The sequence below is a fragment of the Callospermophilus lateralis genome, chromosome 1 (genome assembly GCF_048772815.1).
Source record: "Callospermophilus lateralis isolate mCalLat2 chromosome 1, mCalLat2.hap1, whole genome shotgun sequence".
NCBI lineage: Eukaryota > Metazoa > Chordata > Mammalia > Rodentia > Sciuridae > Callospermophilus > Callospermophilus lateralis.
In genome coordinates, this window is record NC_135305.1 from 219928443 (window position 1) to 220156424 (window position 227982).

General features: G+C 52.8%; 15 protein-coding genes across 38 annotated transcripts; 8 read left to right on the forward strand and 7 right to left on the reverse strand.

Annotated features, from left to right (window-relative positions):
• Positions 1 to 1136: 1136 nt before the first annotated feature.
• On the reverse strand, positions 1137 to 28416 carry Evi5l (ecotropic viral integration site 5 like). Of its 5 annotated transcripts, none has more exons than XM_076850029.2 (20): positions 28267 to 28416; positions 16687 to 16866; positions 15286 to 15475; positions 14729 to 14953; positions 14551 to 14625; positions 13741 to 13866; positions 12234 to 12377; positions 11964 to 12053; positions 11038 to 11135; positions 10880 to 10940; positions 7872 to 7925; positions 6859 to 6891; positions 5675 to 5815; positions 4909 to 5037; positions 3674 to 3814; positions 3394 to 3549; positions 3140 to 3286; positions 2964 to 3059; positions 2777 to 2872; positions 1137 to 2628 (listed from the first exon to the last, which is right to left on the reverse strand). In XM_076850029.2, exons 2-20 carry the CDS (start codon positions 16821 to 16823, stop codon positions 2350 to 2352), a joined length of 2418 nt encoding a protein of 805 aa, XP_076706144.1. In that variant the 5' UTR covers positions 16824 to 16866; positions 28267 to 28416; the 3' UTR covers positions 1137 to 2349. The 5 variants fall into 5 exon arrangements, with proteins under 5 accessions (XP_076706144.1, XP_076706126.1, XP_076706152.1 ...); XM_076850011.2 differs by having other exon boundaries at positions 16687 to 16870; positions 28267 to 28346; XM_076850037.2 differs by lacking the exon at positions 6859 to 6891.
• Positions 28417 to 35710: 7294 nt separating this feature from the next.
• LOC143395251 (CD209 antigen-like protein A) lies at positions 35711 to 97238 on the reverse strand. 4 transcript variants are annotated; one of them, XM_077109566.1, is made up of 9 exons: positions 97153 to 97238; positions 96974 to 97057; positions 96626 to 96713; positions 96226 to 96317; positions 95677 to 95828; positions 81799 to 81810; positions 42643 to 42653; positions 36508 to 36594; positions 35916 to 36155 (listed from the first exon to the last, which is right to left on the reverse strand). In XM_077109566.1, exons 1-9 carry the CDS (start codon positions 97196 to 97198, stop codon positions 36014 to 36016), a joined length of 714 nt encoding a protein of 237 aa, XP_076965681.1. In that variant the 5' UTR covers positions 97199 to 97238; the 3' UTR covers positions 35916 to 36013. The 4 variants fall into 4 exon arrangements, with proteins under 4 accessions (XP_076706452.2, XP_076706444.2, XP_076965681.1 ...); XM_076850337.2 differs by lacking the exons at positions 42643 to 42653; positions 81799 to 81810; positions 95677 to 95828; ... (2 more) ...; positions 96974 to 97057; positions 97153 to 97238 and adding exons at positions 37083 to 37234; positions 37453 to 37530; positions 37780 to 37842; ... (1 more) ...; positions 38418 to 38498; positions 38647 to 38721 and having other exon boundaries at positions 35711 to 36155; positions 36548 to 36620; XM_076850329.2 differs by lacking the exons at positions 42643 to 42653; positions 81799 to 81810; positions 95677 to 95828; ... (2 more) ...; positions 96974 to 97057; positions 97153 to 97238 and adding exons at positions 37083 to 37234; positions 37453 to 37530; positions 37780 to 37842; ... (1 more) ...; positions 38418 to 38522; positions 38647 to 38698 and having other exon boundaries at positions 35711 to 36155; positions 36548 to 36620.
• LOC143395277 (CD209 antigen-like protein C) lies at positions 75949 to 81385 on the forward strand. Of its 2 annotated transcripts, XM_077109578.1 has the most exons (8): positions 75949 to 76103; positions 76200 to 76286; positions 77214 to 77303; positions 77590 to 77676; positions 78077 to 78228; positions 78902 to 79011; positions 79777 to 79976; positions 81333 to 81385. In XM_077109578.1, exons 1-7 carry the CDS (start codon positions 76058 to 76060, stop codon positions 79925 to 79927), a joined length of 723 nt encoding a protein of 240 aa, XP_076965693.1. In that variant the 5' UTR covers positions 75949 to 76057; the 3' UTR covers positions 79928 to 79976; positions 81333 to 81385. The 2 variants fall into 2 exon arrangements, with proteins under 2 accessions (XP_076965693.1, XP_076706512.2); XM_076850397.2 differs by lacking the exon at positions 81333 to 81385 and having other exon boundaries at positions 79777 to 80537.
• LOC143401479 (CD209 antigen-like protein A) lies at positions 88273 to 92734 on the forward strand. Of its 2 annotated transcripts, XM_077109591.1 has the most exons (7): positions 88273 to 88358; positions 88454 to 88537; positions 88798 to 88887; positions 89196 to 89285; positions 89682 to 89833; positions 90542 to 90651; positions 91432 to 92734. In XM_077109591.1, the coding sequence occupies exons 1-7, from the start codon at positions 88313 to 88315 to the stop codon at positions 91577 to 91579; spliced, it is 720 nt and encodes a 239-aa protein (XP_076965706.1). In that variant the 5' UTR covers positions 88273 to 88312; the 3' UTR covers positions 91580 to 92734. The 2 variants fall into 2 exon arrangements, with proteins under 2 accessions (XP_076965706.1, XP_076965715.1); XM_077109600.1 differs by lacking the exon at positions 88798 to 88887.
• A 1913-nt stretch (positions 97239 to 99151) lies between the features above and the next one.
• Positions 99152 to 103077, forward strand: LOC143395302 (CD209 antigen-like protein C). The gene is made up of 7 exons (XM_076850455.2): positions 99152 to 99231; positions 99650 to 99736; positions 100025 to 100117; positions 100515 to 100666; positions 101392 to 101501; positions 102273 to 102470; positions 102679 to 103077. Exons 1-6 carry the CDS (start codon positions 99186 to 99188, stop codon positions 102421 to 102423), a joined length of 639 nt encoding a protein of 212 aa, XP_076706570.2. The 5' UTR covers positions 99152 to 99185; the 3' UTR covers positions 102424 to 102470; positions 102679 to 103077.
• A 3943-nt stretch (positions 103078 to 107020) lies between these two features.
• LOC143395290 (CD209 antigen-like protein E) lies at positions 107021 to 111260 on the forward strand. Of its 3 annotated transcripts, XM_076850434.2 has the most exons (7): positions 107051 to 107099; positions 107525 to 107614; positions 107937 to 108029; positions 108423 to 108574; positions 109282 to 109391; positions 110208 to 110404; positions 110818 to 111260. In XM_076850434.2, the coding sequence occupies exons 1-6, from the start codon at positions 107054 to 107056 to the stop codon at positions 110356 to 110358; spliced, it is 642 nt and encodes a 213-aa protein (XP_076706549.1). In that variant the 5' UTR covers positions 107051 to 107053; the 3' UTR covers positions 110359 to 110404; positions 110818 to 111260. The 3 variants fall into 3 exon arrangements, with proteins under 3 accessions (XP_076706557.1, XP_076706549.1, XP_076706539.1); XM_076850424.2 differs by having other exon boundaries at positions 110208 to 111260; XM_076850442.2 differs by lacking the exon at positions 107525 to 107614 and having other exon boundaries at positions 107021 to 107099; positions 110208 to 111260.
• A 10471-nt stretch (positions 111261 to 121731) lies between these two features.
• Positions 121732 to 125516, forward strand: Clec4g (C-type lectin domain family 4 member G). The gene is made up of 9 exons (XM_076850258.2): positions 121732 to 121803; positions 122071 to 122181; positions 122508 to 122561; positions 122740 to 122802; positions 122920 to 123024; positions 123281 to 123370; positions 123548 to 123696; positions 123802 to 123917; positions 124233 to 125516. Exons 1-9 carry the CDS (start codon positions 121749 to 121751, stop codon positions 124369 to 124371), a joined length of 882 nt encoding a protein of 293 aa, XP_076706373.2. The 5' UTR covers positions 121732 to 121748; the 3' UTR covers positions 124372 to 125516.
• A 12938-nt stretch (positions 125517 to 138454) lies between these two features.
• Fcer2 (Fc epsilon receptor II) lies at positions 138455 to 145465 on the forward strand. Its single transcript, XM_076850244.2, has 10 exons — positions 138455 to 138503; positions 139308 to 139421; positions 139685 to 139738; positions 140157 to 140219; positions 140418 to 140480; positions 140608 to 140670; positions 140753 to 140842; positions 142962 to 143113; positions 143231 to 143337; positions 143599 to 145465. The coding sequence occupies exons 1-10, from the start codon at positions 138482 to 138484 to the stop codon at positions 143795 to 143797; spliced, it is 927 nt and encodes a 308-aa protein (XP_076706359.2). The 5' UTR covers positions 138455 to 138481; the 3' UTR covers positions 143798 to 145465.
• Positions 145466 to 147592: 2127 nt separating this feature from the next.
• Positions 147593 to 149152, reverse strand: Trappc5 (trafficking protein particle complex subunit 5). Of its 3 annotated transcripts, none has more exons than XM_076850469.1 (2): positions 149114 to 149152; positions 147593 to 148204 (listed from the first exon to the last, which is right to left on the reverse strand). In XM_076850469.1, exon 2 carries the CDS (start codon positions 148190 to 148192, stop codon positions 147626 to 147628), a length of 567 nt encoding a protein of 188 aa, XP_076706584.1. In that variant the 5' UTR covers positions 148193 to 148204; positions 149114 to 149152; the 3' UTR covers positions 147593 to 147625. The 3 variants fall into 3 exon arrangements, with proteins under 3 accessions (XP_076706584.1, XP_076706592.1, XP_076706603.1); XM_076850477.1 differs by having other exon boundaries at positions 149028 to 149144; XM_076850488.1 differs by having other exon boundaries at positions 149007 to 149144.
• Positions 149153 to 156608: 7456 nt separating this feature from the next.
• Retn (resistin) lies at positions 156609 to 158013 on the reverse strand. Its single transcript, XM_076850537.2, has 4 exons — positions 157872 to 158013; positions 157604 to 157731; positions 157080 to 157157; positions 156609 to 156804 (listed from the first exon to the last, which is right to left on the reverse strand). The coding sequence occupies exons 2-4, from the start codon at positions 157719 to 157721 to the stop codon at positions 156671 to 156673; spliced, it is 330 nt and encodes a 109-aa protein (XP_076706652.1). The 5' UTR covers positions 157722 to 157731; positions 157872 to 158013; the 3' UTR covers positions 156609 to 156670.
• Positions 158014 to 167283: 9270 nt separating this feature from the next.
• Stxbp2 (syntaxin binding protein 2) lies at positions 167284 to 175140 on the reverse strand. 3 transcript variants are annotated; one of them, XM_076850098.2, is made up of 19 exons: positions 175074 to 175140; positions 173884 to 173933; positions 173551 to 173632; positions 172966 to 173042; positions 172731 to 172809; positions 172541 to 172644; positions 172036 to 172184; positions 171740 to 171824; positions 171502 to 171632; positions 171292 to 171399; positions 170930 to 170987; positions 170709 to 170774; positions 170507 to 170587; positions 170103 to 170241; positions 169559 to 169668; positions 168759 to 168854; positions 168085 to 168170; positions 167836 to 167993; positions 167284 to 167422 (listed from the first exon to the last, which is right to left on the reverse strand). In XM_076850098.2, the coding sequence occupies exons 1-19, from the start codon at positions 175108 to 175110 to the stop codon at positions 167337 to 167339; spliced, it is 1782 nt and encodes a 593-aa protein (XP_076706213.1). In that variant the 5' UTR covers positions 175111 to 175140; the 3' UTR covers positions 167284 to 167336. The 3 variants fall into 3 exon arrangements, with proteins under 3 accessions (XP_076706213.1, XP_076706233.1, XP_076706223.1); XM_076850118.2 differs by lacking the exon at positions 175074 to 175140 and adding an exon at positions 174702 to 174765; XM_076850108.2 differs by lacking the exon at positions 175074 to 175140 and adding an exon at positions 174688 to 174759.
• Positions 175141 to 179722: 4582 nt separating this feature from the next.
• On the forward strand, positions 179723 to 181475 carry Pcp2 (Purkinje cell protein 2). Of its 2 annotated transcripts, XM_076850501.1 has the most exons (4): positions 179723 to 179773; positions 180350 to 180464; positions 180628 to 180752; positions 181356 to 181475. In XM_076850501.1, the coding sequence occupies exons 1-4, from the start codon at positions 179723 to 179725 to the stop codon at positions 181473 to 181475; spliced, it is 411 nt and encodes a 136-aa protein (XP_076706616.1). The 2 variants fall into 2 exon arrangements, with proteins under 2 accessions (XP_076706616.1, XP_076706626.1); XM_076850511.1 differs by lacking the exon at positions 179723 to 179773 and having other exon boundaries at positions 180356 to 180464; positions 180625 to 180752.
• Positions 181476 to 181539: 64 nt separating this feature from the next.
• Positions 181540 to 183044, reverse strand: Pet100 (PET100 cytochrome c oxidase chaperone). Its single transcript, XM_076850564.2, has 4 exons — positions 182914 to 183044; positions 182169 to 182255; positions 181993 to 182025; positions 181540 to 181687 (listed from the first exon to the last, which is right to left on the reverse strand). The coding sequence occupies exons 1-4, from the start codon at positions 182938 to 182940 to the stop codon at positions 181604 to 181606; spliced, it is 231 nt and encodes a 76-aa protein (XP_076706679.1). The 5' UTR covers positions 182941 to 183044; the 3' UTR covers positions 181540 to 181603.
• A 186-nt stretch (positions 183045 to 183230) lies between these two features.
• Positions 183231 to 192268, forward strand: Xab2 (XPA binding protein 2). The gene is made up of 19 exons (XM_076849965.2): positions 183231 to 183302; positions 184488 to 184636; positions 184918 to 185041; positions 185303 to 185500; positions 186276 to 186410; positions 186497 to 186661; positions 187709 to 187853; positions 188258 to 188409; positions 188495 to 188614; positions 188748 to 188879; positions 188965 to 189096; positions 189170 to 189283; positions 190517 to 190679; positions 190758 to 190948; positions 191124 to 191246; positions 191361 to 191532; positions 191737 to 191866; positions 191970 to 192079; positions 192164 to 192268. The coding sequence occupies exons 1-19, from the start codon at positions 183252 to 183254 to the stop codon at positions 192223 to 192225; spliced, it is 2568 nt and encodes an 855-aa protein (XP_076706080.1). The 5' UTR covers positions 183231 to 183251; the 3' UTR covers positions 192226 to 192268.
• Positions 192269 to 193604: 1336 nt separating this feature from the next.
• Camsap3 (calmodulin regulated spectrin associated protein family member 3) lies at positions 193605 to 207943 on the reverse strand. Of its 8 annotated transcripts, none has more exons than XM_076849888.2 (19): positions 207796 to 207943; positions 202400 to 202653; positions 201739 to 201861; positions 201564 to 201659; positions 201357 to 201389; positions 200391 to 200438; positions 199995 to 200133; positions 199281 to 199420; positions 199113 to 199206; positions 198988 to 199042; positions 198716 to 198789; positions 198326 to 198395; positions 196727 to 196949; positions 195461 to 195600; positions 195058 to 195365; positions 194583 to 194682; positions 194193 to 194305; positions 193995 to 194113; positions 193605 to 193910 (listed from the first exon to the last, which is right to left on the reverse strand). In XM_076849888.2, exons 1-19 carry the CDS (start codon positions 207941 to 207943, stop codon positions 193605 to 193607), a joined length of 2583 nt encoding a protein of 860 aa, XP_076706003.1. The 8 variants fall into 8 exon arrangements, with proteins under 8 accessions (XP_076706003.1, XP_076705966.1, XP_076706013.1 ...); XM_076849851.2 differs by having other exon boundaries at positions 196727 to 198230; XM_076849898.2 differs by lacking the exon at positions 201357 to 201389.
• Between the last annotated feature and the right edge of the window lie 20039 nt (positions 207944 to 227982).

The following is a 227982-nucleotide window of genomic DNA, read 5'->3' on the forward strand; positions in this document are numbered from 1 at the left end:
CTCAGGAGCCCTGCTGTAGCCTGGGGAAATGACTGCGGTGGAGCCAGTTGCCCTGTGGAAGCAGAAGGCACAGGGACTGTGGGTAAATCTGGTAATGATGGGTGTTGCCCCAGAGGCATCCCGCGTGATGGGACAATATGTGAACTTGGTTATCCTGGCATGCAAAGATTGTCATGTCTGGCTGCCCAGCAGTCATCAGGTAGCAGAGGGGGCCATTTTTGGGGTCCACACTGGTACAGAGGGCAGGGCCTGGTTGTCATCTGCCCAGACCAAATAAGATTCTGCCCCTCCACAGCCTTCCTTTGTGATCCCCGCTTCGTCCCTCCACACACCAGCTGGGACTCCAGCTCAGCTTCATAGGAAGCCCCACAAAAGACTCTTGCCTCCTTGGGTCTTCTTCTCCCAGGGTGCTTCCACCCACTCTCCCTACTGCCTGGCTTGGCATGGTCTCTGCACCAGCTTCTTCACTGACCTTCAAACACGCCGTCATCTATCTGATGGTGTCCTTCTCCCCTATGCCCTCAATTGGCTCCCACTGCCTTCAGTTTAAAGCCCAAATTCTCCATCCTAACCCAAGTAACTCCTTCCTTTTCTGGCCACACCCAAGTTTTCCTCTTCTTCCTGGGTATCCTGTCCCTTCCTTGCTGGTCCCAGTGACATCTAGCCTTCATGCTTTTGCCCTTGAAGAAAGCTCTGACATTGTTTCCTCCAGGAAGCCTTCCTTGATTTCCTCAAACTGGTGTCTATTTGGCACTTACCACATTAGTGGCAGTTCAATCTTCACCATACTTGAATAAGGCACAGGACAGAGCACCCTAGAAAGCTTCTTGAAGTGTGTGCTGAATGAAGGCAACCAGATCCTGCTCTTCTGGAAACTGGGCTTTCTGCTTGTGTCCCAGGGAAGGTCTCAGTGGGGGTCATATCCTGTCCTCCACCTCTCCCACAGCCTTGCTCACACCAACCAGCGGCCACAGATGATGCCCTTTCCTCTCCTGGCAACTGTGTTAGACTGCAGGAAGCTCTGGAGGGCAAGGACAGCACTGCCTCTCAGCTCTGTTGCTGGCCAGGGACAGGGCACCTGTTGCTGCTGTAATCCTCTCCACCTCAGGCCTGCCCCACTCAGAGCCCCTTGTCCATGACTGTGTAAATACACTTTATTTTCCATCTTTCTCGCCTGGGCGACATGTGGAGTGTGAACAGGCAGTGTGCAAAATGGTGGTGGGCAGTGTGGGTGGCATGTGGGACAGCCCTGCAGGTGCCTGCCCTGGTCCCCAGGCTTGGTAACACTGAAGAGTGAGTGACCAGGAAGGGGGTACTGAGCAGGGGTCCCCACCCCAGGATGTGCCAGGGAGATTGCTTGTGATGGTACTCTACTCGAGGCTCCAGGAGCACCGAGGGGGTCAGCCCTGACAGTCAGGAGGCCCCGGGTGGGACTTGGAAAGGGTCTTGGGGGGCATCATTGGACTTTGGCACCGTTCTCAACTTGGGTTCAGCAGAGACCGGAGGAGGCAACTCTGCTGGGAAACTCCACCCATGGGCCTGACCCTAGCCTGAGGGTGGGGCTAGGGCCACAGGAAGGAAGGAAGAAAAGTGGATGAGGCTGAGGAATCTCAAGGAAAGAGTCCCCTTCCATCACTGGCCAAGATAGGTGATGCCAGTAATTCCCAGAAGATGATGGGGGGCTGGGGAGAGGGATCTCTTTGCTTCCTTATAGCTTCTCTGGCCCCAGAGAAGCAGGGAGATACTGCCCAGGCTTGAGCTGGCCCCTGCTGGCCACTCACACCCCAGGTGGTCCTTTACATAAGGGGGGACTTTGGTTTCTGCTACAGGGGCCACAATGCCTGCACCAGGCAGGAAAGCCTAGCCTGGTCATCTGTCCCTGGCAGCCAGGAGCTGGCTGATCAAGGGTCACTGTGTCCTGAGGGCATCCTTGTGGGGTGCTAATGTCCAGCCCAGAGCTGCCCCTCTTCCTCAGGCCTCTTCTAGCTCCTGGGCCCTTCCCAGCAGGGCAGCCCTTGTTTCTGAAGGAAGCCCACTCATCCAGTCCTGCCATCTCTTCATCGCCGCCCCTGCCCTCAGTGTGGAGGGCAGACCTTCCAGGTAACTGCTCAGGCACCACCCGTGGTACACGGGAGGGCCGGAGGGGTACCACCAAGAAGGGTAAACACTGCTGGGTAGGGAGGGCCTGCCGGGGCCCTGCCCTCTACGTGCTGCCTCGCTGACTCGGCCCTGGGGTAGGCGGAGCCGCCGAGGGGTGGAGTTCTTAAGTGCGTGTGCGGAGCAGCAGGCGGTTGAGTGCCCCGCGTACCGAGGCTGTGGCTTCCCGGCTCCGCGGCGGGGAACCGGGTCTTAGTTGTCCAGGCCCTGGCTATAGGGCGCGGCCAGCTCATCTGCGTCACTGTCTGAGCTGCCCTCGCTGTCCTTGGCGGGTCGCTCCAGACGTCGGAAGAAGCGCGCATCGCGCGGGGACAGAGGGTAGAGCGCGTCCTGTAGAGCAGCGCCCACGCCCACGCCGAGCAGCTCCTCGTCTGACGACGGCAGCGAGTCCTCATCCAGGTGCCGGGCCAGGTTCAGTCCATCGAAAGCCAGTGGATCCTCGAAGGGTGGCGGGCCCTTCAGCAGCCGCACCTGGGGCGGGGACCGGCGCGCTGGAGGCATGGGCCGATGTACCCACACCGGAGTCCAGCTGCCAGGCACCCTCCTCCCCCGCCCTCCTAGAAGCATCCTTCTTACTGCACCGACGTCTGGCCTGTCACCGGTATTCCCGAACGCTCACCTCCGCCTTCAGCTCCTCAATCTGGTCCTTGAGCTCACGGATGTACTGCGACGAGTCTGAGTGGTTCAGCTGGCCCTGAATGCGGCCCTCCTCCCTCTGCGGGGAGGGCCAGGGCACCTGCGGTTAGAGCAGGCAGGGCCCGGCCCCCAAATCTGACCTCCATATCCCGGCCCGGAACCCCGCTCACCTGGATCTCCAGCTCCGCGATGCGCTGCCTCATCTCAGCCACTGCAGCCATGCTGTCCGCTTCCCGCAGACGCACGGCCATCACCTCTTCCTTACTCTGGGGATGGGAGAGAAAGGGCGGTCAGGGGGGCGGCGAGGGCTGGGGCAGGGCCGGGAGGGCTGGGCAAGGGACCGCACCTTGCACTCCGCCTCGGCCTGCTTGCGGCGGCTCTCGCTGAGCTGCGTCTGCAGCCCCTTGTTCTGCGCGGCCAGGTACTGCAGCTTCTCCTGCAGCGCGGCGCGCTCGGCCTCCACGCGGTTCAGCAGGTTGCGGTGGATGTGGTCCTAAGGGTGGGAAAGAAGGCGGGCCAGCGGGGATCACTGCCTGGCCAATGGGCACCAACACCAAGCACCCTCCCCCACGTAGGCGGGCTTTGGGGCCTAGCGCCCACCTGGGTTTCAAGTTCCACCACACGCTGCCGTAGCTCGCGACCCTCGGCCAGGGCCTGGGCCTCACGCAGACGCACGCTCATCAGCTCGTCCTGGAGTTCGCCCAAGACCAGCTTCCGCGGGGACTCCTTCCAGCGGCCGCCTCGGGACAGATGCGCCTGGAACGGGGTGGAGGGAGGGGTGTCCGTGTTCAGTAAGGAGACCACAGTCCTGGGTCGCTGGCCTTCCTCCAAGGGCTGCCAGAGGGGGCGCCTGGGCCGTTCCCGCTCACTGGACTCTCACCTGCCAGGTGTCGGAGAGCTCCTGCAGCTGCAGTTTCAGCTCTCTCGCAGAGGCCACAGCCTCGCCCTCCCGCACTTTGAGCGCCTTCAACTCCTCCTGCAGCCGTGCCACGTTGTTCTCGTCAGGCAGGGAGCTGTTCCTCTGTGGGGAGAGAGGCCATCAGAGCCTCAGGCAGCTGAGCCCAGAGGACTGTCGGCCTCTGGACTCAGCTGGGGGAAGGGTGGCACCCTGGACCATAGGATACTCCGGGAGTAGAAATCAGGTGGATGGGAACAGACCTATCTAACCCGAGTCAGGTATCTTCATCTCTAAAATGGCTGCCATAAGAGTACCTGCTCTCTCGTGGGGCTGTCCTCTGCCCCCATAAATTATGGAGTCTCCTTAATGTTATTACTGAACACAGTGGGTAGACTCAGGGAGCACACCTCAGGGCCTATAACCAGACCTGGAATCTGCCCCAGCAGGGGCTGAGAAGATTGGGTGGGCAGTACCCTGTGCTCCCCAGGCCAGGCCAGGGGGAATAAACAGACCCTCTACTTGGGAATAAATGGGCTGAGGGCCAGCCTACATCCTGTCCCAGCATCCCCAGGGCTCAGTGATGGGGATTTGTGTCCCAGCATCTTGGGCCAAAATCCTGGACCAGGTCCTCTCTGGTCCTTGTTTGTGTATGGGTGGGAGGCAGGGCAGCAGGATCTATGGGATGCAGGTTTCCCTCCCATGTGGAGTGAGATAGGAGGGGAAGCCCCGCTCTGGGCTGGAGATGGGGGCTGAGAGGCTGATGGCTCCTCATACAGCAGTGGCAGAGACATGTGGGGGGGGGGGGCTCAACAGTGCAGGCTGCAGGGGGCGGGCATAGTTCCTGCACCATGTGAGTGGGTCCTGGGCCTCTTCCCTTCCTCTGGCAGCTTGTGGGAGAGTTGAGTCAATTCAGAAAGCAGTTGAAGAGGAGGAGGAGGCCTGATGCCCCCATCAGATAGGGCTGCAGATAGGAGAACGAGGGCCCCAGTGTGCCTCCAGGATAGTGTCTCCAGGCCCTCATGTGGAGACCATGGTGAAGGGGCAGGTGTCCATGGGCCCAGAGGACCCTGGGTTCAAAAGAGGCAGAAGCTGCCTCCTCCTAGGGTCTGATGGTTGGTGTGGGGGAGCACCCAGGCTGCCCCTTTCCTTGGATAAGGTCTTTTGTGTGTCCCCCAAAGCTTACTCAGGACCTTCAGTCCCTTCCCACCCAGTCGTACCTTCTCCATGTCCAGAACCTTGTCCTGCATCTCCCGCAGGGCCCCCAGTGTCTCTGTCTCCCGCAGCCGTGACTGCTCCAGCTCTGTCTCCAGGTGGGCCACAAAGTCCTCAGTGAGGCGTGGGTTCTCCTGAGGGAGGCAGAGGGCTGTGTTGGTCCCCAGCTGCAACTGGGGGGTGGGGCATCCTGGCCGGAACTCTAATGCCCTATGACTAGGAATCCTGTCCCTGGGGTAGCAAACTGGCCCATCACATTCCCAGGAAAGCTACACAGGGGGTGCTCTGAAGGGGCTTTACATTGCTTCAGAATCCCTTGACACTATGGGGCTCTGATATCCTTAAGTACCAGTGGCCCTTCCTTGGCCTGATGGACTCCAAGCCCCAAGTGGTGCCCCTGCCAGGCTGTGAAGTGCCTCATCTGGGCCACTTCCTCTTGCTTCTCTTTGGGCCTGGAGACATGGCCCTGGGCCTCATTCATCTCTTCATCCCCGACAAAGTGGGAGCTTAGAGAGTCTGGTTGGGGCAGTCTGGTTCTCAGAAGCCTTGGTGCTGGGGTCCCTAGAAAATCTCAGGATGCCCCCAAGTCTGGGCAGCTCCTATAAGAGGGGGACTGGGGAGGAATCAGTACTGGCCTCTGGGTACCCCCACTCTTTATACAGGAAGGCCAGGGGCTGAGGCAGGGCTGATTTGAGTCCTGAAAGCCCTGTAGAGTGGCAGGTGAGGGCGTGGTCTGGACAGGCACCACCCACCCTTGGCTCCTGCAGCTACCTGCTGCTCCTGAAGCTGCCTGATAGTGCTCTGTGCCTTCTGCAGGTCCTCCGCTGCTGAGCTGCACTGCTGCCGCACCACTGCCAGCTCCCGCTTGATGACATAGTTCTCCTCAGCCTCCTGCGCCCGTGTCACCTGCCCCTGAGCACAGTGAGGATGGAGGACGGTGATCTTCTGTTTCCATCCCAGACCCTGCCTCGGGCCACAGAGAGAGGCCCAGAGAGGGTGAAGGATGGGGGAAGTGAGAGGGGCAACGCTTCCCACACTTGGAGCCTGGGATGGGGTGCCCACTGTGGCCTAGGGATAGGCAGAGGCCCAGATAGGATACCAGGAGAAACCTGGGAGGAACAGATTCACCCTCTACTTGTCAGGATCTGCCAGCTGAAAGTGCCAACATTCTCTTCTCCTTCCCAATTCTGACTCTTGGCCTCTGTTCCAGGTGAGGAGAAAGTAGCCCTTATCCAGGGTCAAGGGCACAGCAGGAGCTCTACCAGTTCATGCTGAGCCCTGATGGTGAGGGTGGTATTCTGGGGACAGTCAAAGCCCCAGTGGCTCAGAATTCAGCTCTCCAGAGCCTTCATTGGGCTGGGATGTGGGATAGGCCAGGATCAAGGCCTGGGGGCCTCTGCTTGCCTGGGGCAAAGACCCCCACTTTATACTTTCCCCCAACCAATTTGGGCCCCCCCATTCCAGGCTGTGCGGAAGTTTCCAGATAAAGCCATTCGAGATGAAGTGGCAACAAAAGCAGGCAAATGAGAGAAGGTAGTAGGCTTGGCAGGTAGGAGGAGAGAGGAGCAGCGTGAGAGTACAGAGGGTGTATGGTAAGCTCAGCGCAGTGACGCACCAGGGCCTGAAGCTGATACGCTCTTAAAGTCCAGAGCCCTCCTGGGCCCCTATTGTGTCCCTCCAGGAGGGAACTTTCTATCCCTGTGTGTGTAAGTTCATGCCAAACATACTCAGATTCTCCCCCACACCCGTGTTTCTCTCACTTTACAAGCCCCCATCCAGGAAAGCCTGTCTTCCTAGAAGTGAGCCCCAGCTGCCCCCATGCACTGTGCCACGCCTGCCCCCTTGCCCCCAGAAATGGCAGCAGCCAGGGAAAAAGTGGTTACTGGCTGTCATGTGCAAGGACCAGGGAAGGGACCAGGAAGGAAACTGGAGAGGGAGACAAAAAGCTACAGTACCTGGATTAACCTATCAGCCAGAGCAGCGCTCTCCTACCCGGCGGGCGGGCGAAGGGGGTTCCGAGCGACAGGGGGAGGAGGCAGAGCAGAAGGCACAGGGACAGGAGAGGGGAGAGACACACAAGAACCACTTGTCACTAATGCCATGGACTATCTCTAGAAGCAGGGGAGAGAGGAGTGAAGACCAGAGAACCAGCAGGAGAGGACCAGAGGAAGACCAAAGCCAGAGCCAGCTCCATCCTGGAGAGGGTTTGTATGAACAGGAAGGCCGGGGCTAGTCATGCTGTGGGGGCTACAGGGCTGAGGCCGACAGGAACCTCAGTGCTGGCGATGTTGGCCTCACTGTGAGTGAGGTGTCCTCCAGAGAGGTCTGGGACGGGAAATGTATTTTCATTTTGAGGGAAAGCAAGAACGGAGGCTGTGGGGCAAGAGCAATACAGTCCTGTCTGCCACCAACTCACTCCCTGTGGTCAGTGGAGGGTCAAGTGAGGACAAGGGAGGAGCAGGAAGTGGGGGCCCTGGTGCTGGGGCTCAGATAAGCTGCCCATTCCACCCGCATCTTTAATGTGTCAGGGGCCAGGGTCAAGGCCAAGGCTCTCCATCACAAGTGGCAAGACTGCCCCCTCCTCCGTTCCATCTCTTTTCCTTCCTTTCTTTCAAGGGCGAGACTTCCAAATTACAGGGTGGGGTATCTTGTGGCCCAGGGATGGGGCTCCTTCCTCAGCCCCACAGTTCTGCCTCCTCTCCCCCACCCAAGCTGCCCAGGATTGCTGTGTTTATAGTCCACCAAGTCGTGACTCAGCCCCAACCCCAGGGTTAATCATGAATCAGGATCCAAGGTGAGGTTTCCCCAGAGATCCCAGTGTTAGGGCAGCTCAAGGTTAGGGAGTTTTAACACTAAAAGAGGCTTAACACTCTTACTGGAGCAGAACCTGGGCTTGGGCCTAAAGTCTGCTGTGCCCTGTAAAAGTCCTGGAGGGTTTGGAGTCCCAGCTGGAGTCTACGCCTCTCACCTTCTCCAGGGTCTCAATCCGCTGTTTCAGGAGCCGGTTCTCTGTCCGAAGTCTCTGTGGAAGGGGAGGGAAAGCACATCAGAACCTGCCTCCCATTCCTACACACACCCCCATTCAACTATGGAGGAGGTTGAGGTCAGGCCCGTTGGGGGCCAAGCCACCTCCAGGCAGGACAGAGCCAGCATCTTATGTTCTGGGTCAGCAATTTCAGAAAACAGGGTCCATTCTTATTCAGAATGGTCCATTTAAAAAACATTTTAGGGGCTGGGGATGTAACCAGCACTGGGGGATTTTTTTTTTTTTAAGCAACTCTTCAGTAAAAACAACCTGAGCACTTTAGTAACTGTGTTTGTGGGGTAGTCAGCACCCACATCCTCTTCAGAAGCCTGTTCCCAGCCCATGCTTGGATCTGTCAAGGACAGAGCCTTGAAGCTGTTGGGTGAAGCTGTTGAGACAGCACCATCCTCCCTGCTTTACCCCTGAGCTAAGTTCTCTGGGACAAGGTCCTCTCACAATTTGGATCCTGTGTGCTGAACACGCAGGCTTCCTTCAGCTCCATGGCTATATTTCCAAGATCTTTTTGGAGACCTGCCCTTGCTTTTGCTTTCCATTCTATGCTGAAGGATCCTGAGTAGATATTTGTAGTTTTAGGTTCCCCCATGACCCGCTGGGAAGTAGGTGACATTGACATACATGTTGTATCCAATCTCCCCTGCAACGTGGTGAAGAAATAATTTGGATCTGTAGATGAAGGAGGGTCCTGCCTTATTGTGGGTCACATAGAACATTTTTCTGGGTTGCTTTTGGGGAGAAATGGTAATGGAAATACCTAGAACATTTCCAGGAAGCAACTGCAATCAATAATTCATGGACTTGATGTTCCTGACTTATGTCATGGTAGGGAAACTGAGTCAGAGAGGGCAGGGTCTTGCTCATGCCTACCAGCATGGCCAGGCCAGAGATGTTTCAGGTATAGGGTCAGGACCTCTGGGCCCTGGCTTGCTCTGCTTTCTCTGGCCTCAGCCTGGCACTGCACCAAGCAGAGTCATCCCTGGGGTGGGGGTGGGGGTGGGGGTGGGCAGGCTTATCTATAACTCCTCTTTTCTGCTTCCTCCAAGGGAAAAATGAACAGAAGAATGAGTGAGCAGTATGTGAAGCTATCTCCTAATCATGGGTTTACGTTTTTTTCTTTTCTGAACTTCATGATGCTTTGACATCTGAAACCTTGCTAATTCCAGAGACTGTCCCCTCCAGGACTAGTTAAGTCCTAAACAGATTGCATCTTCCACATAAAACCACCCAATCCAGAGCCCAAACCAGAAGTCACCTCCTTTATACATACTCGTGCACACACACACACACCAAGCTAGTATTTCCCCATCCTAAATTACCCCAGGGCAAGAATGGGAACAAGAGGGATCACACCTGCAGGATAGAGCTGCAGAGATGATTCAAACTGCCTAATGCTGAGGCTGCTCACACTGGCCTGTCCTACCCTGCGGTCCTCCTGCAGAAACCACATCAAACACTCTAAGTCATGCTGTCCCCCTCACTCTCTGTGCTTCCTGACAGACCCTGGTTCTTGCCCTTATGTGCCCAATCTGGCATGGCCTGCCCCCTCCTCTTTTGGAGCTTCTTCTAAAAGCACTTGTCTCTGTCTGCTGTCCTGCCTTATCTGGCTCAAACAAATCCCTGAGACATTTCAAAACAGCTAAGGTGAAAGAATGGAGGGCAGGGCCCCATGAGAAGGCCTCTCAGGAGATTTTTCCAGCCTGGCAAATGGATCAAGGGTCTGTTGTGTCCTTGTTCACTGCTGGGCTCTCAGTCACCTGATGGGAGTAGGCTCTTTTCTGTACATGACCAAGACCAAAACACGTTTGAACTGGTGCATCAGTCAAGCTGCCATAACCAAGAAAGGGGGATGCTCAAAACCCCAAATACTGAAATATTTCTGAAAACCATAGGAACAGGCTGGGACAAAGATGCCTTCACTGCTTCTCAGGGATGGGTGGCAGGTGACCTGGAGTCTATCTAGGTCTGCCCCTGCCCTATCTTGCAGATAGGGCCACAGAGACTCAGAGAGATGAATTCACCTGCTGGGGTCACACAGCTGGTCCCTGGTGAGCAGGGATTTGAACTTGGTTCTGCAGGACTCCAGTCTCAATCACTGCATAGTTCTGCCCCTGAAGAGGGCAGAGCCAGTCTGTGTGGGAATTTGTATCCCTGTCTGTCCCTAGCATTGGGCCAGGGGGCTCTCACTCTTTGTTGTGACTCTGGTATACAGCAGATACTCAATAAATGCTTGTTGAGTGAATAACTAAAATCATGGGTGTGAGGATGAAGCAGAAAAAGGCAAGAGGGGGCAGCCTGGGCTCAGAGGTTTTGCATGCTCAGGGAACTCACTGACCTTGAAGGGGCTGGTGGGCTGGACACCAGGGTACCAGTTCCCTGTGTGGGCACCCACACACACCCTGGCCTACACACCCTAGCATCTGGTCCCTGCCTTCCTTGGCTCTTTACACTGTCCCCAGCCCTCAGAGGATCCCTCACTGCTCCCTCAGGATGATCCCCCTGCCCACCAGGTGAGATTCTGCCTCAGGCCTTCTGCACTGGACTCCCTGGATGGCTCCCCGGACCCCTTGCCCCTCCTCCCCTGCACATTTGCACCCGGAGCACTTTGTAGAGTTCACACTATTTTAGTGATTTATTGACGGTCTCCCCACGACACAGGGGCCCCACGATGGCACGGACCTTGACTGTCTTGTTTACTCTTGTGTCACCAGTGATGAGAACGTGCCGGCTGGGGCAGGCGCTCCCACGCCGGCCTGGCAGGTGAAGGAAGGGGCAGGTGGGCAGAGGAAGGATCATCAGAGCCTGCGGCCGTCTGCCAAGGACGGCCTGATCCTCCAGTGCACTGGGCAGGGCCGCCCTCTAGCGGCCAGCTCTGGAGGTAGGAGGGGAGCCCCCTAGGACGCGGCCCTGCCCCTCCCCCGGGGCCCGGGCCTCACTTTGATCTCGATCTGCTCCTCCATCTCTTTGCTCTTCATGGCTGCATACTCCTTCTCCAGCCTGCAGAGGGCGAGGCCAGTGTGATCACTGCTCCACCCCCCCCTCCCCCCCGGGGGATTTTCCCTTCCCCTCCAGCACCCCAAAGTCTTGCACCGACCTCTTCATCTTCTTGGGGTTGTACTTGACCTGGTAGGCCTTGAGGACCAGCTTGTCTGGGCAGCTGTCAAACTGGTGGGGGATCACCCTCTGGAAGTACTGTGGGGACACAGGCGGTCACCGCCACACAGGCCCTGCCTCTGAGCCCTTGTTGCGTCCTGCTGCGTGAGGCATCACCGTGTCCTCAGCACAGGCCTGTCCTGTTGTAGCCGCTCAATCAGTGTTTGTGGAGCAAAACAGAGGCTAAGAAGGGAGGGCTGGCCTTCCCCCACTGCCTGCAGCCAGGGCTTCAGTTTCCAGAGAAAATCAGACTTGGGAAGTGCCTAAGGGTGAAGGCTGGGGGGCGGGGGCAGTCTAAGCACAGGGACATTAATGGAGGAAGCGGGTAGGCATGCTGGGGCCCCTGGAGCCTCTGCAAAGGGTTAAGGTAAGCCTCAGTGGACACAGCTCCTGCTCCCCAGCCCAGCTGGCCCCCTCTGGCAGTTGCGGACAATGGACGCTCGTGTTCCTGGACACAACCGTGGCCTTTGTGCATTCTTCCCTGAAGCACCAGCTGGAGGATGCTGGGAGGGGGCAGGGGCCTGCATGATGGGGAAATGGCCATGAGAGGCAGGTCAGCCATTCTCTAGCAGGCAGGGCCACCAGGGCAGGCTAGGGCAGGGCAGAAGGCTGCTCCAGGTGCCTTGCCTCTTCCTGTGCCCTTGGCTGGCCAAGGGGCTGGGGACCAAAGCCTTTGTGGTTTGGCCAGAGTTACTTTGCCAGCAAGCTTTGGGGACCTGGAGTAGCAGGAGGGAGAGGGAGGGACCTCCCAGGGCTCAGCCTGGGCCAGTACCTTCCTCTCTCCCTGCTGCCAGGCTACTGGTGCTAGAAGGTGTCTGACCCTCCCATGTGTCTGACCCCTCCTACCCACCTGCCCTCCTGGCCTACCTGGGACATGCCCTCCATGTCCAGCTGCATCAGCTCCGTCTGGTTCACCTGCAGCAGGGCAAGGCCCACCCGGAACACGATCTCCAGGCCCTGCAATGTGGCCGCTGTGGCTGTGAGCCTTCTGTCCTGGCTTACAGGAAGCTCAGTCCCCTCCCAGGCTGTGGCCCTTCCTCTGCCCGGTCTGTGGGCTGCTTGGGGTTTGTTTCCAGGGTGGGGTGTGACTTGCTGCATCCTGAGTGGCCTGGGTGGAGTAACCTGCAGGGCCCTCACCTCGTACATGAAGATGTCGAAGACACGAGTGGCAACGGGCAGGGGGAAGGTGGTGAGGAAGAGTGTGAGGAACCAGGACGAGGCGTACATGGACGTGTGGAAACTCTGTGAGCGGAAGTGGGTGTTCAGGTCCGGGAGCTGCTCCTACACGGTGGGGAGGCCCAGAGGGCATGGTGAATGGGTGCTGTCCACACCCACCTGGCTCCCTCCCACTCAGGGCTGCTGGGCTTCTGTTCCCTGGCTTCTAGGAAACTTCCATGACCAGCCTAGGCAGCCTGTGGCTACCCTCTTCAGTACTCCCTGGCCACTGTGTTTGGGGGTGGCCAAACCCACCCAGAGTTTGAATACTATGAGGTAGGGTCAAAGGCAGGGGTGGCCAAAGCGGCAAAAGCTACAACACGTGGGACCTGACTGCTCAACAGCAGCTCATGGGGTCTCTTGACCACCACACAGGGAGCTTCTGGGACTCAGGAGGTTAGGTTAGGTCATTTCCTAAGGTCATCCAGACGTGGAGGGGCTGTGGTTCTAGCTCAGTGGTGGAGTGCTTGTCTAGCACATATGAGCCACTGGGTTCGATCCTCAGAACCACATGAAAATAAATAAAATAAATGAATAAAAAATACATTAAAAAAAAAGGTGAAGCCCATGGCCCCTGGTCAGAGCTGTCATAGCTCACATTGTGGAAGGTGACTTGCTGGTTGCTGTGTCCACCCATGGCCCCCAGCATGCAGCTCTTGTGCAGAATGCTCAGGGAATGCCTGTTGGATTGGCCCAGTTTCAGACTGTGGACAATGGCAGACCCTGAGGAAACTGAGGCCGGAGGAGGACCCTGGGCTTCCTCCTAGAGCAGGGGGTCTCTGAGCCCAGGATTTAGACTTCTGCTTGGCTGTGGGAAGGCTCAGTTACTCATTCTAGGGTGGGGGCTGCTTCTCAGTGAGCCTGGGCCCCCTACCTGGATACCACCAGGCTCCCTGGTCCTCCAGGCCCCAGAAATGGGGTGCTCAGCTCACCTATTGCACAGCCCCCCTGCCATGGGCTTCCAGAGCAGGTGTGTATGTGTGTGTGTGTGTGTGTGAGAGAGAGAGAGAGAGACAGGGAGGGAGGGAGAGAGCGCACTTCCATGCGTGAACACGGCAGCCCTGTCTGCCGACCAGGAGTGGGCTCTTCGGGGACTGCTATTTATAAACAGAGTTGTCTGCAGCTCCTGGTAATCAGCAGCGGCAGGCAGACAACACTTTCCCTCCCTCTACCACTCCCAGAGTACACAGGCATGGGCCCACGGGCCCCGTGTGTCTGTTGAACCTAGTGCCTCCTTGGGCCTCGGCACCTCTGGGAGTCCTGGTGTGAGTGGAAGGTCCCTTCTTTGTCCCTCCAAGCAGCTTTCAGGGCAGTGCCTTTGGAGCCCATGGTCCTCATTCTACGACTTCTGGGCATGATTTCTCAGGCTTAGAAATTCCCTGGGACAGCCTAGGATGGCCACCTGGCTGGGGCTCCCCATCCTCCTCACCTGCAGCATGTATTCAAACTGGTAGATGCACAGCCCCAGCTCGGCCATGCTGGGCTTGAAGAGCTCCCGCAGCCGGTATTCCTGCATCAGCCGCACAAACACGCAGAAGGCCTCCTCCTCAGGCATCTGGGGGTTTGGGTGGGAGGCTCTGAAGGTGGGCAGGGTAGCAGCAGGGGCATGCTTGTGGCTCTTGGCAGAGCCCTGGTGTACCTGGGGCCTGTTTCTGTTCCACTTACATTTAGTGGACACTGATACCCAGCTATCTGGACCTGCCACACAAGCCACTGGTAAACAGGGTCACTGTTGTTTTATGGAGGGGAAACTCGAGGCTGCAGTCTTGAGCCTCAGCAGAGTGGCCCTGCTAGAAACAGTGGAGCTGACCCAGATTGGGCAGCTGCCAGAGCCCATGTCTCACCCACTGGGTGGAGACACCCTCCTGTCTACTCCCAGCTGTCTCCCCTTCCCCCCGTCCTAGGTCTCTGGTTTCTCTGGAGGAAATCCCCAGGCCCCATAAACACCACAATGGCTGATCTAAGTCCCTGGTCTGAGGTCTCTCCCGGTCCAAACCTGTAGGCTGCTTCTCAGGCCCCTTTCTCTATCCTGGACTGTATAGTGTCAGGACATAGCCAGGACAAGTGCCCGGAAGCTCTGTGTCCACCCACAGGAGTTTTGGCTTGGGAACTGTCAGAGTTCTTGGGTGGCTGGAAAGGAAGGCTCTGACCTAGGAGGTCGGTAGATAGAGAGAAAAGCCTGCATGTTTCCACCTCCTGGAAGTGCAGCCCAGGGAGGGCCTGGTTCCAGGCTACCTACCTGCATGAGGAGCAGGCCTACAATAAAGGCGCTGCCCTGGCAGTAGCCCACCTCTCGGTCCACCAGGGAGTATGCCTGGAAGGGAACAATGTGGGGTGAGTGCAGAGTACCTCTGGTCTGGCAAAATGGGTCCATGTGGGGACTGCCCCTCAGGTGGCTGCGGGCTGCTGGGCCTCACCTTCATGACGTTAAAGAGGACCTCCTGGCCGAGGCTGTCTTGGCCCTTGAAGAACTCATGCTCTGGGTAAGTACGTGCAATGTCTCTGCGGATCAGCTTCTCGCACGGTGAGGACATCTTGAGCAGCTCTGAGTATTGGTTCTTGACTGGCATGTCTGTGGCACTGCATAGGAGCTGCCACACAATGGCCCGGAAGTGGTGCGGGATGCCCTTGCGGATCAGCTCCTGCCACAGAGAATGGTCGGGAAGGGGAGGCTGGGCTAGACTCAATCCCAGTCCAGCTCCTCAGCTGTTGGCTTGCCCACACCTCCTCCCATGGCACAGAGGTTGCTGGGCACTGTGCACAGTCTGCCCTCGTCTAGTCGTGGATACTAAGAACAGCAAGCAAACAGCCTCCTGAAGCACTGAGGCCTCCCTGTCCTCACGCCCAGTCTATACATCTCTATTTCTGCCCCTTTGCCAGGATTTGGCCACCTGGTACTACCTCATAGCTGAATGACCCCACTGCCCCAGCTGCCTGTCTGCCCAGGAGCCCAGCCACCCCCCGCCCCCGCCACCTTGAGCAGCTTCTCTTTCCGGCGCCGCCACTCTTCCCACTCGTTGGCAATACGGCCCCACAGGATCCATGTGTCCTCCTCTAGGTGGCTCAGGTTGGAGGAGGCTGAGGAGCTGGACACCAGTGAGGAGCCACTGTTCCGCCGCGAGCCATTCATGGAGCGCATGGACTTGGAGTCGGCTTCCAGGAGCCTGAGTAGGAAGGGCCAGTGGTAAGGTGACTCCCTGGAGACAGGGGTCCTCTGGGGAACTCACACCCTCCCCTGGGGGCAGGTGTCAGAGGACACCAGGGACTCAGTCCATGTCATTCTTGCTGAGCAACCTTGGCCAGTGACCCAGCCTATCTGAGCCATGGTCCTCAAGCACTAGCCCCAGAGAGACTTCCATTTGCGTGTTCCTATTCGATGACAGGCACTGGCTGAGCATCATGTGAGTGTGTATCATCAACTCTCAGACCAACCCTGTGGAGCAGACTTAGGGATGACCTCCACTTTAGAGTGGGGTGTAGACAGCAAGCCCTGGCTGAGGGCACCCAGCCATTGAGGAGCTATATTAACTCTGCGTTTCTGGTGCTTTGACAGCTGGGCCTTGTGTACCCTGAAGGGAGAGAGGGATGGTCCCTCCCAGGGATAGCAGTTCCTAGAGACAGAAAATGACCTGACAGCTGGCAAACCAAGCATGTGGTTTTCCTATGCAAACCAACCAACCCAGAGCCCACACCCCAACCACTTCCTCCACCAGGCTCTCACTCTGTTCACTATTCACCTGCCAGGTTCTAGACAACTAGGGACAGCCTCGCCTGTCCTTCCCATTGAGACCACTGTAGAGGCCCATGGCCCACATTCTCTGCCACCCCAGCTCTCTCTGCCTCCTGATGGGCCCTAGTACTTTCCCTGAATGGTTCGGTGTGCCCCCCTCCTCTTGGGAACTGTGAGTTCCAAAGTACCCTTTCAGTGGCCACGAGGTCCTAATGACTATACCTGAACAATGACAAAGTGGGCATTCTGGGCAGAAACTGTAGCTCAGTGACAGAGTACATTCCCAGCATGTGTGAAGCCCTGGGTTCCATTCCCAGCATCACACACACACAAACCCCACCCCCAAAAGTCCCCACATTCTAAGACAGGGGAAGGATGGGGGAGAAGAGTACAGCTTTAATCCCTTCTAAAAATGGCTCGGTTAATGAGCCAAACTCATTTGATCTCTTGAAACCTTGGTCTCCTCATCTGAACAGGGGGACATTGGGGTTGGGAGGATGAAAGGAGACACATATTGTGTCTGGTTGTAGCGGTTACCTTGCACAGAATGGACCTGGCTCCGAATGTGAGGGGTCCTGAGAACTTCTGCAAGGTGCCCAAGCTGTACCCTGAGGCCCCACCTTTGACCCATAGGCCCCTACTCACCGGTTTTGTTCTTCAAGCTTGGCCAGCAGCTCCAGCTCATCAGGGCTGAGGTTCTCGGAGTCAGAGGTGGGAGAGCAAGTGGGGGCTGACAGGGCCTCCTGGGATGAGGAGTCGGGGCTCAGAGTGGGGCTCGCCATGGTGGGCAGGCTCAGCAGTTGAGAGTGGTGCCACGTCACAGCTCTGTCTGGGAGCCGAAGATGCATATAGTCGGCATTGGAGGGGGGGTGTCCACACTGCATGCTGGCTCTGGGCCAGGTGAGCCTGTGCTCCCCTTCAGAACACTTCCTCATCTCTGCCTTCCTACTCTGGCCTGCCACTTGGTGCATCCCTGGCCCCTAGATGCCCCAGCCCAGCTGATGGCCAGGTTGGTTCCTTCTATTTCGGACCTTGGCTACAGGGATCCCTGCCAGACCAGAACTGTCCTGCTGATCCTACACATGAAGTCCGAGGCTCAACTTAGTACCCTGAGTCTGTGGCAGGGCCTGGGGCAGGTTTCATATTTGAGGTCCCAAGGACCCTGCAGGAAGCTTGGGGAACAGAAGACATTGCTTTGGCAGCCCTTCTTAACAGTGGTCTCTGTCCCCTGCTGTGCCTGCACTGGGAGCCCTGCATCAGCATCTGACCTTCCCCATCTCATCAACCAAAGTGGGCTGCTGGCACAGCCACAACATTTATTCTCCACTGTTAATTGTCTGGCGCTGCTGATGGCCGGAAGAGTTGACTCCCTCAGGGCTAGGAAGCCAGTGACGTGTCAAAGTGCTGGGAAACTGTGTCCTGGCAGCCACACAGCAGCACACACAAGCTCTGATGGGGATCCTGATCTTGGCCTGCCATCTTCCTGGGGTGGTCTGCTTGGCCCTTCTGGGGACTTCAAAGACACTGGCCTTTTACCTTCTGTCAACCTGGTGGGAGGCAAATTAGCACTGTGCTGAAAACCAAGGCTCTGGGTTCAAATGGACCTGTGTCTGAAGCCTGGGTCCCCCTTTACCAGCGGTGTGACCTTTGGCCAGCCATTCCTCTTCTCTGGTCTGCAAAGCCCAAGATCCTACAAGACCTCCCTCAGAGGGTGTCTGTGAAAACCAAGTGTGCTATGGCACATGAAGTGTTAGAACAGTGCCCAACACTCAGTGTTCACCCCATAAATATCAGTCAGTACCATCCATCCTGGGGCCAGGGCCAGGTTTCACTGGGAGCCAGGCTCCTGGGTTTAGCCATGGACTGTGTGGGGGATGCTGGGAAAGTTGGTATCTCCCAATAGGAAGTTCCCAGGGTCAGAAATGGCCCTGGTATGGAAGGCAGAGGCTGGGAATGGTGTTCCTTCTGTCCAGCCATGTTTCTTTCTGTTGAGCCAGTCCAGTACCCAGGGTCTGAGAAGATAAGGGTGCCAGGGTGGTGGAGGCAAGACAAAATCTCTGCTCCTGCCTCACTCTTTGCATGGCAGCTTCATGCCCACACACCTTCCTGTGTGCTTTGTCCTGAGTCTGCTGCCTAGGGATGTCACCTGACCAGGCTCTGACAGCTAGGCCACCGAAGGGGCCCCATGGGATCCCTGGGGAGCAGTGGGGTACTCAGAGGATTAGAGAAGACCACTTTACACCTGCTGGCCATCCTCAGGTCACTGGGCACCTTCCCATAGCCCAGATTCAGCCCCGGACCAATGTTTTAGGACCGTGTTGGGCTGGACTTCACCCTGGCCATGTACTTGTTTCCGTCCTCCTGCCATGTTGCCCTGTCACGGGGGTGGGGTGCACCATTCTTTTTTTCAGCTTGTAGGAAGCCCAGAATCCTCCTTCCTCAGGACTGTGGCTTCCCAGGGCTATTTGTTCTAAGCCCTGTCCCTGACAGCCCCCTAGTCTGTTGGGTGCTAACTCTGGATTTTGATAAGTGGTAGGAACCCTTCCATCTCCTGGCTGGCCAGGGTTCACTTGCCCCAAAGACCAAGCCACGGTGTACCGCCTAACCAAGAGTTAATCATTCCTCAGAGGGGGCAGTGCGTGCTGTCCTGGGGCCTCCTGCAGAGTCAAAGTCTGTGGCAAGTGGGGCCTTAGACAGACAGGGCTGTGGACAAGAAGTGCTGAACAGAAGGATCTTTCCAGGCAGGAAGAGACTGGGAAGGCAGCATCAGAGCTGGAGGAATGGGGACGAGGTGGTAGAGGTGAGGATCAGGGCTGGACTTAGGAAGCAGTGAGAGCTCAGGGAAAGAGCAGATGTGGCTGGGGTGGTGGTGTCAGAGTGGTGGTCTGGGCCCACCTTCTCCCTGCTGAGCAGAAGGGATCCAGACTCAGAGCAGGTTGGTCCTACCTTCCTTCCCACAAGGAGACAGAGAAAATGGTTTAGCTCTGTGTTTCTGATAAAAAAAACCCCAAAGCCCAGGGACCACCCACTGGCAGAATTTGTTCAGCAGTTTATCACATATTAATGTATTTCATACAGGAAATAAAATGTATTAAATACACAGGGATGAAATTTACAGTCTGAGAGGCAGGAACCTTCTGATCTCTCCGGAACTTTTTCTTGACTCATCTTCAGACTCTTTAAAACCACCCAACCCCGGAAACCATCCTCCTGAATCCTGAGTGTGCACACAGATACACACATGCTGACACACGCACGTACTCTCTCTCACACCATCCACACCCACTCACATCCATATTCATTCACACCCACAAACTCTCTTTCTCACACACACATAGACACTGGGAGACACATCTACTCACACACACACACAATAGATACATACACTTAGGCATACACAAGTACTCATTTGCACACAGAGCTGAGAGTGGTGCAATGTCACAGCTCTGTCTGGGGACCGAATGCATATATTTGGCATTGGAGGGGGGTGGTGTCCCTCCAAGTGGGGCCTTAGACAGACAGCTGTGGACAAGAAGTGCTGAGCACACATGCACACACACACACACACACACACACGCACGCACATTCACATTCACACTCTCACATCTGTCCATATATGCCATTCACCTCCCCCCACATGCACATGCACACATACTCTCAGGTATACATGTACTCATTCACATTCACACTTATACACACTCCTACACATTTTCACACTCACACTCTTACACGTGCACACACAGCACTCTCACAGCCACCCACACTCACACACACATGAACACACTTCCTGCATCATCCAGACTTTGCCACCCTGGGAGCTGAGTAGGTTTGGCTTGGGGGATGGCTTCTGTTGTCCCAGTCATGTGGCGCAAGCCCTTGTTTCTGGCACTAACTGGGGCTATCTGAGGGCCTGGCACTGTTGTAGGCAGGGGACATGGAGTGGAGCAAGGTGCATGAGGCCCATCTCCACAGGACCTGAAGCCATTCCCTCTTCCCTGCCTGCCCGCCTCTGAGTCTGGAGTCCCAGCGTCTGCGTGCCCTTAACCCCAGTGCTTCACCTGTGCCACTTCAGTTGCCTGAAAGGTGGATCTTGGTTGCAGAGTGGCAGTGGGCCTCCAGACCCTGTCCCTGGCAGCACTACCACCTGCCACACCTTCAGAGGGCAGTCCGCGGCTTCTGAAGCTGAACCAGGACAGAGGGCAGGAGGAGATGGTGCTGGGAAGTCCAGATGGGAGGGACCTTCAACTTCCCTTTCCCTTTTCCAGGGCATTTGGATGCTGCCATTCCCACTTCCTCCTTCCTGAAGTTGCTCTCCCACCTGGTTAAAGAGACAGTGCTCCTGCTTTTCCTCCCACCTCTCTGGCCAGGGTTTCTTAGGCTCCCGTGTGGCATCTCTTCTTCCACAGTTCCTGCGTGGGCCCTGTCCCTTCACATCCTTAGGGATCTCACTCTTGGAGCTTAAATGATTAAATACATATCCACAATTATGAACCCCTCATTTCCGGTTTTTCCTTTCCACTAAGCATCGGCAAAGATTGCCAGCCCACCTCCTAAAAGCTCCATCACACCTCTCCTTCATATGTTTCTGTTTTCCCCACCAGAGCAAGAATCACCCCTGCCCTTCCAGAGTGACAGAGGGAAGAGATCAAGAGATAATCACCCAAACTTTCTATCACAGGTTGAGATAAACGCTAGAAGTATGGAAGGATGGAAAAATAGCAAGCAGTTCCTCAAATACTTAAACACAGAGTTCATGATCCAGCAGTTCCCTGCTAGAGGCCTACCCAAGACAATGGAAAAACCTGTTACTATACAGAAGCCTGTACATGAATGTTCACAGCAATACATTCACAACAGCCAAAAAGAGTACACACCCCAAATGTCCATCAATGGATGAACGCGTCAACAAAATGTGATCCTTCGCACAACAAAATCTTAGTCAGCCACAAAAAAGAATGGAGCACTGACACCAGCTACAACATGGGTGGACCTTCAAGACATTACACTTAGTGAAAGAAAGCCAGGCACAAACGGTCACAAATTGTATGTTTCCACTTAAATGAAATATCCAGAATAGGCAAATCCATAGAGACAGAAAGTCGATTGGTGCTTGCCAGGGGCTGGGAGAAGGGAAAGGGAAATGACTACTTAATGGGTTTGAGGCTTCCCTTTGGGATGATGGAAATGTTCTAGAATTAGATAACGATGATAGTTGTACAACACTGTGCATGTGCTGAAGTCATATAAGTTACATGCTTTGAGGATTTTGGTTTTATGTTATGTGAATTATATCTCAATTAAAAAGATTAAGGATGAGGTGGGCTGGCAGAGGGCCCATTGGGTAAAAGCAAAGTGGAGTGACTCCAGAAGAGGCTGGAAAATCCTGCAGGGACCAGAGCCTTCCCCTGACTGGCCTGTGGGCTGGGGCAGGAACCTGCTGGGTTTGCATTTTAGGAAGACTCTCTGGACCCCCACATGGACATGCTCTTTGAACCCAACATTCCTGAGGGAAGGAAAGCGGGCTCCTCCTTTCACCTGGGCAGCAGGGCCACATCTGTCTACCCACCCACCAGGCCAGGCTGGGCCTGGGTATTCCTCTCCTTCCCTGTCAGGTTGCAGAGTAGTCAAAGGCCACCGTGGATCTCATTGGCTCACTCTCTCTAGCCCTGCCACCTCCTGCCTGGGCCCGGGAAACACCCTCCTCGTTGGGGCTCTGTCCTATCTGTTGCATCCAGATGGGCCACTAGGGCAATGTGGAAAAACACTACTAGCTGTGTCACTCACTTGACCCAAACCTTTAGTGGCTCCCTGATGGCAAGGTGGAACCTGGACCTTTTTATACAGGCCGGTGACCTTCCCAGCCACAGCCTCCTGCAGCCCTGCCCATCCTCCAGCTCCACCCCCTGGGCACTCTGGTTTGCTCCTGCCTGTTCTTGCACACTGCTCCCTCGGACTGGAAAGGCATTCCCAAGACCTGGTTCAAGCATGCTTACCTGTCAACCCTGTTCCTCCAGGGTCCTGGATCACTTCGCTCTCTCCCTGTAGACATCCACCCAACCTCCACCCAGCCTGACTCGTGTTTGGTGGCAATGACTTCTATACCTGCCTTCCCGCCCTATGGGGTCATAAACGTTTTGAGGACAAAGAGCTATCTTAATTTTCTACTTCAAGCCCCTAATACACTATTTGGCATTCACTAGGTATTCAGTAAACATCTGTTGAATAAATGAAGACAAAAATTTCTGTGCTGTTCAGATAGGTGATCAAGGTCAACGTCAACAGTGACCAGTCATGAGAATATCTTGTGCCCTTGATAGGATGCATGGGAAGGACATTCACCTTAGTGCTCTTCCTCCCCCAAACCTATCACCCGACTCTGGCCATGAGAAAATCAGTGGGCAGATCCAGATTAGGGGACGCTCTACAAAACACCAACCAGCCCTCTTCCAAACTGTCAAGGTCATCAAAAACAAAGAAAGCCTGAGAAACTGTCTCAGCCCAGAGACGTGTAAGGAGACGTGATTACTCAATATTATCTGGGATCCTGGAGGACTCTTAGGATAGAAAAAGATATTAGGGAAATTGAGGAAATCTATAAAATATGGACTTTGATGAATAATTATATATCAACACTAGTCCATTAATTATAATAAATGTACGATATTAATATACAATATCAATAATGGGAAACTGGTTATGGGACATATGGGTACTCTACGATCATTTCAGTTTTTCTATAAATATAAAACTATTCAAATAAACTCCATTTTAAACTATATATATATATATATATATATACATATACATACATACATACACACACACGTATGTGTGTGTGTGTGTGTGTGTATGTATATGTATATTTTTTTGCGGTTCTGGGGATCAGACCTAAGACACCTTATACATGCTATATCTAGAATTAGATAACGATGATGATTGTACAACACTGTGCATGTGCTGAAGTCACATTGAGCCACATCCCATTCTAAAAATAATAATAAAAAAGGTTTTGTACCAGTGTGGCTAGTAAACAAGGGCTATGATGCATGATAAGTGCCATACTGAACAGGGGCCACTTGCTGGTGCCTTGACTAGGCCGCAGGGGAAGGAGGATTTGAAATTGGATTTTTCACTCCAGAGCCTTTGTCCTAAACCCACCCACCATGTTGCCGCTCTCTCCACATTTTTATTTTAGAAATTATATACGTAAAAGAAAGTGCAGTGGGCACTTAGTAAATCAGTCATTATTTTTCAACGGGGAGAGTGAGTGAGTGTGCATGAACCATCTTTCACAAAGCATTTGGCATTTTCAGAGGCAGGAATAAAGACCTCAAATTCCCTTTCAGTTTTGGCTCCCTTCCTTCCCTCCCTCTCATTTCTGATCCTTCTTCTCCAATGACTACTGGGCGCACAGACTCAATTCTGGATCTGAAGCTCTGAAAGATGCCACGTGTGCCCAGCCTGCCCAGCAAGCCGACCACCATGTCCTGGCTGGCTCCAATCCCTGGGGAAATGGCCTGCTCTAGTGTTCTGGGTCCTCTTCCTTGGCCAGGGGTGAACTGCCAAAGGCTGAGTGACCCCGGGAATAATAAGGATGGCAGCTGGAATTCGGAGGTCACTGTCTGTCCACCTCTCATCCCAGTTCTGCAGCTGCTCCATGCTGCTCTGAGAATTTATACATCCTTGCCCTTGGAGTGTGGCTCTCTTGGCTTCACATGAGGCCCCCAGAGCCAGCAGCTAACCCTTCCTTCCCCCACCCCTCTGTGATCTTGGGTACCATGTGGTTGGCCTCAGTTTTTAAAATCTTAAAATAGAGCTAATGCTGGTAGCTGCCTCACAAGTTTTGCTGATAGAATAAATGGGTTTTAACTTGTCTTGTGTTTAGGACAGGGCGGGGCCCACGATTTTTGTTCCCTCTAGATGGAAAGTTCCGTGAGGGCAGGGACTGGAGCTATTTGCACGATGAATAAATAACCTTCTCCTGCTTAGCAGGCCTGTCCCTCACGTGGTGATCCTGTTAAGGATTAAATACAGCAAAACTGCAATCATTTATTATTTGTAATAACAACAGCAGTAGTAGCACAAACCTTCAGGCTAAAACCTGAGGGGTGAACCATTATGACCTGTGGAATCCTTTTAGACCTAAAATAATAATAATAGTAATAATAATAAGCTGACTATCCCGTATCCTCACCAGTTTATTTTCTGCTACCATAACAGGTTTATTTCAGGCAAATTTCTCATTTCTCTATATCTTAGTGTCCCTAAGAATGACAAAGGAAGAAAATTAAGGCTCTCATCAGGTCTTCCAGGGGCAGGTAAATAAGAGAAGTGGCATCTTATAAAGGTTCTTGGCTCTTTGAGGCCAAGATGGTGTTTTGGTTGTTGTTTCCAGTACCACCTATGGATGCTCACTGGGCAGACCGGAGGGAAGGAGTGAGGTGGGCTGCCCTGCTTTTAGGAGCCCTCAGAGGCAGACAGATACCACCTCTCTTCTCTTTCAGAAACAGTTGAGTAGGGAAGCCCATTAATTCCTAAAACCGAACAAGTCTCTGCTGAGCACCCTCTACATGCCTTGTACTCGCTTGGGACTCAACTGCGAAAAAGCAGACAAGCACCGTGCCCTCCTGGGAGTTGTGTGGAGACAGATCTCAGTGAAGTGGTTTCACAAGCACACTATGGTATGCTTAGAAATGGAGCTAAGAGCAAGTGAATTGTGCCAAACGTGACTTTCAAATCCCCTTTGAAGGGTTGGATGCCTTCCCTAACCTGGGGGGCTTGTTAGTTCTGACCTCCCTCCCTCCTGCAGCCTGTGTTTGGCTTCCAGAGATGCATGCTAGAAACTTTCCTCAAGGGAGTGAGGTTTGCCGCCTTCTCTAAGTTCTTCCAACCTCGGGTCCCTTTTGCCAGGGAGTGCCCCACAGTGTGCGCCCATTGTGTGGATGGCATTGGTGACACCAAGGCCCATTTGATAAAGCCCATTCAACATGGCATGCAGGAAGTCACACATCTCTGAATGAACCACGCTAGCTCCTGCCTCCTGGGCCTCTGTCCAAGCACTTCCGTTGCTTGGAACACCCTTCTCTGCCACGCCTGCCTGGTGACTGCATCCACACGTCACCCCTGCCGCGCCTTGCTGTGCTCCAGGGATGTGCCAGGCCCTTTTTCTGGGCTCTTGCAGCAGCACTCTGCACATAATTCTATCTCATGCCTTTCTACCACAGCAGTTGGACGTGATGGCAAGGGCACCCGCTGGAATCCTGGCTCCTCCAGGTTGTTCGGAGGATTAAATGAGATAATATGCAAATGATGCTTGGCACAGGGCCAAGCACATGGCACAGGCTTGATCAATGTGTGTTTCTGGTTTCAGCTCTCATGCTGGCTAGCACCGCTTCAGATATAGGCCAAGGGCCACATTTACATTCCTTTGTACCCCAGCACCTGATTCAATTCTCTGAAGGGGGTGGGGCTTCACCCATAACGACTGGCATCTACATTCTACAAGAGGAAACTGAAACATATGTTCCTCCTCGTCTTCCTCGTCCTTCCTTGTCCAATCTAAGCACAGACAAAGACATAGATCCATACCCTCAGGAGAGGGTAAAGCTGATTTTGCACAACTCACAGGCTCTCTTTGGGAGCCTTCTTATGTTTTCCTACAGAGTTCACGGTCCAAGGTGGGAAGCCTTCCTTCCCTACTGCATTTGTACAAAGTCTCACCCTCGGGAGGCTCTGGAGTTTGTTTCCCAGGTGCCATGTGACCTTCAAGAGTCTTTTCATCCACTCCTGCCTTCAGCAAGTGGAGAGGACAAACCTCTTCCAACCCAAGGTCAAGGGTCTATGTGGAACATTAGGATGACCTGTCAGCAGCCCCCATCTCTACTCTACTCCCCTCAGTCCTCCCTGAGGGTCTCTGCATGGTCACAAATCCCATGGTCACAAATCCCATTCTTATTCTTTCAGCTCTTATTCAAGAGACTCCCCAAAATATAGCTTAGCCCTAGAGAGAGAGCCATTATCCAGTGAGGCCAGGGACCAGGGAGGCCTGCGCTAACACCCACAGGTGGGTGACTATCTTCAAAGACCCTACTGTCTCCTTCCACAAAACACCACAAAACACCGCACCTTAACCTCCCTGGCTCCCCTGAAGTACAAAATACTGTTCTAAGCACTTAACTACCCATTTTTCAGATGGGGAAGTTGAGTCTCTGAGCCAAGATTAGCTTTTTCCTAGGCTGTCCAGAATCTGCTTGTGAATATCCACAAGGAGGCTGGTGGAGAGGGAACTTCTGGGCATATTTATGTTGTTAGAAGGATCCTAAACACTTGGTGACCAGGCTGTGCTGGGGCTGGATTGATCTGGATTCCTCCTAATTCCCTGCAGTCCTAAACCACAGCCTCTTGCCAGTTCTGTGATCTCCTCTTCTCTTTGTCTTGCCTCATCCCTTGTGCCAGGGCCAAGCCACCTGTGATTCCTTCCAAACCACCCACAGTCAACCGCAGAAGCCCAGGGGAACCCACAGGTGGGACCCCAGGACAAGAGCTGTGAGGCAGCAGGCTGGGCAGGAAGAGCCAATACAACCTAGAAAGAGGCAGGAACATGGGGAGATCTCAATTGCAGCAGAGAAGACCGCGTAGAGCTCTCCCTCATGCTCCACCCCAGTCTCTTCAGCACATTTTTCCCTTCTGGAAATATTCCTTCACAAAGAGCTTTCTGCTTCTGGCAGGTCCCAACCCAGCCCCGGCAGATCCCAAATGTCAGGATAGCAGGAAGATGTTCTGTTTTGGTCAAACACACTGGTGGTGGGTGAAAGAACTCATGAGGGTTGTCAGGCTAGCCCTGATGAACGGCCTGGATGGCTGTGCTGGCTCTTCCATATGAGGTCAGCAGGCCCAATGGGGTCAGGATGCTGGTCTTACCAGTCTGGTAGGACCTTCAGGATCAGGGTCAGAAGCAGTTGGAACCCCTTCCCTCCCCACTGGGGGTGGGCAGTGGTTCCTTTTGGGGCACTCTGTTGTAAGAGACAGTGAACCTCCTTCTCTTTGTAAAGGGAAAATATGAGAGAGATGGATAGGAGGAAAAGGACTGGGGTAGGTGCTCTCAAGGGTCCCAGAAGACTCTGGGGTCCTGATACCCTTGAGGCCCCAGGGTGGGTACTCGTTCAGGGAAGCTGATGTGGAGGGGCAGGACATCACTTCACAGTCTCCCAAGTCTGTCTGAGCTGGAGGAGCTTTTGGGGGTTCTGGGCTGGGGGGATACAAAAGGTGTGTAAAAGCACTGAGCAGTCTCATGTGTGTGTGACCCCAAATGCCTGGGTCTGTGTTGGAGCTCCTAAGTTTCTCTGTGTGTGAATCTGTGACCCTCCTATGTTTGGGGCTCCCAGAAAGATGGGTGGAGAGGGTGTGTCTATGGGTGGGGAGGGGGGCTGGTTAGGATATCTATTGGGAGGTTCTGAGCATGAGGGGAGGGTGGATTTCTCAGGAAGCTGGGATATAGATGGGTCAAGATCAGTGGCACTGTGTGGAGCTATCAGAGTGTGCTGGGAGGACCTTAAGGAGTGATTTTTAGGGGTGCCCTTGGGCATAGGGGACTTTAGGGAGAGCTGGACCAGCAAGTTAACCTGAGGCCTATGAGTAGGGGTAGAAATCTCAATTCAGTAGAAGCAAGGATTCTGTAGGGTCAAAAGGGAGGGATAGGGCCCTGAGGCTGGTCTCCTTGGGGAGAAGAGGGGGACAGGCCAGGGGCAGAAGATAGGATGTCAAGTGGAGGGGCTGGGGGACACTGAGGCAAGATTTGAGCAGATAGGAGGGGTCCTGAGGGATGGGGAGAGGGTGGGCAGGGGTCCTGGGCTTGTGGGGGCGGTGGTGGGGGGCGGGTCTGCGGAGTGGGGGATGGGGATACCCTGAAGGGGCTCCTGGGAGGGGTACTGAGGGCCTGTGGAAAGAGTGGGTGGGGGTCCTCGGTCTGCGGGGACCCCACGAGGGGGGAACAGGGTGGGGGAGGGGGAGTCCTGCAGGGGCTCCCGGGGAGGGATCCGGAGGGATCGGAAACGAGGGTGGGCGGGGGCTGGGCCCCAAGGGGCTGGGGCTGGGGGTCCCGAGGTTCCCAGCGCGGGTTCCCGGGCAAGATGGTCGGAATCGTGGTTCGGCCCGGCCCCCGCGGGCCGCAGCTCAGAGCCGCCGGCCTGAGCAGGCGCCCGGGAGGCCCGGCCCGCGCCGCCCTACCTGCGCTGAGCGCGCCGCCATCGCCTTGCCGAGCCTCGCCGTCCCGGGCCGCGCTGCCAGATCCCTGCCGCGCCGCTCGCCCTGCAGCCCCGGCCCGGCCCCCTCAGCCGCCCCCCGGGACCGCGGCCGCCGCCGGCTCCGGCGCTGCCATTTCACCCGCTGACAGGAGCCGCTGCCCCGCCCCTGAAAGCCGAGTCAACCAATTCGCCGCCCCCAGATATTCTGGCTCCGCCCACCGTCCAGGAGTGACGGGGTATCTGACCAATCCGTGGCCATTCCGTGAGGAGGGCCCTGGCTACGGTCAGAAGGTTGCCGCCTCTGAGGAGAGAAGCGAATTGAAATAAGGGGAGCGGTGAAGGACGAGTGTTTTTGCCTATTGAAATGAGAAATCCAGTTGATCAACACGTGAAGGGGCCAATAGCGAGTACAAGGGGGTGTGTCCCTTAGGGAAGGCTGCGGCCCCGAGGAGCTCTAGGCAGAGGCCGCCAAGCGTTAGGCACTAAGCCCCGCCCAGAGCCGAGTTTTCTGCCCAATAACGAGACGTCCTGCGATGTCCATTATTATCTACCCCTCAAATCTCGGCCCTGGCAACTGTTTGGGGCGCTATGAAGATTGACATTTAAGGAGCCAATGATACTCAAGGAGGGCGGGGAAGTGATACTCTTTGACCAATAGGATTGTGAGACTGTAGTGAGGTTGGTGTCCAGGGCTGTGAGGCTTGAGGACTAGGTTGAATGAAATGGGGGCGTGGCTAAAGGTGGGCGTGGCCCGAGTCAACGATAGGGCGGGATCAGATAAGGGACCTGCTATGGAGTTGGATCTCAGAAGGGCTGTTGCCAGAAAGCGCATCTTTTGAACCCTTCTCTGTGCTGTGGGTGGGGTGATTGGTTTGGGGAGAATTGCATAAATAGTCACACCCGATCCATGCCTTAGTCCAAGACCAGTTAAATATCTTCTCTGAAGCTCAGGCGTGCAGCGTGTTGCTCCATCAAAGTTCCAATGGCTGTGTGATCACTTTACACGGCCCTCCCATCCCCCACACTCCCAGATGATAGCTCCCCACCCCCGGGGGAGGTAGGGCATAGGTCAGGTTTTCCCGGGTCCTGTACCTAGGAACTGCTTATAAACGTTTGATGAGTGAATGAATAAATGGGCTCATGATTCTTTTAACAGGGAAAAAAAATCCAATGAACAGGGAAGGGAAGGCTGGGGGGTGGGATCATATAGTTAATGACAGCGGTCTGGACTTAGCAAAATGGATAAGTTTCCACTCCAAAATGCAGGGTGGGGCAGGGGAGGACTATGTCATAGAAGAGAGGGTGACATTATAAATTAGGAATGCGAGATGCAAATGGGAAGATAGAATGGGAACCATCCTTTTTCCAGGGGGATGTGTCAGGACCTTCAGTGATCTGAGGTTTCAACCTTCTGTATAGTCAGGGGTCTCTCTGGTCTCGAGAGCAAAGTCTGATATCCACACCCACTCTTGACTTTTCTCCTTTACCTCCAAAAACTTTCCCTCCCTTCCTCCCTCTTCTTGTATATGTTGTACCTATTAAAAGTCTAGAACTGTTAAGAAAAGCCAAAACATTTCTAAAAACTCTGGTGGTAAAAATAAATATAATGCATTCCTTATCCCCTTCACATTCCCAAATCCCCTTCCCCAATTAAAAAAAAAAAAAAATCTGTATCTACCTCCTGTTCAAGCCAGATTAGGTACTGGGGTTCTAATGCAGAGTACCAAGTTGAAGTGAATCTCAATGGCATTGTCCCCTGATTCCTGAGTGGACCTGGGCAGGGACTGTGGACCCCATGGATAGGTTAGTGATCTTCATGGTATTAAGTTGGGAGGGCAAGAATGAAGCCAGGATTCGGTGGGTGCCAAGGAGCTGCAAAGCTTAAGCCTCCTAAATAGTTGGGGCTACAGGTGACTGCTGGTGAGCTCAGCTTGTCTACAGAAGTTTTTTTTTTTTTTTTTTTTTCCATGAGCATGCAATGGGAAAATGCAATGTTTAGTAAACTTTTGATGCATTAGTTGATCTTTTTTAAAAAGCTTGGTATATTTGTATTTTATTAAGCTCTTATACTGTGGAGGCAGTGTTTCATTTTACTAACTTAACTTTTTCTAAAATCATTGCTTAAAAGAAAATTAAATTGAAGCCTGGTGCAGTGGCACATGCCTGTAATCCCAACGGCTTGGGAGGCTGAGGCAGGAGGACTGCAAGTTCAAAACCAGCCTCAGCAATTTAGCAGGGCCCTAAGCAACTTAGTAAGACATTGTCTCAAAATAAAATATAAAAAAGGACTGAAGATGTGGCTCAGTGGTTAAGCACCCCTTGGTTCAATTCCAATTACCAAAATAAATAAATAAATAAATAAATAAAATAGATTAACATACAATTGTACATGTTTATGGGGTATGGTATGATAATTTGATATAAGATCATATGTCATGATCAAGTCAGGGTAAATAGCATTTAATTTCCTCAAATATTTATCATTTCTCTGTGTTGGGATCTTTCAAACTCCTCTCTTCTAGTTCCTCATAAAATTTATAACAGTTTGTTGTTAATTTTCTACTGTGCTATAGAACATTAGAACTCATTCCACCTATCTAACTGTATTTTGGTACCTGTTATCCAACTTATTTCTTTTTTTGGACACAATATCTTTATTTTATTTATTTTTATGTGGTGCTGTGGATGAACCCAGGGCCTCACACGTGCTAGGCGAGCGCTGTACTGCTGAGCCACAGCCCCAGCCCTTATCCAACTTATTTCTATCTCACTTCCCTTAATTGGGATGCTTTGTTCCAGTTTTTATGAACCGTTAATTCTACTATTGTGACTTTTTCTGGGTGTATGTAAGTGTCACTTTGGAGTCAAATTTTGCGTATTTAACTTTTTTTAAAATAATATTTTTAGCTGTAGATGGACACAATATTTTATTTATTTATTTTTTTATGTGGTGTTGAGAATTGAACTCAGTGCCTCACAATGCTAGGCAAATACTCTATTACTGAGCCAAAACCCCAGCCCGCATATTTAACTTTATTAAAACTCTTGTATTAGGGGTTTGGTAGTATCAAATTTTACTACAGTCAAAATTTTTTTCCTGGGTTAAACTTTGGATCCAAATTCTTTTTTCATGATTGCTGATCAGCATGGACATGGAGCTCTTACTTTCCCACAGTTGGCAAAACCTCCCACAAACTCCTCTTAAGATATGGAGTCTCTCTCCCTATACTTGAACCTGAACTAGCCTTGAGTCTTATTCTAATCAACAGATTGCCTCAGAAATGATGCTGTCTCATTCTGGGCCAGGGCCTTAGAAAGTATTGGTGGCTTTTTGCTTTTGCTGCTGTTATTTCAAAAATTTTAACTGTGGTAAAATATGTATAACATCAAATTTGCCATTAACCCTTTTTTAGCTTATTTTTTAGTTGTAGTTGAACACAATACCTTTATTTTATTTATTTTTTATGTGATGCTGAGGATTGAACTCAGGGCCTCGCATGTGCCAGACAAGTGTTCTACAGCTGCCCCCCCCCCCCCCGACCATTAACCCTTTTTAAGCCTACAGTTCAATGGCACTGGTTGTGTTTACAAGTTGCATAATCACAACCACTATGGAAACAGAACCCTGTACATACACACTTTCCCTCAGCCCTGGTAACCTCTGTTCTACTTTCCATCTCTACCAGCTTGCCTATTCTAGATATCTCTTTGTTAGTCAGTATTTCGTCACTGTGACAAAATATCTGAGAAAATTATCTTATAAGGGAAAAAGTTTTATTTTGGCTTCTAGTTTCCCAGGTTTCAGCCTTCAGCACCTGGGCCTTTGGGGGACATTTCAAGATCCAAACTATAGCACACATATAAGTAGAATCATCCAATATCGTCTTTCTATGTGTAGCTTAATTCACTGGCCACAATGTCATCAACATTCATCCATACTGTAGCATGTATCAGAACTACATTTCTTTTTATGGCTGAATAACACTTTTTTGTATATATAAACCACATTTTGTGTGTTCATTCATCTGCTGATAGACACTTGGGTTGTTTTTGCGCCTTGCCTCTTGGGAATAGTGCTGTGATGAACAATGACACACAAGTATTTCTTTGACTCTGGGTTTTCAGTTCTTTTGGGGTAGACACCACGGAGGAGTATTTATAGTCATATGGTAATGTTTAGTTTTTTTGAGCAACAGCAGAACCATATTCCACAGTGGCCTTGCCATTTTACATGACCACCAGCAATGCCTGAGGGTTCCAATTTCTCCACAGCCTCGCCAATATTTGTTCTTCCTCATTTAAAAAAATTGTATCTAAACTGGGCATAGTGGTGTGAGCCTGTAATCCCAGCTACCCAGGCGAGTTGGAGGCCAGCCTTGGCAATTTAGTGAGACCCTGTCTTAAAACAAACAAACAAAGAAACAAAAACAATGCTCGAATTGAGTCTGTTCAGGAAGATATAACAAAATATGGTACACTGAGTATCTTATAAATTATTTATTTCATTTATTCACAGTTTGGAGGTCGGGAAGTCCAAGATCAAGGTGGTTTGAGTATCAGGGAGGACCTGCTCTCTGGTTCACAGATGACATTGTCTAGCTCTGTTCTTATGAGGTGGACTGGGTGTAAGGGAGCTCTCTGGCACCAATCCCATTGATCACTGATAAGGAATCAGCCTCAAAAGCTAAGCTCCTTCCAAAAGCTGAACTTCCGAACACTGTCACTTTGGAGTTAGGGTTTCATCTTTGAGTTAATTTTTACATATCAGGTCATTCATTTCTGGACCCTGAATCCTTGCCTACTGATGTATGTTTCTTCTACAGCAGAACCACATGACTTGGTTATTGTACCTTTGTATTAAGCTTAGACTGATGATGATTTTTTTTTTTTTTTTTTTTTTGTGGTGGTGATGCTGAGGATCAAGCTCAGGGCCTCATTTGTGTCAGGCAAGCACTCTACCAATTGAGCTAAACCCACAACTCCTTTGTATTAAGTTTAGAAAGTGTGAGTCTTCCAACCTTGGGATGCCTCTTGTAATTTTATGTGAATTTAAAGATTGGCTGCTTCATTTTTGCAAAAAAAAAAAAAAAAAAGACAGCTGGAATTTTGATTGGGTTTGTACTAAATCTGTCAATAGCTTTGGGTAGTTATCTAAAGAAAATAAGTTTTCCTGTTCTTCATCCAGATGTATATGGCATTCCCTTTATGTGCTCTTTCATTTCTTCCAGAAATATATATTTTTTTAAATTTTCAGTGTTGTGGTTTTAGTGTTTACCTCCATGTTTAAATTAATTCCTAGATTTACTAGAAACTATTGCAAATGGAACTGCATTTATTTATTTTGCTTAATTAAAAAAATTATCTGCAGTCATAGGGATGGAACCCAGGGCCCAAGTACATACTAGGCAAGTATTTTACCACTGACCTACATCTTCAGTGTTTTTTAAAAAATTTCATTTCAAGACAAGCTCTTGCTAAGTTTCCCAGACTGGCCTTGAACCACTGATCCTCTGGTCTCACCACACCCTGCTTTAATTAAATTGATTTAAAAAATTGTTTTCTTAGTTACCTTTTGGATTGTTTGTTGCAGGTATATAGGAATTCAGCTGATGTTTTTGCTGTTGATATTGTGTACTGCAACTTTGATGAACTTGTTTACAGCTCTGTAGGTGTCTTGAGGATTCCTTAGGGTTTTCTATGTATAGTGTCATGCAAGTTGAGACACTTTAGTATTTTCCTTTCAAGTTTGGATGACACTTCTTTTTTTTGTGATTGCACTTCGGCACAATTCCCCAACAATCCAGTTTGCAGATGGTCTGGTGTGGGACTTCTCAGCCTCCGTGATCATATAGCCAACCCCATGAAAATAACCCCCAATGTATCCTATTGGTTCTGCATCTTTGACAATACTGACCGTACACTCAACTTGTGGCCCTAAGTTTCTACAAACAGGTTGGGCTTTCTGATTTGGTTGACTAGACCTTGATTGGTTTCCCACTCAGTTCCTTCCTTGGCTCCTTCCTCTGACCGAGCTGCCTCCTGTACCCTCAGGATGGCTCCACTTCTGGAGAAACTCAGCCACCAATCTAATCCCGGCTGCCGGTGCTCCTCACCTCCCAACAGCAGGAGATTGCAAAGGCTCATGAATGACAGCAGTTTTCAAGGTCAGGCAGAAGACCAAGAGTCCATGAGGGAGATGGGGGTCGGGGTGGAGGAGCATCCAGAGAGCTAGGAAGAGAAGCAGGAGGGCAGGACATCAGGGGAGTCCTGGGAGACAGGAGTTTCAAGCAGAGGGAGAGAGTAGCCACCCTGAACGTGGAGGAAGACAGAAGAGAGACCAGGGTGTGTTGGTTTCCACAGGTGATGGTAGATATCATTCTCTGTTGGCCATTCAGGAGGGTGATGGGTGGCAGGACAGCCAGGAGAAGGTGTGGGGAGCAGGTGCAGGCAGGAGTGAGGAACCCTTTTTCAGGAAGTTTGGCGACACCTAGAGGACTGAGAGAGGATTTCCCCTAAGGAGCAAAGAGCTCACCTGGGTTCCTGGAAGTGGTCAGGAATGCCAAGAGGTGAGGCTCAGCCCTCTGCCTCAGCAGGGAGTGGGCCTTTGGGGCTGTGGCCACAGCTGGCTCTGGAGCCAGTGTCCCTGCAGGGCGATGCTGTGCGGGACACACCCTCCTTGCCACCACTCTCAGGGCTGCTGGGTCGAGGGGGGCTGAGGCTGGATGTGAGGGACGTGAGCAGATCTAGCTGACAATGATGTGTCTCTCCAGACCATGGAACGTGTTGGGCAGAGGGGGAGGGGCATCCAGCTGGGCACAGGGCCCAGACACTCCTGAGGCCAGGAGGCAGGAAGTGTGTTCTCTGCCCTGTCAGTGTGTGGCTGAAGTCACCTTGGGGGTCTGGTGGTGCTGTCCAGCCTGGAAAGAACCAGGGGGCTGCACATGGCCCACCGTGGTCTGTGCTGAGAGCAAGTGAGGGGCCAGGGAGCTCCAGCCTCCAGAGCTGTAAGAGAAAAGGTCTGTGTTTTAACCCACTAGTCATATGGAGCTTGTTGGAGTAGCTGCAGGAAAACAACACACACACACACACACACACACACACACACACACATACAAACACATGCATGTACGCACACCTGCAAAGAGTGATTTTTTTAAAAATAAGTGCATATGAAGAAAACCATAAAATTTTACCAAAAGGCATTTTAAGGGACCTGAATGAGTAACTGGTACATGAACGTGCGGTGGATGGAGAGGGGACGTTGTCACAAACAAACCAATGCGGAGCAGAGGGAGGAATAAGTGAAACACACAGTAGCAGAGCACGGGGGCCCTGAGAGGGCAACGCCTAGTTAATGTCACACACATTCCACACTGTGGAGTTTGGAGGAGTGGTGAGGGGACAGAGCACGCCTTGGATGGAGCACATCGTGTGAACTTGCTTTATTTCAGTTTTTGCAGAGGCGGGGTGGGACACAGGGCTTCCCTGATGCCAGGCAAGCGCTTCCCCTTGAGCCGCACTTCAGCCCGCGTGTGACTTAGCTAAGTGGGGACACGGCGGAGGTGCCCAGGCCTTCCCTGTGGAGGGCCGGCTGCAGGAAGGGAGTCTCAGGGCTCTGTCAGGATGCAAAGGCATCGGCAGGACCAGCGGGCAGCGAAGGGACAGGGCCGGAGGACAGCCAGCGGAGCGCCCCCGACTGGCTCCATCTCCGTGGACTGGGAGCAGGGTGCTCAGGCGCCAGGGCAGCGGGCGGAGGGCCGCTCGCAGATCCAGAAGTTCTGGGCGGTACACTTGCTGTCGTTCCAGTCCTCCACGGAGAGCTCCACGCAGTCCTCGTCTCCGGCGTTGTTGGGCTCCCCCTCTTTCCAGTAGCTGCAAATCCCATCAAGAGATCCATGAGCCCAGGCCCCAGAGCCCAGCCCAGCCACCCCAGGAGCTGCTCCATGAGCCTCAGCGCAGGAAGTCCGGCTCGGGCCAGTCAGTGCCGAGGAATCCAGGGACAGGTTTTCCAAAAGGTGAGCGCCAACCCCACCTTCGTGAAAATCACCTCCAACAAAGGAAAAGTGCAGGTTCTGGGGCCCCAGTGGGGGCTGCTGGGACAAGGACCCCCCGGGGAAGGAGTGTGCACTACACCAAGTTTCTTGATTGCTTTCCACCAAACCGTGAATTAGGGGTGGGGTCCTTCCCCTGCCCACTCTGCACCATTGTCTCTGGGGAGTGTCACCTGAGCTGGAGAGGGGTATTGTCCACCCAGTACCAGGAACCTTCATTGTTGTGGTCACTGAGGCCAATCCAGGTACGCTGGCTCTTTCTGATGTCCCAGTACCTCAGGAACCTCTGTAGAGGGGGAGCATCAGCAGGAGGACCCCTTTCCCTGTCTGTCTACATTCACACTGTGCTCTGGTTCCATGGAAGTTCTTCCTGCAGTCTAGCCCAGAGCCCCTAGTCAAGTTGTAGGCACTGGAATGTATGTGCAGGCTGTGGGTGTGTATCGATATGCACACACGCGTGGAAATGTGCTGACATGTCTCAGTTCAGTGCAGGAAGGGATTGAGCTTGGTCTCAGGGGTGCTCTGAGCTTCCCTTCTGTCCATGCTCACCTCTCCTGTGCTCCCTTCTCCTTCAAGACCTCCCAAGACCATTAGGACACCTCCCCCTGGAAGCCTTCCCTGACTGCATCTCCTCCAACCCTGCCCAGCTGCCCACCAGGCCTCCAACCCTGAGGGCCAAGGAGGGTGTGGGAGGCCTCTCCTGGACCCGTTGGTAGTCCAGCCCCAGGTCAGAAGCTCAGGCAGCTACCTGCTCTGCAGCGTTGTTGACGATCACCAGGTGGGCCCCCATGTCCCGGCAGGAGGAGACGGAATTCTCCCAGGTGCCCAGGGTCCGAGAGAAGAGGTAGCAGTTTCCCTGGAATGCCTCCCAGCCCCAGGGGCAGGGTCGGCACAGGGCACCTGGGGAGGAGGAGTGTGGCTGGGACACGAGGCTGGGCTCCTGGGACTCCCTGCCCTGCCCCAGCCCTGGCCCAGGGCCCGGCCCTTATGTTCAGCTGTTCGCTCAGTCTGCAAGAGTCCCAGGAGCAAGGTCCCAGCCCTGCCCTGCCCTCCTCACACTGTAGCCAGTCCCTCCTCAGACCCCCAGCTCCCTGCTGACCCAGGCCCCCGACACCTACCCAGGGAGGTGTTGATCCAGGTCAGCTGCTGACGGACCTGCTCCAGGCCCGAGAGTACCTGCTCCTGAGAAGCAGCCCCTGCAACAAAAGGGGTTCTGTCATTCATTTCATCACCTGCTGTGTGTTTCCGAAGAGAGGGCCCCATGCAGATGTCCTCTGTGGATCTCACAGTGACCACAGGAGCCCCACTTTGCAGGCCAGAACACTGAGCCTCAGAGACTTGCCCAACATTGCCATCACACATGTGCCCCCCCACAGCAGTGGCTTGCCCATGTCACACAGCCATGAAGCCCTCTCCTGCTCAGGACCCTGACTCCAGCCCCTCACCCAAGCTGAAGTTGCTCGGAGGATCCTGGACCTTTGCCTGCGGGGATCCGGGGGTCCTGGAAACTGCAAGAGAGAAGAGCATACCCCTCCTATGAGCACCGACTGTATGCCTGTCCCTGTGCCTAAGCTGCACACAGGGGAGGATAAGCTCCATAGCCCAGATGAAGTAACAGGCTCAGAGAGGGACATTAAGCTGCCCGTAGCCACACAGGAAAGGATGTGTAGCTCTGATGTCCCAGCCCAAGTGGGTTAGGGGCAGGACAAGGATTATCCCAGAGGGAAACCCCAGGGGCTGGGGTGTAGCTCAGTAACTGAGCACCTGCCTAGCATGTGCAAGGCCAAGGGATTGGTCCCAGCATTTTCTGGGCACTGGGGCAGGGAAATGGGGGGAGCCAAAGACACATCTAAAAGGAGCCCAAGCCCAGCAGATAGAGCCCCCTCCCTGACTCACCTTGAACCAGGGTGGTCACCAAGAGCACAAAGCAGAGGCCCAAAGAGCTGAGAAGCAGCAACAGAATCCAGGGGACTCGGGTCAGCCAGCCTGCAGGACCTGCAGATGGGCAGAGCTGGGCTTGAGGGACAGCTCTCTGCTGGAGAGGACCCCCTGCCACCCCACCCCTGAACCTGCCACCCCATACCTGGAAAGCTCTTTGGGCTCTGAGTGAGCATCTCGGGGTCTTTCTCAGTGAATCTCTGGCCTCCGAATGTTGCCTTCTCCTCTGAAGGGGGCACAGCACTCTGAGCTGAGCGTGGAGGGCCAGGGCTGGAAACTCAGCCACCTCCCCCAGCCCAAGCTGGAGGCCCCGATCACCGCCCCCAACCTGAGGCTCTGCCTCCCCTGCAGCACCCAAGGAGGTCCAGCCTCACCCGGGAGGCCCAGCACCCTGGGATCATGTTCTCCTGCCATCTTCTGCTTGTGTCCACTGCCCCTCTGACCTCCCTCTGCCCTGAGGTTCTTATAGTGCCACCACCACCACCAGCTGGTCCAGCCTCCCTGACTCAGGAAAAATAGGAGCAGGGTGGAGGCACCCTCACCCCGGAAAAGTGTGGGGAGAGATGAAGCGCCTGACACAGCGAGGAGAGGGGACTCTGGGTGGGGACAGGAGCTGCCAGTGGCACTGTTTCAACCCCCATCAGTACTGGAACCTTGGGCCTCACCACAGGGCAGCCTGGGTCTCCGGGCCGGGACCTGGGTGGGTGCTTCTTCCTGGGCACAGGTGAGGGTGGAAATCTCCTGCTCCAGTGGAGGGTCCTGGCCATCTCTGGCCTTAAGATCTACAGACACTGCTTCTCAGGGGGCCCAGGACGTGGCCAGCTCCAGCTGGGGCAGGGGAGCCCTGAGGTCCAGGGCCACTGTGGGATCTGGCTTTGTGGGCCTTCCCAGGGGCCAGAGTGCTTGGGAAACTTGTCTGGCCCTCCCAGATGACAAGGTACTGTGGCACTTCCCTGGTGTTCCCTGCTGGGCTGTGCCTTGGGCCGGCTGGATGTCCACAAACCGCAGAAGACTCATCCCGGTACCTGTGATGGAGCCTGACGTGCTGGGCAGCGCTCCGGAGCGGGCTGAGCACAGGCAGAGCCGGCACAGTCCAGCCACACACGACCCGACCCCCACAACCTGATCGACAGCAGCAACGGCCCCTGATGGTCTGTTGGGCTGCCCTGACCGAGCACTCCAGCCTGGCCGGCCTATGAGCAAGCCCAAGATCAAGGTGTGAGGTTTAGTGTCCAGCGCCGGCTGGCCTCTGGTCGGCAGATGGCATCTTGTCACTGTGTCTAGGTGTGTCGCGGTGGGTCATGGTCTCCTCTTTGTTATAATTAATGCACTTCTTTGAGGTGAGAAGTGTATTTTAGGGCCGGGGTGAAGCTCAGGGGAGAGCTCCTGTCTAGGGTGCGCGTGATCCTCCGCTCAGTTCCTGGCACTGAAATCCAGACCTGCACACGCGAGGGAAGGAGGGCGGGGCGAGCCCAGCACAGAGCGTGCCTGCTGCCCTTGGCTGGACCACGCCCTCCTGTGGCAGCCGCAAAGCCCCAGAGCATCAGCCAGGAGAGCGAGGCTGGGACCATCAGGCTGGAGCAGGGCGTGGGACCTTGGCCATGTCCATGTCCCAGAGCTCCGTCCCAGCCTCGTGCTCCATGCTTGATAGCCACAGTGGACACCAGCATGCTGCTGTCCGTCTTCCTCGTGGACAGCGAGCTGGGTGATGGCCTGGGAGTCAAGGGTGTCTCTTGGGAGTCACTCGCCCAGGATATTTTGGCTGCCTCTGGAGCTATAGGGTCTTGCGCTGCGACCTTCCCCTCTTTCCTTCTTCCTTCCCTGGCTGTGGACGCCTTTCAGCGCTGCCGGGGGTCTGCAGAGCCTTTGTGCTGGCTGCAGTGTGGGGAGGGGCAGGAGTTTCCTTCTTCGCCCTGGGCGCCATCTTGGTGAAATCCTGGGGTCTCTTTGGTAAGGGTAGAATTCCACCATGAGGACTCTGTCCTTGTGACCCAATTTCCCATCAAAGGGCCCCACTTCCTCATACTATCAATTTGGTTGAGGGCCAGGATTTCAATGAATGGATTTTAGGGTGAACAATCATTCCACAAACCATGGCCTTGGCCTGGGTCTGGTCCCATCCTCTTCCTGATGGCATCTAACCTAGGGCCCTCCCCAAAGCACCTTTAAAAGGCTAGTCCTGGGCTGGGGAGGTGGCTCAAGCGGTAGTGCGCTGGCCCGGCATGCGTGCGGCCCGGGTTCGATCCTCAGCACCACATACAAACAAAGATGCTGTGTCCGCCGAGAACTAAAATAAATAAATAAATATTAAAAAAATTCTCTCTCTCTCTCTCTCTTAAAAAAATAAAAAATAAAAGGCTAGTCCTCCCAGTGCTTCCTCTTGCCTCTGCCTCGGTGCCCTCTGGTTACCTGTTGTGTGCACTCCCTGGCCGCATGGGACGAGTGACATCCTGGAATTTGTTTGGCACAGGTATGCTCCTGGTGGTCTTCAGTGGGGGCAGGGCAATAGCATTCTTTCCAATACCCCTATGGGACAGATACAGATGCTGCCCTGATTCGCAGATGAGGAAACTGAGGCACAGAGGGTCGTAACTGTCTGTGGTTACACAGCTTGCAGTGGGAGGCTGGCACTGAACCCAGGCAGGGTCCCCCTGGGTTCACGCTTCGCCATCCCACTATGCAGACCCTGAAACACGGGTAGGAGGGGAAAAGGCACTCACCAGGGCCAGAGCAGGAGTTGCCGCAGTGGGAGGGGCTCTTTTTCCCTCCACTTGAGTTACCTTCTGCTGTTCTTTCACTTTCTCCTGAAGGAGAACCATCATTTCTTTTATTCTCATTAAAAAAACCCATCATGTAACATTTACACTATTAACCATTAAAAGTGGGCCACTGAGGGCACTCAGGACCTTCGCGGAGTTGTGCAAATGTCGCCACTACCTAGTTCAGGTCATTCGCATCTCACCAATAGGAAGATGACCTCCTCCCAGGCCCCAGAACACAGAGCACTGCTCTCTGGGTCTGTGGGTCTGCCTGTTCTGGAGATTTCCGATCCATGGATCACACAGTAAGCAACCTTTTGTCTGCTCTTACTGACAGAGTAGTTTTCCACTTTATCCACACGGGCTGTGTATCAGTGATTTATTCTTCTCGGTAGCTGAAAATACCTTTGCCGGATTTAGGATTCTTGGTTGATCTTCTTCTTCTTCTTCTTCTTCTTCTTTTTTTTTTTTTTTTAGTATTTTGAATATGTCATCTCACCTCGATGTTTCTCACCTCCATGGTTTTTGAAGAGAAATCAGCTTATAAAAATAACAGTATGTCTTTAGCAATAGAATTGTATGTGGTGGTTACTATAATGGTCTTAGGGAAGGGTTTGGGGCAGGTCAGATGCTTCCCCAGAGCCTCTCTCATCCTTTTGGTTTGATGTGTCTGAATGTGACGGTCCCTCAGTTTATTCTACTTAGAGTTCTCTGAGTGTCTGGATTTGTAAACTCAATACTTACCATCACACATGCAAAGTTCTTGGTCATGACTTCTTTTCTTTTAAGTATTTTTTTGGTTGTAGATGGACAAAATACCTTTATTTTATTTTTAAAAAGGATATTTTTATTAGTTATTGATGGACCTTTATTTATTTATTTGCTTATATGTGGTGCATATATTGAACCCCGTGCCTCACACAAACCTACCACCAAGCCACAATCCCAGGACCCCTTTATTTTATTTTTATGTGGTGCTGAGGATCGAACCCAGTGCCTTCCACATGCGAGTTGAGCGCTCTACCACTGAGCCACAACCCCAGCCCTCGGTCACGACTTCTTCAAATTCTTTTCTGCACCTTCTCCTCCCTCTTTACCTTCTGACACTTCTAATGTGGGTATGTTGGCATTCTTAATGGTGTCCTAGAGTTTCTGAGACTCTTTTAAATTTTCTTTGTTCAATTTTTTTCCTGTTCCTCAGACTGGACAAGCTCAATTGATCTATCTTCAGATTCACTGAATATGTTTTCTACCTGCTCACCTCTGCTATGAGCTCATGATATGTGTATGTATTAGACTTTCAAGCTCCAGAATTTCTGTATGGTTCCTTTTTGTATTTCCTATCTCTTTATTGATAGTGTGTACTTAGTGAAATGCTGTTCTCATACTTTCCTTTAGTTTTTAGATATAATTTTCGTTAGGTTTGCGTGTGTGTGTGTGTGTGTGTGTGTGTGTGTGTGTGGTGCTAGGGAGTGAATCCAGGCCCTGCACACGCTACACATGCTAAGCAAGTGCTCCACCACGGAGCTACATACCCAAACCTCTGTTAGCTCGTTAGCTCTGTTAGTTGATTTAAAGTTAAGCCCAACATCTGTGTTCTCTCAGAGATACTTGGATAGTTGCTATATAATTTTTTCCCTGTGTTTGGGCAATGTTTGCCTGTTTCTTCGTATGTTTCATATTTTTTCCTGAAAACTGGATATTTCAAACAATAAAATATAACAATTCTATTTTTTAAACTTTGCTTTATTTATTTATTTAAATTATTTTTAGTTGTAGTTGGACACAATACCTTTATTTTATTTATTTATTTATTTTTATGTGGTGCCTACGATTGAACCCAGCGCCTTGCACATGCTAGGCGAGCGCTCTACCGCTGAGCCACAACCCCAGCCCCCCCCCCAACATAACAATTATGAAAATCACATTCTCCACCCTGTTGTTGCTGATGATTGGTACAGTTATTTGTTTAAGGACTTTTCTAATGAACTCTGTAAATATATGTTCCCCATCAGAGTCCCTGAAGTCTGTACTTGATTCCCTTAGTGATTAGCTAATGATTGGACAGAAATTTCCCTGAGTGCTGAAAGCAAAGGTCTCTCTGGCTGTTTGCTAAGGTGTGGTGTGTGCCTGTTGGAGCACACCTTTACCTCCCACTTAGGGGGCTCGCAACTCTGTCTTAGCCTTCACTTCCTGCTAGGGCAGAACCTCAAAGTGAGCCAGAGCTGAGAGTTTGGCTTTCTAAGATCTTTCTAGAGCATGCACACCAGTGATTTCTAAGATTCCCAAGAATATGTCAGAACTTTTTAAAATCTCTAAAGACATCTCATTCCTTCATTTTTCCTTTTTAAGATTTTTGGCTAGAATGAAAATGAAATCAGCATACAAAAATGATACCTGCATGCCCATGTTTAGTGTGGCACTGTCAATGTCTCCAGGGATGGGTCCTGGAGTTCCCAGAGGAGAGCGGGAACTTGACTGGGGACCAGTGGGCTTGGCATATGGGATGGAAAAGAGTTTCAGCACAGTCAGACAGAGGCACAGACAGAGGTTTGTTTAGGAAGGTTATACCATTCAAGGGAGAATGAAGGCTATCTCGAGAGTGGGGAGCAGCCCTGCCTGGAGCTGAGGGTCCAATGTTCATAGAAGGGGGCCGGACTGGAGGTCGAGGTGCATAATTTCTAACCAGTTTTCCCTGTACTTGGCATATTTACTCCATTTTCCAAGGGCATGGGCCAAGGGCTTGTTGCTCAAGATTTACAACTGTGCTTTATGCATCTCAGTGGCTTGGGAAATTTCCTTTAGATTCAATCTCTCTCTCTCTCTCTCTCTTTCTCTCTTTATCCTAAATCCTCATCTCAGCAGTATTCATGATAGCTAAGATATGGAACCAGTCTAGGTGCTCATCAACTGTTGAATGGAGAAAGAAAATGGGGTACATATAAAACAATAGAATATTATTCAGCCATAAAGAAGAACTGAATCTTGGGGGCTGGAGTTGTGGCTCAGCAGTAGAGATCTCGCCTAGCACATGGGAGGCCCTGGGTTCAAACCTCAGCACCACATAAAAATAAATAAATAAATGTATTGTGTCCATTAAAAAATAAACATTAAAAAAAAAGAAGAATCTTGTCGTTGGGGCTGGGGATGTGCCTCAATCGGTAGCGCGCTCGCCTGGCATGCGTGCGGGCCCGGGTTCGATCCTCAGCACCACATACAAACAAAGATGTTGTGTCTGCCAAAAACTAAAAAAAAAATGTTAAAAAAAAATCTCTCTCCCTCTCTCTCTCACTCTCTCTAAAAAAAAAAAAAAAAAGAATCTTGTAAAAATGGAGGGAACTGGATTTTTTTTTTTAAAAAAAATCTCTCTCCCTCTCTCACTCTCTCTAAAAAAAAAAAAAAAAAAAAAAGAATCTTGTAAAAATGGAGGGAACTGGAAGACAATAAGACAGCACATGTTCTTTCTCGTATGTGGAAGTGAAAAAAAGTTAACTTGAAAGCAGAATAGTCAGTTGATCTTTAGAGACGCGTCTGCAGGGAAAGCGGAGAGAAAGGCTGGATTTGGTCACTGCAAGCTGCCTGTGTAGGGAAGTGTCCCACAGAACTCATTGATATGTATAATTAAAATGTGTTAATAAAAGAAAAGAAGATTTCTGCTTAGGCTAGCTTTTGTAGAGGGTAAAACATTTGGGAAGCAGCCCCCGGGAGAGAGGCTTTTAGCCTGGGGCCAGTCCCAGTGAGGTCAAAGGAAGACGAACCTTCAGAGCAGGGTTTCCAGGTGAGCATGGACCGGTCCAATCCTAACTGCTCTTGGGTAGGAGTCCCTGTGGACCGCAGTTCTGCTCTCCCTCTGGTATCTAGGAAACAGACTGCTTCTTTTGTTTGTTTGAGACTGAGTCACGCCCCGTTGCCCAGGATGGCCTTGAACGCCTGGGCTTTGGGCTTAAGCCATCCTCCTGCCTCAGCTTCCCAGGTCCCTGGATCTCCCTGTGGGTCCGCTGCACCCAGCTGTGCTCTTTGTAAAGGCTTCTTCAGCTCCAGGGGATCAGAGAAGAGAATGAGGGTTAGTTAAAATTCCATGGAGATTTTGTTTGTTTGTTTGTTTTTACTAAATGCTCCTAAAACTACTGTAAGTTTTGGTTAACTTCCAGCGTTCTGAAAAATGCTGATTCTGACAAATCTTGCCATTGTTTTTCCTTCATTTGTGTAGAAAGGCAAATTTGACGCCACCATTTTGCTGACATTTCTCTTTTCCTCCTTTTTTTTTTTCTTTTTTTTAAATACACTTATTGACTAATTTGGACAGCGGAAACCTTTCATGCTGGTTTTTTTTGTGTCCTTTTGACATAGTGTTCAAAAGATACCAGAGCCTGAGCCTAAGCAACTCCATTTTAAAACTCCAGTTTGGAACCTGCAGTCTAATCCAGGCACAACTATGGAGCCCTCCAGTGTGGCCCTCAGGCACAAACAAGTCACTTCTCCCCACCCTGACAAACTCAGAGTGAAGTCTCTGGCGTGTTCCCCGATAAGAGGGAAAGGCAAGTAAGTCAGGGTGGGGCCACCAGACCAGATGCTTTAACTCAGGACGATTTTTGTCACTGAGAAATCCGGTAGCAGCTGATAGAGATTGAAAGGGTGGTCAGAAGCCCCCAAATTTAGCATAAATGATGGAGCAAATGAAGAGACATTCAGGCAGCTGACATTGGTGCACATAAGCCTGAGAGCCTGATGGGGACCCGGACTGACATCCCACTCTGCTCCTCTGCCCGATCCTCTGTGTTGCTCTCACGGCTCTCAAACTCTACAGCAGCCTCTTGACTCTGGTAAGAATAAGACTTCTCCCTATGACCACTTCCTCCGCCTGCCCTCAGCCCCACCCCAGGAGAAGCCTGCCTTGGTTCCTGATCTGAATACCATGGTCTGAGGGTATGTGCATCTGCTGGACTCAGAGCCTAAGGCTTGAGACTTTTGACGTGAAACTCGAGCTTGGCATGCAGAGGGAATGTCTGCAGTGCTTAGAATTAATCTAGAATTATTTGCTGTGAATTGTCTATGGCGGTGCCTAGCATTGAGGATGGTCATTTTCTTGATTAAGAACCTATAGAGTGAAATTGTGTTGAGTGATTTGAGTGAATAAAGCATTGAAAAGGGCAGAAGCGTGAGGAGATTCTTTATCTCTCCCTCTCGACGGCGTAAGTCGCAGCTTTAGCCCATCGCGACACACATCCCTATCAGTTTTTTTTGTTGACAAGTTTTTCTTGCTCTCTGGACCTGGGTGTCAGGTGTACTGATGGTTAGTGGGGCTTTGCAGTTTCCAGGCATTCAGGTGGACAAATGGGAGCACACACACATCCATACACACTCTCTTATACACATAGGAACAAGAGGTATACACACACATGATAACCACATACACATCCACACACACATGTGCAAACACACACACACATAAACAGACACATAGGTATATACATACACACGTATCCACACACATATGTATACAATATACGCATATCAATACATACATGTGTACTTGCTTACACGTACATTTACACAGTTTATACCCATACACACACACACACACACACACAATCAGCACACATGCCCGTACCCATACAGACACACATATGCACACTTCTGTATCTACCCATTTCAAAAATCAAAAATGTCCAACTCAGTACCACAGGGCTCAGTCTAGTTTTTCTGCCTTTTATATTTGTAACGCCTTCCTCTGACAGTGACAATCCTGGCTGCCACTTTTCTTAACACGTGTATGAATTTCATCCACCCGGCTGGCCAGGACCAGCTCCCTTTCCCTCTGTCCCCACCTGTGGGTGCCTTTCTCACCTGCTCAGAGCTGCACCTCACACCAGGCGGACAGACCTGGTTCTGTGGTCCTCGTTTGCTTACCCGGGCTCCGACATCCTGGGCAGGGCACCCCTCCGTGCCGACGACGCTCTCCTCTCAACACCTGCCCTGTCACCCCCAAACTGGTTGGTTCAGTCTGTCCCTGTCAGTCTCTGTGCAAACCCACCCATACTGACAGCCACGTCTGCCTGCCCCCACCCCGACCCTGGGTGGGACAGCTCGTCACCTGCAGTCAGGTGTGGATGGGGACATTTTATCTCTGCAACTCAGCCCCGAGACGGGCTTGCCTTCCTCGCGCTTTCCCGTAAGTTCACGTGATGTCCCTGCACACTGAAGGGGCTCAGTATAGTTGGAGGCGAGTCAAGGTGTAAAGCTCAGGTTAGGGGAACTAGCATTTCCATCTCCTCAAACCTTTATCATTTCCCTGTGTTGGGAGCCTTTCAGACTCTCTGGTTATTTTAGAACGTACCCTGGATGGTGGAGACTACGGTCACGCTGCTGTGCTCTACAGAACACCAGGACATCCTCCTGCCCAGCAGCATCTTGGTACCTGGGTGTTTTTTTGTTGATCTACCCTTCCTAGTCTCTAATGTCCACTCTTTTCTTCTATGAGTCCAATGTTTTAGTTTACACAAATGAGTGAGAGCATATAGAATTTGTCTTTCTGCACCTGGCTTATTTCATCTAACATGAAGTCCTCCAGTTCCATTGCGTTGAAGCAAATGACAATATTTTATTCTTTTACACAGGTGTGTGTGTGTGTGTGTGTGTGTTTGAGTGTGACATTTCCTTTATCCATTCGATCATTGGCAGGTACCTTGATTGACTCCATATCTTAATTAGCCCTGTTGAAAGATACGGGGCCAAGTTTTTCTAGTTGTCACTAAGGAAACGAGTCTTTGGAGTTCTTGAGCATTCTAGCCAGAAGTGGCAATCCTGCCACAGCCTTGAGTATCTATTTTGTGCTGAGTACTTTTTGCAGGTATCTCGATGAATCCCCATGACACGGCTACTGTTGTTTCCATTTTACCTCTGAATGAACAGCAGCTCAAATATTGTGTCACCTGTCCACAGCCCATCAGCTTAAAAACACTGGAACTGAGGTCCAAACTGTGGAAGCAAAAAGAACCACTTCATTTTCATTTGAGCTCATGCTCCTGGCTCAAACCAACTCAAGAAAAAAAAGGGGGCTGGGCAGGGTAGCGCATGCCTGTAATCCCAGAGGTTGGTTCAGTAGGCTGAGGCAGGAGGATCACGAGTTCAAAGCCAGCCTCAGCAAAAGCGAGGCACTTAGAAAGTCAGATCTAGATAAAATACAAAATAGGGCTGGGGATGTGGCTCAGTGGCCAAATGCCCCTGAGTTCCATCCCCGGTACTCCCTCATCCCCTGCCAAAAAAGAAAAGGTGGGGGGGAGGGCATTGCTTCTCCTAAATGAGAAGGAGGGTGAGTGGAGACTGATTCAGGCTCAGCCATCTGTTTATCTGTCTCTCCCAGAGTGTGACCTTCTAGACCAAGGGTTGACAAGCATTTTCTGGAAAGGGCCAAATAATAACAACTTTTTTGGTCTTGCAGACCCTATGGTCTGTGCACAACTCCACCACTGGAGCAGGGAAGCTTTGCAGACAGTATGTAAATGCATGGGCTTAAAACTGCCATTATTTGTAAATACAGTCACATGTCACATAATGACATTTTAGCCAATGATGACCACATAGATGACATTGGGTCCCCTAAGATGATGTCATCCGGTGACATACTGCTGCCTTGGTTTGTGTGTCTGCAGCCTGTGATCCCATGGCCATGAAATCACCTAATGACGCATTTCTCAGAACGTTATCTTCATCATTAAGCCACACATGACTGTAAAACCATCCACAAAAACAACAGGGGCAGGCTGTCTCCAGGGAGGAAACGGAGTCCCCTCATCATTCCTACACCCCCAGTGGCGAGAACAGCATCCAGCGTGTGGCAGGCTCTCGGTCCTTGTGTGTTAAGGAATGAATAAATAATCATTGCTTGGGTGTTCATGGTAGAGAAGCGGTTGTCACATCCACAGTGACCCATTTGGGTGGAATGGCTAAACAGAGCACGTGAGGTCCGACCTGGGAATGGGTGGCAGATCTGCTGGTGCTGCTCTTGGTCCCTAAGGGTGAAGAGAGGGGCAGCTGTTTGGTGCCTAGAGACCCGCGCGATGTTCTTTCTCACATCAGCCCTGTGAGGTAACTGTGCTCCCATTTCACAGATGGGGAAGCCGAGGCATGGCATGGCATTGACCTGCTCACGTGATCTGGTGAGAGGCAGAGCAGGGGTGGGAAACCAGATCCTCCAGCTTGATGTGCCCTTTGTGCTCAGCTGGGCTTCCTGAAGGGTGGGACTTCCCTGACTTGGAGACACATCAGCAGAACCAGATGGCCACCCTCCCAGGAAAGCAAACAGGATGCTCGCTCTTGGGTGGGGTATTCCCCTCACCCTTTTAGTTATCAAATCTTCCTCCTGGCAGTGGCTGTCTCGTGGTTGGATTCAGGAATAGCCCTCCAGTCTTCCGTCCCAGGGCCCTGGGGTCTGGACAAGTGACTTTCAGTTCCTCTGGAAGGTCATGGTCTTTTCACTTCTTGATCGTGGCTCGCTCATCCCTGTAACTGGAATACCCTCTCCTCCACCGTCCCCTTCCATCTCCGCTCCTGCAACCATCCTTCAGAAAGTGCCCTCCGGCTGGGTGTGGTGTGCACCTGCGGTCCCAGCTGCTCGGGAGGCTGAGGCAGGAGGAGGCTTGAGCCCAGGAGTTCGAGGCCAGCCTGGGGAGTATAGAGAGCCACCCTGCCAGACAAACCAAAAATGAACAAATGAATACAACCACCACCACAAGAACTCTACAAAAACAAAATAAAAACCCCACCCTCTTTCTCCCCCCAAAGCAGACTGTAACCTTCTTCAGGTCACCATCCGGGTCCCCTGTCCCCACCCACATGCCACGCTACTGGCTCGAGGGCCTCCTTGGGACCCTGCCAGTCAGTACTTGTGTGGAGGCTGGGCAGAACCTCCCTGTTCTCGGACCATCTCCCCCTCCAGCCGGGGCTCCACATGGGTGATGACGCTGGGGTGGTTCATGCTGCATCCCTGACATCCAGCACAGTTCCTGGTACACAGTAGGTGTTCAACAAAAGTCCAATTAAAAAAATGAAGCCAGAGAGTAAAATGGTCACTCCATGGCCCGTTCAACGTCTGCACTGCACAGACACACTCGTCTACTCTGCCTGCATCCCTGCCCACGGCCTCAACTCCGTCTGCCACTACAAATCCCACACCCTTGACAGAACCCCACCTCCTCCAGGCAGCCTTCCTTCCCGTCCCACTTGGAGTCCCTTCCAAACTTCTCGGGCTGCACAGATCCTGTCACACTCTGTGAGATTTGATCTCAGAACAGGTGTATTTCCTCACGAGGATCTGTCTCAGGTCACCTGACCATGGCTCAGCCTGTCACTGTCAATTGCTTTGAGGCTTCAGCCTCTCCTTCTGGGACGTGGAACAGGATGGGGGGGGGGGCATCCGAGAAACTTGCCCAGAGCAGATTTCCTGCCTGCACCTGCCCCCCACCTTCTCCTGGCTGTCCTGCCACCCGCCACTCTCCTGCTAATGTCCACAGACCAGGCACAGGGCAGCCTGCGGGGGCCAGTGTGGGGAGGAGGCTGAGGGCTTCGGGTGTGCCAAGCACAGGAGTCCTCTGTTCCCTGGGCTTGTACCAGACAACTGTGTGCAGCCAAGATGCCGACGCTCCCTGGCCCCTCACTTGCTCTCAGCACAGACCACGGTGGGCCATGTGCAGCCCCCTGGTTCTTGCCAGGCTGGACAGCACCACCAGACCCCCAAGGTGACTTCAGCCACACACTGACAGGGCAGAGAACACACTTCCTGCCTCCTGGCCTCAGGAGTGTCTGGGCCCTGTGCCCAGCTGGATGCCCCTCCCCCTCTGCCCAACACGTTCCATCGTCTGGAGAGACACATCATTGTCAGCTAGATCTGCTCACGTCCCTCACATCCAGCCTCAGCCCCCCTCGACCCAGCAGCCCTGAGAGTGGTGGCAAGGAGGGTGTGTCCCGCACAGCATCGCCCTGCAGGGACACTGGCTCCAGAGCCAGCTGTGGCCACAGCCCCAAAGGCCCACTCCCTGCTGAGGCAGAGGGCTGAGCCTCACCTCTTGGCATTCCTGACACTTCCAGGAACCCAGGTGAGCTCTTTGCTCCTTAGGGGAAATCCTCTCTCAGTCCTCTAGGTGTCGCCAAACTTCCTGAAAAAGGGTTCCTCACTCCTGCCTGCACCTGCTCCCCACACCTTCTCCTGGCTGTCCTGCCACCCATCACCCTCCTGAATGGCCAACAGAGAATAGTGTCTACCATCACCTGTGGAAACCAACACACCCTGGTCTCTCTTCTGTCTTTCTCCACGTTCAGGGTGGCTACTCTCTCCCTCTGCTTGAAACTCCTGTCTCCCAGGACTCCCCTGATGTCCTGCCCTCCTGCTTCTCTTCCTAGCTCTCTGGATGCTCCTCCACCCCGACCCCCCGTCTCCCTCATGGACTCTTGGTCTTCTGCCTGACCTTGAAAACTGCTGTCATTCATGAGCCTTTACAATGTAAATCTCCTGCTGTTGGAAGGGTGAGGAGCACAGGCAGTGCTGTGACATGTTTGAAATAAATCACTGGGTCAGTCTTAGAGCAAGACATGGAACTTTTATTTGCCTTTGGGTTGAAAGGGCTGCAGGCAAGTCACCTCTGCACACTTCAACCCCTTGAAGAAAGTAGGGTATCTCTTTTATAGCCCCAAACCTCAAGCTGCCGGTAAGTCAAAGCCATAGTAGGAAATGAGTCAGAATGATCCAGTTCAGGGCACAGTACACTGCCCAAGAAAAATGGGAACTAAATGAAGAACATCTTACAAAAGCGTTTCTTAATAATCCATTGTATAAAGATAATAGTCACATTTTTCAAACATGCATTTTGCCAAACGGGGCGTGCTTAGCAGGAGGTGGCAGAGGCAGAATTTTCTCATGGGAGAAGCATTTCTTATATGAAATGGAGTCTCAGGGTAAAATGGAGTTTGTCTGGTCAAGGCACATATAGTTTGGCCCCCCCCCCCAAAAAAAAAAAACAGCCAGGATTAGGTTGATGGTTGAGTTTCTTCAGAGGTGCAGGAGCAGCTCAGTCAGGGGAAGGAGCCACGCCAGGAACTGAGTGAGAAACCAACCACAGTCCAGTCAGCCAAATGTAAAGGTCTAGACTGGTCCTTGAAACTAAAACCTATAAAACCATCTGGTGCTTTTAAAGTTATTAGATTCTTCTTCATCTTCCTTCCCATTTCTTTTGTGATTCCAAATTGTTGCAAGAGTAGGTTTTAAATATTCTCACTACAAAGAGATAAGTACATGAGATAATATGTTAATTAGCCTAATTTGAAGCACCCAGCACTTCTTTTGTGGGGGGAGGTTACTGGGGATTGAACCCAGGACCACCCTACCACTGAGCTAGATTCCCAGACTTTTTTATTTTATTTGGAGACAGGGTCTCACTATGTTGTCCAAACTGACTCCAAAGATATTGGAATGAATGAAATACCAGATAAAGAATTAAAAAGAATGCTTATAAAAACGATCAGCAAACTCCGAGAGAATACAGAAAAACAGCAGAATGAATTAAGGAAGTCAGTACAGGATATGAAAGAGAAATTCAATAAGGAGATAGAGATATTGAAAAAGAAGCAAACAGAGATCTTGGAAATGAAAAAATGCAATAAATCAAATAAAATGTTCAGTTGAAAGTCTTTTTAAGAGAGTAGACCATGCTGAAGACAGAAACTCAGCGCTGGAAGACAAAGTGAACAGTCTTAAACACTCAGATAGTATTTTTTTTTTAAAGAAAATAAGTAAATGTGATCAGAAGAGACAAGAATTAGGGGACAATTAAGAGATGTTTACCTAGGTTTGTACCAGCATCATTTATAATGGACAAAAGGCGGAAGAAACCCAAGTTCCCAATGAAAGATGAATGGATAAGCAACACAGGGTCCTCCCATACAATGAAATGTCACCCAGCCTTAAAGAGGAACACAGACCTGGCTCATGGCACAACGTAGATGAAACTTGAAGGCACTGGGCTTTTGTGAAATAACTGGAGGCAAAACCGAGAAACTCCCATGTCACCTTTTCTGAAGGCACTGGGACTTGGGCTACATGCTTCCCTTTTTCCACCTAGCCTGTCCCCTGGGACTCCCTAAAACCCATGGAGGTCCCACCCCAAGCCTCCTGGAACATCCCAACAACTCCTCATTGCAAAAAATCCTTGAGCCTGGGCTGGGGATGTGGCTCAAGCGGTAACGCGCTCGCCTGGCATGCGTGGGATGCTGGGTTCGATCCTCAGCACCACATAAAATAAAATAAGAGATGTTGTGTCCACCGAAAACTGAAAAATAAATATTAAAAAATTCTCTCTCTCTCTTCTCTCTTTCTTTTAAAAAAAAAAAATCCTTGAGCCTCATAATCGTAGGCATTTTCTTTGCAACCCATCCTCCTAGTCCAAAACACCCCTCAATCTTAAATACACACCCCTACACAGGTACACACAGACACATGCATGTGCACACACACACACACACACACACAACTGCTCAGTGCTTCTACACACCTCCTCAGACAGGTGGCAGAAGATGTTCACATGAGAGACCAGATCAACCAGAACTATGAGAGCCCAGGCCCTCTCAGATCCCCAACAGCTCTCCCAGCTCAGGCAGAGGCTCTTGGAGACCTGAGATGACTCTCGGCCCCTCCACCCCAGACTCTGAACCAGCACTCTCACTGGGGCCCCAGAGGGTGTTGAAGTCCCAGATTCCCCCACGGCCCTGCCCAGACATCTTCCCCTCTCCTCCTCTCCAAGATCTCCCTTTGCAAAGGGAAGGAAGCTTACCTTTCTCTTAGACCCAACGTCCCATTCTCTGATCTGTGCCATCCCACCTGGTAAGGAGGGAGGGGGTTCCGACCATTCCTGGCCCTGATTCTGAAGTCTGGTAGGACTGATAGGACCAGAATCCTGACCCCTTGTGCCTGATGACCTCAGCACTCCAGGAAGTTACGGTTTATTCAAGTTCTGACAGCTTTGGGGCCTTCTCATATCTAGCACCTCGGCATCCAGGACCCCCACTTGAGCCATGCTCCACTTCTCCAGGGCACCAAGGTCCCCCAAGGAGCCCTGGGTCTTTACCTGTGAGGACTGATGGGTCCTGTCACCTATCTGGTGAGTGTGAGTCTGTGGAGACAGGTGGCAGAAGACGTTCACATGAGAGACTAGATCAACAAGAAGTATGAGAACACTGGGAATGTGGCTGACCTAACGTTTTGCAAATATGTTCTTGATGGCTTCCGTGCCTATGGAGAACCTTGATATCTCCATTCCTAACCAGATGGGCATGACCAAGGGTTTGGGGTTGGCTGAAGGAAGGTACAGGTTACTCCTGCCGGTGAACCTAAACTGGTCTTATTCACCCCAAATCTCACATCTTTGAGCTTCCACTTACTTATCTTAGTCTTTCCCTTGAAATGTTTTCCCCAGATGCTTACATGTGTATTCCCAAGACCCCTTAAGGTCATATCCCAATGAGCACTCTGCAGAGGGGTTGGGCTTGTTCCTGGCAGCAGCTCTGTGCTCCTCTCTGATAGCCCCGGCTCCCACCCTGTGTCTTCTTCAGGTAGCTGCAGACGTATATCTGGCAGGGCAATGCCTTCTGTTCCTCTTTCAAGTGGAGGTTTCTCTAGAGAGATAGGGTTTTTTGTTTTGTTTTGTTTTTTGCCTTGTCTCTAACTCCTACAATGTAAGACTGGGAATGATCAAGGATAGGTTTCCTCCGAACCCAGAAACTGATCTTCCTTTGGGTCTTCTGCTCATACCCACACTGCTAGAACTCCTTCATTCATGGTGATTTTTATAGATGTATCATATCACTGACTTAATTTGGAAAAAGTATCTAAGAATTAGAAGAAATGTGTTTGAGAACTTTTCTTAGTGTGTCAGACTATGCAATAAGATAAGAAAACCCAACACAATACAATAAAAGGAAAGAAAAGGAAAAGATAAATCAGTCATTATTTTTCAGTTAGCATGACTTTTTACTTAGAAATTTTAAATGAATCATTTGATGGATGACAAGAAATAATGGTGAGTAATGAAATAAGTTAATGATCCAGGCACATTCATATATATATAAAATAATTCATATATATATATATATATATATATATACACACACACACTATTTATATTATATATATATATATATATATATATATATATATATATATATATATATATATTACTTATTTATTTAGATCAGTATGTACTCAAGATATTCATTTTATCCCATGGCTTATAATCCAATACAACATTATTTTCTTGCTCAAATATTCCAGCTTTGGCCATTGGGAACTCCATCAAGTTGGCTCATGCATTCTTCTTTTGTTTTAAATTAATTTTAAATTAACATGTGACAGGAATGCATTACAATTCTAATTACACATATAGAGCACAATTTTCATATCTCTGATTATATAAAAAGTATATTCACACCAACTCATGTCTTCACACAGGTATTTTGGATAATAATGTCCGTTACATTCCACCATCACTTCATGTATCCTTCTAACACACTAGATTCATCTTATATTTTTCTCTGCCCCAGCTCTGATCCTTGATCTCTGCCATCCCATTAGGTGGTCAGGGAGGGGGTTACAACTGCGCCTGGCCCTCATCCTGAAGTCTGACTATACCATATTTCCAATGAGCTCTCATTTTCTTTATTGGAGAATAGTACTTAAAAAATGAAGATTTTACATAAAAATGGGATGGAAGATACAAAAAATTTCTCATATGCTCTGTGCCTCCACACATACATAGCATTCACCTTTTTCAGCATCCCACCTTAGAGTGTCATGTATGTTACAATCAATGAGCCTCCATTGACACATCATTATCACCCCAAGTCTGCAATTCACATCAGGTTCACTCCTGGTGTTGCACATTTTGTGGCTTTGAACAAATGTGTAATAATATATTCTCACTGCCCTAAACATCCTCTGTGCTCTGCCCACTAGCCTCTAAAAACCACTGATATTTTTACTATCTCCACAGTTTTTTTTCCCAGAATGGCATCATACAACATATTGAAAATTCCCTGTTGGAATCATACAGGATGTAGCCTTTTCAGATTGTTTTTTTCCCAGTTAATAATATGCATTTAAGACTCCTCCATGTCTATCCATAGTCTGAAAGCTGTTCTTTTTAATTTTCTGGAAAGAAAATAATGAGTTTCTTTTCCATCCTGCTACCAATGAAACAAACAGAATCACAAACTGAAGGACATTTTGGTTGCTTCCAACTTTGGGAAGTTATGAATAAAGCTGCTATAAACACATCCGTGTGATGGTTTCTGTGTGGATATAACCTTTCAACATATTGGAAAGTTTCAAACAGAGCATTGGGGGGTGTTGCATGAGTGATATGGAACCTCTACCTTTTATTCTGCATCTCAGATAATTTTGTCTTTTTCTTTCATTTCTTTCCTGAATTGATTCAACTCTCTCATTCCTCAGTATTTTTCTTTTCTGCTCACTTAAGTACTTAGTTTATCAGGTTGTTTGACTATGATTTGTTTGTTGACTTGCAGTGTTCTGTTTTATGATTCCTTTTGGGGTGGAGGTGGGGTACTTTCCTTTAGTTGATTGGTGTGGACTTTTTTTTTTTTTTTTTTTTTTTTTTACTGAGTTTCTGCAATGACTCTCTATGGATCCCCCTACCCCTGGCATCAAACCTAGGGCCTCTTACAGGCTGGGCAAGTGCCTAACACTGAGCTATATCCCCAGTCCTACCATTTTTCTTATGTTAATTTTTAAAAACCTGGGTGTTATGTAAGACACCTGGTTTCATGGCGCCCTCTACTGTCAATACAGCATCAACTTATTTTACTGGATTATGTTTCTCGATGGTAGTAGGATGAATGTTTTATTAGTGGTGGGATGAGTTGAACAACATCCAATTTTGTGATCCTCTTTTGTCTTAAAGGGTGCTGAGTTTCCCCTATATGATTCTAGATCTTTTCTTTCTTTCTTTCTTTCTTTCTTTCTTTCTTTCTTTCTTTTTCTTTCTTTCCTTCCTTCCTTCCTTCCTTTCTTTCTTTCTTTCTTTCTTTCTTTCTTTCTTTCTTTCTTTCTTTCTTTCTTTCTGTTTTTACCTTTCTTAGGAGCTGTGCATTTTAAAGATTGGCTCTGTGTATGTGTGTGTGTGTGTGTGTGTGTGTGTGTGTGTTGCTGGGGAGGAAACCAAGGTCTCATGAATGCGAGGCAAGTGCTCTACCACTGAGCTACATCCTAGCCCCAAGACAGTCTCTTTGATTCAAACATCATTTTTGTTCACTTTCTGTTGCTATTACAGGATATCAAAGACTGGGTAATTTACAAAGTGAAAGAGTTTATTTAGCTAATGGTTCTGGAGGTTGGAAGTCCAAGATAAGAAGGTAGCATTTGACAAGGGCCTCCTCAGAACATGACGGACAAGTGGATGTGTAGCAGTGTGTAGAAGAGGAAAAATGCAAGGGTGACCTTGCTGAATAATAACTTGACTTCTCAGTAACGAATCCAGCCCCATGAGAGAGCTCAGTCCCAGGAGAATCAACCAGTCCCTCAAGAGTGGCATTAATGAAACCAAGGAAAACTAACCCACATAGACTCTCTAGACTTAACCCACCTCACCTGTTCTTAGTTACTTGTTTTTACTTGACTTGAACCATCTCGAGTTTTAGAGGCATCGACAACACTGCCGATGTGTGGGTCATGATGGTAGCAGCTGATGCAGTCGGATGATGCCTGCTCCACCGCCTTTTCCTGCATCTCAGCCCATGAATATCCCCAAACCGCTTGCATGAGGAGGCGGAGTTGAGATTTTTTCCTCCCATCTCCATGCTTGGCAGCCTCATGAATAAATCCTTTCTTGCAAAAATTCCACATTTCAATTATCGGCATACTGCTTGGTGGGCAAAATGGGCCTGGTTTGGTAACAACTACATTCATTACCATTGTGGGGAGCTTTGAGATTTTCGTGGATATTATGGTACAGATGGGTAATCTTCCCATTGCAAAAAGACACATGCAGCATTTCTAGTGTTTTCTCTGGAAGATCCTGCTTCCCAACACTGCCACCTGCAATCAGATTTCAATATGAATTTTGGAGGGAACAAACCATATCCAAATCATAGCATTTTGCTTTGCCCCCCACCCCCAAACTCATATCTTTCTCACAATAAAAAATACAATCATTCCACTCCAGGAGTCACCATGTAACAGTGATCCAATTTATACTTTTAATACAGCCCTTTCCTCTCTGCCACTATGATTTATTTTATTTATTTATTTTTGTGGCATTGGGGATTGAATCCAGGGCCTTGTGCATGCAAGGCAAGCACTCAACCAACTGAGATGTATCAGCAGCCCATGTGATTTACTTTTAAATGGACATGTTTCTTTCTCTTCCTCTCTCCCAGCTCTTCCCTAATCTCAGGAGGAACAGGATAGCCTTTCTTCCCCATCCTAGGCAAAGTTTTCTGTCCTGGAGCACACACCCACCCCAGGAATGAAGTAATTCAGACTTTGGGGATAGCACCAGAAGATCTCAGAAATGACCATCTCCCAAATTAACCAGTGGACTACAACATGGAATGTAGCCTTTGAACCACCTCTTTAAAAGCCCCCTGTTCCCCTTGAGGGGCAGAATCATGGCCTCTGATACAGGAGTGCCTTCTGCTTCTCCTTTGATAGCAAAGCAATAAAGCGTCTTTTTCCTTTTTTCTCCAAACTGGGTCCTCATAACTGGATTGGCATCAGGGATAGGGACTGAGTTTTGGTAAGAAATTTGGTGACCCAGAGGGGACCTGAGGGCAGCCCCTGCTCCAGCTTTCGTGGGCAGGCCTGGCTCTCCAAGGAACCTCACTTTCATGCTGAGGATGCAAGGTGGCTGGAGAACTTGTTGAGAGCCAACTTCCGGAGAGTTAGGAGTCAGGTGAATCTGCAGCTGGTCAGACCACAGGAGCTATTCCTGTGAGTAAACGGAGGGACTGAGGGACTATCCCAGCAGCTGTCGCAGCTCCTTATGCCTCCAGGAACTCCCACCTTCTCTCCCTGAACAGCACAGGCTGCTGCATCATGGTCCACTTTGAGTAAAATGAAACTGAACTCAGTAAAATTGTGACACATGTGGCCATCTGGTAAGTCCCCTGGTGTGCAGGCCAAGACTCTTGATTCCACACATCTGGTTCCTCTTCATGGGAACATCTGGTCCCTTTTTGTGGGGACAACTGGGGCACCATTGGTGTAGGAGACATGGTTCAAGGAGACTAGAGAACTTAGGCGTATTTACTCCCTCTGGTCTGTTCTAGGTTCTGACTGTTGGTCTTGGGAATTCCTCCTGGTTGTCTGTCTGTGTTTTTGTTTTTATCTGTTACTGCCCCTTTGAAGACATGGGCAATTCCGTGTTGATCCCATAGGTAGTCTCTTGGGAAAGATCTTGGCTGGTCTGTTTTAAAGCTTCCCATCTGTTGGCCATGGTTTGGGGGACCCTTTCTGGTTGTCTGTCTGTTTCTTTTTATACCATCTTGTCATTGGAGTTGGTCTTTCGGAGGTAAAGTAAGTGGAAGAAACATGTATGTGCAGGTCTGTCTGTTTTAAAGGTTTCTGTTTGTCAGGCATGGTTTCAGGAAACTCTCTTGTCTGCATCTGTTTTTTTGTGTCTGTTACTGGCCATGCTGCATTGATCTTGCTGGGAGTCTCTTGAGAAGAGAGATCTTGGCTGAATGGCCACTATGGGTATAAGCCTTTCTAATTTGGCCTTTGAATGGTTTTCTGGATTATTAGTCCATCTTGCAGTTAGAGTTGGCCTGTCAGAGGTAGAGTATTTGGAAGAGATTCTGCACGTACAGGCATTTATACAGTTGCATGATAAGGAGTCTGAACAGTAAGGAATTAAGTTGAAGGTGCCAAAAAGCACTGCCTCTGGTGTGCAGGACACCAGCCCTGGGCTGGGAAAGAATCCCAGGAAAGTTGCCTGGGCTATAGAAAAATGGCCAAAGAGAACCTCGCCTCTGTCCTGCCTCCCAGCCCCTTTTGCCCACAGGGGATGGAGGCTGCTGGCCACAAAGGATGTGGCATTAGATTCTAGCACTGTTAGTCTATGACCTGGGGACAGGAAAAGTCTCATTTTTTAAGATCTGACAGGACACCCCATTTGGCCAGGGGATATCCATCACTGGGGCAAAGCAGTTCTTGCTATGACACTATCCCATCAAACTAAATGCCTGGGGAGTCTGTCAGGATAAACTACTGCACACAGAAAAGAAAAAAACAAAGTAAAGGCCATTTGTGTTTTGTAGGCAGCCTCTGCAAAGGGACTGTGAGAAGCCACTCTGAATGATTTGCGCCTTCCATCCCGGAGCGGAGAGGCTTTGACCGTCACTGCATCTCATAGTGGCCTGGACATTGCCCTGGTCTGGAAGTTTGAGGGCACGTCTTCAGATGTAGGCATGTCCCCCCATGGCCCCTTGGGTCAAGTTACACTCACTTATCCTTTGTAACCCTGCCCCTTCTGACCTTTTTTGGATGGAACTTTCTAAGAATATGGGTCCCCCCAATAAAAGCCCACTTCCAAACGTGCTCGCTCTTTCTCATCAGCCTCTCGTGACTTTTTCTCACTCTCCCATTTGTGGAGCCTGAGGCAGAGAGCGGAGAAACCGTCCTGAAGCTTGTTTAAAGTATGTGTCTGTGTTTTATTTGGTGTCCCTGGAAATTCACATGAGCGACCTTAAGTTCAGCTGCCCGCACAGGTCGGGGGCAGGAGGTGGCGCCCAGAACCAGGAATTGCTCAGGGTGAATTTCCAGGTTGTCTGAGAGAGCATGCTATAGAAATTTAGTGAACCGTGTTTTTTTTTTTTTTTTTTGGTGGGGGGGTCACAGAGGAAGCAGACACTTTCAGAGCCAGGGATGTTCAAGAATTATCATGGGCAGTCCATGACTTCAGATGAAGAGGATGTATTTAATAATTCTTTAGAGGATCATCAACTGGAGAGGAAAACAAGTCAGAGGGCCCAGGTAGCCCAGTTCCTGAAGACGGCTAATGAGGTGTGCCTGTGGTTTTGTCAGCGAGATTCACCAGATATCGTACCTTGGGAAAGGCTAGGTAGAAAATTATATAAAGGCTGTCTCTCTGCCAAGTTGTCTAAAAGTACAATAGAGAGTGTACAGAAGGTCCGGACCGCTTTGGAAATGTGTCTCTTTGATGATCTAGAACAGGACCAGTGGTCCCCCGGGGACCTGCTGAAAGGGCTTCAGAGAGCTATTAGGAGTTTGGAGCAGGAGAGTATCTGGATTTAGTTATTCTGGCTATAGTGCTCAATTGCCTTGTAGTGGGCCCACAATAAACATGCTGGTGTTCTAAAAGTATCATCTGAGGAAAAGACAGCAGTTGGGAGACCTAGACCAGCTAATCATACTGTTCCTGGAGACTCAAAACCTTAGATCAGATCAGTTATTAAAATGGGACTTTCGCATAATAATATATAATATTTCATATAATATTTCTCAGTCATCTCAGCAGAACATCCACCAGAACCTCATTGTCCTAACTGTTCTGCAATAGAAATTGGCACCTTTCCTAAGTGGATGGATTATATAAATACTTTTCCAATACAACATAAGGTGTCTAGAAATAGTGAGTACATTTTGGACTGGTCTCCTAAAATTGACAAAAGGCGATTGTGCAAGGGTATTGCCATGACTCATGGAGGATTTGTTAGCAATATCTTTTTTTTTTTTTTTTTTAAAGAGAGAGAGAGAGAGAGAGCGAGAAAGAGAGAGTTTTTTTAGTATTTATTTTTCAGTTTTCGGTGGACACAACATCTTTGTTTGTATGTGGTGCTGAGGATTGAACCTGGGCTGCACGCATGCCAGGCGAGCGCGCTACCACTTGAGCCACATCCCCAGCCCTGTTAGCAATATCTTGACCTTCAGCAAAGGTGGCATTCAGAAAGATGTTTGGTGCTTAATTGATGCCTCAGAATTTTTACATTTTACTGATAAACCTTTCCTAGACTTTGTAGGCAAAACTGCAAGGAAGGTTCTTGTTATGACCTATAGGCCTGTGTTCAATCTCCTTATGTTTTACTTACTGGAAATGTGAAAGTTAAAAGAAAAGATGATAGATATCTTGTAGCATGTAATAAATGTAATTTAACTAACAGTATCACCAGATATAATAGAGGGAAAGGAACACTGATACTTCATCAGCTCTCTTTGGTCTTATTGCCAGTTAATATTTCAGGGCCATGGTACACTGATGCTGGTTTTCAAGTCTTACAACAAATACACACCCTGCTAGTAATAGTGGGAGTTGTTGCCTTAGTTTCCTTTATTGCTTCAACAATCTCAGCTTTGGTGGCCTTATCTCAAAATATTCAACTCGCAAATTTTCTTAATAATTTGGCTCAGAATACTTCCAAGACTCTTCATAATCAAATAAATATTGATGAAAGGATTGAGACTAAGTTAAATGCCTTAGAAGCTACTGTCAAAAATATTGGTAGTGAACTTTCAGCTCTGAAATTCAAGGAAAGACTTAAATGTCATGCTGACTATGTGTGTGTTACTGCTACCAATTATAATGCTTCCCAATGGGATTGGGAGAAGGTTAAAAACCATTTGTTGGGTATTTGGCAAAATAATAATAACAGCTTGGGTCTTTTGGAGTTCCATCATCATATTCAAGACATACAAAAAAGAAGGATTGGGATCCTACTTCTTCAGCTGATCAAATACTTAAGGAATTGAATGGCTTTAATGCTGAAAACATTTTTAAACATTCTGAATGATATATCCTTGTATTGTTCTCTTTGCTACTAATTCTCTCTTGTATTGTAATTATAGGATGGCGAGCCTTCAAAACAAGGATTCAGGGACTTGAAATAGTGACCCATCACCTGCTTTTACAAAGAAAGAAGGGGGACTATGTGGGGAGCCACTCTTAATGATTCACGTCTTCCATCCAGAGCAGAGAGGCTTTGACTGTCTCTAAATATCGTAGTGACCTGGACATTGCCCCGGTCTTCAGACATAGGCATGTCGCCTTGAAGCTCCTTGGGTCAAATTACACTCACCTGTCCTTTGTAACCTGCCCCTTCTGACCTTTTTTGGATGGGACTTTCTAAGAATAAGGGTCCCCCAACAAAAGCCCACTTCCGAACGTGCTCGCTCTCTCTCGCCAGCCTCTCCTGACTTTCTCTTGCTCTCCCATTTGGGGAGCCTGAGGCTGAGAGTGGAGAAGCCATTCTGAAGCTTGTCTAAGGGTGTCTGTGTTTTATTGGTGTCCCTGGTAATTCACACGAGCAATCTTAAGTTCAGCTGCCCGCGCAGGTCGGGGGCAGCAAGGGATCTTCAAGGAAACCTACAGAAAAGGATGGAAAGGGCCTCCTCTGTTGAATATCCATATGCCTAGTTTAAGAAAAAGGCCCCAAAGGAGCCCCTGGGTACAAGTGACAGAGGGGAAATCAAAGTTGATGGCATTGTGATAAAGATAAAGGAGATATGTCTCAAAAATGACCTATGCTCCAACCCCTTGAATACAACGTGGGAGAAGAAAACATTGGGGCTCAGTTTTTGCATATGCCAGATTGCCTGATTCCTCTCTTGGGATGAAATTTGTTGTGCCAGTTAAATTCACAGATAACATTCATAAGGATTGTTTCAGAATATAAATTTTTAAAAAGTCTGAAACTAGCAAAGAGACACAAGAAAGTTATAGGTGTGGAAATATATCTTAGTACAGAAAACTAAAAGCAAAGCTGTTTCTGGATGAGAAAGTATTTTTTTTTCTGATAAAGAAATATTCTTGTGCTGAAGTCCAAGATGAAAGAGAGGACAAAACTGAGGGAGTAAAAAAGTTTCGAACGTCTAAGGTAAGTTGCAGGCTCTGGAAGGTAAATCTCAAAAAGTTTGTGTGTGGGATTAAACTGGCTATAATTAGCAAAGTCAGTCAAGGTTATTTAGATTTTAATGTACTGATATGAAGCAAAGTCTGCTTTGATCTGCTCTTACTTATCAAGATAATTTTCTTATATCTGTTAGGTTTTATTATCAAGACTTTATAAAGTCTTAAAGGAATTAGGATTTGTACCTGTTTTAAAGTCTTTTCATTGATCACATCATAACAGATAAATAATCAGCTATTATTTTAGGTTACAACAATATAGTTTACACCATAATTTTTAAAATATTTTTTTAGTTGTAGATGAACACACAGAATCTTTATTTATTTTTATGTGGTGCTGAGGATCGAACTCAGTGCCTCACGCATGCGAGGCAAGTGCTTTTCCACTGAGCTACAGCCTCAGCCCCTTACACCATAAATTTAAGTGACTAGTTATATGTATACATCTGAGAACTATATCTGTCTGAGCCTTGTCTATGTGCTATGAAAAGCTTACAAAATGAAAGTTTATCTAGGTTTACTGGCAAAGCAACTGATAAGTGCTCTCTTTCATACATTGCATCTGACACAGAAGGTCCACAGTGCCATTTGAAGACATGTTTTATATCTGTTTGCTTTGACTCTGTTGATTTCTGATCATTAACAGTGTTTCCTAAGTGTATAAGAGTTTTAAGGCTATCCTTTGATTTTTACTAGTACTGCTAACCTGTGCAAACCTGTGATTATTGTTACAGTACACTACGGATTCTAAATTTTACTTTAAAAAGTTAAGCTTGGTTAAATGTAAAGCTTAGGAGAGCACTTTACCAAGTTGGTGTTTTTCAAACTAACATGTCTGCAGCAATAGTCTCCTTTAGACTTATATAGATATGAAAAAAATGGTTAGTCTTTATTTGCATCATTTAACATTTTATAACTGGAAAGGTAACCTGTTGTCCATAAGTTATGGATAATATTTGGTGTTACTCTTTACACTGGGAAGGGAATATGAATGTATTTTTGGAAGGCAATAAGGACAGCCTGATTTGTTCAAAGGTTGGTAATGTGGAACATGAAAACATTCTGCCACTTTTCTCACAAAAGAGAAGTTAAGAGCTTTCTTAGCCTTTATGTTGATATGTTTCAGATGTAATGTTCTTAACTGATATTCAGGTAAGACTCAGAAACAAAACATGAGAACTTTGTAGAAAGATATTTTTAAAAAGGGCAAAGATCAGATTCAGAAATAAAACACTTTTTAAGATTTGTCGGGAGGCCAGTCTCTCCTGAGTTAAGGCTCTGCCTCTCATCCTTCTCCATGTTAGGATGGCTTTGAAGTAGGCAGAGTTAAGCTTATCTAAAGTTGTGGTCAAAGATAGATTTTTTTTGTTGTTATAAAGGTCACTGTGATCTCAAAGTAAACAGGGGATAGATATAATAATACAAAATTTAAGTAAGGTTTTGGGTATATTGTAAAATGTATTTAGGTTGGTAAAAGAGTTTTTTTAAAAGTAAAACTTGTATGTAATTAAGTTGATAAATACCTGGGTCTTTGTAGAGGTTGAATAGACACCAAAGATACATTTGTGTCCATTTTGTATTTTCCTTGTAAAACTTTATAATAACTGTTGCCTGTTGGTGTTTCACAGAAGTACTACTTCTAAGGGAACAACCTGAATTAATTTGAGACAATAAGGCATCACCTACAGGACAGGAAGGATATAATGCTGACTTGTGGCATTAATAATGACTCAAATTAAATGAAAGGGATAACTGTAGAAGTATAGATATTGAAGTTTCAACCTGTTGCTCCCACTTGAAGACTGGTGAAACTGGCCTAGTGGATGTTTAAAACCAAAAGGTTGGAGACCAAAGTCAAGGAAGTAAAAGGGCCAAGGAAAAAGCAGCCAATATTTGGCCCTTGCCCTCTAAGTTCAGCCAGGACCCAGAGAATAACTCTGGTGAGTCCCCTGGTCTGCTGATCAGGGAGATCGGGAGAATTCTAGGGAACAGGAAGCCAACCAGTGCACATTCTGCAAAGAGGAGGGTCACTGGAGAGGGAATGTCTTCTTCCAAGAGAAGCAACATGTGGTCAGCAAGACTCTGACCCATCCTGGCCGATGGCACCACTGGTAGAGGAAAGCTAAAGGAGAGAAGAGGCTTCTCACACGTCCCCCAAGAGTGATCTCTGAGGAACCTTGGCTGACTTTTTTTTTGGGGGGGGGGTGAAGGTGAGTACCAGGGATTGAACTCAGGGGCACTCAACCATTGAGCCACATCCCCAGCCCTATTTTGTATTTTATTTAGAGACAGGGTCTCACCGAATTGCTTAGCACCTCGCTTTTGCTGAGGTTGACTTTGAACTCATGATCTTCCTGCCACAGCCTCCCAAGCCACTGGGATTACAGGTGTATGCCACTGCGCCTGGCTTCAGCCGACTCTTAAGAATAGATAGAAACAAGGTCAGTTTTGACCAACTTGGTCTTAAATACCTGACAGGAGGGTGTAGCCAAATGACAGTCCTACATGGACATTTAAAAGGAAAAATAATGTTTTTTTTTAAATGTAAATTAAGATATAACTGAGTCACCTCTACCAAATGTGAGCAAAGATGGGGACTATAAAGGTAGGTTTTGTGTAGGAGTGCTTAACAATAACTATCACAAAAGACTCTAGAGTCACAACTCTGTCCTGCATCAATTTGAGCCTGATCTCATAGACCTACAAATCTTCCTAACCTCCTACATAGATACATTGATCTGTTTTTCACTATTACAATTATGAGTTACTCTCTTCATGGTTTTCAGAAACTGGCTGAAAATAGTAATTGATTTTGTGCTAATTTTTTACCAAAAAATGCTTTGCTGTCTTGTTTATTGTTGTCTTAACCTGATCCCTGCCCTATGTATGCCTTGTCCAGTTATCCACCAACTGACACCATGGACCTCTGGGCAACTCTGACGCTGAATACCCTTCGCTGTCCATGCCCACCTGATAGAGAACAAGGACTTCAGATCACTTGCCCCAATGTCACCCTCTGTCAGCAGGAAGCAGCTTGGAGCAGTCGCTGCCCATTTTCCACAGAAATGGAATGTAGACATGGACAGTGGGGAAACGTAGCTGTGTCCACTTGATGCTTTGAGCACAGCCCTTGCTGCTCGGTCACTGCAACTTATTTATTTATTTTTTATACTTTCATTTTATTTATTGTTTACGTGGTGCTGAGGATCGAACCCAGAGTCTCACATGTGCCAGGCGAGCGCTCTACCGCTGAGCCACAACCCCAGCCCCCCTGCAACTTATTTTTAAGATGGACATGTTTCTTTCTCTTCCTCTCTCCCTGCTTCTCCCTAATCTCTCCCTGTCCCTAATCTCAGGCAGACTTAATCCTGTCCCTGAGCACATACCCACCACAGGAATGAAGAAATTCAGATTTGGGGATGGCACCGGATGATCTCAGAAATGACCATCTCCCCTATGAACCAGCAAGTTGCAACTCCAACAGAGAACCCGTGGAATGTAGCCTTTGAATCACCTCTTAAAAAAAACCCGTTTCCCCTGGTGGGGAGAACCACAGCCTCTAGGACAGGAGTGCCCTCTGCTTCTCCTTTGCTAGCAAAGCAATGAAATTTCGGTTTCCTTTTTCTCAAAACCATGTCCTGGTTGTAGGCTTGGCATCAGGGACATGGTCCAAGCTTTCAGTAACAGTGGCACAGCTGAGAGGGCTGGAGGCTCCCTGCAGCCTCCTCACTCTCGCTCTGGAAATATTTTTCCTTTGTGTGTTTCTAAGTCACATCTTGTACAATACACCAGGAAACGTAAGGGATGTGTCTTTTTTTTAAAAAATACTTATTTTTTAATTGTAGTTGGATACATTACCTTTATTTTATTTATTTATTTTTATGGGGCTGAAACCCAGGGCCTTGAACATGCCAGGCAAGCTCTCTACCGCTGAGCCACAACCTCCGCCCCTGAGATGGGTCTTTCTGGAGTTCTGTGAGTCATGTGTGGGATTGTGGAAACCCCACTTAGTGTTCATCTGGGCAGAACTCTGGGTACCTGGGTACCCCTCAATTCTGGCACCTGAGCTAAGTCAGTGTAGGGGTACTGAGTCCTCCAACTCACGGAATCTCATGCCAACTGCAGGGAGCCAGTGTCAGAATGGAGGGTCGCTTGGCAGAAAATAAGCCCCCCAGGCTCCCCGCCCTTCTGCTGTGCTGATCCCCAGGTTCCCTTCAGAAACAGCCTCCATATTAAATTCCATTTGCCTACTGTCAGTCCTCAGAGGTCTTGTTTCTTCGACACTCTCTCTCGTTTTCAATTTCATGATTTCTCCTCTTACCTTCATCCTTCCTTCATCAGACTTGATTTTCTTTGATTTTCCCATTCATTTTCAAGTTTCCTGAGGAAAAAATTTAAATTGTTGACCTGAGATCTTTCCCCTGACAAAGGATGAAATTAGACTAGTTGATGTAAAGGATTTTGTGGGCTTCATGTTTAGTTCCAGAATCCTGCAACTCTCCGCCCCATGAATGGAGACTATGTGTCCTGACGGTGTTGCGAGCTGACCGTGGGCTGTGTGTGGACTTTGTCATCATTGCACCCTAGTGAATAGGAGCATCTGGTGTCTGGGAACTTCCAGTGTAAGTTTGCCCAGAGACATTGGGAATCCTGTTCCGCTCTGCGGTGTCCCACACGGCACCTGAGATGGGTGTGACCTGCCAAGAGGCCAATCAACCTGCTGACTGCAAGACAACAGGAAGCAAGACTCTGCCCTGGAAACCTTATCCCTGCCTTTGGTGAACCCCCTTAAAGAAACCACTGGAGCCATCTCCAGCTCTTGCATGGACTAGATCTATCAGGGGCTCTGCCTTTGAAAATACATTTCTGACCCCCTTTGTCTTTTCTTCTTCACTAATTATTCTAGACTTTAATTTCTCAGGTGGCTTACACCCTCCTTGGCAGGAAGAAGAACACCCCAACAAGATGCTGACTGTCACCCCATATGATGGCACAAGCCACGCAGGTTGGTTTTATGGACAGAGAGGGGTGGGAGGGAAGCACACACACACAAAAAAAAAAAAAAAAAAAACAAAAACAGAGAGTGGGTTGCTCCTTTCCAGCCTGATTCCTCCTCAGTTGCATTTTAGCAACTATGAATTTCCCTCTAGACACTACGTTAGCTGCATCCTACAAATTTTGATATATTTCTTTGATTTTTCATTCAGTTCTAAGTATTTTGTCTTTTGATGTATACTTTTGAATGTTGAATTATTTAGTAGAGTGTTGAGTTTAAAAGTTTTAGGAAGACTGGACAGTAGATTATTAACCAATTAGTTTACTCAAGCTTCCTTCAGATCCTTTTTTTTTTTTTTAAATGTGTATAAGGATTAAGGCAAAAGGAATTTGAATAGCACACAGACTGAACTTAGTCTTATGAGAAGTGACTTATACAATTAAGCTTTGGCTTTATGAGGGGGAACTTCATCATGAATGGCTCCATTTTGACTTTTGGTCTGATATCATCAGCTGGCCGGACTGGTGATATGAGTGGGGTTCAAAGGAGCCGGCTCTGTCAATAACTAAGAAAATGGTGAAGAAACCACGCAGCGCATGAACATAAGTTTTTAAAACAGGATGGCTTGGTGACCCAAAGATCAGCTCCAGAGCTGGAAGGAGCAAGAGAACGAGTACACCCGAAACCTTTGAATTATTGAGGAAAAGACATTCAAGAAAGTTCCACCCAAATAAGGAAAGGGATTGGGTTTTGAACGGTGGAGTCCTGCTTGGTGATGTCTTGTGGTCAGCAGATTGACTGACATCTTGGAAAGCCACACCCATCTCAGTGTTGAGTGGGATCAAAGGCACAGAGAGAGAGAAAAGGCACACCTATGTTGCACAGTCAATCAGGCAGTAGTGTCAGGCTGGTCCCCTCATCCGCTCAAATGTGCATAACTCACACACACAGCCCATGGCTGGCTCGTGACAGTCTGATCAGTTCAGGCCTAGAACAAGAGCATTTTAGCAACTATGAATTTCCCTCTAGGCACTGCTTTAGCTGCATCCTACAAATTTTGATATATTTCTTTCATTTTTCATTCAGTTCTAGGCATTTTGTCTTTTTATACATACTTTTTGAATGCTGTATTATTTAGCAGAGTGTTGTTGAGTTTGCTGCACTATGTGCTCCCCGCAATTGTACTTGTCAACCATCAGAGGCCTGAAAGTGTTGGATCCTCCAGATCATGCACTGGAATGATCAAAACCAAGAACAAAAATAAATGCTTATGTTGTTGTCACCTGATTATCTCAGGTTTTTGGTTCTAATGGCCGAAATCTTAGTCACTCAGTTCCATTGTGCTGAGAGAAATGTCCCTGGGATGGTTCATCTGGGTTGTCAATTTGGTCAGATTGAGAGATGCCTAGGATTAAGAGGTGATTGGCATGTGGGACGGTGTGGGAGGCGGCCGCTCTGAATGATTCGCATTCTCCTTCCCTGAGCGGAGAGGCTCTGACTGTCACTACATCTCATAGTGACCTGGACAGTGCCTGGGTCCTGGAAGTTTGAGGACGTGTCTTCAGACGTAGGTGTGTTGCCCATGGATTGAGCTACGCCCACCTGTTCCTTGGTGTTGTTACCCCCTTGCCCTGTTTGGGATAGAATGTTCCATGGAAACATCCTTTGTGGGTCCCCTTTTCTTTCTCTGCCTTTGGGGTGGCCTTCCTAGATGTCAGTCAACCTGCTGACAGCAGACATCGCAAGCTAGACTCAGCCCCCTGAAACCTGACCCCAGCCTCATTTGAATGGCTTCTCCTTAATAAAAGGGTCAGCACACGCTCGCTCTCTCTCTTTCTGCAGACCCTTAAGGTCAGAGGAGCCTTCCCAGGACCCCAAAGAAAAAGGTCCCTCTGTCTCTTGTGTGGTTATTTTGTGCACCCAGTTCTCCTGGAGGGACCCTGAGTGTTCAGTCGTGAGGAACGCGACAGGACGGCTCACCAGTGGAGACCCGATGGACAGCACTGTCCAGTAGGCTGGGGCCCCGATGGAACCTGAGCTGGAAGCAGGAGGAGGTCTCACGGATCGGAGTCTCATTCTGCTTGAGCAAGGGCTGCTGCTGTCACCCGTGGACACTGGCGTTGACTCCTTCCCTCTCCCAGGGTGGGCGCTCTTCAGTGGCTCTCCGGGGAGTGTCCAGGCATTTGGTCTCAGCCTGGGACAACCTCACTGGTCCCTCTGGTGCTGAGGCTCCAGCTTCTCAGACTGAGAAGCTCCTTCCTCCAGCTGTCCAGCGTGCCGAGGGCCATGGTGGGACGTCCAGCCTCGGACTGTGTGAGCCCGGCTAATAAGTCCCCTCTTATAATCACACACACACCCACTTATGGTCCTGTGTATCTAAGAGCCTGAATATAATGGTTTTAAAATGATTTTAATTCATTTAAGTGTTTTATATCCCTGGATGGGGTCTCCCTTGGTGAATATTCCATGAGTACTGAGAAAACTATAGTCTGTAGTTGGGTGGTTGTGTGTGTGTGTGTGTGTGTGTGTGTGTGTGTGTGTGTGTGTGAGAGAGAGATGCTTTGGGTTGTTTGTGGTTCTCTACATACAAAACACACGTATGGGTTTCTTTTCCTGCGGGGTATTTCTCCTACTCCCTAAAAGTCTTAGTCATCTCCAAGGTGGAAATCGATGTCATGTAACGAAGGGTCAGTTGGGGTGTAAGACCTGACACTGGGCCCTGTGTAATGTGCCTTGACATCTGGGGCCAAGCAGGAGGCCCTGGGATGGCCGGCCCACAGGTTCCCTCACCCTGCAGCTTCTGCCATCATGTCCCCTGGCCAAGCGACGCCTATTAGAAGGTAAGGCCTGGTTTCTGTTCCCCCTCCAGTGGTGAGTTTTAGTTCCCTGCCATCCACAGCCATTCAGCCCAGCCAATCCTGTCCCCGTGGGTCCCAGCATGCTGTTTGTCACCACGGAGTGGGCCTCCCCACCCTGTGGTGGCTCACTGTTTCCAGATGCATCCTCCTGTGGTCTGCATGGTGGACACCATCCTGCCGCCTGTGCCAGGCAGGTATGGAGCCTATGTGGGGAGAGATCACTGTCAACCTTGCTGTACGTTCAGGCGTCTCTCCCCAGTGGGGTATTAAAACCCAACGGATGAGGACATTCTATGCGCTCTTTCCTTTGGTAAAGTGTCTGTTCAGATCTTTTGCCCTTTAAAAATGTTGTTTTTTTTACACTGGAGCTGTAGCTCAGTGGTAGAGCGCTTGCCTAGCATGTGGGAGGCACTGGGTTCGATCCTCAGCACCACTTGAAAATAAATGAATAAAATAAAGGTATTGTGTCCATTTACAACTAAAAAAATTTAAAAAGTGTTATTTCAATTGTGGCAAAATACGCAGAGCAGAGAATGAACCGTCTAAGGCCATTTCTAAGTCTGCTGTTTGGGGACACCAAGCCCATTCCCAGGGCTGCACAGCCACCACTCGGCACTCATCCACAGAGCTCTTTGTTTCTCAAAATTGAAACTCTGAACCTTTGAACAACAGCTCCCTGGTTGTCCTTCCTTCAGCCCCTAAAGCCACGGTTCTATTTCCCATCTCTGTAGAGGTGACGTTCTAGGGATCGGCTATGAGCAGAACCATTCTGTATCTGTCCTTTTGCAACTGGCTTACTTCACTTAGCATAACGTCCTTGAGGATCGTCCACAGTGTGGCCTGTGTGGGAATTTCCTTCCTCGTTCAAGGCTGACTAACATCCCGCTGTATGGTGCACAAAGTGTATCCATTTCTCCCTGAAGGACACTGATAGCTTGCACTCTTTGGCTATTCCATGTAATGCTGCAGGGAATGTGGGCATGCAAATATCTTTGTGAATCCTTGCTCTCAATTTTTCCAGGTATATGCACAGAATCAGGATTGCTGGGTTATATGCTAGTTGTATTTGTAATATTCTGAGGAACTGACATATGTTTTCCACTGTAGCTGTGCCATTTTACATCCCCACCAACAGTGTGCAAGGGTTTTCCTTTCTCCCTGAACGGGCCAACACTTGTCATTTCATTTAGTTTTGGAGGGAGATACTGGGGATTGAACCTAGTAGTTTTTTAACTACTGAGCCACATCCCTGGTGCTTTATATGTTTTGAGATGGGGTTTTGCTAAGTTGCTGAGGACCTCACTAAATCACCGAGGCTGGTCTCGAACATGCGACCCTCCTGCCTCAGCCTCCCAAGTGCTGGGACTACAGCCACGCCTGGCATTTTGTTATTTTTTATAGCAGTCACCCAACAGCTTCAAGGTGATATCTCAGCATGGTTTTGATTGGCATTTCCCTAAAGATGCATGATATAAAGCACGTGTGTGCTTATTAGCCCTTTGTGCGTCTTTAGAGATGTGTTATTCAATCCTCTGCCTATTTTTTATTTGAGTTATTGGCTTTTCTGTTCTTGATTTCAGCTTTTCTCCATTTTAAAACCAGCTATCTTATTTTCCTCAGTTGGGTTTTAAGAGTTACAAGTGCACTTTGGATGCAAGACCTTCACCTTCACCTGTGATTTGCAAGTGTTTTCTCTAGACCTGTGGGTTTTCTTGTCACCCTTTTTCCTGGGCCACTTGGAGTGCTTCTGACCTTTCTCCAATAGGAAGGAGTGTGCTCAGATTCCTGATGGACACTGCTATCATGTAAGCACATCTCCTTCTACTTCTGGTTGATGAACAGTGTTTTAAAGGTGAATAGCCAATCGATGGTACGTTTTGCTGAACGCTTTTGTGCAATGTGGTGAAACACTCATGAGGATTTTCTGCTTTAGTTTATGGGATATATAAACCAGTTTTCGCATGCTGTTCACGTACCTGTGGAAGAAGTGTACCCCGTCATGGTGCACGTGCCGAGTCACCCAGCTTCACCCCCATCAAGGAGAATTGCACTGAAGCCTGCGCCCTGAATTGGAGGATGTGATGGGAACAGCTTTCCTCTCTGGGGTCTTCCACCAAATAATCCACAACCTCAGGGGAAAATATCAGATCAGCCAAATTGAGGGACAGAACACAAATGCCCGACCTGTGGTCTTCCAAATGCTCACAGTCATCCAAAACAAGGGGTCAGTGAGATTGTCACAGCACAGAAAATCCCGAGATGAGATGTGACTGTCTAGACACAAGGTGGCATCCTGGGTGGGATTTGGGAGCAGAAAAGGACATTAGGGACCAGATAGTGAAATCGAGATAACCCACGAAGGTCACTGTGTGTGTCATAAATAAGAAATTGACCTGGGCACATTCACTATTTCTAACATGTTCTCTTAAGTAGAAGATCAACGCTAGGGGAAGCTTGATAAGAGGACTGTGGGAAGCCTCTGCTCTGTTTTTGCAAGATGACCATAAATCTCAAATTACTCTAAAATGAAGAATAAAGCCCAAATAAAAACAAAGTGAACAGAAGGTCAAAATCCTCACTATTTGATCGTGATGCATGCATTTTCTATTTTCTAATCAGAACATGACACACAAAGTCTTATATTTCTAGCTCTAGCATTTTATGTAGGAATACACCTCTGAAAACATCTCTCACATAAAAATGTGGTACATTTCCAGCTCACAGGGACTTTTTTTGTGTTCCTTCTGGCCAATCCCCACTCACTCCTTGGAAGTGAACTCCATTTTGAGTCCACATCAAATGTCAGTCCTACCTGTTCTTGAAATCTGCCGCAGTCTGGCTGGGCACAAAATCACGAGCCACCACACAGCTTGTAGATTCAAACAGCAACTCTTTATTTCCGAACTCACACCAGCCGTCTACCATCACGTTCTAGGGAAATCCACGTTCTCTGCCAAATCCACACCTCCACTGGGCTTCTGTCTCCCAAAAATACTCTCTGAATCCCGTGAGAACTCAAGGGGAACTCAGGCAGCAGGATACGCCCTATTCCCAGCAGGAATAACCTTAAACCTGGAACCGCCCTAAACCCGGATTGTCCTAAACCGGGAACGGGAACGCCCTAAATCCAAGGAGAGCCTTAAACCCTGATCCACCCTAAACCCGGATCCGCCCTGGTCCTTGAGCAAGGTCACCTTACATGCAATGTCACTGCAAAATGTCTAAGGCAAGTCCTGTTTCCACGAGTCCTTCCACTAAGCAACATGGGGTACGCTGGCAAGGAAATTGTCATACCTACTAGGCTAATGGCTCTCAGCAGAAATCCATATAAAATCGAACCTCAGAGTACATACGCTTTATGTCTGAATACTTTTGCTCTTTTATGACATTCATGTATTTGTTGCCTGGATCAGTAGGTTGCTTTTTAGTTGCTGTATAGCATTCCACTCGTTGAATTGCAGGATTTTTAAAAATATATTTTTAGATGTCAATAGACCTTTATTTTATTTATTAATATGCAGTGCTGAGAATGAAACCCAGGGCATCACACATGCTAGGTAAGCGCTCTACCACTGAGCCACAACCCCAGCCCCAGGATTTTTTTGTTTTTATTCACCTGCTGGTGGCCTCTTTTTTTTTTTTTTTTTTTTTGGTCCCATTTGGGACTATTTTGAATAAAGCTTCTAGGCATCTTTTGGTTTCCTCCTTGAGACTCTGTGACCCTCTTTGGTTCATGGTGTGGACTTGGAAGCAGAATCTCTGGGTTCAAATCCCAGCTCTGCTGTTCACCAGTGTGTGACCTTGGGTGGGTTACCTGACCACGCTGTCCCTCATCGCCTGTCAACTGTAAGGTGCAGGTCAGACCATCTACACAGCCTGGGGAGACCGGACAAGTGAGTCTAGGAAGCAGTTAGAAAGGAGCCTGGTCCGAGCAGCGCAGAGTAGACTCGAGCCCTGATGATTCAGCCCCGTCCCCGAAGCCAGCAGGAGGTGCCCTCAGTGAGGACACCAGCAAGCTAGGGCAGCGAGTTCCTGGTTCTGTCGAAAGCACCCCATGACTTGGCCACTCCCACTGCTGCCTGAGATTCCTGGAATATGGGGGGCCCAGCCCTTTAGCATCCTCCGGGGCCCGAGCCAGTTCCCTCTTTCTCTTCCTGACCTTCAGTCGATGCAGGGAGTGAGTTCCAGGGGGTGGGGATAAAGGCTGAGATCCCAGCAGTCCTGGGCACCGAGAGACAGCGGTGACCATGAGTGACTGCAAGGATGTGGACGCGCAGCAGCTGGGCTCCCTGGGTGAGGCTGGGCTGGGCTTCTGGGAGCTGGGAGGGGGTATGGAGGCCAGCTTGGGGCTCAGCTGCCCAGGCTCTGACTGACGCTCTGCCCATTCAGACGAGGAAGAGCTGATAACCAGTGGCGCCAAGCATTCCTTTCAACACTTTAGATTCCGACCCACGGGTGGCCTCAAGAGCATTGCAGGTAGAGCGGGGCTGGGGTGTGGGCAGTAAAGGACAGGTCCACCCAGATGTCTGTGTCCTGGGGAGCTGGAGGCTGGCAATCTGGATTTTGTGTCCAAGGGAGGAGGAGATGGGGGGTCTGGAGTGTGGGTCTGTATCCCTTGGTCCTGGGGAGATAGATACTGAAGGACTGGAGAACTGGGTCCTGGGCAGGTGGTGGTGAGGACTGGACCCTGACACAGGGGAGCGGAGGCCAGGGACAGACTCCTGGATACTGGGGTAATAGAAACTGGAGTCTGAACTCCTGGGGTCTCGAGGAGGCGGATATAGAGGACAGGACCCCACTGGTCTGGTGAAGGTGGAGGCTGAGTAAATTCTTGGGTTCTGGAGAGGTGGAAATGGACTGGATATTCGGGTTTTGTGAAAACAGAGGCTGAGGGTCTGGTTTCTGGTCCTAAGGCAGTGGAGGCTGGGGCCTGGACTACAGGATCTTGGCAGTGCAGAATGGGGACCAGAGTCCTGGGTCCTGGGGAGGCTGAGGCTGAGGACTGGACTCCTGAGTGGACTCCTGGGTAGGGAGAGTGGACGTTGAAGACTTGATTCTCGGTGAAGGCTGACGGTCTTAACACCTGTGTCTTGGGAAGACTGAGGCTGGAAACCTGGACACCAGAGTTTTGGGGTCCTTGAGTCTGGGGGAGCAGACTACAGGGTCCTGTGGAGGTGAAGGCTGAAGGTCTGGATTCCTGGGTTCTAGGGAGGAGGAATCTGGGAACTGGACTCCTCGGTCCTGGGGAATTGGAGGTTGGGGACCTCTGGGCTGTGGACAGCTGGAGGTTAAGGGACTGGAATCTTGTGCCCTGGAAAAGAGGGGTTTGGGGCCAGGCTACCCCTGGGCCAGGCTGAGGCAGGGACGCTGGCTTTCCGGGCCACCCATCCTTCTCTCTGGCAGGGTTTCTGGGCCATGGCCACATCCCCCTGGTGCTGAAGCTGCTGTGCCTCATGCTCCTGGCCGGGATCCTGATGGCCGTCCTTGTCAAAGGTCAGGGAAGGCCCAAGGGTTGGGGCAGCTGGGTGTGGGAGGGAGATGGGCTGAAAGCTGGGACGGGTCTCTCAGCGGCACTTCTGAGGGCCGAGGAGGAGGGAGGAGCTACAGGGGAGGGTCCTGGCTCCACTTCCCCTTGAGGTTCAGCCTTCTCTGGGTTCTTCATCTTCAAATGGGATTGAACGAGATGTTGTCCCTCAGAACAGTGTCCCTGGGAGCCCAGTGCAGGCCATGACACACAGAAGGTATTCAATAAGTGCAGTTTTCCCCTCTTTTGGCCCAGTCTCCAAGGTCTCCCACTTCTATGAGCAGAAGAGATCGAAGCAGGAGGACATCTACCAAGAGCTAACCCAGGCGGAGGCTGAAGTGGGTGAGTGACAGGAGAACAGGGTCCCCAGGGTTCAGAGGGTCTGGGTGGCGCAGCCTGAGTCACGGGCCAATTCTGAGCCTCAGGTGCCTCGACCAAGAAATGGAAACAAACGGGAAGGTGACAACATGCCCCGCTGCCCACAGTAGGCCAGGCGCACAGTGGGCACCCAGTGAAGCCAGTCTCCTGGCCTCTGTCCTGAGTGCTGAACCCCTACTTCTCCCAGCCTGGAGGAGGCGGTGCCAGGACTCCTGGCTTCTCCTGGGGGGGAGAGGTCCAGGGAGAGGGGAGGGAACAGCCACCAGACGCAGTGGAAGGAGCCCCCAACTCTCAGGGGCTTGAAGGCGGGGCAGACACAGGAGCTTGGCCTCCCAGCACGGGTCCTGACCCTCTCCCCCAACAGACCGCCTGTGCCGCCCCTGCCCCTGGGACTGGACGTTCTTCCAAGGACACTGTTACTTCTTCTCCAAGTCCCAGCGGAACTGGAATGACTCTGTCACCGCCTGCCGGGAGGTGGGGGCCCAACTAGTGATCATCAAAAGCGCTGAGGAGCAGGTGTGTCTGGTGGGGGTCCCTGTTCCGGCCTGGGCACGCATCTGGTCACTGGCCACCTGGGAGGAGGTGGTTGGTTAGGACACATTTTCGGGACCACTGAGGGGGAGGAGGAGGAGACTCTGAATGAAAGGGCTCTAAGACCTTACACAGGAGACACACACAGGTTCTGGAAGTGGCTGAACGCTTTGGGGGTCACCTAAATTGTAAGTGGTCCCTGGTGTCGTGCTAGCTGGTGTTTAGCAACCTGGTCTGTTGAGACAAAAAGCCTTGATATATATACCCTTTGCCATTTTCCCTGGCGTAAATTTCCCACTGTTACTTTCGGATCGAGCTGGGCACCGCTCGATGCAGAACATGCCCTGCATGGAGGCCGGGCGGGGGTAAATTCCTGGGAATCATGCTCAGAACTCACAGGACGGTGAACATGCGGTGTCGCCAAGTGTGTGCGATGGGAGGCGGCTCTGTGCGTCGCGTGCACAAGTCCAAACACACCTGTCCGAAGCGCACACATGCGGGAGGGACTCAGACCTCCTGAGCACACCTGGGGGCTGGCTGGTGCACGAGAAGGCTGAAGGTCAGACTGCAAGCAGAACTTGCCATCAAGACATTGGTGAGACACTCGCTGGAATTTGGGGGTCGGAGCTCCCTCCTGACTCCTCCTCTCCCCCTCCAGAACTTCCTGCAGTTGACTTCCAAGAATAAAGGCAGCACTTGGATGGGACTGTCAGACCTGAATAAGGAAAGCACGTGGCTCTGGGTGGATGGGTCGCCTCTGTTCTTCAGGTAGGTCCTGGAGAAGGGCACTCCCCAGAGAGAGGGCTGGGTTTCCCAAACTCTGCCCTGAGCTCCCCCATGCTGCCCTCTAGGCTTAAGAGTGTGGCATTTACTGAGACAAGGGAGGGGTCTTGAGACCCACGTTAAGGTGGGAGGGCAGCCTCGTAAACCCCCCTGCCCGAGATGTAGGAGGCTCTGATCTGCAAGGAGTCTGCAGTAAAGTGTTTGAGTAGGAAGCCTGAGGCTTCGTGAGACCAGCCAGTCTGGGGCTATTGTCACTGGAAGGGTGACGTGTTACGCTCATAGATCCCAAGTGAGGGCACACACAGCCTGCCCCGGGGAATTACCCAAGAGTGTGCCAAGGTCTGCCAGGAGACAAAGGGCGAGACACTGTGGGAAGGAACAGTCGTTGTGGTGTTCACGGGAAGAAACAGGCCAGCTGGGGTAAGCAGGCTTGGTGGTGGCTGGTTCAGATCACCAGTGGGCTCTGGGGTGTAGATGTTGTCCCTGGGTGCCTTGCACCTGGCCCGGGGGAGGTGTACAGAGGCCCAGAGTTCAAGAGCACAGTAAGGGAGGCGGCTGGGACTGGAGTCTCGGCTGCTTGGTTGGTTCTCATCCTCAGGCATGGGGGACAAGGGGCCTGGGGTCCAGAACTAGCCTCATCTATCTGCCGTAGGCCTGAAGGGAAGCGGGGAGAGCGTTCAATGTCCCGGAGCAGGAACGTGGCTCCTTGAGTGGGGCTGGGGCGGAGGCTCACGCTCGTCTGGCTTGCAGATTCATGAAGTTTTGGAACGAAGGGGAGCCCAACAATCACGGGGAGGAAGACTGCGTGGAGTTCAAAGGGGACGGCTGGAATGACAGCAGATGTGAACTTGAGAAATTCTGGATCTGCAAGAAGTCTGCAGGCTCCTGTTCCCACAAGTGAAGTCGGGTCTCTCCCCAGGCTCCACAGCCCTGTCCACCCTCCTGATCCCGTGAGTTCCTCTGCAGGCCTGTGGGCGTCAAGAGCTGAGCAAGACTCTGAGGCTCTTCGGTCACATTCCTCCTCTCCTGTACAGGGTGCTTCTTCCTCCTTTGCCTCTGGGCTCCCCTTGCTTTGAGGTTGTGGTTGAGAATCTATTTTCCGTTCTAACGTAGCAGCTGCTGGCCGCTCAAGAGCGAATATCCAGGAGTTGAGGGTTGATAGGAAGGAATCAGGTTTACTCCTCATCTGGCACCTTGGAAGAGGGAAGGGGCCGCTGTCCTCAAAGCGTTGACTTGGGGAACTCGGGAGCACAAGAGCTTTTATAGGGGGGAAAAGAGGGACCTTGAGACGGCGGGCAGGAAGGGTGCCTGCTGAACGGAGTTTCCATCACCTGGTGGTGGTGGGGGGGTCTCCATTTTCTCCTCTGGCTGGATATGGCAGTAAACCTCAACCTCTCGGGGTGTGTCTTTTATTGAAATGTACGTATTCCTTTTTCTGCAAGTTGAAGACTTTTACCTGATTTGTGTTAGTTGATGCATAGAAATAAAAGAATCAGCACTGACATCACAAAGCTCGCCAGGAGTTTGGGGTTCTGTAAACCGAAAGCAAGATTTCCCCAGCAATGCACATTATGACCACTCAGCAGGGCGGGGGTTGCTTTCCTTTAGAAGTCAGAACGCAGGACCAAGGGGACGAGGCCTGATGCTTACCAACGGATCAGGGAGGGGAAACCCTTTGTGGAAGGAGAAAGTGACAATAACTGCCAAAGACAACTCCCAAAGAAGTGGCCCTGGTCCAGTTTAATAGAGTGACAGGTGGGAGATGCACTCAGGAGCTGGCTGTATCCATCAATGCACCGCCTTCCTTGCTGAGACCAGAGGGTGCGCATGGCCATGTGTAGGTGCCGCCATGTCCCCTGGGGCTCTGAATGGCTTCCTTCATCACTCTACTTCCACCCGTCTCCCCTGCACCCATCTGCCTGGCACTTTCCTTTACTGCTGTAGCTCCTCTTGCAGGCTGGAAGCACCTGGGGACTCATTCTCCCTGTCAATCAATGAGTCTCGGCAGGTGTGGCCCCCGTGTTAGAAGTGCCCGAGGACTGAGGAATCAAACAGGTGCTTGCACGCAAGGCGGACTTTGCTTCTGCAGAAGCACCTGCTACTGATGAAGTGCTTCTGACAAAGCCCAGCAAGCAAGCCTGCTTGGGTGGGCAGTCCACCTGTTTTTATCCACAATGAAGCTCCACCCCTAGCTCTGATAGGAGGAGCTCAGGATCGTAATCTACAGGATTGGCCAGTTTTAAAATCGGGGTGGGCAAAGGGAAGGGCTATGTTAAAATGGCTACCATTGCATCTTATGTCCCCAGGTAAGGCTAAATACTATATTCTGAAGATGGACCTCTGGACCTTCTGTTCGTCAGCCCCTTCCTGTCTGAACTCTGCCACAGGGAGTTGCCTTCTCCAAGGTTTGCCTCCCTCCTGGTACAGCTCACGGGGTTGTAGGACAAGGACAATCTGGCCATGTTGGGCCAACATGGGGACCTTCTGAAAGGCCATTCAAGCTCTGGAGCTCCCCATGTGGTCAGCTGTGGCCCTGCCAGACCTCCTCTGCTGGTCATTTCCTTCTGACCATGCCCATTCCATTCCTGTGGCATCATAAGAAAAGCTATTTGGTCTTTGGGTTTTGACCACACTGGACTCAGGCCAATAAGGTGAACTACAGCAGGGCTTGGGGCTGGTCACCAGAAAGAACAAATAGTCGATTTGAAGGTGAAAAATGCCAGTCCCCTTTTCCCCGCCAACCTCCAGGCTTAGGGCAGGTTGGAGATCGACCTCTAAAAAACTCTTGAACAAGAATGGGCAGGATGGGGCTGGGGATGTGGCTCAAGCGGTAGCGCGCTGGCCTGGCATGCGTGCGGCCTGGGTTCGATCCTCAGCACCACATACAAACAAAGATGTTGTGTCCGCCAAAAACTAAAAAATAAATATTAAAATTAAAAAATTCTCTCTCTCTCTCTCTCTCTCAAAAAAAAAAAAAAAAAAAAAAAAAAAGAATGGGCAGGTCCCAGGCTGGCAAACCGGGGGAGCTGGAGAAGTCCTGGGAGCTCTGGTAACTCCTTCCTCTCCTCCCTGGTCCATGACTCTCTCGTTTGTGTGTTTGGGAGTTTGGCCTTTTGTAATAGATGAACACATAGCAGCAGAATGAGTTCTGAGTTCTGTGACTCTGACGTGAAATTACTGAGTCTGAGAGGGGATTTTTGGGAATCCCCCATTGCTGGGCACCCCTTGTTCCTGCCTTCTGAACCAGATTAGCCTGTTGGGACTGAGTCCTCCAACTCATGGGACCTGAGGACAGCTCCAGGTACCTAATATAAGCCGGGGAGATTTGCTTGGCATCAAAAAATCCCCCAAGCTTCTTTTCCCTTCTGCTGTCAGGCAGCTACTCAGCCGTGAATGGGCCTGCAGAGAGGGACAACTCATAAGACTCATAAAACATCCCGATGCCGCAGTCTGGCTGGGCACAATTCAGGAGCCACTTGTCAAAAGAAACTAACTTTATTTTTAGAACCACACACGATAAACAAAACAGCTCCTCAGGAAAAAACCCTCAGAGCCCAACTGCCGCCACCGGCTTCCCACAAGCCACACTCCCCAACCACCTCTTCCTCCCACAATCCTCCTGCTCTTGAGGCCGATTGGCTGGGTCGCATGGGCGGAGCCAAAAAAGTCCCCCAATGAGCAGCTCCGTGGCCTGAAAGGGCAGGGAAACAGCCCAATGAGCATCACCGCAGAGGAGCCAATCAGCTAGATGTTGCTGGGGCAGCTGTGAGCCAATCATCAGCTGGCAGTCTGAAAGTTTGCTGGGGCCCCTTCGGCTGTGGCTCTCAACACCGGTGAAAAAAACTATTCTTCCAAGATCCTATCACACTCTACCAGGTGGCCTGGACCCTCCCTTGTCACCTCAACTGCCACCACCCCCAATCACCCTGGCAACCAAAACATCAAAGAGAGCTTGCTGAGGGCTATTCCGAGGGTAATGAATGATCAAGGGGGCAGGAGACTGAGGCAAAAACAGGGGACCCAATTTCCTTAAGGACTCCAACTCCTGAGCTCCAGCCAGCCTCCCCTAGAGGCCGTCCCTGCTGTCACTGTGAGACATGGAAAATGACAAACCCCCGTGTAGTGTGGCCTGGGAGGAGGGAGCGAGCAAGAGGGGGCAGCACATGGATACCATCGCTCCTTTCCCAGTATAGCTTCTCCTAGTGACAGGACAACCCCTGGGAGGGACGAAAACACCATCCAGGGCCAGACCATCCCCGGGAAGGAGGTATCCATGCAGCCTAGAATGAAGGTCTCTGGGAGGAAACCAAAGGACTGATTCTTCCCCCAATAAACCCTTTCCCAGTGACAGTACAATGGGATCCCGAAGGGAAAGAGATAAGCACTGAACTCTGACCCAGACCCTGGGCTCTCCCCCCCCCCCCCCCGCCCCCGAGTAAAAATATTGCCCAGTAAAAACAAGTTTCAGATTCTCACAAACCTGTGGTGCTGAGACTCGGGGCACACGCTGGGCAAGCTCTCTACCACTCTACCACTCTACCACTCTAGCCCACCCTCCGGCTTGCTTTTGGTTTGACTTTCCCATGATATTTTAAGTTTCTTGAGGAAGAAATTTAAACTAAGGGCTTGAGATCTTTCCTCTATCAAGGACAAAACCAGGCAGTTTGATTTAAAGATTAGGTTTAGCTTCATGTTGATTCTAGAAACCTGCAACTCTCAAGTCCCTGAAGTATAGATGGTGTTCTGATGGCAGAAGCTACATGGGTTGGTTCTAAGGACAGAGAGGGGCAGGAGGGAAGCAGACTCAAACAACACAGAGTGCGTTGCTCATTTCCAGCCGGATTCCTCCTAAGATGGGGACAGGGAGACAGGACAACAGAGGACTAAAGATTAGTTCATGTGAGGTTCCTTCGGGTGCCCATTTTTGTGTAAGCAGTAAGGCAGAGGGAACTTCCATATCATAACGATCGAAACTAGCTCATTTAAAAAATTTGGACTTTATCTTTCTTTCTTTTTTTTTAAGATTTCTTTTTTAGTTGTAGATGGACACAATACCTTTATTTTGTTTATGTGGTGCTGAGGATCGAACCCAGTGCCTCCCACATGCTAGGCAAGCGCTCTACCACTGAACCACAACCCCAGCCCCTGGACTTTATCTTCCTGATATTGATTTCTTGGCATTAGATAAACAGCTTAATTTCAGCTTCATGAGAAGAAACTTTAGTCTGAGTGGTTCCATTTTGTTTTTTAGTCCTGTTGATTCAGGCCTAGCATAAAAGCATTTTAGTGCTATGAATTTCCCTCTCATCACTACCTTAGCTGCATCCCACATTAATGATTCTACATATCCGTTGTCAGACACTAGTTGCTTCCATATTTTGGTTCTTGTGAATAATGCTGCCAACGATATGAGTATACAAAAATATTTTTGAATATTTGCTGTTCTCTTATTAGCTATATGCACAGAATTGTGATTGCTGGATTATGTGGTAATTCTATTTCTAATTTCTTGAGAAACTGACATATGTTTTCCACCATTTTACTTTCCCATTAACACTCTACAAAGGATCAAATTTCTCCACATTCTTCCAAAGTTTGTAATTTTGTTATTTTTATAGCTATCATCCTGTGAGTATAAGATGATATCTCATTGCGGTTTTTTTTTAAAAAGATATTTTTAGTTGTAGATGGACACCATACCTTTACTTTGTTTATTTAGTTTTTTATGTGATGCTGGGGATCAAACCCAGTGCCTCATGCCTGCCAGGCAAGTGCTCTATCCCTGGGCCACAACCCCAGCCCTCGTTGTGATTTTGATACACATTTCCCTGATGATGAACCATGTCCCCGCTGGCTGTTTGGAGACAAGTGCACTCAAGTCCTTTGTCTCTTATTTGAGCTACTTATTTTTCTGTTCTCCGGTTGTACTTTTTCTCATTTAAAAACTAGTGTGCTGTGTTATTTTCTTCTTCTTGGGTTTTAGGAGTTGTGCACACATTCTGGGTATGAAATCAGTATGATACATGATTTCCAAGCATTTTCTTCTAGTCTTTCGGGTTTCACTTCATTTTTCTTGTCAACTTCAGTGGAAATGGTTTTGAAGTTTCTCCAGTAGGAAGAGGTTGGCTGTGGGTTCTTGATGGACACCACTATCACATTAAGGGCCATTTCTTTCCTTCTTCCTCTCCTTTCTTTTCTTCTCCACTCCTTTCTCCTCTCTCTCTTTCTCTCTCTCTCTTTCTCTGTTCCTCCCTCCCTCCCTCCCTCCCTCCTTCCTTCCTTCCTTCCTTCCTTCCTCCAGGAATTGAACCCAGGGGCACTGAACCACTGGGCCACATTTCTAGCCCTTTTAATATTTTATTTAGAGACAGATCTTGTTGAGCCTCACTAAGTTACTGAGTCTGGCTTTGAACTTGCAATCCTTCTGCCTCAGCCTCCCAAGCTACTGGGCATTTCATTGCATTTCTAATCGGCTAATATTTTTAAATAAGAATGTTGAATAAAAACATAACCCATGAATCAGTTTTGAGTTTTACTGAATGCTCGCACTCAATGCACTGAGATTCTGAGGTGGATTTCCTGCTCTACATGGTTTTTGCAGTAGTCACTTTTCTCATGCTGCTTCTAGAAGTGTCAAGAATGAGGAGCTGAGCATGAGGTAATGGTGAGGAAACATGGCGAACCTCACCTGAGCCGAATCACCAAGCTTCACCTCCTCATCTGCAGGCCATATGGATGCCTCACCCTGAACTGCAGAGGTGTTCAGAGCGGCACTTCACCCACCCCAAACACCAGACACCGACAATTCAGGAGGGTTCTGCCAGGTACCCAACTGCAGTCCTCAATGATCAAGGGAATCAAAATCAAAGCCAGAGAAACTGTCAGCCGTGAAAGCTCCGAGGGATGAGAAGTCTGCCCTTAATGTGGCTTCCTTGATGGGACCCGGGAGCAGAGGAGGAAGGGTAGGGGAAATAGGGCCACCCGTGACGGGTGCGGCTTCCTCTGCTCTTGGACTAACTCAGCAGCCCATGTGGGCGATTTGCTGCGGTGGTCACTTCTTGCTGTGGAGAAGGTCAGCCTCAGGGGAACCTGATGAAATGAGGACTGGAAACCTCAGCCACAAATCTAAATCTGCTTAATCGTTTATTTAAAAATAAATGTTAGTTTAACCATTTATTAAACAATAAAGAAGAGAAGAAGAAGAAACCCTTGCTCTTGGTCATGATGCACACACGTATCTGCCGTCTTTAGACTGAGATATAAAGCACACAATGCAATGCTCAGGCCTTCAGTATGCAGGTCACCCATGTGGCTGCCTCTCAGATCCAAACAGAGAGCATTTCTAGCACTTTCTTACACCCCCTCTGGTCAATCTCCACTCAGCCCTCCTGGTCACCCCATCATCTCATCAAAGATTATCTCTAGAGGCTGGAGTTGTGGCTCAGCGGTGGAGTGATTGCCTAGCATGTGCGAGGCACTGGGTTTGATTCTCAGCCCCACATATAAATAAATAAAGTAAAATAAAGGTCCATTGATAAATAAAAAAAAATTGTTTAAAGATTATTTCTACCTGTAATTGAAATCCATAGAAAATAAAATCTTACAGTAAGACACTTCGTGTTTTGGCTCTTTCACTTTTTTTAAGAGGTTCATATGTGTTCCAACTCAGTAGACTGCTTTTTTAATTGCTGTATAGTATTCCATTCTGTGAATATACTTTTTTTCCCCCCATTTATCTACTGGTGACCGCTTGGGTTTTTCAGCTTGGAATAATTCTGAATAAAGTTTCCGGGAGACTTGGTTTTCTTCCTTGATTTACAGGGTTGAGTGTGAGGGCAGACTCTCTGGGTTCGTATTCCAGCTTCACCATTAACCAGCTTTGTGGCTGTGGCCAGTAGCCCAACTTTGCAGGGCTTCAGTTTCTCACAACTGTAAAACAGACAGCAGACCATCTACTATGGGGTGGAGAGGTTAAATGAACGAGTATGTAAAATAGTTAGAAAAGTCCCTGAATGACACTTCAAAGAAGAAGAAATACAATCAATCAACAAATATATGAAAAAATGGTCACCATCTCTAGCAATCAGAGTTGCAAATCAAAACTACACTGAGACTTCCTCTGACTCCAATCAGAAAGGCAATCGTCAAGAACACAAGCAGCAGTAAATGTTGTTAGGACGTGGGGGAAAAGGTACGCTCATACACTGCTGGTGGGACTGCAAACTATGGGAAGTAGTGCGGAGATTCTTCAGAAAACTTGGTATGGACCACCATTTGACCCAGGTATCCCACTCCTAGGCTTATACCCAAAGGACTTAAAATCAGCAGTGACGCAGCCACATCAATGTTTAGAGCAGCTCAATTCACAATAGCTAAACAGTGGGACAAACCTAGATTCCCTTCAATAGATGAATGAATAAAGAAAATGTGGTATATATACACAAAGGAATATGACTCCGCTTTAAAGAAGACAGAAACTATGGCATTGACCAGGTACCGGAGAATATCATGCTAAGTGAAATAAGCCAGTCCCCCAAAAAACAAAGCTGAATGTTTTCTCTGACTTGCGGATCCTAATTCACAATTGGGGGTGGGGGCTACAGAAGAATAGAGGTACTTTGGATTAGACGGGGGGGGGGGGAGCTATGGGAGTGGGAAGGACAGTGGAATGAATCAGATATTATGGCCGTAGGTGCATATATGATGACAGGACTGGTGTGATTTTACCTCATGAACAACCAGAGAATGAGAAGGTACACTCCACTTATGTATGATGAGTCAAAACGCATTCTACTGTCGTGTGTAACTAATTAGAAAAGTCCGTACCTACAGGAGGCCTAAAATACACAGAGGGGAAGATGACTCAAGTCCCAGGTCAGCAGAAAGCACCCAAGGTGGGGACATCAGCAAACGGAGGCAGCAGGGCCAGGGCCAGCGTTTCTGGAAGAGGGGGGCGTGGCTAGCTCACCACCACCAGATGGGCGAAGGTTGGCCAAGCAGCTTAAATTGACAAGTGACCCATTTCATTAGCGGCACCCAGAGTGGCCTGACCAGGAGGGGACCGGTTCTTTCAGCCAGGAACCCCAAACCTTGCAGTCCTTCCCTGAAATTCCGGGAACACAGGGCTCGTGACAGATACTCGGACCCCTCCCTGTCGCTTCTTCCGAAGTCCCTACCCAGTTTCCTGTTTCTTCCTGACGGGGAGTAGCCACAGGCAGGGAGTTACAGGGGTGGGGATAAAGGCTGTGGTGCCAGCCGTCCTGGGCACTGAGGGACAGCAGTGACCATGAGTGACTTCAAGCACGTGCGGGTGCAGCAGCTGGACCCCCTGGGTGAGGCTGGGCTGGGACTCTGGGAGTCTGGAGGGCCACGGGCACCAGCCTGGGGGGCAGCCTGTCCCGCTCTGACTGACGCTCTGCCCACACAGAGGAGGAGCTGGCGGCCAGCAGCACGAGAGGCTCCCTCAGCCACCACGCACTCCAGCCGCCCTCCAGAGCCAGCAGCTCTGCAGGTGGAGCAGGGAGGGGACTGAGGAGGGACAGGGGCTCCTGGGAAGCTGCGTCCTGGGGACGAGGAGGTCGGGTGTCTGGGCCCTGGGATCCTGGCAGGCGGAAGCCCAGACTGGAGGCTGGAATCTGGGCTCCTGGGTTCTGGGAAGGTGGAAGCTGAGACCTGGACTCCTGTGTCCGTGGACGAGGCCCGGGCCAGGCTGTCCCTGGGCCAGGCTGAGGCGGGACCCTGGTGTGCTGAGCCCCTCCCCTCCCTCCTCAGGGTGTCTGGGCTCCAGCTCTGCCCTCCTGGTGCTGCAGCTGCTCTCCCTCATGGTCTTGGCTGGGCTCCTGGTGGCCGTCCTTGCCCAAGGTCAGCCCCTGAGGTTTGGAGCTCTGAGGTCTGGCCCTTGGACTTGGGCGGCCAAGGCAGGAGGGAGGTGGGATGGACGCTGGGATTCAACCTTAGCAGGTTCTAGGGTCTGCCTGGCCCCCACACCTCTGGTGCAGGGTGGGGGCAGCACAGGAGGGTGCTGGTCCCTCCCTCCCTGGGTGTCAGGGGTCCTGGTCTTCAGCTGGGACTAAGAAGGCCTTGGCTCTCAGACCCCAGGCCCCTGGGGGCCAGGGCAGTGCATGGAAGCCAGCAGGTCCAGCATCGGGGCTTCTTTTCTCTTGGCACAGTCTCCAGGGTCCCCAGCTCCCAGGCACAGGAGCAGGAGCTGTCAAAGCAGAAGGTGTGCCAGGAGCTGACCCAGCTGAAGGCAGGAGTCGGTGAGTGACCAGACACCGCACTCCCAGGGCCCCAGAGGGTCTCCATGCGGTGACACTTTGCTTGGGTCACCAGCCCTCTCTGAGCCTCAGTTTCCTGGGCTATTTTATGGGAACACAGGATAACAGTGACAGTGGCACTTGGTGCTCACAGACGGCCGTGCACACAGTAGGCACTCAGGCCAGTCTCCTGGGCTCTGGAGCCCTGCTTGTCCCAGGCTGGAGGAGATGGGACCAGGATCCTGGGGGCTCCTGGGGGGAAGGGACATCAGGGAATGGGGCGGGGACAGTCACCCAGGTGCAGGGTCATGTGAGGCCCTGACTCCAGGGCTTGAAGGTGGGCAGACATGGGAACATGGCCTCCCAGCACGGGTCAAGCCTGACCCTCTCCCCCAACAGACCGCCTGTGCCGCCCCTGCCCCTGGGACTGGACGTTCTTCCAAGGACACTGTTACTTCTTCTCCAAGTCCCAGCGGAACTGGAATGACTCTGTCACCGCCTGCCAGGAAGTGGGGGCCCAACTAGTCATCATCAAAAGTGCTGAGGAGCAGGTGCATGATGGGCCCCATCCTGGTCCGGGGCAGGCATCTGGCCACTGGCCACCTGGGGGGAGACGTTGGTCAGACAGGGTTTTGTGGAGCAGGGGCTGCTTCTTCCAGTGGAAGGGAGGAGAAAGCATGGGTGGCCGGGTGGGGCCCCAGGTAGCCTCTCAGGAGTCTGGACGTGCATGAGTGCTTTGGGAGACACACCTAGAGGTGACCTGGGGCGCTGGCCAGGGGAGCCGCCTGCTCTCAGGGATAACAAGTACTCAGGGGGCGCCGTGCCCATCTCCCTGGTGTAAACCTGCCCCCCGCCCCATGTTCACGTTCCAGCGTCCCTGGGACTCACTCCGTGCAGAGCTGGAAAGAGGGCATGTGCGTGACTGGCGGGCACGAAGGTTCCATCCAGCTCCGCACATTGAACCCTGTCACGAGTAACTTCCTGTGGGAATGCTCAGAACTCAGCACACAGCTAAACATGTCACGTCACCAAGTGTGTGTGACGAGAGGCCGCTGGGCACAGTCAGTGTGCAAGTCAGGACACATCTGTCCGTAGGGTACAGTTATGAGAGCCACACAGACCTCCTCAACATGGATGGGACCTGGAACATTAGAAGGCTGAAGGTCAGGCTGCAAGCAGAACTTCCTGTCAAGAGACTGGAGAGACAGCAGGTGGAAATGGGGGCAGAGCTCTCCCTGACTCCTCCTCTCCTCCTTCAGAACTTCCTGCTGCAGACTTTTAAGAATAAAGGCAGCTCCTGGATGGGACTGTCAGACCTGAACGAGGAAGCCACATGGCACTGGGTGGATGGGTCACCTCTGTCACCCAGGTAGGTCCTGAGATGAGGGGACAGGCAGGCGGTAGAGTGGGGTGGGATCTGAAATGGGGGTTCTTGAGCTCTCCTGGTGGGTCCCCTGCTCTCCCTGTTGCCCTGGTCCCGAGAGTCCGTCGTTTGTGTTGAGGAAGGGGGTCTTCATGCCCACGTTCAGATGGAGGGCAGGTCCCGAAGCCGCACTCTCAGAGCCGCGGGAGGAGCTCCCTGGCTGGGTGGGTGACTTAGCACCAGGGTCCTAGTAGGAAGCCTGAGGTCTGGGAGGGCCACCAGATCAGGGACGAGAGCTTGTTAGACCTCAAAGACCCCAGGAGAAGCATCCAACCTCACCCCTCGAAGGGCCCCCAGGGCGAGGGCAGGAGCAGAGGATGGGGAGGGAGGGGCTGCCGGCAAGAGCCTCTATTGTGGCGTCCACGGGAAGGACCTGCGAGGCAGGGCGAGCGGCTTCTGAATGGCCGCCTGGAACCTTTTCGGTGGGTTCTGGGGCAGAGCCACCCCTCATTTCCGGTGTTGGTCAGTGGGTGGCGATGGCAGGTGTGAGGGGCCCAGGGCCCACTGAGCACAGCGTGGGCAGTGTGCGGTGCAGACTGGAAATCCCACCCTCAGCTTGGGGTTGCCGGGGTCCGTCAAGGTCCTGGCCCAGGCACGTCCCTGGGCGTCCACAAGCCACGCCAGCCGTGTGCACGCAGGGCAGATGCGAGAGAGAGGGCATCTGGTGTCCTGGAGCAGAGACTGTCCCCGGAGGGGGCTGGGCTCACAGTGTGGATGGATTTGCAGCCTCACCTATTGGAACGAAGGAGAGCCCAACAACGTCGGGGAGGAAGACTGTGCGGAGATCACTGACAGAGGCTGGAATGACGCCAAGTGCGAGGCGGAGAAGTTCTGGGTCTGCAAGGCCTCCCCCTCCCCCTGCCCCAACACCTGAACGCTGTTTCTCTCACCTGCCACTGCCGCCCGACCTGGCCGGACAGGTGGCTGAGCTTGACCCCAGTGTCCCTCTCCTTGCCTGTGAGCCCTGGATCTTAGCAAAGCCCTGATTCCCTGTCTTGGAGTCCTTGTCATCTAAGGGGCTGGACTGCGAGGGTCCTTCCTCCCATGTCTGCAGGTTCTCGTGGGCTTAGCGGTTGCGTTTCTGGTCCACCTTTACGGTCTAATGCGGTGACCAGGTGTCTGATGCATCAGGACCTGGGGCACTCCATTCATCTGCTCTGCCTTCCCTGTAGGGTCTGGGTGGCCAGTGCAGCCTCGCTGTCCCCTGTCCTCTGTCCCTGCACACCTTCCTTCCATCTGCTCCACTTCCGTCCACCTCCCTGCAGCCCTGGCCCTGGTTGCTGTAGCTCCTCCTGCAGGCTGGACGCAGCTGGGAAGGGGTTCCCCAGCCAACGACTGGAGAGAGTCGGAGGGTGACTACCCCAGCTCCCTCTCCTGTGATGCCCAGCGGACCTTGCAGTCCGGCTCCCGATCTCTCTTCAAGGAAGGACACGCAGCCTGGCTGCGGGCAGCCCCCTCCTGCCTCGGGTCTCCTACAGGGAGCTGCTTCCTCTGGGTGGGCTCCCTTCCTGACCCATCCCATACGGGTGCAGGAGGGTGAAGATGTGGCCGTGGTGGGCCAACATGGGGCAACTCGGACGGACCCTTCTGGTGCCATGGCTCCCGGGGGGTCAGCTGTGGCTGTCAGAGCCCTGCTGACCTCTTCCTCTGCCCCATCGTGCTCCCCTTCACGGACATAACAGAAGATCTGTTTGCTCTTGGCGCCGATATTGAGCCGCGGGTGTGCCCCTGGGTATTTGTAGTCTGCTCCCTCACACCTGAATTTAGACTCATCAGGTGACTTAGACAGGGGTCTCTAGGAACCTGAGGATGGGAACAACCGCTAAATCTCCAGGGAGGGGCGTGGAGACGGAGCTATACAAATTCCGGAAGAGGGAGCTTTGGCAGTTCCACAGCTGGGGGACACGAGGAAGTGCCGGAGGGTGGCCCCTGGGAGAGGCACAGACGCACCCCACAGGAGTCTCTCCCTCCCTTCTTGGGTTCACCTGTTCCGTGTGTCTGTTTCCTTCACAATAAACCAGTAAGCGTTTCCCTTATCAGTGTCCTTTATAATAAACCTGTAAGTGCAAGCAAAGTGTGCTTCTGAGTTCCTGGGCATCCATCTGGAGACGGGGTTGGGCAAACAAAGCCAGAGGGCTGGCCCTCGGGGGCCTGACCAGCCCAGGCCCCCCAGGAGGGTGCAGCAGAAGAGGGCTCAGTCTTACCGGACGGACTTGAGGACTCTGATGCTCCCTCTTGGTGACTAGTGTCAGAACGGCAGGATTGCTTGTTGGAAAAAATTCTGCAGGCTCCCTGCCACCAAGGATGGCCCCGAAAATGCTCCTTCACGAACAGCTTGTGTGCTAAATTCCCTCGCCCCGACAGTCGATTTTGAGCGCAGTTTTATTTCTTGGACTCTCCCTATGGTTCCCCTGGTGCTGATTCCCTTTCTTGCCTTCTCTATTTCCTTCTCTGGGCTTGTTTGGCATGGATTGGACTCTTTTTAAAATTAGTTCCTTGAGATTGTGTGTGTAAGATCTTTCCTCTGATAAGCACAAGTTCTAGGATTGAATCTCTGGCGGCTTTGTGTTCCGATATAGAGCACAGCGACACTTCCTTGCTTAAAGTAGGACAGATTTTCTAATCCTCAGAGCCAAGACGTCTGGCCGGGTGGAGAGGGAGGGCTACCAAGTGGACCGCCCCTTCCACGTTACGTTCCTTGTCGGGCGAAGGCAGGGGGACAGAACTCTGGAGCCAGGACAGACCTGGGGCTACTTCAGGTGGCCTTTTCTGTGTGAGGATTACGGCAGGGAGAGCTTCGTTTTCAGGCCTGTGGAAACCAGCCTGGCTGTAAAATTGGGCAGACATCCCTCCAACTGTGACTTCTCAGAAAGCCAGAGAAGCACTTTAGTTTCCGTTGGGTGACTAGGAACATTAGCATAAGTGACCCCGTTGGGCTTTCCTGCACCTGTTGGGGCCTAGAGCAGGAGCTTAGTTAAACAGTAACCTTCTGGGATTTCACCTCCACCTCTTTTCCAATCTAAGCAAAGGAAAAGTGTGTGTGTGTGTGTGTGTGTGTGCAAGCGTGTGCACGCCTGTGCTCCTGCTTGTGAGTGTACCAGATCCTTTGGGTTGCATGTGGCCCTGTGCACCCATACATCTAAAACACACGTATGTGATTCCTTTGTTAGGGGGCTTTCTCCCACTCCCTAAAAGTCTCAAGAGACATAGCCGTTGAAGTCCTTTGTCCCTAACGAGGTTACGCGTTCCTCTGTTACAGGATTGTCGTTTTTGCCCACTTGAAAATTCGGTATTTTATTTTCCTCTCATGGAGTTTGATGAGTTATGAATGTACTCTTGATATAAATCCTTTGTGGGATTTGTGATTTGCAGACTACAGATTTCATTTTTATGCTTGTTCCTGATTTCAATGGGACCGTTCAACATTTCTCCAGTAGTAATGAGGGGCATCATAGTTGTGGGTTCTCGAGGGACATCACTCCCATGTTAAGGACATTTCACTTCATTTCTAATTCACTAAGAATTTTTTTTTGAGAGAGAGAATTTTTTAATATTTATTTTTTAGTTCTCGGCGGACACAACATCTTTGTCTGTATGTGGTGCTGAGGATCAAACCCCGGCCGCACGCATGCCGGGCGAGCGCGCTACCGCTTGAGCCACATCCCCAGCCCCTCGCTAAGAATTTTTAATGTAAATCATGAATAGGTGTTGTGTTGTACTGAATTTTTAAAGTAAATCAAGTCTAGTATACACACACACACACACACACACACAATACAAAACTACAGAACACACACGGTACACAGCTTTCTCAAGTTCCACGTTCTCCATGGCAACGTTCATCAAGGTAGATGATGTCCAGGGATGTGAACAGGCCTCAATACATTTAAATGCTTGGAATTGTGTGGAGTATGTTCTCTGATTATAAGGGAATCCAACTAGAAATCGGTAACTGAGACAAGACAGGTCATTCTCTAACACTTGTGTATTAAACAAACACTTCTTTTCTTTTTGTACCAGGGATTGAACCCAGGGGTGCTTTTCCACTGAGCCGCATCCCCAGCCCATCCTTTTTAGTATTTTATTTAGAGAGAGGGTCTCACTGAGTTACTTAGGGCCTTGTTAAGCTGCTAAGGCTGGTTTTGAACTCAAAATCCTCCTGCCTCAGACTCCCCAGCTACTGGATTACAGGCATGTGCCATCGTGCCTGGCTTGAAAAACACCATGGGTGTGGGGAGCCACATGGAGTGACCACGCCTTCCAGTCCTGATGCACCACGGGGATCTGAGAGATCACTGCGGTCTGGCGCGGTGGTGCCATGACTCATGACTCGGTCTCTTCCCCTGCTCAGATAGCAAGGCCAGTCTTCTGAGTAGGCACACCCCGGGACTGAGCTACACTCACTTATTCTTTTGTAATACTACCCCTTTATCCTGTTTGGGATAGAATGTTCCATGGAAACGCCCTTTGTGTGTCCCCTTCTCTCGCTCTGCCCTTGGGTGTGGCCTTCCTAGATGTCAGTCAACCTGCTGACAGTGGACATCATGAAGCTAGACGCAGCCCCCTGAAACCAACCCCACAAAAAAGGTCTCTCTGTCTCTTGTGTGGTAATTTTGTGCAGCCCAGTGCACCTGGAGGAACTTGAGTGTTTTAGTTATGGAACATGACCACGGGGGGCAGGTTTACACCAGGGAGATGGGCACTGCGCCCCCTGAGTACTTGTTATCCCTGAGAGCAGGCGGCTCCCCTGGCCAGTGCACCAGGTCACCTCTAGGTGTGTCTCCCAAAGCACTCATGCACGTCCAGACTCCTGAGAGGCTGCCTGGGGCCCCACCCAGCCACCCATGCCTTCTCCTCCCTTCCACTGGAGGAAGCAGCCCCTGCTCCACAAAACCCTGTCTGACCAACGTCTCCCCCCAGGTGGCCAGTGGCCAGATGCCTGCCCAGACCAGGATGGGGCCCACCATGCACCTGCTCCTCAGCGCTTTTGATGATGACTAGTTGGGCCCCCACTTCCTGGCAGGCGGTGACGGAGTCGTGCCAGTTCCGCTGGGACTTGGAGAAGAAGTAACAGTGTCCTTGGAAGAACGTCCAGTCCCAGGGGCAGGGGCGGCACAGGCGGTCTGTTGGGGGAGAGGGTCAGGCTTGACCCGTGCTGGGAGGCCATGTTCCCATGTCTGCCCACCTTCAAGCCCTGGAGTCAGGGCCTCACATGACCCTGCACCTGGGTGACTGTCCCCGCCCCATTCCCTGATGTCCCTTCCCCCCAGGAGCCCCCAGGAGTCCTGGTCCCATCTCCTCCAGCCTGGGACAAGCAGGGCTCCAGAGCCCAGGAGACTGGCCTGAGTGCCTACTGTGTGCACGGCCGTCTGTGAGCACCAAGTGCCACTGTCACTGTTATCCTGTGTTCCCATAAAATAGCCCAGGAAACTGAGGCTCAGAGAGGGCTGGTGACCCAAGCAAAGTGTCACCGCATGGAGACCCTCTGGGGCCCTGGGAGCGCAGTGTCTGGTCACTCACCGACTCCTGCCTTCAGCTGGGTCAGCTCCTGGCACACCTTCTGCTTTGACAGCTCCTGCTCCTGTGCCTGGGAGCTGGGGACCCTGGAGACCGTGCCAAGAGAAAAGAAGCCCCGATGCTGGACCTGCTGGCTTCCATGCACTGCCCTGGCCCCCAGGGGCCTGGGGTCTGAGAGCCAAGGCCTTCTTAGTCCCAGCTGAAGACCAGGACCCCTGACACCCAGGGAAGGAGGGACCAGCACCCTCCTGTGCTGCCCCCACCCTGCACCAGAGGTGTGGGGGCCAGGCAGACCCTAGAACCTGCTAAGGTTGAATCCCAGCGTCCATCCCACCTCCCTCCTGCCTTGGCCGCCCAAGTCCAAGGGCCAGACCTCAGAGCTCCAAACCTCAGGGGCTGACCTTGGGCAAGGACGGCCACCAGGAGCCCAGTCAAGACCATGAGGGAGAGCAGCTGCAGCACCAGGAGGGCAGAGCTGGAGCCCAGACACCCTGAGGAGGGAGGGGAGGGGCTCAGCACACCAGGGTCCCGCCTCAGCCTGGCCCAGGGACAGCCTGGCCCGGGCCTCGTCCACGGACTCAGGAGTCCAGGTCTCAGCTTCCACCTTCCCAGAACCCAGGAGCCCAGATTCCAGCCTCCAGTCTGGGCCTCCGCCTGCCAGGATCCCAGGGCCCAGACACCCGACCTCCTCGTCCCCAGGACGCAGCTGCCCAGGAGCCCCTGTCCCTCCTCAGTCCCCTCCCTGCTCCACCTGCAGAGCTGCTGACTCTGGAGGGCGGCTGGAGTGCGTGGTGGCTGAGGGAGCCTCTCGTGCTGCTGGCCGCCAGCTCCTCCTCTGTGTGGGCAGAGCGTCAGTCAGAGCGGGACAGGCTGCCCCCCAGGCTGGTGCCCGTGGCCCTCCAGGCTCCCAGAGTCCCAGCCCAGCCTCACCCAGGGGGTCCAGCTGCTGCACCCGCACGTGCTTGAAGTCACTCATGGTCACTGCTGTCCCTCAGTGCCCAGGACGGCTGGCACCACAGCCTTTATCCCCACCCCTGTAACTCCCTGCCTGTGGCTACTCCCCGTCAGGAAGAAACAGGAAACTGGGTAGGGACTTCGGAAGAAGCGACAGGGAGGGGTCCGAGTATCTGTCACGTGCCCTGTGTTCCCGGAATTTCAGGGAAGGACTGCAAGGTTTGGGGTTCCTGGCTGAAAGAACCGGTCCCCTCCTGGTCAGGCCACTCTGGGTGCCCTTAATGAAATGGGTCACTTGTCAAATTAAGCTGCTTGGCCAACCTTCGCCCATCTGGTGGTGGTGAGCTAGCCACGCCCCCCTCTTCCCAGAAACGCCGGCCCTGGCCCTGCTGCCTCCGTTTTCCCCACTTTGGGTGCTGCCTGCTGGTTCCTCCTGGTGCTTCTTGTTCCACTAGGAGTAAACGTCAGACGCTGGCAGATTTAGGGGCATCCCACAAACAGCTGACCTGTTGTGGTCAACGTCAACGTGGTCAGCATCTTCCAAACAGGAGAGTCACAGAATCTGCCACCGTCCAGAGGAGCCAAAGGGGATGTGATGTCCAGATCCGAGCAGTGTCCTGGGTGGATTCCGTAGCAGAGGAAGGACGTTGGAGAAAACGGCGAGACCCACATACCACTTCCAGTGACTGTGTACCTGTCTCAGGAAGAGGTCAGCATGGGGCACCTGCCAGGTCTCCACCTCCCAGCCAGAGCGCCAGAACAGGGGAGCTCCCTCGAGGACTCGGGAAAGGTCTATGCTACCTTTGCAAAATTACCAAAACTAGTATAAAATGAAATTCCTACGTAAATATTAAAAATAAGGTGGCAAATCCAGTATTCCATCATAACCTGTGCCCGTGTTTTTTAGTTTCTAAATTGAACATAACACTCCTCCAGTACAAGGTGCAAGTCTTCAATCCATATTGCAGGACACTTTTATCGATGAGAGCATACCTCCAGCCTCCTCTCGGAGAAGAGTGAAAACATCTCAGGACACTGAAGATGTCCTTGATCCTCCTCCATGTCAATCCCCACTCGGAGCTCCCTTCAAGATTGGTTCTTGGAATGGAAAAGCACCAAAGCCAGGCTTAGGGGTGTATTCTGGATGTCTGAAGGCCTTTTTCTCTTCTGGGAGATATGTGCATGTTGTTTCATGCTTTGATAGTTTTTTTTCTTGGCTGTATAGACTTCCACCTGCCAAAACCCAATGTTTTCTTTCATTTGTCTATAGGTGGCCACTTGGGTTCTCACAATTTTGGACTGTGGTGAATTCAGCTGCTAGGAACTCTTTTTGCTTTCTCCTGAAGACTATGGTGACTCCCTTTGGTCCACAGTGTGGACTGTCTAGGATTAATTTCCAGCTCCACAATTCACCAGCTGTGTGACCTTGAGCCAGTGTCCTGACCATGCTGTGCTTCCAGTTGACCCAAACTGTGAAAAGGAGGTCAGATCATCCATCACAGGCTGGAGAGATTCAACAAGCGAGTACGGAAAGCAGAAAAGAGCCTCACGGTAGGGGACATGAAGCACAAAGATACAACCGTGCTTCAGCCCCAAGTCCCAAGTCAGCACCATAAGTGAGGATGTCAGCAAAGCCTGGGTCAGAGGGGCGGTGTTTCTGGGAAACAGAGGCGTTGCTGGCCCACTCTTGCCACAGTGGAGAAGGAATAAAGAGTCACTTTTTAGAAAAATAAGTCATTGGTTTTAAAGACTACAGTAGCCTGGCCACAGCACCAGTGAACCAGTTCCATCTGCCTCAGAGCCCAGACCACCTCCAGCCCCTCCCAGAAACTGCTGGAACCTGGAGCCCCTGCCGTGGGGGTGGAAGAGGCACAGGCTCCTCCCTCTACCCTCTTCTGGGCCCTTCCCCAGTTGCCTGTTCCTCTTCCTGACAGTGGATCCAGAGAGGGGTGGGGTGGGAATAAAAGCTGGGTCCCCGCAGCCCGGGGCACTGAGGGACAGCAGTGACCATGACTGATTCTAAAGAAGGGAGGATGCGGCCACTGGGTCTTCCAGGTGAGGCTGGTCTGGGACTCTGGGAGCTGGGGAAGGGGCCTGGGCGGCCAGCGTGGTCGCAGTCTGCCCAGGCGCTGACTGACGCTCTGCCCGGGTGGACGAGGACAGCTGAGAACCAGAGGCACCGTATTCTGCAGATGACGTCAGCTTCTGGTTGCGATAGTTTGGCAGGTAGAGCCGGCATGCGGCTCAGGAGGAGTGGACAGCTCCTCCAAGGCACTTGGGTCGGGGACTCTAGACCCCGAGTTTGAAACCCCAGACCCTTTGGGGGAAATCGGGAGCTGGGCTGCCGCAGAAAGGTCGAAATGAAGGCCTGGGATCCGGTGCCCTGGGGATCAGGAGACGGGTGGCCAGGCTGTCCCCGGACCAGGCTGAGGCAGGGACGCTGGGCACTGGAGTCCCATCCTTCTCTCCTCAGGGTGTCTGGGCCACGGCCACACCTTCATGCTGCAGCTGCTCTGCCTCACGCTCTTCGCTGGGCTCCTGGTGGCTCTTCTTGTCCAAGGTCAGGGCAGCCTGAGGGTTGTGTGGTCCTTAAGCTGGAGCCAGGGGGGAGGTGGGGGAGGCAGGATCTGGTCCTTCGGCCTCTTCTGGATGCTTGTTCTTTCGCAGGGGAGCGAGGGAGGCACAGGGAGGCTCCTGGGTCACTCGCCCTCCTGGTTCCGGTGTATCTGGGTGTCTTCATCCTCCAACAGGATTAATTAATTAGACATAAGTGATGTCCATAGGGGTCCCGTGCGGGCTGTGGCACACAGTAGGTGTTTAATAGTTGCAATTTATTTGTTGGGCACAGTCTCCAAGGTCCCCAGCTCCCAGGAACAGGAGCAGGAGCTGGCGAAGCAGGAGAAGGTGTACCAGGAGCTGACCCAGCTGAAGGCAGGAGTCGGTGAGTGACCAGACACTGCGTCTCCCGGGCCTCAGAGGGTCTGTGCTGTGGGGCTTTGCCTGAGTCCTTGGTCCTCTCGGAGACTCAGTTTCCTGGGCTATTTTGTGGGAACACAGGATAACAGTGACAGTGGCACTTGGTGCACACAGATGGCCGTGTCCACAGTGGGCATTCAGGCCAGTCTCCTGGGCTCTGGAGCCCCTGCTTGTCCCAGGCTGGAGGAGATGGGACCAGGACTCCTGGGGGCTCCTGGGGGGAAGGGACCCAGGGGGGTGGGGAGGGGATGGTCACCTGGGCGCAGGGTCATGTGAGGGCCCTGACTCCAGGGCTTGAAGGTGGGCAGACATGGGAACATGACCTCCCAGCACAGGTCAAGCCTGACCCTCTCCCCCAACAGACCGCCTGTGCCGCCCCTGCCCCTGGGACTGGACGTTCTTCCAAGGACACTGTTACTTCTTCTCCAAGTCCCAGCGGAACTGGCACGACTCCATCACCGCCTGCCAGGAAGAGGGGGCCCAACTAGTGATCATCAATAGCGATGAGGAGCAGGTGCATGATGGGGCCCGTCCTGGTCCGGGGCAGGCATCTGGCCACTGGCCACCTGGGAGGAGACGTTGGTCAGACAGGGTTTTTCAGGAGCAGGGGCTGCTTCCTCCAGTGGAAGGGAGGAGACGGGCATGGGTGGCCGGGTGGGGTCCCAGGCAGCTCGCAGGGAGCCTCACACAAACTCTAAATGGGTAGGGACACCTGAAATGCCAAGAGATCCCCACATGTGTGCTGACCAGCGCCCAACAACTCAGTCTGTGGGGAGCGAGGTCCTCGTGGGTCACCCTGCCAGTTTCCCTGGTGTAAATATTCCCACCATGGCTGAGGTCAGCCCACCCATGGGATGTCACTAGTGGCAGAGCTAGAAGAGGTGACGTGCCTGACCAGCCGTCATGCACAGATACAATCTGGCTCCAGCGCTAGTCACGAGCAAGTTTGTATGGACGTGCTCAGAACAGGCGAGTCGAACATGCAATATCACCAAGCGTGTGTTGTGAGGCCGGCTGTTGTGTGCACAGTATGCCAGGCCGGACACACTGCCCACAGCATACAGACGTGGGAGACACTCAGACGACTTGAGTACAAGTTGGAAGAGAGCGTCTTGGTCTGGTAGACTAGAAAGCTGAAGGTCAGACTGAAAGAAGCACTTCCCACACCAAAAGATTGGGAGACACCAGCAGGACAATAGGGCACAGAGGTTCCTCCTGTCTCCTCCTCTTCCTCTCCAGAGCTTCCTGCAGCTGACTACAAAGAAAAGAGGCCATACCTGGATGGGGTTGTCAGACCTGAATGAGGAAGCCACGTGGCACTGGGTGGACGGCTCCCCTCTGTCGCTCAGGTGGATCCTGGGATATGAGGACACGCTATGGAGGAGGGTGGGGTTCCGAAGCTGTGGCTTGACTTGTCGGTGGGCTGCTCCCCACTCCTTCGCCCCCGAGGCCTAGAGCTTAGGACAGGAGCTGAGCCGAGGCGGGTGCTCTCCGCATCCGTGTTCAGACAGAAGAGCCGGTGCCCCAGATTCTACTATCGGAGCTGCAGGAGCAGCTTCCAGCCTGGCGTAACACAGGCAAAATCACAGGACACCATTTCTGGGGAAGAGACAGATTGTTATACTCCCAGGTCCCAAGAGAGGGAGTGTCCCTGTCCCTCACACCACAGGGGACACGTGGGGAGGATGTGGGGCCCGTTGGGAGGCAGAGGGTGCAGAAAAAGGGAGGAAGAGGAGAGGCAGAGCGAGCAGCCTGGCGGGGGGCTGGCTTGAGTCGCTTCCGTGGGCTCTGGGCTGTAGGTGCTGTCCCTAGACGTCTCATATGTGGCCTGGGGAGGTGTCTGAGTGGCCCAGAGTGCCAGAGCCCACTAAGCAAGGTGTCTGGGGTATGGAGTTTAGGATGCTGGTTGGATTGTGTCTGAAGGTCCCACCCTGATTTGGGGGGCTCCTTTTAAGCATGGGGGACAACAAGGGGCAGGGCATGTCATTAGGCGTCCCGAGCAAGGCTTGCATGCATGCGCGTGCAGGGCAGATGTGCGCGCAGGCAGATGGTTTCCAGAAGCCAGAACACAGCTCCCAGAGCGGGCTGGGCAGAGGCTCATGATGCGGGTGGCTTTGCAGATTCATGAAGTACTGGAACCCAACGGAGCCCAACAACTTGGGACAGGAAGACTGCGCGGAATTTGATGGCGACGGCTGGAATGACGCCAAATGTGATATCAGCAAATTCTGGGTCTGCAAAAAATCTGCACTGTCCTGCTCCCATGAGTGACAGCCCGTCCCTCTCTGCTGCCCTGGCAGCTCCAACCTCCTCGCCAGGTGACCGAACTTCACTCTCATCTCTGCCAGCCCCTCCTCTCTGGGTGGTAGGCACGGAGATCTCAGCTCCCGCTCTGGGTCTCTTCTAGGAGATTTCTCGTCCCCAGAGAGGCCAGGCCATGGCCTCCCTCCCTCCTGTGCCTGCGGGCTCCCTCTGGCTTTGAGGCTGTGGCTGTGAATGACGAGGTGCCTCTTTGTTCATATTCAGCTGCACAGGTGTTAGGTCGGTGGTGGCGACTTGGTGGCGACTTGGCGGCGACTTAGAACAAGGCAGCCCGGGCGGGAAAGGAACATCAGTCAGGTGCCAGAGGAAACGCCTGTCAATCAGCGAGATCTCCCGACTAAGGCCTGTCAATCAGCAGGACCCCCTGGCCAATCCTGGAGTTCAGCCAACTCCCCCGACCAACTCCAAGGGGGCAAGGGACCCTAAAAACACCTCTTCCTGTCCCAAGCCCTTCCCTTCCTGCTGTAAGCCCCATAAAAGTCCAGTCCGGTCGAGCTCTCACGCGGTTTCTCCTCAGACCCTTCTCCTGTCCCCTCGGTGGGTCTGATCGAGTTCCGCCCGGGAGTGATATCTCAATAAAGCCTCCTTGGTGGCCCTTTTAAATCTGCCTCCTTTGGTCGCTGCCCGCCTCGCCTGATCTGACAACAGGTGCACTTGGATCTAGGTCAGTGAGCCGAGTCAGGGTGTGGCTTGGCAACCTCGGCACAAGGCTGGTCACCAGAAAGTCCACGTGGATGATTAGCAGGTTGGAACTTGGAGCCCCACCGGCTCAGCTCCGGGGAGCCGGGGGGTGTTGGCCCTTCAGCTCTGGGAGGACTCTTGTAGCAAGGAGACTCGGTCAGACCAGGCTGGTGAGGACAGGGAGGAGCTGCAGGCGGCCTTCCTGGGGACAGGGAAGCCCCACACCACTCCTCCCTCTTTCCCCTACTGTATACGCCATTTCCCTTTGTCTGCATCTGAATTCTATCTTTCATAATAAACCAGAAAATATAAGCAACATTTTTTTTTTTTTTCTGAGCCACCTGGAAAATTACCAAACATGAGGCTGTTGGAAGAACCCAAACTTTGTGGTTGGCCTGGTGAAGCATGGTCAGCCCCTGCACGCGGCAGACACCTGCAGGAAGTCAGTGTTGTGGGAGGAAGCCCAGACCTGGTGGAATCTGCTGCTGCCCCTGGTAGCTGGCGCCAGAGCTGGAGGACCGCTGGTGGAAAATAACCACCCCACAGGGTCTTGACTTAACATCTGAGCAGCCAGCTTCCATGTCAACTGCCACCTTATGAGATAAGTTTGCTTCCTGTACTTCCTCTTACCCGACCCCTCACCCTGTTAGTGACCTACCCCATGTACCGTTTTCAGCTGCACAGGTGCACTTGAATTTAGGACATGACCCCTTGGCTCTGGAGAACCCCAGGTGCCATCGACCTAAGCCAATCCCATGCTATTCCCACCGCCCAGCCTGTCCCACAGCGCCACAGCTCCAGCTCCAAAGCCCGACCCCACGAAAGGTGAACCCCAAACATCTCGGGGCCTCTCTCCTCTCTGGAGAGGGATGGCCTCTATTTGTCACCTGTGACAAATAAACCTTGGTGCGGGCCTCTGCCTGTCCCCGTCCTTCATTTTTCACTGGCCCATCTCCCGCTGCACCTCACTGTCCTTCCACCCACCCCGGGCTTCCTGTGCCCTAGTGTCCACCCAATGTCCCTCCATGATCAACTCGCATCGCTCTCTGTTCCTACCTGTGCCGTTTTGTTCCTTATCCTTGCTTTTGGCATTTGGCTTCTCTTGTGTTGGTTTCTTGATATTATTGGAAGGCTATTTCCCCGGCCCAAGAACAACATGATAACAGCAGAGTTGACCTCCATAGGTTTTGTGGTCGATTTTAGAGTGGGGCCACCAGTCATTCTATGAAAACGGGGTGAAATTTCCAATCTTTGGAGTAAAAAGCCAAGCACAGAGGAACGCGCCTGTGATCCCAGCAGCTCAGGAAGTAAAGGCAGGAGGATTGCAAGTTCAAGACCTGCCTCAGCAACTTGGAAAGTTCCTAAGCCATGTAGCAAGACATTGTCTCAAAATAAAAAAATTAAAAAGGACTGGGGATGAGGCTCAGTGGTTGAGCACCCCCGGGTTAAGTTGATAGTAAAAAAAAAAAAAAAAAAAAATCCAAACAAAACAAACATACAAAAAAACCAGAGTAAAAAGTTTGGTTGTGTAGACCAAGAAATGCCAAGGAAAGCAGAAATAAAAGATAAAGAGGAATTTAGTTAATTTCCTTTCAAGGCAGGGAAAGGGAAATTTTTTGTCCTTCAAAAGTGTCATTTTAATTGTGGTAAAATCCAAACGATACAGCATTTTCCATCTACAGAGTTTTTAAAGTGGCAGTTCAGTGGCAGTGAGAACATTTGCAGCCGGGCGCGGTGACGCACACCTGTGATCCCAGTGGCTTGGGAGGCTGAGGCCGTCCAGGGTCACAGGAATAACCACTCCGTTACCTGTTTTCATCATCCCTCAAAGAAAGGATCCTAGCGTTTGCCTTTGTGCACTGGTCTTTTCCACCTCGCAGCAGGTCCCCGCTGCTCACAGGTGGCGTTATCAGAATGGCCTTTCTTTTTGAAGGCTGAGTGATAGTCCACTGCTTCGTGAGCAGACGGCTTCTGGTCATCCATTTCTGGTGGGTTCATTGGACAGGTGGGTTCCTTCCACCTTTTTGCTGAAGCAGATGCCTCTCTGATGAACACAACTGTACAATTATCTCTTTGAATCCTTGCTTTGGATCCTTTTGGTCATATTCCCAGAAGTGGCATCACCGGGCCACATGGAAACTCCTTCAGTGGTGTTTTGAGCACGGCCCTGCTCCGTTCCACGTTCTCGCCAACGGTGACCAAGGCTTCCCATCTCCCTGCACCCTTGGACCATTGGCTATTTGGCTACTCTTGGGTGGTTCTCACCTCTTCATGTGCCCTTGGCCACCTGGGTGTCTACTTGGGCACTCTGTCCCTTTCATAATCGGGGATGTGTTTTTCTGTTGTTAAGATGCACTTTCAGGGCTGGGGATGTGGCTCAAGCGGTGGCGCGCTCGCCTGGCATGTGTGTGGCCCGGGTTCGATCCTCAGCATCACATACAAACAAAGATGTTGTGTCCGCCGATAACTAAAAAATAAATGTTAAAAAATTCTCTCTCTCTCTCTCCCCCTCTCTCACTCTCTTTTTTTTTTTTTTTTTTTTTAAAAAAGATGCACTTTTGCCTATGTCAAAACTCAGTGTGGGGGCTGGGATCGTGGCTCGGTGGTAGTGTGCTCGCCTAGCATGTGGGAGGCACTGGGTTCGAGTCTCAGCATCACCTACAAATAAATAAAATAAAGGTCCATCAACAACTAAAAAATATTTTTAAAAAAGCTCAGTGTGTTCTTTTCTTCTTGTTGAGTTTTAGGAGTTCTGTGTGTTCTCTGGACAGGGGTCCTTCACATGTTTTTCTTTTCATTCTTTTTCCTGATGTGTGCATGTGTGTGTGTGTGTGTGTGTGTGTGTGTGCGCGTGCGCGCGCGCGCGCGTGTTACTTGGGACTGAGCCCAGGTCCTGTGCATACTAGTCAAGCACTCTACCACTGAATGACACCCTTTTAAATTTTATTTTGAGGCAGGGTCTCACCATGTTGCCCAGGCTGGCCCTGAACTTGCCATCCTCCTGCCTCAGTTTCCTGAGCGGCAGGGATTCCGACGGGCACCACCACACTCGGCTTCCCCCTGGGTTCAGTGAGAGTGCTCCTGACATTTCTCATAAGTCTTGCTGTGGGGCTTTGATGGACACCACCATCACATTAGGGACATCTCATTTCTATTTCTAGTTGCCGAAGAATTTTAAAAGTATCAGTCAGGGACTGGGATTGTGGCTCAGTGGCAGAGTGCTTGCCTCACATGTGTGAGACCCTGGGTTCAATCCTCAGCGCCCCATAAAGCCAATCAATCAATAAAAGTATTTTTAAAAGTTTCAATCAGGAATCATGTTGTGTTTTACCTATTTTTTTTTTTCAATCTATTCAAGCACTGGTGTGGGTTTTTTACTTTGAATTTTTAAAGCAGTATGATAATGGATTTTCTGATGAAGTTCATGCATTAAATGCACACACACACACACACACACACACACACAGAGAAGCAATGATGGTTCGGCCCAAGCCCCAAGTCAACTGAAAGCACCCTTAAATGAGGACATCAGCCAACCAAGGCAGCAATGCCTGGGGCCAGAGGGGGCATGTTTCCGGGAGGACGGGAGGCCTGCTGCCCACTCTCACCGTGGGTGAAGAAGGAATAGACGTGGAGCTTTACAAGATGCGGGCTTTGTTAAGGACATCCACAGCTTAGCCGTCCCGAGAGTGGACCGGCTCTCCTGCTCTGGAGGCAGGCCACACAGCCAGCCGCTCCCTGAGATCCCTGTGGTGAGGCCCCTGTGGTGGTGTGTCCCAGGCTCGGCCCCCTCCCCCTGCCCTCTTCCTGTTTCTCTTCTTGACGTACAGTAAATTCAGGGGGTGGGGATAAAGGCTGTGGTGTCATCAGCCCTGGGCACTAAGGGACAGTGGTGCTCATGAGTGACTTCAAGGAAGCCAGGGTGCAGCAGCTGGGTCCTCTGGGTGAGGCTGGGCTGGGAGTCTGGAGGTTGGGAGGGGCTGTAAGGGGCCAGCTCGGGCCCCAGCCTGCCCAGGCTCAGAGAAGGGGCCGATGATGGCCAGCGGCACCAGGTCTTCGGCAGAAGGCTCAGGATGCCGACTGACTTCTGCATTCAATAGCTTGGCAGGTAGAGCTGGGATGGGACCGAGAGGTGGACGGTCCCCCTCACGCGGTTCTGGGACAGTAAGATTAGGACCCTGGATAGTGGGACCTAAAGGAGTGGAATCTGGGACAAGGACTTCAGCCACGCACACAGGCTGGTGTCCACTCCTGCATCCTGGCAGGCAGAGGCTGATCCTCTGGAGTCCTGTGCCCCAGGGAGGCCCAGGCTGTGGCCAGGCTGAGGCAGGGCACTGGACGCTGGAACACCTCTTCCTTCTCTTCCTAGGGTGTCTGGGCCATGGCCACGTCCCCCTGGTCCTGCAGCTGCTCTGCCTCGCCGTCTTAGCTGGGATCCTGGTGGCTGCCCTTGTCCAAGGTCAGGGCAGGCCTTAGGGTGGGGATCCCTTATCCGGGCCCTAGACTGGGGCAGCCAGGTCCCGGATGGACATGGGATCGAAGCTGGCATGGGGTCCTTCAGCAGCTTCCCTGGGGACTGCCTGCCCCCACCTCCCCCATCAGTGCAGGGGAGGGCGAGGAGAACCTGCGAGGGTCCCGGCTCCATGCACCCTTGTGCTTCGGCCTACTCTGGATGCCGCTTTTCTTCGTCTTCAATCAGAACTAAACAACACCTTGGCTCTCAGAAATGATGACCAAACAGTAGGTGTTCAACAGTTGTAGCTTATTTTCTCTTGGCACAGTCTCCAAGGTCCCCAGCTCCCAGGAACAGGAGCAGGAGCTGGCGAAGCAGGAGAAGATGTACCAGGAACTGACCCAGCTGAAGGCAGGAGTTGGTGAGTGACCAGACACTGTGTCTCATGGGGGCCTCAAAGGGTCTGTGCTGTGAGGCTTTGCTTAAATAACCAGCCCTCTCTGAACCTGCTTCCTCATCTCTGAAATGGGAACACAGGATAACAGTGACAGTGGCACTTGGTGCTCACAGGTGGCCGTGCACACAGTAGGCACTCAGGCCAGTCAGTCTCCTGGGCTCTGGAGCCCCTGCTTCTCCCAGGGGAGGAGATAGGACCAGGACTCCTGGGAGCTCCTGGGTGGAAGGGGTCCAGGGAGGGGACAGTCACCCAGGTGCAGGGTCATGCAAGGTCCCTAACTCTCCAAGGCTTGAAGGTGGGCAGACATGGGAACATGGCCTCCCAGCACGGGTCAAGCCTGACCCTCTCCCCCAACAGACCGCCTGTGCCGCCCCTGCCCCTGGGACTGGACGTTCTTCCAAGGACACTGTTACTTCTTCTCCAAGTCCCAGCGGAACTGGCACGACTCCGTCACCGCCTGCCAGGAAGTGGGGGCCCAACTAGTCGTCATCAAAAGCGCTGAGGAGCAGGTGCATGGTGGGCCCCATCCTGGTCCGGGGCAGGCATCTGACCACTGGCCACCTGGGAGGAGACGTTGGTCAGAACAGGGTTTTGTGGAGCAGGGGCTGCTTCCTCCAGTGGAAGGGAGGAGACGGGCATGGACAGGGGGTCCCAGGCAGCTCGCAGGGGACACACAAAGTCTGGTCAAGGGTGAATGCTTGAGGAGCAACAAGGATGTTCAGTGCCCCCACTGGTGCGCTGACCAGGGGTGACAACTTGCTCTCTGGCAGAAGTGCCGTGCTCATGAGTTACACTTGCCGACTTTCCCCATGTAGATATTCCATCACGACTGATTTCAAGCTACCAATGGGCCGTCATTCAAGGCCGAATTGAAAAGAGGTGCTGTGTGTGACCAGGTGTCCCTGTCAGCAGGGACGGTCTGACTCTAGACTTTAACCCCGTCATGAATACATCCATGTAAACGTGCTCAGAACCTGTAGCTAGTGTGTGAGAGGCGAGCCAGCCGCACATTGAGTGTGCATCCAAAACGCATCTGCCCCTGGCATACAGATGAGGGAGGACCCAAACTCCTGAACGCAGGAGGGGGTTCATGGCTTCAATATGCTAGAAGACTGGAGGCCAGACTGCAAGCAGAACTTGCCACGGAGAGATTGGGGAAACACAAGCTGGTAAATAAGTCCAGAGCTTCCTCCTGACTCCTCCTCCCCCCCTCCAGAGCTTCCTGCAGCAGACTTCTGACATCAAAGGCTCTGCCTGGCTGGGGCTCTCAGACCTGAATAAGGAAGGCGCATGGTTCTGGGTGGATGGCTCTCCTCTGTCACTCAAGTAGGTCCTGGGGAATCTCCCTGGAGAGCAGGGTGATGCTCTGAAGCTCTGGCTTGAGCTATACCTGGGGTTCCCACTCCCTGGCCCCTAGGCCTGAGAGTCTGTGACACTCACTGAGTTGAGGAAGCTGGTCTTCATCCTCCTGTGCCGAGAGAGGGCCACTGGGTGAAATTCCACCACCAGAGCTGCAGGAGGAGCTCGGAGCCTGGGTGGGTGACTGAAAACGGAGAGTGTTACTAGAAAATCTGAGGGATAGCAAGACCAAGGGCACAGAAGACAATTCCACTGAGAAGATAGCTTGGGATTCTCATGGATCTCAAAAGAAGGAACCAACTTCAATCCATGGCAGCCCCCTGGGGAAGGGCAGGGCTGGGCAGCGGGTGGAGGCGCCGTGGGCGAGGGCCTGCATTTGGTGTCCACGGAAGGATTAAATGAGGCAGAGTTTAAGAAGCTCGCGCAAGAATGGCTAGCTTGAGTCTTTTCAGTGGGCTCTGGGCTGGAGGTGCTGGCCCTAGATGCCTGGTACTTAGCCCTGGGGAGGTGTAGAGTGGCCCAGAATCCCCCAAGCAAGGTGGCTGGGGTGTGAAGTCTAGGCTGGTTGGTTGCATGTGACAGTCACACCCTTAGCAGGAGGATTCCTCTCATGGGGGCCAACAAGGGGGGCAGGGTCCAAGGTCGAGTGACTCACTGGGTGTCCGGAACCAGGCTTGTCTGCTACAGGCTTGTAGGACAGATGTGAGAGCATCACATGTCCTGGAGCAGAGACAGCGCACGGAGGGGGCTGGGTGGAGGCTCACCACGTGGATGGTTTTGCAGCCTCACGAGATACTGGATGCCAGGGCAGCCCAACAACCGTGGCGGACAGGACTGTGTGGAAGTGCGAAGCAGTGGCTGGAAGGACTCCAAATGTGATTACAAGAAATTCTGGGTGTGCAAAAGATTGGCAGCTTCCTGCTCCACTGAGTGACTGCTGGTTCCTCCGCGCCACGCCTGCCTCCTGAACGGCCCTACAGGTCTCAGAACTCCACCCGGGTTTATGCCAAGTCCTTCCCCTGCCTATGGACATCGAGGTGTTAATACAAGCTCTGGGACTCTTCTCTGGGATGCCTCAATCCCTGTGGGGCTGAGTCCACGGTGGGGGGGGTGACATGGGCCCTCCCCCCTGGGCCTCTAGGTTGCCCCTGGCTTTAAGGGGTGGTTGGGTCTCACCTTTGCAGTTCCATCCAGTGCCCAGGAGGGGGGCCCATTCTCACAGGTGTGGGCTGGGTGTGTTCCACTAATCTACTCCGTCTTCCCCGCTGAGACCAGAGGGTTTGCATGACCATGTGTAGCTGCTGCCATGTCCCCCAGGGCCTATCCCACCCCTGCATGACTTTCCTCCATCTGCTCAACTTCCATGACCCTCCCCTGCAACCCGTTTGCCCAGGGCCCTCTCCTGGTTGCCGTCGCTCACCCTGGAGGCTGGAAGCATGAAGGAATTCATTCCCCCAGTCAATCAAGGACTGTCAGGAGCTGCGGCATGAACACCCAGCCCTGCCTCCCTGGGTGACCCTGGTGGACCCTGAAGTTTGCCTGCCAGCTCTCTTCAGGGAGGGACACGCTGGCCCAGCTGCTGGGAGTTCCTTGGAGGCCGCTGACACCTCTCAGCCTCTTCCAGTCTAGACCCTACTGCAGGGAGCTGCCTTCTCCAAGGTCGGGCTCCTTCCTGGTGCAGCCCAGATGGGTACAGGCCCGTGAAGATCTGTCCACGTTGGGTCCACATGGGGCACCCCTGAAGGACCATGCAGGTTCCAGAGCTCCCCACGGAGTCCTCTGTGGCTGCTGTCAGACCTCCTCTGCTGGACCGTCCCCCTCCCTGCTCCTATTCCCTTCCAGTGGCATAATAAAAATATCTTTTTGGTCTATGTCTGGATTCCTGAGTGGCAGGGGTGGCTTTTTAAAATTCCTAGTGAGCCTCTGGGCGCCCACTTGAATTCAGGCTAATGAGGTGTTTGATGGTAGGACTTGGACGCCTCCACATGGGAGGGGTCACCAGGAAAATCAGAGGATTTTAGAGGGTCGCAACTTCCAGCCCCATCCACCAATTAAATGAGACAGAGTTTAAGAAGCTCGGGAAAGCATGGCTAGCTTGAGTCTTTTCAGTGGGCTCTGGGCTGGAGGTGCCTGGTACTTAGCCCTGGGGAGGTGTACAGTGGCCCAGAGTGCCAGAGTCCCCCGAACAGGGGCTGGAGATTGAGCTGTATGAAAAGTCTGGTAACGGTGGGGTTTGGTGAGTGCCAGGCTGGTGAGCAGGAGAGGGTCCCAGGTGCTGCCCACTAGGAGAGAGCGTCCCACCGCCATACTCTTTCCCTCCATCCGGGCATCTCTTCCATCTGGCTGAGTAGTATTCTTTATAACAGCCCAGTGAATGCAAGCATGTATTTTTCTGAGATTCTGTGAGCCATCTGGGAAACCACCGCCCCTGGGAGTGGGTTCTGGGAGCCCCTGATTCATGGTTGGCCTGGCTGAAGCGTGGCTCCCCTAGGCACCCCTCTTGCAGAAGACATCTGGGCTCGTCTTGTGGAACTGAGATTTCTAACTTGTGTAATCCAGCTCCAGGAAGCTGGAGTGAGAAGTGGAAAACGACTTGGTGTAAAAGTAACTCCATAGACTTCCCCTTCCTCCTGCTGGGACTGACCGCAAGGATGTCCCTTCATAAATAACTCGAAGGCTGAATCCTATCTCAGTAAATCGACCTTCAACAGTGGGGCTAACTCAGAGACTCTCTCCATACACCTCCCAGAGGCACATGGGGCTGAGTCCCAGCTGCCCACGACAGTCATATGCCTGTCAACCCCCCCTGTGTCTGTTCCCCTCCTTCCTTCCCCTCCCTGTCCCTCTTTTCTTCCCGCTCCTCTACTGCTTCTCTTGGAATCACCTCCCAGCTAAACTGTGGATATCCAAATACTTGTCTCAGGCTCTGTTTCTGGAGAAACCTGAACCAAGTCTACAATATGTCTTGGTATCTGCCCGACGTGCTTCTTCTCTATTAAAATACTTTTTTTCTTCTCTTGTGCGATTTCTCTTTTGGATGACCTTTAAATGACTATAGCTCTTTAGGTTTTAATTAATCTTTTGAGTCAGCCATCCGTGCCCGTGGGACCAAAACATGTCAACCTCTCCAGTGAAAACTCAGTGCCCTCCCTCCCCATGTTCTGATCTCACAAGGTCTTCTCCCTGTTCTTTATGATATTCCAAATAATCCACTTGCCACGTTGGCTTCAAACTCTACCTGCAGTACTCTATAGAACTTTGAAAATCTATTTGTGAATAAATGGAGCACAGGGAATTGTTGGGACACTGAATCTTCTCTGTGATACTGTACTGGTGGAGGCGTCCCCTACAGGATTGTCCAAACCTATAGAACATACAGCACAAGTCAGCCCAAATGCAAACTGTGGACTTTGAGTGGCAATAACATGTGCATATTGTTCCACCTGCTACAAAAACATCTAGGCCTGGTAGGGGCTTTGACAATGGAGGAGGCTGTGCTTTTGTGGGGGTGGGAAGTGAATGGGAAATCCCCCCACCCTCTGCGTAATTTCGCTGTAAATCTAAACTTTTGCTGTGAATCTAAATACTAAAGTCCATTTTTTAAAATCTGTTCTTTCTTACAGAATGATTTCAATTAATAAATGAAATAAAGAACAAAGGAAATACGGGATTATCCTTAGAATTCTCATCAATAACTGCTGTAGAAAGATCTTGAGACAGATGTTCTAATTAATGGGGGAGAATGTTACAAGAAACAGGACATTTGCACAACCTCAGTGAACTCATTTCCCTCAATGCTTATTAACAACCACTGAGGTCTTAACACATGTTCACACATCTACTCCTTCTTGGAAATCAGTTCTCCCTGTGAGGGCAGCTGGACATGGTGACTCATTTTCAAGGAAGAGAGCAGCAGCAAATGGCTTTTAGAGACATTTTCCTTAATTGTTGCTCTAAATAAAATATCGAAGATTTTGTTTTTGTTGGAGAAGGACAAGTTTTGTAGATCCCCAAGGCATGGTGATATCTGATAGATACCTGTAGACATATATATATATATATATATCCTCCAAAGAACCAGATTTTCTCCTTCAGGAACAATATCAATACCATTGAAGATGCATCAAAAAGCATGGAATGGGTGAGGGGGAGGGAATAGAGACTCTATCATGGAGAAACCTGGCATTTACCACCTTTACTAAGATCACCAGTGACAAGTCATGATCATGGACATCATGTATTTCCCTCCTGGACCCACCAATATCGTGTGAAAGAAGGGCACATTACCTTTGTGGTACTTTCCCCCTAAACCCATAACCTCAATCTAATTATGAAAGTTCAAATCAAAGACCATTCAATGCAAAATGCCTGATTGTTACTCTTCAAAACTTTCCACTTCATGAAAGACAAGAGAAGACAGGTGTATCCATCCATTTTCTGCTCCTATAATAAAATAGCTGAGATTGGGAACTTCATGAAGAAAAACAGTTTGTTTAGCTCAGTTTGGGGGCTGACAGTCCAAGGCCACGCAACCCCATCAGTTCAGCTTCTTGTCCAGGACCCTCTTGGCTGTGATACAACATGGCAGATGGCGTCGTGGAGAAAGCAGAAAAGGAGATCATGTATGAGACAGGAAACCAGAGAGTACGGAAGGGCCAGGCTTTCTTTCTTTTTTATTTTTATTTTTTTTATCTTTTATTGATTTTATTATTTTTAAAAATACACAACAGCAGTGGAATTCATTACAATTCTTATTACATATAGAGTATAATTTTTCATATCTCCACTTATAAAGTTTGTTCATGCCAATTTATGCCTTTATACATGTGCTTTCTTTTTTGCATTATAATACTTAATTAGGCTTAATCAGGCTTCCGCTTCTGATAAAAATTCACTTTCCAGAGAACCATCTCACTTCATGACATTGGCATTAATCCTTTGTAAAAAATGATGTCCCCATAACCTAACCACCTCCCACTAAACCCCACCCCTTAAAGGTCCCATCACATCTCACACTACATCACAAAGATGAGACCAAGCTTCCCACCAATGAACTTCAGGGGACACACTCAAACCAATCACTAAATCACAGCAGCAGGAACCTGTCACAGTCTGGAGGCAATCAAGAAGACAAAGTGACTGTTATGGGCTGAACGGTGCCTCCAACCCAATGCCTATGTTGCTGGGCATGGTGGTTCACATTTGGAACCCCAGCAACTCTGGAGGCTGAAGCAGCAGGATCACAAGTTTGAGACCCACCTGGGGAACTTAGCAAGACTTTAACTCAAAATTCAAATAGGGCTTAGAATGTTATTCAGTGGTAGAGCTCCCTGGGTTCAACCCCCAGGGTTGAACTGAAAAAAAAAAAATCATGGGTTGATGTCCTAACCTCTTAGTACCTCAGAATGTGACCGTATTTGGCAATGAGGTCTTTACAAGGGCAATAAAGTGTCAATGCAATGCCTGATTATTACTCTTCAAAACTTTCCACTTCATGAAAGACAAGAGAAGACAGGTGTATCCATCAATATGACTGTGTCCTTATGTCAGAGAGAAGGTGGCATCTACAAGCCAAGGAGAGACACAAACAAGAGACCCTTCCCCTTACAGCCCAGAAGGAACCAACCATGCTGTGCTAGCTAGCTTTCTGTTACTGTAACACATAACTGAGAGAAATCCATGTCCAACGAGGAAAGGTTTGTTTCAGCTCACAGTTTTGGAGGCTTCAGTCCTTGATCCATGGGCCCCATCCCTACGGCCTGTGGTGAGGCAGCACGTCATGGTAGCAGCCATGGCCAGACTGCTCACCTCAGAGCTGGGACACGAGAAAGAAAGGAGGGAATGAGGCCCCACATCCCTTCCGAGGGTGTCCACACAGTGATCTGAAGACCTCTCGCTGGGTCCCACCCTTAAAGTTTCCACCACCTCCCAGGAGGACCAAGCTGGAGACACACTAGTCTTTGGGGGGACATTTTGGATCCAAATTATAACATCTGCTCATATTGATCCTGGGCTTTGGGCCTCCAAAACTGTGAGCGAGTAAGCTTCTCTGGCTGAAGCTGCATTCGTCACAGCAGCCCTGGCGAACTCGGACGCCGACCACAGGCAGTGTGGGATGCCGGGTGGGGATGATGGAGCGAGCAGAGAGGGGGCACCGGTGGGAACACTGGTAAAATCCAAATGAGGCCTGCAGTTTAGCCAATGGTGGATTAATGCCAATATTAATTTCTTCATTTCGACAAGTGTATAATGATGATACATGATATTAGCATTAGCAGAAGCTGGGTAAAGAATACACAGAACTCTCGACTGTCTTTGCAACTCATCGTGAATCTATATCAAAATAAGAATTTGCAAGAGGCTTGGGGTGCAGCCTGGTGGTCGAGCGCTTGCCTAGTGTGTGTGGGGTGCTGGGTTTCACTTCCACTATCAAAAAAAAAAAAGTTTGAAAAAGACTCAAAAACACTGCTTAGAATTTCATTGATTTAAGGTTCCTAGAGAAATCCATAAAGACAGAGGGTTATAATCATGGCACCAGGAACTAGGAAGTGAGAATGGAGGGTTGGTGTTTACTGGACAGTCTCAATTTGGGAATAGTGGGTGGTGATGGTTTCACAAACATATGAACGGATTTATTTATGAATTTCCTTCTTTTCTTTTTTTCAGTGCTACGAGGGCCTTGCACATGCAAGGTGAATGTTCCATCACTGAGCTGCTCACCAACCCCATACTCTTTTTTGGGGGGGTGGGGGGTCCCAGGGATTGAACTCAGGGTCACTCAACCACTGAACCACATCCCCAGCCCTATTTTATATTTTATTTAGAGACAGGGTCTTGCTGAGTTGCTTAGCACCTCATCATTGCTGAGGCTGACTTTGAACTCGTGATCCTCCTGCCTCAGCCTCCCCAGCTGCTGGGCCACTACACCTGGCCCAACCCCATATTCTTCTTTTTATTTTTTTTTTAAGAGAGAGAGAGAGAGAGAGAGAGAGAGAGAATTTTTTTAATATTTATTTTTTAGTCTTTCGGCGGACACAACATCTTTGTCTGTATGTGGTGCTGAGGGTCAAACCCCGGCCGCACACATACCAGGCGAGCGCACTACCGCTTGAGCCACACCCCCAGCCCCCCCAGCCCCATATTCTTCACGTAGTTTTTCTTCAGCATCCAAGAGTATTTCCTATTTGGCGAAGGGGCTTTGGTTTCTCTTTCCTTTGCAGATGCTAATTGCTAGAACATGAGAAACTTGTCTTTTTAAAGGTTAATCTTGCCACAATCTTTAATTAGTCCAGAGGTTAAATCCTTAGCAATTTCTAGATAAATGATCCCAGCTTTGATGGACTGTCAACTTTCCTTTCTGCTTTCCAATATTTATTTTCTTATTGCATTGGCAGAAAGCAAGAGAAGCATCTTTATTTTGTTCTTGTTTTTACCAAAATATTTTTCTCATTTAAAGTCATGCAGTACATTGGGCGAAAAGCATTGTTAGGCTCTTTTGCCAGTGTACAGATATCATAGAGGATGCTCCTACAAACTGAGATGGCTGTGATGTCATGGGTGGTACGGTCTCCTGCAATCTGTGTGGCCCGTCACCGATGGAAACATGGTTACCTGGCGTGTGACCTTGTGGAGATGTTCGGTAGGTGCCAATTGCCCTATCAAAGCACCGCATACTGTGTGGTTTAACGCCACAGAAGTGTGCTGTCTCACAGTTCTGGAGGTCACATCTGAAACAAGACAGAGTTCCCACAAGACAGAGTTCCCTCTGAAACATGGAGGGGACCCTTCTTGCCTGTTGCCAGCTTCTGGTGGCGGACGGTGAGCCCTGGCTTCTTCCCTCCTGTGCCAGCACAACACTTTATCTGTGTCTCTTCTCTTGGTTGAAGGACAGGGGCTTATGGGATTCGAGCTTGTCCTAACCTCACCAGAACTTGATTACATCTGTGAAGACCCATTTCCAAATAAGGTCCCATTTGCAGGTACCCTGGATTAGGGCTTTAACTTATCTTTTGTGGGGGACACAAACCAACCCCCCTCCCCAACTCAGTGGGCATCTTTTTTTTTTTTTTTTCATTCGTTTGTTTGTTCTTGATTTTTACCAATGATGGTTCTCATGTTATCATTAAGTCAAACCATTTCTGCAGATCCCTGGAAATTGCCTTTAAGGAAATCACCTCCTGTGTTTGCTCAGCATTCGTTTTCTTGTGTTTATCTTCTTTTTAATGAAAAAATGAGCATTGAATCGATCTATCTCAAAATGTGGAAGAGACAAAAACAAGATCCGGAAGGATACAGACCACGTGGGAACGTGTTTACTTAGCTTCCAAATGGACAAAACAATCCAAAATATCATCCAAGGGTGCATGCACAGTTAAAGTGTTCTTTAATGTGATAAACATCGAGCTTGGGGGGGAAGTAGCCTTGGGGAAGGAAATGGGAATGAGACCAGAGACGGACTGGAAGTCCTAGAAGAAGACTCACACTATATTTGTCATATTTACTTTTAAAAGGATCTGAAACATGCAATGGTGTCAAAACAGGAATACAGCGGAGTGGAAGGCAGGCACATTGGGTTCTGCAGACCTCTTGACACACTCATTTTTTCATCATAATAATCAAAGTCAATATTAAGAGCTATAAGCGGGGCTGAGTTGTGGCTCAGTGGTTGAGCATTTGCCTAGTACATGTGAGGTACCGGGTTGGATTCTAAGCACCATGTGAAAAAATAAACAATTTTTTTTTTTTCTAAAAAAGCCACCACCAAGCCGGGCACGGTGGTGCACACCTGTAATCCCAGCGGCTTGGAAGGCTGAGGCAGGAGGATCGTAAGTTCAAAGCCAGCCTCAGCAAAGGTGAGGCACTAAGCAACTCAGTGAGACCCTGTCTCTAAATAAAATACAGAATAGGGCTGGGATGTGGCTCAGTGGTGGAGCGCCCCTGATTTCAATCCCCAGTACTACCCCCATCCCTGCAAAAAGAGCCATAACCAAAGCATAATGCATCCTTTGCACTGAAATGGGTTCCTGGGTCATAGGAGCCTCCTCTCTCTAAAAAGAACGGACACCCTAGAGTGGCCCTGGCTTGAGGCTGGATCAGGTGGCCTTTACCTTCTTTCTCCTCTACTCCAAACCCTTTGTCCTTGCCACTCGAGTCTTTGACCCAGCACCAGCTGCTCCCCAAACTCAAAATCCTGCCCCTGGACTATCTCACTTCTTCCCGAGTCCTGTTCCTTCACTCTTCCAATCTGTGCACGTGCTGATGTCATCCTGGGAATCTCCCCTCCCCACCCTTTCCAGAATGGCCGACTGCTCCGGGCGTCCCCTCCTCCCAGAAACCCTCTGCGATCCTTCAGGTACTCTCAGGAGTGGCCGCCGGTCCTCGTGATTCCCTGTGATTCCCAACGTGAGCTCCACTGTCTTGAAATTCCCTGGTCACGTGTTTCCCACCATGACACCCAGAAAAGGGTTTCCCTTCCCTGTTTTGGGGCAGAAGTAAAGGTGAGGGGTCTGTGGCCAGCCTCGTACCTGGGACCTCCCTTCCCCTGCAGCAAGTCCTGGGCAGGGGGCCGGGGATGGGCAGCTTTGGGTTTTGTGGAGCAGCAGGGAAGCTCCACGGAGCTGCTCAAGGCTACGTCGGCTCTAGGCATAAATCAGAGACCCACCTTCCTGCCCTGCTCCCCTCGACCATGTACCTGTCCTTGAAGGCACCCTTCCAATGGGATCCCTTTCAGGAAACATCTGCTGACCCCCCCCCCCCACATGAATGAGTTGGTTCTCCTCCAAAACAACTAATGAAACAATCCCATCCGGATCCTTTCCTAAGAACACATTTTGATGGTTGCCTTGGACAGAAATTTTGCAATCTTTCTTTTTTTTTTTTTTTAATTTCCTCTAACTAAGCGCCACTTGGGGTGTGCCTTTCCAGAAAGTTCTGCCACATAGTCATGTCTTGCTGGTAAGTCAGCTGTCAGCACCTGTTGACACGGTTCCTTTTTCTGATGATGGAGGCAAAAGGAGTCTTACATCTCAGAAGGAGAAGACTTCTAGGAAGAGGAGCAATGTCCTCTCGTGTTCCTGAATGTCTTTGCGCAGACCTGCCGTGGCTAAGCGTTGCTGACCTGTAATGTTGAGTCCTGCACCCTACAGATGCTCTCTGATTGGTTACACAGACTGCAACTTACACATACGTGGTTCATACATACATACCATGTACCCTCAGCCCAGTGGTAGAAAAATCTGATACTGTGTTTCTGGAACATTCTATGTGAACTTGGTCCCACATGTCCTTCCCCAGATTCTGTTGAACAGTTCCTTGTCCATCTCCAGGTGTCTGACCCTCTTCCCTGCAGTAACAAAACGAGGACCTGTGTTTATCAAGTCTGGACCCCGGTCTGAATGTTGTGCCTAAGCCTATATGTTAGAATCATGCTCCCTTCCCCACCCTCCTGTGTCCTTTGTCATCTGCTTTAAAAAAAGAATCTGGGCTGGGATTGTGGCTCAGCGGTAGAGCGCTCGCCCAGCCCGGGCAGGAATCGGGGTCGATCCTCAGCATCACGTAGAAATAAAGGCATTGTGTTGTGTCCATCTACACCTAAAAAATAAATATTTAAAAAGAAAGAAAGAAAGAATCCTCCTATCTCTTCATTTTATGTGACCATGAATGCTTCTCTCATTCCTTTCTGGAAGGAAGTAAGAAAACTATCAAATTTTTTTAAAAATTGGCGGGGGGGAGCGGTGCTGGGGATGGAACCCAGGGTTTCATGTGTTCTAGGAAAGCACTCCACCTCAACCCTTGAGTTCACTTTTTAAATGAAGTGTGAATAACGTTAATTATTTCTAAAGCCTGTTAAGAAGTGAGGGTGCATACACATATCCCCAAGAGGGCTGGAATCTAGTAAATGCAATGGTATCAAGTAAACTTAGCTTCCCAGCCAGGTCTCCTGGCCACCTCCCCACTGCCCAATCCTCCAAGCCCTTAATTCTGTTGAGGTTTGGTTCTTTTATCTCTTATAACACTTGTGATTTTTTTAATATATGTTTTTAGGGTTCTCACTCTGGGCATGATGGACAGTTGGAGCAGGATCACCCTTTGCCATGGGACAGAGGCTGTCCTGTGCATTGTAGGGTTTTGAGCAGCATCTCTGTCCTCTACCCACGAATGTCAATCACACACACACACACACACACACACACACACACACACTCACACACACATCAAATTCTAACAACCAGAAATGTCTCCAGACATTGCCAAATATCCACCGAGAGGCACACTTACCCTTCGGTAAGCACACTCCTCTATAAAATGTGCTTTTAAACTGCTGTCTATTTAGTATAGGGTCTATCCCCTGACCACCCCACTGAATTTGAGTACCAAGAACAAAGAAATCTGCTCCTTGATGTACCCAATACTCAGAGTATGTTTCATAGTAAGGGTTCGATATTTACTGGAAAAATGCACAATAATTAGTGGGATTTTTTTTTTTTTTTTTTTTTTTTTTTTTTTTTAGGAGTTGGGGACAGAGTCTTGCTAGGTTGCCCAGGCTGGCCCCAAGCTCCTGGGCTCTGGAGATGCTCCTGCCTCAGCCTCCCTGGTTGCCGGGTCTGTCGGTGTGCACCACCACACCTGGCTCATTTGGTGTTTTTCTCGCACCTGAGATGGCGCTGGGTCTGTCATGCATGACCTCACTTCTTTATCCTTCTTTGAGGGAGGCCCTGTTATTGCCCCTCCTATTCACAGAGGGAAAACTGAGGCTTCTAGAAGCTACATCTGCATACAACCCCATCCATCCCGCCCCACCCAGCAGTAGAATCCAGGGCTTAACCGGCCACCCCGAAACTTTTCAATTTGTTCCCTTCTGGCCAAGAGAGACTGGATTCAGGTCAGGGTCAGCCCAACCTCTGAGAAGCACCTGCGGGGAAATGGAGGGGGGTGCGGATCTGGCACTGGCTGCGGAGGTCCCACGGAGGGGCTTTCTCAGGATCTAGCAGGGTCCGAATTTGGTTGGGATGAGCATGTCCAACTCAGGAGGAAACCCAGCCCCCAAAGAGTTAGGGACCAAGCTCTGAAGAGAAGCCACAGCACCAGCCTGGGGGTGTGCTGCAGAGACCAGGCCCGGGAGGCTGGAACTGCCCCCCACCGTGTCCCAGCCCAGCAAGGAGCCGGCCCTGGCCCTGCGATTGGTCAGCGAATGTTTCCCTGTTACCAGGAATGGAGGCCGAGGAAATGGGAAGGAGAGAGGCAGGAAGAGAGAGTGGGTGTGGCCAGGGTGGGGCTGGGGGCTAAATTTATATCTCTGCCCCTTCACTGCACTCCTGCTTCACCATGGACAATGCTGGATACAGCAAGTGGGGCGGCGGGTCCCAGGACCTCCCTGGAGGTATGAGTAATGGATCGCCTAGCTGGTCTCCTGGGGTTCCTGGTGCATGTCGGGGGTGTGATGGGGAGTGGAGGAGAGGAGGCAAGAAGACCCAGGGGCAATGGGTTCAGGAAAAAAACCCACAACCATAGACCCGGTCAGACCTGGATCCAAATCCTAACTCTGCTGCTCAGGGGCTGTGCCATGGTGGGCAAGTTATTTAACCTCTCTGTGCCACAGCCTAGGGTTTAGTGCTTGGGCCCTAGGAGTCCATCTGTGTTCCCCTAGGGCACTGGGGACGCTGGGAGCACTGCAAGCAACGATTTTTCTTCCTGGCCCTGGTTCTCCTGGTGGCCTCAATCCTATGGGCTTTCATTCTGAGCATTCTGTTGTCCAAGGGTGAGTGACCCCTTCTTGAGGAGAGGTTGTGTGTCCCGCCTCCAGGACCTAAGCCTGTCCTTTCCATTGCTCCAACCCCCTCCATGATCCCAGCCCCCTGCCTGGATCTGAATGTGTCATCCCTGCCATCCCTGCATAGAATGGCTGTCCCTCCTTGGGCCGGGTGCACCCACCGGTGCGTTTGTCTCCCTTCCACACATGTGATCATCATGTGTGTCGTACGCCGGCCTGCTTCCCCTGTGGGTCCCAAGACGGGGGGGGGGGGGGGGGGGTGAGGGGATGTTCCTGCGTCGCCCCGCTGGGCCTGCAGGAGCTTCTCTCTGCAGCCTCTGTGGAGCGCCGGGCGCTGGTGGGCCAACAGGACCTGCTGGAGACAAACGGTATGTGCAGAGCGGTGGGCCCTGGGGGCTGAGGGTGGGAATGTCCAGGGTCCTGAGCCCAGGGAGCGGCTGGATGAGGACACAGGGGACACAGAGGCTGGTCTCATAGTGGGGGAAGGGTGTCCCCTGAGTCCCTTCAGGTGACGAAGTACACATGCGCGTGGGGACATCATTCCAGCCTCGAAACAGACAGTGGTGCTGGGTGCCTTGAAGGAGGAGGTCGGAGCCTGCAACAGCTGCTGTAAGAAGGGGGCCTGGCAGTCGCTTGTGGGCTTAGGGCAGGTGGACCACGGCAGGTTGGTGGGGGCAGGCGGGCTGGCCTCAGAAGTCCCACCCACCTGTATCGTGTCCTTCCTAGGCTTGGGGACCAAGGCGAAACTGCAGAACACTCTCACTGAGCTTGGGGAGACACAGGCAAAAGTGCTGCAGCAGGAGAGCGCCCTGAAAGAACTGCAGGAGCGCGGTGAGGGGCGTGACCCACAGCCCTGGCCCCAGTGACCTTGACCCCTGACCCTGATCGTGCCCACCTCCATGACTGGACCAGATCCTAAAGGCTGGACTCTGACCTTGAGTAAAACTCCTCACCTCAGCCATGCCAGACCCTACCCTCTTAAGACAGTCATTGTCAAGGTCGACATCCACCGGGACCTGACCTTTACCTGGCCATGACACGGCTGATTCTAACCTCCACTGTAATCTCAACTCCCTTGACCCTGCAGTGACCCAGGGCTTGGCTGAAGCTGGCAGGGACCGAGAGGATGTCCGCACTGAACTGTTCCGGGTGCTGGAGGGCATCAAGTTGCAGAACGGTGAGCAACGCAGGGGACAGAAAACAAGTGGAACCTGCTGGAGCCTCCGAGTGCCACTCTCCACCAGGCCCTGCCCTTGTACTTGGCTTCGGTGGTTCTGCCCGTGGGGAATACCCACCCGGTGCTCAGTGAGCTCCACCCGGGAACAGCCCACCTCTCTGACCCGCCACCCTGCAGGTTCCTGTGAGCCGTGCCCCAAGTCCTGGCTGACCTTCCAGGGCTCATGTTACTTTTTCTCGGAGCCTCCCAGCTCGTGGGAGGCGTCGCAGCGCCTCTGTGCAAACCTAAGCGCTCACCTGGTGATCATCGGGGGCCTGGAGGAGCAGGTAGCGAGAGGGAGGAGCTCAGTGGGAGGACCTCGCGTGTGCCGTGTGGCTCGGGTCCTGGGGCGGTTGGTGGACTCCTGGGTTCAGGTCTCCGCTCCCTCCCAGGGCTTCCTGAGTCTGCATACTCGCGGCCTGGGTTACTGGCTGGGCCTGAGGGCTGTGCGACACTCTGGCAAGGTTCAGAGCTACAAGTGGATCGATGGAGTCCCACTCAGCTTCAGGTGAGGGACGGACTCCTGGTGAGAATCGGGGAGAGGGACAAATCAGACCCCTAGGGGAGGTGCTTTTGACCACCTCTCGGGGACTCTTTGGCTTGGGCTAAATTCTTAGGGATGGGAACATCAGATCGTAGGAACTGGCTGAGGGTTAAACTCTGGGCTCACAAAGTAATAACCCCAGGTGCATGCTCAAGTTAGACACTCAGGGTGAACAGGTTAGACCCAAGCAATAAACAGGCTAGACGCTGGGAAGGAGGGCTGGACCTCAGGTCCGTCCTCAGCCTGGACTTGCAGCTACACCCTGCCTCACCTTGGCAGCCACTGGAACTCGGGAGAGCCCAATGACTCGAGGAGGCAAGAAGACTGTGTCATGATGCTGCACTCGGGGCTGTGGAACGACGCACAGTGCAGCAGTACAATGGACGGCTGCATCTGTGAGAAGAGGCGCAGCTGCTGACCCGGCTCAGCGCCCAGAGCCGCACCCACCGGCGCAGTTGGCTCCCAGGTGCTCAGAGGCCTCTGCTCCAACCTCACAGGCCCCTGCACTCCCACCCCTCCGCCAGCTTCAAAACTCCCTTCTCCTAGTCCCGGGTCACCTGAGCCCACCTCTCTTCCTAGTCGAGAAAGAGAAGGAAGCTGTTTGATTGTTCCATCTTCCCCATCCCTTGAATAGACTGGCACCCTGTCATCCATCCCAGACTTCACAGCAGGACACAAGGCCCTGAGGCAGGGAGAGGAAGGAGGGACTCCTCTGATGAGATTATCTGGTCCCTTTTGCTCAAAGCACCTAGCTCCTGGGACTGTCAGGAAACATCCCAGCGAAACTGGGTTTTTGAGAAGTGATGGGATTTCTGCAGGTGGAGCTAGGAAGGTGGGGGGCGGGTAGGGAGCAGAACCCAGCAGGAGGGGGCTGCCAGCTGGGCAGAAGGAGTGTGGAGGTGTGGGCTGCAAAGGGCCTGGCTGGAACAAGTGGGGACTTCTGATCTGAATTCACCCTGCACTCCCAAAGTTCCCCGCTTTCATCCTGAGGACTTGGGGGCTCTCTGAGAATTTCCAAAAAAAAAAAACACACAGATGGATCCAACAGAGGACAGTAACAGGCCAGCTGCTCCTAGTTCCCTGCAGAACTGAGTCCATAACTAAAGGCTGCTTTAGTTCCCAGAATGCCTGGTGGTGACAGCCTGAGGCAGCAAGAGAGGAACACCATCCCAGATACAGCCTCTACCCACCGAGCCTGAAATCCCCTCCTCTCCCCTCCTACTCAGTCCCAACCCCCAGCCCTGCTCCAGGCCACCACGGACCTGTCGTCTATCGCCATCAATGTGACTTGTCTTTTGTAAAACTCCATATACATTGAATTACATACAACGTATAGCCCTCTGTTTCTGGATACTTTCTGTCCACAGAGTACTTTTGAGATTCAGCCATGCTATTATGCGAATCGATAATATTCTTTTTCTTTATTGCGGAGTCATATTCTGTTGTGTGGCTGGACCACAGTTCACTTATCTGTTTACCCGTAGATGGATGTTTGGGTCTCTTCCAATGTAAGTTACTATGATTCGGCTTCGGTGAATATTCTTATACAAATTTTTGTATGGCGTGTCAGTGTATTTTCGGTTGCTATGACAAAACACCCAAGACTGGGTAATTTACAAAGAATAGAAGTTTTTTTGACTCATGGTTCTGGAAGCTGGAAAGTCTGAGAGCATGGTGACAGCATTTAGTGAAGGCCTTCTTGCTGAGGTATTCGTCTCTTTCATTGCTGAAACAAATGCCTGAGGCTTGGTATTTTATAAAGAAAGGAAATTTGTTTAGCTCAGTTTGGGAGGCTAAAGTCCAAACAGCCAAGTATCTGCTCTGGTTAGGGTCCTGTGACTGCATTACATCATGAGGCTAGCAAGGAGAAATCTCAGAAAGCCAGAGAGAGTCGAGAGGGGCTAGTCTTGCTCTTTTGTGACATGCGTCTCTTGAGAACCAGTATCTCACTAGGATCTCAGGAGAACTACCTTAATCCCTTCCAAGGAAGTGCCCCCAAACACCTAATGACTTCCCATAGGCCCCACCTCCTACAAGTTCCACTATTTCTTAAGGTCACCTCACTAGGGACCAAGCTTCCAAGAGATGAGCCCCTGGGAACATCGTCCAACCCATGATCTATAGTACAACATGGCGAGACGGAGCCAGTGTGCCCCTCTGGTCTCTCTTCCTCTTGTGATAAAGCCACTGGTTGGGGCCATCATGGCGGTCCCAACCTTATCACCTCATTGAACCCTAGTCATCTCCCAAAAGGTGATTCTCCAAATTCCATGCACAGGAGAATTTAGGGATTAAGTTTCCGACACATGGACTTTGGAGGGACACATTCTGGCCACACCATGTGCATCTGTAGGTTTTCCCTTCTAAACACCTAGGAGTGATGTTAGATGCACACTTAGCTTCCCAGAGAGGTTACTCTCACCAGCAAGGTCCAGAGGTTCCAGTTGCACAGGGAGGAGGTTTTGGCCCCAGAGAAACTGCAGCAGTTCCAGAGCCCAGATGGAGGGGAGGAAGGGAGGCCAGAAGGGGAGGCAGATAGTGGAGGACGGCAGGAAGCAGCAGTTCTTGATTACACGGGTTTGCACAGTACGGAGAGCAGGGTCCCGGGGGTCTCTGACATTTGGAATTACACCCTAGGGAAGATAGCAGGAGTCCCCGGATAGAGACGAAGAGAAGGATTGGTGCCTGATCCCCAAGAAGGGGCTTCTGGATGGGACAGTAGATGGACGGGAAAGGACAGGCACCCTCGCTGAACAAGGAGGAGGCTGCCAGCGAGCAGAGAGGATCAGGGCGCAGGTCTCTCGGACACAAGGGGCAGCTTCATTTGAGAAAGGATTTTAAATGCCACAAAATTCTTTAGCTGGTGGTGGGGGGGACACGAGGCATGAGACAGAAGTCACCCAGGACCTAGGTCGCTCTGTCCTTCAGCAGGTTTCTGCCTCCCTAACACCTTGAGGATCACCCCCTCCCTCTTGGCCTTTCTTACCTGGAATTTATAACGTGAGTGACCAAGAACCAATCAGCGCCCAGCGCTTACCCTTGTTGACCAATGGGCGGGGGCGAGCCCTGGGGGGCGTGCCTGCGGGGCGAGCCTCGACTGTGAAATCCCAGAGCCCTCGGACGCGCTCCGGGGAGAGCTGCCTCTGGACCAGGAGAACCGCTATCTTCTCCCCAGGTGGCCACTCTCGTTGTGGCTTAAGGCGCTCGTGCTCCCACACGTGGTGTCCTCGACTTCCCTTTGGGGCTGACACATTCGTGCCATCCCCTTCTCACCCGCGGAGGCCTCTGCTGCACCGATTCCACGCCAGGCCCTGGAGTTCCAGGTCAGGGTCACTCGGCCAGGAGGAACCGGAGAACCTCAGGCTGCGGGGACACAGGCTTCCACGGAACAGCGGAGGCCTGATGGGGCCCCTCGCAGGGAGTCCTAGGGAGGCCACACTGTGCTAGGGTGGGAGAGGCGGGAGGAACGGTTGCCTGGGAGCAGAGGTAGAGGTCACCTTAGCAGGGCTCTGGAGGAACTTTCTGGGGCGGTGTTCTGTTTGCTGATGATTTGGGAGCATACTGGTGAACGCACTCATCCAAACCTGCAGAAAGCATGCTTGGGTTTCATGCATTTCATTCTAGATAACTTTTAAATTTATGATTTTATCTGGCAAATAAAGATACATAAACGATAGAAAAAGTAATAGTCATCCCTTGGAATTTGTGGGGAATTGGTCCCAGAACCTTTCCCCCCCAACACAGTACCAGAACCCGTGGATGCCCAAGCCCCTCACAAACAGAGGCATAGCATTTGTAGAGGGCCTCTGCACCTCTGGCTAAATCATCTCGAGTTGGCCTAGAGTGCTACGCAGGGTAAATGCAAAATTGTTATACTGAGTTGCTTAGGGGAAAATGAGAAGAAAAACTGCATGCATGTTCAATGCAGATTGTTTTTCTAGTATTTTCCACCTGAGTTGGTTGAATCCACAGATGCCACGGGCTGACTGTATATGCGTGGCATATGATGTGATTTTTGATACATATACATAGTGAACTGGCTAAAATAAGCTATTAACATATGCATCACCTCACATATATGGTTAATTTTTTCTTTCTGTACTGGAGATTGGATTCAGGACCTTTGCCGCGGTCTGGCTGCAGCAAACTAGCCAGGGGGTGACGAACAACTTGTGTAGATTGATACAGCAGGAGTGGGAGCCGTTTATTGTAGGACAGGAGCAGTATTTATACATTCCATACAGCTTATCTAATTAACATAAACTAGATACAGCAGTCAACCAATAAGGAATCTCCACACTTAATGGCTCACTTGGGTTACTTCACAAACCACTCCCTCTGGCATTTTGCCAGGCACCATCCAGACTTGTTTACAGACTCTAACATTTCTCTGGCAAAATGCCAGGTGCCATCCTGACTTGTTTACAGACTCTAACAGACCTTGTATATGCTAGGCAAGTGCTCTACCACTGAGCCGCATCCCCAGACTTTTTATTTTATTTTGAGACAGGATCTCACTAAGATGCTGAGTCTAGCCTTTGACTTGAGATCCTCCTGCCTCAGCCTCCCAAGTAGCTAGGATGACAGGCATGGGCCCCTGCACTCAGTTATGTGTCATTTTTTTTCATGGTGAAAACACCTAAAATCTACTCTCAGCAATTTTCTTTCTTTTTTTAATTTTAATTTGTTATATATGACAGCAGAATGCATCACAATTCACATTACACATATTCAGCACAATTTTTTTATTTCTCTGGTTGTACATAAAGTAGAGTTGCACCATTTGTGCACTTAGGGTAATGATATCCATCTCATTCCACGGTCTTTCCTACCCCATTCCCCTCCCTTCTGGCCCCTCCCCTTTGCCCTATCTAGAGTTCCTCTAGCCCTCCCATGCAGCATCCCCCCACCACATTATGAATCAGCCTCCTTAAATCAGAGAAAACATTTGGCATTTGGTTTTTTGGGATTGGCTTAGCTTCACTTAGCATTATATTCTCCAACTCCATCCGTTTATCTGCAAATGCCATGATTTCTCTCTCTCTCTCTCTCTCGATGGACACAATACCTTTATTTTATTTATTTATTTTTATGTGGTGCCGGGGATTGAAACCTCATGTATGCTAGGCAAGCACTCTACTAAGCCACAACCCCAGCCCCGATTTTATTCTCTTTGATGCTGAAGAATATTCCATCGTGTATGTATACCACATTTTCTTTATCCATTCAGCTACTGAGGGCATTTAGGTTGGTTCTGCAGTTTAGCTATTGTGAATTGAGCTGCTGTGAACATTGATGTGACCGTGTCCCTGTAGTATGCTGATTTAAGTCCTCTGGGTATAGACCGAGGAGTAAGAGAGCTGGGTCAAATGGTGGTTCCAATGGTGGTGCTGGGGATGTTCCTCGGAGACTCCAGGGATGAGTGGTTCATTCCAAAATTCAACTTTCCTGAACGCTTGAAAGTCATCCTAATGAAATAAGGGGTCCGGGTGGTGAGGGTTGCCCTCCTGGGGTTTGCCGTCTGGCCAGGAAAGGAGGGAGTGGTGAGGTTGAATGGAAGTGGTGGATTAGAGATGGAAAATTCTAGAAAAGGAAAACTCCTTTCGCTGCATTTCTGGCCTGGGGGGAGGGGGTAGAGGATGCAAAAGGGAAGCAGGGTGTGCCTTGGAAAGGCCCAGGGTGCTTGTGCTGGGAAGCAGAGTGTGGGGGCAGGGAGGGCAGTGGGTGGCCCCACTGTTGGGCGGCTGCACGGCATGACCACCCCGTCTGGGGGTAAATCAGCAAGTCATGGGGAGCTTGGATCCCGGTCGGGGTTCCCTGGTTGCTCTGGCCCCACCCTAACCCCAGTTGCCACCTTCCAAGGAAGCAGCCTGGAGCTGACCTCCCTGGTCTCCCACCTCTCCCCCCCAGAGCCCAGGAAACCCCCTCGGCTCCCCAGGGCTTCTTCCCAGGAAGGCGGAGGCATCAGGGGAAGAGACGGGGCCTTCCAAAGCAGCAGCAGGCCACACTCTCTTCCAGCCCCTGGCAGCCTGTCCACATGGGGCTCAATCCCCACTCCCTGGGAAGGCCAGGACTCTCGCCTGGACACAGGTGGCTCAAATGGATGGATCTGGCAGATCCGGAAAGAAAGCCCAGAGCTTGAAACCAGCGCGGGCCACGACCTTGCTGTGTGGACTCGGGCTCGTGGCTTTGCTTCTCTGAGCCTCAATTTTTGCATCTCCAGGGGGAAGGTAAAGCCAGTATCTACCTAGTGTATCATGGTCAGCTAAATTAGCCCCTGATCAATGGATATGTGGATCAAGATGTCCACACCCTAATGCCCAAAATCCATGAATATGTGACTTCATATGGCAAAATAAACTGTGCAGGTGGGATTAGGAGAAGGACCCTAAGGGCGGGAGTCTGTTTTAGTTAGCTTCTTTGCTGCTGTGGTCAAAAGACCTGACAAGAGCAATTTTAGAGGAGGAAAAGTTTATTTGGGGCTTATCAGAAGTCTCAGTCTGTAGACGGCCAACTGCACTGCTCTGTGCCTAGGTGAGGCAGAACGTCCTGGAGGAAGTGTGAGGAGGAAGACAGCGGCTCAGGACGTGACCATCAGGAAGCAGAGAGAGAGATCCTCACCGGGCACAAAATATATGCCCCAAAGGCATGTCCCCAATGACCCACCTCCTCCAGCCACAGCCTGCCTACAGTCGCCACCCTGCTCATCCCTGTGGGTAATTAATGCACCAGCAGGTGAGGCTCCCATAGCCCAGTCATTTCACCACGGAATTTTCTGGTATTGTCTCACACATGAGCTTTGGGGTGACACCTCGTGCCTAAATCATAACAGAGGTGATTCTGGGTTATCCCAGGGGCCCAGTGTCACCGCAGGGCTCTCCTGAGAGGCAGGCAGGAGGGCCAGAGTCAAAGCAAGACCGGAAGATGCTGCGCGTCTGGCTCTGGAGCTGGAGGAAGCGGAGGCAGGCACCGCTAGAAGCTGGCGAGGGTGGGACACGGATTCTCCCCCAGCCCCTCCAGAAGGGACCAGTCCTGCCCTCATCTGGACTGTAGCCCCGGGGAGAGCCATCTTGGGCTCCCAACATCTAGACCTGGCAGGTCCTACCTCAGTGTGTAGGCTACTGGACGTGTGGTCACTTCCTCCAGTGCCATGGGAATTTCACTCGGGTGTGATGCCCATGTGTTAACTATGTGCCAGGCCCTGAACCAGGGGCTGGGGACACAGCGGTGACCAGAGAGACCTCCCTGCCCTCCTGGAGCTCCTGTCTTGGTGGGGGATGATAAAGAAGCAAACCAGACATGTGCACACACCTGAAGGGACACCGAAACCCCACAGCGGTGACATCAGAGCCAAGGGGCATGTCAGCCAGGGTCATGTCCTGCAGAGGGCAGAGACCTGGAGGGAGAGGGAGGACCATCTACTCCATCAGCAGTGGGAAGGAACCATCGTGTTGGTCTCCCAGCTGGTGCAGGTTGAGGGAGCAAACGGGGTGAGGGGCCAAGGAGGATGCCCACCCTGTGGGTCCTCGTGGCCTGCAGGGATTTCGGGGTTTTTTGCTAAGAGCCTCTGGGTAGAGGGCTGGTCGATCCTGGGAGATGGGTTTCCAGAAATGCTGCAAAAACATGTTGTCATTTTCTGAGGCTCGCGGAACCCAGAACCGTGCTGAGGGCTTCGGGCACACACAGATGTGAGGGAATTGCCCTACTCCCACCCCACAGACGAGGAAACTGGGTCCCAGAAAAGAAGCAATCACCCTGCAGCCGGGAGAAGATACAGGGGCGGAGCTGGGACCTCACGGCTGCACTTATCCACAGCAGGGTCCCCAGTGAGGGGCAGTGACCAGGTGTGGGTCCAGCAGAAGACAGCGACCCCACTGCCTGCCAGACCCAGGGGGCCTGGGAGCAGGAGTGGAGAAGAAAAACACACGGACCTCCTCCAAAGTCCCTGAGAAGTTGGAGTCCTGGGTCCCTGAGGGGAGGGTCTGGGGTCCTGGCCTCCTGGGTGCCTAAGAGGCTGAGCCTGGGCCCCTGAGGATCAGATTAGGGTCCCAGCTTCCTGACTCCACAAGGAGCTGGGGGCCTGGGTCCCTGGGGGTTGGAGTAGGGTCCAGGCCTCCGGATCCCTAAAGAGTGGGGGATCTCTGGATCTCTGAGGGTGAGGTCAAGGGTTCTGACTCGGGTCGCGGACTGGTCTGTGAGGACTGGGAGCAGAGGCCTGGTTTCCTGGTCTCCAGGGAGTGGAGGGCCTGGGTCCCTCAGAGTAGAGCTTGAAGTCCAGGATTTCTGGGTCTCTGAAGGTTGAGAGTCCCCAACTCTCAGGGAACTCGGGAATTCTCAGAGAGAAATCCCCTAACCTCCCAGTCTAGCCCAGGGCCACCCTCAGAGGTCCCTGCTGGGCCTGCCCAGCCTCCTCCTCCGTGGGGTGTCTAGGAGCCTGAGGGAGGCAGGAAGGAGGGGCTGCAGGCCCAGGACTCCCTCCTGAGCTCTGGGGAGCCCTGCAGAGGGGAGGGTGTGGACAAGTCCACCTGTGTCCCCTCCTGAGAACTCCCTCCCACAAATAGCAGCCTTTCCAGCCTCTCCAGACCCTGCCCCCAACATCACACAAACAAACAGGCTCTGGCTCCAGTCCTGGGCCTCCAGGAAGGCCACAGAGCTCATCCCACTGCCCGTCCCTCTTCCTGTTGATCTGTTCTCAGGGGTCAGGGTAGGGAAGCACTTGATGGGGTGTGTGACTGGGTCTTGGGGCCACCGCCCTGGCCCTTCTGGGAAGAGTACACAGCTCAGGGCTGGAGACGGGGATTTAGAGGACCATGGGGGCTCAGCCTCCATGATCAAGGCAGCTTTTGTGCAAACTGGCCCTCCAGGTGGGGACAATGACCTACGCAATGACCTGGAGGTACCAAGAGCTCTGGGAAGTTCAGGCACTTGGAGAGTCTTGGAGGGAGTGGAGTAGGTGTAGCTGGAGAGGCCCAAGTGCGACCTTGAACACCAGGCTGCAGGGAGCTGGAACTTTAAGACCAGAGTAGAAGGGAGCCAGAAGGTGACCCACAGGAGGGAGACGTGATCGGACGGCTGTGGTGCAGGGAATGGGCTGAGGGGTCTCAGGAAGACCATGGAGGGTCTTGCTGCCATTGTCTGGGACAAAGGAAGATGGCTGGTATTGGGGGCATTCAAGAGAAGAGATGGGCCGTCAAAAGATGGTGCATGTGGAGGTAGGAGCAGGAAGGAGGCAGGTGACTTGCAGCCTCTGGCGGGTGACCAGTGGTGGTGAGGGGCAGTGCTGTGCTCAGCCTGGGGCAAGGACTGCGTCCAGGCTCACTCTGCTCCAGCCTCACTGACTCCTTGGTGGTCCTCCAGCACCAGGCACCAGGGCCCAGGGTCTTTGCGGTGGCTGTTCCTCTGCAGGGACCCCTCCCCCTCCTCCACAGGCTGGTTCCTGCATACAGCTCAGGGGTTCCTGCTCAGAAGCGGCCCGCGCAGGGCTGGGGATGTGGCTCAAGCGGTAGCGTGCTCATCTGGCATGCGTGCGGCCCGGGTTCGATCCTCAGCACCACGTACAAACAAAGATGTAGTGTCCGCCGATAACTAAAAAATAAATATTAGAACTCTCTCTCTCTTAAAAAAAAAAAAAAAAAAAAAAAAAGAAGTGGCCCACGCAGAGGGCTTTGTCTGACCAGCCTGCTGAGCCAGCTCCTATGTCCCCTTTCATCTGCTTTAGGACTTTCGTCACCATCAGACATCGGTCTGCAGCCCTATGGAATGACAGATCCACGTTTTGCTCTGAGAGCAAGGGGAGGGGGCGTGGCTTCCGTCCACGAGCAGCTCAGAAGACCAGCAGAGGGCGCTGCCTGCCTCTGTCTCCACCACTTCCTGCCGTGCGGGTGTGTGCATGTTGCACATCTGGGTTGTGTGTCTCTGTAGGTCTCTACTTTTCGTTTATGTGTTTCTGTGCATATATGTGTGTGTTTATGTGCGTGGTCCTGTTGTGTGTCTGTGTCCTGCTCAGTGTGCTACCTATAGTTTGATTGTGTGGGTCTACATCTCCGGGCTCATGCTGCGTGTTGTGTGTGTGCCTGTGTGTCAGCGGTTGTACTGTGTTGTATCTCATGTGGTTGTGTGTTAGTAGTTTGGCTGTATCTTGCATATATGTCGCATGTGTCCATGGGTGGCTTCCGTGTGTGTTTTTTGTTTTTTGATGTGTGTGTGGTTTGGCTGTGTTGTGTCTGTGTTTCTGTTTGTCTCTGTGCGTCTGTGCACACACTGAGTATGTCTACTGTATCTGTGTTTGTGCTGTGTGGTCTCTTTGTGTGTGTTGTGTAGATGTCTGTGGGTTATATCTCTGGGTGTGGTCTTATTGTGTCCCGTTGGATTGTGTTGTGTTTGTGTGTCTGTATCTTGTGTACAAGTGTGTTGTGTCCGTTTGTCCTTTTATTGTGTGGTGCCTGTGTGCTGGGTGTCTGTGACTCGTTCGTGTGGGCCTGTGTGTTGGGGGGCCCACACCCCACATTCCTTGCACTGCCGAATCCTGGGAGACCTCACTGGGCTCACCCTACTTCAGAATTCCCAGTTTCCCCCTGTGTCCCTCAAGAGGCTAAGTCCCTGGCCCACAGGGTAGCTGACCAGCACTCGGGTGTTGGTGCCCTCTCCTGGAGAACAGCCTGTGGGGCGGGGTGCAGAGGCTGCTGAGCCAGGCATCCAGGGGTGGGGAGGCCGTGGGCCTCAGGCTTTGCATGAACCTCCCCGGGGAGGCATGAAGGCTGGAACTCCCTAGGGGATCCACAGTGGCATGAAGCGTTTGAAACTAAAGGCACAGAAGCTCTGCTCCTCCCTGACCGTGCACTCAAGTCACCTCCCAAGCCAGGCTCCAGTAGCGAGGGTCAGAGCCAGCTGCCACCAGGCCCACCACCTGAAAGCGGCCCACACATGTGTGGTGTCAAACTTCTTCTTCAGGCAACCATGGGCCTGGGGACGTGATGCCCAGTGGGATGAGTCGACCTCCCAAGGACACAACAAGATCCACTCCCAGGAGGTCCTAGGAGGCCCTAGGAGCCATAGAGAGGGAGTAGGAGGGTGGGTGGCAGGGGCTGGGAGGGTGAGAGCTCTGGGGACAGCCTCACAGTGTGACTGTGCTTAACGCCCTGGACTCTGCGCTCAGACAGGGTGTTGTGCGTATTTAACCACAGTTAAAGCAAACCAGAACAATGTGCCACTGTTTTCTCTGCATCTAGGAACCGTGTTTCTAAACAGTGGTGATCAGTGGTGGCACAGAGCAGGCAGGGGCCAGGATGGTCCCCAGCAAGGAGTCTCTGCCCCAAGATGAAAAGTGTGGAAAATGAGCAGCGCGGCTGGCAGGACCTCCTTCAGGGAGCCCCCTGGATTTGGCATGCCCACTGCCCTCCCCTGCCCCCAGGTCTCCTTCTCCCCTGCACTTGGAAACCCCTGGAGTGGCCAAACAGTCCGGGGAGCCTGGGGCTGTCTTGGGACAGGGCTGGGTCAAGGCTGTAGGCTCCGCCCACCCAGGTGCACAGTCCAGACTGGACCTCTGTGTGGCAGACGTAGACACTGGGCCCCACCCAGAGCCCCGAGGAGGGTTGGGAAAGGGAACCCGCTGGGGTCAAGCAGGAGTCGAGGTTCTGGGCAGGGCTGGGCCTGGCTGGATCCCAGTGGAGACTGGACCCCAGGCTGGCTCCTGCTGAGGCCAGAGCCTGGACGCCGGGCGAGCAAGGCCCCACCCCAGGCTGTGATCGCCACCCTGAAAGGAGAAGCTACACCCTCAGACCCGGGGCCCACATCCGCCCCGTTTCCTGTTTTCCCCCAAAGTGTGCGGGAGGTGTGGGTCGATACCCCCGAGAGGAAGGGGCAGGACCGTCGCGTGCCCGGTCCCCTGGGCCCCAAAGCATCCTCTTGCCTGAGTGGAGTCTGGACGAGGACCCAGCATGGAGCCTGGGAGGCGCCGGTGGGAGAGTGGGCTCCCGTGGACAGGAGCGGGGACACCACATCCCGTCCCCCTCCCGCCTCGCCCGACAGGACTCGCTCCCAAGATTCCTCCCCCGTCCTGCATGGCCCTCAGTGGACCGCAGGCTGTCTTCTCGGACACCCCAGAGGAGCCCAGGCGCTGTCCCTGTCCACAGCACCTCCCAACCCTCCACCCACACCTCAAACTGGCCTGTGGCCACCCCCCCACAGCCGCTGCCCAGGCTGCCCCTCCAAGATCCTCCCGCCTGCTCCTCCCTGGCCACCCAGCCCCCAGCCCCTGTCAAGCAGCAGGATCCCTGCTGTCCTGAAGGGCACCAGACAGAGGACAGTCCAGCCAGGTGCCTCTCTGCCAGTGGGGAGGCTGATGTCCAGCTCCAGTGGACAGCCCAGCCTGGACAGGCCTGGTGGGGAGTCGGGAGGTGGACATCTTCCCCTCCAAGAGACATGGGGTGGGGTGGGGGAGAGGGCCATTCCTCCATCAAGGATCAGAGGACGTTTTACAAATGAAGAGCACGAAAGATGAAGGGCCAAGGGGTCCGTGTCAATAGGAGGTTGGGTGGTATAGTGGTTAGGGCTGCCCACACTGCCCTGAGTTCAAATCCCAGCTCTGTCATCTATGAACGGTGTGACCCTGGGCACGTTACTTAACCTCTCTGTGCTCCACGTCCTTTAACCATAGGCAGCATGGATAACCAAAGTATCAACCTCCCAGGTGGTTGTGAAAACCAAATGTGTAAGGCACCCGGGTGCCAGGCCTGTGGTTCTGATCTTGACTCTACCACTTCCTCCCCCAGAGTCGGAGGGCGAAGGCTGGCATGGCTTTCACTCAGTTCTCTTACCTAAGAAATGAAGACGATAATAGCCCGGACTTCCCCCGATTGCGGGGAGCCCCCAAAAAAGACCATGTGTGCACTGCGGTTATCCAGGTGGTGAGCCCATGAGGTCTGTGACAATAGAAGCCACCAGTGGGTCTAGCTGTCCCCGGCAGCTCCAGCCTCTCTCCACCGCTCTGGGCCACGCTGACCTCACGGATTGGCACCCGCGCACCAAGGGGACAGGGACGCGCTACAGGCCTGAGTGAGGCTGTGGCCGTGAGGAGGTTGAACACAGGTATGTGATCGTGTGTGCACGTGCGCGTGTCAGGAGCTTCACAAGCTCTTGAAGACATACCTCAAGCTGAGCCTCCAGGGGTGACAGGAGGAGGTTGTAGCCCGGGAAGAGAGGCGGGTGGTGGGCAAGGGGGCAACCGTGTGGACAGAACAGGAGGCCTGGGCCGCCAGGTTTGGGGACGTGAAATCCAGCCAGCAGGCTGGACCCAGCAGAGGAGAGCTTGGGGGGTGCCCTGGGGCTGATCTGGGAGGTGCTGGGGAGCCATGGAAGGTTGTAGACAGGGATGAGACCTCTCAGATTAAAAATATGGCCAGGTGTCAAAATCCTGCCACTTGCCAGAAGACACCCTTCCAAGAAGCCTGTGTCTCCACATGGTTGATCAAATGTCCAGGGTTTCAGTCCCAGTCCTGTCACTACGTGAGGCAGACCCCTCCTGGTGTCTGAGGGCCCGTGAGAGGCCCTGTGGAGTGAGGAGGTGCCCACGGATTACGAGGCTCTTTCATACGAGTGGAGGCAGCTCTGTGGCTCTTCCCAGTGCACAAATGGGTAAACTGAGTCACCCGTCCAGGGAGAAGCCAGAGCTCTGGTCAGGCACGTCCCACTACCCCAGGATGGGGACACTTGGCCTCCTCCCGTGACGGTGAGGAGCTGGCTTGAGCGGCAGCTAATCAGAGCCTGGCCAGCCCTCGTCGCCACCTGCCTAAGACTCAGAGAGGGCAGGCAACTTGGCACCAGGAGGGGGACAGCTGTGACCCCAGGCTCACTCTCCCACATGTGGAGCCTTAGAGTCAGAGGACTGGGAGCCACTGGGGGACAGAGTGTCTGCCCTTCTCAGCAGGAGGAAGTACAGAGTAGCTGCTTGATAAGCATTTAGGCTCTGAAGACCCCCCTAGGGGCAGCACCACACTGAGATCCTCGCGGGCACTATCTCCTTGATCCTGGCACAGCCCCATTTTACAAAGGACAAAACTGAGGCTCAGAGAGGCTGAACCCTCCGTCGAGGCTGCACGGTATCCCGGTCAGAGCTGGTGGTATTTGGGTGCTTCTGTTGGGCTGGCCTGGGTCAGAGAATCCCACACACTCTCATATCGCCATTTTACGGACAAGAAAAGAAACGTTGAAGTCCAGTCGTGTGCCAAGACCTGGCTGGCACACGTTGACTGGGCCTCACGTGTGATGGGCGTGGGTAGCATGGTCTCAGGTGGCTGAGGACACACCAGCTTATCTCCCAGTTGACCCCGATATTGACTTCAATTCATGATCAAAACAATCAGCAAATGGACACTGGGTGCCCCCAGGTCCCAGATTCTGTCCCGTGCCGAGGACCAAGCTCAATGCTGCATTAAAACCCAGGTCCCAGGCGGAGCTGTGACGTGCCGTGGGGGGACTACCTTGGCGGGCAGCGAGCATCCCGTCACCAGGAAGATCCCAGCAGGACTGCCATGGCAGGACACGAATACGCAGGTGGGAGGACTCTCGGGGTCACCCTGGCAAGAGCAGGTCCCTGTCCTACGTCCGCCAGGGGAGGAGGGGATCCCCCTGCAGCAGGGCACATTTCTAAGAAAGGCCCCGGGGGGTGGGAGGTGAGCCAGGCGGGGGGAGGAAGCCAGGCCCCTCCCTGCGCTGACTCACCGCCTCTCCACAAAACCCCCGCTCAACCAGAGCTGGTGCCCGGGAGTGGAGGCCGAGTGGAGCGGGACGGGGTCAAGTGGAATTTGGCATGACGAGCCCTCAAAGCCAGAGTGAAGAGGGGCAGGGCCAAAGTGGGTGACAGGGAGAGCCCTGGGGAGCCAGGTGCTGGGGTGAGCCTGGGGGACCTAGATGCCGGGGAGGACTGGGACCCAGGGAAGGGGGTCAGGGCTGGTGACAGGCTTCTGGATACATCTTGAGGGGCCAAGTGTAGGGAAGGGGGAGCAGACTCTGGAAAGGACCTGGACCCACATCAGACTCACCGCCCGCTGGAGTGCGAGCAGGCGCCAAGCTGGACAGGCAGAGCTGAAGGGACAGACTCAGAGAGGCAGAGACGGACAGACAGAGCTCAGGAGGGCTGACAAACACCCTGGACAGTGAGGACGGGGGCACTGGACAATAGCAGCATGTGGAGACAGTGGGCAGGAGAAGCTGGGGGTCCACCGAGACCCTCTGCTGCAGTGTGGCTTCTGGACATGTTCCCAGAATACGGGGGCTCTGGGTGAAGGGAGATGAACAGAGCCGGGCCCAGCCTCCTCCTGGACCCCTCATTGTCCCTAAACCCCCCACCCCGGGCAGGGTTCTTGGAGCCTCCCAGGAGGCGATGTTGCAGGCAGAGGCTGCCGCTCGTACTGTTGGGGATGCTGACCGCAGTGCTGTGGGCTGGGCTGCTCACCCTGCTTCTTCTGTGGCGTAAGGACACCCCCAGCCCCATGCCCCACGCCCCTGGGCCCTTTATCCCCCCGCACCTCATCTTAGCACCAGGAGAGCCCCACACCCTTTGGAACCCAATTTTTCCAATTGCCAGTCCCTCCTTGGAGCCCCCCACACACACTTCCCTATCCCCCAGCCTTTGAGCAACTCCCTCGAGCTGTACCCCAAGCCTCCGTCCCCCGCTGGCAGGGGGGAGGGGTGCTTGGAAGCAGCTGGTGGTCCTCACCTTCTCCCCTCCCCAGACTGGGACACGGAGCGGAGCCTGAGACAGCTGGAAGACTCTGCTGCCCGCAACGGTAGGGGAGGCCGAGGTGGAGGCTGGGACACCCTGCTCTTGTCCCCCTTCTACCGCTGACACTGGGGACGGCCCCTCCCTGGGCCTCAGTGTGCCCCCGTGACGCCCCCTCCCCGCGGGCTTGGAGGCTGCCCTGCCGGCCTCGTCCACTCCTCTCAGTGGGTCCCTGTCGGCCGTGGGCTGCGCCTGGGCAGACGCGCAAAGCCCTGGGGGACTTCTGCATTTCACCCTGGTGAGGGGAGCATCCACAGGTCCCTTCTCTTCCTGCTGCATCTCCCTGAGTATATGCCCGCCTCCCCCCGAAAACCCTCGAGAAACGAAAAGCCACCTTTAGTGACGATGCGGAGGAGGCGCCCTCGCTTCGGGGGCAGGAGGGGTCTTTGTAGTTCTGAGGACGCTTCTTCTGTCCCACGCCCCAGTCTCTCAAGTTTCCAAGGACCTGCACCGATACCAGAGTGACCAAATGGCCCAGAAGTCCCAGGGTGAGCCTCTTCGGGATGGGGGCTCGGGATGGGGGAGGATGGGGGCTTGGGTGGCCTCTGCACACACCATGGCAGGGCCCAGTGTGACCCATGCCACTCCTGGGGACTGAGCAGGCCCCTGAGAACCCAGAGAAAGAGGCTGGGAGCAGGTAGGGATGTGGGGGGCTTGGGGACTCAGGGGCCACTTCTCTGAACCAGCTGCTCAGCTGTCGCAGAACGTGAAAAGACTCCAGGCCCAGCAGACGCAACTGGAATCTCAGGGTGAGAGACGGGGCAGGGGCCCCGGGCAGACTGTGGGAGGGAGAGCCCAGAGCCACGGAGGACCAGGCCCAGGGACCCTCTGGCCCCTAAGCATCGTCCCCCAGCCCTGCCCTCTTACATCCGCCAGACTCCGAGCTCTCCTGGAACCTGGACAGACTCCGAGCAGACCTGAGCGACAGCAAGTCCCAGAGTGAGGCTTGGGAAGGTCGGGGGTGAGCGGGGGGGGAGCCTGCCGCTTGTCCCTGAGCACCACTCCCTTCCTGTCCCCCAAGACTTGAATGAGAGGCGTGCCGCCTCCGACTCGCTGGAAAAGCTCCAGGAAGAGGTGGCGAAGCTGTGGCTGGAGATACTGGTGTCCAAGGGTGAGTGTGGGTCTGGGACCGGTGGGGGCGCGGTCACTGTGGTGAGCTGGAGGCACACATGACGGCTTGTGTGCGTGTGCGTGTGGGGTGTCTGTGTGACTGTGCAGCAGTGCCTCTTGGGGACACAAGGGGTGTGTGCAGCAGGGTTTGCCTGGGGATGTCCATGGGTCCAGGCTTGTGGAGGAGGAGGGCAGCTGAAGGACAGAGATGCCCTTGGGATTCAACTGCCTCCCTCACTGATTCCAGGGCTCCCAAGCCTTTAGCCTGCTCTGGGTCAAATCAGTCCAGGATTGACCCCTACTGGGTTCCCTTTTCTGCTGTCCTGCCCACCCAGGGGGCTCAGCGGGGTGGGGTGGGGCCAGACATCAGCAGGATTCACTCCTCACCCACCACCGCAGCCCCCTGGTAGACTGTCCCGTCCGGGGAGGCCAGCAGGCTGCAGAGAGCCCAGGATCATGGTGCCTGGACTGCTGTCAGCCCCCACCAACACCCCTGCCCTCCATCTTCCCTTTTCCACCTCCGGGGAGGCCCCGCTGCCCCCCCCCCCGTAAAGAGGAGGAAAGACCCTGCTTCAGAAGAAGAAGTCCCAGGCCCCAGGGTGTGGTGTGGCTCTGGGAATCCCAGCAAGAAACCCCGCTGTGGTCCCCGGGGGAGGCTGTGGTCCCCTGGGCCTCCAGGTGGTGCTACCCCTGACCCACCTCCCCACTTCCACCTCTCCTTGAGGTCTACTCCCCCCGCCTGGGATCTGAGCCCAGCTCTGACACTGCCTCTGGGTGACCTTCTGGTGACAGCCAAGACACCTTTCTTTTTATTATTAGTTTTTAAATGGACATGGGGTCTTGCTACTGCTGCCCAGGCCCACCTCAAGCTCCCAGGTCAAGCGATCCTCCTGCCTCAGCCTCCCAAGTTGCTGGGGCCACAAGCCCACATCACTACGTCCGGCCCTAAGGCTTTCTCTCCGGGCCTAGAGTTGTTCTCTGCCCATTCAATGCTGTGCCCACAGAGGGCTGGGGACTGGTTGCCATTTCCAGCCCAAGCCCCCTCCCCATCTCCAGAGCCTTCCCTACACAACACTATAAAAAAGTCTAGTTCAGGGCTAGAGATGAGCTCCCTGGTGTAGCGAGTGCTCAGCATGCATGAGACCCTGGGTATGATCCCAAGCACCAAAAGAAGAAAGAAAAGGGTGGGGGGTGTCTACTTTAAAGCAAGAGAGAACCAGCCCAGTAACGGTAGGTTTAAGCTCCCACCTTGGAGTCCTGGGGACCATGACTGTTTCTGAGGGCTTCCCCGGGGTGGGGAAAGGGGAGAAAGAGACCAAGCTGGCCTCACACAGGCACTTGGGGACTGGCGCTGAGGTCCCTTCTCCGTCCATGTACCTCTAAGCAGAGGGAAGCCAGCCATCTTGGCTCCCCAGAAAGGGGCCAGGAGATCTGGTCTGGAGGTGCTGCCAGTGATGGTGGCCACCACTGTCACTGGAGCTGTTTGTGGTGATAGAGCACAGGGCAGTGTGCTGGTGACAGAGATGTGGCTGGCAAGGTTGGTAAAGGTGGCGTCTGCTCTGGTGTGGGCCATGGAGACTGTTGCTGTGGCAGCTGGTGCCTGTGGCAATGACATTGGTGATGAAGGGGCTGCTGACCTTGGAGGGCGTGGGATGAGGGTGTCGGTGACCAAGGCCCTGCTAACCCTAGAGATGTCCGTGGTGATGCTGGTGATGAAGGTGATGCGGGCAATGGCGTATCTATGACGAAGGCGGTGGTGATTAATGTCCCCATGGAGGGGTTTGTGGTGGTGATGGTTGGGCTTGTGTTATGTCCACGGTGTTGGTGACCACAGGTTCACGTATAGTGACGATGCCAGCAGTTGAGGGGTTTTCTGGCCATGGACCAAGGTGCCTCTGGCTGTGAGGTGGTGTGTGGGCTGGTGTGCCCTCTGTGCCCTGGAGTGTGTGCTCTGCCAGAGTCAGAGCCCAGTGAAGAAGTCAGCCTGTGAGACTGTCAGGCTCTGGGGAGGACCCACAAGTGGTTCCAGGGGACATCCACCCTGCCCACCATGCCCACAGTGCCCATCATGGTGCCCACCGCCATGCCACCCTGAGCCTCTCCTCCGTGTGCAATCCCAGGCTCCACGTGCAACACGTGCCCCGAGGGGTGGCTCCATTTCCGACAGAAGTGCTACTACTTCGGCCAGGGCGCCAAGCGCTGGGTCCAGGCCCGGTTCACCTGCGACGACCTGGAAGGGCGTCTGGTCAGCATCCACAGCCAGGAGGAGCAGGTGGCCTGGGCTCTGCTGAGGCTGCGGGCAGCAGGGTGGGGGGCGGGCATCACACCCCAGCCTCCTGGAGTGAGTGGGAGGGACCGGGCACATCTCCAGCCTGGCCCTGCCTCCCAGGACTTCCTGACCAAGCGTGCCAACAAGAAGGGCTCCTGGATTGGCCTCCGGGACCTGGACTTGGAGGGGGAGTTTATCTGGATGGATGGGAGCCCCCTAGACTACAGGTGAGAGTGGGCCTTGGGGGACAGGTGCGGAGGTGGAGGCGCCCCGGCAGGACCTTGAGGAGGAAGCCCCAAGCCCAGAGTGGAAGGCAAGCCTTGGCTCAGGGCAAGGCTGAGCGGGGACAGGGGAGGGAGGCCAGTCACACACCCAGAAAGGGGAACCCGGGACAAGAAGGGAGGACAACAGGCGCGGGCCCAGACTCAGGGGGACCTGCCAGGTGCCGGGAGGGGCTGCCATCCTCTGACCCAAGCCTCTCCCCCCAGCAACTGGAATCTGGGGGAGCCCAACAACGGAGATCAGGGCGAGGACTGCGTGATGATGCTGGGCTCGGGCAAGTGGAACGACGCCTCCTGCCGCAGCGAGCTGGACGCCTGGGTGTGCGAGCAGCTGGCCACCTGCGGGCCACCCGCCCCCTCAGCCTCCGGGGATGTGCTGGAACCTGTACCCACAGAAGGGCACTGACAGACCCCTGCCCACCTCCCCTCACCCCCCCACCTCGATCACAGGAACAGCTGAGCCCAGAGTGGGATCCTAAGGACCCCCAGCAAGGCCTGGGTGCCACTTTGTAGCTAAAAGTTCCCTGTGACATCCCTCCCCAAACTGGCCCATCCCTGCTCCCGTCAGTGCCCCGAGGGCCTGACCCTTGCTTTTCAGCTAAGCTGGTCATCACCACTTCCCGCCTTCAAAGGCCCGGTGCCCCCAGAGCCTGTGCTGGCCGTTGGCAGGATGGAAGACCCTCGTGGCGCTGGTACAGACTGGCAGCCCTGCCACCCCAGGCGCTGCGGAGGACATGGGGTCTCTCGCCTCAGACCACCCTGTGCTTCGTCTGTGACTCCCACCCCATCAGAGTGCCCTGTCCCCTCCCCTGTCTTCAGCACCTTAGGACAGACCCCAGCTCAGGCAGCCAGGCCTGCTGCCCGGCCTGCCTTGGTGGTCCCTGCTCTCGTCCCTGCCTCAGGACAGGCTGGGTCTGGTCTCCACACTGGAAACTGCAGAGCCTGGTGCCCCAGGCCACCCAGGTGAGGTGGAGTTCGTACCACCCTGCCAAACTTTCTCTCCCTTCACCACAAGAAATATGCGCCAGGTGAGGCCTGGAGATGAAGACTGCGGGGTCCAACGGACCCTAGAAATCTATAGGTCAAGACAGCGGACCCCCAGCCAATCCCCCCACCCCAGGGCCCCAGAGGGAGGGCACAAGTTGAGGCACGGGCAGTGTCCAGACACGGCTGGTGCAGAGAAGGCGCTCACAAAGCGCTCTCTGGATAGTGGACAGGGAGGGGACCTGGTGACTCAGGCCAGTTCAGGTCTGGAAGTGCCTGGGAGGCTGAGGCAGCAGAAGGCGGACCCAGACTGACAAGGGTCAGCCAGTGCCAGGGACACAGAGGGAGGAAGCAGGTCAGGATCCCAGGTCAGGCCAAGGCTGGGGTCCCCTTGGCCTCGGCTTTTTCCCTGGAGACCCCTCTGCGTCTGCAGGAAATGCCTCATTCAGAACCCGCTTCCTTCTCGCCCTGCCGCTGCCTTGGTCCTGCTCCACCCTCACCCCCAGATGGTCTGTTCCAGGTTCCAAGTCTTCCCTGCTCTTTTTGAGATGGGGTCTGTGTTGCTATGGCTAGTCCCAAACTCCTGGGTTCAAGTAATCCTCCTGCCTCAGCCACCCGAGCAGCTGAAACTATAGGCACACCACACCGCACCCAGCTCCAGTCTCCCTCTTCACTGTCCCCAAACCTTCCATAAGTTTTCCAACAGCTCAGAGGAAAAAACAAAGTCCTTTAAGTTCTCTGTATGATGGCAGAAGCCCTCACGCTCCCCCTCCCCACCTCCTCACTATTCCCTGAAACGTGTGCTTGCCCACCTCAGGGACTTTGCATGAGTTCCTCCTGCTCAATCCGCCCTCCAAGTTTTTGCTCTCAGTGGGGCTTGTCCCAACTCCCGCACCCACCCAACTTAAAATTGCAACCCCTGAATGGGAGTGCAGCTTGGTGGCAGACGCACCTTACATGTGCAAAGCCCCGGGCTCATCCTCAGCACTGCAAAATAAATAAATAAATAAAATTGCACTCTGATGTTTCTCCCACTCTCAGTTAGAATGTGAGCTTCAGAAGGGCAGATACCTTCATTTCCTTCTAAGCTGTGTCTCCTGGGTCTGGCTTATAATAGATGGTCAATAAATATTTGTCTAATAAATATGAATGACCATGGACAAATGACCTCTCATGGACTCTGCTTTGTAGCCCATGAAATGATGATGTGTCTTGTGTGGCTCACCACTGACTGGTGCCTGGCTCATCCTCCTTCCCCTACCCACCAGCCTGGGGGCTCCAAGGAGTTTACTTGCAGCCCAAAGCATCCTAAGTCAGAGCTGTAGTGATCACAAGCTGCCTCCCCTTCTACTCTCATCCTAACAGGGAACATTTCTGCATTCCCACAACTTGTCCACACTCCTCTTCAGCAGGAGCAGGCAGACCCTGGGCCCTCCATTCCCAGTTGACCAGCTCTCCTGTCTTCCCTATTTCTCTCTGGCATCCTCACTGCCTCTGGGTGGACCTGGCTGCTCCACTTCCCCTCCTGCCTCTTGCTTCTGCAATCTGACTACCTCCTCTCCAGCAGACCCTGGAAGCCACTCTCACCAGGGTCCCCAGGATGTGATTGAGGATGCTAAGCTCAAAAACGCCTGCATCTCCCTCCATACATACCCACCTTCTTCTGTTTACCAAGACTCCAGCCCCTCGTCCTTCCTCCAGGCCGCTGGCTTCCTCTCTGCACCAGCCCCAGACCCCTCTCCTGAAATCAGGGATCCCAACTCCCAGACAGGTACACCTGTTGGCCTCTTAGACTCATCCCACCCAAGCCCTCTCCCAGAGTCACCCCTGCCCCAGCCAACTATTCTGTGACCACCTGTGCTTTAAGATGCAGGTAACCAACACTTTTGTTTTTCCAGTGCTAAGGAATGAACGCTTTACCACCGAACTACAGCCCCAGCTCTTTTTGTTTTCATTTTGAGAAAGGGTCTAGCTAAGTTGCTGAGGCTGGCCTGACAGTTGAAATCCTCCTGCCTCAGCCTCCTGAGTTGTTGGAATTACAGGTGCATGCTACCACACCTGACTTAATAGTTTTATTCATCCTATTGACACCACTTTCTTGCCAACCTACTGGAGGCGACCCTGGTCTGCCGCCTCTTGCTGGGATGCTGGAACTGCTCTCTGACCAGACCAGTGTCCCTCAGTCATGAGACAGCTAGATGGAGCATCCAAACAGCAACCCTTCAAAAGTCACTTATATGAGTCCTGGCTGTGGGGGCAAAAGGAAGTGGAGATTTGGCCAAAAATTAGGAGGATGCTTCCTGGTGAGGAAGAGGGATCAGTTGGTAGGCAGAATGGAAAGGAAGGCTACTTGTGCGATCTTTTAATTTTTCAGCAAGAAAAATATTGGTATATCAAATGTATTTAAAATTAAAACATTTTAAGTGAAAGATGACTTTAGACTCCCACCCCCCTTTTGAGAGACAGGTCCCGATAGCCATGGATCTCGAAAGTGCAGTTCCGGGAGCTCAAGGAAAGCAAATTCTCGAGCACGCCACAAACCTGCAGGATCTGAGACTCTGGGGGTAGGCCCCAGCCAGTTGTTTTAAGAAGCTCTCCAGGTAACTCTGATGTCCTAAAGTACTGCTTCTGCAACTAAGGTACACAGGGGTCCCCAGAAGATTCGGCTACAGTGTAGATTCTGATTAAGTGATTTTGCACTTTGACAAGAGCCCAGGTGATACTAGTGCTGCGGGTCCCTGGACCACATTTGAGTAACAAAGGTCTAGGGGTAGAGGGAACAAGCACTCTTACTCTGTTTTAAGGGCACAAGGCCACACCCATTCCTTTGCACCTTCTCAGGCAGCCTTTAGACTGTCAGCAGAGTGATGGGACCACACCACAGGGCATAAAGCATCTACTCTCTGGTCCCTGGCACAAAGTCGGCCATCCATCTTAGCCTGATCTCAACCCCCATCCCCCATCCCTCCACCTTGGAGACAGCCTCTGTGATTCCACAGAGCGCTGGCACTCCCACCATCTCCCACTGCCTGGCCTATCTTCGGGACCTCCCCAACCCCCTCACCCAAATCCCAGCCTTATCTGAAAGCCCAACCTAGGTCAAACCCTCCACCTTCCCACCTATTATAAACAAGCTCGGCAGTCTCGGGAAAGGACCTGGGTCACAGCGTTGATTGCGTCTCTGAAGCCCCCACACAAGACACAAGACACAACTGGGAAAGGGGCTCTCTGTATCCTTTATCTCCCGGGCTCAGCGGCCCTCCAGGGCCCGGTCTCGGGCAATGACGGCCTCTTCAAACTTGATCATGAGCGTGGTGCCCTTGTGCCAGTGCGCGGTGACCTTGGCAGGGAAGCCGCTGTGTGTGAGTACGGCCTCCACGATGCCGGCCGTGAAGCTGGCGCAGTTGAGCGTGCTGTTCTCCTTGGGCACCGAGATGTAGGTGTTGATGAGCGGCTCCCGCTCAATGATGTAGAAGGTGCGCGCGTCGTCATTGGCCTGCTCCAGCTTGTCAGCCTCCTTGCCAAAGAGCGCCTTCCACACGGCCCCCTTGACGAAGAGCAGCGCACCCAGCACCTTGGTCTCCCGCCGGGACCCCTTTTCCCGAGCCACCAGTGCGTCGAGGACGCGCGCGCCCACCTGGCGGCCCAACGCAGCCAGGCGCGCCTGCAGCTCAGCCACCGAGAAGACGCGGCTTTGGCAGTGCTGCACCAGTTCGGAAAAGAGCAGCGCGAAGGCGCTCAGGCTCACTTCAGTGCGCGGCCGCGCCAGTGCGCGCTCCAGCAACGCAGACTTCCCGCGCGTGAAGCGCGCCTCCATGCCGCTGCGGCCCTGTAGGGAGACCACGGAACACCGTGTCAGGGACGATGGGAAGGGGAGGGCCGGGGGAAACCCAGGGACCACCCACCCCACCTGTCCGCATCAGAGTGGCACGCTGCAACACTGACCACCTTCAGGAACTTTCCTGCCTAACCCCTAGGCAAGACAAAATACATGGGGAGGGAGGAAAGGGCTGTATCCAGCCCAAAGGCCTAGAGGGACAGGGGCAGTGAGATCCCCGGGTGAAGCCAGGAGGATGAAGGAAAGCCCCATTCTAGTCCCACACCCTTCGGCAGCTCCGACTGTCGGTTGGGAAGCCTGGCTGCACGGTGACCTGGGTGGGCCTGGGTGGTTTAGTCTGGTGGGGGGTCCCTCACCCTGGAAAGGCGGATGGGTGGAGGGACACTAGAGGGAGGGGCGTGCTGTCAGAACCGAGCTCGGGGCAGCCAGAAGAGGGCGCCGCACCGCACTAAGCCACAGCTGCCGGGGGTGCAAGAGGGAAATGGGGCGAGGGGGCGCCGCGAAGCCCTCCCCTCCCCCCTCTCCATCCTGGGGTGAGGGTGCCGCCACCGGTGTTCAGAAGGGAAGCGGAGAATCCCGCCCCCACCATGCAGAGCCCCGGCCAGAAGCTGAAGGGTCCGGGGATGCCGAAACGGCGCCTACGAGCTCGCGCGAGGCGGCGGCGGGAGCGTCGAGCCCCGGCCCAGGCTGCGGAGCGGGGTGCGCAGCGTTGCGGGGAGGGGAGGGGCCCACCCAGCGCGCGACCCCCCGGGTGGGCCAAAGCGGGCGAACCCGGGAACACAGACGCTGATACCCCGGCACTGGACGCACAGACCCGTGGGCAGGGGTCGGGGAGCGGTCGAGGCTTGGCGTGGGCAGGGGTCGCGGGCAGGGGTCGCGGGCAGGCGGGCAGGATCTCACCGGGAACTGAGGCCGTCGGTTCGGCCACACTTCTTTACGACGCCGTAAAAGACGCTGCGTGCGCAGGCGCGCGGGGGGCCGGGCGTGTGGGCGGGGCGCGCGCGGCGTTACCCGAGAATGGCCGCTGGAGGGCGCGCGTATCCACGGGGCCAGCGGCTGAGTATCCAGCTGGGCTAGGGAGGCTGCCTGGCTGGCTTTGGTTGGCCCATGAGCGGGACGACAGTAGTACATGTGGTCTCCTGCTCAGGAGCACAGGTACCACGATGAACACACGTCTCTTGTCTCTGGAGCACATGCATGCCCTTAAGCACATGTTCTCTTATATCAATTAAAGACATAAGTGGTGGGGTAGAGCCACCAGGGACAGGTATACTCATAGGTACTGCTGAGTGGCACCAATACTTTATGGGCACAATTACACGCATGGGTACACGCTTAGGGGGTCTTAGGGACATATTGTATATCTCAGGCTGCATGCATTTAGGGGCACATGTGTCCCCATGGGCACACACTCTGGGGCATAGGGACTCAGTTACACTCTGAGTACACATTCAGGAACTCCCAGGGACCTACACAAAGTATATATTCTTGCTGACTCCTCCCTGCCCTGGTTCCCCACATCATATCCATGCTCTGTGTGGCTGACTCGCCCCACCCCCAGGCCCAAGGACTTTTCTCCCAGAGTTCTCAAGTCCCAGAGTCATGCCAATAACAAGGCCAAGAACCACATTGTTTCCCCCTGACTTTTACCTTCATGAATCACAAAGCCTGAATGCAGAAATAAGTGGCCCTATGCACATCTGTGCTCTGAACACACAGGGTGACAAAACCCAGTACATGCAGAATGACACAGCCTGTTCACGCTGGCACATGACACATCTACAGCTGTGTGCTCCCACCTCACCATGACAGGTGTACACATGGCGCAGCACAGAGCACTCGAGTTCATGCAGTGAGAGGAGCATCACCTGTCACCACCACCCACATCCACAACAGCATACTTTGGGGATACTTGATGGCTGGGACATGCCTATACTCACATGTCATGCCACTTATATGTGTGTGCTGTATGTAGAGTGACGTAGGCATACACATCACATTTGCTGTGACTCCCATTCACATTCACCCATAACACCTTCCTGTGGGAGACACAGAAACTCCCAGGCTTCCCCAAATGCTATATATTCTCTCTCTCTCTCTCTCTCTCTCTCTCTCTCACACACACACACACACACACACACACACTCACACTCACACTGAGTCATGAAACTCTGAAACACAGTCATGATGACATTCGATTTTCTATACGTGGGACAAGGGGGAGGCTGACAGTGCATTTTTCATCTTGATGGCAGCTGCAATCCTGTCCTCCAAGCTGTGGCTGCAATGTCTTATTCATTTAGGGAGTAGACTCTGAGGGAGGGGAGAGACCCAAGGTCAGGCAGACCAGCCCCCTGAGAGAGACACTGAGGCCAGGCCCAGGCTCCCCTGACCCCCGTCCCTGGGCCCTGGCTTACGTGTGCTCATCTTCTTCCCCAGCTCCTCCAGGATCTTCTGTGTGTTTTTATTGATTTGGGTTATTTCTGGTGGGAGGGAAGGAGAGACTGATGAGGCTGGGGTGGGGCCTCCAGCCTGGAGTGCAGCAAACCCGAGTAACTCAAAGCCATCATCCATCACCCCTTCCAAATCCTAGCCCTTTTGGGAGGACAGGAGCCCAGCCATCTCCTCCCCCGAGTCCCCAGCACCCAGCCTGGTGCTGAGCATTGAAACAAATTCACCCAACAAAGGGCGGGTCTTGAAGGTACCTGCTGCCACTGTCTTAAGTTTTTCATTTCCACTTTGGACCTTGATCTTGATCTCACTGATGCCCTTCATGGCCTCCCCAGAGTTCTGCAGGATGGCTCTCCAATGCGTCCTCTGCTCCTCCTGGCCCTCCTGAGCCGCGTTCGTGGCTATGGGCATGGGTTGGCAGGGTGACCACCCGATCTCCACCCAGCCCTGTGGGTCTCCCCGTGGGGCCCCTGACTCACCATTCCAAAGCTCCCTTTTCAAGCTCAGCAGCTCCCTAGACATCTCTGAATCTGTTCAGGAAAGGGCAGGGGAAACCTGGAAGCTGCCTGGGTCAGCCCTCCTGGGAGCAGGGCTGGGGAAAAGGGAGGGGAGCTGGGATCGGGAGGGAGTAAGGTGGACACTCAGACCTCCCCGCCCCTCTCCCCCAAGAACTCTCACTTTTCAACAGCATCAAGATGGAGAGGGTGATGAAGAACAGAAAGGTCAGGGCGAGAAGGACAAACAGGCTCATGATGGCTCTGTGCAACCAAGCAGGGACCTGGGCAGTGTCCGAGGATGGCCTGGGCTGGGCTGAGACTGAGACAGAGAGGCAGGCTGGTGACCCCCAGGCCCCCCCGACACACACCAGGCAGACCTGGCTCTGTCTCTGACACCATGGACGGCTTGCTCTTAATTCCACTGCAGCTGTGACCGTCAACAGCGTTCATGGTCACTGTCAACAAGCTGCCACAACATCCCCCTCACCCACACCACCAGCGATCGTTTCCAGCACGTCACTGTCACACACCCCCTTACAGACCTTACCCAGTGTCACCAACACCCACCAACATCGGTGCCTGTGGTATCCAGCACTCACCCACACCACATTTCAGATGTGCCATCACCATTACCACCTGCAAAGCCACCTCCACGGCCACCATCCCAGTCCTTGATACCACCACAGTCCACACCATCCACCTCCACGAAGCAGCCCCTTGTCCCTGAACTGCCCTCCCACATTCCCCTTCCTGAGGTTGGGGGCCTGGCTCACCTTGATTCACGGGCGCTAGATGACTGCCCCTTGGCTGGTCCCGGTTTCTGAAGGTCAAGGTAATATTCTCATAGTCAGGGTCATGGGCATCTGTGTAAGATTTGGTGGGAGAGGTTATGGAGCCCGACAGAGAACCCAGAGGCAGGGAAGGGGACAGGGGAACCCTGGTGCACACAGTCCCTGTACACAGCAAGTTTTCAGGGGCAAAAAAGGAGTGAGAGACTAAAGTCTGCTTTGTGGTTAAGCAGAGCAGGTGACCGTGCATCTTGGCGGAGGAGGACCCCTCCAGCCCCCACCTGGGCCCCTTCTCTCTCCTATCTCAACCCTCCTTCTTGACCGCCCCCTGCCCACGCCCAGGTTCCTGACCTTTGTGAACGCCTGTGTTTCCCCCTTTCTTGTCTTTGAAGGCTGCTGCCTGCATCTTGAAGGGCTGGGTATGTAGATTTCAGGGTGCTTGGTCCCTGGCCTGCTAGAGTGTCCACACATCCACACCCACCGGAAAGTGTTGGGGAGATGAGGAAATTTGGGGGCAGAAGAGGAAGAAAGGGGTTTGCCTTCTGCTTTTCAGAAATCCATGGCCCTCTCATCTTGGTGCATCCTTGCCCCTCAGATTAAGAAGGTCAGACGTCTCGGGGTGGCCAGGAAGAGGAACCCTTTGGCCCAGAGACAGTGATGAGAGAAGGAGAGAGCCTACCAGGATGGACTCTCCCCTCCTCCCTCCTCTGTCTCCTGTCTGTAGAAGAGCTGGGCCGCCTTAGAGCCTCATCTTCTAGGGCAAAGGCTGTCGGGCGTGGAGGTGGGCTTCCTGGGTCCCCTCACACCTTCCTCCCCGCCACAGTCCACTCCCGCTTCTCAGCTCTACCCCAACCCCAGAAGTTCTGCTTCTCCAAGACCCTGTGGAGGAAAGGGACAGAGTTGAGGTCATGAGGCCAGCACCGGCCCCGGGTCAGAGCACACCCCAGCCCCTGCTTGGACAGACCCTGGGGGTACACTTCCCCCCACCCTCGAGACCCCAGCGAGCTCTTTCTCTTTTGTTTTCCTGTTTTTTTTTTGTTTGTTTGTTTGTGTGTTTGTTTGTTTTTCCCCAGGGCAGGGGATCAGGCCCAGAGCCTCATGCATGCCCAGCAACTCTGTACCACTGAGCACCCCCAAGCCCTGACGCTCATTTTCGGCTCCCCACCAGCCATACAGTACAAACATGCACGCGCACCTCCATTTTTTTTTTTTTTTTTTTATCCTGAGGATTGAAGCCAGGGACACTCCACCCCTGAGCTACATCTCCAGCCCTTTTTATCTTTTGAGACAGGGTCTCACTATTTGCTGAGGCTGCCCTGGAACCTGCAATCCTCCTGCCTCGGCCTCCCAAGTTGCTGGGGTGACAGGCATGCGACCGGCTACACACACCTCCAAATACACACCCCGCAGCCACGGGTCTGCTCCTGGAGGCGCATCACAGGCTCAGCTGCGGTCATTCTTCTCGTACACGTGCCACCAGAGAAACACGAACTGCACTCTGTTTAGAAGGTACCTGAACATCCTTTTGTGTTTCTCCTTGAAAATGAGGACTACAAAAGGTACAGAGCATTTAAAGGACTTTTGCTTAAGTCTAGAGCTGTGTCTCCAATAGATATATGTGAGCCACGTGTTTAATTAATGATTGTTATTACTGTCGCAGTGCTGAAGATAGAACCCAGGGCCTTGCACAGGCTACGTAGGTGCTCTGCCACTGGGCTACACCCCCAAACCCACACGTTTAATTTAAAATTTTTTAGCACCTGCATTTAAAAAAAGCACCTGATAAGCTAAATACCTTTTTTTTTTTTTGTAGTGCTGGGAATAGAAGCCAGGGTCTTACAAATGCTGTGCCACCGAGCTACACACCCAGCCTCGTAATGTCTATCAGTGGGGAGGGGGTGCCGGGCATCAAACTCAGGGCCTCCCACATGCTAACCCACTCTACCACTAAGCCACACCCTCAGCCCTAAATTAACTTCGATATTATTTTTATTTAGCATAAGACACCAAACTACTATTTCAGCATGTAGGTGATATTTTAAAATTATTAACAAAGCTGGGCATAGCGTGCTCCTGTAGTCCCAGCTACTCAGGGCTGAGGCAGGGGGATTGCTTGAGCCCAGGAGTTCAAGGCCGGCCTGGCAACGGAATCATCTGAACTTGAACTCCTGGGGTCAAGCAATCCCCTGCCCCATCTCAACAACAAGAAGTCAATAAAAATTGTTTAAAGATCGTTTATATTATTTTCTTCCTCCTTCATTCCTTCTTTCTTTCCTTTCTTCCTCATCTTAGAAATCAAAGGTGCATTTGCATTTAAGATCCATTTCTATTTCGAACTGGTCGGATTTCAAGGTTCAATGCCTGCTATTGGACAGTGCGAGTTAAGAGTATTATAGTTTATTCCCTTTGGGGGAAAAATGAGAAGTCTAAGACTTTCTGACCACGTGCAGGAAAGTGAGCATTCTATGTTTGGCTTAAAACTTGAAATTGAATTCGAAATCATTTTGGAATGGACTCCGTGATCTAGTGAGGATAACATGCTGTTTTCGAGATATTGCCAAATCCCCAGGAAAGATCAATTTAATAGTGTTTCCATGCCAGCTCCTCTATCCAGTCTTAGAAAGAAACCAGCCATTGAGTTACATAACAGACCCAGAGGGGCTGGACCAATTGGAGGCCGGCTCTGCTCTGAGGGCCAGGCACAGAGGGCAGGACTGCACTTTGCGTATTTCTCTTGGATGAGCCTGAGACTGGCTCCAGCCATCTAGACTTCCTTAGAGGAAAAGCCACTGAACAGGAGGCCCACAGGCAACCCTGTCATGCTGGACACATTCCTGGGGTTACCTGACCAACGCCCACATTTCATAGGAGAACCATCTTCACTTTAAGATAGAGAAGTGCCCTCGGTCCAGTGGGTCACAAAACTGGGCTTGGCTTAGGGTGAGCTCATGACTCAGGCTCAACCAATCAGAAACTAAGCTTTGGCACAGGCGTGGCCAATGAAACTCTGGTCTGGGATTTCTGTTGGGTTAACAAGGGGAAAAAAGGCGTTCTTTCTTTTTTTCTTTCCACGGAGGCTTCCAGACTGGGATAATGTAAGCCTGGTATTGTGACAGGGGAGAATCTGCTTGAGAAGGAAGCCAGCACTGAGAAAAACAGAGCTGAGGGGGAATCTGGTCCAGGAGCCATCATGTGAGACCCTAGATCCAGCCATTCCTGAACCTGCTGTTCTGGCACGGGGCCTCTCAGCAGTTACCCATACCAAAACTTCCTCCCCCGCCTCCCTCCGCACCCAAGCTAGCTTGACCTGGGGTCTGTGGCCCTGTGTCCACAAGAATCTTAGCCACCACAGGGAGCTAGGGCATTGACTTTTGAGGAAACAGAGACTCAAGAACAGGGCTTGCTTGCCCAAGGTCACATCAGATATAATATCCAAGTCTGTGTGCTAGGACAGGCAGATGGCTGTGCTGGAATTGTGCTGGACTCTGAAGAGGCCCTTCTTGGGGTCCAGATACAGGAGGACAGTTGGGTGGGGCCTTCACACTAGGGTCTAGGGACCAGGGAGCTCCCCCACACACACGTGTCATGAAGAGGAGGGACATGCAAGGCCTAGACTTGTCCTCTCTGGTCCTGGCCACGCCTCTGACTCACCATCCCCCTCAGTCCTGAGGCCACACTGTGGTCAGGAGAGAAGCCCCCAGGAGTAGAATGATCTCTGCTCGGGACCACTCAGCGCAAGGGGCTGATTCACCATGAGAGGTGGGAGGCAGTGGGGGGAAGGCTCCATACACCCTGAAAACCAGGACCATTCTATCCCTAATCCTCCAGGGTGACATTAGAGTCTTGGGTCTTTCAAGAGTGGATGCTAGGAATTCTAGCTGCCTCTCAGGGGCTGGATCCCTAGCCCCTGGGTCAGGATTCCTGGGGACCTGGACCCTGAGTCACCTGGATTTGTCCTCTGCCCTGGGAGCTGTGGTAGAGGATGCTGGGGGTGGGGCTGGGGGGCCCTCTAGGGCATTGGGTGTGCATCCAGGTTGGGGTGGGGACCAGCTACAGAAGACAAGAGTCTGTCGGGGATCCTTAGTCTGTGTCCCCAACATGGGTGTGTCTGTCATTCTTCATGTGGATTCAGGGGTGCCTTTCTTATCGCTGTGTGTCTGTGGGGACATGGGCATGCCTGTAGTTATGGCGTCTCTGTGTGACCACGTGTATTAGTCCTCTTAGCATCATTATAACAAAATCCTGGAGCCCGGGGGTTGCTGGGGGCTCAGGGCCCCGAGTGTCCTGCTCACAACTGACTGACCCAGATCCTGCATGAAGTCTTGTGGGGGGGGCGACACCAGCGGTTTCCTGTGCAGGCAGGAGACCTAGGCCGTCAAGGTGGCTGCAAAGGTGAGACTCACTTGGCTCTTGAAGGTGGCCCTGAGCCCTCAACTGGCGTGTTAATGGAGGAAGTCGGGGTCCCACTAGCAGAGGAAGAGGTGGAGACCCCAGGCAAAGGAAAGGGAAGGAGTAGAAGAAGGGGGTGTCCCTGTCCTGGTCCCGCACGTGGGTTCCCTGGGTTCCGTGGGCTCCGCAGGGGCGCGCTCAGCCCATCCTCCCCACTGACCGCCCAGGCCCAGCTGAGGAAACCGCACAGGTCCAGGTCTGCTGGTCACCATCTCTTTCCGTTTATTTCTGCAGCCCCCCCCACCCCTCCCTGGGGCGCAGCGCCATCGACCTCAGGCGGCCTGCAGACGACAGCAGCGTGCTCCGGTCCAGTCCATGCCTGCGCACTGGCAGTGGCACGTGGTCTCTGCGCGCACATCCCATGAGCCACAGGCTGAGCCACACGTGCAGGCAGTGACAGCGTGGCCTGGGGGCGGGAGCCAGGAGGTTGGGAGGGTGGGGGCGGGGTGGGAGCCACGGGCTCCAACCAGGGAGTAGGTACAGGACGCATGGGGGCAGGGAGGCTGGGGGCCTGGACACCAGTGTCCTAAGGAAATGAGGTACCCGAGCTGGAGTGGAGGGGGACAAGGCTGGGTGAGGGATCTGGACACTAAGGAAGTAAAAGCTCAGGACACGGGAGGATGGGATCTTCCCAGGGGGCTTGGGACAAACTTGAGCCTAAACTACAGGCTGTGCACTCACCTGCAGGGCAGGTAGCCAGGTTCCCCCTGGAGGTGACGGTCCTGCAGTCCAGGCGGATGTTCTGTACTGCTGCAAAAACTGCAGAAGCAGAGATGGGAGGCTGTGAGACCAAGCCGTCCTCCCGCATCCTCAGGCGCTGGCTTGGAGCCGGCAGGGGAGCAGAGGTTCCCCTGGGGACGGCCGCAGGCGCAGCTCAGTGGTAGAGCGCTGGCCTGGCAGGCAGGAGGCCCTGGGTTCCATCCCCAGAAACACACAGTTTCCCTAGGAAAGGCCCAGGTAGGAGGTCCAGGTCCTGGTGGAAAGGCCACCACCTCCAGGGTCCTCTGCCTCAGCTCGGGTGTTCTGGAGTAAGCCCCCAAGTTTGAGGTGACAGGTGGGGTTAGTTTGGGATTGGATTCGGAGCTGTTTCCAGGTAGGGCTGGGCGCAGCTGGGAGTGGGGATGGGTTGAGCTCGTGGTCTGGGTGTGAGGTTTGGTTAGCACTGAGCTGGGGTTTGATCCTGGAATAGATGTGAGAATCCTCACTTAGGGAGCTGATGCCCCCCTGGATCTTTTCATCGATGGCTTCGTCCATGGGACACGATGACTTGCTGGACACCAGCAACCCCAGGACAGGGAGGAGAAGGACGCCGAGAGTCCTCATCCCGCAGGTGCTGTGAGGGGAGACAAGACCCGCCTCTGGGTCAGCTCCCTTCCATGGCGGGGAGGATCAGGCCCACGTGCCCGAAGCCCGGAGCTGGGGGCACGGGTCTGCGCTGGGCCCCTGGACTCGACAGGGAGAGCTCTCACTTACCCCTTGGTGGACTCAGTAGGAAACAGTCGGAGTCCTGTGCCCCACAGCTCTCCTGAGGCGTCTGGGTGTGGGGCTTCCTTCTTGACAGCTGAGTCCCTGGGCCCTCCCTGCCCACATCCGGGCCAAGAGGAAGCCCCTGGAGTGGAGGCCCCAGAGGGCGACTCTGCCTCCTCCCAGCCACAGCCTCTCTTTCAGCAGCCCCCCTGCCTCCACTGGGGACTGGTCAGGAGGGAGCATGGGTGACCACTCCAGGGGCCGAGATCTGAGGGAGGGAGAGAGAAGCAGAAGTTTGCGTGCAGGGACACAGGGTGCTGTCCCTGATGGGCTCTGTGTGCCTGTTCATACCTGAATGCCCGTCAGCAGGAGAATAGAGACACAAGACTGTGTCGACTGCTTCTGCGGAACCATCTGTGAGGCAAACTGGCCAACTGTGGCCGGTGGCCAGGTGTCGACGTTTTATTTGGGGCCATCCCCTAGCTAAGAACAATTGTTATATTTTTGCTATTTTTTAAGTTTCCAACACAACAGATTTTGGTTGTAATAAAATACCGGGAGCATAAAGTCAGCCATTTTTTAAGCACACAGTTCAGTGGCATTAAGCACCTCCGCCGTGTTGGGTGGCCACCACGCATCTCCAGAACTGTCTCCTCATCCAGAGCACAAACTCTGCTCCTGTTCAACACTCATTCCCCCTTCTCCTCCCGGCCCGCTCCCCAGCACCCACCATTCTACTCTGCCAATTTGTCCACTCCAGGGACCTCATATACCTGGAGTCATAGGACATGGATCCCTTTGTTTCTGGCTTAACTTGGCACGATGCAGAAGAGAGGCTGCCTGATCATAGGCCAATTCTATGCTTTCCTTTTTTTGTACCAGGGAGTGAACCCAGGGGTGTTCACCTACTGAGCCACACTCCCCAGCCCATATCTTATGTCCTGTTTTGAGACAGGGTCTCACTGACTTGCTTAGGGCCTCACTAAGTTGCTGAGGCTGGTTTTGAACTTGTGATCCTCCTGCCTCCGTCTCCCAAGTTCCTGGGATTACAGGCATGTCCCTCTACCCCTGGCTATGCTTAACTTTCTGAGGAGCCACCCATTCTTGCATTTTTTAAAACCAATCCAAAATTTTTTTAACCTTTTATGATACGTAAAATGATATGAGATTCAAATTCCAGTATCCATAAATGAAACTTTCTTAGAACATAGATGCCCAGTTTTAAGTTAGTTAGTTAGTTTTGATTTGGGTGCTGGGGATGGAACTCAGGCCTTGCACAGGCTAAGCAAGCACTCTATCACAGGGCTACACCCCACCCCCCACTTTTAAAAGTACATTTATGACTGCTTTCACATGTCAATGGCATTCACACATCAATGAGAGAGTTGAGTAGTTGTGACATTTTCTATGGCTCTTTACAGAAAAAAAACAATTCCCACCCCTGGCCTCTAGCAATCTAGAGATGAGGCTGTCTACTCCAACTTTGTGCCGAGAATCTGGATGGTTCACATGCTATCATGTTAGCACCAAAGCCAGACATAAAAGAGGACATGCCACACAAATCCACTCACACAGAAGGACGAAAAAAAAAAAAAAAAGGACAAAACTAATCTATGCTGTTCGAAATAATGAAGGAAGTTTCCTGGAAAATCCAAGGTAGTAAGGATATGGGGACACAGGGAAGGTTTCTGGGATTAATGCACGATTTGAACTGTACGCTTACATTTGCATAATTTTCTCTATGCACATTATGTTTCCATAAAAGTAACATGTATGTTTGAGATGGCTGTGTAAATTCAACAGTGTCTGCAGGTCCAAAGTGGAGGTGCTATTTATTGTTCATCTACTATGTGCCAGGTGCTGTGCTTAGTATTGTGTAAATTCAACAGTGTCTGCAGGTCCAAAGTGGAGGTGCTATTTATTGTGCATCTACTATGTGCCAGGTGCTGTGCTTAGTATTGTGCATGCAATGGAGCGCAGGTGGACACTGCTCCTGCCACCGTGGAACTTGGCCTTCTGTGTTGGGAGAAGACAGACACCAATAGGATACTCTCGCAGACTCGAGAAGAGCATACATACTCTGTACAGAGAAGAACCTAGTTCCATAAGAACTTCTAACGTAACACTCTGGCCCCATGTGGACGAATCCAAGAAGGTTTTAGTGGAGGGAGAGATGGCTGAGGATAGGTGGAGGGTAGGTGAGAGTTAACCAGGGAACAAGCCAGGGAGGGCCTTCTGGGTGGAGGGAACATTGTGTCCCCATTTTGAGGAACTGAGAGCAATCTAATGAGGCAGGAAGGCGGGAGCCTGGTTGGAAGAAAGAAATCCTGTCCCTCTGCACTGGTCCTTGTGGGGGCTTTGAGGTCCACTTTCTTGCCAGATCTTGTCCAGATTAAGTCCCAGCTCAGCCCTTCTCCCTGAAGACCCCCAACACAGCCTGCGCTCAACAGAGTTTGCACAGGAAGCAAAAATCATCTGGGGACTTGGGGGTGCCAATCCGTGGTAGAGCATTTGCCCAGCATCACACACAGAAAGGGGGGGGGTCTTTATTTTTAAGAGTTCTTCTTTTCAAACTCTTTATCCACAGAACTTTTCAGATAAGAGCTTTTGAAAGGCTAGAAGAACTGAGCAGCTGAGAACAGTGGAAGAGAAAGTGACGTAGTATGTGGGATCCCTAGGGTTCCATAGGGACTCAGTTTGAAAACCCTTGGGTCAGAAACAAGAAAGAGCCTTAATTCTCTTTTAAAAAAATAAAGCCCTTTCATCCTGCCAACTTCTGCCGGTGAAAATGGTCTCTACTGGCCTCAATTTTGCATCTGATGCTGCCCAAGGAAATTCCACAAATAACAAATTTTTAAAAATCTATTTTACTGAAGTACAATATATATGTAAGAAAATGCACTCTGAAGTGTTCCATTTGATGCCAGCATGCTGAGAGAATGTTTTGTTTTTCCCAAGTAGTTTATTTAAATCAGGTTTATTAAGGTATCCCTGACAGAGAGCAAACTCCTTCACACAGCCACGCAACCAGCACCTCCAATGCTCACAGTTTTTTTTTTTTTTTTTAATCCTGCTTTTTTTTTTTTAGTATATATACCAGGGATTGAGCTCAGGGCCACTCGACCACTGAGCCCCATCCCCAGACCTATTTTGTATTTTATTTAGAGACAGGGTCTCACTGAGTTGCTTAGGGCCCCACCATTGCTGAGGCTGGCTTTGAACTCTCGATCCTCCTGCTTCAGCCTCCCGAGCCACTGGGATGACAGGCGTGTGCCACCACCGCTCCCCCCCTCGCCCCGCCTTTTAATGCTCACAGTTTATAGTGAGGAAAAAGGACTTTCTGAAAGACCCAGAGGAAATGGTTTCTGTGTCCCCTGAAGCCACATAGGATTTTTTTTTTTTTTTTTTGCCTCATACAACTGGTTTTCTTTATAAATATTCCTAACTGCCACCAACTTGCTCTCCTTGCTGTTAACAGACATCTGTCCTTGAGGCCTTCTTTGAACAAAGGGGACTTGTATCACTCGGAAGCCTAGAAACTGTCGCCATCTTGCAGAGGAAGCCCCGGCTGCCGATTGGCCGCCTTACTAGATGATAACGTGTTGCCCTGGTGACAAGATTGCAGGTGGCTCTATCAAATCAGAAAAGAATCACGGACACTTGCTTCCCGTCCACTGTGAATGAAGGGAAATGAGAGCCCTGGCCGCTGTCGGATTTCTTGAGCAGTGTGCTGGCGAGCGCCCTCGGCCCATCTGGGCAAGCGCTCCTGACCTGGGGAGAACCCAGTGTGCAGAATGGACCTGGGAGGGGAGGCCGCAGGACCTGTGGGGGCCAGGCGAGCCTTGGGCCAGGGAAGGATGAGGAACGTAGTGAGAGATTTCCGGTGTTAACAACCCTAGGTTTTCTCTGGGAAACCCGCCCCTGCCTCTCAATGTTCCTTCCAGGGGGAAGGGAAGTCCTGCAGAATCCGACAGATCTTTCGCTTCAGGCTCTCCCCACCACCCTACCCAACACCTGCGAGTTGTAAAACAACCCAATCGACAACTTGTGCAATGCCTGAATCTGTGTTGAGCAACTCACACACATGATCTTATTGAATCCGTGTAACCATCCAGTTAGGTAGATATGGTTATTACCTCTGCTTCACAAAAGGAGAGTGTGAGGCCCAGAGAGTCTAAGCAACTTGTCCTGGGTCACACAGCCAGTACATGCAGAAGCCCAGATTTGATCCCAAGTTGGAGTGGCCTCAGGACTATCATTTCTTAGCCACCAAAAGGTGTGTGGGTGGTAGCTTTTCTTAAAAAAAAAAAAAAAAAAAAAATCTTTTGAGACTATTCCTATACCTTTTTTCTTTAAATTTTTTTTTCTTTTTTTGGTACCAGTGGTTAAACCCAGGGGTGCTTAACCACTGAACCATATCTCCAGCCCTTTTTTACCTTTTATTTAGAAACAGGGTCTTGCTGAGTTGCTTATAGGGCCTTACTAAGTTGCTGAGGCTGGCTTTGAACTCTCTATCCTCCTGTCTCAGCCTCCTGAGCCACTGGGATTACAGGCATGCACCACCTCACCCAGCTAAAATAAATTTTACTGTAATATATTTAAGATGCACAACGTAAGGTTTTGAAATGCAGGCAGTGAAATGGTTACAATAGTCAAGCAAATTAACACATCCTCGTTGCACAGTCACCAACTTTTGTGTAGGAAGAGCGGGTAAGATCTCTTCGCAAAAACCCTGCCCACAATAGTGTCACCCACAGTCCTGGTGTGGCGCACTGGACCTCAGACTTGCTGGCGCGGCGTAACTGCTGTGTTGAATCCTCTGAGCTGCTCCTCCACATCTCCTCTTCCCCTTAAAGAAATTACAGGAATAAAGTATCCCTATTTGAAAACAAAAACAGAGAATGCACAAGTTCACAGTATGAAAGTTCCTTCTCGCCAGAGGAGTGAGGGGTGGTGGTGAGGCAACCCGCCCACCCCCAGATGGGGAGCTCTGGACCCCAGGGAAAGGTGGTGGGCAGGACACGTCTGGCCTGGTTCCCTGGTGTAAAGTTGAGCGCCCCCTTACCCAGCTCTTCAGCATCCAGGAGTGAACACGCATCCCCTCCCGCACGGCTGCAGGAGCCCTGGGCAGCTGTGCACAGACAACAGCTAACATGCGGGGAGCGGCGTGGGAAAGGCCCCCCAGACAGCGGGATTTCAGATGGCGATTTGTCAGTGCCACAGTCCTTACTTTTAAGCAAAGCTTTCTCCCACCACCCATGCCCGCCCCACCACCCAGGATGACCTGCCTCCTTCCAGCCCCCTCCCTCCTGGTTCCCCCCCCAGCCCTGCTCAGGGCACCCAGACAACCACAGGGGAGTGTACCAGGGTTCATGGACGCTGGGTGGTTATGCATAAGGGATGCTGAAGCCCCTTCCCCAGGTCAAGTCCCAGCTGCCCATGGTCTTAAGTACACAGCGAAGCACCTCAGGGCCTCAGTTTCCCCACCTGTAACAGGAGCCTTAGTGGTGATGACCTCACAGGGCCATGGTGAGGACAGAGTGTTTTACATGCACCTGGGATGAGGCCGGGCACAGAGTAAGGGTTTCATAAACTTTGCCTTTCATGAGTTTTCTAGAACTTTCCCCAACCACTGAGATTCTTTTTTTTTGTGGGGGGGAGTACTGGGAATGGAACCCAGAGGTGCTTAGCCACTGAGCCACACCCCCAGCCCTTTTTTATATTTTATTTAGAGACGACTTCACTGAGTTGCTGAGGCTGGCTTTGAACTCGTGATCCTCCTGCTCAGCCTCCCGAGAGGCTGGGATTGTGGGTGTGTCCACGGTGCCCAGCTCAACCACTGAGATTCTGAGGGGTCTCAGAAGAGAACTGTGGTGGGAGCCAAGGTGGAGGGGCCTGTGCTGAGATTTCCCTGTCCTTTCTGCCCACTGCCAAGGCCCCGGGAAGTCTCATTTCTGGTTCCACCGGAGTAAAACCCTTCGGCTCGCAGGGACACTTCCCCACCTGACCCTTTTTCACAATGTCCTTGGGTGAAACTGTTGGTTAATTTGTGTTTTAAGATTTTGAGCAACTTTTCCCCTAAAATTTTTTAAAAAGGGAAGCTCCCTGGCTTCCTCGCTGTCTTGAGCCCCCAGGGCACCCGGTGTCTTCTCTCCACTCTTGTCATTTCCGCAGCTTTTCCTGGGCTAACTTCCCTTTCCTGCCTGCGGGCACCCAGCCCCTCCCTGGGCTCTCCACCGCACCCTATTTGTCCTGCCAGGGGTCCTGGGCTCCTCGTCCCAGCGCCCCTCTCCTGTTCAGCTGGAAGGTCCAGGTTGCCCTGGACCCTGAGGTGCCCGGGGGGACACACCAGGCCAGGCAAGCCCTCTGTCCCGGGCCACACCTGCAGCACTGACTTTATTTTTTTTTAAATTGAGAAAGTTCAAGCCCACCAACCTTTCCTCTTGCTATTCCACCAATCATCCTAGAGTCTCCGTGCAACACAGGAGAAGCTCTTGCCCTTGTGATGTACATAAATAAACAAACCCACCAGCGTTCTTGCCCAGGAAGCCTGATCACTGGGGGATTACAAGGTATTTACAATGTAACCGCAAATGACCTTCAGACTTGTCCCGACTCCATTCCTCCCTGCTGAGCTCATGTGTCCAGTGACCTTGAGGAACCCCATAAATAACACTGAAGAAAATGTACCAGGATGTTACTGTGGACAAACCAACTAGTTGCTAAAAAGAGAAAATTCTGTCCCTCAGGGCTAATTCCAGCGGCAGCTGGAAATAATCCTCAAAGGGATAATGGACCTAGACTTGGTGGCTGCTAACATCTTCAGGTGGAGAGTTACTGAGAACAAGGGACAGCCGCAGAGCCTGGTGACTAGTCTTAGCTAGGTGGCATTACAGAGCCCCTCAGGTGAGGAAGGAAGTATCCAGCCTCATGTGTTATTCTGGCTACAGCTGAATCTGGTTGTAACCAAGGCTGTTGTCCCAAGCACCTGTTGACAGGAGAAATAGGAGGGCAAAGGGGAGTGTATTTTAGAGAAAAAGTTAACACTAGGCCATGGGGAAGCAACCAACCAATCTAGAATGTCAGACAGTCCACAGGCCAGGAAGAAAACAAAAAAGAAAATGTGCCAAGCAGCAATCAATACTGTGAGGCTCTCTGAGGCAGTGACAACTGAGCAGAGATGGAAAAGGAGGAAGAGGGAGTTGCAGGCCAGGAGCAGCAGGTGCAAGGGCCCTGGGCAGGAACAGTGTGGCAGCCTAAGAGGTGGACAATGAGTTGCGAAGGTCAATATCACTGGATGCAGAGAGAGGAGGTTGGGGTTTATTCCCAAATACCAGGTTTCGAGGATCTGCCGAATGCGCGTAGAGGGCTTGGTGAGATGCCCTTTTAGGACTAATAATGCCAGATGCTGTTGTCCCCAGGGACCTGTGAATATTTACAATATTTGTCTTTAGTGCAGAAATATTATGTCATCTAAGTATAAGGAGCAGAAACGGAGGTGGTTTACACAACAGGGTTTTGTCTTCGCTGAGAAACACAGAAGAACCCTCGACCCACTTCCTGTCATCTCTAATTAGGGTCGCCCAGCTCAGTTACACAGACCGAGGAGCGAAGAAGCAGGAAAGTCGGGCCGCAGCGCCCCCTGGCGCTCTCTGCGCTTAACTACACAGGCGGGACCCGGAGCCAAGCCGCGGCTTCCCAGGACCCTGAGTTTAAATAACTTTAAAACCATGTCCCTCCCACTCCCTCCGTCTTCCGCCAGTTAAAGCGGGTCTCTGCCGCAGGGTATTCAGGACGCCGTCTCAGGGGCTTGCGTCAAATCTTCTTTCTTGCCCGCACCCCATCCGCTCCACATCAGCGTGTCCAACTTCTGCCCTGGGCGGGAGACCCAGACATCTACTAGAACTGCTGAGTCGCAGTTTGTCTCAGGCTCCACCTGCACAAAGATGTGTGCAATTTTGGGGGAAAGTGTCCTTAAATTTCCCTAAACTCTCGAAACAAATCTGTGACTCAAAATCAGGAGGGTCCCCTGGGCCCTGTCTCCACTCCTGGCCCAGCCTTGGGATGGGCCACAAGCCGGGAGGTGACCGAGAGGAAACGACCAGCTCCCCACCAGGGGGCGCTGTTCCCGGCCTCCCCGCCTCTCACCGTGCCCGCCTCTCACCGTGCCCGCCTCCGGGGACCTCTTTCTACAGGGCACGGGGCCAGAGTTACACCGTGTGGTTCCCATCACTCCAGCAGGGACCCAAATCCTCACCCCGCCGCGTGGCCCTAGTGCTCTCAGATCTTGTCGCTGGTCAATACCCTCCCTCCAGCTCAGCCGGCTGCTCTTTCACCTTCTAGCCTTTGTCCCCACTGAGCCTCCTCAGCCCCTCTGGATTTTCACTCTTCGCAGGGAACGTCTTCCCTAACCACCCGACTGGGTGCCCTCTGCCTCCCACAGCCCCCTGCCGTCGCCTCTGGGTGGCCTGCCCGGCTGAGTCTGTCCTCACCGCTTATTCACACTCCATTCAGCCAAGTGCTGGAGGCTACTTGTGACTCCCTGGTATTCACCTGCCGAGGTCCTGACCCCCAGCATCTCAGAATGACCTGGAGATGAGGTCTCTCAAGAGACAATTAAGTAAAAATGAGGTCGTAAGGTGGGCCCTAATCCAAGATTTTTACAGAGAGAATTGGGACGCAGACACACTGAGGGACAGCCATGTGAGGACACAGGGAGAAGACGCTGTCTACACGCCAAGAGGCCTCGGAAGAAATCGACCTGGCTGGCACCTTGGTGCAGACTTGCAGCCTCCAGAACCGTAGGACAATACATTTCTGTGAAGCCAGCCAGTCTGTGCAACCCTAGCAAACAAACGCTCCAGCAAAGGCTCTGGTCCGTCCTGCAGTCAGGAGCCTGTGAACACCTGGGGTGGGGAGAACGAGCAGGGCGAGGTCAGGTGTGCCTGACCAAAAGCTGACTCTCATTCCCAGAGCCAGGCACAACCTCAGCTGCATGTGGCTGCAGGCCCCCTTGGGACAGTCCTGGGGGAGGAGGAGGGGAGAACACCACCAGCCCTTTGTGCTTGTTAACGTAACAGTAACGGCCCTGTCACAACAGCCAAAGGGACTCCAGTGAGTGGAGAACCTGCCAGCGTCCTATGCCGTCAGTTCCCACACTGTCATCTTCTCTGCAAAGCAGTTGCTATTAATGGCCTCATTTCTGCATGGGGGACCCAGGGCCTCACAGCTGGTAAACCTCAGGGCCACCCACTGTCAAACCTGAGCAGGGTTCTTAACCTCCCCAAGGGCTGAGGATGCCCTCGGGGCCAGGGGAAGGTTCTGGCAGTGTGTGTAAGGCCTGCAGCACAGGCCTGATCCAGCTCAGCTCCCAGGGTCTTCCCTGGGAAGAAAGCAAGGTGGGTGCTCGCTGGCAGAGAGAGGGAAGATTTATTTCTCTGTAAAGGGAGGAATCAGAGGTGGGGCACAAGGTCAGGGCAGGGAAATGTCCTCCAGCTTCTGGTCCAGTGTCTTGAGGTCATCCAGGAATCGGGTTGGGGTGAGAATGTGTGACGAGCCTGGTGAGCAGGGGAGATTGGGGAGGAACAGGGTGCTTCCTTGGCCTCTGGGTCCTGGCTGGTTGGAGGCCTGTCCCTGCCCCTCAGCAAACCAAGAGCCTGACTTTCTAAAATTCAGGAGTCTAGAGAATTAGGAATGTGGGAGTACAGGCCCCAGGTGACCCCTTCCCTGGCAACCTAAGTCCCAGCCCCTCAGAAACCCTGGAGTCTAGGATCCAGCCCCCCAGGGCTCCCAAAGTCCAATCCCAAATCTCTAGGGACCAACACCAGACCTCCAGGGACCTGACACTAATTTCAGCACCCCAGGGACCCCAGAGTCCATCCCTAGACACCTAGAGGCCTAAGCTCCAGTCCCTCAGGGACCCCTCAAGTCCAACTCTAGCACCCTGAGAACCCCAGTCCTGGCTACTCACCAATAAGTACCTCCCACTTGCCCTCAGTGGCCCTGGTCACTTCATAGGCGGCCCTCATCTCTGACATGGCCACACCACCCACGATGTACACAATGAGCCTAGGTCCAGGCCGAGCCTCGGTGCCCACCTTGTTCTTGTGCCAGTGGCCAAAGCGGGCACTGTGGGGGGGGAAGAGGTCAGTCTAGGCCATCACACCCCACCCCCAGATGTGGGCCTGGATGATAGTGAAGGGCATCTCCAGGGCCTCACCTGACAGCAGCCTGGGAGCTAGATGAGGGAGCAGGGTCAGACACGAAGGGCCACAGCTTCCGGTCCAGGCGGTCCTCCACCACATCCTGGGGGGCCAGAGAGGGAGGTTTAGGAGATGAGCCCCAGACAATGGGGAGCAAGGACTGGAGTCCTCACAGAGGTCAAGGTCCTGGCAAAGTGGAGCCACTATCTGCGCCTCCTGCCCCTTGGGGACCCACGAATCAACATCCTCAGCCCCTTGGGACCTAGGAATTCAGACTTCCAAGCTGCATGGGCAGGGAGGCCAGGTGGCCAGGCTGTCAAGCAGAAAGGGGTACCAGAACTCCCCAAGGAGATGGAAGCCACACCCCTGGCCTGTGGCTATTTGATGTTGCGCTTTCAGGCCTCAAGATGGCCAGGGGCTAGTGAGGGGAGGGCGTCTAGGGGTCGGAGGAAGATAACAGAGGGGGATGCAGAGGAGGGGGCCAGTGGGTGGAGAGGAAGAGACTCCCCAGCTAAAGGGCTCTCTGCTGCCCTAATTCCTGGGGTGTGTGTTTGGGGTGACCAGAGCAGACTGGGTGTCAGGAGAATCCAGTAATGAGGGATTTTCCATTAAGCCCCGAGGCTTAGCACGAGGAGGAGGAGGGAGGCTGACAGGATCAGGGGGAACGGGCCCTGAGCCCCCACCCAAGTACCTCCATCACGTCCTTGATGATCGGAGTCCAGCGGGACAGCTGATAGGTGGGCTCCGAGCGTTCCCTCCGCTCCAACCGGATTGAAGTCCCTGAGCCCTGCGGGCAGGGCCAGGTGGGGCCAGTAGGGGGTTAGGGAGAAGGAGGTGGGCCACAGATGGGACTGGGGCCTCATCTGGCTAGCGGGGTAGGCAGACAAAGATGAAGAGGTGGAATGGGAGAGAGAGAGAGAGATTCAGGGAGACTGAGAGAGATAAGGACAGAAGTGGGTAGGGAAGGAACGGGGGTGGAAGGAGAGAGACAAGAACAAAGAGAAAGACAGAAAGATGGAAGACAGAGGCCAGCGAGAGAGATGGGGACAAGGGCACACAGGGCCCGCAGAGGAGGCAGGATCAGGGGAGGTGGGACACGTAGGGCCAGAGAGAGAGGAGAGACTAAACTGAGAGCTGAGTGCAGGAAGCTGCCGTGTGTGCTGCATGGGTGGAGTGTCCACTGTGACCTCAGGGAGCCCCAAGTCTTCTGGGTGCCTTGCTGCCCAAACACCGGTGACCCTACCATACCCCTAGCCCTCAGAGCACATACCCCACATTGTATTGTCACCAGGACCAGTGTGGCAGTGAGCACACCTCACCCTGCTGCCTACTGTGTGCCCTAGGATGGGCCCTGGCACTCTGTCCCCATGGGCCACGCATGCCTGTGCAGCCACACCACAGGACCAGGCTCTGACCTAGGCCCTCTCCCCGGCTGCCCCCACAAGCCCTCAGCCTCCTTCCACCCAGCCTCTGATCCTGCTCCTGGCATACCCCAGGATTGGTGACGGTGCCCCCCAGCTGCTCCAGGTTCCGGACAAGGCTGCTGTAGGCCTGCACGTTGGCATGCTGGATCAGCTTGGCCAGGTTCTCCTCGCTCACACCTGGGGAAGGAGAAGGGGGCCAGAAAGTGGCTACACAGGGTCCTGGGCTAAGAGGTATCCCAGGACTTCGATGAGCATGTCCCACTGTTGGGAGGTCCTCAGGACCCAGGCATCCCCTGGAGTTAGTGTAAAGGGAAACTCTCATGCCAGGAGACTATGGATCCACATCCCTGAGGGAGAATGGGGTCCTCCAGAATTAGTAGAGGGGATACCAAGTTTAAAGAAACGCTTATTTTGGATAAATTCCATGTTTAATGGGAGCGGGGAAGGGCTCTGTGGAGGATCTCATAGTTGGAAAAGGGTCACAGGGCCCAGAAAGGGGATGTGATGGATTCAGCATGCCTGGTGTTAGGAAGCTGTAGGGCTGAAAGTTTCCCAGGATTGTTAAGAGACACTGGTGAAAGGGAAGTCCCAAGAACCCCCAGGCCACCCACCATTCCGTAGGAGGATGTAGAGTAACAGGACGCGGATCTTGTCATAAGGTGGCACCGCTGCATCCAGCAGCACAGGGACGATCAGTTTCATGGCATCCTTGATCTTCTCGCCCTCTGCGTCAGAGCCCATGGCCAGGTCCTGCGGGCACCTCGTCTTTCAACAGGTCTCCTGAGGCCCCACTTCTCAAGGCTGCCCCTCCCAAACAGGCCCAGGCGCAACCCGGACCCAGGACCACCTCCCCACAAGCTCCACCCCTCACTCGAGTCTCACCTCTCCAAGACCACACCCCCCAACCAGGTCCCACCCCACATGCCCACCTGCTCACCAGGACCCCCAGCAGGCTCCGCCCTCCCCCAAACCCCATCCCTCTCAGGGGATGGCCCTTCGTGCTGGCCCCACACACCTGCTCCACACTGCACAGCTTCTCCACGGAGCCCTTGAAGTGCTTCATGCAGTCGTCGGCTAGATGCAGGTGCGTAGAATACTGCAGGGGGGTGTGGGAGTTGGGGTCACAAATGTGGAGTCACGGCAGAGCGCAGGACAGAGCCTGGGGCTGAGGGCCTCACCAGCCCCGGGATGGAGGTTCACCCACCCGGCTCCATCACCTTGTTCAGCTCCTTCTGGTACTGCGGCATCTTTTTCAGAATGTGGGACAGGTCTTTGATGTTGGCCTGAGGGAGGGTGGGAGACCGCAGGGGGTGGGCTTGAAGCCAAACCCTGCCCACCAGGATCCCACTCCAGACTCAGCATCTTGGATGAGGCCCCGCCCTCATCCAAGTGGGAGGGGTTCTCCTCCACTCCCAGCCAAGGTTGGGGTGGGGGCTACCTTGTCAGTGGTCATCCTCTTGCTCTCACAGAATGTCTTCAAAAGCTCAGTGACCCTCCTAGCCAAGAGGGAGGGCAGGGTGAGATGGGGGCTGGTGCTGGGACTTCAGTATGAGGTTAGTGCAGTTTTGCAGACGGAAATGACAGGCAGGGACATGTCCCTGGGGTCCAGGGGGTAGGATGAGGCTGGAGGACAGTCAAGAGTCCCACTGAAGGGTGTGGCTTATGGAGGGTCAGTCCAAAGCCTAGACCCAAAGCCTGGGGGCAGCAGGGATCCCATAGCCACATAGCGGGCCAATAGGAGGAAGGAGTTAGGGGCATCCAGGGGGGCCCACACCTCCAGCACCCACTGCGAGCACGCACTTGGACACATCAGCAATGTGCATGTGTCGAAGCTCCACCCACAGGTCGTCGTCCTCGTCCAGCAGCACGGCCTTCTCCCGAGCCTCACTCAGCCCGGTGGTCTCATACCTGCAGGGGCAGGAAGGGGGACATGAGGGTCAGGGCACTCAGTAAGCACAAGGGTCCCAGGTTGGGGGCAACTGGGGTCAGCAGGCTCCAAGGTCCACCCACCTGTATGTGTCCTGTTCAATGTCCAACAGGTCATAAGCCATGGCCTGGAACGTTAGCTCATGCAGCAGTGGGGACACAGGGTCTGCTGCCCGGTCCACAATCAGCAGCTGTGAGCGGGTCTTCTCGGGGCCCTGGGTGGCTCAGGAGAGTTAGAGGCAGGGATAAGGATGCTAATGCTGACCCTGACCCTGACCCTGACCCTGCAGGGCCTTGACCCATTTCCCCAACACCCCCTCACCTCGCCCAGACTGGGAGTGTCCGCCTTGAAGGCATTCAGCTTGGCCAGGACTGCATGGGCCAACTGGGCTGTGTCCTCTGGACCCCTAGAAGTGGGATGGTCAGACACAAGGACATAGAATATGGGGTCTGGAAGGGCCGGTCACAGTCAGGAGGTTAAAGTTGGGGTTGAGGATGGGAGTTAGGGGTCAGAGTGAGGACCAGGACTGGGGTCCAAAGAGAGACTAAAAACTGGATGCAGGATGGGGTCAAGGTCAGAGGGCAGCATGGGGCCTGCGGGCTGGGCTGGGTCCCCACTTGCGGTAGCGGATGGCTGGGTACTCCTGCAGAGTGGCACACAGTGTAGCAATTTGCTGGGCCAGTGCCTCAAGTTGCCGTGCTCGCTCCCCTGCCCGGAAGGGGCAGTAGAGGTTGTAAGTGCTGTGAGGGACATCCAGGGAGAACACCTGGGGGACACAAGTGCCAGGGCCACCACTGTAGGTCAAACCTGCCTAACTTGAAGCTGCTGCTACCTGCATCTATCTGCTTGGGCCTTCCCTGGTCTCCGGAGTCTGCTCTGCTAGTCTCCAGGCAGTCTGGGGGCAGCCACCAATCAATGTCTGTAAGAGTCCACAGGTAAGTCCCCCAGTCCTCCCCCTTGGGAAGACTCCATGCTGCCCCCTGGAGCAGCCCAGAGGGATGGAACACCAGTTGCCGAGATCTACAGGGTTCACAAAGCTCCTGGGTTGGCTCCTTCCCTCTCTGACTCTCTCTATATATTTTGTATTTGGTCACAGACACCCCACCTCCACCTGGGCTGTACCTGGGCCTCGTAGGGAAGGAAGGCAAGGTGGATTTCTTTCAGCGTCTTCACCACCTTTGCCAGGCGAGAACGGCCCAGCTCACTGAACAGGGGCTCGGGGCAGGCTGGGTTGGGCAGAGGGGCCATCAGACCAGAGCCACCCTACACTCCCACCCACTACCCTTCCACATCCCCCACTCTCCTCACTCACTATCAGTGAAGAAGATGTGTGCTGCTTTGTAGGTGAAGGTCGGGGTTCCCCGGAAGTCTGCGATCAGTGCCTGAACCGACTGGGGAATGCAGATCACTCTCTGGGCCTGACCCTGCACCCCAGACCCATCCTTTGCCTGGGTCCCCCAGCCACTGCCCATCCTCCACCAGACACAAGCATGCCCAGAGGCCACACACATGCATGCACCCATGAGCATGCTCACTCATAGAGGCACCTTCTCCGTGGGGCTCAGCAAATAAATGGCTTCCAGACTGGGGATGGGTTCGCGCCGTTTGTTGATGTCTTCAACAACTAATAGCAACAGAAGAAGGGGTACTCGTGGGTGGCATAGGCCAGGGGCACATGGAGAGTCTCAGGCTTGGGGGATTGGATGCTTAGGGGAGCTGCATCACCTGAAGTTCTAAGCAGGAGACAGACACGCAGGAGCTACATGGTTTTGTATCTTTAGGAACACACAGCCATACCCTGCAGGTCACCCACAGAAGGCTATGCATTCACAAGGGGCCAGGCTCAGAGTCCTCCCTGGGAGCTCTACATGGGGCTGCAGTCAAGGAGGCTGAGCCCTCAGCAGTCCCTGGTAAGGACTGCAGACAGGGTCCTTCGTGGGACCCTCAGCTTGCATACCTGAGAGATGTACTTGGTCACATGCTCTAGGTGGTCTATGCAGGGACAGGGACATACTTGGGAGTTTGGGATAATTTTAGGGGATCTCACATTTAAGAGTTATACCCAAGGGACCCACATTCAGGGGATCCCATACTCAGGTTCTACCCAGAGCATGAGGTGGGGGTCCACTCACTGGTGATGCCCTCAGCCAGGATGTCTGACATTTTACAGCAGGACGACAGAATACGCATGCTTGGATGGTCCATGATGAGCACCTGTCCAGGTGAATGGACAGACAGATGGACCAATGGGCAGACAAGAGGCAGAAGGAGCTATGGCTGACCCCAGAAGGGGCATGGGGAAGTGGAGACATCAACAGTTTCAAGGGTTGGCTGAGACGGAGGACCCAAGACCCATACCCCCAGCTCCCACCCCATGGATCAACAGCCTCCTCAAAAATTTCTTGTGGGTACAGAGGGACCACCCATGTAGACTGGGGCAAGGGGCCAACTCTGGTTACCCCTACCTTCCACTCCCCATCCTTTTTGACGCTTCGAATGACTCCACTCAGAATTTCTGCAGGGAAGAGTGGGGAGGGCTCAGGATGCTAGACCCTCATCTTAACTCCCATTCACCCCTGCCCCCTGATCTGGAGAGGCAGCTCCTGGCATCAGCCCCCTCCCAATTTACAGAAAGGGAAACAGGTTCTGAGAGGACAGGCAACTTGCCTAAGTACCCTCTATTCCTAAGCAGCACAGTGCTTGGGGTACAAGTTGCCATTCCATATATCCATGAATGAATGGAGAGGAAGGGTCTGGCCCCCCACCTCCAGTTTTCCTTCTGTGGGGCTACCAATCAGGCCCCCACCCCACCTCCATTAGATCCACTTAAGACTAGACTGCAAGACCCCAAGTTCCCAGCTCTGATGTGTGCCTAGCTGTGCTCATCCCATCAACCACGAGTCCTCAGTTTCCTCATCTGTATCCCCTCTCCCCATCACCCACTGTATAAGGGCCTCCCTTTTGGGCTGAAGTGCTGGAGGTCTGAGCCAGTCTGCCCTGCCCAGAGGAAGGAATGGAGAAAAGGAACAGGGTGGCCTCGCTTGGCCCGGCCAGAGTGTCACGTCCACTGTTATCTGGACCGCCAGGGCGGAAGGAGCAGCTGAGGCCGGAACTACCAGAGGTGGGGGAGGGGTAGAGGACCTGCGCCCGCGAGGCCCGGACGCCTGGGTCCCGTCGCTGCAAGGGGCTCCCGAGGATAGGGCAAGGAGGAAGGCGCCCCCCACATCACCCCGTGGGGCCTGGACACGCCCCCTGAGCACTCAAACTACCTGAAGTCTCTGACCAGCGCATGGCGGGGCCACTGGAGTCCAGCCCCAGAACTTTGCCTGGCTCAGACACCGAGTCTGGAGAGGTCCAGCTATGCCCTCCTCCTGCAGGCAGTTTAGGGGGCCCAGGGGTCATGTCTCCAGCCTCCGCCACCCACCCACTACCGGCTCCTCTGGATCCCCGGGGCCCAACTCTGTTCTGCTGCAGCATCTGAGGAACTGGGCGTCCGCTGGAACCAAGTCCCCGCCCGCCCCCTCGAGGATCAGGCGCTCGGGCACCACCCAGTTCAGCCCCCAATTCCCCGCCGGGGTCCTGGGCTCCCAAAGACCGTGCGCCCCGGCGTCCACCCCGCAGGGGACACGGAGCCCGGCCCCGCGAAGGCACTCACTTTCCCCCACCACCGCCTTCAGCCCCGAGGGCGCCATCTTCCCCCTCGAGCAACGCCGCGGCTTCCGGGTCTGTCCCAAGGTGGGGGCGTGGTTCTGCGCGTCACCCACGTGGGTCACGCCCCCTTCCCCGCCCCTGCGCACCTGGCCCCGCCTCGCTGAAGGCTCTGGGGAGACCAAGGAACCCCAGCGCGGATTAGGCGGGCAGGTGTGTCCACGCAGTCTCCGAGGGACACACCCCGACCCATGCGCTCACGGACGAGCGTTCGGCCACTTTCCCTGGCTTGTGTGCGGTGAGCAAGAAGGACCGCAGGACAGTAACCCCTTTGCCTTACACAGTCGCAATCAGCACCCTGTCCAGAAGTTCCTCTGTCTGCGAGATACAGAGTGTCCACGCGAGGACAGGGGCTCCCAAACCTCCTCCTGGTCTGGAACCAGGACCCACTTGTCTTCTGTATTCCAGCAGCTTCTGTATTAGCAGCAGCACCACCAGCAGCGAGGAAGCCTGGGCACCCACTGTGTGCCATGCACTTGAGCTATCCAATTTTCTCAGTCCTGCTTGACATTACAACAGGGAGCCTGGTGCAGTGGAGGAAAGAGGATCTGTAGGACCCCCAACACCATATGAGTGAACCTACTGGAATTTGATCCAGGAGCCTGTATCTGAAGGAAAGTGTGTCACTAGACACGACACTTACCCTCATAGGCTGACAATCTCATATTCACAAGCAAATACACATGGGGTGAGTGACATGCTGAGTTACATGCACACACAGTTACACTCAACTCATAATTTGAGTGCCTATTCCTGTTGCTTCTGAGGGCACAGTCCCAGCATCACCCATACAAATGAGGTTACAGATCTAACGTGTGAATAGGGAGTCCTGCTCATCTGAACTGGTTTCTTCATTCAGCCATGTTAAGAATGTTCCAAACCCAGCACAGTGGCCTATAACTAATCCCAACTACTCAGGAGGCTGAGGCAAGAGGATTACAAGATTGAGGCCAGCCTAGACAATTTAGAGACCCTATCTCAAAAAATCAAAAAGTTCTAGAGATAGCTCCATAGGATATTATCACTGGGTTCAATCAACAGTACTAGGGGTGGGGGCAGTTTCCTAGGTGTGGAGTCCCCTGCCACTTACATGGGACACAAGAGTGAATAAGACCTGAAGGCCTGCCCACCCATGGGGCACTTAAAGTTGCTTGGGGGGCAAAGAATTTCTCCATAGGACCCCTAAAGCTCAGAAAATAGTGCCCAGAGTTAAAAATTAGGATAGTATCAAATTAAAAAGCTTCTGCACAGCAAAGGAAACAAGAGTGTGAAAAGTGCTGGGACAAAAATCTTTGCTAGCTACTCTTGTGACAGAGGATTAATATCTAGAATGTACAAAGAACTCAAACTCAACACCAAAAAAAAAACAAAAAAAAAAAAACCAAGTAACCCACACTAATAAATGAGCAAATAAATTAAGCAGACACTTCTTGAAAGAATAAATTTGAATGGCCAACAAATATATTTTAAAATGTTTGACATCATTAGCAATTAGGGAAATGTAAATCAAACTACAGTGAGATTTGATATTTGCTCTTTCTCCAGTCAGAATGGCAGTCATCAAGAATACAAACTACACGTGGGAAAAATAAGAACTCATACCCCATTTGAATCAAATGCTATATGATATGTCAAGATCACTGTAATGTTTTGAGCAACCAATAAAAAAAAAGAATACAAACTAATAAATGCTGGAGAAGATGTGGAGAAAAAGGAGCATTTTTACATAGTTGGTGGGATTGTAAATCAGCATGAACAGTATGGAAATCACTATGGAGGTTCCTCAAAAGATTAAGCATGGAACCACCATATGACCCAGCTATCCTACTCCTCAGTATTTATATTAAAGAATTTAAGCCAGGGCTGGGCACAGCAGTGCCCACCTGTAATCCCAGCTGAGGCAGGAGGATCGTGAGTTCAAAGCCAGCCTCAGCAACTTAGCAAGTTCCTGAGCAACTTAGGGAGATCCTGTCTCAAAATAAAATATAAAAAGGGCTGAGGGTGTGGCTCAGTGATTAAGTGTCAAAAAAATCAGTATACTATAGTGATATATGTATATAGCAGCACAATTCACAGTAGCAAAACCATGGCGCCAGCATAAGGGTCCATCAATTGATGAATGGATAAGGAAAAAGGGATATATATATATATATATATATATATATATATATATATATATACACACAATGGAATTTTATTCTGCCATCAAAAAAATTAAATTACGGCATTTGCAGGAAAATAGATGAAACTTAAGACCATTATGTTAACCGGAATAAGCCAAACTCAGAAGGTCAAAGGTCATGTGTTTTCTCTCATAAGTTAAGCTAAAAGAGTAAAAGAAGCAATCCTTCCCTGAAGGAAATAGACTAGTTATAGCAAGTACACGAGCTGGGGGAGGTGCCAGGGGGCCTCTCTGAGGGACTAACCTCTGAATGACATCTGGGAACAGCCATTCCTGTGGAGGAAAGGGGAGGGGGTTGACAAGTGCAGCTGGAGGTGAAAGTCTGGAATGTGACAGGAGCTTGTTTTCTTTAGGACAATGTCAGAATAACCCATTCTGGTTTGCCCAAACTGAGAGGTTTTCCAGGGCACAGGACTTGCAGTGATAAAAATGCTACACTCACAGGCAAACCAGGGTGGTTGCCAGCCTGGGTGGGAGTTTAGGCTCTTCTTTTCCTTTTTACCCCCCTGTAGTGCTGGGGATTGAACCACCAGCAGGCTAGGCTAATGCTCTACCACTGAGCTTTACCCCCAGCCTTCCCTCTGTCTTCTTTAAAAGTTTGATCTCAATAAGTAGTTCATAAGCCACACGTTCCCTCCACCTGAAGTGTACCTCAGTGCCCCCCCCACCCCCACTTCCGTGTCTGGGGATTGAACTACTCAGGGGCATTCTAACACTGAGCTATGTACCCAGTCCTTTTTATTCTGAGATGGTGTCCTGCTAAGTTGCTCAGGTTGGGCTCAAACTTGCAAAACCAAGGAGCTGCCTGGGTCAGTGGCTTTCAGCACCTTCAAGGATGTTCCTCCATCCCAATCCATTTTGACCATTCCCTTACCTCCAGGGTATTTGGGTTTGCTTTTGAGAACAATGGAGGCCAAGGGAGGGTTAAGAGCAGAGAAGATGAGTTACCTCCTCCAGACCTTGGAGACAGAATAGGCAACAGGTACAAAAGGAGGAGCCAGAAGCACCTCATCTCCCACTGTACTTGACGGGGTAACCAGGGTCCTCCAGTGTTATGGGTTGAATTGTGTCCCTACCATCGGCACCCCCACCACCATCAAAGATGTTGAAGTTCTAATCCCCAGTGCCTCAGAATGTGACCTTATTTGGAAGTAATGTCATCACAGATTAGTTAGTTAATATGAGGTCACACAGAGGAGGTGAGCCCCTATTCCAATATGACTGGTGTCCACATAAGACTGTCCTATGAAGACATACAGAGAGAACACCCTGTGCCCACACAGGTTGGCTGGAGTGCAGTACTTACAAGCCAAGGCACAGCAAAGGTAGCCGCAGCTAGCAGAAGTACAGCTAAGAAAGACCCTGAAACCAGGTTGCAGAGGAAGCACGGCCCTGCTAACACTGATTTCAGACCTCCATCCTCCAGCCTTTAGACAATAGTGTTGCTTTAAACCACCCAGTCTGTGATACCTCTTTCCAGCAGCCCTTGGAAAACGTGTGCACCCACTGCTGAACATCCCATTATCACTGAGGACTGGATTAGGGTGTGCCAGGCAGGGGTGGGATAGTGGAGACAGTTTATTCTGAGAAGAAACTGTAACTGGTTTCCAGAAAGACATCTTGTTCGGGGGACAAGGCTCCTAGGTCACTGAAATAAAGTTGGGCAGGGACTTCATCTCCTGTTCCCACATGGGTCTGGGGTGATGGATCAGAGGCAGTTCAATTTGCATCTGGGTGGCAGGTGGACAGGGGAACACAGATTTTGTCTTGGGGTCCAGTGGGGAGGCAACCAGGTCTCAAGGACAATGAGCAGAGGGCAGGGTGGCCAGGATGTCCTTTGGAAATGCTGTCCAAGTGGCAGAGCTCGAGTTAGGCTAGGTGGTGGTGCCTGAGGAGGTTGCAGGGAGGTGGGGAAGGGCTCCTGGGCTCCAGCTTCCTCTTCTGCTTCCCCCTGCCAATGGCAACTGCCCTTCCAGCAGGATGAGGCCACAGGTACCATGAGGGAGCTAGTGGGCTGCCCAGGATGGACACAGACTCCACTGGATCCCACAGGTAGGCTGCAGCCTTATGCTCCCCTGTTGGCCTGTCTTTTCCAAAACTGCTCTGGGCTTCTTCCACACTCCACCTGACAGCTCTTGGGGCCTGGTTAGTAAGTGCCGCTGGGTCTGGTGAGGTTCACACCCAGGCCACCCTCCCTCCCACCCTGTGCCAGGCCCAGCAATATTCTGGGCAAACAATTATCTGGATCATCTTTATGGGGCTTAAGCTTGGGTGGGAGCAGATGGGGCATGAGCTGGGGATTTGGGACTAGAGAGGGTATTCACTCCCCCCACATCCTGGTTGTTTAAAAGGCCTTCCTGGCACAGGGCTGGAACAGAGAAGAGCAGAAAGTGGAGTCCAGTGGAAGAACAACAATGGAGCAGGGAGAGAAAGGAGAGGAGGGGGGCTCAGACCCCTCGAGCCAGGTAAGAACGCCCCACCCCCACCTCAGCTCCTCCAACTCTCAGAGCCTGAAACTGACAGGACTAGTTAATTTGTAGGGCACCTAATTAGCAAGTGAGTCTCCGGGGTCCCCTGACCCATTTGTCACCACATGGAGGTGCTGATGGGCAGAAGGTTTATGAACTGGTCCCTAGCCCCAAGGCAGAGGGCAAGGATCCTGGTACTGACCCCTAGAAGGTGGCAGGTGCTGGGACTTAGGGGTGGCTCCAGAGCCCCATTTTCTTCCTTTGTGCCACAGACCCCAGCCCATCCCAGTCAGGACCCAATCTAGGACGGCAGGCGGGACACTGTCACAGGCAGGCCTATCCCTAGAGGTGGCACCACGTGAAGTGATGCTGCTGGCTGGGGCCCCTGGGGCAGGGACCAGCATCAAGGAGACTCATGTCTCATTCAGAGTAGCTCTGCAGAGCAGCAGATCGACAAGGACCATGGTAAGAGCTGGCGGAGCCAAGAGGGCAGGCTCAGGGACGGGTTGGGAGCCAGCTCACTGGGAGAGAAGGGGAGGAATCCCCAGTCAAACCAAGTGTGTCTGTCCCCAGGCGGGCTCACCAGACCAGGAGGGTTTCTTCAACCTGCTGAGCCACGTTCAGGGTGGTCGGATGGAGGAGCAGCGCTGTTCGCTGCAGGCCGGACCCGGTCAGACTTCTGAGAGCCGTGAGCCTGGGCATGGGGATGCTGCCTAGAGGTGGGAATGGGGGAAGTATAGTGTGCAGGGGCAGCCTGTGGGGTGCGGGTGGGGGTGGCAGGGAGATGACCACGCCAGGCTCCTCTGGAATCTGTATATATGTTCATGGCCACGTGTTTCTGCTCCGTGCAGAAGATGGCTCCACACCCGAGATCGACAGTCTCATGGACATGCTGGCCAGCACCCAGGGCCGCCGAATGGATGACCAGCGTGTGACAGTCAGTACCCTGCCTGGCTTTCAGCCCATTGGCCCTAAGGTAGGTGATGTTCCATCAATGCTGATGACACCTACCAGGCTGTACTCTCTAACCTTGCTCATCCCTGGCCAGGAGTGAATGGGACCCCTCCCCCATCTCTGTCCATCTTCTGCTGAGAATTCAGTTAAGAAGACCAAGCAAGCCCCAGACACAGCAGACCTGAGAAGGGCTCAGGGTCACACAACGGCCATTTAGTGTCAGAGCTGTGGCTGAAACTCATGGCTCTTGCCCCTACCCTGTCTGAGGGTTTTAAGAAAGAAAGAGGGAGAGAACAGGCCACCTTCTGGGGTGACATCTCAGGGAGGAGGACACGGGAGCTCACTCACACAAGGAGCACATCCACACAATCCCACGTACCTACGCACAGTTGAGTTCTGATCAAGACCCCAGTAAGAGCCCTAAGACCTGTCACCTCACACCCAAACACCACCCTAAATGGCAGATAATGAAGGTAAACAGATTTCTCTATGGGGACAGAGGGGGCAGTCACACAGGGGGAGGAAGGACACGGATTCCCATCAGTACCTTCTCTCCAATGTTTGTGTCATCTCTGGCCTGTGCTGCCCTTGGTCCTCCCTCTGGCTGACACCTTCTCATCCACAGGACGGAGCGCAGAAACGAGCTGGGACCCTCAGCCCTCAACCCCTGCTCACCCCTCAGGACCCCAATGCTCTCAGTTTCCGCAGGAACAGCAGCCCCCAGCCCCAGACACAAGCACCCTGAGGGCCCAAACTGTCCTGGGCCCCACTGGGCCCCTGAAAGCAAACAATAAAACACTAGCACAAGCAACAAGGAACTGAGTATGTGTTATTTCATGGGTGGAGGGGTTGGGACTCAAGCATTTGGAGGCCTCAGGAGCTCTGCTGGGCAGCGCGAAGGAGTTTCTCCTCCCGCTGCTTCCGTATCCTCTCTTTGAATTCTTCTAGCTCTTGACGCTGGGAGTGGGAAAGGGATGGGATGGGAAGGAAGGAGGGGGCACAAACTCAGGTGCTGGACTCTCTCCCACCACCCTGCCCCTGGCTTCAGATTTCAGTATCTAAACTGGATGCCCCAGGCCAATTATAGGGAGTCTAAGTGAGACCAGCTTCATCCCTCAAGAAGGCAAAAAAGAAATCATACGCCCTTCTTCTCTCAGTTACCCACCCATGGTTAAGGGGAAAGCTTCCATTCAAAATGCATCATGGCTATGGGGACCCAGACTCCCCTCTCCCTCTGATGGGATGAAAAGGAGGTTACTTACCTGGCTCTCCTTCTCAGGTGGCCATAGCTCCCTCTGTGGGGACAAAGTCACAGCTGAAGGCACAAGCCAGGAGACTCAAGAACCCCACACCTAGGTCTAGTCCCCAGTAGGCTAGTGCCCCACCCACTTCACACCAACCGCTTGAATGAACAGGCGAATATTCTCTCTATGCCCACCTTGCGCTGTATGACATAGTCCTCAAACCACTCAGCCTGATTGGAAATCCAGAACATAGCCACAGGGAAAGTGAGGTAGAGTGTCATCTGCAAAGGCAGTGGGTAGATGAACAGGGCCTGGGACCATCACCCCAGGAAGACTGCAGTGCCTGGAGGACAGACACATTCTCCAGCAGAATCCAGGACTTCCTCCTCATGCTCTCCCCTATGAACCCCAGAACTCCCACTAAGGGTACAGAAAGCCTGGTCCCCATAATCCAGGAGGCTTTATTCCTGTGAGTCCCCTCCAAGTCTTTGTCTCAAAGAACACACAGATCCCAGCAGCAGCACAAGAGCATTTACTACAAAGACACCTTCTTGAGACCTCATCACTCCCCTAATCAGATGCCGGGAACACCTCAAAGCCGGAAGTTCTCAACTTTCAAATTTCTTAGCTTCCCTAAGTCTAGGAGTCTCCCTGTCGGAGGCGCCCGCCCACCCACCAGGATCTGCAGCTTTCCTTCACTGAGCCGCCTGCCCACCCCTGAGAGGCCCTACCCTTAGATTCCCCAAATCCAGACGCTCCACTCCAACCCCCACAATCTAACGCCCCCTCCTGAGTTCCCAACCGTCAAAGTCTCTCTCAAGTCTCCAATGCGTTCTCCCAGGAGCGGCTCCCTCTATGGAGTCCCCACTCTGTACAGCTTCGCCCCCAAACCAAGGAAATCTCCTAACCAGTTACCTAACCTACTCCCGAGTCACTGACCCGAAACACCTCCAGCTTCACCCCCATCTCGCTTGTCTGGGTCTATAAACCCACTTCCGCCCAAAGCTGACCCCTCAGCAGCTAGACAGCCGCTCATTGGTGTTTCGTGAGTCCCGCTGCTGAAACTGATTGGCCCATCAACCCCAAGATGACGTAATGTTCGAGCGCCTCATCCCCGCTTCCGGTCGTTGGCTCAGTCCACACGGAAGTCAACAACTCCAGCCTTACGGTCGAGAAGGGTACAGCCAATCGGAAACGAGTCTGGCTCGGAGGGGCGGGCCTTCAGTGGGAGACGTCTTTAAGCGCGCGACCTCGCCTGTACCTGGAGAGCCGGGAAGATGGTGGTGATGGCGCGCGTCTCGCGGCCCGAGCGGCCGGACCTTGTCTTTGTGAGTTCGTGGCGGGACCGCGGGTGGCCCGCGGAGCGCATCGGGGCCTAGATGCAGCGGGGGGTCAGGGCCGGGACGCCCGAGGGATTTAGGCCAACACTGTGCCTATCCAAGGACGGGGTGAGGGGAATCCCTGACGGGGCCGGATGGTGAAGTCCCTACCGAGCTGGCCACAAGTAAAGATCTAGTGTCAGAACCGGATTCCCGTGGCCTGAAGAAGGAGATGCTGCCGAGGCGAAGGGGCAGGAGTTTCGGGCTGGGGGCGGAAATGGGGGCGCGCCGGGAACTGGGGAGAAGGGAAGTCGCATAACTGGATCTTGACCCTGAAAGAACTGGTGTTTGAAGGCAAAGGAACCAGGTCAGGTCTGGTTTGTGGGTAAAGGCTTGCGTTCGGCAAAACGTTCTAGTCTGGTTCCAAGTGTTATGGTTTCTGGGGTAAAGGCCTGGTGTGGGGCGGGCTGCAAGAACCCTGGAGTTTGAAGAAAGGAATTGGTGATGTGGAGCCTATGAGGCAACGACCAGCGAGATCCTAAATAGCCAAAGACTTGATGTCTGGAGTCAAGTCTATCATTTTCATCAGACTCTTGGCATCCAGAGTTAAGGGCTTCAGATCTGGTCCATACATCTCTTTCTGGAGCAAAGGCCTAACCTCCAAGCCTTGGGGCAGAGTTGAGCTATATTATTGGCTGGTGGGATCTTAGGAGTTCAGCAGTTTGGTGTCTGGTACCGAGAACCCTAGTGACTGAGATAAAGATCTACTCACCTGGCTTGGAATGGTTGTAGCAGTGGGAGCTGGAGGGTCCAAAGATTTGGTGTCTGGGAAGAGATGTTAGGAGGTAAGGCAGAAACCTGGCATCTGGACCAGGGCCCTGGTATGTAAGGAGCCTGGTGATGTGGACCAGCAAGTAGGTGGTGTGATTTGAGAGGGCTAAAGCTTTATGGTCTCATTATCTGGTTTAGATCTCTACTACTGAGAAGTCAGACTAACTGGGCCAGATCATGGGCAAAGGTCTGAACCAGCATCCTGGTGTCTGGGCATCTGGTGATCTGGATTTGATGGTGGACAGTGAGATCTGTGATCTGAGTTTAAATCTGGAGGTTGGGCATAAACTCCAGTGGTGGGCTGCTGCTGCCCTCAGACTCTGAGGGTAGGTCTCTCTTCTCTTCTCTCTCTGGCCTTTGCAGGAAGAAGAGGACCTTCCCTATGAGGAGGAAATCATGCGGAACCAGTTTTCAGTCAAATGCTGGCTACGCTACATTGAATTCAAACAGGGAGCTCCCAAGCCCAGGCTCAATCAGCTGTATGAGCGGGCACTCAAGCTGCTGCCCTGCAGGTAGGCATACCTCTAACTGACCTGCCAATCAGGTCCCATCCCACTTATCCAGTCATAATGGAACTGGCAAATAGATCCCAGGTGATTGCTATGTGTTTCCATCACTGGATGTGCATCCCCTGATAAGCCACCGCACTTCCCTGATGTCGCAGTCCTTCCCTCTTTTCCTGAGATTTGTCACCCTTCTTTAGTGCCTTTCTCCCCAAAGTTACCTCCTGGGATAGGAGGAAGGGTTCTGTGGGTTTGTAATTCATTAGTGTCTGTCCCTTCCTATTCCCCAGCTACAAACTCTGGTACCGCTACCTAAAGGCACGTCGGGCACAGGTAAAGCATCGCTGCGTGACTGACCCTGCCTATGAAGACGTCAACAACTGCCATGAGAGGGCCTTTGTGTTCATGCACAAGGTGGGGAACTGGGAAAAGTGGAGCTCAGACTCCACAGAGGTGGGCAAAGCAGGAGGGGTGAGCTCAGCATGGAAGGTGTGGAGGATTAAAGTCCTGTTGCCTCTGCATGAGATGTTGGTGCAGAGTCAGTCCTGGGATTGGGATTTCTGAGCTCTGCCATATTTGTGTTCCAGATGTGACTGGGCCATAAGACCTCTGGCATCTGTGGCCAGGCCATGGAGCCCACAGCTCTGACCTGACCATCTTTTCCCACAATTCCAGATGCCCCGTCTATGGCTAGATTATTGTCAGTTCCTGATGGACCAGGGACGTGTCACACACACCCGCCGCACCTTCGACCGTGCCCTCCGGGCACTACCCATCACCCAGCACTCTCGTATTTGGCCCTTGTACCTGCGCTTCCTGCGCTCCCACCCACTGCCTGAGACAGCTGTGCGAGGATATCGGCGTTTCCTCAAGGTGAGCCCAGGGGGCTGGTTCCCCAGGTTGGAGTTCACAAATGGTGGTTCACTGGGACACTAGCCCCATGCAGATGTCATCCAGCAGACAGGATATGGATAGGGGGAGAGGACTCCTGGAGGCACCTAGAATTTCTGATTCTTCATTTTCCAAATAACTTGCTAGCATCTGCTCCACATTATACATAGGGAAGATGCAGGGGACAGAGTAAATAAGAATGATGGTTGTCACCTGCATGAAACTTGCAGTCTAACTGAGTAGACAGGTACACAGGAGTTGACTGTGTGAGCCATAGAAAAACTATGCCATGGGGAGGGCCAAGAATGGGAGATAACAGCTATGGGATGTATAATAGGCCCTTCTATCGGGCAGAGATACAGACAAAGTGGGGGTGGGACATCATTTGCTCAAACTTGTACCATTTTTTACATGGTAAACCCTTTGCATGATGTTGTTTGGATAGGGGCTTGTGACAGAAGCAGTCCTGGTTTGTGTAGAGCAACCCTGGGAGCCTAAACTTCAGTGTTCAGGACTGGGGTTGGACCAATGGGATCAAGGCTGAAGAAAAGGGCTAAGACCAGACCAGTCAGGACTGAGGCTGGAATAGTGACCCAGGCTGGACCACCTTGGGGCTGGGGCTGGGTCAGCAGGGCAGGCTCTTGGCCAGGAGGACAGTAGTGGGTAGGTGGGTTATAGGAGGCCCAGAGGCAATGGGTCAGGAGAGAGGTGTGGCCCTGTGGCGCCTCTGACTCCAGCGGTGTTGGTGGGTCCCCAGCTGAGTCCAGAGAGTGCTGAGGAATACATCGAGTACCTCAAGTCGAGTGACCGGCTGGACGAGGCTGCACAGCGCCTGGCCACTGTGGTGAATGATGAGCGCTTTGTGTCCAAGGCTGGCAAGTCCAACTACCAGGTGGGCCTGTGCGGAGATCGGGACAAGGCAGGAGGGCTCCTCCCTCCAAGACCAAGGCTAAGACTCCCACACCCTGCTCCCTGCAGCTGTGGCACGAGCTGTGTGACCTCATCTCCCAGAATCCGGACAAGGTGCAGTCCCTCAACGTGGATGCCATCATCCGCGGTGGCCTCACTCGTTTCACTGACCAGCTGGGCAAGCTGTGGTGTTCACTGGCTGACTACTACATCCGCAGTGGCCACTTTGAGAAGGTGCTTGGGCCCCTTAGCCTTGCATGTGGGGCAGGTCTTCCTCTGACACTTGGGGGACATTCAGGAACATCGGGCACGGGCAGAACACACATGCAGATGTACTGTTTGTGACATGTATACACACATACACACACATGCCATCTTGATAGAAAGGCCAGGCAGGGCAGCCTTGCAGCTGAACACACCTGGGGCCAGCACATCTGGGTTCAGGATCGGGCTCCTGGCTGTGTGCCCTTAGTCTTGCCAAGCCTGGCTGCCCCTACCTGGGTTCCCTTGCCTGTGAGGAGTTATCTCTGAGGTTCAGGCAGAGCACCAAGCAGGTGCCTGATGTGGGGGTCCATCCCTCAGCATGTTGTGTGCCTGGTTGTCCTTGTCATGGTGCTCTCATCATTGGGAGTGGAGTGGCAAGCTTGGGACAGGGGAGTGGGTGGAGCTTTGGGAATCCCCAGAGGGCTGGCTGGGGCTCCTGTGGCCTGAGGAAAGGTGGGAACAGGGCTGGAGTGAGTGAGTGGGGGAGCAGAAGCAGGAGCAGTGCAGGGTGGGAAAGGGGAGTGAGGGCCTTGCAGGCAGGGGTGACTCTTCTGCTCTTCCACAAGAGTGACCTGCCAAGCCCAGCAGGGGCAGTGGGCAGGACCAGGCAGGGCCGGGAGTGGAGAGATGGAGCCATGAGGGGGTGGGGCTGGTGGTTGGGAGAACACGAGGTGGCCATGAGGGGTACTCAGGAGCAAAGGTGGAGCCCTCTGTGACGTGTCCTCAGGGAGGACCATGGCGACTGGCATGGTGTTGGCCTTACTGGGTACAAAATGCTTTACACTGGTGTCTCAGTTGAGCCTTGAGGTCCCTTTGTACAAGGGCTGTCACCCAGTTTACTGAGGTCTCTGCAGACCCCAGGGCAGGGAGGATGGGAAGTGCTTCATGCCACCCCTCAGAGCCTGCAGGTGCTGGGGCACCTGGAAAGGCCTTGCAGGATCCCAGCGTGGGCCCGGGACGGCGAGCTCATGTGGCTCCCCTTGCCAGTGCTTCCCTCTCACTGCTCCCATCCCACAGGCCCGGGACGTGTACGAGGAGGCCATCCGCACTGTGATGACCGTGCGGGACTTCACACAAGTGTTTGACAGCTATGCCCAGTTTGAGGAAAGCATGATTGCCGCCAAGATGGAGACTGCCTCAGAGCTGGGGCGGGAGGAGGAGGGTGAGCCCTGCCGCAGCCTTCACTGGAGGCACTGAGGATTGGGTGGACCTGGAGGGTGGGGGAGAGGGCAATTCTGATTGGTCAGGGCAGGCAGTGAGTGGGTCTCACATGGGGACATCTTCAGGAGGCTCAGCCAGGGGCGTGTGGAGAGAGGGGGAGGGAGGGTGGTTAGTGGTGTTGGGGGTCCTGGAGCAACAAGGGCTGGACGCACTGCTCAGGCCAGAGCCTGGCAGAGCAGGGGAGCAGGAGGACTGGTGCAGGGAGGAGAGGCTTCCTGAGGGGCTGGGGCTGGGGCTGGAGCCAAGGCGGTTGCTTGGCTGGGGGCTGGAAGGGGCCAGGAGACCAAGCAGCAAGGCCCACACCCCCACCTCCCCGGCACTTGTGACCACCTCTGTGGTTCCCAGATGACGTGGACCTGGAGCTGCGCCTGGCTCGCTTTGAGCAGCTCATCAGCCGGCGGCCCCTGCTCCTCAATAGTGTCCTGCTACGCCAGAACCCACACCACGTCCATGAGTGGCACAAGCGTGTGGCCCTGCACCAGGGCCGCCCTCGGGAGGTATGTACTGGCCCCCTGGCCCCAGCCCGCCCCACCCTCACCTACAGGGCCCGCCCCAGCAGCCTGGTTGACTCTCTTGCCCCAGATCATCAACACCTATACGGAAGCCGTGCAGACGGTGGACCCCTTCAAGGCTACAGGCAAGCCCCACACTCTGTGGGTCGCGTTTGCCAAGTTTTATGAGGACAATGGGCAGCTGGACGACGTAAGTGCCATACTAGTGTGCACATGTGAGCGGGTGTGAGCACAGCCTCATCTGTGAGTGCACTTGCACGTGCACTCTCATGGTGGGGTGGAGCCTGAAGGGTCCCAGCCTGTCCTCTGCCTGTCCCTGACAGGCCCGCATCATCCTGGAGAAGGCCACCAAGGTGAACTTCAAGCAGGTGGATGACCTGGCAAGTGTGTGGTGCCAGTGCGGGGAACTGGAGCTCCGGCACGAGAACTATGATGAAGCCCTGCGGCTGCTGCGGGTGAGGAGAGGCGCAGGTCACCGGTGGGTGCATTGGGCAGGACAACCCCTGAGTGCCCCTCCCACTGCTGCCATCTCCCTTGCAGAAGGCGACAGCGCTACCCGCACGCAGGGCTGAGTACTTTGATGGCTCAGAGCCCGTGCAGAACCGCGTGTACAAGTCCCTGAAGGTGTGGTCGATGCTGGCCGACCTGGAGGAGAGCCTGGGCACTTTCCAGGTCAGCTGCCGTGGGGAGAGCGGTGGGGACTGGCCATCCTGGAGCATGCCCCAACCCCTGCCTCTCCCCACAGTCCACTAAGGCTGTGTATGACCGTATCCTGGACCTGCGCATAGCCACGCCTCAGATCGTCATCAACTACGCCATGTTCCTGGAGGAACACAAATACTTTGAGGAGAGCTTCAAGGTGAGGGCACACAGACATGGAGGTCCCAGACTGGCTGCTCCTAGTGTGGGGGGCATGGTGTGTGTGCTCAGCTGTCACTGTGGTGACGAGTGTCCCAGAGTAGGGGACTCAGAACAGCAGCTTTACTTTCAAGGTGTAGGAGGCTGGAGGTGCAGCAGGGTTGGTGCCTCTGAGGCCTCTCACCTCAGCTTAGAGATGCCGTCTCTCCCTGTGCCTCATGTGTCAGCCCTCTGTGTGCATTTGTGTACTGTTCACTTCTGTTTTTGGTACTGGGGATTGAGCCCAGGGACAATTTACTACTGAGCTACCCACCGAGCCCTTTTTTAATTTTCTTTTTTTTTTGAGACAGGATCTTACTAAGTTGCTGAAACTGGCCTCAAACTTGTGGTCCTTCTGCCTCAGCCTCCCAAGTAGCTGGCAGTACAGATGTGCACCACTACACCCAGCCTCATCTTTTACAAGAACACTAGTCCACAGTAGATTAGGGCCACTTTAATAGCTCATTTGAACTTAGTGCCTTCATCTCCAAACAGGCTTGTGTTCTGAGGTTCTGGGTGTTAGAATGTCAGCATGGTCATGTGGGAGGCCACAGTTCAGCATCTAACAGGCAGTCCTGCCTCCAAGTACATGGGGCAGGATGTTGCTAACAGTATGTGGCTGTCCTTCCATTGCTCAGGAGACAGGTTATAGGTGGGGGGTTCTTATGTGTCCATGTGTGTGAGGCCCCACTCCACCGCCAGAGTGGTTGGGAAGCCCATAAGCAGACAAACAGATGGGGAGGGCACCTTGTGCAAATGTGCCCCAACCCCTCAGTCCAGCACCCTGGGCACCAATGTCTGCAGAGGTCAGGAACCACCTCTACCTCACCTATAATGTCACCTAAGAGGTGACAGACACCGTATTGAGACCTGTCATTTCTTTATTTTATTTTTTATGTGGTGCTGAGGATCGAACCCAGCGCCCCGTGCATGCCAGGCAAGTGCGCTACCGCTTGAGCCACCTACCACTTGAGCCACATCCCCAGCCCTGAGACCTGTCACTTCTTTATCCTTAAATCCCTGCAGTGTGTTGAGGGAGACAGGGCAGCGTATGTATGTAGGCAGGCTGTGAAGTGGACGGGAGGGGCCTGTTTGCTGAGCCTGAGGGAGACTTGGCAGCCTCCTCCCAGGACCATCTGAGGGTGACAGGGTGGTCAACCCCCTGCACACTCCCACACTTGCTCCCCTGGAACAGGCCTACGAGCGTGGCATCTCCCTGTTCAAGTGGCCCAATGTGTCTGACATCTGGAGCACCTACCTGACCAAATTCATCGCCCGCTACGGAGGCCGCAAGCTGGAGCGGGCACGGGACCTCTTTGAGCAGGCGCTGGATGGCTGTCCACCCAAATACGCTAAGAGTGAGGAGGCTGTGGACTCCCTGGTGCCTGGGGAGGTGTGGCGGGCTGGGCTACTGACCCTCTCCTCCCATCATGCAGCCCTGTATCTACTGTATGCGCAGCTGGAAGAGGAGTGGGGCCTGGCCCGGCATGCCATGGCTGTGTATGATCGTGCCACCAGGGCTGTGGAACCTGCCCAGCAGTATGACATGTTCAACATCTACATCAAGAGGGCTGCTGAGATCTACGGTGTCACCCATACCCGTGGCATCTACCAGAAGGCCATTGAGGTGCCCGCCAGCAGGGGTCCCCGAGTGGATGGGGGCGCCTGGTAGGCAGGAGGATCCTGCACGTGGGGGCTGGAAGCCCACGCCTCATTCTGGAATCCCAGGGTTGGTGACAGTGTTGGGATCCCTCCAAGCCCCCTCTGCCTCATGCCTGCCTTCTTGATTTCCCGGTGCCCAGGTGCTGTCAGATGAGCATGCGCGGGAGATGTGCCTGCGGTTTGCAGACATGGAGTGCAAACTCGGTGAGATTGACCGCGCCAGGGCCATCTACAGCTTCTGCTCCCAGATATGTGACCCCCGGGTAGGTCTGGGGCCACCAGGGATGGAGGAACAGGCACCGAGGAGGTGCAGCCCAGCAGCTGGCTCACACATGCACTCCTGTCCCCCCGCCCAATCCCTCCTCCCACTACCACAGACCACTGGGGCATTCTGGCAAACATGGAAGGACTTTGAAGTTCGGCACGGCAACGAGGACACCATCAGGGAGATGCTGCGGATCCGTCGCAGTGTGCAGGCCACATATAACACACAGGTCAACTTCATGGCCTCGCAGATGCTCAAGGTGTCGGGCAGTGCGACAGGCACAGGTGAGCAGCTCCATCACTCCCTGCCATGGCCATGTCTGCACCCTGCTCTCAGAGTACCACCGTCCAGCCTTGACCTCGTGGGCCTGGGAGCACTGAGAGCTCAACCTGGCCTTCCTCGCCTCCATTGGGAACTCCTCGGGGACCTTGGGGTGTGTGACATGCCTGAGGGAGAACCACGGAGTATCTGAATCCCTGTCCCTCCAGTGTCTGACCTGGCCCCTGGGCAGAGCGGCATGGATGACATGAAGCTGCTGGAGCAGCGGGCAGAGCAGCTCGCGGCCGAGGCTGAGCGGGACCAGCCCCCACGGGCCCAGAGCAAGATTCTTTTTGTGAGGTGAGGACCTGGGCAGGACGGGGAGCCAGCTGTGCTGGGCAAGGGAAGGCACGGGGGAGGCTGGTGAGAGGCCCCTGCTGAAGCAGCATGGCCACTCTCCCAGGAGTGACGCGTCTCGAGAGGAGCTGGCAGAGCTGGCTCAGCAAGCCAATCCCGAGGAGATCCAGCTGGGTGAGGATGAGGACGAGGACGAGATGGACTTGGAGCCCAACGGTCAGTGACCACCCAAGTAGAGGGCAGGTCCGGGGCCGGAACCCCTCCAGGAGAGTAACCCCCTCTCTCCCTCCTTTCCCACAGAGGTTCGGCTGGAGCAGCAGAGCGTTCCAGCCGCTGTGTTTGGGAGCCTGAAGGAAGACTGACCCCTCCCACAAACCCCCCACAATACAGTCTATTTTTATGTCACAGTCTGTGCCTTCTCCTTGCCACTAGGTGCTTCAAGAGTTGCCAGTTCAGGAGCGCCCTGGCCCTGGGCCCTGATTGGCTGGTGAGGGAGGTGGGGCAGCCGGGCCCCAGGCCAGACAGACACCCTGCCCTCACCCTGCAGAGCCAGTTCTGGACGCTGCATGGCCAGTCCCACTATCACCTGAGGCCTCCAGTCAGGGTTTCCCAGATGCCTCCTGGAGCCCAGAGCCTGGGAGCACCTGACCCCCACTTCCCAGGTCTCACCAACCCCTGCTCACCAGGATTTTCCTGGGGCTCTGCTCCATAGTCCTGAGCTGTGGGGTGTGGGGCAGGGGGCTCTGGCCCAGCTCTGTGGACTTATTAGCAAGGTGCTTCTGTCCCTGGCAAAGAGCCAGGCCATGTCCGGGGTGTGGTCCTTAGTCCTAAGCTCTGGGAAGCCACAAGCAGGCTCTAAGCTATTAAGGGGTTTTAGGCATCAGGGGACATAATCCGATTTCTGCTTTAGCAGGTCACACAAGATGCTGTGTGGGCAGGAGGCAGCTGGGGACGTGAGGAGGTCCAGGCTGTTGGATTGGACTCGGGGTGGTCATGGGGCCAGAGAGCACTTTAGGCGGTGAGCTGCCCAGGACTGGGCAGTGGCAGGGAAGCCAGGCCCTGCTCAACTTGGGTAGCCACACGAGCCTGCACCTGAGACAGCTAGTGCGATGCCAGGAAGGCAACCGGATCCTCAGACACAGGGCTCAGGAGGGCAGCACAGAGGCCCTGGCCCTCAGGCCGCGACAGCACAGAAACCAGGCAGGCTGGCTCCAGGGGGAGGCAAGAGGACAGGAGGAGTTGGAAGTTGGCCCTGGACCAAATTCAGGAAAGGCCAATAACAACAGCCACACAGGAGGAAAATGGGGAAGCGGAGGAGGCCCCGGGAGAGGAGCTGGTCATGAGCCTCCTGCACCAAGATATCAGCTGAAAGGCCACTGAACACCTAGGAGGAGGGGTGTTGGGGCCATCTAGGGGACAGAAGAGACAAACTAGAATTAGTTCAAGAGAGCAGGAGACTGAGACCCAGCCAACCTTGGGGAGGTGACAAGGCTCAGCTTCTCTTTACATTATTTTATTCAAGAAGGTGGGGAGGACAGACAAGGGGACTGAGCTGAGCCCTGAGTCCCTGAACCTCCCAGCTCAGTCCCCACAGTAGGACCGGACTCAAAAGTTAGGGGGTGAGGACTCCAGCCCCACCCAGACAAGGTCGGAGACAGGACCCAGGAATACTGACCAACTGTCCTCAGAGGGCGGCGGCCAAAGCTCATGGGGCCCAGCCTGTGCACCACCCAGGGTGGGGCTATTTGGGGGTGCTGCCGCCCTTCTTGGGAGTGGTGGGCTTCTTGCTCTGCCAGAGATGGCCCTGGATGGTGAAGGCGTCCACGCTCATAGACATGGTCTTGGCTGGAATCTGAGTGAAACGCTTGCGGTCTGAGTTGTACTTGTAGATGCCTTCCACCATGGCAGGGGTGACAGTTCGGGGGCCGTAGCCCGCCAGCCGAGATAGCTCCTCTGTCTCCCCAGACAACGTGTAGAGCGCCCGGAACTGGCAGCTCGAGTCACGGAAGAGGATCAGGAAGTGGTTGGCCTTGCTCTTCTCAATTTCCTAGTGGGTGGTGAGAGCCGTGAGCCAGCCAGGTGGGACCACTGACCCCTCCCCTGCCTGGCAGCTGGGCAGGTGCAGGCTCACCTCAAGAATGCGGTTCTTCTGAGGCTCGTTCACCTTGCCCGCCAGGCAGCAGTGCGACAGGGCATTGTGGATGATGAACTTGTTGGACTTGGCGCTGGGCTCCTTGTACAGCCTTGGACCTGGAGGGAGGAGGTCAGCAGGGGCGACCAGGGGCCAGGAGGAGCCTGCTGCTCACACCTTGCCTCGGGCCACGCTCACCTGTGTACTCGGGCACTGACGCCGGGGAGGAGGCATTGCTGCCATTCTCCCAGTCGCGCTCTCGGCTTCCGGGCAGGCGGCTGGGGGACATGAGGCCAGATGGGGACGGCGCCCTGCAGCAGCAAAGGGGCGGAAGGAGTGAGGTGGTAGCAGAGGCGAGCCCAGCACACCGCAGAGGACACGGACACTGACACGGCCAGACAGCCCTATCCATGCTCATCCCTAGGCACCGCAGGCTCCAGGGCCCTCAGCCAGACGCAGGCAGCCCCAGCCTCACTACGCAAGCGTGCCTCTGTCCCAGGGGGCATCCACACCCAGGCCACGCCCCACTCCAGGCATGGGGGGTGCACACACCCACAAGCTCTGGGCAGTCACCCCACCAGAGCTCACCGCGACGTGGGCCTCTTCACACCGAGGTGATTGGGGGCCTCATTGGCCACAGTGGACAGGGACAGGGTGGACTGAGAGTAGATCTTGCTGAGCCTCGAGCCTGGGAAGAGACCCCACAGGTCAGCCCCACCTGAAGCCCCCTCATCTACCTGACCCAGCAGCTGCGGGGGTGCAGGTAGGCCAGCCCTGCCAAGACCCCAGCCCTCTGCAGCCCCCCAGCTCAGGGCCCCCACACACCCGCAGTGAGGGGGCTTTGCCCAACACCCCCAAGAGGGCCTCACCAGCCACGGAGGGAAGGCCTCGCCCCCCTGTATCCCCCCAAAGGCAGGGTCAAATCCCCTTGGGGACCTTACCACCACTCATGCCCACCCCTGCCCAGCACCCCTGCAGACCCCCTCCCCGCACATCCATGGGGCCTCCCCCAGAGAGCCCCAGAGAGGGCCCTGGGCAGGCCCCACCCCCACAGTGTCCTCACCCAGCAGGCCGCGGGCTGGGCTTCGTGCCAGGGCCGAGTCATCACAGCAACCAGAGCGTGGCCGGGGGGCCCTCCGCCCGCCCCGACCCGGCCCCCCGGTCCCCGTGGCCCGGGGCCGCAGCACCTTATCAAGGTCATCCATCAGCTTTAGCTGGGCCCGGCGTTCATACTCAAGTCTCGTGAAGTCCCCTCGCCGGGGGCCCACCTCCTCCTCAGCTGGGGCCCGGGCAGCGGGGATCTGGGTGGCCACTGGGGCCACAGGAGCTGTGGGTGCTGCAGGGGCGGGGCCAGGGGCCTCCTGGGCCAGTCTGCAGATGAGGGGAAGCCAGCAGTCAAAACGGCATGGGGTCACTGGGGACAGGAAAACCAAAGGCAGGGGTCCCCCAGCTGGGCCCAGCCTCACCTCACAGACTCCTCCCTCCGCTGCTCCTTCTCAGCCTCCTGCCACTGTTTGCGTCTCCGGGCCTCCTCTGCTCGACGCTGCTGCCGCTCTAGAAGGCTGGCCCGCTTTTGAGCCATCTCATCCTCGGGCTTGTCTTCGTCCTAGGGGAAGACACAGTCCAGCTGGCGAGCCCTCCCCTGCCGTGGCTGGAATCTCGTCTCCCCTGACCCAGCTGGCCAGCCACTCATCCATCTTTTATAAACGCACTAAAAGGATTTAACTGCCTACTTTACACAGCCCTGTGCTAGGTATGAGAGGGACGGGGAGGACTGTGGCACTGCTCGCACCGAGTGCTTAACCCAAGGAGCACTTAACCAAGGCAGGTGAATACCTCGAGGAGGAGGGTATGGGGCCCTGCAAGTCTACACTGCAGGGAGAAGCCTATCCTACCCTGGGAGCACGGAAGAGGCTTCCTGGGATAAGCACCCCTGGGAATGACAAGGGCTTAACTGGGCAGGGGTGATGGGTGAGAAGAGCCTTTCAGAGAAAGCAAGTGCAAAGGCCCTGAGGCCAGAACAAGCCCAGCAGAGGTATGAGGATGATGTGGCTGGGATGCACAGCTCAGGGGGAATGGTATAGGACACGGACAGAGGTGAGCAGAGCCCAAAGTCATGGGGAGGACTTTTATCCTAAGAGCCAAAATTGCTGAATGCTCAGTGGAAAGTGAGTGGGATTGGAAGGAGGTAGCAGAGATGGGTCAGGAGGTGACCGCACTGGCTGCCACGATGGTCCAGGAAGCAGGGGCCATGAAGAGGAAGAGCACAGGACAGGATCACAGAGAGGAACTGGTCACTGGGAAGAGGTTCCATGGAAGACCTAGCCCTGTCTGTCCACCTACCCACTCCTGCCCATCTGCCCATCACCCACCCATCCTTCACCTACCCACCAACTACCTGTCCATCTGCCTACCATCTAGTCTCTGTCTCTCCACCCACCCCATTCATGTGTCCATCTGGTCACCCACCCCCATCTGACCACTCATACCTGGCTATCCACCCTTCTATCCACTCACACAACCTACCCACCCAGCCAACCTCTCCACTCACCCACCCACCCACCTAACCATGCATCTGTCCAACCCATCTATTTACCCATCTTCCCACCCATCCATTAGTAATGCCTGCCTGTCTGTCCAACTATCCACCCACCTCTTCAAGGCCCACCCACCCCAGATGGCCTCACTTCCTGGCCCAGCCATTCTGTTCCCCTGTCCCCTCTGTGACTCACCTTATAGAAGAAGCCGAGGCCAGCCCGAGGCTCTCCCTCGGAAGATGCTTCTTCCTCTAAGGAATCCTCGGCCCCAGGGGGGCTCCCATCTCCCTCCTCCTCGGCAGCAGGCTCTCCCAGGCTAGCCAGGGGGATCTCGATGAGGCCAGGCCTGGCCGAGGGCTCCTCGGGAGGTGTCCCCTCTGCCAGGAGGATGGAGGAACGCGTCTGTACAGGCACCTGGCTTGGTGAGAACTTGCGCAGATGAGGGAGGCTGTCCACGTCGTGGGGTGGGGTGAGCACCCTTGTCAGGGGTGCCAGGCGCAGCTCCGCTGGCCGGGCGTGTTTGGGGCTGCGAGGTGCCGGGCTGGGGCCAGGCCCGGGACTGCGACGAGTAGCGGGAGCACGCCGGGCAGGGCTGGGGGAGGCAGCTTTGGGCCCAGCTGTGGGGCCAGGAATGACCCATGCAGCAGGTGGTGGGGCAGGTCCAGGGGCCTCCTGGGGGGCCAGAAGCCGCTGCTGCTGGTCCGTGAGCCTCTGCATGTCCCGCTGCAGCGAGCTCAACGCAGCACTCAGCTTGCTGACTGCTCGGTTGTAGTCCCCCAGGCCTTCTGGGGGCACTGGGCCCAGCTCTGGGGAGAAGGTCACTGACTTAGGCCGTGAGGATGGCTCACCCTGGCCCTCACCTGCTGGCCGCTCGCCACCAGGGGCCAAGCCTGGCTCGGCCTCGGCCTCGGCCTCGGCCTCAGCCTCAGCCTCAGCTTCGGCCTCGGCCTCCCCTGCGGCCTCCCGCGGCTGCACCTGTAGAAAGGCGCTCTTGCCTAGCCGCTGGCGGTGCTTGGCAAAGATGGCCTCAATGCGCCGCTTTTGGGCCTCTATGGCTCGGCGCTTCTCTTCCAGCCGGGCTCCCAGCTCACTCATCTCTGAGCTCAGGGCCTCAGGTGCTGCTGGAGTGGACGTGGGGGACCCTGATCCAGCCTCGGCCTCAGCCTTCACCAGCTGCTTCTTGCGTTCGGCAAAACTGGTCATCTTCACCTCAGAGTTGGTGGCTGCTGGGGATGAAGCCACTGCCTTCGGAGACCCCTCGGATGGGGCTGGTAGTTTCAACACCTCCCCTGATGGGCAGGGAGATGGTTTTGAGGGGGCCTCTGGGTGGGACACGTAGACGGGCGCTTTGGCAGGCCCATCAGACAGTGGTTTCGAGGCCCCCTCGGGCAGGTAGGAGGGGGCCAGCGGCGGTTTGGAGAGCCCCTCCGGGGAGTGGAGGTAGAAGCTGCCGTCGGCGGCCCCGTCCGGGAGCAGCCGGGGCTCGGCACTGTGGATGATCTGCAAGGCCTCCTCGATAGTGGGCAGGTCGCCAGGCTCCGGGGGCGGCTGGGAGGGTGTCCGGACCGGTACGGGACGCGGGGGACCGAGACTATCCGAGCTGACGGAGCGGAGTAAGACAGGGTCTCCCATGACGACATCCACGTCGCTGTCCAGGCCAAAGGGGGTGCTGAACGACACAGCCTGGGAGAGGGGACGGCTGGCGGCCAGAGGGAGGGGTCAGCCCCCAGACCAGCCTCCGCCCTGCCCTGCCCAGCCTCCTCCACTGGCGCCAGGCCCTTGAGATGTGCTCACCTGAGCTGACGGTTCCAGGCCTTGCCAAGGGCCTCCATGTGGGACATGGACGGAGAGGACTTCAGGGAGCCTGGGGAGGGGCAAATGATCACTATGGGGTCACTGGGGCCCTGAGTGAGGTCAGCATCCTCTGCAAGGTCACCAGATGAGTCACTGATGGGTCATTATGTGTCTAGTCAGATGAGAAGTTTCCAGAAATGGGTACCGGGGGCCCTTTGGTATCATTAAGGGATGCTGAGGAGCCACAGGGGACGTCCTGGGGGGTCACCTTGGGGTGACAGCGTGACCCAGTGCAGGGCCACTGGAGGGGTCATTGAGAAGACATAAGGTCAACTGGGGCAGTCTCTGGGGGGTGAGTCCCTCATGGTAGAAGCTGCCCCCATTCCTCACCTGTGGATCCTCGGAGTGGGGACTGGGGGCCGCCAGGTGACAGGAGCGGGTGACGGAAGTTGAAGACAGGAGAACTGCCAGGAGACGTGCATCAACCTTGGACCCCGCTGCCACCTCACTCCCCACTGCCACGTCCCCTCCCCACCTTGCACCCCAACTGCTGCCCCGCCCCTGCTCCCCCCCACCCTCTCGCCTCCCTGGAATTCCCGCCCCCTCCCAAGCCCCTGGGGGGAGGGGGAGAAGCCCACGGATGCACCCCCGCAGGACTATACCTGCTGCCACTATTGTTCTGAGGTGGGGAGGCCTCAGTGCCCCGGGGGGAGGCAGCTGTGACACAGAAAAGAGGGTCAGGCATGGCTTGGCCCCCAGCCCCACCCAGAGAGCGGCCAAAGCTCACCATGCCCGTCCGGCAGGTCCTTGGCCTGCACAAAGTCAGGCTTCAGCACCTCGAAGCACATGAACATCTCGGCCAGCAGGACCACCAGGTTGACCTGCAGGCGGGAACGGGTCAGCAAACAGGCCACACCTCCCTGGACGCCCGCCCAGGCCCCCGAGGCAGCCTTACCTTGAGGGGAGGTGGGACATAAAGCAAGTCCTCAAGGGACAGCGGGCAGCCACGAGGAAGGCGGGAGGCACAGAAGTCCTGCACCAGCTGGAGATTGTACAGGCTGTCCGCCACAGACATGGGGTCCTTGAGGCATACCTCTGCAGGGACAGGAGGCCTGGGTCCCCGGCTCTAAGGGGAGGAGGAAGGGGGCCCCGGGGAAACCCAGCAGCCAATACATGAGGACCTACAATGGGCTGGGTCTTGTGCCAGGTGCCCTCTGCAAGGGGCATACCAAGACGGACCACTCCTCTAGCCTTTGACTCTGCCTGGAATACTACACCCCCAAGAGCTCAACTCAGAAACCTTTGTCTGACCACCCATCACTCCCTGGGGCACCTAATCCCAAAGGTACTTCTAGATGAATTTATTGTCTCCCCCTGGGTCCATGGGCATCTGTGGGGTCAGTGAGAAGTGTGCCTCTATCTATTCTCACAGGATCCCTGGCACACAGTCCTGCCACAGGCAGAATTCTTTGAAGCACAGAGAGGTTTAGAAACTTGTTCAAGGTCACATAGCTAATTAGGGATTAGAGATGCAAACCCAGGTCTGCTGGTTTCGGAAGCTGCATGCATAACCACTGCATCATCCTGGTCTCTCAGACCTGGGGACAGACGCCTGGGGGCTGGGGCTGAGGACACCCGGCTTCCACATGCGGCTACACCATTGACTCACCCTCAAGTCGTAAGAGCTGGGGGCAATAGCAGTGGATTGTGGCGGCCAGGGCCGCCCCGCTGGCCAGGTCCTGGAGGCTCGTCACAGTTGGGAAGCAGGGGGCACGACGGGCCACAGCACGGTCCTTGCGGTATCGGATCTGTGGAGAGGACCCAGGTCAGATCAGAGGTCAGGCTGGCCCCCCAGGTCAGCGGTCATGCAGGCTGGGTGGGGAGGCCTGGGGTTTCCGCCACGAGGGGGCGGGAAGCCGGGGGTCCCAGAGCCAGATGGTGGGGGCCAGCCTGGAGCAGGGGAGGGGCAGCAGCGAGAGGCAGAGGAGGTGTCTGCGAGCAGCCAGGCCAGCAGCAGGGGCTGGGGACAGGGACTCCTGGGACCCAGGAGTGGGGGATACATTACCATGGGGGGTTTGTTCCCCGACTCCTTCAAACAGAAGGCAATTGCGTGCTGGGGGGAGAGGAGCAGCCGTCAGCAGGGCGGGAGGGATGCTGACCTGCGGGCCCCCAAGCCCACCTCCGAGGAGGGGAGTAGTCCTGACCCCTGTCCTGAGCTCTGGCCGTCCAGCTCCCTGACTTGTGTTCTGGCCGGCTTTGGGGACCCCAGCTCCTCCCAGCCATGAGGGACCCCACAGAGCAGCCTCCCATGCAGGGAACCCTCCTCCCATATGAAACCCAGGCCCCAGCTTGAGGAGAGGATGCAGAGGAAGCAAGTAGGCAGGAAAGGAACCCCCCAACCCAGACCCCAGGGTGGGGGTAAGGAGTGAGCAAAGGTGGGGAGCCATCCAGTCCAAAACTCCCCCCACTTCCCCCTGTCTATCTGTTGCAAAGACAAATTCCATGAAACAGAGAGGTTTAAATGCTTGTGCGAGGTCACACAGCTAATTAGGGTAGAGATTCAAATGTCAAGCTTCAAGAAATGGGCCTCCTCTCAAAGCTGGGATTTTTTCCTTAGGGAAACTAAACCTTCCTTAGTGCCTTGGTTAGGAAGGTTTAAGGCTCTTCCTGTAGGCGGGGGAGATCCCCCATGTGTCCTGCTCACTGGGGTCAGGGTCCATGCAGCTGATGGATTGGGGTTCTCCCCACTTCAACTAACAACAGGGGTCCTGCCCTCTTAGTTAGTGGCAGAGGGTTTGCCCTGGGGACTAATGGGAAGTTCACCGACTGCCAGTTCCCCAGGTGGGCTGGCCCTCTCGGGTAATAATCAAGACTGTACCCTTCCCTTGGTTCACTGGGGGGTCCTCCCCAGCCCCACCCCCTTTGCTCACAGCTAGTGGAAGAGAAGAGGATGCAGACAAGCAGGCAGAACTGAACACACAGACAGCAACAGCAGGGCAGGCAGACGGGGCGGACAGACAGCCCCACTTACAGGAACCAGCTTCCAATACCAGCGTGTGGGGCACTGAGGGGCAGAGAGGGGTACAGCAGGGGCCGGTGCAGGGGAGAGGGCAGAGAGAGAGAGAAAGAGAGGGAAAGAGAGAGTCACCTCCAGCCACCCCCAACCTGGTCCTGACCACCCAGCCCTCTGGCAGCCAACCAGCCATCATTCTTCAGGCATGCACTGCCCTGGCCTCACCGAGGGCTGCACGGGGGCTGCCCCATCTGCAGGGGCAGCAGGAGATGCACGCTGGGCTGCTTCTTGCTCTGTCTTTTCCTGCAGCCTCCTGACAGTCTGGGGGCCAAGGAGAAGTTCAGAGCTCTGCTCGCAGGATGATCCTGGTCCCCACCCATCCTGGGCCAACCCCACCTACCGTGTCCACCCAGAAAAGGAGCTTGTGCTCCAAGCTGGTCAGAGCCAAAGGACCAGGCAGCGTCTTTGTCCACTCGAAGGAGAAGGCAACCATGAGGGCATCAATAACAGCTAGATGGGCTCCCTGTGGGGGCAAGGGCTAAAGAATGAGACCAGAAGGTAGGGTGGGGGCTCCCTTGGCTAGAAGCTAGAGGCGGGAGGGGGGTGAAGTAAGAGGGGATCAACGGGCCTGGGGCGGGGTTGGTGCAGGTCCTTGCAGGCTGTGGTCCTGGAAGAACCACTCAAAATGGGCCGGGCCTTGACATCAGACACGAGGCCTCAGCACAGAGCGGGCCATGCAGGGAAACTTTGGGGCCAGAAGTGTGTGGGGGGAGGAGCCAGCCCTGGTAGGAGAGGTGAGGGGAGGGGCAAGGCTTGGCAGGAAAAGCCAATCTGATGGGTGGAGCCTCGTGAGGAGGAGCTACCCCGATGGGTGGGGCTTTGTGGGAGGAGCCACCCAATGGGTGGAGCTTTAAGGGAACAGCTAGGTTTGGTGGGTGGGGCCCGAAGAGAGGGCCAGGCCTGGCGGGAAGGCCTTGGAGGAAGGTGGGCCTCAGGACTCGGGGTTCAGGGAAGGAACCAGGCCTGGCGGGAAGGACCCACTGGGCAGGGGCGGAGCCTACCATGAGAATGGGCTGGTGTCTCAGGTCAGCCTCGCGCACAGGGCGCTCGGGCAGTGCTGGCACTGTGCCCCTCCGTGCCAGCAGGGCCAGCAGTGCAGAGGGGCTAGGAGGTGTCTCGAGCTGCGGCAGCGCCTGGCGCCAGGCCCGGCAGTAGAGCTCGGCCGAGAGGAGCAGCCGCGTCACCGGGGGCTTCACGTGCTCCTGCGCGTACTGGTCAGTATAGAAGGGCTCCCACAGCTCCGGGGGCACGTGCTCTGCAGGGGCATGTGGGAGGGGCACGCAGGGAGTCAGGGCCATAGACCCCACTCACAGTGACAGGCCCCAACTAAGGGGGCGATCTGGGAACCTAGAGCACCCGGAGCGAGCCGTTTGCCGCAGGAAGGAGTAAGGGTCCTGGGGCAGAGAGGGCTGCGCTGGCACAGGCCAGAGGCTGGGAGAAAGGACAGTGCCTCACGGAGACGGTGCGCTGTGGGACAGCGAGGGGAGGCCACAGGGAAAGACAAGACACTGGCAGTCCAATCACAGAAATCTACCCGTGCGCACCGGGTGCTGGCTTCACAAAAGCCCTTCTCAACCCTAGGAAGCAGCCAGGGCGCCTTACAGAGCAGGCACAGAGAAGGAAAGTAACCCGCCCAGAGCCACACAGCTCTCCAATGCCAGACTGAAAAGCAAACCCACACCCAGCTTGGTGGCTGGGCAGGGTGAGGTGTGAGGTGGGGGCAGGGCATGGAAAGTGGGAGGTGACAGAGGCCAGAGCTTTGAGGGAACTGAACTTGGTAACTAAAAAGAGGCGAAGGGGAAGAGGAGGAGGCATCTAGGGCTCCAAGGGGCCTGAGGGAAGAGATAGGGCAATGGGATCAGTGGCTGAGGTGGGGGGGGGCAGGAGGGACAGCAGGTGAGAGGGTAAAAGCAGAGTGTGAGGGCCTTAGGGACACCCTGGAGCAGAGAACATGAGGGGATGGAGCCTAGAGGAGCAGCGGGGTCATGTCAGAGGTGGCCACCAGAATCCTGGGATGGGGGCAAAAGTCGGCATAGGCTCAAGGGTGGAGAGGAGAAAGCCTGGCAGATGTGGGGAGTTGGGGAGGAGATGACCGCAGTCAACATGGGGGACGCTGCCCATGCTGCTCTTCCAGTCAGCACATCTCTTTTGTAGCCTGGGGTTCTACATGGGTCTGAGAGAAGGGGACGGGGGCTTGCATCAGACCAGACCTTTCCCAGGTTGCCCTCTTCAAAGCCAGCTCCAGTGCAAGGACCCAGGCAACCTTGACAGAACTCCCTTCCTGCCACAGCTCCTTTCCCACCCCTTGAACCTGCACTTGACCTGCCCACTTAAGCCCCACCTCTGTGTAGAGCCATCCTTCTCCAGCCTCCTGGACAGAAGAGGGATTTCCGGGATCACTTCCTCCTCCCTCTGCCCCCTGCCCCTTCCCTGCCGATTCAACCCCCTTGACCTGGCTTCTGCCCTCAGGTTTCCAGCCTCCCCGCCACATATCTGGGGCCTGTATGTGCCTGGGCTCTCTGCCCAGCACCACCTCCTTCTCCCTGGGGTCTCCATATACATGGACATGCTTCACCTCACCCCTTGACTGCTTCCATATATCCTGAGGACTGTTACCTGCTGCTGCCCAGGCTCTGGGTTCCACTCCCCCACGACCACCAAGGATCTTTCATTATCCTCAACATCTTGCTCCAAACCTCCTCCTCCTCACCATTCCTTCCCCCCCCCCTTTTCTTTCTCCTCCTTCTTGCAGTGCTAGGAATGGAACCCAGGGCCTCGTGCATGCCAGGCAAGCACTCTACCACTGAGCTGTATCTCCACCCCTTTTTAAATTTTGAGACAGGATCTTGCTAAATTGCTGAGGCTGGATTTGAAGTTGTAGTCCTCCTACCTCTGCCTCCCAGGTATCTGGGACTAGAGACAGGCACCGTGCACCCACCTCCCCCCCCACCCCAGGGGTTGAAGCTCTGCCTCTGAGCTACATCCCCAGTCCATTTTATTTTTTGAGACAGAGTCACTAAATTGCTGAGGCTGGCCTCAAACTTGCAATCCTTCTGTCTCAGTCTCCTGAGTCACTGGGATTATAGGCGTGCACCACTGCGTGGGCTCCTTCTTTATCCCCACTCACATCCAATCAGTCCTCTAGTTCTGACCCTCTGACATCTCCCAAATCCAAACCCTCCTATCTCCCCAGACCCTGAGATCAGCCCAGTGCACTTCCTGCTCCCATCAGCAAAATGTAACAAGTTTCTTTCCCCTAAGACTTTTCTCAGGGCCTTCAACCTTCAAGATGATTAAAAAAAAAAAAACAAGTGAGCTAAGCTACTGATTGCCAAAGTTTCTCAAGCAAGCACTCCCTCTGTACCAGTGTCCTCCTTGACCCTATTTGTGTTTGGGAATGGCTGTCATGTGCATTTTAGGATTTTAACAAAATCCCTGGTCTCTAACTAGATGCCAGCAGCACCTTCCTCCCAGGTAGTGACAACCAAAAATGTCTCCAGACACTGCCAAGTGTCTTTTAAAGACCAAAACGTCACAAGCTGAGAAACACTGCCTTATGAGCATCTACTGCAGAGCAGAGCTGTCCCATGGAAATACAATGGGAGCCACATAAGTAGTTTTATGAAGTTTTCTAGTAACTATGTTGAAAAATTAGAAACAAGGAACATTAACAGTGTAGTTTATTCAACCCAATATGTATTCAAAACATTATTATTTCAACATGTAATCAATATAAGACCATTAATGAGATACTTCACTTTTTTTTTTCTTTTTTGGTACCAAGTTGGATCCAGTGTCTAGTTTACCTGACAACACACCTGGATTCAACCAGCTACACTTCAGGTGCTCTCACAAGCATTTGGGGCTAGTGGCTAACCTACTGGACAGCAAAGCTCTGGGGCACAGTGTTTATTTATATTGTGCCCTTCATTTCATCCTGACACTTTCCTTACACCACTGTTCAAATAAGAAAACCAAGATCCAGAGAGCTGAATTAACTTGCCCAAGATGGCACAGCTAGTAAACTGCAGAACCCACATAAACTGCTTCCCTCGCATATCTTACTGATGTTCTGATTTCCCAGACTTATTTAACATAGAAACTTTCTTATCTCCAAGTGTAGGCTCTGCTGAGGCCATCTGCCTGCATTCCTGCAGAAGCCTCTCAGTTCTGTACCTCAGGGCCATCCGAACCATTCCATCCCCAGCCACAAGCCCCATTGGGCAACTGCACGTCTGATCTTGTCAGTTCCCAACACCTGCTATGGCTCCCCACTGTCCTCAGATCCCCTCCTCCTGAAGTCTCAGAGTCTTCCTCATCTCCAGCCCCCCCACCACCACTGCTGGGACCTGTGTGTTCTTCTTGGAGAACTCCTTGCCCATCCACACCCCCTGCTTTACAGAGACTCCTTCCCCTGGCAAACTCCTACACATCCTTCAAGACTCAAGCTCCTCCTCCTCTGGGGAGCCTTCCCTTCTCCCTCCCTCCCAGGAAGATTTGAGGGATTTCCTCCCCCCAAACATCACTGCTGTGGAGCTTATCACTCTAAGCAGCCACGATCCGGTTTCATCCCATCCCCCCTCTCCTGTATCCATCCTCTGTACTCCACATCCTGAGCACCCAGCCCTGCCAGGCACCTGACAAGCACTGGTAGAGTCGCAGAGTTCATGAATCCAGAGCGCTCTGCTCCCCTCCATTTCAGGGAGGTGGATAGGAAAGAGACTGAACTTGACCCTCAGGGTAGTGGCAGCCACCCGAGGGTGTTACACAGCAGAGGGAGCTGGGTCAGAATAGAGCAGGGTGAGTCAGAGCATCAGGACCTTCACAACCCCCACAGGAATTCTGCTTTCCATTCTGTGAAATGGGATAGTAACCCCTGTTCTGTCTCCTGGCCAAGAACAATGAATGATATTCATAGTATTAATAAAAATCATCTTTCCAATCACACCAGAACCATCAGAAACCATTTAGCATGTACCAGTGGCCAAACACGATGTGATTCGACAGTCAGTACCTCTTTGATGCCTCCCAGCAACCTTGTCCAAAAGGTACGGGGTCTCAATCCCCCATGGGCTGTCCTGCCACATGTGTGTAGCCCACAAACACTTTCAGGCATAGATCAATAAGTCAATGAAAGCCTTCCTTCACAGAGAGGGACACAGAAGCTCAGAACTGAGATAATTCCTCCCCATCCTAGAGAAGCTGCCACTCAAACTCGATTCTGACTTGCAAAGTTAAGCTTTCTATAGCCTCTTAACCTTGGATGTGAGGGGCTAGGCAGTCCCGGGTCCCAGTCCTCAATCCTTTCTTCCTCTAGTAAACCCCTGGGGGTAGGCAGGCCTCAGAGTGGGTCATGCATGGAAGGGTACTAGGGGAAAGTGGAAGGGACAGGCTGGAGCGGAAGCAGGAGAGGGATAGCTGTCACTGAGACCCACACCCAGAACAGGTTGGTCTGGGAAGGCCTCTGAGAAGGGGGATGGGCTGTGCCTAGCCAGTGCCAAGACCAGTAGGCAGGACCCGTGGGAAGGCAGGGCGTCCCCCCACCGCTCCCGGAAGGCCCAGACCTTAATTAACCCCTGTAGTCCCCACGGCCGGGCCCCTGCTCCCAGCTCTGGTCTAGGGCGGTGGAGCTGCCCAAAGTCAAGACAGAGAGCCCAGGGCTTCTCATCCAGAGGACCCACCCGCATTTCCCCGTAGGGGTGGCCTGGGTTATTTAGATATGCAGGCCTGGGGAATGCCCTAAAGGGAGAAGGCCCTGAGGCGGAGGCCCCCACCCGGGGCCACCATGGACAAACCATTTCGCTTTCCAGGGCTCGCCTGCCTCCCTGGTAAATGGGGCAATAAGTCACAGCTGCCAGCCGCAGGCCGGGCGGTGGAGGCAGGGGGCTCCCAGAGCTCGCCCCGCCGCCCACAGCGCAGGCAGGGCCGACGCGGGGCGTGTGTCCTGCCCGGGGAGCGTGCAGAGCTGTGGACCCCAGCGCTTACGGCCCCGCGGGAGGCTGGGGACAGTGGGGAGGGGGTCATGGAGGGCGCGTGATGTGTGTAAAGAGAGGAGGGCGTGCAAAGCGAGGCTGGGGGGTGTGGGAGGCGGGTCCCAAAGGCCGGCACCCGTCGACCCCACCCGACCCGCAGATCCCGCCCGGCTCACCTGGGACTCGGGACGCCAGGGTCCCCCAGGGGAGCTGTGCCGGCGCCCCACCCCCATCGCGCTCCCGCAGCCCAGCGGGCAAAGTCCACCGCCCGGGCCGAACAGGAAGCTCTGAGGCCCGGAGCAGCGGGCCGGGGCCCGGGGACCCCTCGCGACCAGCGCTATTGTTCCCACGGCCCTGGCCTCCCGGGCCGGGCGCCCCGCCCCCCGCACCTGCCGCGTCCGGCCCGCCGTCCCCCGGTCGGATACCTGCGCCCCCGAATGCGGCCCGCAGCACCCACGCCAAGCTCGCAGCAGCCTTGGCCCGCGAGAAATCGTACTGGTCCAGCGACTTGATCTCGGGCACCAGGAAGGTCCTCCGCAGCGGCCCGGGCCCCGCGGGCGCCGCCTCCACCATGGCGGCGCCGGGGCTGCGGGCGCCGGGTCCGCGCTCAGGCTGGGCTGGGCTGCGCCGCGCCGCGCTCGTGCCCTGGCCGGGCCCGCCGCCGCCGCCGTTGCTGAACCAGGTGCGGCCGCTGGCGCGGGCGACGCTGCGTCGGCCCCGCCCCGGGGCGGAGCCCAGGTGCGCTCCGCCCCCCGGACCGGACCCGGACCGGGGCGGGTCCTCTGGTCTGGCCTCGCCTCGCCAGGCTTTGCCTGGCCCCCACCCAGCTGCCGATGTCCGGGGCCCGGCGGGCGGGACTGCAGTGATGGAGGGGGAGGGGCGCTGCGGAGGAGTGTGTGCGTGTGTGTGTGTGTGTGTGTGTGTGCGCGCGCGCGCGCGTGCGCGTCTGGGGCACTGAAAAGGATTAGGGACCCTCTGGATGCGTGTGCAGGCCTGAATTGTCTACACTCAGATCTGTGAACACCTGCGCGGGCTTGTAAAGCCTGGCCAGTAGGCAGCGTGTGCGTGGGTGCACCTGCTTCTAAGGCACAAGAACCTGTGTCCTCCTATGTATGTGCATCTCTAAATATATTTGGGTAGTGACTTGGAGGACGTCTGCGTGTGTATATGTGTGCATGAGTGGGACACTGCATGTATGTGTAAGAGTGTGTATATGTGTTTTTAATTCGTGTGTAGAAAGATCAATATTAGGTAGATGTCTGAGAACATCTGTTTTGTGAGTGTATATATGAGTGTATTCATTGGTGTCTAAATGTGTTTGTACTTTGTATAAGTGTGTGGTTGATGTTTGTGTCAATGCAGGAGCATGGAAGAGTATTTGTGCAGGAGTGTGGCAGTATCTAGGAGTGTGGATGTATAGTCGTTAATAGGCATATTTGAGAATGTCTTTGTACCTGGGTATCTGCAGTATGTGTTGGGAGAAGGCTCTGATCCTGTGTAGATGAGGACACTTTGGAGTCTAAGTGGATTTGTATATGAGTATGTGAATGTGGCTATGCATACCGGTGTGTGTATACAAGAAACAATTTCTGGGTGTAGTTTTGTACACATGTAATCAGTCCTTTGTATTCTTAGATTCTACAACCATGGATTCAACCAACCAGGTATTAAAATATTTAGAAACAAAAATGCATCTGAGCCGGCCAGGTGGCAGGTGCCTATAATCCCAGTAGCTCAGGAGGCTGAGGCAGGAGAACTTCAAGTTCAAAGTCAGCCTCAGGAACTTAGAGAGGCCCTAGGCACCTCAGCAAGACCCTGTCTCTAAATAAAATACAGAAAAGACTGGGGGTGTTGCTCAGTGGTTAAACACCTCTGGGTTCAGTCTCTGGTACAAAAAAAAATGCATCTGAGTTGAAAGAACAAAGCATGTACATTCTTTTTTCATGACATTACTCCATAAATGATACAGTGTAACAACTATGTAGACAGCATTTACATTGTATTAGTTGTTCTAAGTCATCTAGAGGTGATTTAAAACATGGGAGGGCTGCACATGTTCTATGTAAGATTTTGCCATTTTATATAAGACTCAAGCACCTGTAGTTTGGAATCTGCAGCAGGTCCTGGAACCAATCCTCTTCAAATACCAAGGGATGACTTTATGTGTGTTTACATGTAAGTGTATTGTGGCTTCGAGTATATGATGTGAACCTGAGGGTGACAGGTTTTGTAAGTCAAGGAAGTGGGAATAAATGTTCAAGAATTCCCATTTCTGAGTGCATTCATGAGAGTGCACACATGCACATTTATCTAAGAAATGTATATTTGTGTACTTGAATGTATTTATGAGTGATATGAATCTGATTGTTTCCATATGAAGGTGTGTGTTATGTATGCAGATATGTATGCACATGAGCATAATTGTGTGGATATATTTGTAAGAGGATATATTTGTATACATTTGTTTACCATTTATTTGTGTGTTCCATTGTAGTTTTCTGTCAAAACAGCTGTGTAGCCGGGCGTGGTGACCCATGCCTATAATCCCAGTGGCTCAGGAGGCTGAGGCAGGAGGACCGCAAGCTCAAAGTCAGCCTCAGCAACTTAGTGAGGCCCCAAACAACTCAGAGAGACCCTGTTACTAAATAAAATACAAATAAGGCCTAGGGATGTGGTTCAATGGTTGAGTACCCCCAGGTTCAATCCCCAGTACAAAACAAAACAAAAAACCCACTGTGACTCTTAGCTGTGAATGCACAAGTGTTTGTGTTTGCAAGTATTAGATCTTTCCAGATATATAAGTCCAGGTGTGTATACATGGGTGTGACTGTGTAAATAACGAGTGTACACATGTATATGAGTTTGTTCTCTTTATGTATCAACTTCTGAGTGTATTTGTGTGGTTAGAGCTGGGTGTTTACATGGGTGTAAATTTGTGGAAATGCACATGGATCTGTGTGAGCATTCACACCCACAAGATGACCAGATACATGCATGTGCATGTGTTTTCTGAATATAAACCAAGTATCTGAATGAACCTCTGCATATGTATGTGTTTGTGGCATCTGGATATTAGCAGATGACTGTGCTCAAGTGTATAGGTCTATATGCCTGAGTGGTTGTGTTCATACATACATGTATTGATTTGTATTGAGGTGTATTTATGTGTCTTATACAAGTGAGACTGGGTGGGCGACTTCTGAGCAAATGTAAGTATGTGATCTATAACTACAGAGAGGATTTTGATCACACACACAGAGGGCTACATAAATGCTTTAAGATAGAAAAAACATCATGGCTACCTCCAAGACACCCCACCCCAGATGGTGGCCCCTGAGCAGGCTGGGGTTGAAATTCCAGAGTCCTGCTGCCACATGTTGCCCGCGTGTGTTTAGGTGTGGGTCTCATGGTCTAGAGCGTGTGACCAGGCAAGGGTGTGGGTGTGCCGAGAGAGGGGAGCAGGGCGTGTGCCCTCCTGTCTGGATGTGCCTGTGCCAGATTGGGTGTGGGCACACAAAGGGCCAGTGTGTGTGTGTTGGAACACACGTGTGAATTTGCATGACGCACGGGTCGCGTGCCTCGGATCCTGTCCCAATCCCTTCTAGCCACCTGAACAGGGTCGTTTCTGCACCAGGCCTCAGTTTCCCAATCTGCAGCACTTAGGGGGATCTAAGGCTCAGGGCAGGGGGGTTCCGGGCAGGGAAGGGTGTTGGCCTCATGCTCAGTCCCTTCTGTTGGCTCTTTCTGGGAAAGCTCCCATGACCCCCCGCGGACCCCAGGAGCAAGCTCCGGGAAGGTGCCTCCAGCTGCTTGCTGCAGACACTCTAAGGACGCGAAGAGAACACGCAACTTTTCTTCAGCCCTAGGAGCGGGCTCTGGGCCCAGGCCGCCCTGGGCTGGGAGGCTCAGGGGGCGTGGGGGGTGGCGAAGCAACAGGAGCCAGCTCGGTGCCCCCGCCCGGGCGCCAGGGGCCTCCTTAGGCCCAGCCCCCACACCGGGCCGACCGGAACGCCTGGCTGGGCTGGACCGCCCCACCCACTCGTGGCCCGCTGGAATCGAGGTCCCACCTGCCCCCGGGGGCCTGATTCCTGCGGCGCAGGCGGCCTCAGACACACTGGCTCCCCTGTGCGCGCGGCCCCCTCCGCCCCTCCTCAGATTCCTGCCTCCCGCCTCCTCCCTCACCTGGAGCCTCCTTGCGCTCTCACGCCTTCCAGCTCATTAGAGGCCCTGGTTATTAGGCTGGGGGTGGCGATGACTTAGAGGGTTTGTCGATCCGGGGTTCAGGGGTCAGGTCTCCGGGGTGTATGGATCCCTATAAAGTCATCTGCAAAATCCCGCCTGTGTGCATTTGGCAGATCTTATTAACAGGTAAGGATGGTTTAGTGCGCTATAGGCCTGGCACCGTTGCTTTTAATCCCAAACCCTTAATGGCTCAAGCGTTAGAAGGAGCCTAACACAATGATCTCTCCCTCACACACACCACCTCTCCTGTCCTCCTCTCCTTCTGTCCCCCTGGGGCCTCACTCTGTTGCCTTGAGCCTCAAGCAGTTCTTCAGCCTCCCTGGTAGCTGGGAACCAGGTCCGGGAGGAGACTTTGAGCCCAAGTCCCTGGGATCCCAGTAGGTCCCCTGGTAAACACACGCGCTGTCCTTCTATTCCAAGGCTGGTGTCACCATCTCTAAACATCTATGATCCTCACATGGAGTTGGGGAAGGGCAATAAATTTGGGGATCTCAGAGAAGAGGAGGTCTGGGGTCCCCTCTTGGTACCTCCAGCCCAAAATGAGCTGTAGGGCCAGGCCATTGGTAGCCCCTCTGAAGTTCAAATCTGTGAGTATTATCAGGACCTCTAGGGACCTCCAGGAGATATGTCCAAAATAGGTCAACCTAACTTTTGATGTATGTTGTGTGGCACCTGCCAAGGGCCCTGTCTTTGTGACGCTTGCATTTAGTAGCAATGTACAGCGAGGAAATGTGTGAAAGAGGACACTGCAGCTAGGGATAAAATTTTGGGCTATGGCTAGGGCTGCAGCTCCATGGTTAAGTGCATGCTCAGCATAGGCCAGGGTCTGGGTTTTGTTTCCAGAACACCCCCCCCCCCCCCGCAATATGGGGAGGATAATAAAGCAAAACAAGGGAGATAGAGGCAGCTGGGTGGAGCCCCGCCCCGTGGTGGGTGGAGCCCTGCACCGTGGTGGGTGGAGCCCTGCACCCTGGCGGTTCGGGTAAACTTTCTGGAGGGGTAGGGAGGGCCACCACTGGAATAGGGGAAAGAAGCACTGGGAAAGAGCACTCCAGGCAGAGGGAACCCCCAAGCACAGTCCCTGGGCAGGGACAAGCTGGCCTGTTCAAGGAAAGCCCTGAAAGGAGGAGCAGAGATGGAGCTGCTGCGCCTCCTTAGGAAGAATTGCAGACTCCTTTTCCTGGGGAAAAGCCCCTCTTTGTTCTGATCCGTAAAAGGCAATCAAGGGGGCTGGGGTTGTATCTCAGTGGTAAAGCACTAGGTTCGATTCTCGGCACCACATATAAATAATAAAATAAAGGTCCACAGAAAATTAAAATAATTTTTAAAAATATTTTTAATTGTAGATGGACACAATATCTTCATTTATTTATATATTATGTGGTGCTGAGGATTGAACCCAGAGCCTCATGCGTGTGAGGCAAGTGCTCTACCACTGAGCTGCAACCCCAGCCCTAATATAATTTTTTAAAAAGGCAATCAAGGTATATTTCTGCCAAATGTGGTGGTGGCACATGCCTGGGGTCCCTGTGAGTCAGGGACCATGAATTCAAGGACAGCCTGGGTAACCTAAAGAGACCCTATCTTAAAAGTAAATGAATCAATGTGCTGGGATGTAGCTCAGTGGTAGGGTCCCTGGGTTCTATCCCCAGTATATCAAAAATAAATAAATAAAACAAAGCCAAAACCCTTTGGGGAAAAAAATGAATATTAGAAAAAACTGTCCTATTCAAGAGAAATCTAGGAAACACAACGATTAAATGTCATGTGGGGGCTGGGATGTGGCTCAGTGGTAAGTGTTTGCCCAGTATGCTACAAGACCCTGGGTTCCATTCCCAGCAACACACACACAGAGTATGTGACAACCTAAAGGGTGTCCTGGTAAAGAATAAGAATGTTAGGGGAAAACTGGAGAATCTGAACAAAGTATGGACCTTAATAACTTTAATAACAATGTATCAAAGTTGGTTCATTGATTGTTACAAACACCATACTAGCTTAAAATGTTAATCCTAAGTAGAGGAAATTGGAAACTCTAGTGTGTGTGTGTGTGTGTGTGTGTGTGTGTGTGTGTGTGTTGTAGGAGGGCAAAAGGAGAATATGGAGACTCCTAATATCTGTTTAAATTTTTATAAGTTCACAACTATTCTGCATGGCTGGGTGTAGAGCATGTGTCCAATGTGTGTGTTCAGGCCTGAGAACTGCAAACCAAACAAAGCAAAGGCAAAAACTATTCCGTCTATTAATAATAATAATAATAATAATAATAATAATAAAGAACTTAGAAGATATGCAAAACTCGAGCCCAGAAATACTAAAATTACTGTCACTTACTGTTGAGTTTCTGAACACTTATCATTTCCTGCACTCTCTCATTTGAATGGTGAGCAACAGTTTGAGACCCGCATGGTCTGTGGATCACATTTCAGTGCTGGCACTGGGTTTCTCAATGTCTGGGGACCCAGCAGCGATCTTGACTATGGGGGCCGCCCTGCACGGTTTAGCAACATCCTGCTTGATGTCAGGAGAAGCCCCTTCCAGTCGTGCCAACCCAAAGTGTCTCCAGATGTGCAAATGTTCCAGTGGGCATAACCACTGTCCCTGAAAACCACACACACATGTAGGTGACAAAAAAAGTCTGCAAATTTGGACAGAAAGACCCATCTCATGCATACCTGTGCATCTGGGGGGGGGGCCCAAGGGACCCCATGTTTCAAAGCAATCAACTGCTGTCATGAGGACCATAAAGCTAAAGAGGCCAATCTCAGGGAGTGGTTTCGGAGCCAGAGAGCGCAGGATTCAGTGGATTCAGAATTGACAGGACTTGCCAATTAAAGTACGCAGGAGGGCAGGAGAGGAAGGGAGGAGCCTTGGAAGATGCCCAGATCGCTGCCTTTCACAACTGGGCAGATGGCGGTGCCATGTGCCGAGATGGGGACAAGAGATGAGGGGCTGGGTTGGGTGAGGATGGCGAGTTTCGCCTTGGACAGGCTGAGTTTCAGGTCGCTGCAGGCCATTGGCAGGGGCAGAAGTTTGTCATCCTCTCCAGGTCATACTGAGGGGTAACCCATGAGCCTCTGTGAAGGTATGAGATCCCCCGGGGAGTGACTGGACCCCATTCCCTCTCTCCAGTGCAAGAACACAGTGAGATCTGGAAGCAGCCTGAGATCCCCTGCAGCAGGTGAGTGGATAAAGAAATGGCTGTTCACCGGCACAGCAGTGTGTTGCTCAGTGCTGAAGAGAAGTGGCTTCCAAGTTTGAAAAGACAAAGGACACTCACGTGCATGTTGGAGCATCTGTTGGTGTCCACAGGGGACGGGTTCCGGCCCCTCTAGCAGATACCCAAATCCGCAAATCCTCAAGTCCCTTGTATAAAATGGCCCAATGTTTGTACAGAACCTGCACACCTCTTGGGTGCTTTAAATCATCTCTCGTTGATGCACCACAACCAACGCAAGGTCGATGCTGTGGAAATAGTCGTCACCCTGTGTCACTTAGGAACTGATGACAAGAAAAAGTCTGAGCAGGGTCAGTGCAGGCACAATTGTTTTTTTTCAGATATTTTTAATCTGCTGGGGGTGGAATCCGAGGCTACAGAACCCACAAAGTTGGAGGCCAACTCTATGAAGGGAGAGAAGCCAACCAAGAAAAAGCCACGTAGGATAGGACTCCAGCCGCATGGCATTCTGGAAGAGGCAGACTGAGCAGTCGGAAAAGGATCAAAGGTTGCCAGGGACTGCAGGAGGGGGAGAGACGAGTGGGTGGAGCACAGAGGATTCTGGGGGCAGTGGAACCCCTCTGTGTACCGTGATGGAGGGGACATGTCATTGTGTGCCTGTTCAACAGTGACATCAAGAGTGAGCCCTGAGGGAACCACGGGTTTCAGTGATAATGATTTGTCCATGGGGGTTCATCAGGGTGACAGATGTGCCACTCAGATATGGGACATCAACAGTGGGGACAGAATGTGTGTGTGTGTGTGTGTGTGTGTGTGTGTGTGTGTGTGTGTGAACTCTGCACTCTGCTCAGTTTTGCTGTGAACCTAAAATCATTCTGAAAATGAAGTCTGTCCTGAACACACACTCACGTGGGGACCCATAAACACTCTACCAAGACATGCTCGGGCACTCCTGAACGTGCCTAGTGGTTCTTGCACAAATGCTGTCACGAATACAAACACCTCCACACACACAAACGTGTGCACACCCAGGATTGATGTGGGCCCGGGAGAGAGATCCCTACCAGCGCGCCTCGGTCACTAGCCCGTCCTTGATGGGAAGAAACATTCTGTCCACCCATGGCCTCTTCCCCTCCCTCCCTCTGGTAGGAGGAGGTTTTGGGGCCAACAGAAGCAAAGCAGTAACTTTTTGAGTTTGAAAGACAAACACCAAGCTGGGTGGGGTGAAGAGGCGGGAGGAAGCAGTAGGGAGAAAAGAGGGGTCGGCTGTCCCTGGGCCTGCTGTCCCTGGGCCCGCTGGCCCTTACACGTGCAGCTAAGGGACACAGAGGAGAAAGTGCATCACATACAAACCCACGGCCTTCAGATACATGAGCTGGCCAAGACCCTGCAGCTTGGGACCCCCAGCTGCACAGGTCTGCGCTTCCCAGTCGTGGTCAAGGCTTGGAACACAGGCGTGAGAGTTAGAGAAATGGCAGCCACAAGGAGAGTAAGAGGTGGGCTGAGAACAGAACCCGAGAGAACCCCAGGAAGGGGGGTGGAAGAGGAGGAGTGTCTGGGCTTCTAGAGGAGGGGAGGAGGAGCCCGGGAGAGAAAAGGGCCTGGGGAAGGTGGGCGTGGTCGGCAGCACCCAGAGGTGCATGTGTTGCGAAGTGACCTTGGAGGAAGCTGCCTCAAGGCTGCTCTGTGAGAGGCTCCGGGAGGAGCAGTAGGAAGCCAGCAGGGGGCTGGGGTGCAGCTCAGGGGCAGAGCCCACGTCCAGTGTTGAGCAGCCCTGGGTTCCGTCCCCAGCTGGACACACACACTCCCGCCTGAACCTCACGCCTTTCCCCCGCTCCCCGCCAGGCTGTTCTCTCCCACAGTCCTCTTCTTCCTCCTCCCTGGGTGCTCTTTGCCCGCCTCCTCTCTCTCCTCCAAACAGAACCTGTCTTGCCAAATTGTAGGGTCTTGGAGATAAAAGGAACCTTCAGCATCAGCCACTCCAAAGCTTTACCCAGAGCTCAAGGAGCCCAGCCCTTGTCCCTTCCTCGGGGCAGAGGAGGTCCTCAGCTGCTGTTGGTGGAATCTGTTTCTCTGCCCTCCTGGTAGGTTCTCAGTCCTTGACCTTGTCATCCTCTCTGTCACTGCCCTCTCCTCACTTCTCAGTGCTCTGTTGTGCAATGTGTCCTAGACAGGGATGTAATCATCAGAGTGTGGAGTAACTCATAGCAACCCTGGGTTTTCCTTTGGAGTGAGTGCGTTAACACAGCACGTACTATGTGCGGGCAGCTGGGGTATGACCTGGAGAAATACAGACCTCTGTATTCCCTGGAACTTCCGTTCTAGTGGAACCCGGACACCCCGAATCCTTAACTATAGTTGTGATGAAGGGTTGATGACAGGTACTCAGCATAGCCAGGAGGTCTTTTTAATTTTTTTTTTTTTTTTAATGTGGGGTGCTGGGGAATTGAACCCAGGGCCTTGTGAATGCGAGGTAAGCACTCTACCCACTGAGCTATATCCCCAACCCCCATGCAAGGAGGTCTTGATGTACAATATCCTTGTTACACCTACATAGATAAAACACCAGACAGATAATGCCAACAAACTTGTGTCTTAGTGGTAGAATCTTATCACAGGGAGGGGCCTTGTAAGATAGGTCGTTGAAGTAATGGCTCCAAATTTATCCATGTCTACTTGTATTCAAGGTTTTCAGTGAGCCTGTCCCCATGCTGACCTGGGGCTGGCCTTGTGACTTCCTTGGGCCAATATAAAATGAGCAAAGGCCTGAGAAGCATTTGCAGGCAGAATAGAAGAGGGGCTATCACTCTGCCCCTAAAGACATCAGAAGGTTAAGGAAGGGACTCTGTAAACTTACCTTTATGTCCATAAAGTTGACAGTTTACATGATACGTTCTCTGGTTGGCAAACTATCAAAGCTTACTTCAGAAGGTACAGACAACTGGAATAGTCCTGTGTCTATTTGAAATAATGAAATGTGTGATTAAAAAAAAAAAAAAAAAAAAAAAAACTACCTACAAAGGAGACTCCATGTCCAGATGGCTTCATGGGTGAATCCTACAAAAATACTAGAAAGAAATTATTCTGATTCTACACAAATTCTTTCAAAAAATACAAGATGAGAGAACAACTCCCAATGCTAGGAAGGCAAAAGCATTATTAACTTTTAAAATGAATTTATCATGTTTATTTATTTATTTGGTACTGGAGATTAAAGCCAGGGGTGTTTACCACTGAGATACATCTCCAATCATTCTTATTTTTTATTTTGAGACAGAGTCTTGCTAAGTTGCCTTGAACTTGCCATCCCTCCTGCTTCAGCCTCCCAAGTCTCTGGGATGATAGGCATGTGCCATCATGCCCAGCTAAGGCAGCATTGTTTTATTACCACAACCAGATAAGGGCTCTATAAGATAAGAAGACTACAGACCCGTATCCTTCACGAACACAGACACAAACAATCCTAAACAAAATATCAGCAAATGCAGTCTGGCTTACAAAAAAATAATAATAATAAATAAATAAATAAATAAAAGAGGAAAACACATTATGGCCAAGGGTAGTTTACCCAGGAAGGCAAAGTTGGCTCAGCATTTTAAAATCAGTGATGGAATTTGCAATATTGAGCAGTTGAAACAAGAAAAATCATCATCTTGATTGACAGAGAAAAATAATTTGACAAAGATCAACATTCACTTATGATACTGGATAAATTCTCAACAACTTAGGAAAAAAAGGGAAATTTCTCTACTAAATATAAAGCATCTATGAAATACTGCTAACATACTGAGAATCAAAGACAGAGTGTCTTATCCTCAGATCTGATATAAGGCAAGACGTATGCTCTTAGCTATATCCAACATTGCATTGGAGATCTGGGTATGGTAGTGCATGCCTGCAATTCCAGCTACTTGGGAGGCTGAAGCAGGATTATCATAAATTCGATACCAGCCTGAGCAACATAGTGAGAAATGGCTGAAAGTAAAATTTTCAAAAATGGCTGAAGCTGGCGCTCAGTGTAGAGTGCTCACCTAGCATGCTTGAGACCTTGGGTGGCAGAACATTTTTTCTTTTCAAAGATACTGTTTAGAAAATGAAACCTATGTAACTTCTAGACAGAACTTAAGGGATTCAATGTAAGAAATTCTGGACCATGTGCATTCTGTAACAAAATCCCAAGTTGGTCACAGAGAGATGAGAAGAATTCATGGAAACTTCCTTCAGATGGAAGTTTGTCCCAACTTATCCCCATACCTGTCAGTATGCATTAGGAAGGGGCTGTTCAAGTTAACACTCTTCCCTGACAAAAACTCTCAAGTCAAAGCCAACACCATGCTTGGGGTGAATTCACACAAATATTTAAAAAAGAGTTGAGGAAACCCAATATCACCATTAACATATAGATTTGTTCTAGAAGTGGTAGCCAATGCAATAAGGCAGGAACCAGAAATAACGTAATCACGGGAAAAGAGAAACCATTTATCATCAGCATGTTCACTTAGAAAAGCAAATGAAAATTATTAGAACTAATAAGTATGCCAGCTAGAAACTAAAGATGAAAACTCAACTGCTTTCCTAAATACCAGAGATATTCAATTATTTTTTACATGCTCATTCTCAATAGTAACAAGGTAAAATGAATGAGTACACAAGGCATGATGTTAGGAGAGACCTAACAGAAGGTCTGAATTGAGCAGAGAACCAAAACCTGCCATTGAATGGAGAATTCCATAAGGTTTTGATTTTCTCTGAATTGATTTATAAGTTGTCAGTACTGTATAAACCTGCAAATCAATAATTTTATAAACCTATAAATCAATCTATGTAGGGTCTGGGGGTGTACGACACATGCTGAGCCTGCATGAGGCCAAGCTCCAGTAACAAAAGCCTCTCAAAAAAATTCCAGTGGGCTTTGGAGAAGGTATTAGGGAAAAGAACTCAAAAATCGATCTAGGAAATGCCTGGAAGAATAAACAAGTAAGAAAGTTGAAATAAAATTTCAGAAAAAAGTAATGAAACTACCTGAAAATGACAATGTCAATAGTGTGATAGTATGATAAGAATGAATAAATGTTAAAAGAAAATAATAGACTCTAGAGTTTTTTTTTTAATTGGGGATTGAACCCAGGGGTGCTTAATTATTTAAGCCACATTCCCAGCCCTTTTATATATATATATATATATAATATATATACACACGCATGCACACATATACATACATACATATATATACGTGTGTGTGTGTGTGTGTGTGTGTATATATATATATATATATATATAGAGAGAGAGAGAGAGAGAGAGAGAGAGAGAGAGGGTCTTGCTGGTCTTGCTGAGTTGCTTAGGGCCTCGCTAAGTTGCTGAGGCTGGTTTTGAACTCACAATTCTCCTGCCTCAGCCTCCCAAACCACTGGGATTATGGGTATATGCCACCACACCCAGCTAGACTCTAGTTTCAATCTATATCTTCATATCTTTCTATGTATAAACTATAGTATAACCCATTAATAAAATTTAATAATATAGTAAGGATGGCATTTCAAATTAGTAGAGAAAAGATGGAATTTTCGATAATTATGACTTGGGAAACTGCTTTACCATTTGGAAAAAAGCATAATTCCAGTCTTATCATAAAACAACAAAAATTCCAGATCAATAAAAAATTAAGAGCATTAAAATGAAGCCATAAAAGAAGTTTGTATAAAAATATTTGCAACACAGATTACCATGGGCTGATGTCTTTGATACAAGGCAAATATCAGCTGGTCATAACAGAGACTATGGTTTGCAAAACCAAAAGCATTTATGAATGGATCCTTTACAGAAAAGGTTAGGAGTGCACTTATGTCAGAGAGGACAAAACTCAGAGCCACAGTCATTCTGCCCAGAGGGTCTACAGTCATCCTCTCATTTAAGAAGGCAGACCACAAAGCTCAGTGTAGTTGTGCAAGGGCATGTGTGGTCCCAGCTGCTTGGGAGGCTGGGACCGGCGGATCTCTGAGCCCAGGAGTTCCAGGCAGCCTGGGTGACACAGTGAGATACTGTATCAAAAAAGGAAGCAGGGTGGGCACGGGAATGTGGCTCAGGGGAGAGGTGATGGTTCAATCCCCAGCAACCCACAAACACTCAAACTTTTAAAAATCTGACCAGTGAACTTTATTCTCCCGTACCTCAGTTTACTTATAAAAATAAAAAGCAGAGTAGGATTGTTACAAGGGTTAAGTGAAAGAAAGTGAGAAACAGAATGAGTCTTGGTACATAAAATTGCTACGTGACTGTGAGCCATCTGTTTTAGGTTATATCAGAAGATTTTTAAATTGCTATCCTAGTCTGGCCCAGCATCTCAGAAGGCTGAGGCCAGCCCGGGCAACTTGGGGAGACCCTGTTTCAAAATAAAAAAATTAAAAAGGGTGGGGATGTGGCTCAGTGGTAGAGTGCTCTAGAATCCAATCTCTGCTACTGTAGAAACGCAAAAAGAAAAAAAAATGTGTACACACACACACACACACACACACACACACACACTCATCCGTCTCCTATCTGGTGGGGGTTCTTTCTTTCTTTTCCACACTGGGCTGGAACCCAGGGCCTCAGGCATGCGCTCTCCCACTGAGCTGCATCCCCACAGCCCCTGTATCTGGTGCTAACAACTTTTTTTCTGAATCAAGGCCTTGCGTCCATTGCTGGGGACGTCTAGGCCATTACTACTTTTCTCCAGGGCAATTTGGCAAAACGCACCAAACACTATAATAAAACCATTTGGTTTTGACCCAGTACTTCCATGTCTAGGTGCCCCATCACCACCAAGAACATAAGCAGAGGAACAGTAAGCCTGCGCCTACCCCTTTATTCCCTCAACCGCAAACTGGGCCTGGCATGAAGAAGTCATGCAGCTGGGCATGGTGGCAACAGAGCAAGACCTTGTCCCCCCAAAAGGAAGGAGCCGGGGCCCGTAAAGCTCGCCTGTAATCTCAGCGGCTGGGGAGGCTGAGGCAGGAGGATGGCGAGTTCAAAGCCAGCCTCAGCAAAGGCGAGCGCTAAGAGCCCCTGTCTCTAAATAGAACACAAAATAGGGCTGGGGATGTGGCTCGGTGGCTGAGGCCCCTGAGTTCAATCCCCGCTACCACCCCCACCTCCCAAAAACGGAAGGAAAGAAAGAGGAAGGGAAAGGGAGGGAGGAGAGGAGGGACAGGGAGAGAAGGGAAAACCGAAGAGGTACCCGAGATTCGCACCCGGGGCTGGGGCGCGGCTGGGGCAAAGCATCCGCTGGCGATCCTGAAGCCCTAATGCTGTCCCCAGCACCTCAAACCCAACCCCAAAGGCCCCCTCCCAGCTTCATGGACAACAGCGAAGACCAAAAACAACCCTGGAGGGAGGGTCCCGATTGAAAGGGAAATTTAACTGTAATCCACACGACGTCTCCTGGGGCTTTGGAATTATCAAACAGCACATCTCCTGCGAAAGGTCCGGAGCGGCCAAGCCAGATGGGGACGCGCCCCCTGCGGAGTCGGGGTTCCCCCTCGGCGCCCCTGCGGGCACCCGCCCGGGCAGCGCTGTGCTCTTGCTAACGCCCAGCGCAGCGGGCTCCTCCCCACCGAGCACCGAGCACCGAGCACCGAGCACCGAGCACGGAGCACCGTACAGGGTTCCCCGGGTCGGTTCCCCGGGTCGGAACAGGGGTCTGCTTATTCTTCTTAATGGCCCGGGGCCTTCCCACCGTCGCTGCTCCCGCGTTTGTAAAAACCATGCCCTCATTGCCCGTCATCGAAACCCTGTCCCTTTCCCACTTTTACAAGCAACGACATCACTGCCCCAAAGCCGGGCTGAACACTCATCCTTCGACGCAAACATTCGTGGGGATCCCTGGCTGGAGGAAGACTGGCTGGCCCCAAGGTGAGGAGGGGCTTTTAATTTTTTTGTTGGACGACAATCAGATTTCCTTCCCCCTTCCCCCAAAAAACTCATTTATTTACCCAACAGTGTGTTAATGGTTATTTTTTCTCTTTTTTTTGCCCAAATCTCAGTAAGACTTGATGTGCTGATATTTTTAGCCTTTGCTAAATTAAGGTGTGAAAAGCAAAATCTGCCTGATGGCTACTACAGTTAGGCAAGCAGTTGTTTGTTTATTGCTACATGTATTTCCAGCTTGTTTACATAATCTGGACATCCATCCAGGCTATATACGGAAGCATCATGATGTAGGGGTTAGGCATGAGCTGATGGCAAGCTCTAAGGTTTATAGGCTGTGTGACTTTGGGTAAGTCACATGACTTCTCTGTTTCTTATTTGTAAAATGGAGATCATAATATCAGCTATTCCACAGGGTTGAGGATTCCATTCCTTGAGACATATAAACCACCTAGAACTGTGTTTGGTATGTAGTAAGCATTCAATAAACATTGACAGGGTGGGGGAGAAAAATAAAAAGGAAAACCCCCACAAAGACTGACCTTCTGCCTATAATTTGTTGCGAGCATCCCTTCCAGACTGTCGCTTTGTCTTTGTTCAGTGTGTTTCAACCCCAACCTGCCTTCTGTTCATGTCACCGAGTTTCAATAAAAGCAAATTCAGAACATTTAAATTGAGTGTAGAATAAAAACTGACTATGGGAAAATGGAAGAAACCATTAAGAGAGCTCCTGTCTGGGTGGCGCAATGACTTTGTGTGTGTGTGTGTGTTTGTGTGGTACTTGGGATCCCACCCAGAGCTGTGCACAGCAAACACTCTACCTTTGAGCTACACCCACAGCCCTCTGTGTTTCTTATTTTGTCTCACTAAGTTGCTGAGGCTGGTCTCCAACTTGTGATCCTCCTGCCTCAGCCTCCTGAGTCACTGGAAGTACGAGCATGCACCACCACACTCCACTCCTCTGACTTTTTTCTGTGCTTTCCAATTCTTTTTGGTGTGTGTGTGTGCGCATTTGTGTCTGTGTGTTTGATGCTTGGTTGAACCCAGGGCCTCCACGATGTTAAGCCTAAGCTACATCTCCAGCCTCCGAATGTTTTAGTGAATCTTTATTTCCAAATGAACACACATGACCATTGTTTTTATGTTTCTTGGTTTAACAAACTTATTTTAAGCACACAGATAATGATTTTATAATGAGAAACATAACCTCATCCCTTCTCCCCATCCTTCCCTAAATGTTTTTCCTGAAAGATAAAAAAGCAAGGACCCAGGCTCAATGGCACATACCTGTAACCCCAGCTATTTGGAGGCTGAAGCAGGAGGACTGCAAGTTCAAAGTTAGCCTGAGCCATTTAGCAAGATCCTTTTGTAAAATAAAGGCTGTAGCTCAGTGGTAGATCACGTGTGATGCCCTGGGTTCCATCCCGAGCACTGACTACAAAAAAAGAAAAAGAAAGAAAGAAAGAAAAGAAAAGAAAAAGAAAAAAAGAAGAAAAGAAAAGAAGAAAAAGAGCAAAGACTTCGCGGCTCTTCCATACTGACTCCTAGTTAAGCAAAGGAAACTCCAACCCCGGGGTCTGATGCTCAAACAACGGAGCAGGATCGCCCCCTGGTGGCAGAAAAACGAAACCGATCAAGCAAGGTGTGGGCGTGTGTCCCTTTTGGAAGGACCTGTTTGTTTTACTTAAATCTCAAAAACATCTTTCGAGGCTAGGACTACAATAAGGTAGAATCTATAGTTGACAAATCTGACTCTAGGAGCCAGATGTGGTGGTGCACACCTGTAATCCCAGTGGCTCGGAAGGCTGAGGCAGGAGAATTGCAAGTTCAAGGCCAGCCTCAGCAATTAGGGAGCCTCAAATAGTAAAAAAAAAAAAAAAAAAAAAAAAAAAAAAAGCTGGGGGGAAGGGGTTAGGGATGTGGCTCAATGACAAATTACCCCTGGGTTAAGTCCCCAGTATAAAAACAAATCTGAGCAGGAGAGGTTATGACCAGTCACCTAGCAGACAAGGCCATCAGAATCCTCCCGGGTGCAAGCCAGGTCTTTACTGTTAATCAGTGTTCTCTGCTCCCTAAAGCCCGTCACCCCAAAAAGTGACCCTGTCCTCAGTTAGCAGTCACTTACCTTTCCCCTTCTCCAGCTCCTGACAACAACTAATTTGCTTTCTATCTCTAAGAATTTGCCTGCTCTAGATATTTCATATCAACCGATTCATGAAAGAGGTGGTCTTTTATGACTGGCTTCTTTCACTGAGTGTCTTGGGCTTGGGGATCATCTGCACTGTCACATGTATCAGAGGGCCATTCCTTTTCATGGCCAAATAATATTCGACTGAATGGAATATTTGTGATTGGCTTATCTATCCATCCACTGATGAAGCATTTGAGTTGTTTACACTTTCTGGTTATTATGGATCATGCTGCTATAAAATTTTGGTGGACATGTTTTCTTTTCTCTTGGGCTATTACCTGGGAGTGGTATTGCTGGGATCTCTGTGTAGGGGAGGCCTTTGTTATGGTGGGGTGGTGGTACTGTGGATGAAAGCCAGGAGTGCTCTACCACTGAGCTACATCCCCAGGCCTTTTTATTATATTTTGAGAAAGGGTCTCACTCAGTTGCTGGGGCTGGCCTTGAACTTGCGACCCTCTTGCCTCAGCCTCCTGAATTATTGAGATTACAGGTGTGTGTCATACCACCCAGCTAGGGGAGGTCTTTTTTTTCTTGGGGGTGGGGGGGTACCAGAAATTGAACTCAGGGGCACTCAACTACTGAGTCACATCCCCAGCCCTATTCTGTGTTTTATTTAGAGACAGGGTCTCACTGAGTTGCTTAGGGGAGGTCTTTTGTTGTGGCCTATCAGATGTCCTGGGGCCACACCTAGTTGGTGCTTGTTTCCCTCTTGGGAGTCTGGCTTCTTCAGTCTCTGACCCCACCTCCCGCTAAGCTCAGGTCCTCAGTGGAACTCCAAGATGTCCTGGCACCAGATGAGCCTCGAGCTCCGGACACAGAGAGAGGCAGCCTGGGATGCCCAAGAGGCTCCAGCCAAGGCCCATCTCCAAGTTCGCCAGGTGCCCAGCGATGTTTTCTGGGCATGTGTTAGGGCTGTTCTCCTGCCCCTTATGATCTGCCCCATGTGATCTGTTCTGACCAATGAGCAGTGAGCAAAAATGTGCCATTTCTGAGCCAGAGCATTCAGTTGCAGTGTGAGGTCCTCCCCAGATGTCTTTCCTCTGCTGAAGTGACCTGAAACATTGAGAGAGTGGCTGTCCCCTCCCCTGGGGATGATCTACAGTCAGGGTGTTTGTGTGGGGGAGGGTGTGGATGTGTGGTGAGGATGTGACACCTGGGCTCTGCCCAGGCTAAGCAGCACTTTACCACTGAGCTCCACTCCCAGCCCTTTTTATTTTGAGACAGAGTCTCACTAAGGTGCCCAGGTTGCCTTCAAATGTGGATCTTCCTCCTTGGTCTCCTGAGTAGCTGGCATCACAGGCATGTGCCACCTTGCCTGATTCCCAGACTGTGGGGTGGTTTGGTAGAGTGACATAACCTCGCTTATCCTGACTGATACACCAAATGAGCACATAATGGCATGTGAGTCCAGCCACGTATGCTAGTTTGCTAGGGCTGCCCACAGCTCACCGTGTGGCCCAAACAACACCAGTGTATCATCTCCCAGCTCTGGAGGCTAGGAATCCAAGCTCAAGGTGTCAACAGGGTGGTTCCTTCCCAGGGCTGCGAGGGAGAATTGCTCTGTGCCTCTCCTCCAGCTTCTGGTGGTTCCAGGCATTTCTTGGCCTGTAGAAGGCATTTCTCCTCATCTTCACGCTGTCTTCTTTGTGTCCAAATTTCCTTTTGTTGTTGTTACCAGGTATTGAACCCAGGAGTACTTAACAACTGAGCCACATCCCAGCCCCCCTCCTTTTAAAAAATATAGTTGTATTTAGACACAATACATTTATTTATTTTTATGTGCTGCTGAGGATCGAACCAGGGCCTCTCACGTGCTGGGCGAGTGCTCTACCATTGAGCCACAACCCCAGCCCATCCCCAGCCCTTTTTATTTTTTATTTTTTGGGACAGTATCTCACTAAGTTGCTTAGGGTCTCCCTAAGTTGCTGAGGGTGGCTTGTGACCCTCCTGCCTCAGCCTCTCGAGCCACTGGGATTACAGGGTGCACCACTGCCTATTAGGAACCACCCTAAGGATCTCATTTGAACTAGGACCTCTCCACAGACCCCCATCTCGGGATGCGGTCACACAGTGAGGTCCTGAGCATGAGACTCCAACACGAGTTCAGTTCAGCTCGTCACAGGCTCCGTGGCAACTCTAAGATGCCAGGGTCCAGCCCACCTGGAGCGGCGAGAGAAGGCAGAGGAGGTGGACACAGCCTGAGCGGGGAGGGGGCCTGGCACCCTAGTGGCACACTCGGGCTAGGTCCATGGAGGCCTTCCCCCATGAGGATCCAGGGCTTCCCCAGGACTGGAAACTTCCTGGGAACGTAGCCTAGGGTGGCAGGTACGTTTGTGATTATGAATCCCAGTGGAAGGGGGTGGGATTCAGTAGCCGAATATTTGCCTGGCATGAGCAAGCCCCTGGGTTCAGACCCCAGTTCCACACACACGGGATGAATATGAATTCTGGCTCCATGTTCTAATCATTTGTCACTGATCCCCTTTCTGAGCTCTGGTTTTCATTTTTATAAAACAGAATAACAACAACACTCCCCACAGAGCTCTTGTGAGAATTCAGAGAATTCATCGTTCACCAAGTTGGGCACGGTCATGAGCCTGTGGTTCCAGCTCTGCAGGATGCTCAGCAGGAGGACTGCTCGAGTTCAGGAGTTCAAGACCACCTGGGCAACACAGCAAGGTCCCATCGCAAAAGCAACCACAAAAAGAACAGGCATATTTCAGCACGAGGCCTGATGTGTGGCCGGGGTCCATAAACTGTTATTGCTATTGTTATTTGTGGCATTAATTTGTCTGAAGGGAGAAGAGAAATGAGGTTGCTTCAGGGTGAGGAGTGTCTCCAATTCCTAGAGCCAGAGACACCTCAGGAACTGGCCGTCTTCAGAGCTTGATGTCAGTCAGCAAATAGTTACCAGACACTTACTATAAGCCAGGTGCTCTTATACACAAGGTTGCCCAGTGACAGGATTTATAGGGGAGTGTCATTGTAGACTGGTGATAAACAGGGAAACCAACTGTGACGAAATACTTTACAGGGAGAGAATGGGGGCAAATGGGGCAGGGGGTATTTTTGGCCGTGGCTTCAGGCATCCTGAAG

Bases quoted from the DNA above. Each gene is read 5' to 3' on its own strand.
- LOC143401479 (XM_077109591.1), top strand. From the start codon at position 88,313: ATGAGTGACTTCAAGCACGTGCGGGTGCAGCAGCTGGACCCCCTGG. The intron at 88,888-89,195 runs GTCAGCCCCTGA...CTCTTGGCACAG, and splicing joins GGTGGCCGTCCTTGCCCAAG to TCTCCAGGGTCCCCAGCTCC. The intron at 89,286-89,681 runs GTGAGTGACCAG...CTCCCCCAACAG, and splicing joins CCAGCTGAAGGCAGGAGTCG to ACCGCCTGTGCCGCCCCTGC.
- Pcp2 (XM_076850501.1), top strand. From the start codon at position 179,723: ATGGAGCAGGGAGAGAAAGGAGAGGAGGGGGGCTCAGACCCCTCGAGC. The intron at 179,774-180,349 runs GTAAGAACGCCC...GTCTGTCCCCAG, and splicing joins GCTCAGACCCCTCGAGCCAG to GCGGGCTCACCAGACCAGGA. The intron at 180,753-181,355 runs GTAGGTGATGTT...TCTCATCCACAG, and splicing joins TTCAGCCCATTGGCCCTAAG to GACGGAGCGCAGAAACGAGC.
- Camsap3 (XM_076849851.2), bottom strand. From the start codon at position 207,943: ATGGTGGAGGCGGCGCCCGCGGGGCCCGGGCCGCTGCGGAGGACCTTC. The intron at 194,683-195,057 runs GTGAGGACACTG...GTCTCTTCCCAG, and splicing joins CCCAGCCCGCGGCCTGCTGG to GCTCGAGGCTCAGCAAGATC. The intron at 194,306-194,582 runs GTGAGCTCTGGT...TTGCTGCTGCAG, and splicing joins GTGAAGAGGCCCACGTCGCG to GGCGCCGTCCCCATCTGGCC.
- Xab2 (XM_076849965.2), top strand. From the start codon at position 183,252: ATGGTGGTGATGGCGCGCGTCTCGCGGCCCGAGCGGCCGGACCTTGTC. The intron at 183,303-184,487 runs GTGAGTTCGTGG...TGGCCTTTGCAG, and splicing joins AGCGGCCGGACCTTGTCTTT to GAAGAAGAGGACCTTCCCTA. The intron at 190,949-191,123 runs GTGCCCGCCAGC...CCCGGTGCCCAG, and splicing joins TCTACCAGAAGGCCATTGAG to GTGCTGTCAGATGAGCATGC.
- LOC143395302 (XM_076850455.2), top strand. From the start codon at position 99,186: ATGACTGATTCTAAAGAAGGGAGGATGCGGCCACTGGGTCTTCCAG. The intron at 99,232-99,649 runs GTGAGGCTGGTC...TTCTCTCCTCAG, and splicing joins GCGGCCACTGGGTCTTCCAG to GGTGTCTGGGCCACGGCCAC. The intron at 99,737-100,024 runs GTCAGGGCAGCC...TGTTGGGCACAG, and splicing joins GGTGGCTCTTCTTGTCCAAG to TCTCCAAGGTCCCCAGCTCC.
- Trappc5 (XM_076850469.1), bottom strand. From the start codon at position 148,192: ATGGAGGCGCGCTTCACGCGCGGGAAGTCTGCGTTGCTGGAGCGCGCA.
- Clec4g (XM_076850258.2), top strand. From the start codon at position 121,749: ATGGACAATGCTGGATACAGCAAGTGGGGCGGCGGGTCCCAGGACCTC. The intron at 122,562-122,739 runs GTATGTGCAGAG...ACATCATTCCAG, and splicing joins GGACCTGCTGGAGACAAACG to CCTCGAAACAGACAGTGGTG. The intron at 123,697-123,801 runs GTAGCGAGAGGG...GCTCCCTCCCAG, and splicing joins TCGGGGGCCTGGAGGAGCAG to GGCTTCCTGAGTCTGCATAC.
- Stxbp2 (XM_076850098.2), bottom strand. From the start codon at position 175,110: ATGGCGCCCTCGGGGCTGAAGGCGGTGGTGGGGGAAA. The intron at 172,645-172,730 runs GTGAGTGAGGAG...TGCCCAACCCAG, and splicing joins ACACATCTTCTTCACTGATA to CCTGCCCCGAGCCCCTGTTC. The intron at 170,588-170,708 runs GTGATGGAGCCG...ACCCCCCTGCAG, and splicing joins ACCAGAAGGAGCTGAACAAG to TATTCTACGCACCTGCATCT.
- Retn (XM_076850537.2), bottom strand. From the start codon at position 157,721: ATGAGGACTCTCGGCGTCCTTCTCCTCCCTGTCCTGGGGTTGCTGGTG. The intron at 157,158-157,603 runs GTGAGGATTCTC...CTGCTTCTGCAG, and splicing joins GGGGGGCATCAGCTCCCTAA to TTTTTGCAGCAGTACAGAAC. The intron at 156,805-157,079 runs GTGAGTGCACAG...TCCCGCCCCCAG, and splicing joins CCTGGCTACCTGCCCTGCAG to GCCACGCTGTCACTGCCTGC.
- Pet100 (XM_076850564.2), bottom strand. From the start codon at position 182,940: ATGGGGGTGAAGCTGGAGGTGTTTCGG. The intron at 182,256-182,913 runs GTCAGTGACTCG...CTGCCTTTGCAG, and splicing joins TGAAGCTGGAGGTGTTTCGG to ATGACACTCTACCTCACTTT. The intron at 181,688-181,992 runs GTAAGTAACCTC...TCCCACTCCCAG, and splicing joins CACCTGAGAAGGAGAGCCAG to CGTCAAGAGCTAGAAGAATT.
- Evi5l (XM_076850029.2), bottom strand. From the start codon at position 16,823: ATGGCGAGCCCCACTCTGAGCCCCGACTCCTCATCCCAGGAGGCCCTG. The intron at 15,476-16,686 runs GTGAGTAGGGGC...CTTCCTACTCAG, and splicing joins AAGCTTGAAGAACAAAACCG to GCTCCTGGAAGCCGACTCCA. The intron at 12,054-12,233 runs GTGAGGGCCCTG...GCCACATTGCAG, and splicing joins TCGACATCTTCATGTACGAG to GGCCTGGAGATCGTGTTCCG.
- LOC143395251 (XM_076850329.2), bottom strand. From the start codon at position 38,686: ATGGCAGGAGAACATGATCCCAGGGTGCTGGGCCTCCCGG. The intron at 38,523-38,646 runs GTGAGGCTGGAC...CTCCACGCTCAG, and splicing joins CAGGGTGCTGGGCCTCCCGG to CTCAGAGTGCTGTGCCCCCT. The intron at 37,843-38,230 runs GTGAGTCAGGGA...TCTCTCTTGCAG, and splicing joins GGTGACCACCCTGGTTCAAG to TTTCCAGGACCCCCGGATCC.
- Fcer2 (XM_076850244.2), top strand. From the start codon at position 138,482: ATGGCAGGACACGAATACGCAG. The intron at 139,422-139,684 runs GTAAGGACACCC...TCCCCTCCCCAG, and splicing joins CACCCTGCTTCTTCTGTGGC to ACTGGGACACGGAGCGGAGC. The intron at 139,739-140,156 runs GTAGGGGAGGCC...CCCACGCCCCAG, and splicing joins AGACTCTGCTGCCCGCAACG to TCTCTCAAGTTTCCAAGGAC.
- LOC143395290 (XM_076850424.2), top strand. From the start codon at position 107,054: ATGAGTGACTTCAAGGAAGCCAGGGTGCAGCAGCTGGGTCCTCTGG. The intron at 108,030-108,422 runs GTGAGTGACCAG...CTCCCCCAACAG, and splicing joins CCAGCTGAAGGCAGGAGTTG to ACCGCCTGTGCCGCCCCTGC. The intron at 108,575-109,281 runs GTGCATGGTGGG...CCCCCCCTCCAG, and splicing joins TCAAAAGCGCTGAGGAGCAG to AGCTTCCTGCAGCAGACTTC.
- LOC143395277 (XM_077109578.1), top strand. From the start codon at position 76,058: ATGAGTGACTGCAAGGATGTGGACGCGCAGCAGCTGGGCTCCCTGG. The intron at 77,304-77,589 runs GTCAGGGAAGGC...CTTTTGGCCCAG, and splicing joins GATGGCCGTCCTTGTCAAAG to TCTCCAAGGTCTCCCACTTC. The intron at 78,229-78,901 runs GTGTGTCTGGTG...CTCCCCCTCCAG, and splicing joins TCAAAAGCGCTGAGGAGCAG to AACTTCCTGCAGTTGACTTC.